This window comes from Ostrea edulis, chromosome 3 (assembly GCF_947568905.1).
Source record: "Ostrea edulis chromosome 3, xbOstEdul1.1, whole genome shotgun sequence".
Taxonomy (NCBI): Eukaryota; Metazoa; Mollusca; class Bivalvia; order Ostreida; family Ostreidae; genus Ostrea; species Ostrea edulis.
In genome coordinates, this window is record NC_079166.1 from 32,081,068 (window position 1) to 32,334,615 (window position 253,548).

The 253,548-nt window shown below is 34.7% G+C and overlaps 5 protein-coding genes, 4 long non-coding RNA genes and 3 pseudogenes across 12 annotated transcripts; 6 read left to right on the plus strand and 6 right to left on the minus strand.

Moving 5' to 3' along the window:
- Positions 1-5,558: 5,558 nt before the first annotated feature.
- LOC125675700 (ras-related protein Rac1-like) lies at positions 5,559-12,389 on the minus strand. 2 transcript variants are annotated; one of them, XM_048913486.2, is made up of 6 exons: positions 12,269-12,389; positions 12,049-12,124; positions 11,454-11,655; positions 7,478-7,795; positions 6,880-7,065; positions 5,559-5,884 (listed from the first exon to the last, which is right to left on the minus strand). In XM_048913486.2, exons 3-6 carry the CDS (start codon positions 11,646-11,648, stop codon positions 5,780-5,782), a joined length of 804 nt encoding a protein of 267 aa, XP_048769443.2. In that variant the 5' UTR covers positions 11,649-11,655; positions 12,049-12,124; positions 12,269-12,389; the 3' UTR covers positions 5,559-5,779. The 2 variants fall into 2 exon arrangements, with proteins under 2 accessions (XP_048769443.2, XP_048769442.2); XM_048913485.2 differs by having other exon boundaries at positions 12,009-12,124.
- Positions 12,390-13,179: 790 nt separating this feature from the next.
- On the plus strand, positions 13,180-32,592 carry LOC125676547 (uncharacterized). Its single transcript, XM_056160869.1, has 6 exons — positions 13,180-13,244; positions 13,643-13,794; positions 13,913-13,975; positions 15,645-15,749; positions 30,560-31,833; positions 32,154-32,592. Exons 1-6 carry the CDS (start codon positions 13,180-13,182, stop codon positions 32,337-32,339), a joined length of 1,845 nt encoding a protein of 614 aa, XP_056016844.1. The 3' UTR covers positions 32,340-32,592.
- An 8,173-nt stretch (positions 32,593-40,765) lies between these two features.
- Positions 40,766-51,988, plus strand: LOC125675701 (rab-like protein 2A). The gene is made up of 8 exons (XM_048913487.2): positions 40,766-40,898; positions 44,675-44,704; positions 44,921-45,000; positions 46,015-46,094; positions 46,921-47,032; positions 47,978-48,075; positions 49,409-49,492; positions 49,749-51,988. Exons 1-8 carry the CDS (start codon positions 40,801-40,803, stop codon positions 49,854-49,856), a joined length of 690 nt encoding a protein of 229 aa, XP_048769444.1. The 5' UTR covers positions 40,766-40,800; the 3' UTR covers positions 49,857-51,988.
- A 15,042-nt stretch (positions 51,989-67,030) lies between these two features.
- LOC125675693 (uncharacterized) lies at positions 67,031-86,588 on the plus strand. 2 transcript variants are annotated; one of them, XM_056160471.1, is made up of 12 exons: positions 67,031-67,508; positions 69,904-69,988; positions 70,394-70,564; positions 71,286-71,436; positions 72,976-73,127; positions 73,497-73,622; positions 77,022-77,172; positions 78,352-78,503; positions 79,639-79,752; positions 81,654-81,804; positions 84,964-85,115; positions 86,277-86,588. In XM_056160471.1, the coding sequence occupies exons 1-12, from the start codon at positions 67,206-67,208 to the stop codon at positions 86,402-86,404; spliced, it is 1,836 nt and encodes a 611-aa protein (XP_056016446.1). In that variant the 5' UTR covers positions 67,031-67,205; the 3' UTR covers positions 86,405-86,588. The 2 variants fall into 2 exon arrangements, with proteins under 2 accessions (XP_056016446.1, XP_056016447.1); XM_056160472.1 differs by lacking the exon at positions 73,497-73,622.
- Positions 86,589-100,119: 13,531 nt separating this feature from the next.
- LOC130053531 (uncharacterized) lies at positions 100,120-102,511 on the plus strand (annotated as a pseudogene).
- A 1,171-nt stretch (positions 102,512-103,682) lies between these two features.
- LOC125667878 (uncharacterized) lies at positions 103,683-114,115 on the minus strand (annotated as a pseudogene).
- A 1,348-nt stretch (positions 114,116-115,463) lies between these two features.
- Positions 115,464-230,366, plus strand: LOC125676543 (multiple epidermal growth factor-like domains protein 10). The gene is made up of 19 exons (XM_056160870.1): positions 115,464-115,467; positions 116,676-116,786; positions 119,431-119,658; positions 134,446-134,700; positions 135,767-135,901; positions 138,424-138,558; positions 141,495-141,635; positions 173,565-173,675; positions 188,772-188,852; positions 200,052-200,192; positions 202,063-202,173; positions 203,923-204,003; positions 207,105-207,245; positions 208,897-209,064; positions 210,961-211,041; positions 216,488-216,582; positions 217,857-217,954; positions 224,445-224,508; positions 229,643-230,366. Exons 1-18 carry the CDS (start codon positions 115,464-115,466, stop codon positions 224,488-224,490), a joined length of 2,163 nt encoding a protein of 720 aa, XP_056016845.1. The 3' UTR covers positions 224,491-224,508; positions 229,643-230,366.
- Positions 120,808-130,985, plus strand: LOC130053365 (uncharacterized). 2 transcript variants are annotated; one of them, XR_008801927.1, is made up of 4 exons: positions 120,808-120,881; positions 124,389-124,473; positions 125,088-125,142; positions 130,822-130,985. It is a non-coding gene; the product is annotated as an uncharacterized LOC130053365 (long non-coding RNA). The 2 variants fall into 2 exon arrangements; XR_008801926.1 differs by lacking the exon at positions 120,808-120,881 and having other exon boundaries at positions 124,203-124,473.
- LOC130053367 (uncharacterized) lies at positions 126,701-130,221 on the minus strand. The gene is made up of 2 exons (XR_008801929.1): positions 130,092-130,221; positions 126,701-128,020 (listed from the first exon to the last, which is right to left on the minus strand). It is a non-coding gene; the product is annotated as an uncharacterized LOC130053367 (long non-coding RNA).
- LOC130053366 (uncharacterized) lies at positions 153,525-159,159 on the minus strand. The gene is made up of 3 exons (XR_008801928.1): positions 158,988-159,159; positions 156,311-156,395; positions 153,525-153,665 (listed from the first exon to the last, which is right to left on the minus strand). It is a non-coding gene; the product is annotated as an uncharacterized LOC130053366 (long non-coding RNA).
- LOC130053368 (uncharacterized) lies at positions 210,235-210,827 on the minus strand. The gene is made up of 2 exons (XR_008801930.1): positions 210,626-210,827; positions 210,235-210,269 (listed from the first exon to the last, which is right to left on the minus strand). It is a non-coding gene; the product is annotated as an uncharacterized LOC130053368 (long non-coding RNA).
- A 12,599-nt stretch (positions 230,367-242,965) lies between the features above and the next one.
- Positions 242,966-252,673, minus strand: LOC130053532 (DNA ligase 1-like; annotated as a pseudogene).
- Between the last annotated feature and the right edge of the window lie 875 nt (positions 252,674-253,548).

A 253,548-nucleotide genomic window follows, 5' to 3' on the forward strand; every position in this document is an offset into this window, starting at 1 on the left:
GGTAAAATGTGTCATTTAAAAGTTAAAATTTGTAATTGTACAAAATGAAGATCCTTTGAATTACAAAATTAATGTTTCACTGGTTGGTTTGTTTACATAAAAAGACTCGAGTCTTTGTTTACATAACACAGAATCAAAGCTAAAATATTGCTCTTATCCTTGCATTCAGACGGTCCAAATTTTGGTTGTCAACATTAAATGAGCTATATTTTTAATTTTTAACATCACAAATGAAAAATATTTCTTTCGAAAAACGTGAACCAGTCCCTTTAAAGTCAAAGAGCTGTTAAAATTTACCTTTTTATCTTATCTATTTAACAACAACTTTTGTTTTAACTATGTGTTCCTCAGTGATATTGTCTTATATTTATATTGTATATGTGCCTATTCCTAAATAAATAAACTAAACTAAACAACAGCAGGTGTTGCACGATAAAGACCCCTTCCTGCTCAATGGCCGTAAGCGCCGAGCATAGGCCTAAATTTGAAGTCCTTCATCAGTATTGGTGACGTCTCCATATGAGTGAAAAGTTCTTGAGAAGGACGTTAAACAATATTCAACCAACCAACCATCATAAAAGTAATGAAGATACATATTAACCATTTTGTGCATTCTCGCATTATCTCACGCACTCTTTCACACTACTATCACCCAGCATAGTTGGTTGTATACTTCATATTACAAGTTACATATCCAGATGAAAAGTAGTTTTCTAGTACTTTGCATGATTTTTTTTTGGGGGGGGGATAATGTACCACCCCAGTAATACGAGGAGTTTAGTTTTGAAAAATTGAAAATATTATTTGGTATAATGACATTTTCTATTCTCAAACTTGTTCTGTTTTGCCTGCTTTGAGCAAAAACGAGTGCAGTCCACTTGGCTAGTGCTTTTGAGCTAAGGATCATAAATCAGTGATTATTGTAAATAATAACTTTTATGTGACGTGCGAGGTATTTGTCTCTCACTTTACCCTGACCTGTTATGTCTGGGTGGAGTAATGGCTGTTTTTGATCTAATTTTACCCTTCTCCTTACTTGCTGTATTTCATCCAATCAAATGTAACATGTTCGTCACGTGGTCATTGTCTGTTTGTTTACTATGTACCAGGAGCCATGCTAGTTCAGAGCAGCAATTTTTGTACCCACCGTCCACCTCTTCTACCTCCATGTACTGTATATCATTTTAGCCATTTACGATATAACTGACATGGCCTTGATTTCTTGTTGCTACCCACCTTTTTTTGTGGGCAGGCAATATTTTTACGCTAGTCTTTTTACATATGTGTATGCAATAGGGGGTCATCTTGTTAGACCCCCTATCGGATGTTTTTATTTTGTGTATATATGTTCTCTTTCTCAATGTCAATTTTATAGATGTATGTAACAGGGGGTCATCTAGTCATTTGCAGCATATGATCTTAATTTTTACTTGGTTTTAATGACCCCCTGTACTGTATATACTTTTCGTCATTTACTAAATAAATGACATTTTCTGTTCTCAAACTTGTTCTGTTTTGCCTGCTTTGAGCAAAAAACGAGTGCAGTCCACTTGGCTAGTGCTTTTGAGCTAAGGATCATAAACAGAATTATGAAATTAACAACTTTACTACACAAACTGATAAGTGTTTCACTCCAAGTAATGTTAGGTACATCTTGGTGTTTGTTTTTTTTTTTCTAATTTCAAAGTGTTAGAAATTCAGAACAAGACATAAACATACGTGGAATTGTTTCTACATCTTTACAGAAAGAACAACAACCATCTGAAATGATACTGATTTTCCTAAGGTAATATTTCGTAGGAAGAAACTCTCTCTGCAGAGTTCGGTATTGTAGCCTCTGAACTTGGGTATCAATGCTTGTTTTAAAACAAACTTTAAACAACTGTATAGATAATTCGGTGTTCCATTTTTGGATTGATTGGGGTACGGGGTCATTACTATTAATCATATCACATATAACACTTCGGAACATATTTCATTCAACCGTATATATTCAAAGTAAAAATGAATGAATGGCGTTCAATTTTTTAAACATCTGATCTCTTGACAGACATATAACCTTAAAAAAACTTGAATATAGTACTGGCAATACTATTGCATTGTATATACATATATTAGTCTAAATTTTTGTGAGAAATCTTGTAGTAATGAAAACATTCCATCTTAATCTAAAAAAAAAAAGTCTCCAATTATTTTCACACCATGTTACGTTGATATCATGTTTTAACATAAATACTTTTACCACCAACACACAAGTTTGTTATTATGCCACACTGGGATAGAGCTGAGTTTTTACATGGAAAATGCATCATCCATTGTTTCCACCATATAGTGTTCATGATTGAAAAACGTCACCCAAAAATCCATAGCTGTTTTGTAACAGCAAACACATATTCACCTCCAAAAGCAAACATTTTTTAAACCACCCGTTGTGACATTTTATTAAGCAAGGAACATTTTGAAGACATGAAAAAGTTTTTTTTTAACGCAACCATTTTGATACCACCTTTTAAGTAATCTTGAGTGATAATCTGTGCCTTGACCTTGTCAATCTTTGAATTCCATTCAATTTTTGTTTTTTAAAAACTTACTTAGAAACCAATGGGAGTGAGAATTCTTCTATTCCAATGGCGTATCAAAACTTTGATTTATGGTATATGAATACTAAATTTAATTTAAATCAACTTCTTTCTTTTTTTTCAATATCCAGAGATTTCTATTCCCAGTAAAGTGAAAGTAGCACATCCCCACTCTAGTGTCCATCTTGTGTGGTGATATAATACTTTAGAGTTGTTTTTTTTAGCCTATCAAAACAATTTTTGTGTCTGATTTATTTTTTTAATCCAGAGAGAAAGTTAAGTAGTAGTCTATATAGTGTCAAGTGCAGCGAAAAGAGATTTAGGTTCGTTGGTTGTATATTGTTTACGTCCCACTCGAGAATTTTTCACTCATATGGAGACGTCACCATTGCCGGTGAAGGGCTGTAAAATTTAGGCCTATAGTCAGCGCTTACGGCCTTTGAGCAGGGAGGATCTTTATCGTGCCACGCCGCTGTGACACGGGGCCTCGTTTTTTTTTTCCCGGTCTCATCCGAAGGACCACCCCATTTCGTCGCCTCTTTTGACAAGTAAGGGGTACCGAGTCCACCTCTTCTAAGCCATATCCCCACGGGACAGCCAAAGTTGTGTCGTCAGCATATTGGAAAATTTTGTGTTTCTTACCATTCACTATTATATCTTTGATATAGCTATATTTTCTGCACAAAAAATAAATAAATAAGGAACAATAGGATCACCTTGTCTACAACCTCTCTGTATATCAAATTTCCTGATAGGAAACCACTTAGTAATACAGATTCTGTAATATTTGTAATTGTATTCAAAATATTTGTTCAATCTTATAATCCCCAAAACCAAAATAATCTAAACCTTTATAATTGAAATTCCAGGATAAGGAGTCGAAAGCAAAATCTACGAGCACAAGTAATCCTGGTGTTCGGTAAAAGACAAGATATTATATACAGTGTATACACAAACCTTGTATTTTCTCCTATGTAGCGACACTATATACAACCAAACTGAGTTTCTAACTTTTTGTGTAAGAAAAAATACAAGATTCTGAAGAACAAAAACATATACTAGGGATTTCCTCCTTCTTCTACCGATTTAGCCCGTAATCTGTATTTAATAATGTGACCTTGTAATTTTTCCTTCCTTTCATTTTCAAAATTCAACATATTTTTTTCCTCGAAAGGTTATGATTTAATATTACAGTCTGACTCTTATTCTCTTTAGAGAAGTCGAGAGGCATAGCCTTCACCCGACTTCTCTAAAGAGAATATCTGACTCTATGATTTCAATCTCTTCCAATAAGGTGTTCTAAAGTTTGTCTCTTCCCTTTTTCTTCCATGAAAAGAAAAATGCTATTAATGGTTGATGTCTATCTTGTCAGCATGTAGATATTAGCTTTGTATTTTAAGTATAATTTGCTTGACTTTATCCATATTGATTTTCTGTCAGTAGATTACTATTGAATTTCAAGAGTCCACAACCTCTTTTAAATTTATTAACTTTTAACTCTACAAGTGATGCTGAATGGTTTGACCAATATCCAGGCGTAACAGGAAACCTTTCTACCATATTCATAATATTTAAGAGCAATACCCGATTTGATGCGCGCAATAATTGATATGATGCGCGTATGAATTCAATTATTGCGCATAATATCGAGCGAAGCTCGGATGGGTCGAAGGCTCTAAAGGTAACACGTATGTAAAAGAAAAAATTAGAAAATCAGCAAATGAATAGAGATAATCTCTACATACATCTGACGAGGTATGTTCACTGAAATTTTTGTGATCCGTATGGGCACTGCCATATTGCATTGTTAATTAGTTGCTTCTAGAGTTATTCGTATTTTAATTTTGAATGCCAAAAATATAAGACTGGCGTGTAATTTGTAACTCAAACAGCCAGTTTGTTCAAAATGAATTGTGTGATTATTATTGTTACAGTTTTTAGCCAATCACCAATTAGAAAAACAGTAATACGACGAAATAGATGATCGAATTCATGAGTTTCTTTAAATAAGAATTTACGATATACTTCGGTTGCCTTTTTGCAATTTTGAATTTATTGGTTAATTTTGTTTAGTTTTAACCACAGGTGCTTGTGGACAGGACTTCCGGTACCCCCCTTCTTGTATTTTGAAATGTTCAATTCCTTGGGTATTTCGGACGTATTTTTGATAAAATATGTAACTTCAGAGTTTATATATTTCAATGGAATACACAAATCTCGCATAGAAACCGTTTTTAAAAATGTCATATCACCGATCATAATATATGATCGGTGATATGACATTTTTAAAAACGGTTTCTATGCGAGATTTGTGTATTCCATTGAAATATATAAACTCTGAAGTTACATATTTTATCAAAAATACGTCCGAAATACCCAAGGAATTGAACATTTCAAAATACAAGAAGGGGGATACCGGAAGTCCTGTCCACAAGCACCTGTGGTTTTAACGGCCTTTTTAATTGCGAACGGGATGTATACACGTATCAACACTTCGCGCAAGTTACGTCCCTTGTCCGCCATCTCCCGGTTAAAAATCGTATTTCCCTTCGTTTGCCTTTGTAATTTTCCTATATATGTAGCTTTGACATCTGTTATTTTTCCATCAATTGCAGTCAACTACAATAATGCCCCAGATTGGGGCAACCCATTAACTTGTATGAAAACTTGGTATATTGGCTAAAATTCAACATAATAACATCTTACATTTGGTAAGGTAAAGAAGAAAAACTTGGGTTTTCACCACAGGCAATTGCATCGCTTGGGGTCGAATTTACTATATAAAGAGTACTCTTTATATAGTAAATTCGACCCCAAGCGATGCAATTGCCTGTGGTTTTCACCGATTGACTTTTGGCTGACCCCGCAAAGGGACGTAACTCGCGGCGAAGTGTTGATTGAATTTGTTGATTTGGCACTCCATAAAAATTGTTTGTATTGTGTGAAAATAAAAACGTAAACCATAAAAAACCCATCGTCTACAAAATGTACATCATTATTCACTATACTTATACTTTACAAATATTTAAAACAACTTCCGAGTAATGATGATGATAATGATGAAATTATACTAAATGTGTGATATAACATGTAAATCTTTGTATAATCATAGTATACATTATGCCATTTCTCGCCTCCGAAAACAAAGTCATCAAGAGAATAAAATATAAGAAAAATAAATATGGTTTCCACGAAGACCTCTACATTAAAAGACAGTGCTTTATAAGGTGGTGCCTGTTCTTTTTCATCCTGCCCGGCGTGAAGTATATCGCAGCAACTGCTTGTAGAATATCTGCGAAGCTCTCCTGAAAAAAATGGATATACTTTTAATCTACACAAAATTTTCCTTTATTTTCCTTTAAAAAACGAGATTCTCCAGCATCAAACCCCCAGATATCTAGAGTAAAAACTAGTGCTATTGATTTAGTGTATCCACGTTCAGAAATTAATGCAAAATCATCTGATCATTGCGTTAAAATATAGATATCGCTAATATGGATAGCTGCAGAACCGTCAAAATATTTTTTTCAGAGAGCTACAGTTCTGTAGCTATAATATGGGTAGACTTACAGTGGTAAAGATGTCGCGGTGTGATTGTTCAGCTTGTAAGGATAATATAATGAGTATTGCTTAGTTTGTGTACTATCATATTACAAAAGATTACTTGGTTACTGCGTAAGATAGAAGAGTATCTAGAGGAAGAGGAAAGTGTGGCAGAGGAAATGACGGACCAGGGTACATGTGACAACAATATACCCGGACTTTCTTTTAAAAGTTCGGGTATAATTACCTGCAATTACTTAACTAACTAGTACCAAGTAGTATAATGCCAAATCTCACATGGATATTGAAATCATTCTTTGGACGACTTGGCGACCTTTCGCTTTGGAGAACATTCCGTGTGCATTTGACCAGAATCAAAATAATTGAGAGAAATATCTCTTTTTGTTCAGAGATACATGTATCTCCTTTGGATGCAGAGGGATACATGTACAGATATCTCATATGCAAATTCTTATAAAAAATCTAAATGAAAAGGCTATCTCTAAATGTAAAAGAGCTATCTAAGTGAAAGAGATACCCCTTTCATAGAGACATATATCTATAAGTTTAGACGTATCTTTTAACTTAGAGATTTTTTTTTTCTAAACACATAATTGTAGATATCTCTTTGAAATGAAACGCATCTCTTTAAATTATAGATTCCTTTATCGTTTACATTTTTCTAAACAAGAGACCACGCTTTATCTTAAATTTGAAAATTTTAGGGGGGGGGGGGGGTATCAGTACGCATGCTTACGTTTTTAATGGCTGAGCATTCAAAATAGTTGACAGCATTTATCGTCTGCGCGAAATTACGCAGTTCATCTGACTTCAATAACTTCTGTTGTCGTTCATCTCCTATTTTGTTGCGGAGATCTATTTTTGTTGCGATCACAATTATCGGGGGCGGATCCGGAAGGCAGGAGTGCAAGTCTTTCAGAAGCTGCAGAAAATAAGAGACCTAAAGTATCTATACTTTGGGGATTTTAGATATGGCAGTCATACAAATATTTAAATATGTCAGTCATAGATATCTAAATATGCCAGTCATACAGATATTTAGATTTGTAAGTCATACATATATTTAAATATGTCAGTCATACATTATTCAGACATGTCAGTCACACAGATATCTAAATATGTCAGTCATGATTATTTAGATACGTCAGTCATACAGATATCTTCTTTTCTTTTTTCAACTGTTCACAACTTAATTTTACTTACCGGTATATCTTAAGTTTTTGTTGACTTTGATGTCATCGATTATTTATCAGTTGACATTTTTTGTGCGGTTTTATCCTTCAGGATAGAATAGAATTCTAGAACTGCATTTTGCAACATTTTTAATAACTTACATTGTTTGATTCCTTTTCAAAATTCACGAAATCAATAGGAATGCAAAGAAGAAAAACGTCATAGGTTTGTTCCTGAAGGAAGAGTCTTTTGAGTCCTTCGTAAAATTCACATGACGGAATGTCATACAAATGAATGGCAACCTCACTGCCCTGGTACTGATAGTCAACGGAATGTACGTCATGCAAAGTGGGTTGGATGCTTCCAAAATCCGGGCACTTGCCGTCGATGTAGGCTTTAATCATGCTTGTTTTCCCGCTCATCTGCCAGCCATCAACGACACATTTTATGACGGGTACATTTCCTTGTCCCTTACGCGTCTGTAGTTTAAAGAAACGAATGCCTGTTTTACTTATGAACATGTACACACAGATACATGACAAGTATCAATTTACAGCTGTGTTGGCTGCTTATTCATTCATCTCTATCAGTATTGGGGTGGGTTTTTTTTTTCGTTTTTTTTTTTCTCTTTTCTTTTTCCCCCCATAATTTTCATGTCTTAATTAAACAGAGTTTGATTAAGTTTTGGAATGCGGCACAAATTTTAACTTTGAAAATAAATGCCAGTGTTGTATAGTAGCTTTTCCCCAGTAAAATTGGCTGTATATTAGTAGTACATTTGCCCCCCCCCCCCCCCCCCCCGCCCGGTCCTACTATATAGCAGGATTGCCCCTCCACAGTACGGATCCCCCTCCCAGTTTTGGTTTAAAATTTAGAAAAATATTTTACGAAGAACCAACCGGGCTTTAAATCAACCTTCAGTTAGATATATTTGCATACGAAAGTATGCATTTTAGATTAAGAAAAATTATTATACCCCCCGCAACAAGTTGTGGGGGGGGGGGGTATACTGGAATCGGGTTGTCCGTCTGTCCGTCCGTCCGTAGACGCAATGGTTTCCGGACTCTAAAGCATTATCCTTTCCACCTACCGTCACCATATCATACATATGGACTACCCATGGGATGAAGATGTTCCCTATCGATTTTGGGGTCAAAAGGTCAAAGGTCATGCGCACTGGACATCGAAGTAGCAATATGGTTTCCGGGCTCTAAAGCATTATCCTTTCCACCTACAGTCACCATATCATACATATGGACTACCCATGGGATGAAGATGTTCCCTATCGATTTTGGGGTCAAAAGGTCAAAGGTCACGCGCACTGGACATCGAAGTAGCAATATGGTTTCCGGGCTCTAAAGCGTTATCCTTTCCACCTACAGTCACCATATCATACATATGGACTACCCATGGGATGAAGATGTTCCCTATTGATTTTGGGGTCAAAAGGTCAAAGGTCAAGCGCACTGGACATCGAAGTAGCAATGTGGTTTCCGGGCTCTAAAGCGTTATCCTTTCCACCTACAGTCACCGTATCACACATATGGACTACCCATGGGATGAAGATGTTCCCTATTGATTTTGGGGTCAAAAGGTCAAAGGTCATGCGCACTGGACATCGAAGTAGCAATATGGTTCGGTTTGTCATGCCATTTGTTTTTTACACTCAGAAAAGAGGTAGTTTATACCTATTACCAACACCCTTTGGGAGATCGGGGTAAGCGGGGGGTATTCTTAGTGAGCATTGCTCACAGTACCTCTTGTTCTTTTTTTTTCTTTTCTTGGTAACAGCGAAAAGCATTTGAGTCCGTCTGTCTTGCTGTCCGTCCGTCTGTCTATCTGTAATACCCAGTCCTTGAGCTTTGTAATGAAATATTATATTATGAATCATCATAAATCCTTACGACTCAAATAAGACCCTATTAATAAGTGAAAGGCCGAGCTTAAAAAAATTCATTTTTGCAAATGGAATTTAATATAATGTCGCTGTATGATGTGTAATATATATAATAAACCCTAATAAGAAAGACAGCTATTGATCTTGACTTGAAAAGGTTGACCGTCAAGGTCACTAATTTACATTCTAGCCATATTAAGTAGCTTCTAGTCTTATTTGAGCGTTTGCAATGAATTAAGGTAATGTCATTCGTAATTTTGAGATCTAAAGATCAAGGGTCAATGTCACAAATAGTCCTTTTCATTCCTCTTCTGTCCTTAAACAGGAGGGGCATACATTCTTTGAATTGTCTTGTTTGAAGTGATTCATCGGGTTACTAAAAAATATTTTAGTTAGGTATTTATTTGGTGAATCGTATGATAAAATTATACAAATGAGAATTCATGTTCTGAAATTCGGTTTGATTTTGACTGCATGACTTGCTTGATTGTGAATAATAAACTAGGACGGTCTTATTTTCAACTTAATGATTTCTTTACATGTAATTATTATTATATATCATTAAAGTCAAAAGCAAAAACAGTGTAGAAACTTATATTGAATCACAGATATGAATATAACATAGCAATATAAATATAACATAGCAATATAAATATAACATAGCTATATAAATATAACATAGCAATATAAATATAACATAGCAATATACATATAACATAGCAATATAAGTATAACATAGCAATATAAATATAACATAGCAATATAAATATAACATAGCTATATAAATTTAACATAGCAATATAAGTATAACATAGCAATATAAATATAACATAACAATATAAGTATAACATAGCAATATAAATATAACATAGCAATATAAGTATAACATAGCAATATAAATATAACATAGCAATATAAGTATAACATAGCAATATAAATATAACATAGCAATATAAATATAACATAGCTATATAAATATAACATAGCAATATAAGTATAACATAGCAATATAAATATAACATAGCAATATAAGTATAACATAGCAATATAAATATAACAGAGCAATATAAATATAACATAGCTATATAAATATAACATAGCAATATAAGTATAACATAGCAATATAAATATAACATAGCAATATAATTCCAATGTTATTTATTACAATTGTTTTAATTGGACGAAAATAAAGCTGAACAAAAGTTTACACATCAATAAATCCGAAAACGCGATGTATTCATACACACCTGAAAACAAATAACATAGTGCGGGGAAACTATTCAAATTTTTGGAATTGTTAGTAAAGTGAATGAATTGGAATTATAAGAATCAAACGTTCTTTTTGAAGAATTTATCGATGTGTAAACTCCGGACATTTTACTCAGAAACTTAACATAAAAGTGCTTCGCACTTTTATTCAGTTTGTGAGCAAAATGTCTGGAGTTTACACATCGATAAATTCTTCAAAAAGAACGTTTAATCCTATAATAAATATAACATAGCAATATAAATATAACATAGCAATATAGATATAACACAGCAATATAAATATAACATAGCAATATAAATATAACAGCTATATAAATATAACATAGCAATATAAGTATAACATAGCAATCTATATAACACAGCAATATAAATATAACATAGCAATATAAATATAACATAGCAATATAAATATAACATAGCAATATAAATATAACATAGCAATCTATATAACACAGCAATATAAATATAACATAGCAATATACATATAACAGAGCAATATAAATATAACATAGCAATATAAATATAACATAGCAACATAAATATAACATAGCAACATAAATATAACATATCACTATATATAACACAGCAATATAGATATAACACAGCAATATAAATATAACACAGCAATATAAGTATAATGTAGCAATATAAGTATAATGTAGCAATATAAATATAACATAGTAACAAGATCCGAATCGTTTACGATTTTTGTTTTAAATTTTAAAAAATGGTTTTCCATAACTTTTTCCGATGTAAATTGTACTATATAGCAGATTTTGTGAAGGTAATATGACTATAATAGAAGGAAAATCTCAGTATATATATGTAGCTATCTTTTCGTGAAGGTAATCCTGCTACATGTATATAGCACACCTTCGTTTGGTGTACATAATATGTAATTTAGAATTAGAGTCGTGGATCTTTTGTCTGAAATCTTTTACATGTACTTAACTTTCTCAAATACAACTCACCTTTTGTTGCTTTTCGCTAAAGGATTGGTGGTATTTCACGTCATGACTTCCGCTGTCTCGTTTAGACAGATGCTCCCCCACACAAGCTTTACAGAAACTATCATTACATGGCTCACACACAAACTGTACATGGTTGTCACACCCACCACACGGAACGACGTTCTCGTATACAAGTGAGCCGTGTGTGGATTCCATTCTACATCTATAAAGAATGCGCAAAAATGTTATATAGAAGGATTGAAGGAATGTATGTACATGTCGTATGGTATATTTATGTGCTTTGGTCAGATGTCAGCAATTCATGCTAAATTCACATACATGTACATTGTAGTTGTGTATCTGTATTAATAATTTATTATAATCTAGCATGAAATACAATGTACATTGATGGTTTCATCATTTTTCATTGAATATGAATTTCCTTGTTTTCGTGGATATGTCAGACTACGAAATCTTACAAGCTTTCCACGAAAAGAACATACTAAGTAGCGATAGATACGAAATTAAGTATTAAAAAAACAGCAGGTTTTAAATAACCATGAAATTGATACTTGCGCAAATCTAGGAAACAGCGATACATGTATGCCACAATCACCTGTACTTCCTTGGAGTATTATGTACGTCTCGAGAGATCTGACTGACAAAATAAAGGTAGTTCTATACAACTCCCTCTGAAAATAGAAAGAAAGGAAATTTAAGGCAAATTCCAAAGTAAATAAATGCCTGTCGGGAACATTTTTTTTTAAAACTCACGGCATATATTTTGCTGGCATTTTATGATACCTAATAAAACTCTAATTACAATTTTAACTCACCCAATAAAACTACACCCTAAAACTAAATATGCAGTATATTCTTCTCTTCAACAGTATATCTAGATCACAAAGAAGGAAGATATAATTTACTTGTTTTTAGCCACACTTCCCTATGTGTATGTACGCTTTGTGATCTACATCTTTTAAAGGTAAAAAGGGATCAACTTTAAATAGTCATTTCCTTGTGTTTTATTTGTAGCACTTAATTAAAGGTACATATGTACTAACAAGTGATTTAATTTTGTTCCAAACTATACCAATGTTACATGTATCTACAATGGCGATATATAACGACATGTGCAACATGAATAGGTAAATCTGATAGGATTTAGAAGAGAGATCATAAGATCAATGTCGAATAAGAATCTAAATTCATATAGTTAAGGGGGGTATAACTCTTGTAGGTTTATGTTATACGACATCGATTTTCATACACAAATTATTTTTGATAAATAAAACTTTCATCAATTTTGATTAACATGACAATTTTTTAGTGACATTTAAAGACATCGCACATTTCCACCACAATTGAAAATGTATATATACATGTATGTAAATTTTCATTTTTGAAATCTGTATCAAGAAAAATAATAATGATTTTAAAAAAAAAACACCAATAGAATAAACAAACATATAAAACCCACCTATGTTTGATTTTGGCTTCAAAATTTACTACATGTATATATGTATGATCTATTTATTTTTTTCCTCATTCTTTTCTTCTTCCCTTTTGTTTGACCAACTTTTTCACTAAAACCTTCACGACTGACATAAACCCAAAACGTAAAATCGGCCTACGTTTATCTCAAGCTCTAGCTATTATGACGTCATATACATTTGGTTGCAAATGACGGTTCAATATTTCCCGATTTCGACGTCACCTTCCCTTGGAATAAACAAGATGATAAAACATGAGAAAACGACCATGTTTAACGATACTCTGCACACTAGTGCTTTTAATGCAGAAAAAGAATGGGTAAGATTTATTTATTTTTAAAACTTCAAATGCAGCTGGTGCATTGATTTCCAAATAATGAATAGATGAAATGTAGAAAATATTGAAAATTCTTTGTCGATCGTCAATCATGTAACCATGGTACCGAGAACGTTAAGACAAATCAGTGTGTGTAACGGAAATTAAGGCGTGTAAAGCAATGTTGTGAGCGAAACTGTGTACATGTATTGCACTGTTATAAGTGGCATAATTACAGAATTGTAATTTATAATTAGATCTACATTAATTTCATTCTCATTGTACTTACACTCAAAAAGTTTTCAACACACTAACTGGTTATATGATGTTCTAGTCCATCTTCAAAACTTTTGTAGATCTATATCATTGCGTGTATTACCTATTATACTGCGTTTCAACAGGCTATGTTATGACAATGACGCTGTTGAACTATCCGCAGTCCAGCACATTGGACACAAGTTATTTCATGCACTATTTGGTATAGAAAAATTACCCATCTGCGTTTTGTGTGGTGAAGATGAACAGCAAACGAATGAAAATATTGCCATTCCAGGTATGATTTTTAAAGTCTTCACAGTTACAAGTTTTATAAATAACATCTTCCTCATTATCATTTGAGAACATGTCATGTTTTCATGACTTAGTTGTGTCTGCTATCTCTCTTGTGACAGAAGCCACTGACGAGACTCCTCTGCACAATTCCATCCTCCCCTTGTCTTTCCAGTTGGCTCCAGGTAAACCTGCATGGTGTCTAGTTTTCCAAGTTTAACGTTTGCCTCATGGTGCTGTTTGGAGGTTTACGAAAAGTAAAACCAATCTATACCCAGCATATATGTTTGTCAACCATCTTCGTTGGTGATGGTGTTTGACAGGTAACGTATCTGTAGTGTTTTCGTTATATGTGAGAATTACCGAAGGACTTTTAAACTCTCTTGATACTGGTCACTGTCGTCCTCCTTGTCTCAGATACATACAAAAACAGCCTTGACATTGCTGTTAAAGACAATATTATATATATATATATATATATATATATATATATATATATATAAATATATATTTATATATATATTTATTTATTTTTTTGTAATTTTTTTTCCAACATGGACAGGTTGTTGATGATTAAAATAGTACTCAAATAATTATGGTATTTAACGTTGAGCTTCTGCTGGGTATGTGCTCTTTCATCATCGGAAATCCGCGGTCGGTCGTACTCCTCCAGATAAAAAGAGTGCGGCCGACTGTGGGTTTCCGACGATGGTGGTCTTTATTTGCGATTTTTTAAATCACAAACTCTGTGGTTTTATACCACGCATTATGGGTTCACTATCATCTGAAAAACTAAATCGTACAAAGGAAAATAGTGTAGTTACTTCGTTAGCAGATTATGTAAAAATTTTACACTTCTCACTCTCCATCTAGGTAATATCAGGACCGTTTCATTTCCTCATCATTATGACATGTAACGATGGGAATTATATCTATTACGTGTAAGTGATGATATTGTACTGCAAAGCAGATATAAAATGGGTTACATGAATTATGAAAATCTTAATTAGGCTAAACTAAGATTGTTTTATTTCATGATTTAGTACATTTAATCCAATCGTACTTCTTGCAACAATTGATTTTGAATCTGGTTAGTATGAAATAAGCACATATAGACCACGATTTTTCTGTTAAATTTTGTAATTCACGATATATCATGGATATAGTATAAATGTACAGTTTTATTTTGTTGTATTTTAAATTGTCGTTTTTACTGTGTGTCAAAACCGTAAAATGTACAAGTTTGCGAATATAGCCTAACCATAACATCTTAATCGAATTGACATAAAACTAAATTTATTGCGTGAAATCGGATATACACTTGAAACCGTGAAAATAAACAGGAGCGAATATAAAGCTGTGTCTTATTTATCTAGCAGCGAATATAAAGCTGTGTCTTATTTGTCTAACAGCGAATATAAAGCTGTGTCTTATTTATCTAACAGCGAATATAAAGCTGTGTCTTATTTATCTAACAGCCAATTTTATCTCGCAGGACCCAGTTGCGTGATGGTTAGTTAACCTAAAAGTTAGCTACCCATTAACTCTTACATCTTTATAGCATATATTAATAGTTAGTTAAACTTAACTAACTTTTGTGCAATTGGGCCCTGGTCTACAGGACCTGGCCTGGGTTTCTGGGGTGGGGGTGGGGGTTCGAAACTATATACTAAAAGTCTTAAGTCTGGGATTTTACTCAATTCGTGATCAGGTTTGTCTGTCCTTCTGTTGACTCAAGATAAAAAAAAAAGAAGTAATGTATTGCTTAACTTTTACCATCAAAGGTTATTAAGAAATATTACACAGAAGCAATCCGAGCCATCATTATCAATTGTTATATTTTCTGTCTTCCAGACGTTTGGCAGTATATCATCTACTTTGCTCTTGGTTGTCTTGGGTGTTTGCTTCTCTGCTCTGGTCTGTTGGCCATGCGTGGCCCCTGGAGATGGGTTCATAAAGGTAAGGACAATCTAGTACGTTTCAGATGCCTGTAGTGTAACATGCATTCTCCCCTGTCTATAAATACGAACTACATATATACATATTTATCTGTGAGGTTAGCAAATATCGGCGTTGTTTTTGTTTATACTTACAACATAATTGACAATACCACACAACTCAGGTTCGAACCTCTTTCAAGTTCAAAATTAATTCCCCTACACAACGAAAATAGTGAGGGAGGGGAGGGAGGCAACATTGTAGAAAATATGTGCCTCATACAAATTTTGCTACGAAACTGTCATCTGTCCCAATTATGACAATAAAAACCCATTTCATTCTAAATATTGTACATGTAATAAGAATTCTGATTGAAACAAATAACAAAGATAGGAACTCGCATGATTTTTTTTATTTGGAGGAAAGGTCCTTGTTTTTTGTTTTGTTTTGTTTTTGTTTTGTTTTTTATTGGGGGGGGGGGGGGGGGTATTGCATGATAATACACAGAAAAATACTTATAAGTAATATTACCTCTAAATATGAACATTTTATTTTTTTGTAAAAAAAAACAACAAAAAACCATGGTATTATGATAATTTTGTATGTAATTTTAACGACAGTCATTGATAAAATGAAACTAAGATTTCATCAGAATAAAGATTTCTGTTCTACTGAATATATACAATCTAATTAAAATCAGATCCTAGGATACGCTCACAATCGTGAGACGTCGCGCACGGTACTGGTGTTACTTTCATACGTGCATTAGAAAATGTTTCCGCTATGTTTACACAGTTGTATATTTTGTGGATTATTAAAGTCTTATACATCAATGGCAAGGAAAATATATAAATAATGATAATAGCTTATATAAAATATAATTTACACGCATTTCATTAGCAATAAATACACGCAGATGTCGTCATTTTTCGTTGTCCCGTGTTACATGAAATACGCATACGCTTTATCCACAGATTAATAAAATGATTGATTTTGTCCCAAATAACGTAAGAATTGGTGTATGATTGTGACGTCCTTATCTAAAAACCATAAACCAATTACTTTAAACATTTAATTCATAGAATTGATATAGTGACCTTAAAAATGGCAAATACAGTGCCTGTCAGTGGTGTCCCGTGTTTGTAGATAGACTGCAAATGCAAATCATCATGACCAGTAGCACGCCTAATACAGGGGGAAGTTGACTATCCTTGTTACATTTATAATGACATGTATCGTAGAGCACAATGTATACCAGTATTATAAATTTCTGAGTATATCCATGAAGTAGTATAGGGTTATTGAACTTATATCGGTGAATATTGGCACGAGTTGGCTGTGAAAATGCACGAGCTTGTGAGTGCATTTTGACAGCCAACGAGTGCCAATATTCACCTATATAAGTTCAATAACCCTTTTATTTTTTAGCTAAAGTATTTGGTTGTTAAGTTATATCCATTTTAACTCAAACTACTCCAAAATAGACGAGAATTCATCAATATTGCCAGTGTGCAATAACAGCATGCATTTCTTAGCTGTTCAATATTTAACCTGTCATTAATACATGAATCAAACTGATTTTGTAAATGGGGACATCATAATTTATGTACAGTAAAACATAATGCTTAAGTAAATATCAAATACCGGCTCTGTCAAATTCGGAGGACCGTCGTCTGCCATTTTTGCTTCTTTACGTCGTTACGGTAACGTCAATATTGAACGCTCATACTCGGAATGTTTCGGGCGCATACAATTTAGGCAATGTAAAGTTAGCGTTCAATAAATTCTCAGGATATTGAACGCTAACATTCTCTAGATTTTACGCAGATTTTATATTAGACTATTTATTAGCTATATAATAAATTGATTTTATCGGTGTCCAGTGAAATGTCCTTATTCTACAAATACCGAGCTTTTAAAACAATTCTACCATTTTATGTCTTATTTCTAAGCATTATCCCAACGCGAATATTTTAATGAATATAACTTACAGAAAGTACATAAAATTTACTATATAGAATATACAACATTTCATTTTATCCCGCGTCCATTTAGGAAAAGGAAAAGATACTTAATGTCCAAATAAATGTCCCATGTGATTTTGTCGCGCAATGACGCGACGTCAATGTACACAACCTACATCTAGCTAAAACGTAAAATGTTGCTTTTATTATTTTTGAATGATCTAAATTAAAATGATTTTTAAAAATAGTATACAAGGTATTTAAGCTATAGCATGTGTATCTCATAGATATGTTTTGCTCTAGATCTGGTACATATACTTTAATTGACTTTATCAAATGACAATTGTACAGACTACATTTTGTTGCATGTACTACTGTATGTCATCGTCGCAAACCACGGATTATTGTTTCATTCTATTTCACAAACATTTGTGAAATAGAATGAAACAATAACCCGTGGTTTGCGACGATGTACTGTATGTATGCATATAAAAATTCAACATTGAACAGATACACTTACGGTGTGTAAAACGTTGCAATATTATACAAATCTTGATTTATATACGAAACTCTTTAATCATATTCGATAATCTTGTTATTCATATATGAGAAAATTTTAATTATATTCGATAATCTTAATATCTATATGCGAAAATTTTGATTTATATTCGATAATCTTGTTATTTATTTACATTTGGTAACCTTGTTATTTATATTCGATAATTATATAAATCTCGATTTATATTCCATAATATTTGATTCGTATTTGATAATGTTGATGTACACATGCTAGATGTACGCATGGATTTAGTCATTATTGATTGTAGGTGAAATGCATAATTTCAAAAATTGATAAAAGAATTAGCTTCATTGACCATGACCTGACCTCGGATGTCTTAAATTTAACTAGAGGAGCTACTCTGCTAAAATTAAACTTTAATAAATATACAGCACTACCAGCCGTGAGACATTTGGCCTGAATTGAATAGTTGACCTTGCCCTAATATGCTGAATAAACCCAGTAGCAATGTCGAAGCTTGGGTGGCTGCCCTGTAATCCCCCATAGGCTGCTTAGCTAGCTGGATTAACAAGAGTGATACAAATTTTTTTTTTTTTTAAGCTAAAATTTGAAATACATACTTTTTTTTTTTTTTTTTTTTTTTTATGATTTCATAGTTTATTACTCATATTAATACCATCAGTAGTACAATAGCACAGGTACAATGCAATACATTGCAGAAAAAATATAGATACAAATTACAACAGTTTTATGAAATGTTCAATAGCATTTGTTTTCAATGCATAATTACTATACTTTATAACTTTACACCACAAAACTGTACACTTCTTGACATGATTTGATATGCTATATTCAGTTTCTTCAAGATTACTTAGTCTACAAAACATTCTATATTTGTATATCTTCAAAGCAATGAAGGAAATAAAGTTATTAAGCAGGCGTGTGCTTTGATTACATTCAAAATAAAAACCAATAACAATACTTTTCCATTGAATATTGACTTTGCACGCCAAAGACACCATATTCCAAACCAATGAAACATTTTTACACTCATATATAAGATGTCTCATATCTTCTGTTTCTAGACACAGAGAACATTTGTCAGAAGATTCTTTTTTCCATTTAAACATGTATTTTTTACAGGAAAGCAAATTATGCATCAGTTTATAATTAAATTCAGCAATATTTCTATCTAAAGCTAACTTGATTTTTTGTTGATAAATGTGTTTCCACATTTCTTTACTGACATTATATTCTTTGTGATATAAATTATGGTGCTTAGGTGATATAAACAATTTACTCAAAAGTATTTCATAGAAAAATTTACATTTTTGTTTTTCAACCGTACAATATTTATTAGTAAAATTGAAATATCTTTTATCTTTTATGTTTATAAATTTTGATTCGTATCCATGAATTTTCTCTCTTATGTATTTAAAAGCTGATTTGACTATTTTATATTCACAAAGTACATTTGCTTTTTTGCAAATTTCTTTGCTTATTTCATCAATGGTCTTAAAACCGCTATCATTGAACAAATCTTTTACATATTTAATATTTTTTATCCAATTTTTAAAATATATAGTCTTGCCATTAAACAAAAAATGCTTATTGTTCCAAATTGGTTCTTGTAATATTTCGTTATTGTTCATATTTTGCACATTAGGAATTTTTTTACATTGATTAAAGTAAATAAACACCTCTTTATAAAATTGTGGAAGTTTGGTAAATATATCAAAGTTCTTTAAATCAGTACAATTCATTTTCAATATATATTCTAGATTTACATTATAAGCTCTTAATAGTTTATCAAGGTGTGAACGTATAAAGTTATGACCGTCATTTTTTATAAGTCGCGGTATCCAGGCAGCTTTCAATGCGTGGAATTTAGTAAGTATATCTATTACTCCAATACCACCATCTTCTATTTTACCAATCAGTGTTTTTCTTTTTATTCTATCTTTTGACCCCCATAGAAAATTAAAAATAATTCTACATAGCTGTTTAATAAAAATTTCACTAGGGAGAGGTAGTATAGATGCAACATAAATGAATTTGCTTATGCCTAAAGTATTAATTATTTCAGTTTTACCAAAAATTGTAAGTTTTCTCTTCTTCCATGACTCAAACAGTTTTTGCATTTTTTCACTTTTATCAATCCAGTTTCTTTTGTAACATTCTTCTTTATCTACGCCAATATATATTCCAAGGCATTTTACAGATGATGTATTTACTTTTATTCCCTCAAGTTTTTCTATGTTACGATGCAACCTATGTGGACCTGTCAATATACATTCGGTTTTATCCACGTTTAGCTTTGATCCTGCATGTTTGGAAAATTCATTGATTGTTTTTAAAGCCTCATTTAAAGATTCTACACTTTTAAGAAATAGTGTCAGATCATCTGCATGATGAACATGTTTATACTCTTTACTAAATTCAGAGGGTTTAATTCCTAAAATTTTATCATTTTTCTTTATCTTTAAGGCTAGAATATCTGCGACAAATAGATATAGGATTGCCGAAATAGGACACCCTTGTCTTATGCCTCTCGACATGGGACATGTTTTTGAGATCCATCCATTGTTTTTTAATCGAAATAGCGGATTTTTATAAAGAATTTTCATCCATTTTATAAAATTATGTTTAAAATGATATTTCTCTAAAGTTTTAAATAAGAAGTTCCATTCTATTGAATCGAACGCCTTTTCGAAATCTAAAAATAGCAATATTCCGTCTGTTTCTGTTTCCTCACAATATTCGAATATATCTAAAATTACTCTAGCATTTTCGCCAATATATCTTCCTTTAATGTATGCCGATTGATGTTCATTAATGATATTTCCTACAACCTTTTGAAGTCTTCTCGCAAAAATAAAAGCAATTATTTTATAATCCGTGTTAGTCAAACTAATTGGCCTATAATTTTTAAGGTTCGTTTCATCTCCTTTTTTATACAGGAGGGAGATAACAGCAGTTCTCTGTGAAAAAGTCATTTGACCATTATCAAATATTACTTTTAGCGCTTCGTAAAATAGGTCTTTTATGTCATTCCAAAAATATTGGTAAAATTCGTTTGTAAGACCATCAAGTCCTGGAGATTTGTTCGTTTTTAGATTTGTTACAGCATCAGTGCATTCCTCAAGAGATGGAAACTGCTCACAATAGTTTGCATCATTCTCACTCAGTACATTTTCTAAATTAATAGACGATAGATAATTATCTATGCATTCATCTGATATATTATCAGACGAGTATAGACTTTTGTAGAAATCACACATAGCACCCAAAATATCGTTGGTGTTTTCTATGCGAGTATCTTCATTAACTTTCAATTCTTTTATGACACTTTGTTTCTGCCTACTTTTCTCTAAATTTAGAAAGAATTTTGAACATTTTTCGCCTTCCAGCATCCATTTTGATCGTGACCTTACGAAGGCACCTTTACATTTTTTGTCATATAACTTATCTAGTTCTGATTCTAGATTACGTTTTTTATTCATATCTATACTATAAGAATCAAGCTCCTCTATATCATTTATTTCTTTTTCTATTGATTTAATGCGATTTTTTATATTTAGATTTGATTCTTTCGAAAACTGAATAGAAAAATCCCGAGATTTTATTTTGAATGTTTCCCACTTATCTACTGGGTCTAATTCTTCATTATGTATCTCATCGATAATTCTATGAATTTCTTTTTTATAGTTTAAATCATTTAAATGGGAGTTATTAAGTTTCCAATATCCATTTCCCCTTTTATTTGCATCTATTTTAAACGTTATTTTTAATGACCTATGGTCAGACATTCTTTTCCCAAAGTTTGTACCTGGAATTTTTCGTATGATTATATTGTTTAAATCGAATGTAAAGTTTCTATTCAGAAATATATAATCGATTCTACTACTAGGGATATCCTCTGAATTACACCATGTATGACCTTTAAAAGTTGGATGTGTTGATTGCCAAGTATCATACAAATCAAAAGAACAAACAATCTTTTTAAGCTTCGACGTACTTTGGTCATGAAAGTTATCTGTTTTACAGTTAAAATCCCCGCATATTATGATATTGTCATCTTCTGTTATACCTTGTTTTTGCAGAAAATTGTTCAATTTTTTAAAGAATGTGCATCTTTCTTTTATAGTGTTTGGTGCGTAAATATTTACAAGTGAAACTATTTTTCCATGTATTTTTGCTTTTAAAAACAATCTTCTTCCGTCCAATGATGCGTGTTTTTCAATTATTTCTAGTTTTAATTCTTTTTTAAAAAGAATGCTAACACCTCTACTAAAAGGTGAATCACTAAAACAATGAACCGATTTACCGAACCACCTTGAGTCATATTTAAATATATTTTTCTCAATATAGTGTGTTTCTTGTAAAAAGATAATATCTACATTCATATCATTTAACCATGTATATAACTTAACTCTTTTTTCGTCCGAGTTTAATCCTCGAACATTTACCGACAGTATTTCAAACTTATCCATTTAGGCTATAATTTGAGGAAAAATACAGTAATATGTAAATACATGTATATGTATATAAGTTGAAGAAAGTTTGCATATCTATAAAATTGCAAAAAAAAAATATAAAAAGATAGTTTTGTATAAGTTGTAGATATCTAATTCCATTGTCCAGTTTCAGTCCGTGAATCGCAATATATGATTGTTACCTATCCGTTGTCACTGGTTGTGGCGTATTGACAGATTGATCACATTCTTTTTTTGAATTAACACTATTTTTTGTGTTCCTGTTTCGGGAGTTTCGTCCAGTTCTCGGCTTTTTAGCATCGTTCTTTTGAATGCTGCTGAGCATGTCTGAGATGTTCCTCTGGTCCGACAACTGAGTGTTCCTGGGGACGGATATTGATCGACTCGGGGGTCTGTTTTCACAAGCGATTTTGTGAGTAAGCTTACCCATGATATTTTTGCCGGGCCATTTATTGTGATCTGTGTTACAAATTTGAATATTTATTAATCGTAATCAGGAACAGGGTGCAAATTTACATATATGGCGGAATGGGTCGCGTGCAATTTTTTGTGGGGAACTGGGGAGGCGGCCAGTTTGACTACCAACGTAGGGGCAACACAGGGGGCCCTATGTGGACATAGGTGCCTGGACCTGAACGGGTGGTCACGTTCTAAGGGGGAAGAGATCTCTGCGCATCTCACCTGTTTCCTGCGTGCTACCTGGTTTAAAGATCACGTACAGAGCAAACTGTGGACCCTCCTACAGTTTCCAACATGCACCAGCCTGTAGCATTCCCTAGGAGGTGGATGTGAGCACAGGCACCAGAACGGTGGATATATATAGCGTGTTAGATCTTATGTACCCCCCCCCCCCCTTCCAATGAATGAAAGATATATACATAAGTCACATATTAAATGAATTGAATGTCAAAATCTTGTTAGAGTATCAGTGACGTGTTGAACAACCTCACTGTTGTATTTAGGACCCAGGTGATCTCTGGCGGGTGTGAGCGATTGCCCCTGGAATATTTCGCCCACATGCGTTGGTACTCCAGAAGAGTGGAGGAAGCCCCCCCCCCTCTCTCTCTCTCTCTCTCTCTCGTAGAGTAAAATAAAATAAATTCGCACATGAATATCAAGATTTCTCACATATAAATCAAAATTTCCGTCCGCATATAGATATCAAGATTATCGAATACAAATCAATATGAATAACAATATCATTAGATCAAAAGTTCAACATCTGACAAAAAAATCTAAAGTCACACGGTTTTCACGAGACCACCCCCTCAAAACTAAATATGATATATATTGAAACTAACCGATTCGCAAGTAAAACATACGAGTATAAATAACACTCTGTATACCTTTTCTACTGTTTATTCAGAAATGAAAGTGAACATTAAAACGTTAAAATGTAATATTATTTGGAAGTTTTTAACTCTCACTTCAACTCACCGTGGTTATTATTATTATTCATTTATAAAGCGCAAAACTACATATACTTTCTATGCGCTGGTTGTTGTTTTTCCCCCACTAGAGCGTGATCGATGTAGATCGATGACAGAAACGTACGGGAGTTTTTAACCCCCCCCCCTCCCCCCTTCCGTGTTTGGCATTAATAAAAAGTATTAAAGACAGCAATGATTATTAAACATAGAGACTTGAGCAAGTCTATATATACCCTAGAAAAAACCAAAACTGATTTTTTTTTACTGTGTTCAAATATCTCAGAGGTCATATTCATAAGAATTGCAAGCCTTATTTCATGGGATGGTTACCTGTAAAATGCGAAACGAAATCGAAAGGAAACGAAATCTACCGAAGCAAAACGAAACCTACCGAAACGGGTACCCTTATTTCATACGACATGCCTGCTGTTGTAGGCACGGTGAAATAAATACAGTACGTATACTTTGGAGTATTTCTAAGAATTCATAATTTTTATGAATGTACACTATACACGTACAAAGATTTATTTTCAATTTTTAAACATTAAATCATGCATGTGCTTTAGTTATGATATTACAGCTTGGAGATAATGAATTTGTTTAAAATGTGACGTTGCTTTGCCACAATTTATGACGTTACAAGTGTAACGTAAAGTGACACCAGTACCGTGCGCTTAGTGTATAATAGGATCTGACATAACCCCATAGGGGGTCATGTCTGCATGACCTTTCGCTTAGAATATTCATGAGAACTATCAGCCAGTCAGATTGCGCCATACAGACAATGATGGCTATTTAGGCGGTTCTTGGCAATTCGTAAACAAAGTGCTGTAATCTCTCTCAAACGAAGTTTATTCCACACTTTAAAATTGTATATTCTCGCATAACGAATTTTAAACTTTCGCAATAATGCCTAATCTATACAAACAACAAAACGTACGATATGAAATACACCCAAATTAAATTAATTGTGAATTCCGATTTATGTATGAATAGGGATGGGTACGATTTGAATAGTTTTACTTTTAAAATAACGCGAGGAATATAACGCCAGTTGACGTAAACGGTGCATTGTGACGTCGCATCTAGCTGCGATATGTTTTCTTTCAAAACAAGCAATCGCAACAATTTTCCCATCGTCGGTTACCCACGGGTGCTTCTGTTCGATTATCTCCATCATCACAATAAGTACGTGTGCAAGTTGTGGTTGGTACATACGCTCGTAAAACAAAGGAAATGCCATGTAACAGAGTGATTTTCCACCACCAGTTCTCAGGGAGAGGAACACATCCCGATTATCTAAAAGACTACTAATTGCCTTTTCCTGTTGAGCACTTAGCTTTTCCACTTCAAAAACTTCTCCGACTTAATGGCGATTCCATACTTGATTGTTTTCCGAATATCATTTTGAAAGGTGTTACGTGATTGGTCGGGCTCTCCAAGTAAAGTTTACTCGGACGTGATTTGATTGGTTACCCCCGTCATGCATAATTAATGAGAAACGAGCAAAAATAGCATCAGACAACCACGGGTATGAGGGAGCGTGAGTGGACTCAAAACCGTGGTTTGCGACGATGCAATTTTCCTTGAATTGTGAACACCGACGATTTCAAAGCCGACGCGCTGATTGGCTGATATAAACTTCATCTGAACATGACCCCTAATCGGGTTATGTCAGATCTACTTAAGCAGAGTATACGGCTTGAATCTAAGAAGTCTGATTTTAATTAGATTGTGAATATATTTAGCATTGTATATATAAATCATTTTTTAACGGGAAGATGATAACGTAATTTTGCTTCATTTAGAGCCTCTGGATATAGGTTTTCAAACACGAATATTAATATCAAAAGTTTATAAACCTTTAAAGTTATATTTTTCTGCCATTGAAATAGTTAGTCACAACTTTGCAGCAAAAAAATTCGACACCAAACTGACAGCTAGTTTTGCTATAGGAAAAGTTACAGTTGACTTTTTATTTTTGTATACCGGTATATTTCATGCTTAAAACGACAAATATTTCAGATCAAGTAAAATTGACGCCTGTCATTTTCCAGATTTCGGCAGTCGATACGTGACCCACTCTTGGTTTGGCATCGTGTCGAGTACTGCCAACTGCTTTTTAAAAGCATCATTGACATAAAAATTCAAAACTCTATCAGACACCTTCTGATAAAGAAAAAGAAATACCAATTGAAATTCGCTACTTTCTCCGTATGGTCTGTCTGTGTGTAGGGTCTCCCATGATTCGTGGTTTGATATGATTATTCAACGAGTTGTGCGTACACACAATAAGTTGAATATAAATCATATCAAACCACAAACCATGGGAGGTTCTTTTTATCACATGTTAACCCCGCCCACCCCCGGTTATTCCTCTACGTTACTGCATTGTTGGGAATCTTAATTCCTGACACTACGTAAAAAATTACGTTTACAGTGTAACAATTCAAAATGTAATGAGTGATATCCACTGCATAAAGGAGTAAACATGTGATAAATTACAATATTAAATACCATTTGGCAAACTTCGGCAGATTCTGGTAGCCTACACGTACATCTAACCTCGGATGTATGACGTGAATTGATATGTAGCCACGCCTAAGATTTGTAATGCGGTTGTCTATGTACTCTCCCGGAAAAAACTGCCGAAAGTAGTTATGAAAATGACTATTTCAAATGAATTTTTTGAGTTTGCCTTAGAAAACTGCCCTCTATTTCGAGAAAAAACATAATTTAAAAAAAAAAGTTACAAGAGTGTTATATATGATAAAATGGACTGTATTTCGTGGGAGCTGTCAGTAGTTCCAGTTGATCAATGACGTTAAACATGTCGTTATACTATATCACTGTATATGTACTATGGTGGAAAACATCATACATCCGAGGTTAGATGGAATCGCCCGAGGTGATCCGAAATTATATTTCCCCAGACAATATGAGAAGACTCTGATTTCATATGAATTCTGGCAAATATTTTGAACACAGAATCTTATCTATGTTGTGATCTAAATGAAAAAAATATTCGTCGACCTTCCAACCTGTTAAACAGATATTCTTTAAAACTTGGTTTCTATAAACTTTGCAAAGTCAGCTGAAAAATATTCTTACAAAAATTGATATTCAGAATGACATACAATGTAATCAAAATTATCAATTCGTTGCAAATTCCAAAAACATGCAATTCAGAAACAATATTCAAAATCAACATTTTTTCTGTTAGAAGGTAAAACAAATTCAAAAGCATTTTAATATATAATCGTTGACTGGGGTTGAGGGCAACAGTAATTATGCGAGTTCCCGAGGGGCGGAACTATTGCCCAACGTAAAAAATATATGCCATGGTCAAAATTTCCCCTTCACCATAACTATAATTATTAGACTCTATAAGACAAAGACATATCTACTCGTAAAATCGAGGTCAAAATTTTGGCCCAAGTTCGTTTGTCAATGTTAACATTTGTCCTTTACTAATCTTTGATATAAATTTTAAAATGAATACATGACAAATGGTGATTTTTAACTTTAGATTTGAAAATTAGTAACGGGCACATTGTACAACAGTGTTTGCTTACTAATCAATACTAGATATCGCTATAACGTTACGTTATTGAGTATAACTTGTGTGGCTTAATTTACGTGTTCACTTAATAAAAGAATATCGGGACACAGATTTCAAATTAATAATGGTGGTAACCAACTTCTTTACAAGCATTTTAATGCACCGGGCCACTCCATCTTGTCCATGAGGGTAAGGATTTTGGAAAAAATTTACCATCACACAAACATTCCAACATTAAGCACCCCTTTTCGTAGACAATGAGAAGATCACTGGATCAGGACCCTAGGCACTGCATTTCCATATGGATGCAATGATAATGTATATGAGGTGGGAAATTTGACTAGTCCACAATACAAGGAAATAACGTGAATGTGATGGGACTCTTTCCCAATACCCAAAGACGGAAACGCAATCATGGACATATAAAAGATCAAGAATAAATGATGTCACGTTTGATTCACTTTTGCCTTACGTCAACAGACAATTAGGTCCACATCATATTCGTACAAAACTTTACTCTGTTCCATTCAGAGTTTTACACACGTCATTTGAAGAAGCTACAGCTAGTCTATACTTTAATTTTTCAACACCTGAATACAGACTGAACTCTATTATTATGGATGTTGCCTATCACAGCCTCTATAAACCAGCACGGGTCGTGTATGATATTCCTTTCAAATCATGCCGCCAGTTCCTTAAGCTCAAATTTACAAACAAAGGAATAGATATACCGTCAACATAAGCAACATTCTTCGTCATAAAAGGGTTCAGTCGTGTATTCCAACTTATTTCAAGTTCAAGTTTACACCCTGTATTTCCTACAGCTATACATCTACTATTGCATCCAAACTTTTTAATTATAAACAAACTTTGCAGTGCCTAAACCATCTTATACGTAATCCACCAACTTGTTCTTGTTCTTGATCTTCTTTCCACTATAGTCCAGCTGGACATGTCATTACTGGTGATGTTGATATAGTTGAAAATGAGGACCTCAAATCACTTATTCTAAAAGGTCCTAAATACAGAGATCCTCGGGGTCTTTTAATTGGCGACAGAACTTCATCTCTATTATGAATTCTGTCAAAGATTATGCCAGACGATGGGCTAAATATGAAAAAGAGGAACTTGATATATTGTCAGAATGGGTTAAAAGCATAAGAGGAATATTAAAATCCCGCATTAGACATATCAAAACAAAAGTACGTACCATCTATCCTTCTGTGTTTAGTAAACTAGAAGTGATAAAAGAATTAGATAGGTTACATGAGGAATATGTTTTGGTTCCAGTTGAGAAAGCTAGTAACAACATTGTCTTTGTTTGTAAGACTCATTATTACAACTGTATTTTAAACGAACTTGGCATTAATTCCACTTTTGGTAATCGTACTTATACTCCAACTGCCCTTTCAAAAGATGAAATTCTTCAAAACCATGCTTCAGTTTTAGACACATTTAATATGAGTTACCGTACCTATACTGGATTCCTAAACTACATAAAAACCCTTACAAACAAAGATACATCGCTGGATCCAGTAATCGCTCTACCAAGCCCCTATCTTTGCTCCTCACAAAAATATTAACAGCTGTGAAGGAGAAACTTCAAACTTACTGTGCGACTTCATATGCCAGAAGTAGTGTTAATCAAATGTGGATTCTAAAAAATTCTAAAGAACGTTTAGTAAACTTGAAATCGCAGAATTTTTCAGAAATCAATAACATTAAAACCTACGACTTTTCAACACTATACACGACCATTCCTCACGATTAATTAAAGACTAAACTTTTTGATATCATAGACAGTTGCTTCTTCAACAAAAATGGAAAACTGAAATATTCATATCTAGTGATCAGTCATTCAAAACCTTACTTTGTTAAACACCACTCTAATTCCACGCACAAGTACTCTGAAGTTGAAATAAAAAATATACTAGGGTTCCTCATTGACAATATATTCGTGGTCTTTGGTGATCAGGTCTTCCAACAGTCTGTTGGAATTCCCATGGGCACGAATTGTGCTCCTTTGTTAGCTGACCTGTTTCTATATTCATATGAAACAGAATTTATTTAAAAACTTCTACGTGAGAAGAAAAAATCTCTTACTGTGGCCTTCAATTCGACATTTAGATTTATCGATGACGTTTTGTCTATTAACAGTAATAACTTTCATTCATATGTCGATTTGATATATCCCTGTGAGCTCGAAATAAAGGACACCACAGAGTCGTCCACTTCTGCTTCATACTTAGATATTTTATTGAAAGTAGACATTAACAGCAAACTGACAATTCAACTGTATGACAAACGGGATGATTTCAGCTTCTCCATCGTCAACTTCCCATATTTATGTAGCAATATTCCATTATCACCTGTATATGGTGTTTATTTATCTCAACTGATTCGATATGCAAGAGTTTGTTCTGCGTATAGTCAGTTTTTAAATCGAGGTAAGCTACTGACAAACAAAATGATGGTAGAGGGGTTTCAACAGTCTCGATTGAAGTCATCATTTCGCAAATTCTATGGTCGTTATAACGATCTAGTTCGTCCATACAACCTATCATTGGGTCAAATCTGCCGTGTTTCATACCGATTGTTAAGCCGTTCTTGGCACACTGATTTTGACTGCGGATAACTCCGTTTACCTGATCAGGATATAGGGCTCACGGCGGGTGTGACCGGTCAACAGGGGATGCTTACTCCCCCTAAGCAACCTGATCCCACCTCTGGTGTGTCCAGGGGTCCGTGTTTGCCCAACTATCAATTTTGTATTGTTTGTAGGAGTTATGAGATTGATCACTGTTCGTTATCTTCGCCTTTCACAAGTTACATTGAATAATTCACAAAGTAAAATTACAGGTAAAGTTGAGATGAAGGAGAAAGGTACTGCAACCAAGAGGAAAACACCAGCTACCTTTGCCTTTCTCCTGAAGGAAGAACGCGTTACAGGGACTACAGCATCCATCGTGAAAAATCAGCACAGGCGACACAAAGGAGCATCGAAAATTCAAATGTTGTTTAAAGGGCGCCGGGATGTTCCCGTGAGTGTTTTAGATGCTCGACTGCATAGAAGCAGTTATCAAAAATGTAAACAAGAAATCAAGAAAGGTAAAAGGTCGGGTAAAACAGCGCTGGAAAAAAAATTTCCAACACGTTACCCTTCTCGTGATCTTGATGTTCTCCTGTGCGTGAAACCAAGCTGCCAGAAGCATAACCATAGCAAGGTTAAATTTCAAACGGAATCGCAAATGGAGAAAGTAAACACTACACATCGTCATAATGAAACTGCAGCGAACAAATCTAGACAGAGCATCCAGAGGAATATTCAAGTAGACGATATAGGCTGCCTAACAGAACTAGGAACGCCCCTGCATTCTTCAACTTTCGTCCATTGCAACTTGAGTCACAACGGATCATTTATGGAATCCTTTGTCGATACACTTTCACGCGACGAGTTAGAATCTCGGGTGAAGATTATAGACCCGTGTGACAATCAAGAAAACACGTCACAACGTTTTCAATATGTTAAAGAGTTGGAAAGACCATCGTTTGAGATTCACCATGCTGATATTTCGTCTGGGGAGCTTACATCATTCCATGACCACGTTGCAATGTCGCACGATGAGACATCTAGTGACGAGAAAAATGGATCAATAGAAAGCACATCCTCTTTTGGTCGAAATGCGTCTACCAGTTACCCATCAGTCTATAATCCCGTAAACATGGAATCATCTCTGAATGCCAGCGATACTAGTTTTAGTGGCTTTTTTAATTCTTTTCAACATTTAGCACGCAGGTCTCCTACGTATGTGCGAAATGCACTGGAAAGAACAACAAGTTCTGCGAGAAACCTAGTTTTACAAGCTGGTCGCAGTGCAAGGTACGTTGGAAGGAAGACAGTGGAAGGAGCAAGTGGTGTGGTTCAAAGGACAGGATACAGCACGGTCGTCTTTATTGCACAAACTGCAGACGATGTTCTTTACGTCATCGAATGTGCACGTAGTGGAAGAAGATGCGTGGTAAGAAGAATCCATAGGAATAAAACATCCCTACTTTGTGACGCTGTAAAGGAGAATTTAGACTGGGATGTGTATGACTACTTGCGAGTGTTCGATGACTTTGGCGATGAAACGGTGAGTAATATACAACTAGATTTTTAAAATCTCCGTGAGACTATTCGATTTTGTTTGCGTATTTCAACTTTCTTCTTGAATGTCAAATAATGATATGATCAACAAGCTGTGGAACAGAGACAATCCAGATTATTAAAATACACCGTTCAACTGGATTCAAATGTCCGAAATCAGAAATATACATAAAACGAAGTGCATGCGACACGCCTATTAAATATTTCTGTATTTTCATATGTAAAATCTAAAATACTTCTTAAAGACTGATTTCTGGTAAAAGTTATGAAATCTTTGTTCTAAAATATGTGGGTTTTTTTATGCAGAATACGGCGCTACATCTCGTCGCTGCTGTGGTGGTCAAGTCCGCAATTGACAAAGCTCGTTCCTGTGTAAATCGCCAGCTGGAGGATCACTCGTCTTCTTTCCTATTCAACGACAGCTTCATATCGGTGCAGGACAACAAAAGTTTGAATGCTTGCAGTGATTTTTCATACGACTGTTTGATTTGATTTATATATTTCACCTGTTTTAATAGCGTGATCAATTTGATTTACCGAACAACTACAATGTATTACGTATACATTGAACCGAGATCATGTGACTCTTCAAGATTCTTATAGTTTGAATCAGGTGAATATTTGTATTTGAGCCAATCTGAAAAAAAAAAGATCAGTGGTTGTAGAGAGATTTTGCTAGTATATATTTGATAAATTTTGTTTTTAGGAAAATATTTAATAGATTGAAATAATAAAGAACAAGCGTTCAGAGAAGAGACCATAGCATAACACAGGTCTCAAACCAACCAATTGGAATAGTTTTTCTTTAAATATTAAAGGACGTCAAAGTATGGGATGCATGGAATGATATTCTGCTACTAAGCATGTATTTTGTGTGACGTCATGATGCAGTAGAAATTCCTTCTTCTTAGAAAACCCAAGAAAAACTCAGCACAAGTTTAGCTTAAATATGGAAAAGGTATTCTCTACCCAGAGTTTCGTGCGCTACTCACACTACACGTGTAAATGAAGTTTGCGTAATGCGCCCTCTGGTGAGAGAATGATGGAAAAGGATGAGCACGTGTATCAAGCAACTATATGTATGGCGCAAAACGTTGCAATGTTATACAAATCTGGATTTATATTTGATAATCTTGCTATCTGGATTTATATTTGATAATCTTGCTATCTGGATTTATATATGATAATATTGCTATCTGGATTTATATTTGATAATCTTGCTATTTGGATTTATACATGTATTTGATGATTTATATTCGATAATCTTGTTATATTCGATAATATTGCTACATGTATCCTGATTTATATTCGATAATCTTGCTATCTTGATTTTTATTCGATAATCTTGCTATCTGGATTTATATTCCATAATCTTGCTATCTGGATTTATATTCCATAATCTTCATATTTATATGCGAAAAGTGATTTATATGCGATAAGTCTTAAATTATATGCAGTATGATTTTCTCATATGCAAAACAATATTAATGTTATAGAATATATAGAAAGATTTGTATTTAACATTGCAACGCTTTACACGCCATATTTATATAGATTACATTCTAATAGACAAACCAGAATATCTCTCTACTTGACACTATCGCTAGTCGAAAATATATCATGCAACATGGTTACTCTTGAAATATAAACCATGCTGTATGAAGTTGAGGCCTCGATCAACCAATCATGATCAGGTCCGTATTGTCACGAGTAGATCTCATCAAGACAATGATTATAATACGATATACAAATACTGACTCGCCTCTCCAATGACTTTCGATTGGGTTTGGCAGTCCAATTGTATACAAAGAAAGCAACGGTGTGTGTAAATTACTGAAGGTCTGGGTGTGCACAAAGCTGCAAGACCAGATACAGTTTCGACTAGATTCCTACATGACTTTGCTTCAGATCTTATGTAATAGTGTGGGTTGTATAGGTAAAAACAATTTAACACAACACCAATGGTAGGGTTCAACATGAGAGTTTGTATTCTTTTCTAATTAGCTCTATGTGTGACACAGAGCCAACTTTCTGGTCAGGTCCAGAATATTCTATATGCTGGTAATAAATAGTCAAAATGTACTGCGAAAATCTTCTAGAAAACACTTCTATACTCTTAGAATACAATTCAAAATATGAACAATAGCAAAGAGAGGGAACTTAGACAACCAATGAAATTGGAGAGTTCTATATTCTATAAATATTTACATGGTGCTATTACTGGCCATTATGATCTCATAATCTATAAATAACTTTAGAGATATTTGCATATACTATCAAGTTGTACATAAAATAAATTAAAAGCAAAGATACTTTTGTCATGTACTAATCTTCATAATCTAAATAATGAAATAATATATTTACTTTAGAAAAACATCACCCTGTCACACTTACAACTTGCACCAATCATGACAAAGTTGTTTCAACTTTCGCTTGATACGAGAGACGTACCAGGTGTCTGAAGCCAATCATCTATTGTCCTTTTTTTTAAGAAAGGAGAGTGACACCTAACCCCAACCTACCATCCAATCTCCTTAACCTAGCTCTGTTTCATGTAAGTTATTGGAACATACAAATGTACACTAAACAGCCAAATCATGGACCATCATGACAGAAATCACATACTGGCGGACCAACAACACGGTTTCAGGTCGAGATGACCATTCGAGTCTCGGTGATTGATTACGATAAACAATGTGTCCAAACCACTGGCTTGACCAGATAGACATAATGATATTGAATTTTTCAAAGGCCTTTGACAAAGTGTCCCATCAGTGACTCGTGCACAAATACCACTATAATCGTGATAGAGGGAACACGTGGAACTTCAGGCAAAACGCACACAAAACTAACTAGGTTCATTTCTTGTGGGAATGAATATGTCAGGGTACTCTTGAAATCCTTGAAAAATAACTTTTGGACAGATGTATTCAAATCCTGGGTTGAACTACAAAATGCTTGTACAGAATCAAATGCTACTACAGATACACCTATATTTCATAATCATATCATATTATTCATATAGGTGGGAAAACTTTGAGATAAACAACTTTTTGACAGTTACCTCAGACACATAAATGATATTATTGAAGAAGATGGTAGTTTTTAGTTATGGAACTTTTTGTGATACTTATCCGCATGAGAAAATCAATTTCATAGAATATGCAAGCATCACCCATGCAATAAAGATAATTAACAATTCTTTGAAAAACATTAATTTTGAAAAGTTGGTAAATCCATTTATTATGTTAAACATACCGGTATACCATGTACTGAAATGTAAAAAATCCAAATGAACTTCTAAACAACAACTCCTCTGTGACAACAGGCAAAACAAAATGGAGTGGGCTCTTAGAAATAGATAATACTGAGTGGAAAATAATCCACAAAATACCTTTCATAATAACAAAAAATAGTAAACTTTAATGGTTCCAATATAGAATACCTGATAAGATTTTAGCAACAAACTCATTTTTATTTAAAATAAAAAAGTCAACTCAAAAATGTGTAACTTTTGTCACAATGAGGAGGAAATAATAGAACATAATATTATACCATGGGAATGTAATTGTGTTCAATCATTTCTAGATGATTTCGAAGTTCATTTAGAACAGAGAACAAATTGTCAACTTGTCTTTACAAAAAAGTCTTTTATGATAGGCATTCTTGAGAAAAACAAAGGTATACAAAATATTCTCATCCGTTGGTTAAAGTATTATATTTATACAGGAAGGTGTACAGAGAAAAATTTGAGTGTGCGTTTTGCAGTATCATTTTTAAAGTTACTCTATGAAACACAAAAATTTATTTCCTATAAAAATGGTGATAATGAAAATTTTGATGCCTTTTGGTACAGATGGAACCATTTTTTTCATAGCTCTCGTTCTTTTTTCTTTTTGTTTCTCTCTCTCTCAGGTCCTCAGTACCCCTTGCTTGTCGTAAGAGGCGATTAAATGGGGCGGTCCTTCGGATGATACCGCAAAAAGCGAGGTCCCGTGTCACAGCAGGTGTGGCATGATAAAGATCACTCCCTGCTCAATGGCCATAAACACCGAGCAGCATAGGCCTAAATTTTGCAGCCCTTCACCGGCAGTGGTGACGTCTCCATATGAGTGAAATATTTTTCAAGAGGGACGTTAAACAACATTTAATCTCTCTCTCTCTCTCTCTCTCTCTCTCTCTCTCTCTCTCTCTCTCTCTCTCTCTCTGAAATAACTAAAACACTTCTGTAATTATATATTACATGTATATCATAAAGATATACCATGAACCTATTTACAGAATGTTTCTTGAAAAATAATGAAAAATTAAAAAAGAACAAACAAAAAACCCGCACACAGCAAGTCAGTTTAGAGGGATGATCCTCTGCAAGAGCTGATGTCATTTCCAGAGTCCGCCAGGGGACCGTGATGGGGCCGTTGCTCTTTCTCACCTTTATCAATGATCTGCCAGAGTATACCTCATTAGATGTGAGATGATTCGCTGATGACTCTCCTTTATCGGAAAATCAACTCCACAGCTAATGTAAGACAACTCCAGCAAGATCTGACGTCATTGGAGTACTGTGAAAGGCGATGGAAAAATTTAATTTCACCCCCAGAAATGTACAGCCATCCATGTCTCCTCTAGGAAACAATGACCCATAAACAATTTATTACCCCTCTAAAGTCAGTCGGCAGTGGAAAGTACCTAGGTGTAACTTTAAAAAACAAGTTGAATTATGCGGAATTCATTAGCAACATCCGAACCAAATCATACAATACACTGGGATTTCTGCTTCGCAATCTCCAAGGATGTAGATCTGATGTCAAATCTACTACCTACAGTACCATGGTCAGACCTACCTTGAGTATGCAGCTACATAATAGGAATCCCTACCAACAATCCCAAATACAATTGTTGGATAGTGTCCAGAGACGAGCAGCAAGGTATGTAAAGGTAAAGTATCATGAGAGAACACCAGACTGTAACATCAATGATAGAGGATCTACAGCGGGAGTCCTTCAAATGCGAAGATTAAGATCTCGGCTAGTCATAATATTAAGATCAGCAATGACCTGGTAGATATCCCAGCAGCATCTTAGTTACTAGAACTAGGACAAGGGGCAGCAAGTACCGTCATTTACCAACATGCCGTGACGTGTAAAACCATTCTTACCATGTATCACTATACATATCCAAAGTCATGTATCGCCAGACGCCTCCAAAGCCATGTATCGCCAGACGCCTGCAAAACCATGTATTGCCAGACGCCTCCAAAGCCATGTATCACCAGACGCCTCCAAAGCCAAGTATCACCAGACGCCTCAAAAGCCATGTATCGCCAGACGCCTGAATCTAATTAAAATCAGATCCTAAAATACGCTCACAATCGCTACAATAGCAGAGTATACGGCGCGGATCCAAGAAGTCTGATTTTAATTAGATTGCCTGACGCCTCCAGAGCCATGTATCGCCAGACGTCTGCAAAGCCATGTATCGCCAGACGTCTCAAAAGCCATGTATCGGTTCAAGATTGGTTTCCACGTGCAAAGTAAATAATACATGTATTGATTATTCATTGCCGCCATCCTACCCCACCGCACCCCACCCCACCCCACCCCATCTCCAACTTTATTCAATAGTAGTATAATAGTATTGAATGGTAAAAATGTAAGTGACCCGATGAATTGCAGGAAAGAAGGACAAAGTTTTCTTTACCTCTCCCCACTTTGAAAAACAATACTAGGTGCCCACAATAGACATGAAATACACCCATTTACACGAATCTTTTATTGTTAGTTTTGTTTTGCACATTAGGAGGAGCACTTCCTAACGTCCAATCATGTGTCTTTGCCCCTAATCTGTTTTAAAAATACACACAATCAACTTGTGTAAATGCTGATAACACATTTGAGGGTAGATTCTGTTGAGATCTGAGAAATGTTGGTGATGACTATAACAAATAATGACCTCTTTCAAAATCTATTTAAACGCTGTAGCCTTCACCAAAATAAAAGCCGTTAAGGCATATCATATATAAAATATGATTCCACCATCAAAAGAGTGATACTAGCTCTCAATATAAGAAAATGTAACTATTTTGGAACTCTTCAGAAAAAGAAGATACCATGCATCTTGTTCAAAGATGTTTTGTACATTTTTGTAATGAAAACATTTTAATGATATTGTTATAAATACTATTATACCGTTATAACCAGTTTTTATGAAATTTTAATAATGCTGTTGAAGGAGAATTGCAATATTTTGGATGTTTATATTTGATACTGTTTAAATATGTCTAGCATCTTAAAAAGTGTGATGACCTATATATTTCATTGTTAATTTATTAATTTTAACTTTAATAAATTGAAATAAATGCATTTTCGATACTTTTATCAGAGAATATTGCAAGTATGGAGTTACCTTGATATATTTATACAGATTTGTTCTGCTTTAGTACTAGTATATCAGTATTATTACATCAAGTTCATTTGTGTGAATATTATATGATATTCAAGAATGAATAAAACTGTCAAATTGTGGCTTGCATTCTCTGTACAGTAGAAGGTCTTTGAGCATAAAGTTGGAAACTTGATATCAAATGCATGTATGCAGAAACCATTTGCATATCAGTAGCTTATGCATGCGGAAACTTGACGTAAACTTTGTGGAAACTTGACATAAACCATATATTAATGATATATAAACCAATATAGTTTATGTATGCGTAAACTTATGATAAACCATACATGCATGTTGATGGTTTACGCCTGCGGAAACTTATGATAAACCATATGTATGTTAATGGTTTATTGCTACGTAAACTCGCGGAAACTTGAGGATTCAGCAAGTTTCCGTTGCGGAAACCATATGGATTCGTGGACACCCTAAGTTTTCGGAGTGCGGAATCTTGCTGAAACTTCAAGTTTCCAAGCGAAAACTTGGCAGAAACCTTATGTATACCTAAGTTTCCGCAGTGTTTCAGCCTTGCGGAAACTGCATTTTTCATCATGTGATGGTTACACAAATTATGTACGAATCAATTCTGATGCAAAAATAACTGCCTGATTTCAAAATCATATTTCGGAACAAGTTGATATCGCTGGACATACTAAATATTATAATAACGGAAACGGAGAAAAAAAGAAAGAAAGATATTTTGTTTGCAAATAAGATATTTTTAAAAAGTCCAAATTTCGCTGTGATTTGATGTAAAATATAATTTTTAAACTTTATTTTTTAATGTTTTATTTTTGTATTTTCAAAACATTAATACATACAAACATACAAACTGTAATCTACACTCGCTCATTCACACTTGCAATTACTTTGTGCACCTTCTGTATCAACAATAACAATGAATTGTATATATACTACATGTGTATATATAATATATACATACGCACACATAAATATATATACACACATAAACATACATATATACACATACACATTCAAAGATAAATTAAGGTAAGTACTTTATTTAAATATAAATGTATTGTGATTTTCAACAAGCCATTTGTCCATTATATTATCATACAACGCCCATTTACCAAGCATTTTGGATTTTCTATGAAATACATTTTGACAATATTTTTCTAAATTTCTATAGTATTTAAACAAATTAATTGCATCTGACAGTTTGGGTTTTGAGCCCTGTGATCTGGAGTAATAAATGTGCTTTTTTGCTAACAAAAGAAGAAAATTTTCCAAACAACTTCCATCAATATTGCCTATATTAACACACTTCTTTTAATGATTTTATAATCTTTTTCAAATGCATTGTACCATTTCACAAAATCTCTCCAGAAGGCACATACATACACACAATCATAAAAAATATGAGTGACTGTTTCTCTTTCACTTTTGCAAAATGAACACAAGTCATTATCTACAAGTTTAAGTTTGCGAAGGAAAGAGTTTGTAGCTACAGTGTATATAACACATAAGAATAAGGTACTGATAATAAATTAATTTTGTTTCTTTTGTGCATAATGATGCATTCATATAATGAAATTCCCAACATTTTTTCTGAAATAGTTTCACTGAGATAAGCTTCCCACTTCTCTCTTTTGAGTTGTGGGGCTATGAACTCCTTTTCCTTCAAAACTTGATATAAAAATTTAACATTAGAACTAGAGTTCATTTTCTGTACAATGCATTGATTTGGACTCAACAATTCATGCTGTACTTTGTTTTTAAAATCAGCAATTTGTCTTTTAATCTTTTTGGGAACTTTCGAAATAAGACAATAATAGCTCAAAAAGTTCTTTGTACCAACCACATCACATCTTTTACATCAGTAAAACATTTGAATGTTCCATTCTGCAAAATTAAGTCATTCAAGGTCTTTTAAATGCCTCTGTCAACCCAATTTGTATAAAAATTCCATTTTTTAACATCAACAAAGTTTCTTATATCTAAATTCAAATAATCTGTAACAGAAAGATAGCTTTCTTTAACTCTTGATAGAGCTTTATACGCATCTTTCCAAAACACATTGTCAATATGTTTTACAAATTCATTAAGTTTTTCGTTGGATAGGTGAAAAATGAAATCAACATTTCTAAGATTTAAAATATACTATGCAACATATGTTGCCATATACCCTCATTATCTGCAAGGTACCTTTTGACCCATTTCAGTTTAATATAAGATATAAAAGATGCCAAATGTACCATATTTAGTTATTATTATAATTTTCAAACTATATTTATCTAAAAAAAAATTTAACCATAAAAAAAAACATTATTACTTTATAATATCATTATAAAATATTGTTTCCACCGTACAATAATCCTTTAAACGTGCATAGATACAGAGAGAGAAATAGGTGGGGGTTGGGGGTCCCATATTAGAAATATCGTTTTTTACCGCTACACCGGAACTTGTTATTCTCATCAAGCTTGGTTTTAAAATACATTGTTCTATCCCACAATGCACCATATAAATTCTTTCGGCGAACATAAACATGGCTAATGTTGAACCTGACTACGAGCAGAAAGGAGAACATGGCGAAACAAAAGTCAAGATAATATGTTTGGGCGACAGTGCAGTAGGAAAATCAAAGTATGTCTGTATCGATATGGTTTTAATAGTGGATCTCCATCCCCCAAAACGAACAAGAGCGGCGTATTAACTTGTACCGCATTCCGACCACTCTTAAGTTCTAACTCGTCATTGATTTTGTTGTAGTTGTTATTCTACATGTATGCTCTGTACATTGTCGCCAGGAAAGCCACTCCATCCCGATGTGAGATTTATTAAAAATTGTTTCCTGTAACGCCATGATTAACAGGTCATAAGCCACCAATACCATATCCATGGCCATACCCTCGAAGTAGCGGATTCAGCGAAATATCTTGGGGTCCATGTACACAAGAGCCTGGAGTGGAACCACCATATTGATTAGGTTGCAAAAAAGGCAAATAACACCCTTGCCTTTTTGCGGAGGAACATACAGCAGTGTCCACGTAACACCAAGGCACTCTGCTATACAACCCTGGTCCGGCCAGTCACAGAGTACGCCAGCGTAATATGGGACCCTTACACTGCCGACAACATCCAGAAACTGGAGATGGTGCAACGGAGAGCTGTCCGCATGGTAAATTTTGATTACCGGACAACTATCAGTGTTTCCGCCATGCTGGCCCATCTAAATTGGACATCCTTACAGGAGCGCAGAGCGCAAGCTAAGGCAGTGATGATGTACAGGGTAGTCAACCAGTTGATAGACATACCATCATCACCTATCCTGGTACCGACCAACTCGCTGAGAGGCAGCAACATCAGCTTCATCGTACCATATGCAAGGACTCTAATATACCAGAAATCTTTCTTCCCTGATGGAATACGTATCTGGAATGCTTTACCATCCGAAGCAGTCTGTGCAACATCTGTGGACAGCTTCAAGTTCCAGATACAGAACACCACCATCAGACGTTAAACCTACCAGTCGTTTTTAACTGCACTGTAAATCTGTTGTTTTTAACCTGCACCTGTACAGTCGTCTTTGCACCTCATGCGCCGGTATGAGTTTACGCCAAGAGCGGTAATGTACCAAAATGGAAGAAGAAGAAGACCCATGTATTGTTGCCGGGAAGGGGGAGGGGGGTCCTCACATATTTGGTACGTTGTAGAATCCATTGTTGCTTTTTTTTTCACAACGGAAAGAGAGAATGCCAGGTTTAATTGGCGGTACTCCTGTAGGGTGGTCTTAAACCCCTTTACGGTGTTTACATGAATGACAGAGTTGGTTAGACCTGTGGTTCTGGTGCATGTGCTAACAATGTTGCATTAATAATAGTAATCTTTATTTTGAAAGTTGGACAAAACAACAATGAACATTAGCTATATATATGCAGCAATAATGTTAGCTATTTACCGACTTTTACGGATGTTGGTGCTAGGGGGTCATTTGTAGTAGGAAACCGCAGTACCCAACAGGTTGGGAACACTTCCCCTACAGCGAGATATTCTCGCTAAAACGTGATTATCCCTCTCTAGTGAGAATAAATATATCCCGTACAACCGAGAAAAACACCCGTGGAGTACATCTCTTCGTGATTCACGTGAAAAGAAGAAAAAGTGCTAAAATGTCTGATACTTCTGCAAATATATTAATCAAAACAAAAACACTCACGATGTGTATTGGATTTCAGACTACTTCCCTCTTACGCAGCAACTTTGATATGCAATTTCTTGACTATGTTGTCAATTTCATAGAAACAATTCGCGTCATGTTGAGTGCGTGTCACACTTATTCAGCGTTGCACAGGATTTGCCATTATTTTCAATAAAGACGCCAAAACACCTGTTTATGGTAATGTTTATTTCTCGCTAAAGACGGATAATCACGTTTTAGCAAGAATATCTCGCTATAGGGGAAGTGTTCCCAACCTGCCCAAAGGAAACCCATGAGTCCAAGTGGATGACCGCCATACCCAATCGCATATACAACCACTGTTGATCACAGGTATCGAACTCAGGTCACAGCAGTGAGAAGCAAGTGCGTTAACCACTGCACTACCCGGGCACCCATTATTGATATATATTTAGGGGTCTTGCTGTTTGGTATGACTAGGTCTAGTCCTCTGCTGTTAGTGCACACATGCTTGTTCACAATATTGGATGTTAAATGGTCACTGAATGGTTTGATCAGATGAAATAGGGAGACAATGACAGCACCAACCCCACAGCCACTTTGTACATTAGTATGAAACGGAGACAATGAGGGCACCAAATCCTCAACCACTTTGTAAATTAGGATTAAATGCAGGCTTGGCTTGTCTTTCTTCCAGGGTGTCCTATGTTATTGAACCAGGGCCTCTGCTCTTTTGGACTTGTTGTCTTTTTTATTAAAAAGAGTAATCCAAAATTCTTCTGATTCTTTAAGAATTTCTTACCCTTTTTCACTGGCCGAGGTTTTACATATAAGACAATATATTACAACTGCATGTCCTTGCATTTACTTCTACTGTATACTGACAAGTGAGGGATGGTTTAATTGAAAAGCAACAGAAATTCAAGCTATTGTCATCTAATCTTACAGTGTTGTTTATACATACTCAGGAATAACATTAATTTGTGTAACTCTGAAGCTCAATATTGCCTAAAGAGAGATAACTCTTTTAATGGCTATAATTTTCAACTTTCTCTCATGTTTCTATTGCTTGTTTGTTTATTGTTTTATGTCCCTTCAAAACTTTTTCACTCTTATTGATGTATCACCAGTTGTAGGTGAAGGGCTACAAATTTAGACCTAGTATGCATGGCACTATGGGTCATAGCAATGAGGGTTTTGTGCTAACGCCTGCCATGACACAAGACCCCAGTTTTTAAGGACCCATGACTCACTCCTACATGCAGAGCAGCCTTTGCTTATTTTTATATTTTAGGTTTTATATGGCCAAGACACAAGCAGGGCTGGAACTCACAACTTCCCGGGTCACAAATTGAATGCTTTAACCTTTAAGCTACCTCAGGTTTATTCATAAATGTTATAAATTTAACATGTTTTGAATATTTCACTGTTATTTATACATACATCTGTGGTATTCGTCATATAAAATACCAATACAAAATAACTTCAATTTCCAATGAAGTTTCTTGGAGGTCAATGGTTATAACGTTAAACAGGGACTACAGGGCGTAAAAAGAATCTAAAGGTAGCTGGGGAAAGAAAGATACCTCATTATTTTTGCGATAACAAATCCACAACAACTATGCCCGAGTTGTGAAATACAAGTGAGGTTTATGTTTGAATTTCTCAACTTTAAATCTTCTAATATCATTCTATCATGCCCACACATCCCTTTTACTCTGTTCCAATCTGTCATCTCAAATGCACATTTAGATACGAATATGCTCAGTCAAAATGTTATGACAGAAATTATCAATCCAAAAATGATCAATATAGATTCTACAGAAATCCAGCTCGGTCATTGTCATGAAATATGGCAGATGGTTAGTGTTATATTTTAGAATTGCCTGTTTGTCTCAAATATTATATGGAGTGGGGCAGGACATGATAAAATCTACTATAAAGCCCATTGATCATGTGACAGTCCTACTTCATAACCCAGTAAAGTTTTTAGAATTGTTAGGTAATGTGTGTGTAAATCTGCGTAGGATTAGACGATCAGAGTTATCATTCCTATCAGTGGTTCTACGAAGTAATACTGTTAGGTCCTTCAAAATTATGCTTTAAAGAATATTTTCTCATACAGGAACTGTCAAATAAAAAAAATCCAAAATAAATCATTTATTTGAAGAAACCTTTGTCATTGTTGCCTGTGGTGTTTTGTTACAGTCAGTCACATGATATAATTATTTTTCTGTTGTAGATTGGTGGAGAGATTTTTGATGGATGGATAGTATCCTTCTCTTATTTCCAATTTAATTTATGCAGAATTGAAGTTTTATAGTTACGTATAAAGCAATATGTTCTTCATCTAATTCATGTGAATTATATAAGTTTGATAGATGATTAATAAGATTGAAAATTGAATGACACACATGTACTTGCCATTAGGTAAGAGGTGTAATAAGAGGTTTACATCTAGCGTGGTGTTTCCTTAGCTCCCCCGTAGTAAACCTCAGCAGCTGTCTACCTATGCTCTAACTTTATTCAACTACCAGACAGAGCTCAGTGATGAAAAAGTATCAGTAGGTAAGAGTTTCCTTGTTTTTTATGCCCCATAATTGGAGTTTTGCGGGCATATAGTTTTTGGTCTATCTGTCTGTCTGTCTGCAAAACTTCTTTATCATGGTTCACTTCTCCAGGAGTACCCTGATACAAGTATTCAAATAACAAAAACTAGTCAACCATGAAAAATCGTGATTTTACGGTATGGCAATATTAGTCACATAAGATTGTTAAATAGAGAAAGAATTTTGAACAGTTAAAAAGTGTTGTGTATAGTGTACACTCCAACAGTGGAAAAAAAATTCCTGAAAAGAGCTTTGTACTATATTGTGTGCATCCAAAAAATGACAATATGGATGTGCAATTTTCATAAATCAAAGTCTAAATGACGATGTTCAATAGAAATTGTATACCTCTGTATGTGTGTTTGTTAGTTATCATTTTCTTTGATTGTAAAATATCCATTAATATATTTATCAATATGAAATGTTAGGAAATTGTGGTATAAATTTATTCACGTTTCAAAATAATAGTAGACAATAAAGTCGTATGACCTGTTGTATTTCTTCCAAAGCATGAGAATTATTTTATTGCAGTTTGATTAGTTTTAATAGGTACCAACTTTCCCCATATCATGCTGGAAAATATTTGCATTTAAAATAAACTTATTGAATTATTCGGATCTTACTGTCAGATAGTTTTATATTTTAGAAGCCACATGTATTTTGAATTCATTTCAAAATTAAGGATTATCTCCCTCATGCATAGCTCTTATCCTTGGACGAATTTGGCTCCACTTTTTTGGCATGCTGTTTTTGGCTATATTTAGCTCTAAAACTTCATAGTTATTTCGGATTTCAAACATTTCGGTTGAGCATCACTGAAGAGACATTAATTGTCGAAATGCGCATCTGGTGCATCAAAATTGGTACCGTATAAGTTTTACATGTACATGTATGTGTTTCTCCGTTTCCCTTCAGTTTTTTCCTTTGATATTATTAATATTTGCGTCTGACCGTTTTCCGAATTTATTGGCAGATTTCTGGGACACAGCAGGCCAGGAGCGTTTTAATAACATGCATCCCTCATATTACCACAATGCACATGCATGTATTTTGGTACGTAAACTTTTCATATTTTTATGCTTATGTCCTGAAATGGCTGGGGCAATGAGTTTTTATGTAGTATCAGCAAATTTTTTTTCAAAGTCTTTAATTTGATAAAGATATTTGATCATTATGACTATTTTGGCCGTACCCTGGTACCAAAACCCATACCTCTGGGATCAGGAAATTTCAGGGCTACCTGCTCCTTCTAAATACTTATTCAGTTTCAATTTAGTATCAACAGCTTTAAAGAAGATGTTATTCAAATGTTTTACACACAAATACTATATGCCAAGTTTGGCCCCTCCCTGAAGTCAGAACCTCCATCCTGGGGATCATGAAATTTACACTTTTTGATAGAGGCCTTCCTGCTTTTCATGATTATGCATTCAGTTTTTCTTACAGATGTGCAGTTGTAGAGAAGAAGATTTTTTTTTAAATTGGTCAAATTTTGGCAGTTTTTATCTCACCCTTAAGGTCCAGTGGTGTAGGAGTCCTGAAATTTATCAGTTATTTCCCTGTTGTCCCAATGCTGATTCATACTGAATTTGAAAAGAATTTGTTGGGTTGTTATCAAGAAGAACTTAAAAATGTTCAATTATTAGCACACAATGGACACAGACCAATAGGTTACCTGAGTGACTCGGGTGACCTAATAATTTAGCTAGCGTAAATATAGTTTTATAAAAGAAAAAGCCTTTCATTGAAACACCCCCCCCCCCACACCTTTAAATGATGCTGGATTCTTGCAAGAATAATCATAAAACACCTTTTGATACTACATTAGAAAAAGTAATTCAATTTGGTGCTAGATATTAATTTATTCAAAATGTTGTAGGTGTTCGACACAACGAGAAAAGTCACGTATAAAAATTTGCCCAATTGGCTAAAAGAATTAAGGGAATATAGACCTGAAATCCCTTGTTTGTGTTGTGGAAATAAAATTGACGGTGAGTAGAAGTAAATTCAACTGAATACCTTTATCATTTATAAGTATTTTAAAATCTGAGGGTGAGCAGTTACTTGTACGGCTTGTGATGTGATGATTTCTTTCAATTTGAATTAGAAGACAGTTTGAAATACAACTGTTCCTTTTGATTAGAAGAAAAAATGCTTAAGGTAGCTCACTACACTAAAGCTTATACTCTTTATGACACTAGTCACAAGATGGTGATTTAAATGTTTTGTGAAATTATTTGTATTGATCGATTTGTTTGTCTATCATTGTAGCTCAGTGGTTAAAGCATTAGGCTGATGAACCGCAGATCTTGTGTTTAAATCCGCCAGTCTTTTTTGTTCATGTGTGTTGAAATAAATTTTTTTAAAATCATGTTTTTATCCCAATTTGCATATTTTCTGCCTTTTTGGCATACATACTTATTATATATCATCATATCTGTTTGGATTAAATCAATTTGTACTGATTTGAGAAATTATTTCAGGGTGAAGTGAGCCACCTTAATATAATGCAACTATTGCTTGGAATAGAAACAAATTATAAGTTTATAATGCAATTATTCCTTTAATTAAAAACATTTTCAATTCGCAATCGATTTCTTCAGATGAATAAAAATAATGATTTAAAAAAGGTGAAATATGTGTTATTGGTATTGTAATATCCATGGTGCACTTTAAACAATGGCAACTTCAGTTGACTAAACTGGTTCCCTATTGACCTTGTTTCTCTCCTCGGTGTAGGACCAATCAGCGGGGAACCAGTTTAATTTAATTGACAAGCTTCTTTATCATACCGATCGGCAAATTTCAGAAACTGATAATGATTACATTAAAAAGTACTGTAAAGACTTCAAGTGACATGTATGTGCTTACTACAGATGCACAGGTTTGTGTGAAGTACTATGTTTTACATTTTATATTCTGTTGTTGATTTTCAGTGGACTATTCAATAACGAAAAAAGCATTTACATTCCCGAAAAAACATGGCATGCCATTCTATTTTGTATCAGCATCAGACGGGACCAATGTTGTAAAAGTAAGTAAATGTGCAAATGGAACATCCATATTACCATTACGTTTTACACAGAACACTGAACAGTTGCAAATTATTTTTTTTCTTGTGATCATTATTTATTTTATACCCATGTTTGCCCTTTTCTTTATTTTTTTAGTTTAGAAAATCTATTCACTATCAGTTGCATTTTTAATCAGAATTTCTTTGAAGCATATTGATTTTAATCTGTCTGTCCACAACTTTAAGCTTTATTGTAACAGTAAAACTCTGATATAGGGAATTTCTACAGACACTTTATAAAAATTCGCTATAAGCGTAATTCGTTATACGTTTATATTGAATTCACAATTTCAAATATAACGAATTTGTTATAAAACTGATTTGTTCTACATGTATATCAGTTGTATAAGAAATCAGCAATCGATATACTTCCATATGTAATGTCTCTAAAAGAAATTAAGCTTATATATTTTCGAGAAAAAATATTTTTACACAAGAAATATACACACTGATTTACATATAATAATTTATTTTATTAAAAAATATTTTCCAAGAAAATGAAGACAGAAAAAAAGTGCATCATACGAGAGTTAAACCGGGATCACCCAGTCTAGAGTCAGTTCGTCTTGCCACACAGCTATCGCAGTTGGCATTTACTTGTTGGTTTACACAAATAAAGGAGTGTATGATAAAAAAAATGTGATCAAACTTCAAATTTAATTAACAAGAATAGTAAACAATACCGACAATATATTTGCTAAAAGTACAAACAGAAATTTCGTAACAAGTGTGGATCCTTTATGGCAAATGGAAGCGATTGTTAAAAATCACAACGAGTTTAAAATGAAAAAAAATTGTTATAAAAGGAGATTTTTATGTTCATTTTTAATTCAATGGGAATAGGAATTTACTTCGTTATTGCTATATCAGTGTTCGTTATAGACGCAGATTTTTATATAGAATATAAGAAGAATTTGCCAGGGAAATCAATTTCACTTCGCTATAGCCATAATTTCGCTATATCCGTGTTCACTATATTTGAGTTTTACTGTACAGTATATGTTGATGAGATATTGACTTCATACAAGTGAACTCATGAGAGCTCATTTATCAGCAGAAAGGTGAAGATGAAAGGTCAATTAGCCACCACTGTACAGACAAATTTGAAAATGTTTCATAAAAATATCTTGTTTTGACTTTATAACTTTTGAATCTTTAATTAGAAATGAGTGAATAAATTTCCAAGATCAGACTTTGATATCTGTTAATCAGTAGGGTCCCCCTCTTTTTCAGTGGTTTGACTATACATATTTTGATAATCAGTCTGTATAATTATTTTTCACTATATTTACAGTTATTCAAAGATGCAATACGTGCTGCTGCAGCTTACAAAAATAATTCCACGGATTTCATGGATGAAATCATGAGGGAATTGGAGGTGAAATATGTTTTTATATAATTGTTCACTCATGCAGAAACAAATCTCAAAATTTTTGTTGAAAATATATTTTTAAAAAAATAAATGAAATGGGCATGGTCTTCAACTGATTCTTTGTTCCAGTTTTCATGATGTTCTTAGTATCAAAAGTGAAAATGAAAGGAATCCTGGATATGTTATGAGGGTCATCTGCCATTAAGCTTGCTAGAAGAAACAAAATACATCCAATTTATTGTATCTTATTTTTGTCTTTCAGAATTTTGAATTAGAGACAGACAATGCAACTAACACCGATTGTGCACTTGACTCTGCTGGTAATTCAGAGGATAAAAAGGAGGTCAAGGATGGTAACTCTTCCAGTTGAGAGTAGCCTCCCTTAGACATAGCGTGTAAAATACATTTGTTATTTATTCTGATTGCCTTTGTATAGACTGGAGATCAATCTAAGGATAGCACCAACATTGTGGGCAATATTGTTGCCCATTATTTCTGCTATCTACTTGAACACAGTAGTGTTGGACAGTCATTATTTGCACTTGAATTCCTTTTGCAAATAGGAGATAAACATTACATTTTTCTTAGCTATTTCTAAATGGAGATATTGGCATATTAGTAACCTTATGTCTGAAGATTGAATGGGGAAATCATCAGCACCTACTTTATGAGGGTTAAATGATGGGAGATGAGTTGGCCCATTTGTTTACGATGTAATGCATGTATTATTAAGTGCAGATTTTGTTTGAATGTTGCTTGATAATTCCTGGGAGGTTGTGCTCATGTATGCAATGCATTGTCTTGAGCTATGAATTTTTTCTATGCATGAAGTTGGACCAGACTTAAAAATTTTGTTCTCAGTTTATGACCCACAATATTTCAGGTTGGGTAGGTAGGCATGCTGGGTAATGAAGAAATACTTGATTTTATGTAATTTTATTGATTTATTTAATTAGGTCTTTCACAAACTAATTATCAGAACCAAGAAGCAATTTCAAATCTCATAAACATGTTTTTAACACCGTCCTCCCCCACAGGGAGCATGAATATTGAAATAATGAAAACTGGTGAGGCAATGAATGACTGAGCTGTGAGTAATTAATAATAAAATGCATACTCTTTGGTTTATTCACATTGCAAATGATGATTAATATTTGATGTAGTCCCAGAGGTAGAGAAAGCAATTAAAAATGTGAGCAATTTTAGTAACTTATTAATAAATTATTAGCAAACAACAATATTATTGTAAGTATATTCTATAATTAGAAGATTGAACAATGTCACCATCCACTTCAAGGTTTTTTGAATGGTGTTTTCTTGGTATAATATGCACATACTTACACGTGTATTCCATGTTGCTTTGTCTCTGCGTCTTTCAATTTGTCTGTTTGCAACTCTTAATCTTGGACTTGTTGAACTGAAGGATGAAGGTCAAGCCATGAACTGGCCTGTCAAGGTGAAGTTATGAACTGGCCATGCTTGGAAGCATGATGCTTCAAAAATGCAATTTATTTTTTATGAATTTGTTGGTGTAGACTTGCCTGATTTTGTTTGTATGCTCATTTAAGAATTCATTCAGAGCCAGTTTTTTTAAACATCATTTAATGTACTTGAACATTCTCACATTGTGACAACCAAGTTTCATATGTTATTTGATAGGTATACATGGAAGTGATACAATACAAAAACTGTACTTTAATTTAAGATTAAAAATCTTATTGAAACCATTTTTTTGTGTATTAAAGTAATGATCGAGTTTTAATCTTTCTCATTCACAAATGTAATGTAAAATTATCTTCTGTATTGTGCAAAAGGGAAATAATGTGATAGTTTGATTTGTGTTGTGTGTGTACACTTGTACATGTATAATATGTATTCCTTGTCTTGCCAATATGCCAATGCTAAAAATAGAATGCAACATTGCTAGTATTTTATGCAGTGTTCAGCGAGTTAATGAAAATAAACACATGCTGTGTACATTCATGAGAAAGACAGTTATGCATGCAACTAGTGTAAAATTTTGGGTTTTTTCTGTTTTTAAATTTCTATATTAGATTTAGGTCACAACTTTAAATTTTATCTTTCGTTCTTGAGCATGTTGTATTGTTTATCATTTTGATGATTTAAAAACATTGCAGGAAAATATATCCACAATGGTTTTTAATGGTTTTAGCACATGCATTTGTTTGTAACGGGGTACATGTGAATTGCATGAAAAATGTTACAGTAACAACATTTTTTGAGGTTCTGTACAAGTGTGTGTGTGTGTGTGAAAAAGTGTGTTTTTAAGTTCTTTGTAAATAGAACCACTGGTTAGAAATGGATGACATGTTTTAGATAATCTGTAACTAGCTAGTTTGTTTCTGGCGGAGTACAGGGATGGAGTGAAGATGCCATCTGCTGTATAGTTAGCTGACCTATAATAGGTATCAGATAGATATGTAAGTTTATGTATCATCAGTGTCCGTCCTTATTGAATAAAACATACGTATAACAGTTTTTGTATAAGATTCAGTGAATTTTACCATCTCGACCCACAATCTACTGTGTATACCAAAGCTTCCTTGGTGGAAATATGTTGCGTACTCCATACATAGTCGTGGAGATGTCCCTGGCCTATATACTCCATACAAGGTTACATTCTCTACCCAGAGTTCCGTGCGCTCCTCGCACTACACGTATTTGAAGCTTGCGTAACGCGCCCTCTGGTGAGAGAATGACAAGGTTGTGGAGATGTCTTTGACCTATATTCCATACATTTTGTAAGGTTATTGAAATGTAACACAATGGAAAATGGAGCTATCTGGAGCTCAAGTCCATGAAAGGTCGAAGATCTTGTACTACACCTGCCTGTGGCTTGGTGTCGTTTCCACTTCTCCTTATCTTGTGTGGAGGTTACATTTCATTGAATTATTGCAGTACAATGTAGTAAGGATTTTGGGTCACAAAGTATCCATCCAGCGTCTGTTTGCAGTGACAATGTTCCGTACTAAGGAGCACCAGCAGGTGACGGGAACGCTCTCGCACTTTTAGGCAGAATTTTCTTGTTTGTACAAAAGTTACTAACATTTGTAAGTGTGGGTCAATCGTAAGGAAAGTTCAACATCCGTAGTGGTAATTATGGTACAACAATATACGATAATCAATTGCCTTGTGACATAGGCGTCGTGTATATTAAAATTACTGACTGTCGTATTTCCTTGTGTAACAAAATTAGTTTAAGATACCTTTATTACTATAACCATTATACTGATGGAGAGCTTTGTGAGCAGTGAGGTGCTTCGAATTTAATTTACTAGTAATGTATGGAGCGCCAAATTAACATAAACTCAAATAATTGAAGATATCTTTAATGATATGAAGGCATCAATTCAATTACTGCGCGCAATAATTGATTTTATGCGCGCCACAATTCAATTGAAGATATACCAACAATTGAATTGTAGCGCGCATCAATTGTTGATACATTGTATCATCAATTCATTTGAAGAGAGCAAAAATTCAATTTAGCAGAATATTTAATGCTATCACCAATTCAATCAATGCACGCAATAATTCGGAATTGAAGATGTCATTAATAATTTGAAGAGAGCAACAATTTCAGTTAGTGCGCACAATGATGCCGAATAGAAGATGTCATTAATCCATAGTAATATAAATAGCATGCGTATTCTCAATGAGGAATTGGGTGGATCGGGAGGGGGTGGGGGCACTAATAAGGGTCCCCGAAAATCCTGTCTTCACATAATTATTCCTATAAAGGCCACAGATTTTCCTAATTTACAAAGTTCTTTCATATTCTGAACACTTTACAAGTTCCACAAACTAGATTCTCCTCTTTATAGGGGTGGGGGGGGGGGGGGGGGTGAATGATGGTACTAGTGTCCTTTCATATTCTGATATGAAACTTGTCTTCAAATCCATTCATTGTACAGAGACTACACAAATTATTGTACTTTGATATTTCTCGGTTTCAATACAGATGGTTGCAAGCCAACAGACATTGATACAAACAGTGAAAACAACAGGCTTGTGTAAATGAAGTGGTATGCCAGCGGTATTGATCAAGTTATACGTTTTATTGGTTAATGTACGGGCCAAATGGCCCAAGGTCAAAAAGTAACAAAGCGTTGCTTTATAGTATCCGGTTGCTTGAAAACTCGAGAAAACAAAATAATAAAAAATATTTTATTAATAAAGTTTTCATGAATTATGAAATGCGCCTGTACACAAAACATTACAGCCGAGATATTTTAAAATAAATGAGTTGCCATTTCGAGGTTAGAGAATTTTGAAAGAAAAAATATTCCTCTGAGTATTCATAAATGGTATCAGAGTATGCTATCTAAAACACAAGTATTTGTACATACTCAACATTAAGAAAAAATATACATGTATATAAACAAAAAACCGATTTATTCTATTTCATTTCGCACTACTGTATTTTTCCTCAAGTGTTGAATTATAGAAATTTTAGAGAAAGGAAGAAAACAAGTACTGTACATCAAACCATATTTACACAAGTTCTCCACTGTACGTCATCAGTGGTTGTCTCTCCAAATTCTGTCCATATCACCTGATCGAGTCCCACTGGTAGTTTTGCAGCTCGTGTTCTAGTTCCTTCATTTTGCCACAAGCGTGGAGTGTGTGAACATTCCACGTGCCAATGATAGCCTTCTGGGATGCTAGCCTGTTTGCTTGGCTCCAGTCGCTGACTTGTCACTTTCACTCTGGAGATCATCAGTGGAAAGAGTCAACAGGGCAAATACTAGATCATGCCTTGGAGCTGACGTGGGCAGTGGCCACGATCTTGGGCTGCTCACAATGAAGATCAAACTGAAAAAGAATCCCCAATCTGTAAACCCACGAATCAAGTTCGACATGGAAAAACTACGAGACCCATCAGTTGCCGAGATTTTCCAAGAACAGCTCGGTAGATGATTTGCAGTACTCAGGCTCCTGGACACTGACATCAATGGCCTCATCTCCAGTTCGGGAAACAGCAGCAGGGATATTGGATTACCAGAGGAAGAAAATACGTCTCTCTATAACCAATGGCATCCCGGATCTCTACAACAAAAGAAGAGAACAGAAAAAGAAACACCGCTATGTCAGAAGATCTTGGAACAAAGCAGTGGCCAGAAGAGTGGACGAGATCACTTATTATCTCCCTTCCCAAGAAAGGAAACTTTGACAATGCCAAAACTACAGGACAATCAGCTTCATTAGCCACACCAGTAAGATCATCAACAGACTCAAGAACGAAGACGAAAAACATCTGGCAGAACAAGCCGGATTTAGTTCAGGACGAAGGACAGTCGAACAGATTTTGAATTGTCGCAGTATGATGAAAAAACACCTACAACATCAAAAAGTTGATTGATTGTACCTTTTAAAACGTCCCTTTCGAGAATTTTTCACTGATATTGAGACGTCATGAATATACCGGTGAAGGGCTTCAAATTTAAGCCTATGTTTGGCGCTTACTGCTATTAAGCAGTGAGAATTCTTTAGCGTGCCACACATATTGTGACACGGGACATCCGTTTTTAAGGTCATCTCCGAAGACACGTGACATTCACACCGGATGCCAAGCGTTTGGCAATGGAACTGTCACTACCTGTTTTAACAACTTAGGTCTGTCGCGGCTGGGATTCGAACCCCGACCTTCCTCATGCGGGGTGAACGCTCTACCTCTAGACCACCGTGACGGTAACATAAAAAAGAATATATTGGTACCACAATTTCATAAACTTCAAAATAAGCCTTCGATAGAGTGTGGCACAAAGGACTTTGGCATGTTTTGAGAGGCTTCGGCATCGAGGAGGAACTGATCCAAACCATCCAGTCACTGTACAAATCTACCAGCAGTGTAGTCCTCCGCAACAGTACCGTAACATCGGAGGGTAGTTTAAGACAACGGTCAGAGTCCGTCAAGGATGCCTACTCTTCCAGCCCTGTTTAATCTTAGCTGCAGAACTGCAAGTCTCTGAAAAAAATATTGGGACAGATCAGAAAGCTACAGATCCACCCCTTGTAACAACCCTCGATTCACGGCGCACAAAAATATGTTAGGTAGCCAGTCAATTGGAATCCCGGTTCATTTCCATAGTTAAACAATAATGTCTAGATGTGAACTAATATCCCCACAAATATTTTTAGTAAAATATTTTAGATAATTATTCAAATAGGTCAAACAATCTCCATTGGTTGGCGAACTATCAACAACCTACGTTTCGCCAACATCAACCTAATGGAGGCAGCAACAGTGAACTGCAAGACCTCACCAACAGACTGGTAAGCAGATCAGGGGCTTATGACATGGAGGTCAGCAGCGAAAAGAGCAAGATCATGACCAACAGAGCAAACAACACCTCTGCACAAATCACCATGAACGGCCAACAGCTCGAGGAGGTAGACGCTTTCAAATAAATTGGCGCCATACTCACCAAGGACGGTAACTCTTCCACCGAAATCAAGACTATGCTCGCCATCGCAACATCCAGCATGGCAAAACTCGACACGATCCGGAGAAGTAAACGTTTCCAACAAAAATTTCTTCTATATTAAGGCTGTGAGAGCTGGACCATGACAGCTAAGATGACCGAAAGCGTCCTAGCGTTTGAGACCAATTGTTTCAAACGCCTGCTAGGGATCTCCTGAAGAGACCACAAGATCAACGAATTAGTTCATGTCCAAATAACATCACGGGCGGGTCTGCAAGAACCCCTCCTAGTGCTTGTGAAAAGGAGGAAGCTGACATGGTTTGAACACATTAATCGCCACAACAGCCTACCCAAGGCAGTTTCACAAGGGATTTTGGAAGGTGGCCGCAGACGCGGACTACAGGCGAAGTGCTGGATGGACAACATAAAAGAGTAAACTCGAATGGATAGCCCCACCCTGATCAGAATGGCAGAAGACAGACCTGTTTGGCGCTCCATGGCCTACAGGTCGTCCACCTCTTCGACCATCGGTCAGGAGAATGAGATGAGATGAATGATAGCCATTTCCTCAAGAGTGCTAACCAGTGAGAGTATTTTCAAAGGGGCTTATTTTGAACTTTAGGGGTATGCAAGATATTGCTGACCTGCATTAGAGAGATTTCCAACACAAAATTAATCAAAGGCCGAGGTGTTCAACCGGTCGGTTTTCCTCAGTTAAGTGCAGGGCGGAGCTAATTTACAGCAGGTGTGAAGCCCCAAGCCCGAGGGAACCCTGCTAGCTTGTGCATACCGTCCCAAATACACCGGATGTTATCTGTGTTACCTGCATTACCTGCACGTGTTGGTAAGATTGAAAAATTCATGGTAGTCATTTTTCTTGTGCAGGTTCGAAACGTTGATAATTAAATTTAATGAATCAAACATATAAAAATTAAAGCTCGATAAATTTATTTTATATAAATGAGAACGTTAGCCATTGAAAACGTAGGCAGAATATTCTTTATTCTAATTTTTCTTGTATCCATTTGACTGCCCCCGTCGGATACCCGGTATCCGACATTCGACGATGTATGACTGCCAAACACAGTTTCCGACGGAAGTTCCTGCGTACTGCCGTAGATTTTCTGGCTATGTACAGCTGATGTACCGATCATTGTCCCGCGCCCCATGATGACTATTCCAAATCAACTTAGAAAGTTTTATTCAGTTTGAATTAGTTTTTTTCTGGAGCGCACACCAGAATTCCCTGGCTACTATTCTCTTTAGAGAAGTCGAAAGGAAAATGGATTAAAAGCAAGTAAATGTTGATTTCCTTGTGACGGTTTTGTGCATTGCTGTTAAATGTTTGAAAACAACTTGTCTATTGCGTAAATCCGGGCACATCTGAATCGAAAAGTCGGTCGAAGCATAAACCGTCACCGACTCCGGCATTTACACGTTTTCCAGAATGCAGGGCCGTAAATACATGGAGGCGGAGGAGGCAGGTGCCTCCTCCAACTTTTGAGCCAAAAAAATTTAAAATTTGAAGTTCATTAGAATTTATGTTCTTTCCAATAACTAAGAACATGATACCTCCCTTAAAAAGCATTCCAAATCTTTCTTTTAGAATGAGTTAGTCAAGTAACATCTTAGAAGGCCCTAGAATCAAGGATTTTGCACGAAACGTGTTCAGTGTGCACAAAATGTGCTCAGCGTCTGGGGGCCTGGGCGGCCCCCAGACCCCCGCCTAATTTCCTGCCTCCTCCAAATTGAAGGTTAATTTACGGCCCTGAACTGGTCTAGACGAAAAATTTGTTCTTCCTCTGGATCCCAACTCCAACCATTATACGCAAGAAAGGGCCCTTATAGCGGCTAATTTCTCTTCCGATAAGTTGACAGTTACATATACTTTTGTCGCCCTGTTTCGAATGGAAAATTACGCTTTAAATTTTCAACTGAGTGTAAACAAGATTTCATTAACGTACAATGTATTTATTCATAATTAATATGTTTAGCATAAATTCGATGTCCGTGTAAATTATATTCAACAATCGATAATATTATAATCATTCGTACCCATTCCTAAGCATAACCCTAATATATTCTATTATAATCTATGTAACCCTTGCTTGTCGTAGAAGGCGACTACCGGTAAACGGGGCGGTCCTTCGGATGAGACCACAAAAACCGAGGCCACGGTCACTGCAGGTGTGGCACGATAAAGATCCCTCCCTGCTCAAAGGCCATAAGCGCCGTGTATAGGCCTAAATTTTGCAGCCCTTCACCGGCAATGGTGACGTCTCCATATGAGTGAAATATTCTCGAGAGGGACGTAAAACAATATACAATCAATCAATCAAACATACATGAATTCAAACGCAACCTGCGCACCGTATATATGATCAGGACAAAGAATATCAAATTTAAAAATGCAATACACATTTAGAGGTAATACTAAATATTTTTAAAAAATATTCTTTTAGATTTTCTTTCCTGTTCATGCAACATCTTCGTACAGAGACTGTTAATGTAATATACATTGAAAAATAAAGCTGGGAGATATTATTTGTGCAATTTACATTTTCATTAAACTACCAATGATTTAGCAAAAGTATCATTTCTTCATGCAGTGGCGGATCCAGAGGAGGGTTTCAGGGGGTCGGAATCCCCGCCACCCCCCCCCCCCTTTCGTCAGAGAATTTTGCTATAAGAAGGTTAAAGCCCCCCCCCCCCCCCCCCCCCCCCCTTGAAAACCAAAATCAATGAATCACTGAATAAAGCACACACAATGAAAAACGACACCGTCGGATACTACAATGTACATTGTACATGATTAATTTCGTCCTTTCAGAATGAAATTCGCCGTGGTTATTTTCTAGAAAACATGCAGTGCAAAGTGTTTAGTTGGTTATTAAGTGAGCCTGAGAGGCGAACGCTCTCGATCGATATCATTAGGACATTTTATTCAAACTTAGTCTACCTTCCACGCCTTTCTGCTCAGTAAATGCGTCACAAAACATTGATCGGTAATTAGATCGAACAATACACATTTCACTAATCCAAACAAAAACACACTTGCATGTATGAAAGGTTACATGCACTTCCTAGTGTCAAAATGTTTACAATAGAAATATTTGCTTCACGATTTTTGTATATCTTGTTTTCAAGATTTTTAGGCATCTTCGTGAGCCAAGTGTCCGATTCGTTTACTCTCGCCCCTAAGTGTCCGATTCGCTTACTCTCGCCCCTAGGTGTCCGATTCGTTTACTATCGCCCCTAAGTGTCCGATTCGCTTACTTTCGCCCCTAAGTGTCCGATTCGCTTGTAAACTATCATCCCTAAGCACTAGGCTAACGGAGATATTTTTACAGTTCACGAATATCAAATAAATTTCTATTTAAAAAATATCTCAGTTTTAAAATGGAGAAATAAAGCTAGCTATTCCAGTTCTGATAAGATTAAACTTTAAACTTTCACCAATTTATCTACTTGATACTGGTATACGGTTTGTTTAAGAAGTGAAAACACGGGTGGTATTTTTCTCAAGGAACAGGAACTTCATGTTATATCGATAATTATATCAATTCTGGTTAATAAGATCCTTTTAATAAGGTCACTGGCCCTGACAATGCAAGTTATAGAATGTACTCACAGATTCAAACAATTAACAAATCGTTAGCAGATAGGTCATTGCCCAATTTTTGGAAAAAATTGCCATGTGTTGCCTCTTTTTAAAATGATGGCCTCCAGTCAGTAATTAACTACAGGCCTGTTTCTATTCTATTTGAGTTTTATCAATAACGTCACGGGATATGATTGTAAACACGTTTACAATTTTCGTCACCAAACACGATTTGTACTACCATGCATATATTTATATTTGCAATGTTTTTGCCTTAGATATCTTCACAAATTATATTGATAGCTATTTCCTCAAGAATATCATAATGATAGCTGTTTCCTCAACAATGTGTTGCAGTTGTGAACAATGCGCGTATGAATCTCAATGAATATAGAATGTAGTACGTTTATTCTAATGGCTGGGAATTCCGACAGAAATGAAAGTAGAACGTACTGTATATATACAAAACATTACTTTCACTTTTGTAAATACATGAGGATATACATGCATACTTTTCATGAAGCGCTAGTTACGCACTACGTTCATACCCTTATGTACTACCGAAATCATTCATTGAAAACGTCAAATTGGGGTTTTGGCAAGTCACTCAACAGAAAACATGTTCTCTAGTTGTAGATTACATACTTATTCACTTTTCATCATTTCTATGTATTTGATTTAGGTTGGTTTATTGTGTATTGTTTAACGTCCCACTCGAGAATTGTTCACTCATATTGAGACGTCTGAAAAATTTAGGCCTATGTTTGGCGCTTGCGGCCTTTAAGCAGGGAGGGATCTTTATCGTGCCACACCTACTGTGACACGGGGCTTCGTATATGATAATGTCATATACAATGAAATATCTCAATTCAAATACTGTCAACTTGTAGGTTGCTGGCGCGTTCATGAGATTGGGTCAATGACGATGATGTACCCTCTCTCTGTCGTGTCATCGCGCCATCGCTTTATCATGTCATTGCACCATCACTCTGTCGTGTCATCGCACCATCGCTTTATCGTGTCATCGCACCATCGCTTTATCATGTCATCGCACCATCACTCTGTCGTGTCATCGCACCATCGCTTTATCGTGTCATCGCACCATCGCTTTATCGTGTCATCGCACCATCACGCTGTCGTGTCATCGCACCATCGCTTTATCGTGTCATCGCACCATCGCTTTATCATGTCATCGCACCATCACTCTGTCGTGTCATCGCACCATCACTCTGTCGTGTCATAACACCATCGCTTTATCGTGTCATCGCACCATCACTCTGTCGTGTCATCGCACCATCGCGTTATCGTGTCATTACACCATCGCTTTATCATGTCATCGCACCATCACTCTGTCGTGTCATCGCACCATCGCTTTATCGTGTCATCGCACCATCGCTTTACTCTGTCGTGTCATCGCTTTATCGTATCATTGACCAACAGGTGAATAATAGGAAAACGCGATAGTGAATAACGTGACCATTTCGTACGAAAATTTCCGCACAACAATGATTTTATTTTATTAATATCTTTTTGTCCGTTGAAAATTTTGTTTTCAAGTTAAGTGAACGGTCAATGGCCGTCCCAGAAGGTTTTGTGATTCAACTAGCCAATGGTTAAATATGCTTCATGTAGCAGTAGGTTTTCACTTGGGGGGGGGGGGGGGGGGGGGGGGGGGGGCTACTAAATTGCAGAATTTCCCCAAAGTAGGGATTCACCCTCACATTTTTGCTTTCAATATAGCCAGTTATGTACGGGGGTGGGTTTCTACTATGAAAGACAAACTACTACATAACACTGGTTCTAAACTATAACACCATATTCAAACACGAAAAGCTGTGTGCAGTATTAAGTCCGCTGTTTCTCTGAAGGATGTTAAAACAGAAATACCCTCAGTTTTATAGTAGAATATAAAGCTTGGAATGTCATTTAATGGGGAGGGGGTTAAATATAGAATGTAAATATTTCTTAATGAAGCGAATTGATACAAGCAGCATAGGATGAATACAAATTAAAAGAGAACATGAAATAAAAACAAGAATAACATCCTGTGACAACAGAGGATGTTAAAAACATTTATTGAAGTGGACCGGGTTTAACATTTCACACAACGTGATTAAAAGAATATATTTACATTGTATTGAGCTGAATATTTTCTACATAGCCCTTTAGCTGCGAGAGCTTTACGTACATTTTGAGAATTCTTTTTTATCCTTTGAAGCTTCCTCTATGGTCAGGGACACTTTCATCTCAACATCATCCATTCTCTTTTATATTTCATCATTAGAGAATCTAATTACATACCAAAAGTTGCCCTATGCCTATGCAATTAATTTCATTAATTAGATTGTAATTCACGTCCTTTTCACTTGGAACACACACACTTATATTTACATGTATACAGGTATCATTACTTTATTACCAAATGGCCTCCGGAACATATCAATTCATACTCAAAACACAGGATATTATTAAAGACAGAATAACGGGGATATTATTAAAGATAGAATAACGGGGATATTATTAAAGATAGAATAACAGGGATATTATTATAGATAGAATAACGGGGATATTATTATAAATAGAATAACGGGGATATCATCAAAAATAGAATAACGAGGATATTATTAAAGATAGAATAACGAGGATATTATTATGAATAGAATAACGGGGATATTATCATAAATAGAATAACGGGGATATTATTAAAAATAGAATAACGGGGATATTATTAAAGATAGAATAACGGGGATATTATTAAAGATAGAATAACGGGGATATTATTAAAGATAGAATAACGGGATATATATAGAATAACCGGGATATTATTACATTATTGTCATTGGGGGTAATTATCCCATGTTTCCAATTTTTTGTATACCAAGAAATAAATTTTATTTTTGAAAGTACACGAGGGCACGAACTGCAGTGCTTCACGCCGTCTTATTTTTTTTTGTGCATATTTTATTTATCAATGTAACATACATGCTTCAATGTATCCTATTTCACGATAAAAATACTGTCCTATCAACTTTACCAGTCAACTTTACCAGTTATGCAAATTACCACGTAATTCCATTATTTATTTACTAATATCTACATTTCCAATGTAAAGTACGCCGGTGTGAAGTGTTGCAGTTCATACCCTCAGGTATTTTTAAAATTGAAAATTATTTTTTTATAATTAGATTCTACATTAATTTTTGTCGGAATTCCCAGTTATTGAAATAGACGTACTGAATTTACCAAGATTCATACGCACATTAAATCGCATTCATGAGGAAATGACTATTTTATTACAATTAGTAGAGATATCCAAGGCAAAAACATTGGAAATGTAGATAATGACAGGCTGTTCCATATTACTGTAGAATACGGGTATAGCGAACTTCCAGAGCCAGCGAAACATAATTCATAACGAAACTTTGTTATATCCAAGAAAATTTTGGTTATTTTCCTCTTATAGGGAAAAAACATAAGTTTGCTATAAGCATGAATTCGTTGTAAGCGTGTTCGTTATAAGCCTGCTTTATTGTATATTGCATGCTGCATTACTTGGTCAGATAGAGGGAGCCACGGGGTTGTACTTCATAATTGGAACCCATAAAACAGTGTGGTTACAAATGATATACGAAACACTAGGACACATGCTTAAAAACTTGGTACAAGTACAGATTTTAATTGTAAGGTTATACTTAAAAGTTAGTATGGAACACACTAAGCAACATGCTACACATTATATTAATACGGATCCAAATTTTTTCCCCCAAAAAGGTAGTGGTGCGACCCAAGCTTGTTCCTTTTCCTTCCATAAAATAGAGTTGAAGACCCCAAAATGGCAACAACAACAACAAAAAAGACCATTTTTGTTTAAAACTTTTAACCCCCTTTAGATCTGTCATCGTTTATCTACATGCTTTAATTAGAAGTTAAGTTAATTAGAAGTTAAGAATTTGTATGCATATCCATAACGAAACTGAGAATAGATTGAAGTCAAATTTTCAACCTGATCTAATCCATATGATATTGATAGTTACATGTCGATGACTTTCCTGGTGAGATTGGATTTTTAAACAATTCAAAAGGATGCGTTTTTTAGCATATTGTTTTCCGCCCGGTTGATGGATTTTTACACGAGTGTATCTAGAAGTCACCAGCTGTAGGTGAAGTGCCACAAATTTTGACCGATGCATGGCTCACAGGGCCGTAACCGTGAGGGTTCTTATCGTTCCATCGCCTACTGTGACACGGGACCTTAGTCATATCCGAAAACCCCCGGTCTTGTAATACCGGGCGCATTAATTCAATTATTGCTTTCTTCAATTGAATTAATGATATCTTTAATTCATTTGAAGAGAGCAATAATTTTTTCAGAGAGCAACTATATAATTAAAGATATCTTCAATTCAACATATCCACAATGGAATTAATGATCTCTTTGATTGTTGTCTTCAAAAGGATTTTTGCGCACAATAATTCCGCGGAAAAGAAATGTATTTAATGAAAACCCCCTCCTTCCTGCTCATTTTAGCGAAGTCCTCCGATGCGTTTCGAATAATTTCCCTGTCATGGCAGAAAGAACCGACATTTTACCTAAATTCCCACTGAAATCGATGTTTGTTAACTTATACACTAATTAGTTCGTACACATACACAAGACTGTGGTTTTTGTTGGGAGAGAGAGAGAGAGAGAGAGAGAGAGAGAGAGAGAGAGAGAGAGAGAGAGATTGATATTCAAATCAGAAAGGAAAATTTTATGACATGGTATATGAGATTGATCACTATTCGTTATCTTCACCTTTCATATGTATAAATTGATTTGAAATGGTTCCAAAAGGACTTTCTGGGGAGCGGTTAGCACGGTTAGATTATTTGAATTAAAGATATCTTCAACTGAATTAAAAAGATCATCAAATTATTTATACCGAGCTCTAAATTAATTATTGCGAACAATAATTCTACGGAATTGATGCTCTCGTCAACGGCTCACCATCGCCCTCTACTCACACGAGATTTCCTGTAGAACAACTTGACACATGCCGAATAAGAAGACGCATAACAATATAGACTTCATCCTGATTTCGTGGCTATCATTACAATCTGTATCGAGATAACATACCTGTACATGTACAAGTTTATTGAGTTTAAAATTCAGTGAATGACGAAGTAAAATATGGTCGGTTTAAACGAATCGGCTGCATTACGAGAGCCATATGTAAACATGGCGATGCACAGACAGACTTTTTTAGAACTGTGTGTTCAAAGCAATTGATATAATCCGTTAGTTAACATCAAACTAAATGGAATATTTTTTTTTTAAAAATATCTAGATTTAGCATAACCCTACCATCTCACCTTTTTCGTCAGCAAAAAACAACGTAGGCCATTTCGGATACTGTCATAAAGTTTTTGTTTTCGTGTATGTTGCAGGATAACCCCCTTGGTCTCGAAATGTTGTTTTGAAATATAAAAGCTGAGGCTTGAAACACGATCATATTTCTTAATAATTATTTAAAAATACTGAATTATTGGAATGATTTTTGCTCATATTAAATATTATTACAGAGGGATACAAAACTGGTGTCCATATAATTTTTATCCAATCCGGTGCCCAGGAGGAGTAAGCATCCTCTGCATATATCTTATGCCTTTAATATTAATTTTATTCCAAGCTCCCCATTCTCGCCATTACCACAAGAATAGGGCGATATAACGTCATGTATCACAAACAAACCCAGAGAAAGATAATTAATAATGTTAATTAAGGGATTTTTAATGCCGTAATTCTGGCTATGCTTTGAATATTGTTCAATATATCATTAAAAATATTAAATATTGATTTAAACTGGTCTCTGGATTGTTTTTATTTCTACAGACAAACATACAGACAAATTGATTCAAAGTCTGGAACCGATTGAATGACAGGTCGGATCAGTCAACGTTCGAATCGGCCTGCATCTCCGTGATTCGGTTCTGACAGTCAGGGCCGTAAATTACATGGAGGCGGAGGAGGCAGCTGCCTCCTCCAACTTTGAGCCAAAAAAAATTAAAATTTAAAGTTCATTAGAATTTATGTTGTTTCCAATAACTAAGAACATGATACCTCCCTTAAAAAGCATTCCAAATCTTTCTTTTAGAATGAGTTAGCCAAGTAACATCTTAGAAGGCCCTAGAATCAAGGATTTTGCACGAAACGTGTTCAGTGTGCACAAAATGTGCTCAGCGTCTGGGGGCCTGGGCGGCCCCCATACCCCCGCCTAATTTCCTGCCTCCTCCAAATTGAAGGTTAATTTACGGCCCTGACAGTGTGATTCGAAACTAACCTATGAACTCGGTTATGGAAAGTGCAAAGACCGGTGATATTAACAATGAATTTGAGATAATTTAATTTATTTTTCATTAGAGTAATTTCTAATCTTTTCACAAGAAGATTGAAACATAATTATGTGTGTGGATTATGCGTTATGTATACCGCCAGCAATCGTTAATGAAAATGTGATCCTGAACTGGGCCAAAAATTATATATATATATATATATATATATATATATATATATATGTCCAAATTGTGTTTTTAAAAAAAATCACAGTGTCCGGTATAAAATATTAAAAGAAATAGAATAAACAGTACACAAAGTTAAAAATTTAACGCAAGCGCTTTCATTTTATAATCCTCAGGCGTTACATTTTAAAATAGTTTTGAAATATATATATATATATATATAAATGACCAACGACAGAACCAGATTGTCAAATTTTCGGGACGACCCGTCCCTTCTTCAGGACAAACGAAAAGAATTACATAATGTGGCCAATATCAACAGAGAATAATAAGAAAAACTACATATAAATACATCTAGCACTACAACTACACTAATCTACAAACGTATAAAATTTACAACGTAGACTACATGTTTTTTGGTCTTTAGGCTTGCCAATCAATGTTAAAAGTGGAGCAAATTAGGACATGCCTTATTCGTCCAAAGAGCTGATCCCAACACACACACACACACACACACACACACACACACACACACACACACATATATATATATATATATATTTATTTATATGTGATAAGTCCTTGGAATATAGAAAAAAAATCAGTGTTTAAGAGCCGTAGAGCGAATGCGATTTGGGAGAAACATGAAATCTTCGACTAATTTTTTCTATATTCATATTTTTTATATTTAAATCTATATAACGATAACTACATGTAGCTAACTAACTTCCATTTATCCGTCACAGTATTTACCGGTATTTGATAAAAGATCGGTTCCATATATAGCAATTTAAAACTTGAAATTTGGTTGATGAAATATTCATGGCTTGCATACGTCACACATGTATTTGCTTGTACTTCTTTTATTTACGTGTAAATCGACTTATGTTTTATTCTCAGGGACTGCATCAACCAATAAGTCCACTACGTTTGAAAACTTGACTTCAAAGATATACCACATGTTGTTTCTCTATAATGCCGATATAACCAGCATATAACGGTTTGTCAATTGAATCAGGTACTGCTGTCATTTCATTGATTGATTAAACAAACTATTTATCTAGAGAAAGTATATTCTTTACTCGTAACGTAATAATATTGGCAATTTTTCAAATGTTGGGACGTAAATATACCGTTATTCGTTCTAAAAATTCAGAAATCATAATATATTAAAATGGGAATGTTCACTATTTTGAACGTGTGTTTTCTGGTGTTAATCGGGCATGATGTTAATGCTGGAATTTATAACATATTTATCCCCGACACACGCCTATCTGGATTTGTTATGGAGAAAATTTCCCCGATCGGAATGGAAATGTGCGTTAAGCAGTGTTCGAAGAGAGTGTCCTGTGCTTCGCTCAATTTTCATAGAATCCGTTTGGAGTGCGAACTCTCTTTCCGCGATGGAACAACGAATCCGTCTAATCTGACGTCAGATGCTGAATACATCTACGTCCAACGAAGTCAAATACCACAAGTAAGTTACTTAAAAGTTCATTTCTAGTATGCTTTCTTTGAAATTCTTTAATTCTTTAATTCCGCTTATTCGTGATTTGTTCGTGCAGTTCAAGGGTGCGCCTGTGCTCCGATATTAAAAAAGCACTGTACTGCCTTTTTTTCAGTATATGACTCAATATTCCCACGGGATCTTATTATTCTAAAAACCATTGGGGAAAGAAGAAATATATGCATTAGAATGATTAGAAGAAGAAGCGGTCTGACCGATCTGATCAAGTTCAAAATCGACAAAACCCGCATTTTTTAAAATTTTTTTTTTGGTCCCAGGTTTAAATCCTGGCCTGGTCCATATTTTGGCAACTGCTAGGTAAAAAATAAATGTCCACCATGGAAAAGATAGACTTCTTTTAGGGCGAAAACAATTAAGGGGGAGGGGGTAGCAGTTGGTTGAGCACCAGTATTTAAGGGTCCTGGGTTCGAATTACAGTTGGGTCTATTACAGTTTCTTCCGTCCTATTATATAAACAATTAGATATGTAAGTTTTTAAAGTCTTGCTGAGATTTTTCAAATTTCCCCCATCAATGCAGTCTACGTGCGTATCTTGCACTGTAGGAAGTTTTTCTTCTCAGTTGTTGTCTTCAAACAGCTCTAGATCTCAAACTACATGCATGTTAAAATTCAATGCACTGTGAAAACGTATAATTACAGTACAGATGTATTTCCCCATCAAAATTAAAAAATAAAAAATCACGCGCAGATATTTTTGAAAAGGTAAAATAATACGAATTCGATAAAAACATTTTTTCTGTTTTACTTTTAAAAAATTCAATATTTTAGATTTTTCCCTCTTCAAATAGGAATTTGTTTTGGGATGAAATGTAAGATGAATTTCCTCTCACCATGAAGATGTTATGTCATTGCTAGGAAGATATTTAGTATCTGCTATTGTCGTATTAGTTAACGTCTTTCCTCTTCCAATACTTACACCCATGGGTGTCATTTTGATTCTAATCGACTGAAACATAATCCGAAACGGTTTCATAACAAATTACCAAACTTTAAAATCGTGCTGAGGTAATCGGACTTCCCAGGCATGTTCGTCAGATTTCCAAAATGGCCCCCATGACGTCTTATTGATTGTAATGATAAGTCCTTTACCTGAATGTTAATCATATGACAAATGTTCAGAGAACTCATAAAATTGTATTATGTTATACGTGTTTTAAAATCTCTGTTCCTTGTTATCTGAAACGCAATCTTCTTCTTTTCGAACAACTTTTCTAATCTTGGAATAAATGTTCTTTACTTAGACCCAAAAGAAGTATTGTTACTGTAAGGGCATTGCATATAATTATCAGACGCAGCCTAACTTTTGATTGACTGAGACAAAATTGAAAGGCTGTATGAAAAGTCACCAAACTTGATAAAAATACTACAATGTAAATTTACCGCCATGGATTTTGCTTTGTGTCGACAAAACTGAAAATTTCTTTAAAATTGTAGCAGCATGCAAAACATCTTCAGTGGCGAATATAAGGGGGGGGGGGGGGGGGCGCAGTCCCCCCTAAATTTTTCAAATTTAAGTTAAATCGCGGTATCTTGTTTAGGAAAATATACTAAACGATAAAAGAAGCAATAATTTCTTCCACTCCCGGAGAAATGAATGACAAAATCTTTTGATTTCTTGAATTACTTTATTGGGAGAACTTAATTTTTCCCAAAAACCCTTAAAATTTGGGTCATTTTATTAATTTCACCTTACTAAAATGATAGAAAATAGTTCAAATGACTAAATAAGAATATTTCAAACCCTATAGAATCTGTAAAAGGTTCGCGAGCTTCGCCCCCTGGACCCCCACCTCAAGGCGGCCCCCAGACCCCCTGCCTCATAAAGTGTCGCCCCCTGTAACTGCAATTCCTGGATCCGCCCCTGATCTTTCCAAACGATCATAAATTCATGATGGACGTCATATAACGGCTTTTTATTGGCAAAGGCATGATTGGCCCCGTATAACAGTTAAGCAAGTCATCAATGTTAAATGTAATTTCACTGACCCCAAATGATTTTTGTCATTGCTTAGGTTCCCGGCGATCAAACTACAACATAACTAGGTTAGTGGCGAGCTAGTTTTTATCTTATCCTTAAGCCAGACCCGACTATCCCGCTCTTGCCCCTGTTTTTGTTACTATATCAATAATTACACGTAATCCAATCGATGTCGATGCAAATAAGATGGACTGAACATCGTTAGTGGGTCCCTTGTTATTTTTATTTTAGGGGCTGAAAAATTCCGATGAAAGAAAATTTGATTTGTTATGACCTTTGAGGTGTTTTAATACCCCCCTTCCTAACCTTTCCAAATACTAGTCTATAAATAACAATAGTTTGATATAGTTATGTCTAACTTTCTAGGAGTATTTAGATACGTGCAGTGGATCCTGTTCACCTCGTGGGAGTTGCGTTCAAGCTGCTACCGGGACAAAGTGCTTCATATCAGGTTACTATTCTAATTTTATTGTTAAAAATGTGTATTGGAATATTCCCCAAAACTGATATCATGTAGTGAAATATGGTTTAGTCACAAAAGTGAAATAAATAGGAAAAATGGAAATTTTCATGATTATACACATATCGTAGTAGTTTTGAGTTTTATTTGAGTAGAGAAGGATACCTATTCAAAGGGAATTCCAAAAAGATGGGGAAAAAATGTCAGCGTTTCATTTATGGTGTAAATTATTAAAGCCAAACACAAAATAATGATGATAAAAATTCTTGATTCGTACATTTCAAAAGAATATTTACTTACATTTACACCTCGATAAATTTCACCTGTATAAATAAATCTATTGTAGATTGTCTTGAATTTCACCTTGGCTCACCTGTATAAATAAATCTATTGTAGATTGTCCTGAATTTCACCCTGACGCTAATACTACCTCGGTCAAGGTCACAGCCACCAAGATCGGATCTGTTCTCACCTACACTTGTAACTTGGACCCTTCGATTACCTTGACCTCTACCTGCAAGAGCGACGGAACTTGGTCATCGTCCGCCTCTTCGTGCGCTTCATCAGGTTCTCAAATTTCAAGAGTCATATTTCTCTCTGTAAATCCATGCGCTTTTGACAAGAGTTTGACAAGTTTTCCAGGAAGTCATCAGCTGCATAGATTTATGCTTATCACTGTCTCCAGAAGAACGTAATCGAATATCAACACCGCATACGGAAAGGGTATATTGCAGATTTCGGGCTCCGCCAGAGATTACAGCTGTGATGATCGATTTGTTTTAACCAGATTTAAGTCAAGGGGTCATTGATTAAGGTTACTTTTAGAAAAGAATAAACAGTAGTTTTGTTTTATGGGAACGATTTTATTTGCGAATCAGAGTCTGATGATTACTAGTACTTTTGAGTGAAGAGGTAAACATCAAGGTCATATTCAGTAAAGGTTGTACAACGAGGTCATCCGTTTTGTGGTGACCCTCTAATCTATAAACCGATTTTGTTTATATTGAATTTGATATATTTTTTAATTTGATGTACTTCAAAATCAATATCGATAGGTTACTTCACATGATATACATAATGTACGTAAATTGACATTGTATTGTTTTATTCAATATGACTGAGCATACATGTGGATTTTAATGTTAGGTTCCATGAAATATTTATAGTGTTAATTTAGATACGATATTCTACCACTAGGAAATCGACCACAAGATGGCATCATTTCAGCAAGGTCATAATTATTTGATTTCTGTATTGTTAGATTTCTGTATTGCTAAATATATTTCAGACTTCTTTGACACTACCGAGTCATGCTGGAAGCAGTTCAACTTTGACTACGACACTTCATTTGATGGGTGTCCCTGGGGAACTAAATACGTCCGCAGAACTCAGTATCCCTCCGCACCATTCGTGGGAGTCGTTCTCTGTAGCCCCACAAGGTACGTCACCGTTCTTTACTGTCGTCACCAGTAACTGTTGCCTTTCGGTAATATCACATGTGTTATCAAGGTCTTTGCCACAGGTGTTATGTTAAAAAATTCTGAAAAAATCATATGCCCCATTTCACATAAATTAAAACTTATACATTGTATGTATTTTTATTTAAATGGTGACCTAAATTTCAATAGGGCTCGCCTACTCGTCATGATCAACCTTTGTATAAAGTTCAAAGAATAAATAGAATAATAGTGTTCCCTCGGACAGAAATTAAAGCACCGAGTATGTTTGGCAGACAACCGTATGACCTTTGACCTTTTGACCTGAATATAGGATTTCCAGGTAATGACAAACTTGCCTAGGACGTTTGATCAATATCAGGTAAAATTCTCTGAATGATAGAAAACCCCTCGACCTTTGACCCTTTATAACGATAGGGGTCATCTACTTGTCATCACCAACTTAACTGTGAATTTTAAAAGTTTGATAATATTTTAAAACTATCAAAGCTTATAGCATTCTTTAATTCAATTATTGCTCTCACCAATTCAAATTGAAGCACGCATCAATGTGGTGGAATTATTGCTCGCAAAATTTTATTTGGAGCTCGGCATTAAATGATTTAATGATCTTTATTAAATTCAATTGAATATATCTTTAATTATTTACAACAATTTTGTGTAAGGAATTAATGCGCGCATCAATTCTTTTAAAGAGAGCAATACTTCAATTAAAGAAATTCAATTGTGGATATGTTGAATTGATACTATCTCTAAATATATAGTTGTTCTCTTTAAAAACAAATATTGCGCACATCAAATTCAATAAATGATATATTTAATTTCATTGAAGAGAGCAATAATTTAATTATTGCACACCTTAATATTGAATTATCGGGCGCTACAATGTAATTTAAAAGAACAATAATTCAATTATTGCGGGCATTATAATTGAATTGATGCGCGTACCAATTGAATTAGTGCTCTCTAAAATTAAATTGTAGCGCGTATCAATTCAATTGTTGATAACATCAATTCATTTGAACAACAATTCAATTATAGTCAGCAGAAATAATGAATGCTATCAACACTTCAACTAGTTTAGTGTCTTATAAATTCCGTGAGACATAACATCTGATTGACATAGCAATTCATATACAAAGTATAAATATATACAGGTAATACATTTGCACACATGGTGTAACAATATTACATATTATTGAATTTGTAATTGTAATCGTATTTATTTATTTTTTGGCTGCAAAATAACCAAATATTTCCCTAAGTTACTAGTAGTTAGTTCATAACTGCATATTAATGCACGCAATGGTTCAGACTTGTATAGATCATTAATAATTTGAAGAGATCTAAATAACTGAATTGTTGTGTGCATCAAATGAATTGACGATATAAAGATATCTTCAAGTTTCTGAGCTTATTATGTTAATTTGGCGCTCCATAAATATAAGTTTCTTTCCATCGTGCACATCACTGAAAATTAATTATTTTAAAGTTATAATCATAGTAAATTCGTTTTCGAAGGTACAAAATTGTGTTGGGATCGAATCTTACTAGCCAGTTTTTAAGCATTGGGGATGGCGCGGGATCAGGGGCGGATCATTGCGAGCTCGTGGGTGGATCTGAGTCAAATGCTGTGACTGCAAATGATTTTTCGAGTGCTCCAGACGTAACGGGTATGTGTATTGTAAGAGTTATAATGACAGGTTTCAAAACTGTCCACTAAAAACTTGATTTTGTGCTACTGATTCTGGGAAGCAACAGTTTGGTATGCTTTCCAGTTCGTATATTTCATGTAAATTTTCCAACAGTCAAATCTTATCTATAAACATATAAACAATGACAATTTCTGTTTCTTTCTTATGGGAAATAATACATTATTGTATAAGCAGTTTTTATGCCAAGTATAGTGTTTTTTGTTTTGTTTTTTGCAATACATTTCAAACAGTTTTAAAGTAACTTTCAAAAATAGTTTACGCCAAAATAAAATTTGAAAAAAATATAATACAGCTATACTGTACAGAACAAGAGTTGTAAATTTTCAGGATACTTCCGCTCGAACTGGGGAGAGGCGTTTTCCATCGGACCGATAGGTTATCAAGACTCCTTTAACTACTACAACTCGTGGTACGAGTGTGGAGTTACCATCGCACCCGATCCCCCGCCACCAGGTGAAGCATAATTTCAAATATTATATGTATATATATATATATATATATATATATATATATATATATATATATATATATATATGAAACCAATAACAATATAACAATGCGAAATCAACAAGAATGCATCGAAAACACATGTAAAACGATCGATTTGCTCGGCATTGTTTTTCTTTTAATGAGGATGAAACACATTAGGATCTGATTACTACATTGTATTTGGAAAAAAAAATCATTTACTCATCACAACGGGGATAACTTGCCCCCTAGGTAGAATTCCTGTAATCATAGCGTTAACTGTACCACTTCAATTCTAATTATCCGTGACCCTCCCATGAAGTTTAGAATTTGTGTGATAGAAAATCTATTTGCTTTTATGGCATTGATAAAGACTGTCTCAGTTTCGTCTAGAATAAATATGATTGATTATTTACAATTTATCAAGTTCCATTCAAATATTATTGCTTTTGACAGAAAGTGGAATAACGAGTTTCGTGTAGAAATCAGATGTAATTACAAACGAAAACTTTTGAATTTTGGAATTGATTTTGTTGGTAAGTCATTCAATAAACCAATTGTAACTACTCGGCTATTTCCGTAACAGCAAAATACGGTTACGGAAATGGACGAGCGTGATCCTATTGTCAATAACTGTTTAATTGAATTTTACGAGGGGAAAAACCCACACACAAACGTGCACATCCAAACAAACCGAGAAAAAAAAATACAACTCTTTAAAAAATTGGTATGTCTAGAAAGCATTTCTTGTACAATTTGTATATAACATTAGAACTATTGATTGAATATGCTATTAATTTAATTATCTATCTAGCTTAACTTAAAATGTAGTAAACTCTGGATTTAAAAAAGAAAAACTGAACGGAGATTTTATGACCTAGCCTGATCTGTAAACTTTATGAGGAAAATATTCTTAGATTGTTCTTACAAGGCGACATATATACATGTATATAAAACTAATTTGAAATGATAACTTACATTAAATAGTGTCACGGGCAATATCATACACTGTACATTGTAACACGGCAATAAGGTTGAAATCGTGTCCATGTATCTGCGCTGTGTTCCATAGTCTAAAGTGTGCTATGATTGTGAATCAAGGTCATGTTAACACGGTCAAGGTCACTGAGTAAAAGATGTTGATATTGCGTTGAATCTACGTTGACTTCGCTCTCATTGCTTGAGGGTAAATTCCAGGTTTAGCTGGCTTTTGCATAAGAAATTCTAATAATGGTACTCCACAGATATCGAGATAAAACAGGAACATTGTCAGGAAATCTCACGAGAGAAGACATACGATAGACCTGGTCAGTGTACGTCAGATTTACAGCTACAAGGATGAACTTTTGTCTCCATCAAATGGGACTATCAGATTATCCCTTCTGGAAACAGCTTAACATTGAGTGTTTCACTACATTATACATGTATACTAACCTACAGATTGCAATACCATATAGTCATAAATCCGAAGTAGACTTTGATATCAAATCCACTATCTCCGATGTAATTAGAAATTGCAACAAACACCAATTTTGAAAAATGATAATTTTCATCTCTCTCTCTCTCTCTCTCTCTCTCTCTCTCTCTCTCTCTCTCTCTCTCTGCAACATATTTTCCTTTTAGCTCTTACAAGTTTATTGCTATTTCGGATTTCCATAATTTCGGCTTGAGCATCACTGAAGAGCCATTATTTGTTGAAATGTGCATCTGGTGCATCCAAATTGGTACTGTATAAGTTTTACATTTTACAAAACCCTTAAACATAATAAATAGAATTATTTATGTATAGTCAATACAACGATCAGGCGCGTAGCTGCCTATACGCAAGTACGCAAATGTGTACACATTATTTAAAAAAAAAAAAAAAAAAAAAAAAGGGAGAGAGAGAGAGCAATTCGGAGAAATTATTTTACATTTTTGTGTCATTGCCTTAAGTGTAACTTTGCGCTATGTATTTCCGATTTATGATTAACTCCAATCATCATGTCTATTCAATCCAATTTAAAAAGCTTCTAGAATTTCAAATCCCTAAAATCATCAACACTACCATCGCCGTCGTCATCAACACAAAGCTGTTCAGCAGTTCCGGAAAAATCCAATTCAAATGAATCAAACAACACACCGGATTATCCGGACATTAATTTACTCAGTGTGAGTGATCCCCGGGACACAAATGTAAAAAATGCTTGATTACAGGGGTTGTGGAAAAAATTAGATGGTTTCCGATTTCCTCAAAGGTAAGAACTTACCAAATACTAATAATAATAATAGAGTGAATGTAATTGCAAATTCCCATCCCAAATAAAGAGATATCAGTGGTGGATTCAAGGGGAGCCCCCCCCCCCTCCTCCCACAAATTTACAAAATAGCGTTAATAAAAATCCAGATTTGGCACCCAAAATGACTGTAATACTTCAATTTCATATGTGGGTCCCCCTTTCCGGAAATTAGGTCTGTGTTGTACACGTATCCATAATTCCCTTATTAATACCTGGTCCAGCAAATGTCGAATCGATTTTAATGTACACCATTTATGTACATTAAGTAGATGGATTTGGAATACCCTTTGTTATTAGCAATATATACCATGTGTGTCTATACTCTACTCATACACCTGTCGACAACAACTAAAAAATAAATCAACGCAGTTCGTAAAGCAAGTGTCAATTAACATTTGGTGATTTGGTAATATCAAGCTTCCTAAAACAAATCTGTGATTCTTTTTCTGTCTTGTTTGAATTCGTTTGTTTCGGAAATTGACAGCCAAAAAACCCGTTGTATACTAAAAAAATTGGTGATTGTAATCAATAAAACCCAGGAGCTTTCGGGGGCTTCGTCCCCTGGGCCCCCACCAGGGCTTTGCCCTGGACCCACTGGGGGTCTCAAGGCGGCCCCCAGACCCCCTGCCTTACTTTGCGTACACTTCATTTTCTGTCTGGCTACGCGCCTGACGATTAAACCGACAAATTGGTGAATACTTTGCAAATGCATATATACAGTGTATATGTATCCAACTTTCTGTGAAGTACGTAACAATATTTGAATTTTCAATGATCATGTCTTTGATATTGTAAAACTAATGGTAGCCATTTCTTTATGAACGCGCTACAGTTGTAAACAATGTGCATATGAATCTTGATAAATATAGTGCGTTTATTTTAGTCACTTGGAACTCCAACAGAAATGAGCATGGAATGTAATGATAATATAATGATACATAAGGGTATGTTCAAACTGCAATACTTCACGATACTTTTCATGAAGCGCTAACGCCATTTCTTAATTTGTACATGTATATTTATTGATAATACGTGTGTCCGACACGTGGAATTTCTTATTTGAAAATTACATTATTTCTTTTTCTTTTATTTTTTTCTATCATAGCGTGCTTCAACACTACAACATCCTGCTGGTATGAGTACAACTTTGTTCATGACACTGCATGGAATGGTTGCAATGGCGGCAAGAAATACGTCAAGCAAACGCAATTTACTTCAGCTCCCTTAGTTGGGGTGGTGCTCTGCAGTCCGACAAGGTGAATTGCATCTTAGCAAGCCAAGTGTCCGATTTGCTTACTCTCATTTTCGCTATCCAAGTGTCCGATTCGCTTGCTCTCGTCTCTCATTTTCGCTAACTAAGTCTGACTCGCTTACTCTCATCTCCCACATTCGCTAACCAAGTATTGGATTCGCTTACCTTCATCTTCGCTAGTCAAGTGTCTGATTCGCTTACCCTCATCTTCCCTAGCCAAGTGTCCGATTCGCTTACTCTCATCTCCCATCTTCGCTTACCAAGTGTCTGGTTCATTTACTCTCATTTCCCATCTTTGCTAGCCAAGAGTCTGATTCGCGTACTCTCATCTCCCACCTTCGCTAGCCAAGATCCGATTCGCTTACTTTCATCTCCCATCTTCGCTAGCTAAGAGATGTGAAATGAAATACGTGCATTTCTGAATATCTTAGATAAATCAAATACTTTAAAAGAAGCCCGGGTGCAAAAAGAAAGGGATCCAATATCGTGAATTGTTGTGGCTTTAGCTGTTAAAACTATGAAGATATATTCTGACAGTTCAGGTCCTTACATTAACACCAGGTGAATAATTTGGCAAATTTAATTTTTTTTTATTGTTAAAAAGAAAAAAAAATATTTCATTTTTTTTTTTTAAATTGCAATACAAATGTACTTGTAAATACTTCAGACTTTATATCGAATTAAAAAGTACTTAGCTGGGATTGACAGTGCAAAAAGGGGGAAGGGAACTGGCGGGAGAGGGAACGACGGAAGGAAAGGTAAGGGGAAGAAGATGCAAAAAGAGAGGAGAAAAGAAAGAAGCGACCCTCACTTATGCCGCGATAAAAATCAGAATTTTAATAAATTTAAAAGCGTTGATATCAGAGAAAATATACACTTCGCTTCGAAAAAACGCGTGGATTCTACATCGTCGCAAATGAAATCCGTTGTCTCCGTTCACACAACGTCAAATCAGTTTGAAGTACACTGTACGAGGGTAGTTATTCCCGGACTCAGTATGCCTAGCGACGATGGGATTCTATAGTTAGTAACTACATGTAGCCTACCTCTGAATCCAGGGTGTTCGCTCAGAAATTCTTAGAATTATATATACTAAGATCGCTTCTCACAGGATGTAGGTAACTACTGACTATCAGGAAAGCTATATGACCGAGAATGTGATCTATCTCCATTTTATTTACAGGTACAAAATATTCCTGGGAGCTAATTTGACCGATACATTTTTAAATGTGGGTGACGGATCCGGTCAGGGTGAAGACCACTGTCAGCTGGTGGGTGGCTTAGATTCGAACGCCGTTCTTCCCGGAGACCATTCGAACGCCCCCTCACTTACAGGTATATGTAGTTTTCTTTTCTTCCGACTGAAACTTCTTACCTACAGTTAAACCACCGTTGTGGTCTAGAGCTAGAGCGTTCGCCCCGCATGCGGAAGGTTGGGGTTCGAATCCCGGCCGCGACAGACCTAAGTCGATAAAACAGGTAGTGACAGTTCCATCACCAAACGCTCGGCATCAGGTGTAAATGTCACGGGTCATCGGAGATGATCTTAAAAACGGATGTTCCGTGTCATAGTAGGTGTGGCACGCTAAGGAACCCTCGCTGCTCAATGGCCGTAAGCGCCGAGCATAGGATTATATTTGGCAGACCTTCATACTGGCTTTAAAAGATGTAATAATATTGTTACTACAGACACATGTTTCAAAAAAGAAAAAAAAAAAAAGAAGATAGATTTGGCAAATGTCTGTTAGATGCAATAGTACTAGAATTATTCATGATGTCATTTTCGGCGAAAGACGACGACAATCGAAAAAATGGAGGACGTAAAGAAATGTTATCTTTGTAAGCATACCAAATATCATGACTACCAAATTTAACAAATTCCGATATTTGAACAGCTGAAAATTTTGTAATAAGAGTGGTGATGCAATCTAATCTACTGATACCAATAACATACAACTGAATTCTAACATTTTATAGTACCGTGTGTGTCTAGGTATTTAAAAAAAAAAGTTTCGTTTCCGCAAATTAGTTAAGTGGTATCCCAACTTAAAGCAGAAATAATCACACTTTATCGTGTAACCTTCATTTATAATTTTTCGGGGGGGGGGGGGGATATATGCTCCCCATTCTTCAACATAAACACTGCTTTCTCATTCTGAGCGACCAGTTACCTTTTCTCCTGCAGCTGGTTATTGTCATTTTTCATCACATATAACAGAACACAACTTGGAGAATACATTTTAAATTCACAGATGTATCTTCTAATATAAAATTGCAGTTGAGATTCCTTGTACATTGACTTCGATATTTCGCAGACATATAAAATGTCCAGGTTGTCATTGTAAACTTTGCGAGACACGTTACTTTCGGAGACAGTAGTATCAGGCATACCATTATATGCATCTTTTCTGTATTTATAAGCAAGCTGGCTCATGTGAGTGTTGTGGTTCACGGTGGTTTTTTTTTTTAGGGTATGCCCGCAGTAGCTTAGGCCAAGAGTTCAATATACAAGCTATCGGAGGAGGCAGTGGCTGGTACAGTAACTCCTGGTATGAGTGTGGAGTGCAGATACCGCCGGAGCCAGGTCAGTCTAGTTTTGGAAGTGTAGGAGTTTTGAGAGACTTAATTTTGCATAAGTCCGCTTGTACCTAAGCCACACATGTATCGACCAGAAGTGAATGTCGATGACGACATCTTTTAAACTTTAATGCATTTTTGCGTTTCAGTACTTCCTATTTTCAACCATGTATCTTATGATATAAAAATAAAATAAAAAGTACGAATGCAAACAAATAAAAAACGACAAAGACAATGAGATAAAGTCCCAAAACATACAAACTGGGCATATAGCTTGCAGTGAACAACATTCAAAGACTGCATAACTAGTCTAGACAAATAATGTCATCTAACAGCTGGGGAAAGCCTCACACCTAATTATTCATTTATCTTTGTAGTTTTATCATGCGCATACGCTTGCGGTTATATGGGAAGGAACTTGCTCAAATATATTTAGTCTGCACGGTCACCTATCTGGAAAATGAAGGTCACTTGGATGTGCTAGAATCATCCACAGAAGCTTGGTCCATACTGCTTCCCGTGGGTTGGTACATGTAATCGGAATTCCTCGGATGTTACGTACGCCCAACACCAGTGGCATTGTGAGGCACCCGAGGAGTAGATTCGATTGATTTATTGAAAATTATCACTCATCGGACAATTACAGAATAGTGTTTTTAAATCATCATGTGGTGTTAATATTTTAGTTATTACATATTGGGAGATTTTTCCCTATTTTGCGACCCTGCCCCTCTAAAAAAAGCCTCACAAAAATAAAAAATTTATAAATTGGGGTGAAAAAAAAGGGGGGGGGGAAGAAAATCTCCCAAAATGCAATAATAAAAAAATGTAATAAAACACCTCTTTCCATTTTACCGTCAACATAAACTACACCTTAAATTTGTCCCACAACATCCTGTTAATTAGATAATTAATGTTTGCGAATTTGTCAGTGCAAGAACATTAGCAAAATAAACACTGCAGCGCCTCATGTAAACGGATTTAAGCAGGATTTTTACAAAAAAATACCACTCAAATAGATTTTGATCCTTCTGACAAAAATAATCACTTTTGCAAAACAACTTGCTAGCTAAATTTCCTCTTGTTGATGGTTGAATATAGTCATTGTACTATTTATAGCTTTAATTTCACTCTTGTTGATGGTTGAATATAGTCATTGTACTATTTATAGCTTTAATTTCACTCTTGTTGATGGTTGAACATAGTCATTGTACTATTTATAGCTTTAATTTCACTCTTGTTGATGGTTGAATATAGTCATTGTACTATTTATAGCTTTAATTTCACTCTTGTTGATGGTTGAACATAGTCATTGTACTATTTATAGCTTTAATTTCACTCTTGTTGATGGTTGAATATAGTCATTGTACTATTTATAGCTTTAATTTCCTCTTGTTGATGGTTGAACATAGTCATTGTACTATTTATAGCTTTAATTTCACTCTTGTTGATGGTTGAATATAGTCATTGTACTATTTATAGCTTTAATTTCACTCTTGTTGATGGTTGAATATAGTCATTGTACTATTTATAGCTTTAATTTCACTCTTGTTGATGGTTGAATATAGTCATTGTACTATTTATAGCTTTAATTTCACTCTTGTTGATGGTTGAATATAGTCATTGTACTATTTATAGCTTTAATTTCACCCTTGTTGATGGTTGAATATAGTCATTGTACTATTTATAGCTTTAATTTCACTCTTGGTTACCTAGGTAGTTCTGAATTGAAATTGACAGTGTTTATGTACACTCTACAGTGTATAGAGCGGCTATGTTTTATACACTACAGTTTAACTCTGATAGGTTTTATCTCTACAGGGAAAATAGCAAATATCAAACTGCAGCGGGGAAAAAGAACGGTATACAGTATTTTTATATCCATGTTCCTTCTTGACTGTTTGACAGAGTGTATGACTGCCACGCCCCCTTGCTGGTACGCCTACAACGTGACGTTGGACGATTCCTTTAATGGGTGTAGCGGAGGGACAACCCTTGTCAGGAGAACAGCTTTAACCTCGGCTCCCTACCTCGCTGTGGTGTTGTGCAGTAGTACAAGGCTAGAATCACATTAAATATTAGAAATTTTAGCATTATGTTTAGATTTTTTAATACTCGGTAATAGAGTTTAGCTTATTCAAGCACTCTACGTTGTCAGTATATGTCAACTTTGTGAATATTGACAGCTGATAATTGATAAGCCCTTTCTAGATAGTCCAAAAATCAAGTAATAATCCTGTGAGAAAACATACAGCATGGTGTTTAGGGCTGGACAATGGTATCAATTATTCACTCATCATGGAAGTGATTAGGGCTCGGCAGTAATATCGATATTCCTGTGTGTTGCCACAATATATTTCTTAGAATGTTATTATCGCAATAGTTTTTTGTTTTTGTTTTTTTGAATTGGTATTTTGGCATTTAAATATTTCTTCATTTCCAGACAAATAGTTGACACATTTAAAAAGTTAAAAAAATTATATATTATGATTTTTTCATCCGTCAAATGGGGATTTTTATCTTCTTTTTTACCATTTAGAGTTTCGATTTTATCTTTGTATCTTTTTTCCCCTCTTAATGATAAATTAAAACCTTTAATTTTTTTTTTAGAATACATGTAGGTAGACTTTCTCATTCTTAGGCTTTCGTTGTAATTTGTCATTCTAAATATTGCCATAACATATTGCAATACAGTTTAAAATATCGCGATACGAATCCTAAATGATAGCCATGATACTTAGAGTGGAATGTACCCAGTAAACATTATATGGTTATACTCCACTTGGACTAAAGTGTACCCTGTAAATGTTTTACGGTTACTAGTACACTCCGTTCAGACTGATCATTTGGAGTGGGATGTACGCAGTACATATTCTAAGGTCATACTCCGCTCAGACAGATTGCTTAAAATGGAATGTACTCCAGGCGCGTAGTCAGGCGTACGTTTGTATGCACAAACGTCCACATCATTTTTGCAACAACAAAATGAGAGAGAGAGAGAGAGAGAGAGAGAGAGAGAGAGAGAGAGAGAGAGAGAGAGAGATTTTAGAAATATCAAAAGGTAGTGAAGGGCAATATTTATGCCAATTATATTTGTCCTCTCCGGAATTGTTATTAACGGATACAGTTTATATTCACTCCTATAGTTTACAAGGAGAGTTTCCGATATTGCTCCATGTTGAGTCAGTCATGGCAAAACAAATGAAGATATTTTATGAAGTGTACGTAAAATGCGTTCAGGAGGGTCGAATATACACATCGAAATCGTCTAAAATTTATCAGCTTCCGGGGCGTCACCCCCTGGACCCCCACCAGGGCTTTGTCTTAGACCCATTGGGGTCCTTAAGGCGGCCCCCAAACCCCCTGCCTACTCGGGCGTCCACATCAAAAGTACCGTGGCTTCGCCAATGTACTCCATAAATACTTTAAGGTCATACTCCACTCAGACAAATTACTTGAAGTGGAATATACTCTGTGAATATGTTAAGGTCATACTCCGCTCAGACAGATTGCTTGGAGTGGAATGTACTCTGTGAATATGTTAAGGTCATACTCCGCTCAGACAGATTACTTGGAGTGGAATGTACTCTGTGAATATGTTAAGGTCATACTCTGCTCGGACAGATTGCTTGGAGTGGAATGTACTCTGTGAATATGTTAAGGTCATACTCCGCTCAGACAGATTATTTGGAGTGGAATGTACTCTGTGAATATGTTAAGGTCATACTCTGCTCAGACAGATTACTTGGAGTGGAATGTAGTATGTGAATATCATAATCTGCTCAGACAGATTACTTGGAGTGGAATGTACTCTGTGAATATGTTAAGGTCATACTCCGCTCAGACAGATTACTTGGAGTGGAATGTACTCTGTGAATATATTAAGGTCATACTCCGCTCAGGCAGATTGCTTGGAGTGGAATGTACTCTGTGAATATGTTAAGGTCATACTCTGCTCAGGCAGATTGCTTAGAGTGGAATGTACTCTGTGAATATGTTAAGGTCATACTCTGCTCAGACAGATTACTTGGAGTGGAATGTATTCTGTGAATATGTGAAGGTCATAATCTGCTCAGACAGATTACTTGGAGTGGAATGTACTCTGTGAATATGTTAAGGTCATACTCCGCTCAGACAGATTGCTTGGAGTGGAATGTACTCTGTGAATATGTTAAGGTCATACTCCGCTCAGACAGATTATTTGGAGTGGAATGTACTCTGTGGATATGTGAAGGTCATACTCTGCTCAGGCAGATTGCTTAGAGTGGAATGTATTCTGTGAATATGTTAAGGTCATACTCCGCTCAGACAGATTGCTTGGTGTGGAATGTACTCTGTGAATATGTGAAGGTCATACTCTGCTCAGGCAGATTGCTTAGAGTGGAATGTATTCTGTGAATATGTTAAGGTCATACTCTGCTCAGGCAGATTGCTTGGAGTGGAATGTACTCTGTGAATATGTTAAGGTCATACTCCGCTCAGTCAGATTGCTTGGAGTGGAATGTACTCTGTGAATATGTTAAGGTCATACTCCGCTCAGACAGATTACTTGGAGTGGAATGTACTCTGTGAATATATTAAGGTCATACTCCGCTCAGGCAGATTGGTTGGAGTGGAATGTACTCTGTGAATATGTTAAGGTCATACTCCACTCAGGCAGATTGCTTGGAGTGGAATGTACTCTGTGAATATGTTAAGGTCATACTCTGCTCAGACAGATTACTTGGAGTGGAATGTACTCTGTGAATATGTTAAGGTCATAATCTGCTCAGGCAGATTGCTTAGAGTGGAATGTACTCTGTGAATATGTTAAGGTCATACTCTGCTCAGGCAGATTGCTTAGAGTGGAATGTACTCTGTAAATATATTAAGGTCATACTCTGCTCAGAAAGATTACTTGGAGTGGAATGTACTCTGTGAATATGTTAAGGTCATACTCCGCTCAGACAGATTACTTGGAGTGGAATGTACTCTATGAATATGTTAAGGTCATACTCCGCTCAGGCAGATTACTTGGAGTGGAATGTACTCTGTGAATATGTTAAGGTCATACTCCGCTCGGACAGATTGCTTGGAGTGGAATGTATCCAGAACATACATTAATTGGAATGGACTGAAATTATGAAACACAAGGCACTCTTTCTGAATACATATAGATATTTGAAATCCACGAAATTAAACAATGTCACCAGTAACGTCTAGATTCCTTGTATTTCAGGTACAAGTTATTCCTTGCTGCTAACTTAACAACGACATTTTTAAACATTGGAGACGGGAATGGATCAGGGGAGGATCATTGTGAACTCGTGGGCGGGTCTGAATCCACAGCGGTAACTGCGGGAGATTACGTTAACTCTCCAGCTGTTTCAGGTGCACCTTAAAGTCATCGTTTGCTTTTAATAGATATTAAACCCTATATGCATTTTATATGGGGTGCTGTTGATATTTATTGCCGATTATCGTTCCATGATATAAATATTTCCTTGTTGATATCAATGATTTGAAGTCATAATATAGAAAATTATGATTCTTAATTTCAATAGTTCTGTGCTAATTTATATCAATATATGGAATACATTTAGCTTATATCTATGATTTGCCTCGGGAAATACACCTGTCGGCTTACTATCGGAGAACTGGAATCTTACTGACTCCCTCAAATATGATCTTTAACTGTATACTGTTGAAACCCTGTAACATCAACTGAATTGTCAGTAGCTTGCCTCGATTTCAAAACTGATCATACGTAGAGCCTGCTCTTGCGTTCCGAATCAGTTGAGAGACATAAACGCCATATGCAGGTGATAATGGAATATTGCTACTGTACATAGAGATGACGAGCTGACAATGGACAAACTGAAGTCGTCCTATTTGTCATAAGTTTAGTGCTGGTTATCAATTCTTAGTAATTTAATTATTGATATAAGGGGCGAGATCAAAAGTTCATTGTCTGAAAAAAACTGAATTCACATAATTTTTACCCCTTCTTAAAACTAAATATGGTGAATGTTGAAACTAATCAATCAACAAGTAAAAGTATACAAGTATAAATAACACTCTGTATACCTTTTCTACTGTTTATTCACCAATGAAAGTGTACATTAAAACTATTAAATGTTCATTAACATGTAATATTATTATGTTGTTTTTAACAGTCATTTGTCTTTTTTCACTAAAGTGTAATCGATGTCGAATGACAGAATCTCACGGAAGTTTTTACCCCTACCCCACCCCCTAACTATTTGAATTTAGATTTTTTACAAGACATCGATCTTTTGATCTCGTCCCTAAGATATCATGCCCCAATAGTCATGATATCCTCAATTGTTGTTATCAATAAATATGAAGGGATGTAGAATTGTTTTTTTTTTGGGGGGGGGGGATAAAATTATATAGGCAATAGTAAAACGGAACCCACCAGTGAATAAAACGTCAATGGTCGATTAATGATCAATATTTACACATACCGAACAATTAACAAATTATCCTTAACAACTATCCATATACAAGAAAGTACATCTTGATTTGCAGGTTACTATCGGAGCTCGGCAGGAGAAGAGTTTTCCTTTGGAAACATTGGTTATGCAGAAACAGGATACTATTTCAATTCCTATTTAGAATGTGGAGTATCAATTCCGGGAACTGACACCGTGGTCTAGTCGGATTTTATTTATTCTATAATTGACGCTGTGCGGAGTTTGGTTAATTAACGTTGATTGATCCTCATGAGATGTCGTAGGTTTTTGTAAAAATCTTTATTAAATGAAACTTTGCATATGATAGAAATATATCTTCCAGAGGAATTTTATTCATTGGATGAAATAAAAAAAAAAAGGTAAACTATTGCTATTGAAAAAGTTTATAATTATCATAGATTATCATTTATTCGTAATTACAAAAAATGTTTTCAAGGGCAATAACTCCAATGCTGGTACATGTACAGTACCCGCAACGTTATTCTTGACATAATAAATGATAGAATACGATACACGCACGATACAATAGGATGCACGATACGATAGGATACACGATAAACCTGATAAACGCAAAACCTGATAAACGTTCTTCACGATAGACCTGATAAACGCAAAACACGATAAACGATCTTCATGATAAACGGAAAACCAGATAGAAATGTTGTAAATCTACAAGCAATTTAGACAGAACGAAATTTTGACTTTTGTGTGTGTGTGTGTGTGTGTGTGTGTGTTGTTGCTGTTTTTCGCCACACTAAACAATTTTTCAGTTATCTGGTGTCGCGCAGTTTTTATTGGTGGAAGAGAGAACCCAGATACAATGTACCTGGGAAGAGACCATCGAGCTTCCGAAAGTAAACTTGGAAACTTTCTCATTTACTGGTGTGAACAGCGAAATTTGTTACCTACAACATAATTACATTAATTTAACAGAAAACTGGCTTGCTCCTCGTATGTATAATAGGAACAAATGACCACTAGTTTCCCGAAATTAGCCCAAGAAACACAAGATGTATATGGTGGACAAAATTTTATTGAGGTTTTCACTATAGATAACAGCAAACAAATCCCATATTTACATAATACAGTTGCAACAAGTCATCTGACGCGTCACATTTCACACAATGTCATAACAAGCACACACAGCAGTCTGAGTGTCTAATTGGGAGAGTGGATGGTATGGCCGCATTGCAAATCCGAACCGGGGAGATAACCGGATACCGACATAACAATGTAGAACGGGCAAACCGGTGGTCCCATGGTACACACAGGCGCCGGAAGTCCAAATGCGTGTATGACATAATGGACTTGGAATGGTTTTGGACCTACCTGATGTCCCTGTTCCTCCGGGGGATTGCTGCTGGGTAATAGTGCCGGTACTTCCTCGTACCACACAAGGGACTCCAGACACAGTCTCCCCTCCGTTTAAAAGAGGTGGAGAGAGAAACCAAGCCGTGCTGAGGCTAGTGATTCTCCAATCCATATTTTACTTTGTACCGTAGACAAATTCACTGACTTAGAATGGCGACCAGCTTCGCACACTGACAGCCCTCCGACGTAACAGACAGATGGGGGAGGAACAACAGGCCAGATGAGATCCAAATATTCATTTTTATCTCCCCTGGTCCGCCAACAGCCATCGATATGATGGACTCGCCATGACCCGAGTACACATTTCACAAAAGTATATATCACCCCCCCCCCCCTCCCAATGCAGAGAGTTAAAGCTTAAAAGGAATTTAATGACCCGAGACACATTTCACCCCCCCCCCCCCGAAGAGGTTAAGGCTTAGATTAACTCGATAACCTAGTACATGTATCACAACCCCCCTCCCCCTTAGTGTGTTAGGGCTGACCCCCCCCCCCCCCCCCCCCCCCCGATGAAGTGCGTTAGGGCTTATATTAACTTGTTGATTAGCGTTTGTATTAGATCCTGGACGAAAATGTCATTGCCAGAATTAGACAAGTGAGTTCCATCGTGCCTAAACAAATTGAGATTAAGTATTGAGATATGGGGGTGTTAGGGCTGACCCCCCCCCCCCCCCCCCCCCCAGGCTCTGGAACATGTGTAGTGACTCCAAATGATATGAAAGGTGGATACTTATATGTAACATAAAAGTTTTGTTTAAGAAACAGACAATATAAAAGTGAAAAAGAAGTACCAGGAAATGCTGAGAATGCAGGATTTTGCACCATTTACCGCAGAGCTTCTGATGGCCTAGCCCCCCCCCCCCCCCCCGACCCCAGCCTATTGGGGGTAACCTTTAAATCAGTTTATTTTTGTATTATGAAAATTATCAAAAAAATTAAGTGCTACCCCCCTCCCCCTCACAAATTTCTGGATCCGCCTATGCATTTGTATACACTTCGCGAAAGTTACGGCCCTTGTCCGCCATCTCCCGGATAAAAATCGTATTTCCCTACGTTGGCCTTTGTAATTTTCCTATCTGTAGCTTTGACATCTGTTATTTTCCCATCAATTGCAGTCAACTACAATATGCCCCAGATTGGGGCAACCCATTCATTTGTATGAAAACTTGGTAATTGGCTAAAATTCAAAGTAATAACATCTTACATTTGGTAAGGTAAAGAAGGAAAAGTTGGTTTTTCACCGATTGACCCTTGGCTGACCCCGCAAAGGGACGTAACTCGCGGCGAAGTGTTGATAGGGGTGGGGGTGGGTGGGGGGGGGGGCTTATTAAAACAATTCCCCCTCTTTCAGAGAGAGAGAGAGAGAGAGAGAGAGAGAGAGAGAGAGAGAGAGTGAGAGAGAGAGAGAGAGAGAGAGAGAGAGAGATTTCTACCCTGGTTCCCGAGGTTTTCCGGAATTCTCTTCCTTGCCTTAGAAATATTTCTCGTACGTTTTACGTCATATAAGTTATCAATGACGTCACAGTCGAAGCAATGACAGTCAGATAGAATGGGTATGTTTGTTTCATTCATGAATATTGCAGATTAATTGTAAAAAAAAAATATCTAAGAAATTATAGCATATTTATTGTGCTTATACCATATTCATATCGAGTTTCAATGGAACTGATCTACATTCAGTATGTACATGTATGATCACTGCACTGTGCGATCTGCTTATCGATAAGGAGATCGAAATATGGTACTTCAATCGGTATATATACAGAGGCAACATTCTAAACTTTGATGGGAGGGGACGTTTCCCCCAGAAAAGGGTTTCTTTTGGGGACGAAACAGAAATAAAAGGGGCTTGGTGTATTGGAGGGGGGTGTTTAAATACAAGGAAAATTGATCTAAGCGAACCTGTACAGTACTGTATATATCGAAATAAAACATTTACTGTCATTCCTATTCATGAGAGGGCGGAGTACATATTCATGGTTGTCAACTTAAACAATTCACTGAATACATATAAAAAAACTTTTAAAACCAGACTGCACACTTTTCACGCATCTCGTCATGACTAGAAATGAGCCAGCCTTACGTAAACTGGTTCTCCGCTGATTGGTGGTACACACAAAGAATTACTACTTTTATAGCATTTATTCCATAAAGGTTACAACGTCAACGGAATAAATAGCATTATTAAAATACAGGAATAATGAACACGTGCGAATATAAGTTATTAATATTAGTAATTACTATGCGGTCTGACTGCTTTACAAATTTAATTTATTTCATTCATTTTTTTTTTTTTACAAATCAAAATTATATAGATCTATATAGATTCTACATGTAGTAACATTTACGGAATCCCTCTCTCTCTCTCTCTCTCTCTCTCTCTCTCTCTCTCTCTCTCATTTATTCCGTACATGTTGCGTTATCATTTGTATCAAAGTATAGCATTTATTCCGTAAATGTTAGTTTATCAGTTTATCATTTATATGAGTGACAAAGGTTATATACTTTATGATTTTTACTTTTAAAAACGGAATAAATATGATGATTAAAATAAATCAATAACATACGTAAAATATGAAATTAGTAGCAATTAACATACGGGCTGATTATTCATAAATTTGATTTTTTTTAAGGTAGTACTCTACATCGTCATAATGGCTGACTTCCTTTAAAAACATGGATGAAAAAAATCAATATCAGCAATATTTGACTTTTCCTTTTCCATATAGATAGATAACCGAGTAGCTCAGTAAGCTAAGACCGACTGTTGATCTGTAGGTCGCAGGTTCGAGTCAAGCAGGGTTTTTTTCTTTTTCTTTTTTTCTTCTTCAGATTACCTACTACTAAAACTGTATTTTTTGACAAAATAAAGTAAATTTGAAAATTTTCTACTTCAAAATATTGTTGTACATATCCTCCACTTTTCATCTACATCAATTTTCTCTGGTGTAGCATACATCCTTAATCAGGCTATTTTTTTTTTACAGTGATATAAAATTCATGACAATGCTTACCGCTGCATGAATTATACACAATCAGTGAGTTTGTGTCGGTATATACTCATGTTATTTGATTCGCTTACTTCGTTTTTCCAATATTTTACTTTATCATTTGAATATAAAAGTATAATATAGCATTTATTCCGTAATTGTTGGATCATTTACATGAATAAGAGAGGGGGATGTTATTTATATCATTTTTGCTTTCAAAAACGAAATACAATGTACCATTGTTAACGTAGGTCGCGGGTTGACAGACTTTTTTCTCACTCGAAAACCCCAACTGAAAATTTTACCGATGTATCTTGACAATGTATTATATGCTACTCTGTGAAGATTGTTTTCCATTCAACATTTTTTGTTTTTTTAATTATTTTTTTTTAGTAATTACGTCTTCAACATACCATTGTTTTAACAGTAGCGACACTGTTTTCCATTGAATTATATAGAAAATAATGGTGATTGACTTTATCCATTGCATAATTCAACTTAAAATAGGCAGGTGCTGTTCATCTTGATAATAATAATATCAAAGCGAAACAAAAACAATTTGAAAAATATTTGAAAAAAAAATTATGGGGTAATCGAGTTTGTTTTTTAAAGAAAAAATGTCAAAGTTTGATTTTAAAAAAAACCCCATGAAAGCAGCAGTTTTTAACAAATAACATTACAAATATCCGCGACGTCATTGAACAACGCTATTCTTTACTTTAGATGCATCAACACACACCCTTACAAACACATAGAAATGCTCACTTTCCCAAGCCAAAAAGCCCCTCGAAAACAGAACGCGGTTTTAAATCTATAATTATCGTCCCCCACCGCAACACGAAAGGGGACATAAAAATACCGGTGTTCATGTGTCGGTGCGTCCGTCCGACCGTCCCACTTCACTTTGTGGAGTAAAGTGCGAAACGAAACGAAATCTACCGAAACGAAACGAAAACTACCGAAACGAAACGAAATCTACCGAAACGAAACGTTGATATATGGTCTAGATATGCTTCAGTACTAATTTGAAAACGTCAAAAATTGAAATTCCCGCGATCTATAGACTAAGAGGCTGCCATGATATATAACTCTTTTGTATCCAAGACCACAAAAATCAATAATTTTGACGTCACACCGTCTGTACCGATTTTGATGAGATTTTAAGATCATCCTTAGGTGCTTGTGTTCAACCCCCTCCCCCCTCCGAATAAGCTACATGAGTTGATTTAATTATTTTTTTCTTGAAAATATTTCTAATGCATGTCAACAACGTCTTGCATACCCATAAAGTCCAAAATAAGTCCTTTTAAAAAAAAAAACTCACTGCTTATTATAACAGAACTTATAATAACTAGTGGCTTAGGGTATTTTTTTTTTTTTAAAGGGCTTATTTGGAATTATTTTGGAATTTATGGATATGCCTAACGTTATTGACATGCATTAGTAATATTTTCAACAGAAAATTAATTAAATCAACTCATGTAGCTTATTTGGAGGGGGGGGGGGGGGTGAACCCAAACACCTGCGAGATCATCAAATATTTGCATGTGGTAGATCTTACGAATAAATAGGTTGATGTCTTACTGGCAAGCAGTTAATTACACTTAAATGCGAAGAGGAGATGTGAAAAATGGTTATTTTTCGAAATTCCCGACTCAACCAAGTCATTTGAAAAGAAAAGACTACGTAAACTGTGGATCCATCATTTGCGTAATGACTAGTTGAGGTTCGAGACATTTGTATGAAGAACGTGTACCGTCTGCCTGGTCTGCGACTTGACTGAACGTCTTTTTTTCTCAATTTCTTCTTGCGAAAGAACGAGCTCAAATCTATACAGCTCCAAACTTAACTGTTCGTGACTTGTCATGTTTACAGTGCTGCTGATGAAATAAACCGGAATAGACGGTGTGACGTCATAAATTAAACTCCAATGACCACTCTCTTAGCGGAGGGTAATTTAAAATACATGATAGATTGATATTGATTTAATTGTTAAGCAAGGATTTTTGTAGTTAAAGACTGTCAATTACGATATCAGTAAGTGGTACTTTATTCATAAAAGCAACTATATGGTTAGGGTTGCCTTTCCCTTTAATTAAAGGACACATCGCATGTTTTTAAACTTTTTAATTTTTTCAGCAAAATTAATTCATTTCATGCCTAAAGCTACTTTACATGTATTTTAAATGAAACAGTTTGCGTAGTTTTCGAGTTTGAAAGCGATGAAATTCAAATCTTGCGATATGCATATTTTCTTCGATATTTTACGCGCCATTATCTGTGACGTCATATGCGACCTCGAGCGAGAAGATTTGAAAACAGTTGAAAGCCATTTTATAAACAGATTAGATTTAATTGACAAACAAACAATTATCACATTAACAGCTTGTAAATAACACTGCATTAGGGTGTTTTGTGCCGTTTAAGGGTGTACTTGCTGTCAGTAGAGAGGATTTGGACTGTGTTTTTTTTTCAATTTTCGAAGGAAGGTATGAGGGACAAGACGTGAATATATTTTGTCGGCACAACGACTTTGCTATAAAAACCCCCAGTAGAATTTGTCCCTGTACTTTTTCAAACAAGCACTTGGTCAAAGATGTAGATAAACTGCGAGAAAATGGTTCTATCGAAGCTACGCACTGTTACATATAGGCCTACGGCATATACTTTCCGTTCTGCTCGCGAATACACACTCGCACCAACTGACCTTCACCTTGTAACAACATACAGGCAGAACTTTGCTTGCAGTGTCTACCAATTGGTAGTTTTAAAAAAGAGAAATTTAAAGATAAAAGATAATTGAACTTTCAATTATAAATAATAAAATATAATATTTCCCGACTTTGAATTGAATTATAATGCTTTCATTTTTTTTTTAAGGAACGCGTACGTGTTTACAACAACAGCACGCCGCGCTCCCACTTCCTAAGTAACAACGTGTTGATAACAAAAAATAATGATTAGGCCTAATAAAATTGCTTTAATAAAATAATTTAAAAGTATTGTGATTTTCAAATTAAGTTTGATTATTATTATTATTATTATTTTTTTCTTCTCGAAATGCACCCGTGGCAGCAGGCCTAGTTGTCAATGATACATAATCGTATCATAATTTAGGCCTATCTAACTTCTCCAAAAATAAATTTAATAATAATTGCACTGTTTATTTTAGAAAAGCAACAACGCTAATTACAGTTGTTTACAGAAATGGCATTACCAAATTGTGTTTAGACAGTGATCCCATGTAAACATTATTTACTCGCAAATTTATGCAGATTTCATACTCGCTTTTCTCGCTACATTTGGGTCGCTATTTGTATGCACTGGTGGCTAAAAGATATAAGACTCGGGAAAGTTGTCAACATCGAAATAACTGTTATCCATGGTAAATAAATTAGGTCCCTAAAACCCGAGTTTTTAAAAATATCTAACACTACTTTTACAACAAGTTGATCGACGAAGGTCGCATATGACGTCACTGTACCACGTGACTACCTATCTTATTAACCAGGTATTTTGAAATCGGGGCTTAGATTTAAGTCCGTATTGTGGCTAATTATCGCAATACTTCAGCGAACGAACTATTACAATTAATTTTTATAAGCATAAGGAAGACAAAATGCATATAATTCTGTATACTTTGAAAACACGAGATGTGTCCTTTAAGGTTGATCGATCCTCATGTGATGTCATAGGTTTTTGCAAAAATTTTAATAAATTAAACTTTGCACATGATAGAAATATATCTTTTTAAGGAATGTTATTCACTGGATATAATAAAATATCTGGTAAACAATTAATACTGAAAAAGTTTATATTTTCCATAGATAATCAATTATTTATGATTTAAAAAATGTTGTCAAGGGCAATAACTCCTATGCTGGAATTTCCTCTACTGGATGTCTATTATACATTGGTTTCCCTAACATCCACAATTAATCTATACATATTTATGAATTAGCAGTGTTTTAAAACTGTTGATATTTAATTTGTCATTTCAACAAGTTTTTATCTATTTTTATTATTCTGTTTAACGAAAACGTGTGATTTTCTGATGTTGATGGATACTCTGTTTTTGTATGTCTGACATCTTTAAAAAGGTGGCAACATATATATTTTCTTTGGTTATTAATTGAATTAAACTATACTGAGTGGAAAGTAATAAAGTTTTTCCACTTTTAACCATTGATATTGATAAGTCACATGAGGATGGAGCTACCTTAACCTCGGATATGTACTTTGTGCTTACTCACCCCCCCCCCCCTTTCCACTTTTAAAACTTTGTATCAGTCAAGCCGAAAGCCTACATAAAAGGGGAGGCGAATTTTATCTATATGTGGTAACTTTCACAAGATCCTAAGATACCATTTTTAATTATTATAATTAGAAGAGTTCGGTTATACATAATGTACAATCTGTTTCGTTTCGTTTCGGTGGGTTTCGTTTTGCTTCGGTGGGGTTCGTTTCGGTAAATTTCGTTTCGATTTCGTTTCACACTTTACAGGTACCCCTCAGAAACCTCTCAACGGATTTTGTTCATATTTTGTAGGATTGTTAGTCACCATGTGTAGTTGATCATATTGCGCCGTCATTTTGATTCGACAAATTTTACAGGAGTTATGGGACTTTTGTGTCTCAACTTTTTTGCGGCGGTAGGGGACATGGTTACGTGTAGCAATCTTTTGTTTTTAACTTGTATTGCAGATTCACTTGAAACGTCAGCCCCTTTTTCGAATTTTCAACAAACTTCGCTCTCTTGTTCTTTTTACATTTAGAGTTTTGAGCCCGTTGCAGTCTTTGAAATAGCCGTGCGCCCGATCGCTCGAGACGCATAAATTTTACCGCGGGCGAATGAATTTCTTGGTATAGACGCCCGATCGGATGTGATAAAATTTTCGCTAAATTTTTCATTATTGCACATGTAACAAAATGGACGGACATCGTCAATTTAGTACAATTTACTGCATATTCTATCGTATATCAAAATTTCAATAATTGAAATATAATGTACGGTACTAGAAACGAATTAGGTCCATCGTACTTTATTAGAAGATAGATAGCCTACATGTAGTAATACATGTAAAAGTAATATTTAAAAATGCAGTTATTTTCTCAGAGCTAATAGGTCTTTGGCAGGTTAACAACTCTTACAAGCAGTCAGCCCTGCATGTCTAGCTAATTTACAGCGAGTTTAAAATTATCGAATATGAATAACAACTTTTCGAATATGAATGATATGCTTTAGAATATAAATTACAAGTTTTCGAATATGAATACCAATATTAATATAATAGTGCAACGTTTTACACGCCATAAACAAATAGTCAACATATATGTGATTGAATATATATAACTTAATAGAATCAGAGTGAATCTGAAGCAATAAACCCGTCAAATTAGCAAAAATTGTTAATTCATGAATCATTGTCATACTGTCAGTAATTCCTGCTCGTAACCTCCGATGTGCATTGACCTTGGAGGTCACCAGTTTGGAAAAAGCGAAAGAGAGGCACTGAGCACGCGTTAGATTTGTAAACAGATTAACATGCCAATTTTATAAAAAAATCATAATCAAAATTTCATTTGAGTGGCACATTTGCGTAATTATTACCTTTTTTTTTCACTTACAGAGTATTTCTAGTCATTCATGAAACAACGTAATATTTTAAACAAACGACACGTGTAATTACTTGCGTCAGTTTCCGTCTTTGTATATGGTCTCGGTCTCAGCAACCCGATTATGTTCGGCAATCATCGTTCCCATGTCCGTGTATACGACACAATGGCGGTTTATTACGAAACGCTCATTGCAGGTGTGCTCTCAAACCATATTCCCTTGTTTATTTTGCAGAATTTTTCTTCAGATCTTGGGGATTATATTAATTATATCGGTAGGTGTTATTTTGGTGAATAATTGGATAGTTGAAAAAATACCGTCAGTTACAGCTTGTATTGCTTTAAGGTACATATGTTTATTGGTGGGTTTGCAGTATAAGTCAGTACAAAGGGTTCCGTCTGTTATTGAGATTGTTACATCGATCAAGGAAATCGATTTTGGTGTTTGATAGACGAAAGTCAAGCTGAAAGTTTGCATGTATTTCATTCGCGGTTTTATGGCATTGTTTAAGTTCTTCTCCTGTACCTGTCCAGATACCAACAATGTCATCGTACATAAAATAATGGTATTTTTTTTTAAGAATTCGTTCCCACCCATCCACCCCCCCCCCCCTGTAAACACAAGCGTAGTTTCGCCCAAGTTTTGATCCATTAGTGGTCCCTTCATTCTGCATATGTAGGCTTGTGTTTGCTATTGAAAGTAAAATTATTATAGTCAAGAACAGCATCCAACATTTTTAATATACTTTTCGTGTCTATTTCTTTTTCATGACGCTCTTGTAATGCTATTTTAATGATATCGCGAGCTTTTTTCCTAGGTATACTTGGATAAAGTGTTTTCACGTACATACAAAATATTGATTGAATAATGTTTAACGTCCCCCTCGAGAATAGTTGACTCATATAGAGACGTCACCACTGCCGGTGAAGGGCTGCAAAAGAGCTAGGTACGTTTGTTATCATAACTAGGCCCTGTAAAATACTTCAAAAATGAAGAACAATTATCAATACAAATCATTGATGTACATATGAAGTTGATGATCCCTAGTATTTATATATACAAACATATCGGCGGATCTAGGTCTCTAGTAATGTTGAGTACTATTCAAACCTATCCGGAATCCGGAAAATAAACGATTTTCTTCACTTTTCCATGTGGCCACATGCATCGGCCACAAAAAGCAGTAAACTAAAGATAGATTATCTTCAAAAGAAGTAATTGTGCAAGTTTCGTTCTGGCCGTTGCCTGTGGCCAATTTCTTTTTATTTTTTATTTTTATATCTAATCAGGCGTCTGATTTTGACGTTTGTGCACAGGCGGATCGCCATGTAGCGCGTATATACAGTGATATAAGAAAATTAATCACAACTTAATGTACTTGTTATTATTTTAGCGATCACAATGATATAATGTATTAATAATTACAATCTAAAAAAATATCAGTTTATGAAGAAATCCAGTTCGGGTCATTGAAATGCAAACAGCAACCGGACCGAATACAAAATGCAGTACTTAAGCCTACTAGGCCGGCTATGATGCACAGTTGTACACCAAATTTTGTCTTAATTTCTATAAATGTGTACAAATGAAATGTTACTGTCGCTTATAAAATCATATATATGCAATAATACTGCCAATATAAAGGTAAAAAGGTTAATCCAACAGTTTAATACATATCATCTAAAAATAGTATTGAACCTTGTTTACATTGACAACGTACAGTACGGGCCAAAAATCTTTGTATAAATAGATTTCAAATGAGCTGTTCCAAGCAAAACAGTTTTAAAATGTCATAGAGAAAAATGTGACGTCATTTTTGCATACTTTTAAAGAAAGACGTCATGATTACCAATCACAAGTAACTGTCATATTTGATAGAATGTTCAAGTCTTCTCTTGGGTTCACGAATTACAGTTTTAGCAATGTTTAGGCCTTACAACTATGTAAAAAAAATAAATAATAGAAATATTAGCATCTGTATAATTATGCATCATTACTGGAAATTATCGAGAGAATCAAGAGTTATAAATCTACTTGAAATATTATAAATATGTGTATACTTGATGAGTACATAGATCTATATACAGGCACGTAATATCGTATTTTTTTTGATTTAAATTCATTGATCATACTCCCAATATGGTTGGTAAAATGTGCTAATATCATATAAGCGGTGAGCTGAGAATCAATAATCCAAGTATTTCATTTTTAAAATATGATATATGACAGAGAGAAAGATTTTCAAGTATCCATCATGAGGATGGGAAAGAAAGACAGCCAGATTCGGAGACATAAACAGAGAGAAACTTTATCAAAATCCAAAGTGATAATTTCATTTTAGGATGCCAGGTTTTGGTCTTAGATATTTGGGACAAGATAAAAAAAGCTTAATGTCTGAAAAAAAAAGCTTAATTAAAATATTTTGGGGGAAGGGGGGGGGAACTCCCGCAAGTTTCAGTCATCGAACATCAATTTTATTTTAATGCATGAATAATATTGCAGCACAGCGAACAAGACTGAAGTGACCCATATGTTTTATAGAAATAACATTTATTACATTTAAAAACTACATTTGTTAATAAACATTAGAAAATGTATAGGCCTATATTGTAATTCAGCTCTATTATTTTATTGCATGATAATCGATTTGGGTGAACATTCATCATATAAACCTTTTCACGTTAACTGCGGTCCTGTTTTCAGCACATGCGTATAAACGCTTCCGGACAGCATTTCAAAGTTTACATTACCAACGTAAATATAATTATACAGTGCGTGGTATTTAAATGTTCAAAGAGACAAGGAAGTAAATCGAAAGAGAAAGGTGTGAGTTTTTTTTTTCGTTTCCCTAAGGAGAGGAAGAAGAGATCAGCTTGGGTTAGAGCCATAAATAGGGATGATTGGACTCCTAATGAGTACACCAGAGTGTGTTCTGAACATTTCGTGGGGTCATGGCATAGTGACGACTCTGCAGACAAAAACTATCGCCCAACATTATTCGACTACAAAGTTAAGCCACATTTGGAGTCAAAGACTGCCCGCAATGACAGACACAGCAAAAGAAATTTACTTCAGGTGATTTTATAAATATATTTACATACTATTCCAATAGGACATACATAATCTAGAGACGAAAGGGCTCATTAGGCAGGGGTGTGATTTTTCCTTTTTTCAGAGGAAATCCTGATTTGCTCAATTTTCGAAAAAAATGAAACACTCTGGATTTGATCTAAAGTGGCAGAAAATGATATTTTTCCAGGTAGAGTGGGGTGTTTTCCTCCCTTTTTCATGACCAGTTTTCCTCTGATTTCTGAGCAATTCAGTCATATCCCTGTTAGGATAAATGAGTTCTGTCCAAAATTCTCTGTTGCCCTCTTTAATCGAAAACTATTCATCGATCAAATTTGTTACCTAACGTGCTTTGTAAACTCTATTATTTATACATGTAAATACTAACGAGTGCATGTATAAAAAAAAAAAAAAGTAATTGTGAGTGCATCTTACACATTCTTAGACTAACTATAATATATATGTAGCTTATAAATGAGAACAAGCACATGTCGGTATTAAATACGGAATTTCTAAAGGTCCGTGCTTGATGCCCTTTTCACAGATTTGTATTGTTTGTAGATTTGTTTTAGATCAATCACTGTTAGTTATCTTCACCTTTTTCAACATCTACACAGAAATTCACATATATGTATAGCAGCATTAGAATTTTTTTATCCCATTAATAAACCTTTATTCTTACAACAATCACATACATATGAATCTTTCTTTAAAAACAGGAGTTGAATGAGCAAGAGGAAAGAGAAACGCACACTCTACAGCAACATCACAGGTTTAGTCTGTTTTCACACATCTACTGTCATACAGAATCAATAAGTGAAGATGATCCACCCATTCAAGAAAGGCCATGCATGGACTTACCTACTGATGATGTTAACATCAAGGTATTGGAAGAAAAAGGTACAGCAGTATAGGGTGTACAGGAGTGCAGTAGTTAGTGTACTCGCTTCTCACTGCTGCGTTAGATCCTCGTGGTCTGCAGTGGTCGTATGTGAGGGGGTAAGGTGGTCACCCGCTCAGACACGGAGAGTTTTCTCCGGGTACTCCGGTTTCCTCCCACTGAAATGATCCCCTCGCGCCAACAGACCCCATTGGAAATAAGCTTTCGAGCTTTCATGGGTTATCCTTGGTATTATATGTATGTACTTATGTATAAACCGAATAAACATTTATTTATTCATTCAGAGCTTAGTTTGAAGTATACAATTAATATTTTTTTCAGAATATGTACTCTTCTTATGAGTATACTTTTATATTTTTTAATTAGTTGTGATAAACCTTATTTTTTTTAAATGGAAACACATGCACAAATTAATAAACATCAAATGTATAAATATTTAAAACGAGTGTTAGAATATATGAAAAACATTGAATTATTTATATGTGTACTAATTAATATTCAAATTACTGTTATTTATTTAAATTTTCTTTTACAAGCATTATTTATAATGTTCAATGCAGGCTGGTTTCTTCCAGAAACAATAAAAAAAAAAATCTGTATTCAGTTTTTTTCTTAGGTATGCAGTGTGAAACAGACCCCTTATTAACAGAAAATGAATATTTGAAGCAACAGGTGAAAGAGCTCCAGAAAGAGATGAACAGGCATAAATGGAGTTTCCAGAAAATTGTGGATGATGACAACAAGACCCGCTTTTGTACTGGACTTCCCTCATTTGCTGTGTCCATGTGGCTTTTCAAGTATGCTTATTACTTAATAGTGCTTCCACAATGATTTCAATATCAAATTTCTAATTTTTTCCCATGTTTGAATGAAAGTGTATGTACATGTACTGACATTTGGATTTTAACTCACTTTTAGTTTTCTACGGCCAAAGGCAGAGAAAATGAAGTATTGGTCAGGACCAAGCACAGATAAGTCTTCCGACCGCAAGCAAGCTTCAGCAGGCTCATTGGATTTGATTGATCAGCTGTTTGCAGTTCTCATTAGACTTAGGGTTGGACTCTTGACCAGTGACATTGTTGAATGCTTTCAAATTTCAGAGGTTAACTTTTCGAAATATTTTTCCACCTGGATCTGTCTACTTTGGCAAGAATTAAAATGTTTAAATCCTTTTCCATCTCAAGACATTATTCAAAGAACCACGCCATCTTCATTTAAAACCAAATATCCTTCTGTTCGAGTTACCATTGATTGTACAGTAATTTTTATACAGAAACCATCCAGTCTTGACAACCAAAGCTTAACTTTTTCAAATTACAAGCATCATACCACTGCAAAATGTTTTAATAGGTAGTAGTCCATCTGGTGTCATAACATTTGTATCTGATGGCTGGCCTGGAAAAACATCTGATAGAGAACTTACAATATCATCAGGTTTAATTGAGTTGTTAGAGGAGAATGATAAAGATTTTACCATTAGGGATGTGTTGAATAAAAAGAAATGTAAGTTAAATATTCCACCATTAGAGGAAGTGCACCACAGTTCTCTACTGATGAAGTTTTTGAAACCCAAGAAATTGCTTCTTTGAAAATTCATGTTGAGAGAAGCATAGGCAGAGTTTAAAAATTTCATATTTTTTGTTGGTGTTATGCCACTTATACTTAAGTCTCTTTTGACCAAAATGTTTCAAGTTGCTTGTTGGCTAACAAATTTTGATGTTCCTCTGGTAAATAACTAATTTGTCAATTACTATACAATGTATAACATATGTCAATTTTTCAAATTTTATTTGGAGTGAATACCAGTGCAGTGTATCTATAATTATAATCATATAAGATACATGTATATTGATGTCAGATGACAATTTCCTCAATAATATACACATATAAAATTTCTCCTAATAATTTGTCATGGAAGTATTGCTACTTTAACAAGAAAACTCTTGAATTGACAATATCACAACCTGTGGTGTTATTTTAAAGAAAATTTAAAGTTTAAAAATCACAAGATATATTGATAATTATAAATATTTTTCTATGTTATAAAGGTTTACAAAACAGATATTCAAGGAATGTGTTGTCAGACCTTTATATACATGTACTATCAACATTACTATCATTAGTAATATAACACAAAGAAAGATTTGTATTTTTATACATCTTATGAGAGGTGTCTAAAGGGAAACAACTCTTTAATTTTTAAGTGATCTGTAAGTAATACTGTTAAAAAAACAAAGGAAGAGGGAAAAAGGACTCATTTTTTGCACAATATTGTTACAGAGGACTTTCAGTATGTATCTTGGTATAATTATCTCAAGAAGGGAAATCATTTTATGCTTGTAAATCCTGACTTGTACAGCAAGCTGTATGTCGGAAAAGCCAAATTTTTGTCTTTCAATGTATGTTTCTGTTAAATATGGTGATCTTATGAATATACATTTATTTAGTATATGATATATATTTTGTACACCAAGTTAAGTGCTTATGCAGTTTATGAACGTGTATTTAAATATCTGAAAATTATTGATGCATTTTTAAATCAATTAGAATTCATGTAACGAAAAAACTTTAAAATTAGCAAAGTGTTTTAACCAATGTGCCAAAGCATTAAAGAAATGAATATAACCTAAATCCATATTGATTTTCTTTCCTTTTTATCATTTAGAGGTACATAAGTAATTTTTTGACAACAATTCATGTGCTGCTGTACTTGAAACTTTACAAACAAAGTGTGTAACATGCATGTTATATTTCTTATAAAAATGCATTATTTTTGCCATCATCAAATTAAAATACACCCTGTCGACAGTAGTTTTGGTTTCTTTTTTAGGGGGAGCATTTGTCTGGATTTTTGTGAATCTGTATAAAGAAATTTAAATACATGAACTCTGAATTAAAATAAAAACAGGCCCATAGGTCAGTTGCTCACCTGAGCACTTTCTATAGAGAAAAGCAGAAATTAGTACATTTATATTGAAAAGTTTGAATATATAAGTGGTTTAAAACTACCCCCAGGGGTCATTATATGAAGAAACTTGAATCTACACTAACTAAGATGCTTCCATATTGTTTTGACTGATCATGAATTTGCTGTTTGAGATTATTAAATATACTTCCTGTGTATTCATATGGTATATATAACTTTGATACCCTTTAAGGCTGCTGTGGTACTGCATTAAGCCGGGGGTTGTGATTTGGTATATATAACTTTGATCCCCTTTAAGGCTGCTGTGGTACTGCATTAAGCCGGGAGTTAAGATTTGGTATATACAACTTTGATCCCCTTTAAGGCTGCTGTGGTACTGCATTAAGCCGGGGGTTATGATTTGAGGAACTAAAGTCTACACTCTGTAATGTAGCTTTCATAAAGGTTATATCTTTTCTTGCACAGTGGTTCTTGAGAAGAAGATTTTTAAGTTAAAAATGTGAAATGTTAACAGAATACACAAGACAGACAGACACCGGACACCCTTCAATTAGAATAGCTTACTTTAGCCTTCAGTTCAGGCGAACTCATTCATTTTCAGAATAAAAAGGCAAAATATGATGAACAAAAAATTCAACAAGTTTTGGCATCATGTGTGTACAAAATTCAGAGTCAAAGTAAATTCTCTCTATAAAACAGTTACTGTCTTTGGCTGCCGTCCAGACAACAAAATCACCCCATTATTGCCATTTCACTCTGAATCTGAGTGTAGTATTTGTGATTTCGTTTCAGTCTTGGTCCTTCTGGGGTATCCTCCAAGCAAAACCCCCCTTTCCCAGCTAGCTCATGGACCTATAAATAATAATAAAATGTTTAAAAAAATATTACAGAATGAAAGACATTAATACCATGAAAAATTACCTCTTTTTCCACAATTACTTCATTAGAGATTGAGTATGGGCATTTAATCTCTAACACCCCTCTCTGATTTCCCATGGACATGGACTTATCATTTACCCATCCATCACTGCTTGCACCTAAAATGCATGAGATGGGTAAATGGTAAGCCCAGATGCCTCCACTGTCACATCAGAGACTGTATTCTGCAAAGTCAAGTAGTTTTTCACTGCTTCTTTCTCATGGTCCCACTGGACTGGACGAGGAAGTGTTTGATATCTTTGATATAAAGAATATATGCACTATAATTTATATGTAAAAATAGAAGTTAGTTGAAATACTGAATTATTATAGTAAATTAGTGTTTATAATAGTAAATATTTTAATTTCTAAACCTTTGCAAACTGGGCCCATTAATAGTTTGGTCCACAAGGTTCCTGGGGTTAGGTCCAGCATTTAAAATGGCACCAAAGAGAGAACTCGTGATTCTCCCTTTGTGGAGTTCTCTCCAAAGGGAACATGATCGTTGACCTTTTGTCCTTTCCTCTACATAGTATAGGTGCTCAGATTTTCATCAATTGAAATTGGGATTGGCACTGTAATGATATGTTTCTAAATGAATCTTATATCCATGGAAGATATACGTGTATATAGTTTTTCATTATTTATACATTGTTTTTTCTACATTTTTTTCTTACAATTCTCCTTTGACAAGATCAGTGCTTTGGATGCCGTTTCTAATGGATCTTCATATGTTTCCACCTCTATCTCCCTCTCAGCTATGGGGACACCATTTGGGATGTTCCACAAATGACTCATTCCTGATATATCATTTTGTTAGCAAAATTAAAATCATACAACCTGAAAACAATTTCGAAGTCTGTACTGTGTCTTTCAAGTAATTGACAGTTTGTTTTCTTTACATTTTCCTTCCTAACTGAGACACTAGCTGATATTTATTAATAAAGAAAATGTTTAGAATGAAAGTTTTCAAGATAAATGCCAATTACTATTCATGTACCTGTACTTCGAAACATTTCCTTCAAATTTCTCAACTGAAGGAGTGTAGCATTTAAGTCAATGTCTCTGTGAGTGGTATGGCGAGGGTCAAATGAAGTATTCTCTGTGTTATTGGTGTCGCTGTCTGTCTTATCCTCTTTAGACTTCCTTTGGTTCAAGGTTTCTAGTGGACCTGCTTATATGGGTTTTCTATTACTAGTCGGTTAAAGTGCTACAAAGGTCATATGTTTATTTGGTTATCTGTAAATAGTCAGACTATAAATCAAATTTACTTACTTACTAATCTACTTACCGTTGGGTTTGTTAGACCTTCCTGTGGGTACCACCCATTTGCAAGGCATACCTGTGCAACTTTCCTGGGGTTTGGCATGACTCAATGCAAAAAGTAAGCTTCCAATATGACTACAGCTCTGCCCCAGCGTGATGGACGAGTAGGTTACTTGCTGAAAATGCCGAGATGTTTAGTTGTTTTACTTATTTTTTTGCGATGTCGTTGTCTGAAAATATTTCAATAGTCACAGTGAACTGTCAGGGGCTGGCAACTCCATCTAAACGTAAAATTGTTATTAATTACTTGAAACAAAAGCGTTTTTCTATTATATGTCTACAAGATACTCATTTTATTTCTGAATGCAGTGGGGATACAGATGTATTTTTAATTCTTATATGTCAAACCCAAGGGGTGTGTGCATCTTGTTCAATAATAACTTTGAGTTTAAAATTCATCGTGTAAAAAGGGATTGTGAAGGTAATTTACTTGCACTTGATATGACAATTGAGGAGAACAAAGTAACTCTTATTAATATATACGGGCCTAATACTGATAACCCTCAATTTTACGAAAATGTACGAAATATTTTCTTGGAATATGACAATGAATATTTTATTCTATGTGGTGACTTTAACCTCACATTAAACCCTTCACTGGATACTTATAACTATTGTGGAATCAATAATCCCAAAGCACGTGCTAAAGTTCTAGAAATCATGGACGATCTACAACTTTTAGATTACTACAGAGTGCTAAATCCACAAAAAAAAAAAGCTTATACATGGCGGGAAAAAAATCCCTTAAAACAAAGTCGCCTTGACTACTTTCTTGTATCTGATAGTTTGTCAAATTTGGTTGAAAACTGTACCATAAAGCCAGGATATAGATCTGATCATTCTGTTGTTATTCTTGAATTAAAATTTAATCCCTTTACAAGAGGGCGTGACCTTTGGAAATTTGATAACAATTTATTAACAGACAAAAAATATTATGAAGGTCAAAGAAACTATTCAATCTGTTACTAGTCAATATTTGGATAACATAGATAATATAAATTTTCAGTGCAAAAACGATATTGATGAAAGTTTATTTCTGGAGGTTTTAATGATGGAAATTAGGGGAATTACTATATCATACTCAGCATTTAAGAAAAGAGAAAAAGACATCAAAGAAAAGAAACTTTTAGATGAAATTGAAATTTTAGAGTCTGACTCTCCTATTGATTTTAATATTTTAGATGAGAAGAGAGCAGTTCTTGAAAACATTAGAAAAGAAAAGCTACAAGGTCACATGATAAGGTCTCGTGCACGTTGGATAGAGGAAAGGGAAAAACCTTCAAAATACTTTTATAATTTAGAATCCCGAAATTATTTAAATAAAACTATCAAAAAAATTCAGTTGGATACTGGTACAATTTACAAACAGTCAGATATATTAGAAGGTGTCAAGAAATATTATGAAGCCTTATATACTAATAATGATTTTAACTTAATTAATGTCGACCTGGAAAGCATCATCTCAGATTACAATTCTCGTATGTTAGATACACATGCAACCAAAAAACTGGAGGATGATATTGAAGAAGCAGAGGTTCTTAAAGTATTAAAAAATATGAAAAACAACAAATCCCCGGGTAGCGATGGTTATACAACTGAATTCTTTAAAAAATTTTGGAATGACATTAAATATTATGTTGTTAGAGCTATTAATTGTATATATCATAAGAGGGAACTTCCTATTTCGCAAAGACTAGGAATCATTTCATGCTTACCTAAAGGGGATAAACCAAGACAGTTTTTTAAAAACTGGCGACCAAATACACTTTTAAATGTATTATACAAAATTATATCTGGTTGTCTCAGCTTTAGAATTAAACAAGTTTTGGATTATATAATATCCGATACACAGTCTGGTTTTTTAAAAGGTAGATATATAGGGGAGAATACTCGATTTATCTATGATATTATGTCATACACTGAAAGAAATAATATCCCAGGCCTTCTAGTTCTCATTGATTTCGAAAAGGCCTTCGACTCAATGTCATGGTCATTCATATATAAAGTTTTAAAGTATTTTGGTTTTGGGGAAAACTTTATTCAATGGATAAAAATCTTAAACACAAATTTCAGAGCCTCAGTTTTACAGAGTGGCTTTTTATCTGAATAGTTTGATATACAAAGGGGATGTAGGCAGAGTGATCCCATTGCACCTTATTTATTCATCCTATGTGCAGAAATTCTTGCAATATTAATTAAATAAAACCAAAGTATAAAAGTTATATGTATAGAAAACACAGAACACAAAATATCGCAGTATGCAGATGATTCTTCACTAGCCCTTGACGGTTCACCTGAATCGCTTTTTGCAGCTCTAGATACGATAGAATTTTTCCCCAGTTTTTCTGGTCTAAGAATTAATTCTTCTAAAACAAAAATTGTTTGGATTGGTTGAAAGAAATTTTCAGATCAAGTTTTTCACCATACAAGATGGAAATTAGATTGGGGATCAACAACTTTTAATTTATTGGGTATTAATTTTTCAGTTGACCTTACAGAAATTGAAGATATAAATTTCGGAATTCAAATACCAAATATCGTTGCTCTTACTGAACAGTGGAAAAGAAGGATTCTTACTCCCATTGGGCGGGCTACTGTCATTAAAACCTTGCTTATTCCAAAATTGAATCATTTCTTTATATCACTTCCTACTCCAAAGAAAGAAACAATTTCTTATTTATACAAAATTATTTTTGAATTCCTATGGAAATCTAGTGTAGATAAAGTTAAGAGGTCTGTGATACACAAGACTATTTATCGGGTGGTATCAAGATGGTTGATATAAGCAACTTTATTACATCATTGAAATGCTCTTGGATTAAAAGGCTTACTAGGTCCAACTGTCAGAAACCATGGATGAATATTTTTTTTGCCATGTATGGAAATGATATTTTAAAGAAATTATATGACTTTGGAGATAGTTTTATTGTGGAACAATTACGTGTTAAAAGCAATGTTTTTTGGAAGGATGTTTTTAATGCTTGTTTTTTTTTTATTTGAAGACTAGTCAAAATCTTCCAAATATTAAAAATAATTTTCATAATATTCCAGTGTTGTACAATTCTAATATTAGAATTGCGGGAAAACCTGTGTTTTATGAGAAATGGTATGAAAAGGGGATTAAAGCTGTTCAAGATTTTTTTGATACTGATTGTAACTTCCATACCATAGAAAATTTTCAGTGTTTATACAATCTTCAAGAAGTATGTGTAATGAAATACAATAGCATTATTACTGCAATTTCAAAATATTTAAAATGTCTGTCAATTGATAGACACTCAACCAAACAAAATGTTAATCCATGTATGCCTATATTTTTTGAACCAGTTTTATTACATGAAAGATGTTCTAATATTATTTACAATATTTTAAATGCAAAAGAAGATATCCCAACTTCTATGGGCAAGTGGAAAACTGAACTATCTTCATATGGGGTAGATGATATTTCAGTGCAAGATGTGTTTAAAATTTGTTTCAAAACATCTAGTGATTCTTCTGTTCAGTGGCTACAGTTTAGAATTTTAAATAGAATTCTTCTTGTTGGTTATTATTTGAAAAACATTAGTGTTAAAACAAATGATCTCTGTAGATTTTGTATAAGTAATATTGAAACAATAACACATATTTTTACTTCGTGTAATAAGACCCAAACATTGTGGAGTGAGTTCAGTCTTCATATATATAGAAAAATTTCAGAAAGAATTGGTTTTAATGTGTCAAATATAATATTTGGTGAAATTCCACTGTCTTTAAATAATAAAGCTATAAACTTTATAATTCTATATGCTAAACAATACATATTTATCTGTTTAAGGTAGCTATTGATAGCTAGCCCCCAAAAAACCGCTCATTGAATTTTTTTCAATTTTATTTATTATAACATTTTGACTTTATTCTACAACATATCAAAAAATCAACAAAAGTAATCAGGTTAATTTTCGAGGAAAGCGAGATTGAAATTCCCTCTTTTACAGCCCCAAAAGGCAAAAAATGCCAAAATTGAGCAAATTAACACAGAAGCCAATAAAAATTTTATTGACACCAGAAATATTGTTTGTCATATATAGTTGTGTATATTAAACACAAACAGATAAAAAGTCAACATTGTTAGAAATTCAAAATGCATCTAAGGAAAACATTGGGATGATTCGACTTGGCAATTGGCCAAATTTACCCTAAATATGGCGTTTCTCAAATACTATCAGGCATACATTTTCTGACAACAACAAAATTCTGCTCATAAAATTTCTGATTTTATTTCATTTTTACAATAAGTCAAGTAGTATCTAAAATATTGAATAGAAAAAAATATACCAAATGAGGTTTAATCTGAAACTATGTCAGATTTTGTAACCCTACCCCCTCCCTTCTAAAAATGAATTTTAAAAGATACAGTCAGCAGAGATAAACTATTGACCTTAAATGATTAAGCATTCCCAAATTACCACATTGAGCATTCAAACTCGCAATACTAGAAGTTTCTATGAGCCATTTAAGAATGATATATATTGTGTGCTATTGCAGTTGACCTTTTCGCACTCACAATGATTGCCTAAATATTTAGTTATTTTTCATACAATTTCTTGTAATAACTGGACCAAATCTATTACCTATACACATTTTTTTATAGAAATTTATATCACTATACAGTATAATACACCAAATATGTTTAAATAACCATTTCATATTTCAATAAATAATTAATATCAATGGAAAGAGACCCATGGACTGCCCATGAATCACTACATTTAAGTCCATCTGAGTCATCTTGCCCTCACAGATAGGTGTGTCTTTCATAAGTTTAAGATTTCTAATTGTACTTTCACAAAGAACCAAAAACTCACTATTGGATAATTGAGAATGCATGTACATGTATATTGCATTAACTAACTGTAGTTTTCCCCAGGTGAAGGTCTATGTTCACTGTATGTATAAGGGGGAGGGGGGGGGGGGGGTGAATTAGTTCCATTATGAAACATTTCTAAAAATTTGATATACATTAATGTATCAATGATGTATGTTTCAACTAAATTTTGAATTACAAGGAAAATTCAAACACATTGATTGAAGTTATAAAATTGATATTCTATCATGTGCACATTTTTTACTAATATATCTAAGAAAGAATAATCAACATTGAAATTTCCTTTACATCTATGCAATATTATTGTCTTTCAAAAGACATGTACATGTAATACACGAGTACATGTACTTGTTTTCCCTTAAATTCACAATTTAGTTTAAAGTATGTTGTACAACATCCACTGCTCTGAGCTCATATAAGTGAATTAATGTTTTTCATCCAAGTCCCAAATTTTGCAGTAGTTCTTTAATCTTTGAACTGGATCAAACATTTTTAAATTTGTGGAGTTGTGGGGTCCAGGGGATATGTCATCATCACTGTAAATGGAGTACCTGTTCAAAATATAGATAAATATATTTAGATATAGCAAAAAAGATGAATATCTGATATACTCAGAATTGTCTTCACAAATGTTTATCAAAAGAAAATATAGTACCTCTCTTGCTGTTATACTTGTTGACTCGAAATCCACTTCAACCTGCACTGGTCCTATCTAACCTCCCTATGTCTTCAGGCTGATGCCTAGAAAAAACATCATCATAATTGATATCTGCACAGTTAGGTCTATATCATACCATTGAGTAATTAGACTGCGTGAGACAATGTGAATTTTAAAATTGTGTCTCAACACATATTCAGTGAAAATTTAAATACTGATGTTTCAAAATTATAAATTGCAATATGAAATGACATGTATATATGTTTTCATAAACTGCCATTGACTCATCATATCTGTTTTATTTACAAAATGTGGGTCAAGAGAAGGGCATACGTGTAGTATACATATCTTACTTATACATACAGTGCATACATTTGCCTATGAGAGGGCATATGCAGACTTGTGATTAATTTACATTATTTTTAAAAAGGTTTTGCCAACCTACATGTTTGTGTGAAACATGAAACCTCAGGTTTGATATATTTCTTAGGTCACTGAAATTTCAAAGTAATAGTATATGTATACTATAGTCTAGGGAATTATAATTCAACACATGCCCCCCCCCCCCTTCCACTTTCTATCCGGTTCCCTCATACCCCTAGATAGTAGGTCTATACAGATATTTGTTTTTCATTACTTTTATACATGTAGTTCAAGGTATGTTATTTTCGTAACGGTTATTTTAATACCGATATTTTCTTAATAAAAGAGTTGTGAGAGCCCATGTTTACAAATGTGGTATACATTTACATGAAATCCGTTCGTTTACAATCACATGCACAGGTGGGAGTTATATTTTAAGCACACATGGAATACATATATACATAAAAAATAATACATCTACTGTATGTCGTGTGTTTAAACTTACAGATGTTATTATAAATCGCGATGTTAAATAGCAGAGGAAATGTGAGTTGAACTTTTGAATACAAATTTATAACATTTTTTTCACTCACCAAACGAAACTATGATTTCGTTGTCCAAGTTGAATGCATCCACCAACTTCCTCTTCTTGCAAGAAACTTTGTTTAGCCTCTCAATGACTGTATAAACAGTATTTAATCTCGCAGCATGCTACACTCGGACATTACGATGTATCAACCAACAACTTCGTTTACGTAGCGCATCTATGTACATGGATTGGTGGTTGGTTTAACATTTCGATTAGCAAAAAGTTTCACACAGATGAAACATTCGATCTACCATTATTACAGATATTGACGTATACTTATGTGGTATGTGCATATTTTCTCTTAGGCGAGTCAATCACAGCAACAAAACACTTTCGGAACCCCTTTTTGTTTTTCGACTATTCTATGACGGAGTAAGGAATCCCGGAAAATGAATTCACGTGAAAATACACAATTTTTACTGATCACGTGGTTGCTATCCGTCGCTACCTTAATGCAGAATAAAGAACCAAATCTTGTTGGATTACTATGTCACTTAAAGTTTAAATATCATGTAGAGAAATATGCTGCAATTCAAACATTTAAAATACATAACTTTGATAAAATATGGATGAAGTGGGAAAATATTTTTGCAATTGATTAATTATTACTACATGTACTTGTCATTATTTTTAGTACATGTATTATTGTTATTATTATTACTTTCACTATTGTACAGCAAGTAACCTAAACCACAGGGAGATTGAAGCATGTATGCATGTATGAAAGGTATGTTTGTGTAAGTGTCTGATGTATTGTATGTGACCAAAAAAATAAATAAATTATAAAAAAGAAAGAAAGAAGTATCCTCTGTGTCATTGGTGTCGCTGTCTGTCTTATCCTCTTTAGACTTCCTTTGGTTCAAGGTTTCTAGTGGACCTGCTTATATGGGTTTTCTATTACTAGTCGGTTAAAGTGCTACAAAGGTCATATGTTTATTTGGTTATCTGTAAATAGTCAGACTATAAATCAAATTTACTTACTTACTAATCTACTTACCGTTGGGTTTGTTAGACCTTCCTGTGGGTACCACCCATTTGCAAGGCATACTTGTGCAGCTTTCCTGGGGTTTGGCATGACTCAATGCAAAAAATAAGCTTCCAATATGACTACAGCTCTGCCCCAGCCTGATTTGAAAATACACATATGCTAGATTTGAGATGATATAAATTTGTACCAATATTTAAGAAGAAATCGAACAAGTAAAAAAATTGTTTATAGTAAGTCTGAAAATGCTTACCCCACAGACATTATGTATACTTGTCCCTGGCTGTCCATTTCGAGAGATGCAAATGTACACCTGGTAGCGATGTTTCTTCATTGAAGCCTGACACTTAGCTCTGATGTACAGTATTGAGGAATTTATCTAAAAATCAAATAAAGAGTATTTGAAAGACCCCAGTTTACAACTCCTACAGTTTTATGATAACACAATTTGACAATTGTAATAATTTATATGCATATGAACACAAGTACATATGATCATCACTAAAAATAACTAGAAATACTTCAGTACTACACCAAAAATATTCACATGTCATCTTCATTTTAAAACTGTCTTTAATACCATGACTACATAGCTCTTTCATTACAAATATGTACATGTATTTTAAAACATGTAAAATACATGTTTAAAGATGTTAATCAGCGTTTATACTGTGAAACCTTTTTCTAGAAATACAAATTTATACAATGATATTATTTTATCCCTTACCTGTGACACCTTAATATCTTGGACGTCACCAGCTTCGAAATGCTTAACAGCTCTGTCTAGGCCCTTGACATTTTTTACTGTACCCCCATATGGTGAAGGTCTTTCGATTAAAAAACTGTAAATATCACCGAATGTTATTTTCGAAATGTAACAGTGGTCTGGAGAGTCATAAACTACTGCGTTGAAAGGTGGTAAACTGTCCTGAAAGGGAAATGTCAACGATCCTACAGCCGAATCTTGCTGCACGATCGGTGTTAAAACAGATGCTGACGTCTGGTATATTAACAATTTCTGTATCAGATCTTTTTTCTTCTTACTGACATCAATACTATACTCTGTAGCAAGCTTTCGCAACGAATTTACTTTTAACTTGTTTAAAGTCTCCCGCTTTGACATAGTTGTTATCAGGTCACCAATGTAAACAATGTACTTTGCCGTCCGGAAGCGTTTGTGCGCATGTGCGAGATTTATCGTGAAAAGGCTTATTAAGTTTTAAGGGGGAGAGGATCTTGATGAAAACTAAGTGAATTAAATGTTGTTGTCTTTTTCTTTTTTATCAAACATTAAACGTTTGATCTTGCCCTTAATGGGTTTTTCTTCTTCAATTGTTGATGTGCCGATACCCATTATTGTTGAGAACCCAAATATTTCATCATTACCGATATTTATAAAACGTCCAACATTTCATAAATAGTGTGTGCTTTTTTTTTCCAAATCAAAATTATTGTCGTAATGATAGTGAATTATCCATGATATTTACTAAATAATATGGAAATATGACTACCATAAATCACAGAAGTAGGTCTATAAGAAGGGTTGGTCTGCGCAAAGGCTTTCATTATAATCAAATGAAAATTTGAGCATATTTCTATCATCGTAAAATGAAGTTAGATGGATGAATAGTTTACTTCAAAGGTATGGCATGAAAAACTTTAGCTTGCTTTGTGATTTGATGATTAACTTCGATGAAACAATATCATTTTCATATTCTATTCATTCATCTAATTCTGGGTCTTGTCGGGCATACTAAGCTAAAGAAATATAGACAAACCTAAAGAGAAAAAGAAAAACGAGAGCGGTAGAGGAAGAAAAAGAAAAGAACATCCCGAGTTAAATACGTTATACATCTTATAATTACACTGTTTATCATTTCATATTTTAAAAATTGAACCCTAATGTTGATTAAAAATTGACCCGTTGTTGGTAAATGATGCAAAAATCAAGAAAAAATCACTGTATATTCAGCCTCCTATATAGGAAAAATAATCATCATAAATCAGTTTGCTAAATTGATGACAAATACGGCAGTCAGAAATGTTCTATGCTACCTGTCCCAACACCCTGCACGCAATTTTCTAAAAAAAAAAAAAAAAACAAACAAAAAAAAAAAAAAAAAAAAAAATATCCGCAAACGTAACCAAATCCGCGTGTTTTTCACATGTGTGTAAACAGCCTGAGTGCACTCCAAGAAGTAGTATCAGTTACCAACATCAAATAGTTCCTTAGTAAACTACAATTACCTAGAATTTCCTAATCGGGATGCAAAAATTGAGAGAAAAGAATAAAAGGAAATCAATCTAATTAAAATTAGATCTTCCATCCGTTCCCCGGTTTTCGATATGTTGCGTCCATCTATAACCGGGGAGCGGATGGAAGATCTAATTCTAATTAGATTTGAAAAGCAAATGAGAAAATCGCGCATGTGAGAAAAATTCTTTTAAATATGTGAAACTATAATATACTGAGTTCATCTTGATTTTGATCGGACAATTACATGTACCATTGTGATTCCTTAATATCCGCGGTATCACAAAGGGGAATTACACATTCTTTCAATTTTCTATTAAAAGAATTCAACTTGTTAAATATACAAACGACATTTAAGGGAAACAGACATTATTTTAATTCCAGTCACTTTTCATATAATATATTTTTCACATGGGTAAAAGGGTATGACAAAATTTGTAAATATCGATCAAATATGGAAGACCCGTGCAGCAATATATATTTTAAAAAGAATTCATGAAAAATTAAAAAAAAACCTGTTGACTATATGCATAGGTAATAGCTCACATTGATTCTCTTTGTGCCAAAATTCGCACATTTTCGGCAATAATTGGTAATGATAGGTTACAAAAACATGGTCTAGCCTAGTTCTTAATTCCTCGGTCAATACCAAACACATTTATCTTTTATTTTGTAGATTTCTAATTTTCTTTCTGTTCCGTTTAAGGTCGGATAGTTTGAAGTAGGTCTTTTTTGCCTTCTAAAAAGTTGTTCATAAACGTTGACGTCATGACGCCATGTGCTGTTTTTTGTTAGAAACAACGCTATATTTAACTCACGCTTACAAGAAAACGACAAGAGACATAGGAAAAAATCAATGTGTTCTGACAATGGCATATTGTGGACATCTTATGTGTTTAATTTGATCAAATTTGTAGACAGGGCTGATTTTGCTTCCTAACGTACCTAGCTCTTTAGGCCTATGCTCGGCTCTTATGACCATTGAACGGGAGGGATCTTTATCGTGCCACACCTGTTGTGACACGGAACTTCGGTTTTAGAGGTCTCATCCGAAGGATCGCCCCATTTAGTCGCCTTACACAACAAGGGGATACTGAGGACCTATTCGAACTCGGATCCTCACGGAACTCCATACAAAATAGGATAGTGGAATCTGGTAATGGTTACTTTACACTTGAAAGTTTTATTTTCATCAAAAAATCTGTAGTATCCTGGACATATAAAACCAAGGGATGTACTCGCCTTTTCAAGTTGCGAATCAACATACTCGGCTACTTTTCTGTTGGATTTTGTCGGCCATGCGGATTGTTGTTTTTGTGTATTTTTGGGTTAGCTTGGAGTTTTCCTGATGTTAATAGATAATGTATACCTTAATTCAGGCCAAATGCAGCCTTTTTTAAAAATACATTTCATTAACACTTTCTTTTATTTTGTTGTTTTGTTGATAAGTTTTATGAAAATTATTGAATATCAACAACACGTTTATTTCGTCAGCTTTGTATGTTACATGTATGTCAGCAATTTTTTTTTTTTTATCTGACAGATTGCTCTTATACTCGTGTACTTGTATTATGATAGAACTTTACCATTTATAGTTTTACCTATCTACCTATTAAATTTCAGGGATTTTTTATCTGCCATACCTATATTCGTCATGGTTGGGTAAACTGAGACATTTTTGTTACTCTCCCTGTCGACTACTCTTGATTCTCAATGTTGTCCATGCCAATTATGGTAAGAATTAATAACTAAATAACTGTATCCCATTTCCATTCACAATGACCGTGTAGCGTGTGACAGCGTGGCGAGAATTCCATCGTCATCGACAGCAAGTTTTTGACTTGCCTAGATGGTCGAGCGGTCTAGCACGCTGGTTACATGCTGCTAGGAGGTCTTGAGTTCAACCCCGGGTAGGGGCGGAAGTGAGTATCCAAATGAAGTGAAATTTTCTGTGCTTTATATTAAATACTTCTTCACTTAGGGCAGTTATGTTCATTTAAGACTTCATTGCCATTCTGTGATATATATATATATATATATATATATATATATATATATATATATATATCTTATGTTCATTTATATATATATATATATATATATATATATATATATATATAGTTTGTAAAAAAGAATTCGGTATTTGATACAGTAAATACATCCAATAATAAAAGTCAAGAAACACAAAACTCGAATAACATTTCACTGTCAGCGCTTTCGGCTTTAATGCCTCTTCAGACAGTTATAAAATGTATTTTATTTATTTATGATAGAATTATATTTATATATTTATTTTAAAATATATTTTATAACTGTCTGAAGAAGCATTAAAGCCGAAAGCGCTAACAGTGAAATGTTATTCGAGTTTTGTGTTTCTTGACTTTTATTATTGGATATATATATATATATATATATATATATATATATATATATATATATCCAGATCATTTTTCCAGACTTATGTTCATTTAACTAAATAACTCGATATTTAAACATATATATATATATATATATATATATATTAAAAAATATGAAAAGAAAACACAGAAATCATCCGTAAAGCTTTAGCGCTTTCTTTACATCTTCAGAAGCTTTACAAAAATGTATACATAGCAGTATCATAGTAACAGTGATTATGACGTCAAAGTAAGCGGAACGTTAAATGTCTATATATGTCTGAAGGATAAGTCAGCTGGATACATACACTATTTTGATTTGCTATGGCAAATGGAATTCACGATGGAAACAGATGATCCGCAAATACCATTTCTTGACGTTCTTATATTAAAAGAAAATACCAGCTTAAATACGGATATTTATTATAAGCCCACAGATACACACCAATACCTGTATTTCGGATCGTGCCATCCCCACCATACTAAAACAGTTATACCATATAATCTCGCAAGAAGGATTTGTACCATTGTCAGCATTATCGATACGAGGGATATCCGCTTGGAGGAATTAAAATGTATTTATTAAGCCAAAAATACCCAGAACAACTTGTAGACGATGGAATAATGAAGGCTAAGAAGTGCGATAGGATACAGCTACTTTCAAACACACGATGTGCTAATGATGGAGAAATAATACCATTTGTACATACTTATAATCCGAGAAATCAAAACATCAATTCCATTGCTTATGAATTAAACAGGCTACTTAGGGAAGATGAACAAACAAAAGGCTTATACAAGAACTGTCGTTTTATTAGCAGTAAACGCCAGCCCAAAACTCTTAAGAGAATACTTTGTTCCTCCCAATTAGATGACCGTACTTATACAGTGTCAAAGTGTACGGACCCTCGATGCGGTACATGTGACTACATTACAGAAGGGACCAGTTATAATTTTAACGGACGAGAATTTAAAGTTAATGCTAACATGTCATGCGATACAAAGGATGTCATATACGCCATCGCATGTCCTGGATGCAAGGAATGTTACATTGGTGAAACTGGCAACACTCTCCGTGCGGGTCCGTGCCCGTGTACGTGTACATAAGCAGCACATCAGTACACCTGAATATAGACAAATCCAGTTAAAAAACGATTTAACATTTTCCCATTTTACAAACTCAGATGTGCCAGTGCTATTCAGAGACGGGAAAAAGAAAAACATTGCATTGGTATTCTAAAGCCAAACTTATAGTCTTTTATAATTGCCTATGATTTTCCCGTACTTTTTCCAGATCATTGTTGTACATTATCCATGACGTCACAATATAGACATTTAACGTTCCGCTTACTTTGACGTCATAATCACTGTTACTATGATACTGCTATGTATACATTTTTGTAAAGCTTCTGAAGATGTAATGAAAGCGCTAAAGCTTTACGGAGGATTTCTGTGTTTTCTTTTCATATTTTTTTAAATATTGGTATCCGATTACTGAGACTCTATTTCAATTTTGGATATATATATATATATATATATATATATATATATATATATATATATATTTATAGGTTATAGACTTTGTATTGGAAAATATGACGACCGAGTTTTTTGGTGCGTAGACGGACCGAGCTTGCGAGGTCCGTCGGCGACGAAAAACGAGGTCGTCATATTTCCCATACAAAGTCTATAATCTTTTTATTATATACTTTCAATTTCATTCAGAAAGTAACAATAATCTTATTTTTAACAATAAATTTATCGGTTTAACTGAGTAAAAGATGAAAAACACGAAAAATTTGAAAATTAACGGCGTAGAAATTTGATTGTGACGTAATGTTTGCGGGCCGGAATGTTTCCGGGCATATATCGTGCGATATATGCCCGCAAACTTTTAAAGAAGAAAGAAGAGATGAAATTGAAAGTATATAATAAATATATATATTCTCTATGGTTTGCAATTAATCATGTTTCTTTTTCAGTAAATGTTGCTTTACACAAACCTACATCGCAATGGACAACATTTCCTCTATTTGATTCTGGTTCTCACAAAGCTGTGGATGGATTGAAGTCAGATTTCAGTGCTGGAGGAGGCCAATGTGCAATCTCAGGCAACGGCCAAACATATGCTGAATGGCTTGTTGATCTGGTGGACTTAACCGACATTCATCATATAATTATAACATACAGGACAGATAATGTTGTATGGGGTAATGCACAGGTCCTCTGAACATCTGGGTACCGTTGATATTTATCCCCCTCCCCCACCGCATTGCGGAAGGGGGCATGGAAATACCGTCCGTGCGTCTGTCTGTCCGTCCCACTTGACTTTATGGACGCAACTCCTCTAAAACCGCTCAACGGATTTTGTTCAAATTTTGTAGGATTATATTTTGCGCCGCCATTTTCATTCAAGAAATTGGACTTTTTTGAATTTATACATGCTACACTATTGGAACATGTTGTGGACCCAACTCCGAAACCGCTCAACAGATTTTGTTCAAATGTTATAGGATTGTTAACTTAGTCACCATATGTAGTTGATCATATTCCGACCTCATTTTGATTCGACAAATTTTACAGGAGTTATGGGACTTTTGTGATTCAACTTTTTTGCGGCGGTGGGGGACATGGCTATGCATAGCAGTCTTGTAATAGAGACAGCTTTAAACTAATTTATTCTTCACCAAAACTGATACCCTGTAATAAGAGTTGGTAGCCTTTTCCTATTATATATATCAGGGTACCCAGATGTTCAGAGGACCTGTGAGATAATGTTTAAAAATATCAACTTTGATCAATGTTAAGATTTTCAGAACAATTTGCAAACATTTTATACACTGTAAATCCTCGGAATAGTGTGTTAGATATTGTTCAGATAGACAAGATACTTTATGTTTATAAGTATATTTTTGAGGTGATGATGATGATGTCAACTTTTTCAAAGGAATTGAGCTAAAATGAAAGGAGAACTAAGGGAGTTACACATAATGAATTTTGATTCAGGGTTATCTGTTTATCATTATCTTTTCTTTTACACGTATTGCTAAATTATTCGGCGTGTTGATTAACTTAAACTCAAATAATTGAAGATATCTTTAATTATCTAATAATCTCGTCAAAGTATTTGATGCGCGCAACAATTCAATTAAAGATATATTCAGATAATTAATTATATCTTCAATTCTGAATTATTGCGCACATTAATTGAATTGAAGATAGCATTACTCATACTGCTGAATTTATGCGCGCTATAATTCACCCCTACTAACGTGTTCGAAACATATTCTTTATCGGTGTTAAGTAGAGCGTAAAATCAAAGACTATCGAATGAAATATAATCTCGCTGCTCCGAGACTCCAACGCGAGCTACCTGAGACCTGGTGAATTTTCTACCGGATATGGATGTGCTTTAAGGAATTCCAGTGTTAATGTAAGTATCAATTAGAAATTATGGTATATTGTGCTTTATTTGTTTTTGCAATATACAGATCTACGTATCAATGCATTATTTTCCTAATGCCATCAGCTAATAAAGCTTAAATAAGAAATGGTAAGAAAGAGTTATCGTCCTTAGATTTGGACCTAGGCCAACTTTGAAAGAACTCTTGATTATCGTGAAAAAAATATTGAGAGGACATCTTTCTATTTCAAAGTGCCATAATTAAATTTTAATGTTGCATAGGGATTGTGTTCAATTTATCAAACACTGAAATGTTGCATACAATTTACCATTTCCACGCAGAAAATATTATAGTCTGTTTCATGTTTGAGGTATATACATGTATGTATCTGTGAATGTGCATGTTACAAGCAAAGAAATATGCATTGCAAGTATCTTAAAACTTCTAAACTTAATATTTCGTTGGTGGAAACATAATCATTTTCCTAATTTAGCACTATAGATAAAGTGAATTTATTTTATGAAGAAAGTAAATTTTATTGATTGTCTATTGTGGTGACCAGGGGGTATATACTACCCATTCATAATTTTTTGATATGTAAAGATTTTGATAATTAAACTCATTGATGCATGCAGCACACCTAAGAAAATTAGAATGAATGAAAAGTATATGACATGTATTTGTATGATTATCGTTTGGTACATATGTAAATGAAAAATTCCAACTTTTCCTTATATGATATGATTTAATAATGATAATAATACCATATTTATATAGCACCCTTTTCATACACTACATGTATGTACGCTCAAAGGTGACCAATTATGGATTGTTTTTAAGTGGAGGGAAAGCAACAATAACTTCCATCACGGCTATGACTCGGCATGATTATAAGCGAGGCTGGTTTCGAGGCTCGAAAAATTTGCATGTTCATGTCAGGGTACCGGTGCGAGTCTTCATTAAAATCCTACAACAGAGATCTCTCAAGTGAACAAAAACTCCGTCAGTTCGTTTTTATTTTATTTTGCACACACTGAAGGTAAATAAAAGACGCAACCTACCTGCACTTGGTCTAAATATGTCCTACTGTCTTGAATCGTCTCCTGCATGGCTACAACCGCGAGTCCCAACGATGAACATACCGTTGTTTCTTTCCAAAAACCTGACTAAGAGCTTAACGTTAACTTGGCCCATCATATCCACCATCAATTCTCTCAGATCCTTTGAATTTCTGTCAAAATCTGTGATCAACAATTGCGTTTTCAACTTAGTAAGCTATACCGACGCCAGTTTCTCCATCGCTGATCGCGACCAAATCACACCACGGATGTAGTTTACTCCGCTCTTCTTGTCATTTCAGTTAACTTTACGCTCTAAATTACCTTTATTTTTACACATGTTTCGTCTTCTTTTAACATTTTCAATTAAATATCTATATCTTATATTCTCTTTCATATTTTTCCTAATTTTTTATTCGCTAAAACTCTTACGAACCATATTCTGTGTTCTACGATCGTTATTTTGGTCATCTGCTACATAATCATGGAAGCTCGGTAAGAACACAAATCAAAATAGAAAATATAAATATAAGAAATAAAATATAATTTTTGAATGTTATTGGGATATGACATAAAGTTGGTACGTTATCAAATCTACTATAACGCCCTTCGGGCGTTATAGGATTTGATCACGTGACCAACTTCATGTCATATCCCAACAACATTAAAAAATTATATCTTATTTCTTAATTATTTTATAAATTCGCCATGCAGAAGTTGCAGACGGTATTTAAAACTGTATAAAATGAAACACCAGAACGATATATGTTTAATGTTTCTCTTTTATAAATTGATGAAATTCTTGTTTGCTTACAAAATAAACTGTATAAATATCCTGCTGCGTTTATTTCTGTTATGGTGTCATTCCAGGGTTTACCTAAGGGTGTTTGTGGAAGTCAAGTATTAGCCAAAATGCTTAGCCATTTTGGGTGCCAATCTGGAATTTTACTCACAATATTTCTATTATTTAAATTTGTGGCGAGAGGGGGGGGGGGGTCTAAATCCCCCACTGCATTGCTTAAGCAAGAAGCCAGGTGAAAATACAGGAACTGACTTTTGAAGCGGTGATTGTATTCATACGCAAGAACAAACTGATCACATGACCAAATTCATGTCACACGAAATTGAACATCAATTTCATTAGTACTGTCATATAAGGAAGTGCATTGGCAAATGTAAATATTAATCACTAGCACATATATTAATGTGATGGGACAATATACTTGGATATACATCATAACGTTTTTCCTTTATTGATACATTATAAGCAGTAAATATTTTCATAAGTCATTTAAAAAAAAAAAAATCTCATTTTATGAATGAAATACTTACATGCATTTCCGATCTTTTTAATTAATTTAGATTTACTTATTCCAATTACAAACTTATAATTACAGAAACACACATGTAATAATATTAATACTCTTTTTCATATTTAGATTAGTCATGTATCTGTATGTTAGAGGACAATCTGTACAAAAAATTTAAATTTTAAATCAAATATTGAATCACCATTAGGATTACATTGCACTACACTGTAATTAACTATTGTTTTAATATACATTAACTATATTTTGTCTGTAAGAAACCTTTGCTGTTTCATTTTTAGTATTACATTTCGCAACATAATTAAACAGCTAAGTCTCAGAAATCAAAATTGAGCTGTGATCATCTAGAAACTGTTCTAGAAATTTAGGAAAAGAATTTATTTTGCATGATCATATTACATGGATTTTTTTTTCAAGTTTGGCCAAATTAGGATCATAGTGTGCACTGAGTATTATTTAACCTAAAGTAAAGAATTTTGTAATTATAAGCTCCCTTTAATGAAAAGCAGACAGTGCAATGTTAATTATTTTACATGTTTTAGTTTGCGCTATATATTTAATTAACTGAATTGCCTTGTAAAAAGATTTGTGAATTAAATACAACTGATCAAACTATTTATTATATTGCATGTTGATGGAGTTTTGAAAATTTAAAAGCATAAATTAAGGCGTCAAATAAAAATTGTGTTTCTGACACTATATTAAAACACTACCCCTAGTTTTTAAAATAAACATATATTGTTGAAGAGATCATTGAAGAAACATTGTTTGGGGGACTTGACATCTGTAATTCAATTTTATCTATAATAAGTAATTTTAATCAAACTAAATCTAAAAGTTTCATTCACAAGTGAAAATAAGTTCAATAAGACAGAATTAATTTGTTTAAATGGAGATTGTGATCAGAATATTAAAACTTAATTGCGTTTACAGCTAGTCAAAGAAAATAGTTACGAATTATATATCCCAATCTGAATTAAAATTAGACTGGTATATTCGACTCGTCTTCGGTACACCTCAATACAAGGAAGTGTATCATAGAGAAGTGGGATTCTTTTTCTCTTGCCATTATTTTGACTTGCACAGCAATTTATATTTTTAGCCTAAATTTCAAATCATATTACATATTTGTGCATGTGTCTGCTTTCAGTGTACTTTTTGGGGACTTTGAATGATTCACCACCCTTTGAACAAATGTATTTTGAGATCCTCAAAGGCATCCTAGATTTGTCAAGGTATCACATCTTCCTATAATTGAATGTATAATGATTATGTTTTCAAGATTTTAAAGGAGATTATTTTGTCTACAAAACGAGATCATTTTATCTGTTCTTAAATTTTTAACCAAGCTATTATACACTGCATGCAGATAATTGTTTCTTAAAAAACTGTTATAGTATTTAAACATCTTTTTATGCATGGTTGTATATGTACATGTAACAGAACTTATGAAGTACATGTATATGTGTTCAGTGTTTTATTATGTAAAATATACTTAGGAGTACAACTACATTTACAAATTATGTACATGCATACAAAGGCACAAACACAATTTCTACCTCAAAACTTTCATCAGACACAAGTAAAAAAATTTTAAGATTATAAGAATTAAGATAATAATTATACATGTAGTAGATCTTAGAAATATTTTCATGAAGAAATACATTATTGCTTATGCTATCACTTTGCCTGTACTTCTGTCTTGGTTGAGTATATAGTACACTTTCATGTGACACACACTGTTTCATGGAATACTGAATCTTAATTATTGACAAATCGTATAATTTCATAATATTACATTTTTTGTTACATGTAGATACTAAATAACTGCATGATTTTTTCCTTTTAGAAGCCATATGTTTTAATTGCTGTCCATCAAATAGTACAGTGTCTTTGTGTAAATTGTAAGTATTCAGTGTCTTAGTATAGATCGTTAGTATTTTGAAGCATGATGTTACAGTTAGTTTATTATGTCGCCCCTCTTCCAGGGGGATCGAGACATTGTTTTTGTATTTTTTTCTGTCCATCTGTCTGTCACAAATTCTTGTGAACACTTCTCCTCCTATATGGCTTATCCGCTAGACTTTAAACTTTGTACAATGCTTCATTGCCATATGTAGATGTGCATATTGTTGGGACGGGAGGATCCAATTATTTTCCTAAAAGTTATAGTGGATCTAAGTGGGGTGGAAGATGTTTAAATAGCTTGTGAATGCTTCTCCTCTGATATGGATTATCAGAGCTAGGCTTAAACTTTTCACAATACTTCAATGCCATTTGCAGATTGGCATATTTTGTAGGGATAGGAGGATCCAATTGTTTTCTTAAAATCTGAGGGGTGGAGGGTATAAAATAATTTGTGAACACTTCTATATGGCTTATCGGAGTTCATAAATGCTTATATTCTTCTGCTTATGCTTTCTCCTCCGTACCATACAGTACAATGAGGGGCAGTTTCATTTGGAGAACTTCCAATTTGGGGAGCTCAGGGAGACATTCGTATTTCTTAATAAACAATCGTTACTTTCAAATTGTGATTATGGTATTTTTGTTTCTCTTCTATAAAATGTTAATTATATTAAATATCTATTTTGAAAAAAAATCATAAAATATATATGTAAAGTTTTAATTAATTTTTTTCTTTCTGGTAAAATAGGCATAGTGTATATGCAGTGTATGTAGAGATAAATCACATAGCAAAGAAGAATTCCAAATCGATTTTAGCTCACATGAGCTGAAAGCTTGAAAGAGCAATTCTGATCAATTTTTGCTGTCATCAGTCCATCTGTACAACCTTTTTAACTTCTTCTCCAGAACCATAGTGTTAATTTCAGCCTAACTTGCCACCCTTCACAGGGGAGATGATCACAAAATAGGGTGGTGTCATGAAAAGTCTTCTCAAGGACCACAGGGCTAGAAGAGCTGAAATTTACAAGCAAGCTTCCTGGCATAGTGTAGATTCAGGTTTATTAAAATCATGACCCCTAGGGATAGGATGGGGCCACAATAGGGGGGGGGGATGAAAGTTTTACATGCAAAGGTAAGGGGAAAATCTTTTAAAAATCTTTTTCTCAAGAACCACTTTTTCTCAAGAACCAGGAAAGCACAAATTTACAAGAAAGCTTCCTGACATAGTGCAGAAGTTTGATAACACCATGGCCCCCGGGGGTAGGATGGGGCCACAATAGGGGATCAAAATTTCACATACAAATGAGTTGCGTCAAGCGAAAAGGGACCTTCGGGACAATATTTTCAAAACTGGGTTTTAATTATTTTCTGAAAGCACACATCTTCCTGATTATTTTGATACCAAAGTTTACCTTGAACGTTACACCTAACCCATATTAATACTGATTTGAAATGCATGCTTTGATCCTGAGATAACGTCATAAATCATTTGATAACGTTATATAACGTCAATATCGTTGGAACATCATTGTAAAGAAAACAAAGACTTAAATATTCAATGCACATTAATTTTATCAAATGTAATCAAAGACTATACCAATGGTGACCATTTTAATGACTATATAAACAATGCTAAGTTGATTTCTGAAATAGTGATCAATTATGGACAAGAGAAATGAATATCGTAAATCATCAACAACAGAATTTCACCATCATGACTCTTCAACATTTGGACAAGTGGTCTCCTTGTTTGGGTCACGGACCATGCGGAACAGGTAGCATCGCTCCAAAGGCAATCCGCGGGGAGGAATGTCAGGCATTAAGTTCCTGTTGTCAAATCCTCTGGTCTGATGGTGGGCTTCAGCAGAATGAATTATCTCTCTGTATCTTATGTATCACTCTTAACAAACAGCTTCACTGTGTATAGATTGATCTATGAAGTATTCCAAAACGACAGTTGTACAAATATTACGAGTAAACCATGGATATGGAAACTTAAATCTACCCTATATGGAACTATCACATCAAATATATTGAAATTTACATGTAGATAATCCGCCATGCAAACCTGGAGATGAAAATCTGAGGTCTTGTAAGTTGTATTTTTCGTATGCCTTTGACGGCCATGATTCAGAAGCAGAATTCAAGGTAATGGTAAATGTCTTTCAGTCATACCACTTTCATGAAATTTCACCTGGATTTCTCGAAGAAAACTTCCATATTATGTCGAAACTTCGACTTAAGGTTGAGATTTTACTAAAATTTTGATTGCTCAAATAAAAGAAAACTCAAACTATAGTTTTAAAGAAATACAAGAATATTCGTCTGTATCATTAGTGTATAATTATGATGAAGATGTTGGACTTTCCACAACATCTATGACCCGAAAAAGACTTCACACTGTAATAATAGCCTTTATTTATCCAGGATGACACAAATTAGCATATAGCTAGTTTCCATTGTGGTCCTGCAAAAAACGGGGGGGGGGGGGGGGGGGGGGCTGTATACTGCTGCCAAAACTCTGAAAGTTTACCAATAATAATCATATCTCTATCTTTTGATAATTCATTGGTAGTCAAGATGGAATTTTGTACTTCTTTTGAATTGTCATGACCTAGACAGTTCTCTCCACATGTGCAAGATTTTTTAAATACTTTTTCTTTCAAACTCTACATGACATTATATCCATTGCACTCTGTTTTCATCGCTGTTTTCTGTTCAAAGGTTTCGCCAAATTTTCTTATTTTCTTCCCGAGATCCTCATTGTGAGCTCTGTCGATTGAATGTCTTATGTCCAAATCACTATTCTCCTCATCAATGGTGCAGATTCAGGAATTGATTTATGACGAGTTAGGAATTCGTCAATCAAGTTGTCTAAAGTTGGTATAAAAGCATGTAATTAGGTATAGATTCGATTTGTATGATCTATTAATTTTTATATCAAAGTTTTGTTTTTAAAAAATAGTGCGCACAGTAAAAGATAAAGCATATAAAGAAGCAGTATATCTACTCTAGATTTTTTTTAGTACGTGTCATAATTTGTTGTTCAAAATCACCAAACAATGTAAAATCCTGTATTAATATGCCAGTACAATGTATCATATATGTTGTTCATGCTACGAATGGACCTTTGAATCTTTTGCATTAGAAATATTTTATATTTTCTTTGATCAAATTTCACACAAAATGAAATTATTGTATTGAAATAATACTTTTCCAGGGCGGAGCATATTTGCCAGCTGATATAATGCTAGAGCTATCTATCAAAATTAAGTCCTCAATGTTGGAGCAACAAATAATTGCGTTTCATTTTCAAAATTTTAATGATCTATCTGTAAATAACATGTTATAATGAATAATTTCCCTGCCATAGGTATATACATGTAACATTAATTATATAGGAAATCACACATCAACACTGGTAATGTCTTTGACCCTTTGAAATGGATAGGTATGAATGGCGAATAAATATTGTTATTAATAAAAAAAAAAACCCAAAAAAAACCCCCAAAAAAACCCAGCGCCATACTGTTAAAAAAATTGCCAATCTAATGGGTGTATTTGTTCATCTAATTCTTTTACTTTTGTTTTATGTTGATTTTAGAGTAGGCCTATTTCATAGTTATAAAAATCAGCTTTCTTTTGGCAACACCATATATTTAGTAATAACTTTTAAAATATATAGATTTGGATTTTTTAAATGTGAATGGCTTTAACTACAGCAATTTTTATGTAAAATCAATTCAAAAGAAATCATTGTTTAAATTATGTGAAAAAATAATTCATTTGATAGTGTAACACCCTCTGAAAATTAATACTATAAGTAATGCTTAGGCCAAAAAAAAAATATATGTTGGCTTCCACTTTCCCTACCTACCCTAAAAATTTCTGCCGACCCTAACACATTTTTTCCATTCTCACAGATTTTGCAAATGTCATCACTACAACAAGAGTATATTTATTGACTTATTTATCAAGTTATTTATTATGCACTAATACTAGACAGATTCCAAAAACACAGAAATAGTTTTTGTTTACAGTAAAATGAAGAAATGTATTGATTCATATCATATCAATTTTATTTGATTACTAAATAATCACTTTATTTTATGCATAGTAGAATGCTAAATCATTAGAAAATTATTCAACTTATAAAATAAACAATTAAAAAACCACTACATACCCTTAAAAATTTTGAGATGAAAGTGGAAACCAGCATATATATATACATGTATATTTTTTGGCCTTAAGACTACATCTAATAATGTTTGTATTACCTTTGAAAAATAAATAATGAGTGAACTTAAAAAGAGAAATTATTGGTAAAAAAAATTGCCACTCCAAAAAAAAAAATAATTTAAAAACATTGTGCAGTCGCTAAGAGAATTGAACCCGGACCGCCCGCATGGCAGTCGAGAACGCTACCTCACAACCAAGTTGACTCTGTGCCCTTCGGCGAGAAAATAAGAAACAATATATTAGAAAAAGAAGAATAGATAAAGGATTTAACTGTGGTCAAATCTTTTGATTGATAAACTTTTTATTCAATACTTCTATAAGTCAATCCATTTTTATGCATGTTTTCCCGTTCTTACACTTGCTCTACATCTTTCATCATCAACGCAATGTTCAGTGGTGATATCACGTCTGTGCACATAACATCGTCTGTTTGTAAACATCAACACAAGATTAGGCCTATATTGCAAGTACGTTTAGTTTCCTTTCCATCGTCACCGACTGTGGTTTGTACATTGTTTACATCAGATTTAGTATTTACATCATGTCACTTATAGGCCTATACACACAAGCTGCTTACTGTAGAATCATTTAGCCAGACTAGGCAAATGCTACCTTCCATGCAGAAAACGGATAATTTTTGGGGACACATGTGAAACACAATTTAAATGACTAATTAGGTGTTATTAAGCTAAATATAATACATTACCTGCATATCCATGGCATGACAGTGTTTGCTGGTATTTTCTCTGCTAAATATTCTTCTTTTTTTCGCGTTCAGATTTTTTTTTTCGGCAACTGTCGGCTGTAACAACGTTACTTTTTGGATCGATTGTGACGTTATTCTAAGCGTGTCACGAAGGTCCCTTATCGCTTGACGCAACTCAAATATATAAGGAAAATCTTTTGATTTTTTTTAAAGAATCACTGGGCCAGAAAGTCTTACATTTATGTCAAAGCTTCCTGACATAGTGCAGATTTAAGTTTGTTAAGTAAGTTTGTTAAAATTACCCCCCCCCCCTCCCAGGGGAAGGGTGTGGTCACAATAGGGGATCAAAGTTTAACATACAAATATATAGGGAAAATCTTTTTCTCAAGAAACCATTGGGACAACGAAATTTACATTCACATGAAAGCTTCCTGACATAGTGCAGATTCAATTTTGTAATAATCATGGTTACGGGGGTAAGTTGGGGCCACAATAGGGATCAAAGCTTTACATGCAAATATACAAGAATAATCTTTAAATATGGGCCAAGGTAACTCATGTGAGCAATGTGGTCCATGAGCCTCTTGTCTTTAATGCTATTGATACTAAATTGAAACAGAATAGATATCTAGAAGGAGTAATTAAGACAATCAATTAGTATTCGTATTTCATACTGGAAAATAGAATTTAGATAGCTTATATTGATCATTGTGAATTTTTTTTCTTTCAGAGATTCATTTTGAGGAAATAGCTGGTGTGCAGTGCACATTTCTAAATGAATTCATCAGTTTACATTAAGGATCTACCTTCAAATCCTGTGATCTGGGATGCTCTAAAGTGCATTTCACAGATTAAAGTTATAAAAATAACTGAATTAAATTTTATAAAATTTCAGCATCTGATTTTATGTATATATAGACATATTGTAAAGATTTTCCACTCGAAAGATTTAATTTCTTTAATATTTAAGACTAAAAAAAAACTTTTTTGCAGATACAGTGGTGTAACATTGTCTTACTTTCTGATCAATACATATAGATAAGAAAACTATGTATATTTCAATAAATGTGGAGCATTTTTAACCATTGAATTTCCATTTATGAGCAGTAACTTGTACATAGTACTTCTTAACCAACTTTGATACTGTATAACTATAACTACCTGCTTGCATGCATTGCAGAGCACAACCGTAGTAATAATTCACATTTACTGATGAATTGCTTTAGCATAAAGAGTAAAATTAGTACGTTAAGTTTTAACTTTGTGAAAATGCATATTAGGCTTTTCATAGATATTTCTTAAGATATATAGAAAATATGTATATATTCATATAATTTGTATAAATCCTGCAAATCTAGCTTCTTCCTAAGTGAGGTGTATGGCACGCCATATTTATACAATGTATCTACCAGGTATCCCTTTAAGGATTTCGTATATAATTTATGAAATCTCTTCTATTTCTGATCAGATATCTAATAAATCTTATAAGATATATATCTCATATAATTTACAGTTTATAAAATATTTAAGATATATATATAAGCTTTATAAGATATCTTGTATATCAAATGATATCATGTTTAACAGATATCTTATAAAAAATAAGATATCTTAAATGTTTTATAAGATTTCTCACAAGATTTATAAGTTATCTTACATATCTTATAAGATATCTCATAAACAATTTAAAAAAAAAAATATAGCTCAAACTTTGATATATCTTATAATATACCTGCAAGATATCTTATATGTTTTATGATATATGCAAGGTGAAGATAACGAACAGTGATCAATCTCATAACTCCTACAAGCAATACAAAATAGATAGTTGGGCAAACACGGACCCCTGGACACACCAGAGGTGGGATCAGGTGCCTAGGAGGAGTAAGCATCCCCTATTGACCGTTCACACCCGCCGTGAGCCCCATATCCTGATCAGGTAAACGGAGTTATCCGCAGTCAAAATCAGTGTGCCAAGAACGGCTTAACAATCGGTATGAAACACGTCAGACAGCATTTGACACAATGCGAGATTGTATTGACGAACTATATCGTTATAACGACCATAGAATTCATATGATACATTATAAAGTTAACAAGATGACTTATAAAAATTCGTTTTTGAGATATCTTATAACATATTTTATTAAGTTTGAGATATCTTAAAAGACATAAGATATATGTTTTAGGAGATATCTTATAAAATATATAGCATATATTTTATCATCTTTTATCAGATATCCAATTATAAAGGATACAATTAATATATTTCATAAACTTTAGAAGATATCTTGTAAGTTTTATAAGATATCTTATAAAATTTATGACATATCTTTAAAGAGGAATAAATCTAAAGATAGTATGCTATAGAAGTGTAGTAATAGAATCTAACAATAACATCAATTTCATTTTTTCTGTGACGTTGATGATTTACTTATAATGTGATATATTATTTTGTACAGTTTATATGAGTCGCAATTATACTATAAGGGAGGAATCGCACATTTTCTTCACCAATTTTATTTTCAATGCAAAATGTAACCAATGCTGAAGATAACTTAATTTGTTAAAAATCCTTGACAAGAGAAAAAAATATTCTTTTGTCCCGTGACTTGCCCACTCTACAAAATCCCAATTCGAGAAAAATTCTTGATTTCTTAATTCGGGGGGGGGGGGGGGGGGGGGGGTTAAAAACTTACTACCAAAGATAATTTTTTTTTATACAAATTCTCCATGAATACATGTTTGCAGTTCTGTCTTTACCCTAAATACCACTATAAATGAAAATGAAAGAAAGCAGTCACCCCAATTTCTTTATTTGCATATGTTATAAACAATGGAATTATTACTGTTGCCCCCCACCCCCACCCCACCCCTGACAAAAGAAGAAAAGACCCTCCCTCTCATGACACGACAGTAAGACTAAATATCAGTTAAACTACAATCTAGATCTTTAAATTACTTTAACTTCCTGAGCTTTTCACTATTTCACAATCATCGCTGGTATGACAGTACTTTATTGAATTTTCTACCTAATATGCATTTGCATTGATGATACATGTCTATTACAATATATAGAAAATGACTTTGGCACATTTATTTCCGGTTTCCTTCACTGCGGAATTTGAACCTTTTAATGGGTAAAAAAAAAAAACCACGTGGTGTAAATTTAAATAACAATACCGTTAGAAGGGGTGTAATTGAATTGTTGTTCTCTTCGAATGAATTGATGATATCAACAATTGAATTGATGGGAGCTTCAATTCAAATGAAGAAAGGAATGATTCAGTGAATACACATATCATTTCAAATTATGTGCACAATAATTGAATTATTGCTAATAAATCAATTAGGGAAAGGGGTGAAATAAGTTATACCCGCTGCCCAATCCCATTAACTTATTAGTGAAAAATATTGTTTAGATAAATAAAAAAATAATTATTGTTCTCTTCAACTGACTCACTAATATTATTTATTCAGTTGATGCGCGCAATGATTATCTTAGAGAGAACTACGTGTATGTATCTTCAATTCAACATAAAACAATTGAATAAATGATCTATATAATTGAATTGTTGCTCTCTTGCTTCAATTCCTTAAACAAATTTTTTTTAGATAATTAAAGATATCTTCAACTGAATTAAATAGACAGCTGTGTCTGCATTCTCTTTGCAAGAAAGATAACTCTGTATACCAGTTGTTTTTATGTCGATAGTACGGGTAGCAGTCTTCAGGTTAAGGGGGGGGGGGGGTAAATAAACTACTAAACTCAACTTTTATGACAGTTGTTTCTGACGACAGTGAGAATTCTAGAAATAAGTTAGTAACACTACATGTACAATTTTTGTAACGCTATGTCCGCCAAAATATATTCCGCTAAAATGATTAGCATACCAATAAGCTAGAAAATCGCCAAATTTTACAATCACAGAATAAACCCTCAATACAGTAAATACCATTAAGTTCTCAATGCATAGTATGTTATACATTAGAATCCTCTTTATATTATATCTGTTTAATATGATTTTGTGGTTTAAATAATGTTCTTCAAAATTTGACAACTCAATGTAAATTAACAGCATTCATTATCATGATTTCTCAAAGTGGAAAATCAGTATACTGATGTCAAAATCCTGTCACAGAGGTGTGAAGCTCTTACTAACCTGTTGAGTATTAAAAGTAACCAGCGGAACTTTAAGCTTCCTTTGAAGTTGTATAGTATCAGAGTCAGTAATACTCCAATGCATTGAGACACAAAGCTACCCAAAAAACACGAAAGTAATTTGCATGTAATTTCTAGATATCATGTATTATGAATGTTTTTGATAATAAACAGTAATTTCTTTTATTATAGATATAAACAATGGTCATACGAAACGTGTCCTCGGCTTTTCGCTGTATGTATCAAACACAACCTCTAGATATGATGGTACTATGTGTTTTAAGGACACAAATTACACCATATACACAGTACCATACGTGTTTGTCATAGATTGCCCTGTCTATGGACGATACGTCATATATTATAATGAAAGACTTCCAGGCGTTACCTACCCAGCTGACTATTCATCTGCAGCATTCAACGAACTCTGTGAAGTGGAAGTGTATGGTAGGGAGAAGCTAGCCATTTCCAGGGATTAATCTAACCTTTGGAAAAAAATAATTTAGAATGATTATGAAAGAAGCCAATGTCAACATTTGCATAAATTCCATGTCTTTTTTACAAATTGTTTCCAGTATTGAAAGCCATTTCCACATGACCGCGCTGCAGTCGTGAATACAGATACATATACTAGTATACACATTTTGTTGGCTGCATTACGAAATAAATTAAATTATAATGTAATTTTTTTAAATCATTTTTGAAAATACATAAGAATATGAACTACAATGCTTCACACCAGCATACTTTTTTGAAGCGCTAACACGATGAAGGTCTGACCCCTTCCCCTTGAGCTTAGTAAAAAAAAAATGAAACAAATATGTAAATTTGTCTATTTTTAAGCACTTCCAGATGTAAAATATGACGTGCTAATCCCTACTATAGTTTGGATCCCCAGCAAAACATTGCATGGGGTGGAATCCACTTCCCTAAGGCAAAGTTTCTGGATCCTTATGTGTATATACAACTGCCCTCATCCTAGTGGTAGAAACATCAGCATATTATCTCAATGCAAGAACATGAAAATAATTATACTACTTTTTTATTTTTGCTCTTTCAACATGGAAATCAATTAATTTCATATCAATTGAACAGTTTTTTTAATTTTACGGATGGAAATTGCTCTTTTACATTTGTTCCAGATTCCCCCGACTCTAACCTCCGAAATTTACATTCTACTGAAATGTGCGAGGGCTCCCAAACACAATATAAAAACCTGGATAAGAGTCAGAGGAATCTCAGTAGTAGCACATAGTCCTGAAATTGTCTAGATTAATCACTGATTGCAGCACTAAGTAAATCATTATAATGTAATAAACTATGTCGATTTGAGAAGTAAGAAAAAACATGTAAAATCTAGGATGTTTTTTAAAAAAAATTTATTAGAAATATATATATTTGTATGAAAAGGTTAATTTGTGCTGATGTTTTGTTTTTATGGAAAGAAAACAAATCTATCAATTAAGAATGGATGCATGTATCTCTTTAATGCTCAATCTTTCTATGCTCTCAGCTTGCCCACCACTACAATTTTATGGAGAAAATTGTTCTTTGCCATGCCCACAGGGATGCCAAAAGGGTCTCTGCGATTCTAATGGAAATTGTTTTAGCTGTATTGAAGGGTACAAAGGCTTAAAATGTGATCAACGTGAGTATCAAATACAATGTTTTTGGAAATATTTGGGGGCATTTCCTTAACCAATAATAAAAAAAATATTCATAGTTTACTAATATTGATTTACGTACATTATGAGAGCTTCTAAATTTAATTGTGCAGTGGATAATTCTTAAATTTATGTACATATGGGTACCAAATAAACATAAATGCAAATAATTGAAGGTAGGATTATGTCTCCCCTTCTCAGAGGAACATATTCTTTTAGCGTGAATTCTTCCGCCTCTCATAGTCTAAATAGTGAACCTGTTGAAAAACGACACCAGGGATCATCTCTTAACATTAAAGTTGACCACGATCAAAATTTAACGTTAATTTTTTTTTTATCAAATCGGACGTTGAAAAGTTATCAATGTTAAATTTTGATCAGTAACGGGGGTCATCTTTTAACGGCTACTTAAATGTTGTATATATAATGTAAATGTTTAAGTTGGATTGTCAAAATAATGTCTGAGGAACAATGATCTCTCTCTCTCTCTCTCTCTCTCTCTCTCTGCAGAGAAAGAAGAGAGACCCAAGGGATCATTGTTTCCTAGACAAACGAAGTTTAATCCCAAATTTTTTTTTAACCGTCTTTTCCTTCCCTTGGAGTTGAATCTTCTCTGCGCTGTAACTTTATCAAGATAAGAATAAGGGTATTATACCGTCCATGTAAAGTAATTTTCATCTCAGTATTCAAATTCATATGCACATCAATTAAATCGTAAAAATACTTTGCTCGATGGTGAAACAGGAAAATGCAAAAGAGATGGAGAGGATGTGATTTAGGCAAATACAATCGCTCCCAAATCTAAATTAATTTTGACAATAATTATGCAAAGGAACAATAGAAAATACTATTGCAAATAAATTCGTTTCATAAATCACCTAATGCATTATGTACAAAGAGAAAAGTTATGAAATTCGTTGAAACATTACTTTTGGCATTTAAAATGTATTTATTAGCCAAAATATTCAATGTTGGCAGTGCCCCCCCCCCTCTTCTGCATTAAAATTCGCTAACACTTATGCTTTCTGGGGAAAAACGTGATGGGAGGGTGAATACTAAGTAAAAAAAAAATAAAATATCAGCATACTCTCCGACAACCGCTGAGTCTGAGTAAATTGATGTTTGACATGCAAATATAACCCCTACCACTTAACCTAAATATGGATTGTACGCCACGGAAAAGTTTGGGACATTCTTTTAATGTTGAAATATCACCCCTCCTACCTGAATGAGATAAACATTGTGTATACGTGTATTTAGGGTAATTTTTTAATGTTGAAAAATGAACCCACTACTTGTTCGAGATGTAGAGGAAACATTTTGTACACTGGGGGTCATTTTTCAACGATAAAATTTGACACAACGGAATAATCTCTAAAGCTAATTTTTAACAAGGGTAAGTATTTCACGCTTAGAAGGGTCGTTGTTTAACGGTCTGGGTCAATTTACAACGTTGAAAATTGTTCAAACATTCGTTTAAAAATGACTTCTGTGGTCGTCTAATGTAAAAGTCAAATGATATAATTTTGAGAGCATTTTTTTATCTGGCCCATAACCTTTTTTGTCTTTTGACATAGGACTTTCACATTTCAAATTTGGTATGTTGCCAAGATATATAAATTGACTATCATATGCTCACAATGCTGTTCCTTGGTTGAGGCACATATATAAGTGACTGTTATATACCGTAATTCTTAATATTTTAATTTAAAGATGAACCCTACAATGTTTTTAAAAACTGGAAAATGGAAGGGGAAACATCGGTCATAGTGTGCTTCCTAATTCATCATTTGATCATCATTGTATGTAAAACTTATTGTATGTAATTCAATTATTGCGCGCAATAATTCAATGAATGCGTGCATCAAATCAATTTCTACTCTCATCAATTGAACTGATGCATGCATCAATTGAATTATTGCAAGCATAATCGATTTGATGTACTTAGCAATTGAATTTTTTGCGGACAATAATTGATTTGATACGCGCGTCAACTGAATTATTGTGTGCAATGAAATAGGGCATCCAATCATTGAATTGATGCCCGCATCGTATAATTTATTACTCTTATCTTTTGAATTAATCCATGCATTATTTCTATTATTGCTCTCATCAATTAAATTGAAAAGCACGAATCTTAAGTTCTCGACCCTAGGAGAGTCACTAAATCATTATTTAGAAACGACAAACCAATGCAATGCTAAAAAAGTATTAAGCCTCTTAGCCAGTGAAATTTGAGGAAACAAATTATGTTGGAGAAGACTGACAAAATGGCAGGTATAATGAATTACATAGAACAGTAAAAGGTAAAGATATGAAACATCAAGGTATTGACTTTATTAGATGTCTTTCTAAATAGATGGAAATTATTTTTGACATGAAGGACATATTGTATAAAATAACTACTGTACTTAATTCAAGGGTGGTTTCATCAGAAATGTTACAAATCGCTATTAATTTTATTTTATATATAGGCAACAAGTATATCAATCATAGAATTTTACAGCATGTGATGGGAATATGTTTGGCCAGAATTGCTCCACAGCCTGTGGGCCATGTTTAGGATACACACAATGTAATCACATTAACGGGACATGTGTCAATGGATGTGAAAGAGGCTTTGGAGGCAGTAATTGTTCAGGTTCGTGATATTTAGTTTGATATAATGTATAATTATGTCTCCCCTTCCCAGAAGGGGTACATATTGTTTTAGTGTGAATTAAGGTCTTCCGTAACAACGGAAGACCTACTGATTGTGCTGGTTAAGATTATTCTTATTATTCTTTTTTTCTTCTTCTTTTTCCTAGACGCTAACTTTGAAGCTTCATATCTCGCTCATTTCTGCATGGATTTTGCTTAAATTTACAGAATAATTTTAAAATCATGTGCTACATTCCAGAAATTCCCTTCTGTTCACGAGTTATTCCCCTTTGAATGAAATTTTATGGGCTTTGGTTTCTAGACAAAGGCTCAGAGAATGTATAAGCTTGAGCAGAAAATGCATTGAAAATGAAAAGTAGGAGCATTGTAGTTATGCACATCGTTTTTTGTTTTTTGTTTTTGATTACAGCGTTCGAAATGGTGGTTGACAGGGTTAAAAAATTAGGACGCCTAAAGGAGCAAAAAATTACACATATTTTCCTTTGTATCTTTTAAACTAAACATATTTTGTTAAGACGTGTAGAACAAAAGTTGTGCAAGATGTTAAGACCTTTTTTTTATATCCCTGAAAAGGGGCTAGCCCCTTAAATTAGGGATTTGGGGATCTTCAAAGTTTTCGCTTTATATCTCAAAAGCGGTAAATATTTCGATATGGCTTTCGCTGGAAAAGTTGTTCTTTAACATCTTATTGATCTCATAAACATAATATTTTGCTCGAGTATTGTGTTATATATGGGTAAAAAGCTTGACCCGCAAACAGGTAACCGTATCATTAGGTGGGTGAAGGGGGGAAATATGTGTATAACTTAAATAAACTTGCTTTAATTGATAAATCTGACTTCATGAAATGCTAATATTCGTTTAAAATAAGGTTGTAACGTGATATATGGTTCCTTTAAAAATCATCAATCGACAACTTTCTTTTTTTATTATTTAGTAGCTTTAATATATACAATCGTTCCAAAGAAAAAAAGAGGAAAAGGTTATCTCTACTATGTTTGTTATTAAAACAAAGATATATTTAATTGAAGAAACAAACCTTCAAGCATAGAATAACTCAGTCATTAACTACATGCATCTTACATACACCGCGGGGTTTGTTTTTGTTTACAATTACATAACCGCCTCGAGGAACCATCGCGTGTGAACCAGGGCATGTACACAAAGTAAACATTGTCGTCCTAAATATAACACAGAATGTTATGTTTTTGATCATATTGGATTTTTCGAATAATTCAGTCTTTCCGGGGATGTATATACTTGTTTATAGGTCCCTGGTCTTATGTTTGATTTGTTTTAAATTCAAAACTCTAGAACATTGAGTCAGGCATCAATTTTAAAATCTGCAATTTAATATACATACATGTACAGTTCGTTTCTCAATCATGTCTAATTGAATGTGTGTTTAATATCGGAGATTCATCGCTGCTGGACTAGCGATCTGTGATTTCACACTACTTTAACTGAACACACAAGCTTTACTCAAATTCTTCGTTTTGAAAAAGAAAATGGATACATTTTACAAACATAACGAATTATTTCTGAACATGTTTTGAAATCAATAGTTTATAATCATGATTAAACCAAATCTAAACATGCGTATAGAATATTCAGAAACCCATGGCCGACCAGTCTCATTTCAAATGATTTGTTGTTTTATTGTTTAAAAACAATGACTTTGATTAAACATTAAATTTTCGAGACAGGAGGTGGGAGGGTGGGTATTAAAATTACAAAGCAAAATTACACGTTTTGGGAAATCTTTCAATGCATCTATACCTTTTGAGATCTGTGGCCGAAATAAATGTGTATAGCAAAGCCGATCCTTTGTACAGGATCTTAACGAAGCCATCCGACCCGACTTGTATAAGTACAGCCTATGCTCAAAGTTTTTTGACATAGTTTTTTGATATTTGGTATGTTGGTAAGTTTAACTTACTATCAAATGTTACTGATTGGAAGCACATATGCATAAATGCAAATGTTATGTACCGTAAGTCTTAATTTTCCACTTTAAAGAAGATCCCAAAACTATTTTAAAACAATAGAAAGTGAAAGGGAAAACATCAGTATTAGTGTGCTAAAACAATTCTTCCTAGTTTTTTTGTTGTTATTTTGAAGCCCTATAGAAATATCATTATCCTTCACTCTATAATCACTTTTCTTGTGACTGGACATTTGAACAGGGGATCTGGCAGGTCAGTTACACGAGTTATGATGGTAGATAAACAAATCAGTCGATGTAAATGATTTCTGTCTCTCCATCATCACCTTTGTTATGATATAATATCTTGAGGAATTTTCAGCATAGAGCTTTCATGCATTTTACGATTCAAAGGTAGTTCACCATTATTAAAGGAAGAAGTTTTTTAAGTCATAAGGTCAAATATATTGACTATTTTTCCCGCGAATGTTGTTTTTCATTGGATGAGGGTGTAATATTTGTTAATTCGAAGTTATCTAAAGTAGACATGTTCATCTCGGAAATACTAATATTACTCACAAACTCTTAAAAATACATTAATTATGTTCCTCATTGTCCATGCTAATTGATTTTAGGTCTGATAATGTCATGGTGTTTTACTGTTAATATAAATACACAATAGTATATTGAAAGGGCTATGGGCGAAAAACGAGTTGAGATAACTGCGAAATAGCAAAAATCAAATTGATGTAGGTGTGCAGACCTTTCATCTGAGAAGAAATTGTTAATGAATTGTCTTCACTAAGTACAAAAATCTCCACATTTAACAATTATTTATCAAGAAATTTTATGACATATTGATGATGAACCAGTAGAAAATGTTTATTGATATTCCGATAAATTGTAAAAACATTTCTTGTTTATGATTGAAGATCACAGGCTGCATGCTATTTACTGCATTGAATGATTTCCCTTCTTCCCACTTTGTACAGCTTGTCCTGAAGGATTTTATGGTGACAACTGCCAGGAGACCTGTAATCATGATTGTGGTGTTCCTGGACGATGTGACAGAGTGACAGGAGAATGTGAGGGTGGTTGTCAGCCAGGGTGGAAGGGCCTGAAATGTGATGAACGTAAGCAATATGAAATCATTAAAAATCATACTTTAGTCTATCATGAAGTGTCGTATTGGTCTGAAATATATGTCATTGATCAATTCTTATTGACCCTGCCTGCTTCCTTAGATATTTAAAGATGAATCTTTTAATATTAAAATCCCGCATTAGACATATGAAAACATAAGTACGTACCATCTATCCTTCTGTGTTTAGTAAACCAGAAGTGATAAAAGAATTAGATAGGTTACATGAGGAATATGTTTTGGTTCCAGCTGACAAAGCTAGTAACAACATTGTCTTTGTTTGTAAGGCTCATTATTACAACTGTATTTTAAACGAATTTGGCATTAATTCCACTTTTGGTAATCGTACTTCTACTCCAACTGCCCTTTCAAAAGCTGAAATTCTTCAAAACCATCCTTCAGTTTTAGACACATTTAATAACTCAGTCAATGGGTCGAATGAATATGAGTTACCGTACCTATGTACGGGATTCCTAAACTACATAAAAACCCTTACAAACAATGCTACATTGCTGGATCCAGTAAGTTCTCTACCAAGCCCCCTATCTTTGCTCATCACGAAAATATTAACAGCTGTGAAGGAGAAACTTCAATCTTACTGTGCGACTACATATGCCAGAAGTGGTGTTAATCAAATGTGGATTCTAAACCATTCTAAAGAACTTTTAGTATACTTGAAATCGCAGAATTTTTTCCCAAATCAATAACATTAAAACCCATGACTTTTCAACTCTATACACAACCATTCCTCACGATAAATTAAAGAGTAGACTTTTTGACATCATGGACAGTTGCTTCTTCAGCAAAAATGGAAAACGGAAATATTCTTATCTAGTGATAATCATTCAAAAACTTACTTTGTTAAACACCACTCTGATTCCACACAAAAATACTCTGAAGTTGAAATAAAAATATGCTAGAGTTCCTCATTGACAATATCTTCGTGGTCTTTGGTGATCAGGTCTTCCAACAGTCTGTTGGAATTCCCATGGGCACTAATTGTGCTCCTTTTTTAGCTGACCTGTTTCTATATTCATATAAAGCAGAATTTATTCAAAAACTTCTACGTGAGAAGAACAAATCTCTAGCTATGACCTTCAATTCGACTTTTTGATATATCGATGACGTTTGGTCTATTAACAATATTAACTTTCATTCATATCTCGATTTGATATAAATATGTGAGCTCGAAATAAAGGACATCACAGAGTCGTCCGCTTCTGCTTCATACTTAGATATTTTATTGAAAGTAGACATTAACGGCAAATTGACAACTCGACAGTATGACAAACGGGAGGATTTCAGCTTCTCCATCGTCAATTTCCCATACTTATGTAGCAATATTCCATTATCACCTGCATATGGTGTTTATCTCAACTGATTCGATATGCAAGAGCTTGTTCTGTGTATAGTCAGTTTTTAAATCGAGGTAAGCTACTGACAAACAAGTTGATGATACAGGGGTTTCAACAGTCTCGATCGAAGTCAGCATTTCGCAAATTCTATGGTCGTTATAGTGATCTAATTCGTCAATACAACCTATCATTGGGTCAAATGCTGTCTGACGTGTTTCATACCGATTGTTAAGCCGTTCTTGACACACTGATTTTGATTGCGGATAACTCCTTTTACTTTATCAGGATATAGGACTCACGGCGGGTGTGACCGGTTGACAGGGGATGCTTACTCCTCCTAGGCACTTGATCCCACCTCTGGTGTGTCCAAGGGTCCATGTTTGCCCAACTATCTATCTTGTATTGCTTGTAGGAGTTATGAGATTGATCACTGTTCGTTATCTTCACCTTTCATAGGCCTATTATGTTCAAGTTACTTGATGGATTTATTCATTGTATCTTGTTTAACGTCCCTCTCGAGAAGTTTTCACTCATATTGAGATAAGTGTTATAGGTCGGTATTACCGATATGTTATACTAAAAAAGCTCCAGAAATAGTATCATAAACGACGCCCTGTTTCAGGGTTTAGGCATGTTCGTCTACTTCATGATAATGCTCTATCATATACATCTGAGCTTCTGAAGCAATTTTTGAAGTCGGAGAAGGTTACCGTCTTCCCACATCCACCATACTCCCCAGATCTAGCCCCATTTCCCAAAACTTTAAAAGTTCTTATCTGGTCGTCGTTAGAAGTCCCGACAAGCCTTTGGCTTAGCCATTGATCAGTCAGTGCCTCAGAGGTCTACCTAAATCAGCGTACCGTGACGCATTTCAGAAATGGATTCAGAGTTTGGAATTATGTATTTCAAACCGCGGAGAATACTTTGAAGGGATGTAATTTTCATTTCATTATTTGTGTCGAATGCTTTTGAGATATCGTACAATACACATTACATATCGAACAGCCCTCGTAGGTCTGTCGCGGCTGGGATTCGAGCCTCGGCCTTCCGCATGCGAGGCAAACGCTCTAACCTCTAGACCATCGCCGCGGTTTAAAGTTACTTGAATCATATTCTGAAATATTAATTTGACTCATTAACAATTAGAACTACATGTATATAGTAATGATTAACAATTTGATAAAAAAAAAAAATAGAATAGAAAAAAGGCACGATGAAACAAAGTAGGGTCAGGAAATCAATTTGTTCATCAACAATTTGTATGGATGGACTTTATGCCCAAACACATGGATCTCATGTATCGTATTCTTTGTTAGCTACATTTATTTATGTTAACTAAATAAAAGGATTATTTATCACATAAGGAAGTTAGCTCCTGGGCTTTTGAGCACAACTGGGCAGGATGCTACATATATACATGTATTATTACTACAGTGACTTGATCCGAAGAGTCGGATCACGTCGAGTTGACAGGAGCGGATCATCAGATCACACGAGACGCGAAACGTCGAGATTGATCTGATGATCCGCGCCTGACAACGAGACGTGATCCAACTCTTCGGATCAAGTTACTGTAGTAATGATAAATTTATTTTGTTATATACCCAACAATGTACCGTTCTTTGATACTGTGGATTTCAGAGCGTGTGATCCGGTTTTCCGGGTCATCACAGTGTTTTTTTCATTCCGTATCGGTATCCTCTGAAACTGATGCCGTCAAAATGCATCAACGCAACGTTATTTGTGGAAAATATTGACCGCGTCACAAAACAAAACTGCGTACACAAAACATAATTTCATGGTATGCCTGTGTTTTTGATAATTTGGATTACATTTATCATCTTATAAATGTGGATTTAAAATGCAGAAGGGGTATATTATAAATTTATCAACACTATAGTAACTTAATCCGAAGAGTTGGATCATGTCGAGTTGACAGGCGCAGATCATCAGATCAAACTCGACGCTTTGCGTCTCGTGTGATCTGATGATCCACTCCTGTCAACGCGACGTGATCCGACTCTTCGGATCAAGTTACTGTAGTAATAATAATAATAATAATATATATATATATATATATATATATATATATATATATATATACCCTTATGCATTTTAAACCCACATTTATAAGATAATAAATGTAATCCAAATTAGTCTAGTCAATCTAGCTCAAAAATGAGCAAAACCTCAAACTAATTGCAACAGAAATGAAAGGACCAGAGCCACAAAGTACTAAAATTGGCCCTTTCACCAAAATAAATGAGACTTTCACAGTTGATGCTCTAGGATTTATAGGTCATAGAACAATTTATTTTATAACAATATCTTTTCTAGTTTTCGTTTTACAGTCGTTTAAACTTTGTGTTGTTTTTGAACAGAAAAACTATATAACGTCATGATGTTGACGTTATGAGAATCACAGTGTAATACACAAATAATGGACGCATAGGTTAATATATATTTTTTAGGCTTATTCTGATTGTAAATCACAACTGTTAAAATACTAGGAACTTGTATATTTTCTATCACGATGTTTAAATTTGTGATATATTGCCCCCCCCCCCCTTCCCACTACATAACACTACAATTTTTTCCCCCACTGTATTGGACATAATTGAAAAATCGTGATCAAAAATTAAAATTCCTTGCAGTGAAAGGACCACAGCAAATAGTATTGTTTTACCGTCTATCTCAAAGACGAGTTTATATTTTCAAATTGCATATATCTATTTGTATCAACTTCCATTAAAATTGATATAATTGAGGATAAAAAAAGAGAGACAACTGTATAATTTTGGTTAAACTGGAGTTATTATAGTAACTAATTACAAAAATGGATTTTTAAAACTATTTTTAAAAAAATAAAACACGGTGGACCTTGAAAATTGTCGGCACTTCTGAAGTCTTAATTTTCTGAGGGAGGTAGACATTGAAGTCCACGGAGATCTGACATCTGTGCCTCCTTTGTGCCATCGTGCACCTTTGTGTGGTAAAAAAAAATACTAAGCGAAATATTAGTGGGTGAAAATTAAAACGTATAAAACGACGACCTGTATATATTCATATCATTTAATGATATATATTATTGTAAATTTAAAATAGTAATTTAATTTTTAAAAATGTACCTTCACTGTCTATCTTTAAAGAATTACCATACTGATTTGATAACTTACTTAAATTGTTTACATGTTGGGGTTTGCTATTCGAAACAATTCATCTTAATTACCCTTAACTTATGACGTCCGTTCTGTATTAACTTTCCACGTTTATATGTTTGAAGCAGATATAGAGTGGACAGTGTCGTTAAATGAATTTTAAGTATCTCTAAGTAGAAACCTCAACATGTTTGTAAATCGGGATTATTTCTTGTATATAGATATATCAAGATATTGATATATATCCGTATGCAGACTTCCCCGCAGACGTTCACACCTTTATGAAACGCCCAAATTCTCGACATCCCGTACACAAACACGTGTACGTGTTAGTCGCACATTGTTTCACAACACGAGCAGAACGAGTTCAACAAGAGAAGGATCATTTGACTTTGAAAATGAACAAACGAATATCACATGGTATAAATTGGCATTGATTTCAATTTGTTAAATAGCATGAATTATATCAGCTCAAAGAAATGTGGACCATAAAATGACAAGTAAAAGCATTGGTTTATTTGTGCGATTATTTTAAAAGATTGACATTTATATTAGTGCACCACATGCATTTTAATGTATAATTTGTATTGTAATTAAGAATATTAGATGATTTAGATACGCTGTCTACATGTTTACAGGTAGTGTAGAAATATCAAAAAGTGTACAGTTGACAACGCGATTGAAATAAGAATGCGGACAAATTTTTTTTTATTCAGTGACTCACGAACTTACCCGTCTTCTGAATGAAAGTTATAGAACATACTATTTTTTTTTATATCAGTTATAACACCCGAAAACGGGGGCAAAAATCATCTTCGCTTGCCATGGGTTTTGGGTCGATTCTGCTCTTCGTGGGCTGAACACATTTTGCTATCGAAGATGGAAATTTTCTTTAAAATGCCTAGATTGTCCGCTTGCATAAACATGTATTACGGTGGTAAAAAAAAGTCTAGTAAATCCAATGAAGTTGTAGTAATATAGATTTTATATTTATTTCATTTTTGACTGAGATGGCGTTAGATAGCTAGGCACGTAACATCGGTTTAAAAAAGGGAGGGGGGGGGGCAGTCCTAACTCGCGCCAGCCGAATAATTTAACATGGAAAAAAGAGAAATTAAATATATCAGAATGAAGTGGAATGGTTAATTAATAAGAATAATATTGTACATTTAAGATTTGATTACACTTCCCGTACCTGTATACAATTACTGGTGCTCTCTCTCTCTCTCTCTCTCTCTCTCTCTCTCTCTCTCTCTCTCTCTCTCTCTCCCCTCTCTCTCTCTCTCTCTCTCTCTCTCTCTCTCTCTCTCAGTTATAGATTCAGTGCTGTTGTATAGCGTGTATGAAGAGAAGCAACTAAAATGCAAATCGTCAAATAATGTTGTCTATATATATTTGTGTGTGAACTAATTGCATTTGAAACCGATATTTTAAAACATTCTTACAGTAGACTTGGATGGGTCCATGTGGCGATCTATCCACTGCACACTTAAAGAAATTGAATTTGGGAGGGGGATTGGGACAGTTTGAGTGGATGAAAACCACCACCGCCACCACACACATGTACACAATTTAAGGTTTTGAAGATTGGACAATTTAAAGTAATTCCATCCTCCTGTGATGTCATCAGATTTTGCAAAATCAATGATTTATTTACATTTATGCGTGATAGGAACATAAATTTTGTTGGAGTCTTTTCCGATAGTTATTGTAAAAAATCTTGTTAAAAATAAACTATTTTAAAAGTCTAAGTTATAGATGAATAATCAATGATACGTTTTAAAATATTGAATCCAAGGGCAATAAATCTGTTTCTATTGATTTCTTTATCAAGTCTATTATGCGATAGATTTCCTTTATTTTTACAGACATTTTGTATATTTTTGTGAAGATACAGTTTCATGAAATTGTTATGAATGCTACTATATCGTCATAACCAGTTTGTATGAAATTTTGATAACGCTGTTTAAGGAAAATTGCAATTTTCTGACGGTGATATATCATTCTGTTTATGTACGTCTCGCATCTTAAAAGTGTGATGACCTATGTATTTTATTTGATAATTTGTTAGTTTTAACTTTAATGAATGGAAATAAATACATTTTTCAAACTTGTATCAGATAAAACTGGGAGTATGGAGTTACCTTAAGCACAATTTCCTGTTGCTATTGTAGGCTGGATTATTAAATTAAGATATATTTATTGGCACAACACATGTCCAGTTTATTAATTGGCAAAACATATATAATATAGCATTCAGTCCGTCTGTCATAATTTAATTTTACTTGTATCACGCAATTTGATTTGTTGAGCACGCTGAAAAAAATATTTGTTTATATTGTTTAAATGTAACTTGGCATTGGGACACACCTCCTTGACAACCAAGACGACACTATTTTTCCTTTTCTAATTTTACATTGGACAATGGAACACTGATACGTTGATAGGCCTTCGAACTAGGCCATGAAATTGAAAATCAACGGAATCAAACATGCACAATTTATAAATGCTGTACTGTCTTACCCCCCACCCCCCCACCCCACCCCCAAACAAAAAACAAAACGCACAGTCTTTGTTTACAAGTAAAGTTACATAAAAATGGAAAATAAAAAACTCATGACATGTACAACGATATCATATGTGAAATCAAAACAAAACCAGTATATCGAGTATTTTCATATGGGGGTTACTTGATCCGCCTATCGAAGCATAAAATGCGTCATGAATATCTTACAACTGATGACGTCATGTCTCATCGATAACATGTGGATCGCTATCTATGAATTGCTTACTGTCGGATTTAACTGGCGGCAATGCTGCATGCTATGGTAAGTCATGTTGTAGTTTAAATCTGTTATTTTGAGTTCCTTTTTGCCTGACCAGGTCATGCTAATATTCAGCCCGAAACTTGGATGTACTGTAAATCAAAGAAGGACTTGCTCCCAATGTACGTAAAGTTAGGTTAAATAAAACAGTTATTTCGAATGTTGACAGTCTAAAGCTGCGTAGTAACACTTTTGTAAAATAAATAGAGCAAAAATTATTCGATATGATATCAGTACCATACAAGAATACTTGCGTGAAGCCTGAATATTTTCCGATATCCCAAAGTGAAAGAAGACGCCGCGCCATGTTCATTTCAGTCACTAGGCCTAACAGTTTCGGTAACTGTCGTTTCGTTCAATGATAATGTTTATGATAATAATGTAAAACTACCAAAATTGTACACAGTTTTTAAGCAACGATGCAATGAAGATGTATTGTGAACGACTTTAAAAGATGAAAACAACTAGGTATTGAAAATGAACATCTATAGTAAAAGGGCAAAACAAGCTGCAACCGAAAACTATTATTAGGTGAGGGAATTTCCCTTGCTTTAAAAATAAACACCGAACTAAAATGACCCATGTACATATACATGATACGAAATAAAAAACGCACTTTCCTTCTCCATGAGATACTTAAACCAGCCATATATTCTGTAAAATTCAAGTTTACCACCACCAGCGCATTATAACCGTAATATTTTTCAGCAATCCGGAATATCGTTTTTTGAAAAATAAAAATAGTGCTCCTAGCTCGCCCTAAAATATTTTTGCATTTATGGTCAATTGAAAAAGTGTATATTATAAAAATACTTTAAATATTTTGGGCGAGATGAAACCAGTATGGCAAAACCTTTACAAAATAACCAGTTTTTGGTGAAAAATGACAAAAATACGGTACCATATCCGGTTCTAGTATGTATACAGCTTTAGTTGTGCTCCAATTTTTAAAATCTAACATGTTTTTTTAAACCCCGGATTCTGATAAATATTTATAACACCAATACTCGTATTCAACATTTACTTTCATTTTTATATATTTTAAGGGCCATATTTTGGGGTTTGTGAATCAGGTTCTTTTGATTATTCATGCAAGAAAACACTTGCAAACAACATATTAAAAATCGATTTTTGTATTTCCATGGGAAAATTGGAATTTTGGGGTAAAATGATGTGTTTTTTCATGAAAATCGCTAAAAACTGGAAATTGAAGATCATGTCCATTTTATGTAATATACAGTAAAAATGAGTTTCATATCTCAAATTTCAACCTGGAAATGTTCGATTAAATTTTTTTTTACAGCAGAATATATTCTTTCCTTGACCGTAATTTTTGGGTAAAATCTTGCTTTTTTGAATATAATTGTTAAAGATTGAAATTTTAAGAACAAAACCCACATTTTGTCATACCTTTGAGTCTACCAATAAAAAATTGAAGTTAGGATTTATTTTAAAAACTGCCCAACAAGTAAGATATATAGATTATTGGCAATATATATGAAAAATATCATTTTAGGTAGGAAAACCTACCTTTTTCTAAAACAAAAATAGTGAAAAACTGGAAATTATAGCCGTATTTGATGTTTAGTTCTATCCAAATTATTGTGCAATTAATACCGAGAATTTCAGAAGTAATCTGTTTTAAAAACAATGGACACATAGAATTAAAAGCAAAATGAATCAGGCACGCTGCATCGTAAAAAAAAAATGGGGGGGGGGGGGTGTGTGAAGATAATTTCACAATATTGCCTGAAAATTGATAAGTAAATTTTAATCCAAAAGTTATAAAAATCCTTGATGGTGTGTGTGTGTGGTGGTGGTGGTGGTGGTGGTGGTGGTGGGGGGGGGGGCTGGCTAAGGTTGTTCTCTCAGTTCAATTTTACACTTCCACTGTGTACAGTTCACGACAATGCTATTTAAAAAAAAAAAAAAAAGAGGACGGAGGGCAACCAATCTGTCTAAAAATCGACCTCTGTACGTAAATATTTATCAACTTTTCATGTAATGATAAAAGGTGTAGAGCCATTATTGCTACGTGCCTGATAATTATCACCCTTACTAACGTTATTGTTATTTAAATTTACACCACGTGGGTTTTTTGACCCATTAAAAGGTTAGAGGTGAGGTCAAATTCCGCAGTGAAGGAAACCGGAAATAAATCTGCCAAAGTTATAGTCATTTTCTATATACTGTAATAGACATGTATCATCAATGCAAATTAGAAAATTCAATTAAGTACTGTCATACCAGCGATGATTGTGAAATAGTGAAAAGCTCAGGAAGTTAAAGTCATTAAAAGATTTAGATTGTAGTTTAACTGATATTTAGTCTTATTGTCGTGTCATGAGGGGGGAGGGTCTTTTCTTCTTTTGTTCGGGGTGGGGAGGGGGGGGGGGGGCAACGGTAATAATTCCATTGTTTATAACATATGCAAATAAAGAAATTGGGGAGACTGCTTTCTTCCATTTTTCATTTATAGTGGTATTTAGGGTAAAGACAGAACTGCAAACATATATGCATGTATTCATGGAGAATTTGTATAAAAATTTTATCTTTGGTAGTAAGTTTTTAACACCCCCTCCACCCTCCGAATTAAGAAATCATGAATTTTTTCGAACTTAGGAGAAAAGTTCCCCCTCACCGATTTAGGATTTTGTAGAGTGGGCAAGTCACAGGACAAAACAATTTTTTTTTCTCTTGTCAAGGATTTTTAACGAATTGGTGAAGAAAATGTGCGATTCCTCCCTTATAGTATAATTGCGACTCATATAAACTGCACAAAATCATATATCACATTATAAGTTAATCATCAACGTCACAGAAAAAATGAAATTGATGTTATTGTTAGATTCTATTACTACACTTCTATAGCATGTTATTTTTAGATTTATTCCTCTTTTAAAGATGTCTCATAAATTTTATAAGATATCTTATTAAACTTACAAGATATCTTCTTAAGTTTATGAAATATATTAATTGTATCCTTTATAATTGGATATCTGATAAAAGATGATAAAATGTTATATATTTTATAAGTTATCTTCTAAAACATATATCTTATGTCTTTTAAGATATCTCAAACTTAATAAGATATTTTATAAGATATCTCAAAAACGAAATTTTATAAGACATCTTGTTAACTTTATAATGTAAAACTTATACGGTACCAATTTTGATGCACCAGATGCGCATTTCGACAAATAATGTCTCTTCAGTGATGCTCAACCGAAATGTTTGAAATCCGAAATAACTATGAAGTTTTAGATCTAAATATAGCCAAAAACAGCGTGCCAAACAAGTGGAGCCAAATTCGTCCAAGGATAAGAGCTATGCATGAGGGAGATAATCCTTAATTTTGAAATGAATTTCTAAATTTTATAACAGCAATTAAATATACATCCGTATTTTCAAGCTAGTAACGAAGTACTTAGCTACTGGGCTGTAGAGACCCTCGGGGACTAACAGTCCACCAGCAGAGGCCTCGACCCAGGGGTCATAATGTAAAACTTATACGGTACCAATTTTGATGCACCAGATAATGTATCATATGAATTTACTTTTATAAGATATATATCATAAAACATATAAGATATCTTGCATGTATATTATAAGATATATCAAAGTTTGAGCTATATTTTTTTAAAAATTGTTTATGAGATATCTTATAAGATATGTAAGATAACTTATAAAGCTTGTGAGAAATCTTATAAAACATTTAAGATATTTTATGTTTTATAAGATATCTGTTAAACATTATATCATTTGATATACAAGATATCTTATAAAGCTTAGTAGATATCTTTCATAATTTATAATATATATCTTAAATATTTTATAAACTATATATTATATGAGATATATATCTTATAAGATTTATTAGATATCTTATCAGAAATAGAAGATATTTCATAAATTATATATGAAATCCTTAAAGGAATACCCGGTAGATTGTATAAATATGGCGTGCCATACACTTCACTTAGGAAGAAGCTAGATTAGCAGGATTTATACAATTATATGAATATATACATATTTTCTATATATCTTAAGAAATATCTGTGAAAAGCCTAATATGCATTTTCATAAATTTAAAACTTAACGTACTAATTTTACTCTTTATGCTAAAGCAATTCATCAGCAAATGTGAATTATTACTACGGCTATACGTGCTCTGCAATGCATGCAAGCAGGTAGTTATAGTTATACAGTATCAAAGTTGGTTAAGAAGTACTATGTACAAGTTACTACTCATAAATGGAAATTCAATGGTTGAAAATTTTCCACATTTATTGAAATATACATAGTTTTCTTATCTATATGTATTGATCAGAAAGTAAGACAATGTTACACCACTGTATCTGCAAAAGTTTTTTTTTAAGTCTTAAATATTAAAGAAAATAAACTTTTAGAGTGGAACATTTTTACAATATGTCTATATACACATAAAATCAGATGCTGAAATTTTATGAAATTTAATTCAATATCAGTATACATGTATATACATACATTTCAAAGTTATAACAATTTCTTAAAAATTGTTGGAAGTTATTTTTATAACTTTAGTCTGTGACATGCACTTTAGAGCATCCCAGATTACAGGATTTGAAGGTAGATCCTTAATGTAAACTGATGAATTCATTTAGGAATGTGCACTGCACACCAGCTATTTCCTCAAAATGAATCTCTGATAGAAAAAAAAATTCACAATGATCAATATAAGCTATCTAAATTTTATTTTCCAGTATGAAATATGAATACTGATTGATTGTCTTAATTACTCCTTCTAGATATCTATTCTGTTTCAATTTAGTATCAATAGCATTAAAAACAAGAGGCCCATGGACCACATTGCTCACATGAGTTACCTTGGCCCATATTTAAAGATTGTTCTTGTATATTTGCATGTAAAGCTTTTATCCTTATTGTGGCCCCAACTTACCCCCGTAACTATGATTATTACAAAATTGAATCTGCACTATGTCAAGAATCTTTCATGTGAATGTAAATTTCGTTGCCCCAATGGCTTCTTGAGAAAAAGATTTTCCTTATATATTTGTATGTTAAACTTTGATCCCCTGTTGTGGCCACACCCTTCCCCTGGGGGGGGGGGGCATAATTTTAACAAACTTAAATCTGCACTATGTCAGCAAGCTTTGACATAAATGTAAAACCTTCTGGCCCATTGATTCTTTAAAAAAAAAAAATCAAAAGATTCTCCTTATATATTTGTGTGTGAAATTTTGATCCCCTATTGTGGCCCCATCCTACCCCTGGGAGCTATGATTTTAACAAATTTGAATCTGCACTATGTCAGGGAGCTTTCATGTAAATATAAACTTTTGTCTTACTTTCTGGTCCATTGGTTCTTGAGAAGATGTTATATTTTCCCTATATATTTGTAAGTAAAACTTCGATCCCCAATTGTTGCCCCATCCTACCCCCGGGGGCCATGGTGTTATCAAACTTGAATCTGCACTATGTCAGGAAGCTTTCTTGTAAATTTGTGCTTTCCTGGCCCAGTGGTTCTTGAGAAGAAGATTTTTAAAAGATTTTCCCTATACCTTTGCATGTAAAACTTTGATCCCCTATTGTGGCCCCATCCTATCCCTAGGGGTCATGATTTTAATAAACCTGAATCTACACTATGCCAGGAAGCTTGCTTGTAAATTTCAGCTCTTCTGGCCCTGTGGTTCTTGAGAAGACTTTTAATGAACCCACCCTATTTTGTGATTATCTCCCCTGTGAAGGGTGGCAAGTTAGGCTGAAATTAACACTATGGTTCTGGAGAAGAAGTTAAAAAGGTTGTACAAATGGACTGATGACAGCAAAAAGTGATCAGAATTGCTCTTTCAAGCTTTCAGCTCATGTGAGCTAAAATCAATTTGGAATTTTTCTTTGCTATGTGATTTATCTCTACCTACACTGCATATACACTATGCCTATTTTACCAGAAAGAAAAATTTTAATTATAACTTTATAATTACATATATATTTTATGATTTTTTTTCAAAATAAATATTTAATATAATGAACATTTTATAGAAGAGAAACAAAAATACCATAATCACAATTTGAAACTAAAGATTGTTTATTAGGAAATACAAATGTCTCCCTGAGCTCCCCGAATTGGAAGTTCTTCAAATGAAACTACCCCTTATTGTACTGTTTGGTATTGAGGAGAAAGCATGAACAGAAGCATATAAGCATTTATGAACTCCGATAAGCCATATAGAAGTGTTCACAAATTATTTTATACCCTCCACCCCTAAGATTTTAAGAAAACAATTGGATCTTCCTATCCCTACAATATATGTCAATCTGCAAATGGCATTGAAGTATTGTGAAAAGTTTAAGTCTAACTCTGATAATCCATATCAGAGGAGAGCATTCACAAGCTATTTAAACATCTTCCACCCCTCTTAGATCCACTATAACTTTTAGGAAAATAATTGGATCCTCCCGTCCCAACAATATGCACATCTCCATATGGCATTGAAGCATTGTACAAAGTCTAGCGGATAAGCCATATACGGTAGGAGGAGAAGCGTTCACAAGAATTTGTGACAGACAGATGGACAGACAGAAAATACAAAAACAATGTCTCGATCCGCCTGGAAGAGGGGAGACATAATAAACTAACTGTAACATCATGCTTCAAAATACTAACGATTTATACTAAGACACTGAATACTTACAATTTACACATGGAAGACACAGTACTATTTGATGGGAAGCAATTAAAACATGGCTTCTAAAAGGAAAAAAATCATGCACTTATTTAGTATGTAACAAAAAATGTAATATTATGAAATTATACGATTTGTCAGTAATTAAGATTCAGTATTCCATGAAACAGTGTGTGTCATCTGCAAGTGTACTATATACTCAACCAAGACAGGCAAAGTGATAGCATAAGCAATAATGTATCTCTTCATGAAAATATTGTATAATTATTAGCTTAATTCTTATAATCTTAAATTTTTTGACATATCTGATGAAAGTTTTGAGGTAGAAATTGTGTTTGTGCCTTTGTATGCATGTACATAATTTGTAAATGTAGTTGTACCCCTAAGTAGATTTTACATAATAAAACACTGAACACATATACATGTACTTCATAAGTTCTGTTACATGTACATATACAACCATGCATAAAAAGATGTTTAAATACTATAACGATTTTTTAAGAAACAAAATTATCTGCATGCAGTGTATAGCTTGGTTAAAAATTTAAGGACAGATAAAATGATCTCGCTTTGTAGACAGAATAATATCCTTTAAAATCTTGAAAACATAATCATTACATTCAATTATAGGAAGATGTGATACCTTGACAAATCTAGGATTCCTTTGAGGATCTCAAAATACATTTGTTCAAAGGGTGGTGAATCACTCAAAGTCCCCAGAAAGTACACTGAAAGCAGACACATGCACAAATATGTATTATGATTTGAAATTTAGGCTAAAAATGTAAATTGCTGTGTAAGTCAAAATAATGGTAAGAGAAAAAGAATCCCACTTCTCTATGATACACTTCCTAGTATTGAGGTGTACCGAAGACGAGTCGAATATACCAGTCTAATTTCAATTCAGATTGGAACATATAATTCGTAACTTTTTTCTTTAACTGTAAACAATTAAGTTTTAATATTCTGATCACAATCTCCATTTAAACAAATTGTGTCTTATTGAACTTATTTTAACTTGTCAATGAAACTTTTAGATTTAATTTGATTAAAATTCCTTAATATAGATAAAATTGAATTACAGATGTCAAGTCCCCCAAACAATGTTTCTTCAATGATCTCTTCAACAATATACGTTTATTTTAAAAACTAAGGGTAGTGTGTTTAATTTTTGGTCAGAAACACAATATTTTATTTGATGCCTTAATTTATGCTTTTAAATTTTCAAAACTCCATTAACATGCAATATAATAAATATTTTGATCAGTTACAATTGTATTTAATTCACAATTTTTTTTTTTTTTTTTTACAATTTAAGGCAATTTAGTTAAATATATAGCACAAACTAAAACATGTAAAATAATTAACATTGCACAGTCAGCTTTTCATTAAAGGGAGCTTATAATTACAAAATTCTTTACTTTAGGTTAAATAATACTCAGTGCACACTATGATCCTAACTTGGCCAAACTTGAAAAAAAAAATCCATGTAATATGATCATGCAAAATAATTTCTTCTCCTAAATTTCTAGAAGAGCTTCTGGATGATCACAGCTCAATTTTGATTTCTGAGACTTATAACTGTTTAATTATGTTGCGAAATGTAATACTAAATATGAAACAGCAAAGGTTTCTTACAGACAAAATATAGTTGATGTATATTAAAACAATAGTTAATTACAGTGTAGTGCAATGTAATCCTAATTGTGATTCAATTATTTGATTTAAGATTTTAAATTTTTGTACAGATTGTCCTCTAACATACAGATACATGACTAATCTAAATATGAAAAGGATTATTGATATTATTACATGTGTGTTTCTGTAATTATAAGTTTGTAATTGGAATAAGTAAATCTAAATTAATTAAAAAGATCAGAAATGCATGTAGGTATTTCATTCATAAAAGGAGAATGGTTTTTTTTTTAGAAATGACTTATGAAAATATAATGTACTGCTTATAATGTATCAATAAAGGAAAAAGTTATGATGTATATCCATGTATATATTGTCCCGTCACATTAATATATGTGTTAATGATTAATATATATCATAAATGCTTGCATAAATAAACATTAGTAATACATGTGTGTGGTTACAGAAACTCAGAGCTATAAACTGCCAATCTGTAAATGAGTATGAGACCTGCACCACTCGGGAATTTTAAATGTTTTCTACTATGATTTTATATAAATCAAAGACTGCGATATTTTGCTACATATAAGAAGATTGATGCATGATCTGATAAAAAAATTTAATTAATGCATTGTCCACTGGTGTCTAATATGCACATTCTTTACCAGATTTAATATACATGTTATAAATGACAATTACAACCCTGAATTAGATACAGGGAGGATCCTGTTAAATATAATGCACTGTCTCCTGATGTCCTTTGCAGTTTTGTGATCAACTTTTAAAATTATCACTGGTACATTATATACTTTGGCAATGGTTACTATATATATACATGTATGCATCTAGTCATGTTCTAATTTCCATTTATTGTTACTTTCCCTCCACTTAAAAACAATCCATAATTGGTCACCTTTGAGCGTACATACATGTAGTGTATGAAAAGGGTGCTATATAAATATGGTATTATTATTATTAAATCATATCATATAAGGAAAAGTTGGAATTTTTCATTTACATATGTACCAAATGATAATCATACAAATACATGTCATATACTTTTCATTCATTCTAATTTTTTTAGGTGTGCTGCATGCATCAATGAGTTTAATTATCAAAATCTTTACATATCAAAAAATTATGAATGGGTAGTATACACACCCCCTGGTCACCACAATCAATCAATAAAATTTACTTTCTTCATAAAATAAATTCACTTTATCTATACTGCTAGATTAGGAAAATGATTATGTTTCCATCAAAGAAATATTAAGTTTAGAAATTTTAAGATACTTGCAATGCATCTTTCTTTGCTTGTAACATGTACATTCACAGATACATACATGTATATACCTCAAACATGAAACAGACTATAATATTTTCTGCGTGGAAATGGTAAATTGTATGCAACATTTCAGTGTTTGATAAATTGAACACAATCCCTATGCAACATTAAAATTTAATTATGGCATTTGAAATAGAAAGATGTCCTCTCAATATTTTTTTTTCACGATAATCAAGACTTCTTTCAAAGTTGGCCTAGGTCCAAATCTAAGGACGATAACTCTTTCTTACCATTTCTTTATTAGCTGATGGCATTAGGAAAATAATGCATTGATACGTAGATCTATATATTGCAAAAACAAATAAAGCACACTATACCATAATTTCTAATTGATACTTACATTAACACTGGAATTCCTTAAAGCACATCCATATCCGGTAGAAAATTCACCGGGTCTCAGGTAGCTCGCGTTGGAGTCTCGGAGCAGCGAGATTATATTTCATTCGATAGTCTTTGATTTTACGCTCTACTTAACACCGATAAAGAATATGTTCCGAACACGTTAGTAGGGGTGATTATATAAGTGATCATTTGAGTAATTGCAGTACAGTTCAGTCCATGGTTTTACATGTACAACGACTAGTGTCACAATTTGCCTTGCATTTACAGCGAAAATTTTAGTTTTAACGGATACAAGAATTGCTGAAAGCAGTGATAAGCCCCAGTTCGAAGGATCCAAATTAAGCATTTCTTTAGTCCACTCTATGACTTAAAAAAATTCTTGCAGTGCTCCTCTTCTGCAGCTGTAGTTAGTAGTTATTGGCAACGACTGAACTTATAAAAATGATATTGTGTTAGACAATACTTCACAAAGCAAATCTCCTATAAGTGTCTCTATGGTATTCCATCGTACAAAGTCGATATGACATCGACACCAGAATATATCTTTTTCTCTATAAAATCCTCATATAGGAAGGTGAAGATAACGAACAGTGATCCATCTCGTAACTCCTATAAGCAATACAAAATAGAGAGGTGGGCAAACACGGACCCCTGGATATACCAGAAGTGGGATCAGGATCAGGATCTATGAGGAGTAAGCACCCCACTGTTGACCGGTTACACCCGCCGTGAGCTCTATATCTTAATAAGGCAAACGGAGTTACCCTTATTCAATATCATTGTGCCAAAAACGGCCCAACAATCTATATGAAACAAGTCAGACAGATTTGACCCAATAATAGGTTGTATTGGCAAAGTAGATTGTTATAACGACCATATAATTCGCGAGCTCTTCTTTACCCCTTGGCATCTAGCTTAAAAAGAAGCATATTTATAATGCGAGGGATTTTAAACGAAACAGTTGAAACCCCTTCACCATCAAGTTGTTTGTCAGTAGCCTGCCTCCATTTAAAAACTAATCATATACAGAATTTTTTTTGCGATTTGTCTACATTTTGACTATACAGGACCCGTTCCGATGCCGAACATTCTTGACGTTGTGTCGCATCTTGTGAATGCTTGTAGAAAGAGCAAGGATTGACAAACTTCGTTTCCTAAAAAGACGTCTGGTTTTAACGATATTCTTCACTTAGGGGAAGATCAAAAATTCAATGTCTCACAAAAAACTAAAGTCACATAGTTTTTACCAAGCCGCCCCCCCCCTTCTTTAAAACTTAATATGACAAATGTTGAGACTAATCGAATTACAAGAAAAGAAACGTACGATTATAAATAACACTCTGTATACCTTTTCTACTGTTTATTCACCAATGAAAGTGTACATTAAATCTATTAAATGTTCATTGATATGTTTTAAATATTATGTGGTATTTAACAGTCGCTTGTCTTTTTCCTTTTTCCACTAAAGTGTAATCGATGTCGGATAACAGAAAATTACGGGAGTTTTTATTCCCCTCTCCCTAACTAATTGAATTTAAATTTTCATCCGACATTGATCTCGTCCCTTAGGGCAGTTATGTTTATTTCAGAGTTCGTTGCTATTTCTGTGCTTTATATAAAGACATTTCAAACACAATGTGCATTTTGTATGATCCTCTAAAATTTACGATAAATAACTGTATCCCATTTCCATTCTCAATGAGCGTGTGCCAGCGTGGCGAGAATGGCAAATAAAACTCCAAATTACTCGCCCTTGATTACAGGTGGCGCACGATCCGTTAACGTCCAAGGTGTTTCTAACCTCACATTTAAGAGAGCGTCGGAAGGACACGTTTAGATTAGAAAGTTGTTGAATATTTAGTAACGACGACGGATTACGGTTCGTATGACCTCACTGCGCTTAGAGACGAACTTAGAAAACGCATTGCAAGACTCTCTGGGCGGAAAGGAAAGCACGTTGAGAGTTTCAGCTGCAACCGAATGTTCACTGTCACATCGATTAAATAAAGACATTCAATACACATTTAACGTTTTTCATTATAAACTACTTCGTGGTTAAGTTTACATGCATGCTTAAACAGTAGAATTAACAGTAGTAGTAGGTTGAATATAAAATATACAATACATCATAATTCTTTATAAGTTGTTGAATTGCATATGTTTAAAACAATAAGATGCGGACCCCCCCCCCCCTCTCTCTCTCTCTCGTGATCGAGGATTAAGAATATCAATTATTAAATATATCCATATATCTCTGGATTTCTATTATTAAGCTGTTAAAATGTGTAGTAATAATGAATGTATATGTATAACTTCTCTTTATGAAATAAAATTCACGATAGAGAAGACATATGTATATGTATACAGAGTACATATATCATACACCTTAACTTCACAGTTAACAGTTTATTTACGTGTTTTAACTTATATCACTTACGTGATGACGTCACGGTAAGTAAACAGTCCTTGCGATTAACTTGCGATTAACTTTTTTATTAGTCCATAGGGCAGGCGAGAGCATAAAAATTGGCAGGTCAAATAAATTTTACTACCCCATATGATAGGTGTACAATAATGATTCAAAATTTCGAGTTTCTACATTTTAATTGAATATTACAATTTGGATTGCAAGTTTAAGACGGAAGTTCAAGCTTTCTTTCAACTTCTAAATTCACGTCTCCATCCATATACTATGATGATTGATATACCATGAGTTGGTTGTACTTTGCGTGAAAAGTACGACTGTATCCTGCGTATAGGAATGGTTGTATCCAAATGACGTTTGTCCATGGTGTTGCAGGAAACTGATGTAGGCCTACATAATTTGACCCGTGTTTACTTTCACGTATAAGGATTTATCACGTTTATACATGTATGTACCATGACAGTTCATGATATGAATGATTTAATACTAAATAACATCACTTAACAAATGTAGTACACTTTTCAATTTGAAGGTCAATTTGAATGCTCATACTTCAGATTGAAATCGAAGTTACAAGTGCATATTGAAAAACGTAATGCAATGATTTTTTAAAATAAAAACCACAATGAACAATAGGTCTATGTGTGGCTTTTATTATGAACACCACGTTGTATATATGACAGTGAAATGTGTATTTACTTCACTTGGATAAATTTATAGTTTTATTAATTTGCATTTAATTTTGATAAAAGTAAATATGATTCAAATTTTATTTCTAAAAAATTCAGAAATATCTTAATCTCTAGAGATGCATTTTTATTCTGGTTTGCGGCAACATTTAAAATAGGCTAGGACTGGTATTCATTCCTTTGACGTATTGGACTGCACTTCCGTGGGTCAGTTGATAAACATGACATAACAACATAACTATGATAATGCAAACTTTGATAAGTTATGAAAGTTTGACAATTTCACCCCATATTTTGATTAATTTCATACGTATTGACTATATTAAAGAAGCCAGATTCGTTTTCCCTGAAATTCAAACAATATTTTACAACACGTTTTGAATTATAACAAAATTAACAATGAAAGTAAAGTGATGAAATTAATTTACAATCCAGTCATCAAAAACGAAAACAAGACCTAGGAATATTCACTGCCTTACAGTTACAGTCTGATTATAGCCACCCCTCCATTACAGTCGCGTCATCGTACCGAGTGACGGCGGAGGGGGGGGGGGGTGCTGTTAGCAATCACGTTCATTCATATTTTGACGACCTTGGTTAACTCTAAAATTAATTTTTAAATGACATCTGTAATATATTTTTGTACCATACTTCGTTTATATATTGATGACTCAAATTTTCCCTGTTCGATTATAGATCTAATCTAGAAGGGGGGGTGGGTGGGTGGGTGGGTTGAGAATCATAGAATTATAAGATCATTGATGACTGTATCACTAAGGATAGATAAAATTTCAGCATAAAACATTCATGCAGAATATTACAATCTACAGAGGAAATGTTTAACACCCCCCCCCCCCCGTAAATACTTTCTGCAACAAAGTCGTCATCTGATATCTGTGAAGTCGGACTGAACTGAAGACTGAAGTTTACAGCGCACGGCGCTGAGTGGAACTTAAAACGATCGTTGTTACTGTCACATATGATGACAATGAACCAATTGAATTTTTTAAAAGCTTCATATCTCGGGAATTCTATCCCCGCTCCCTATTTGCACCACAAAAACCTTACAATCTCTCGTAAATCTTATGTACACCGGAAGTCAACAAGGACGTAAACGAGTCTTGCGCCACCTATGTTTGAAATAGGGGAAACAACTGACAAATATTCGCAATTCCATCGTCATCGAAAACAAGTTTTGTCTTGAATAGATGGCCGGGCGGTCTAGCGCGCTGTTCGCATGCTGCTAGGAGATGTGGTTCCGCAGGTCGTGAGCCCAAGACTAATTCGAAAGAGTAACTACTCGATTTTACATCAAATCATGATACTATGCGCAAGTGTTTACTTAGTACATTGATTTTTATTATTTATATTATCAATGTTTTATTATCATTATTATTACCCATGAATGACTCCCCAAACCTGAATTTGAAAAAGAAAAGCAAAAATACTTTACTTACTTAGTTTTATAAAAGTATTTAATACAAAACGCTTGCTCAAATGATGAAGATACAAAATAACTGAAACTTTAAACCCTAATGGCTTTCCATACTTTCTTTTTTAACAACCGTAATTCCCCCTTGTAAATTGTCACTAATTCTTTAAGATTTCATTTATAATTGATTATTCATAACTTCTAAAGTAAATATTGTGTTTTATTATTAAAATTAATTCAGTAGAGGGTCAAACAAAATATTTTGAAGCTTTATTTCCGAAAGTTCCCCGGGAATGGAAGTCGGCAAAGAATATGAGATGCTGAGCAATATTGTATGTATATAAAAGGTCTTAAAATCACCTTTTTAATACAACTGTTAAGCTGTTTAATCGCGTTTTTTATTACATGCACTTTAGATCATCGTGTATAACTTTATTCCAATGACTGTCACGGTTAAGTTACTCCCCTTACGTGTACGGCGTGCCGTAAACACCACAAAATATCGATGGTTTACTAAAACATTTAAGTCTGAATTTGAAATATTTCCCATTGTCCGATTTTGTCCGATTTTTTGTATGTTGTTAATCACGCTTTTGTTTATTAAATTCCATCGAGTTTGTTTCTGTTGCAATTACTTTGAGGTGATTTGCTAGATTGACTAGACTAAATTACCAAAATCAGACATACCATACAATTTTGTTTTGTGTACGCAATTTTGTTTGTGACGCAGTCAATATTTTCCACAAATAACGATGCATTGATGCATTGTGACGGCATCAGTTTCAGAGGATACTAATACGGAATCAGAAAATTACAGTGTGTGATCCGGAAAACCGCTGTGAAATTCACAGTATAAAGAACTATACATTGTTGGGTATATAATAAAACTACTTATTTACTAGTTCAATACTGATCCCATGTGTGCAAATATATTACACATCAATTACTGAACCCTATCCAGTTGTAAAAAAAATTGTGTCAATTAAAATTTTGAAAGGTTTTTGCAGGGCTATATTTTGTGGCGGAAGGATTGATTAATCAAAAAGTTAGAAATCTGCGTGGTATTACAGTTTCTGCTTCATCCAATATGTCTTCTATTTTTATACCGGTACTCCTCTACGTACACTGTATGCTGTAGTGTTGTAATTTATGGTACAAGTAGTTGAGACTTGGAACTACTTTAAATGTTGTAATTTATTAACTTGGTGGATAAATTTTCTAACAGATCACCGATTCTTAGAAATATTTTAAATCAATTTACTCTAAATTTTGTATAAAAATTCAGCATTATCGCCAATAACTTAACAATTTAGCCCCTCTCTCTCTCTCTCTCTCTCTCTCTCTCTCTCTCTCTCTCTCTCTCTCTCACATACACATGCACATTTTTCAATTCCATTTTGAATTTTAAGAGAAGACCTTGGAAATTATGTGAATTTTTTGAAATTTATATTACTCCTAATATGACCTTTTAAATTCTCAAATTTGATATCCTGATTTTTTTCGAATTTCAAGCGCAAAAAAGTCATTTATTATTTCCATTACTAGTATTAAATTTCTTTTTATCTGTAGTGTTAGATTACATGATTATGTATCTAATATATGTAATGATTGATTCGTGTTACTTATATTGTGTTGACACCAAAAGACAAATCAAATTTAATTGAATAAATTTTAAGTGCAAAAAGGTCATGTTTAGAACACTGTAGCTCAATAACAAGTCTTGCGACACCAGCTTTTTTTAGCTGACCTGAACCGAAGGTTCAAGTGAGCTTTTCTGATCACATTTTGTCGGTCGTCCGTCCGTCCGTCTGTCTGTCTTTCCGTCTGTAAACTTTTCACATTTTCGACTTTTTCTCCAGAACCACTGGGCCAATTTCAACCAAACATGGCCAAAAGCATTGTTGGGTGAAGAGCTTTCAAGTTTGTTCAAATGAAGGGCCATGTCCGTTTCAAAGGAGAGATAATCACAAAAATGCAAAAATAGGGTGGGGTAATTTAAAAATTTTCTGAAATTTTCTGAAATTTACCTGAAAGCTTCCTGACATGTTGCAGATTCAAATTTGTTCAAATCATGGCCCCAGGGGTAGGATGGGGCCACAAGAGGGATCTCACCCAATCAGAAAGGTTGAAATTATTTAAACGGATTATATAAAAAAGCGTAAACTGACACAAACCAGGTTATACTCGTATAACTTTCCCCAGAATTAAAGTCATTCCTTATAATTTAATGCAAAAGACAAAGATACTAACCTTCGTTTATCATTCCCGTGGAGATCCAGGTTAAAATAGGTCCTCAGTGTTCCCTTGCTTGTCGTACGAGGCGACTAAATTGGGCCGTCCTTCGGATAAGACCGAAAAAACGAGGTCCTGTGTCGCAGCAGGTGTGGCACGATAGTATATTTTCCCCCCGTTTCGTTGAATAGTGGGAAAATATTGTATGATAGAAACGTATCAACGCGCCAAAATGTAGGCGGGGCCATAGGAAGGCCAATAGAATTGTAGTGAATTCGAATAATAGTCTAGTGTTTGGTCATTCTAAGCCAACGCTTCACACGAGGCGCTCGAGCTTTATTTTTGGAGCAGCAAAATGGAGTCCCAACAAATGGATATATTGTTATCTAGAGTCTCAGACGTTAAAGATTCCAAATTGGCTTCTTTAGAGGTGAAAATCTCGAAGCAACAAAAACAACAACATGAACAACAAATGTGCAAAATTCAAGCGGCTTCCGATAAGACTTTCGTTTTTAAAAGAAAAGGCAAGGAGGCACAGCTCAAGTTTAACAACACCGTGAGAGATAAAATGGTACAGGCAAACACCCCCATCAACGACGGTGAAGCCAAGGCCGCTTTCCAAAGCATTACGGAAGGTATAGAGCTTATAGACGATAGACAAAAGCTAGTAAAACTTGCTGACTCGTCAAAAAGTGGTAGAAGAAGTGTACAAGAATATACTCAACACGAGCTAGCATCGGACTAGGAAGACGAGAAAAGAATATTTAAAGCAGAGATGCGCGCGGAAAGAAGTTTGAAGGAAGAAAGAGCTCAAAAAGCCAGGCTTCAACGCAGATTCGCACCTTATACAACTCCTGACAAATCAACACCTGAGAAGTCAAACAAAAGTGACAGCAACAAGAAGCCAGGGACCTGTTACAAGTGCGGTTTCCCGGGACATTGGGTACGGGACTGTAACAAGGAAACACTAGTAAATATAAGTACTAGTATTATAGATGAAAATGCTAAAGTTCATTAGAATAGCAATTCTGTTAAAGCTGATACAACAAATAGTCAGTTTATAGTTTCTGAAAATTTTCATGATACTGAAAATGTCAGTCCATATTTACGTTTCAAAATGCATTTGTCGAAATGGAAGAGCATTTGTACGGACAATTATGTCTTGAGTATTATAGAGCATGGTTACAGAATTCCATTTCAGCACGTTCCATCAAGTGAGTTTTTTTAACAACAACAAATCTGCCAGAGACAATGTGAGTATTGTTTACCAAGAAATTCAAAAGCGTTTTCAGAAAGGTTGCATAACACAGGTAACTCATATTCCCTTTGTGGTCAATTCATTGACCGTGGCTTTCAATAAATCAGGTAAACCATGCTTAGTCTTAGATTGCAGACACATCAATAAGTTCATTCATGATTTTGTATTTCGGATGAAAGATGCTAGAACTGCTCGGGAACTTTTTGATACAGGATATTTTTTGTTTAGTTCGACGTTAAGTCTGCATATCATCATATAGAAATTTTTAAAGAACACAGAAAATATTTGGGTTTTCATTGGGAGCATGATGATCAGAAAAAATATTACGTGTTTAATGTTTTACCTTTTGGCATTTCTTCGGCAGCCTTTATTTTTACAAAAGTTTTGAGAAAAGTTGTTCAGTATTGGGGGAGTTTAGGATTACAAGTGATCATGTATTTGGATGATGGTTTGGCAGGATCTAATAGTTTTTCAGAGGCAGAGTCTATTAGTAGACTTGTAAGAAAGGATCTTTTCTGAATTGGGGTTTGTGATTGTTGAATCTAAGTGTGAATGGCATGCAAAACAAAGAGTTGTTTTGTTGGGTTTAGAGTGGAATACAGAGACAGGTAATTTGAAAGTTACTTTTGAGTTAATTGAGAAGGTGATGAATTGTATATAAAAAAAAATGTTTTAAAACTAATTCAAATCGGTCAAAACAGGTTCCACGTTAGGGCTATTGTTAACATCACAGGTCAGCTTATATCTATGGAAGCCGCTGCAAGACACCCGGTCAATTTTTACACAAGGTGTTTGTATCAAGATATTTTGTCAAGATTTAGTTGGCACTCTTATATTGAGTTGAATTCAGGGTCATTAGAGGAATTGAAATTTTGGAGAGAAAATCTGTCGAGCCTTAATTCAGATCATATTCGAGTTCACAAGAGTAACTCGAACTTGAACGTTTATAGCGATGCATCAGATACTGGGTAGGGTGCATTTATAGAAGGCCATGATAATTCAGAAGTTATAGGATTGTGGACAAGTGAGGAATCTTGTGAGAGTTCTACTTGGAGAGAACTAGAATATGTTAATAGATCATTGAATACTATAGGAGAAAGTATTCACGGCGAAAGTGTAGATCGGCACACAGACAGTACAAATGTCAGTAGAATATTAGAGGTGGGCAGTAAAAAGCCTCATTTGCATAGGATTGCACAAGAAATTCGCAAGAAATGTTCTCACAGCAACGTCGCACTTAACTGTGTTTGGGTACCAAGAAATAAAAATGTCCATGCGGATACATTGAGTAGATGTTACGATCGTGATGACTGGGGAATCAAAAATCACATTTTCAAAGAAATGGATACTCTATGGGGGTCTCACACATGCGAAAGGTTCGCAACAGATTATAATATCAAGTGCATTAAATTTAATTCAAGATGGTGGTGTCCTAACACCAGTGGGGTAGACGCTTTTAAGCAATTTTGGGGAGAGGATAATAACTGGCTAGTACCTCCAACTAAAATTATTTGTAAAACAATAAATAAACTAATATCAGACGGGGGGAGGAAGTTTAGTTATTCCGTTGTGGAAATCTGCACCTTTTTGGCCAATGCTTAAGAGGGGGGATACATGGAAGAATGGCGTTAAAGACAAAAAGTATTTTACGTCCTATATTACCCAAAGGGACAAGGGAGAAAACGGAATATTTGGGAGTTCCAACATCTTCGATATGGTAATAGTACGATTAGAATTTGACTAAAGGCTTATTTTCGTTAATGTATTTATTTTCAGAGTTAAGATTGGAGAAGAACATAGAGGACATTGTGAGCGCCACTGGAATTACCTTGGACGACTCGAACAACGTCCTCTTAGCAAAGAAACTATGTGAATTTCTCATAAAATCAAAAACTGTTAATACGTGTAAAAAAATATATGTCGTCATTTAGCAAGTGGTGCAAGTTTATTAAAAACAAAAACAAGCAATCTATTCCAGCCAATCCTGTGCATATATCTTTATACATTACGCATCTTTTGAACATTGGATCTTCTTGTCACGTTGTTTCGAGTTCAATTTATTCCATTAAATGGGCTCACTCTATTCTTGGATACTCGGATCCTACAATTTATCCATTTATCAAAAGCCTATTGGACAGTTCAAAACGACACAACAAACCTAGAGTTATCAAAAAGGACCCTGTCTCAACAAGTGATATTACTTTGTGCGATATTTACAAACGAAGTAGAAATCTCGCCGATATATGGGATTTGTCCATGATTTTGATTTCTTTCGCTGGGTTTTTACGTTTCGACGAGCTCAACTGTCTGGCCTCTTCCGATATCGTATTCATGGACGACCACATGAAAGTGTTCATTAGGAAAAGTAAGACCGGCCAGTACAGACAAGGGAACGAAGTATTGATAGCGCGAGGTACTACAGCAGCTTGTCCTGTTAAAATGGCAGAACGATATTTCGAACTAAGATCCATCGATTCTGCTTCACACGATTTTCTATTCAAACCATTGTTCAGATCAAAGGAAGGTACAAAATTGATCAACAAAAACAAAAAATTGAGTTATACTCGTACAAGGGAGTGTCTGGTTTCAAAACTTAAATCAGTTATGGGCAACGTCAATATCGGTCTGCATTCTTTGCGTTCTGACGGAGCTACTACCGCTGCGAACTTTAACGTAAATGACAGAATTTGGAAAAAGCACGGACGTTGGATTTCAGATTCCTCAAAAGACGGTTACATCAAAGACAGTATTGAAAATCGGATGTCAGTTTCAAAAAATCTGGGATTGTGACATCAATAGTTCATTATTTCCATGTTTGTGAAAAATTATTCATTTTGATTTATATTTTGCTTTTCATATCTAACTTTTGGACGACTAAAATTCTAAGCTCGCCTGGCTTACGGCTTTATGGTAATTTGTGTAGATTTAAAAGTGTGGGGTGTAATGAGTAAAGATTATACTAGATTTTTCCCGCGTTTCGTAGAATAGCGGGAAAATATTGTATGATAGAAACGTATCAACGATCCAAAAAGTAGGTGGGGCCATAGGAAGTCCAATAGAATTGTAGTGAATTCGAATAATAGAGTGTTTGGTCATTCTAAGCCAACGCTTTACACGAGGCGCTCGAGCTTTATTTTTAGGTCACCTGAATAATTCAGGTGACCTATTGCTATCTGTTTTTGTCCGTCGTCGTTCGTCGTGTGGCGTGCGTCGTGCGTTAACATTTGAACATTTTCAGTTTCTTCTCTAAAACCCCTGAACCAATTTCAACCAATTTTGGCATATAGCATCTGTGGGTGGAGGGGAACAAAAATTGTGAAATTCGTGGTCCCTGCCCCCCTGGGGCCTGAGGGGTGGGGCAAAAACCATCAAAATGAGTGTAATTTTAAAAAATCTTCTTTACTCCTGGACATCAAGAAGCCAAACTGTGGGCATAATTATAATGAGCGTTGAGCCCTCTACCAAAGTTGTGAAATTCATGGCCCCTAGGACAGGGGTTCTTGTGTTAGGGTGGGGCTCTTTTGGTCATATAGTGAAAATGTAGAAATTCTTTGAAAATCTTCTCTGTCTCTGGGTATTAAGTAGACAAACTAATAGCATGGTAATGATGAGCAAGGATGCCTCTTTAAAAATTGTGAAATTCATGTCCCTGGATCAGGGGTTCTGGTGTGTTAGGGTGGGGCTCTATTGGTCATATAGTGAAAATGTAAAAATTCTTTGAAAATCTTCTTCTTTGTCTCTGGGTATTAAGTAGACAAACTAATAGCATGGTAATGATGAGCAAGGATGCCTCTTTAAAAATTGTGAAATTCATGTCCCTGGATCAGGGGTTCTGGTGTGTTAGGGTGGGGCTCTATTGGTCATATAGTGAAAATGTAAAAATTCTTTGAAAATCTTCTTCTTTGTCTCTGGGTATTAAGTAGACAAACTAATAGCATGGTAATGATGAGCAAGGATGCCTCTTTCAAAATTGTGAAATTCATGGCCCCTGGATCAGGGGTTCTGGTGCTAGGGTGGGGCTCTATAAGTCATATAGTGAAAATGCATTATTTCTATGAAAATCTTCTCTGTCCTTGGGTATTAAGTAGACAAACCAATAGCATGGTTATGATGAGCAAGGATGCCTCTTTCAAAATTGTGAAATTCATGGCCCCTGGGTCAGGGGTTCTGGTATTAGGGTGGGGCCCTATTGATCATATAGTGAAAATGCATTTTATTTCTTTGAAAATCTTCTCCTCTGCTGCTGGGTATTAAGTAGACAAACTAATAGTATGATAATGATGATCAAGGATGCTTCTTTCAAAACTGAAATGTATGGCCCCTGGGTCAGGGGTTCTGGTGCAAAGGTGGGGCTGATTGATTATATAGTGAAAATGCAATATTTCTTTGAAAATCTTCCGTTTTTGTCCGTCGTCGTTCGTCGTGCGTTAACATTTGAACATTTTCAGTTTCTTCTCTAAAACCCCTGAACCAATTTCAACCAATTTCGGCATATAACATCTGTGGGTGGAGGGAAACAAAAATTGTGAAATTCGTGGTCCCTGCCCCCCTGGGGCCTGAGGGGTGGGGCAAAAACCATCAAAATGAGTGTAATTTTAAAATATCTTCTTCTTTACTCCTGGACATCAAGAAGCCAAACTGTGGGCATGATTATAATGAACGTTGAGCCCTCTACCAAAATTGTGAAATTCATGGCCCCTGGGGCAGGGGTTCTTGTGTTAGGGTGGAGCTTTATTGGTCATATAGTGAAAATGTAGAAATTCTTTGAAGATCTTCTTATATTGGTTTTATCTTAGGAGTAAATAACCCTTTTCTTTATGATGTCTCAGACCTAGGTTTTTTAAAAAAGGATTATTGATTGAACATAAAAATAACACATGTACTTCATGACCACATAGCTATTCAATGTTTCTTCCATCCAAAAGTAAAATTTTTATATTTAAACACAAACCTAATTCAAACATTGGAAGGTTGTTACATGATACTCAGGTGACCTATAAGGCCTCTTGTTTAAATATCAAATTTTCAAAGATTACCTCATATTACTATCATTTTTCAATGTTTATTACTACAGTTCTACTTAAATGCTCGTCCGGCATTTCCCCAGAGACGTTATTTGCACTTGCGCGGACACAGGTTTCCATAGTTAACCATTTATGGTTTTTCCTGGGCGGTTTTTAATGTCAGTGATGGGGGTTTAAAATTTTAAACTCTTTTAAACAAAGCAGTACTTCATGTTTTCGTTTCACAATACTGTACAAGTTAGTGTCGTTTATAAAAAAAAAATATATAGCATTGTATGTATATATGTGCATTTGTATGGCGTTACATAATAAACGCCGGCTGCTCCAACAAGTTCGCCTGGCTTACGGCTTTATGGTAGTTTGTGTAGATTTAAAAGTGCCAGGTATAATGTGTAAAGATTATACAGATCCCTCCCTGCTTTTTGCAGCCCTTCATCGGCAGTGGTGGCGTCTCCATATGAATGAAATATTCTCGAGAGGGACGTAAAACAATATTCAATCAATCAAACGTTTATCAAAATGTACATAAACTCGGAAAAATACAAGTCAACTGAGCCGTGCATTGATTCACTTAGCAACAACCACGAAGCGTCGCGTTTAGCTGTGAAGGTCGCCATCTTAGTTTAATCTTAGTTCTACGGAGCCTAGCCTATTTATCAAAATATTGTATCGAAGGTGAAGTTTGTCATGATAGAAAATATGTGTAGACTATCCATCTAATGCGTATTTCGCTGCCCTTTAGAGATAGAGATCGACATTGAAGTTACTCATCTCCGACAGATTGAGAAAATACGGGAAATTGCATTGTTTAGGCCTACCCAAAATAAATCTTCAAATATCAGAAAATGCAATAATATGCGGGTTCTTTTTCAGCTGTGTGAAAACTATGTATAAGCAAGTGACAAATATTGCGATCCAAATGTCATTGTGACTGACGTCATGTGATAAAATGTGACGTATGAATATTTGTTAGCTTTGTTGAAAGGCGAATCAAGCCATGACACCCCCCCCCCCCCCCAGTGAAAAATGTATTTCAAAATGAGCAGGATAATGCTTACTTGGTAAATAATTATGGCAAATATATTTGTTATAATCTATTATTCGACCATAATACAGAGAAAGATGTTTTACAACAGTGATTTGTGTACAAGTAGATGATAATATTGACAACGAGAAAACATTATGTGTATCAAACCGAAGAAACATATTGTACACGTTGACTATTCCATAGAAGACTGAAAACAGTGCTGTGGTGTAAATTCAGAGAGAGAGAGAGAGAGAGAGAGAGAGAGAGAGAGAGAGAGAGAGAGAGAGAGAGAGAGAGAGAGAGAGATCCGGCTTCTGGTTGTCAGGGAGTGGGGGTGTCCCAATACCAAACCAGCTGACCAAACCAGGTTATACAAAAATAACCTGCGTTCCTCAATTGGAATTTGACCAATCAGAGACAAGAATACAATAAGAGTTAAATTATTCAATTATAACAAACATGTATATTATTTTTCATATATTTTTCAGATTGCGAGGATAGAACTTATGGAATAAACTGTACAGAGACTTGTGGATTTTGTCGTGAAAGTCAACATTGTCATTCTGATGATGACCATGAAGAAGAGGACTGTACAGAAGGTAAACATATCTAATGATAATTTCAAGATTGTTCTTTTGAACAGATCTATACAAATGTACACATTCACTATTTTGTATTGCTTATAGGAGTTATGAGTTTGATCTTCACCTTTCATTCAGCTTACATATAAAGTTTCGTAATGATTGTACCAAATTTTGTTGCTACTGACCTTCAGTGACTGCTAGAAAATGTAAAACTCATGGTCTTTGATATGTGGAAAGAACTATTGACGTTAATTTAAGATGTGGTTAATATAGTTCATCATCACAAGTATTATTTTGTGTTACCTTTGAGATGGTATACACATGTATTTAGCATTTACAGTGTAATGATTTGTCAAATAGCATTGTTAATTCTTCGGTAAATAATCATTAAAAATCATGTTTCTTTCATTCAATTCATTTAATTAAGAGAAGCTGTCAGTTGTCATGGAGAATTTTTTGGAAAGTGCAAAAAAAAAAAAAAAAAAAAATTGAAAAATTCTATACATGTAATTTTATGCAGTGTTATTGATAAAATCATTGAAAACGCATGTGTGAGTCACTTAACCTCAAATAACACAGAGTTATTGATCACTTTATTGTTACCATGGTAACAAGGAACAGTTCTTTAAAAAAAAACCAGTGAAATATATCTCTTTAAAGTCCAAAATAAATACAATTAAGATAATAAGATGCATATTTTTTTTAGTTTAAGGTAAATGAAAAAGGATTACATAAAATTTTGTTGAAATGAGAAATGTAAATATCTCAGCAAAAAATGGTTGCCATGGCAACCAACATGCCTTGCATTGTATACATATTATAAAATTCAATAAAACAATAGATTTTTGAGGTAACTTTTTTCAAAAACGCAACACAATCAGGAAAGGTCTTTCATATAGAAAGAAATAATAAATGTTAGATTTATATTAAAAAAAAAATATAAAATCAGTTAAACAACTTTCAGTTATTTATTACTGACCTGACCAAAAACACCATTGTTTTTCATGTTCAGCTACATTTTCGAAAATCTATCTAATTACTAGGCTAATGATCTAATTTAGATCAAGAACATATGCCTTCTGGGTGCATCAATTACTTTCTAATGACATGCTAAATTTTATTGAAACTTGTAAATGACCTTGTCCTACAATTTCAATGTCACATGCATTAATCAATGACCTTCATATTTAATCAGAGGACCTAAACTGCGTTTGGGTTTGATTTAAACATTGTATATATCTTTTTCTACTAACCAACCTTCTTTTCTTTAAAAATCACTTATTGCTGTGGTTTACATGTATATATAGTATGGTAGAGAGAGAGAGAGAGAGAGAGAGAGAGAGAGAGAGAGAGAGAGAGAGAGACTTCCACACATATATTAATTAAGTTTGTTTGATGGATGCTTGCATTGCATTACTATCAATTATAACTTCCATATTATCAGGAAGATAAATTGAATAGAGCTCTCTATGCAAAGTTGATATAGAATAAAGAAATATCAGGAAATAGATATAAATCTCAGGAAAGTTAAATGAATCACAAGATTATATTTTTAAAACTTTACAAATTCATTTTTCAAACTCATGTGTAAATAAACACAATGCAGGGATTTATTGAGATTCTTTTTACTACCGGTAAAGGGTACCTTTCCCCCTCTGAAAACAAATGAATATGTCCCCTTCCACAGGCAAAAATTCCCCTTAAAATGTAGAAACTACATGCAAATGTATAGAAATTTTAATAAGAATTATTTTATACATGTATCTTCTAGGTATTTTTTCTATAATGATCAAATTCATGCAATGTAGACAAGATTAATTCAGTAATCAATCAATTGATGTTAGGATCTGCGCCAACACGGTTATCAGCTGTGTTGGTTGAGTTATGATCGGGCTCGGAATACGGGCATTCATTCACCCGCTTGGCGCCATATTGTTAGTTTGTTTATTGCTCGTGTTCGGGGAAATAAAGAGTATTTCAGTGACACGTTTGTTGTGGACTCTCTCCAACCGTGGCGTGGTGGCAGCGACTTCGACCCTACGTCTCCGGAAGTTAACAACGAGGATCCTCGTGTAAGTAGTTCTACACGCACCCGACAACGTGTTTACCTGGCACAAGTATGGCAAACACACACAGAGCACCCAAACAATGGTGTCTTTCCAAAACTGAATCTGTAAATTCCTTCGAGAATTGGAAGCAAAACTTAATATACTCATTATCCCTTGATCAAAACTTTGCTGCATTTTTATCTCATGACGCACAATGGGCCAAAAAATCGAAAGCTAACCCGAATCGGGATTTTGTAAATGACGATGACCCGATTCCAGAGAACCAACGCCAGACAGCGCAGCAAAAATCAGCCACTCTAGACCTTATGCTTGGCCAGATCGCCAATTACTGTCCTGTAATATCCCGCAATGTAATAGTGAAGAACTCGACTTCTTTGGAGCAAATATGGCAGTCCATAAGGTTACACTTTGGTTTTCAGTCATCCGGCGCCCATTTCCTCGATTTTAATGATATCACTTTGCGCCAAGATGAGCGTCCTGAGGATCTCTATCAGAGACTTCTAGCCTTCCTTGATGACAACCTGCTCAAAAGAGAAGGTGGTATCACACACCATGGCGTGAACATCGACGAAGATGAGGAAATGTCGCCCACAGTTGAGGACCTCATCGTTCTGACCTGGCTTCGCTTAATAAACCCCTCACTGCCTCAACTTGTCAAGCAGCGCTATGGCACAGAGCTTAGGGTGCGTACATTGGCATCAATAAAGCCTGAAATATCTCAGGCTCTCCCCTCACTTCTTGAGGAAATTCGCAACAACGAGGATGCCAGATCATTCCGCACATTCACTCAACCTCATAAGGATATTCGTATTTCACATAGTCAGAGACCACCGATGAAATCACAAAACCGTTCCTGCCCATTATGTAAACAAGCGAAGCACACCAGTACTCATTTCCTCAGCGAGTGCCGTTTTCTACCAGACAGTGACCGGAGATACATGGCAAAAGCGAGACAAATCCTTGGCTTCCTTGATGCAGATCAATACACTGACTCTGACATTGATAACCTTGATGAGGAGTCCCATGTTGAGCCTACTGTTAGTTTAGTTAGCAACCGTGTGTCTATTCGACAGTCACCGTACCTAGATGTTTTCTTTCAACACACTCATGTTCGTCTCACAATTGACTCTGGTGGTACAGGGAACATGATAAGAGCATCAACTGTGACTAACTTGAATGGAAAAGTCAGCCCCACCAACCAATCAGCTCATCAAGCCGATGGTTCTTCACCATTAAAAGTTTGTGGGTGAAACAAAGTTGTGCTTCTCCAGAGATTCCCACTCGTTTTTCTTCGAAGGACTAGTGATCGAGAATCTAGACGTTGATGTTCTTGCGGGTATTCCTTTTATGGAGGCAAACGACATAGCTGTTCGACCATCCAAACGTCAAGTACTGATTGGAAATGACACTATTTACACTTATGGATCAGTTACCACTGCTAACAGAACTGCCCTAAACAGCACCAAAGCACATGTTCTTCGTACAGTGGCCTCTACAACCGTGTGGCCAGGGGACTATCTAGAGGTAGACATTCCAGAGTCTGTACTTAAGCGTGATAGTCTACTTGCTGTTGAACCCCACCTTTCAGGATCCCTTGTTACCCCTTCCATTGTACACAGTGTTGGGAACAAGATTCGCATTGAGAATACTAGCAGTGATCCTGTAACAGTTCGCAAGCATGAACACCTCTCTGATGTCCGGCAGGTATATGTTCCATCAACAGAGCCAGTGCCCATCATGTCGACAGATACCTATGCTAGTTCTGAGAGCAACTCCAGACATTTAACACCATACTCATCACTAGTCACAGTAGATCCTGATGGCGTTCTTCCCTCAGAGACTGTTCAAGCCTTTAAGGATATTCTTGCAGAGAATGACTTGGTTTTTAGCCCTGTCTCAGATGGTTATAATGGATACGCTGGATCCTTTAAGGCTGAGGTAAACATTGGACCTGTCATGCCCCCACAGAGAAAGGGTCGACTGCCGCAATATTCTCGTAATCAATTAGAATTACTTCAGACCCAATTTAATGAACTTGAAGCCATGGGCGTATTTAAGAAACCCGAAGAGCTGGGGATCACAGTTGAGTACTTAAACCCCTCATTTCTTGTTAAGAAAGGATCTGGTGGATTCCGACTTGTGACTGCCTTCTCTGAGGTAGCCCGTTACTGCAAGCCGCAACCCTCTTTGATGCCAAATGTTGATTCTATTCTGCGGAAAATTGGCCAATGGAAGTACCTTGCTATGACAGACCTTACCAAAGCGTTCTATCAAATCCCCCTTGCCAGAGGCTCCATGAAATACTGTGGAGTTGTTACACCATTCCGAGGCGTCCGTGTCTACACCCGCTCAGCTATGGGAATGCCCGGATCTGAGACAGCTCTAGAAGAGCTTACATGCCGTGTTTTGGGTGACCTGCTTGAAGAGGGTATAGTTCTCAAGCTAGCAGATGATCTTTATTGTGGAGCAGACACGCCAGACCAGCTCCTTAAGAATTTTTCCAGGGTTCTTACAGCCTTGAACAAATGCAACCTCAAATTATCAGCCTCAAAGACAGTTATAGCACCTCTCAGAACAACAATCTTGGGATGGATTTGGCAACAAGGAACCCTTAGTGCTAGTCCGCATCGCACAGCCACTCTAGCATCCTGTGAAATGCCTTCCAAGGTAAAAGCCATGCGTAGCTTTCTGGGTGCCTATAAAGTATTGTCTCGAGTAATACCAGGCTGCTCTTCGTTGCTAGCCCCATTGGAGGAGTGTATTGCAGGCTTAGACTCCAAAGACACCATTTCGTGGTCTGATGATATGATCCATGCTTTTCACCTAGCCCAACAAGCCCTGAAGGCTACCAAAAGAATTCACATACCACATCCAAAGGACACCCTTTGGATAGTAACAGACGGTGCTTTGCGCAAGCCTGGCATTGGTGCCACGCTGTACATCTCACGAGGTGACAACAAGCTACTTCTTGCCGGATTTTTCAGCGCCAAACTGCGGAAGTGCCAAGTATCATGGCTTCCATGTGAGGTAGAAGCGTTGTCAATTGGGACTGCTGTCAAACATTACAGCCCTTACATAGTTCAGTCATTAGGACCCTGTTGTGTTCTCACAGACAGTAAACCATGTGTGATGGCGTATGACAAATTATGTCGTGGGGAGTTTTCTGCCAGTCCTCGTGTGTACACATTCTTGTCAACAGTTAGCAGGTACCAGGTTTCTGTTCGTCACGTTGCTGGGGAAGCCATCCTACCCTCGGACCATTCAAGTCGCAACGCCCCTGAGTGCATAGAACCTAACTGCCAAATCTGTTCTTTTGTCGCACAGTCTATGGACTCTGTTGTCCGCAGCACATCCGTATCAGACATTCTAAATGGTTCCACAAAGTTACCATTCACAACGAGATCTGCTTGGTTAGCAATACAACCAGAGTGCTCTGACCTGAGGAGGACTTGCTCCCACCTTCGCCAGGGTACACGTCCTTCCCGTAAAGCAACCAACATCAAAGATATTAAACGTTATCTCAGTGTCGCTATTATAGCTTCTGACGGATTACTAGTAGTTAAGCAGAATGACCCATTTGTACCATCTAAAGAGCTAATCATAATCCCTCGATCAGTACTCCATGGACTACTTACATCGATTCATTTACAGCTCGCCCACCCCAGTGCCAACCAAATGAAAACTATCATGAAACGGTTTTTCTTCGCATTCGATATGGACAAAGCGATTGACAGTATCACCTCTGCATGCTCACAGTGTTCTGCACTTCAGAAGGTTCCAAATTTTATTATTGAGCAAACAACATCAGATCCTCCTGAGACTATAGGAGGCTTATTTGCTGCTGACGTTATGAAGCGAGAAAAACAGCTTGTCTTTATTATGCGTGAGTGTATTTCTTCTTACACCACCGCACGAATCATTGAGGATGAGAAAGCGGAAACCCTCCGCACTGCAGTTATCCAGTCCTGCATAGAGCTTAGACCAATGGATGGACCCTTCGCAGTCATCCGCACTGACCCAGCTCCAGGATTTCAGGCTCTTGTGAATGACAAGATACTACAGTCCCACCGTATTTCAGTTGAAATTGGACGTTTTAAAAATGCCAATAAAAACCCAATTGCAGAGCGTGCAGTCCAAGAACTACGTGAGCACATACTGAGAATTGACCCTACAGCACGAGCAGTTTCTTCTCTTGTGTTATCACTAGCTGTCGCATCTGTCAACTGTACTATTCGTCAAGGTGGACTATTCGCACGAGAGATGCTAACTCAGAGAGATCAGTTCACCAACCGTCAGTTGCCTATATCAGATCGGGAGTGCATTTTGCAGAAACATCTATCTCGCAACGCAAATCACCCAAGCAGTGTTAGTTACTAATGATTTAATTACTTATAGTTACATAAAGTGCTTCATTATCTGTTTTAGTGCATACGGTACAAAGTTTTGTATATTTTTTTGTAGGGATCATATGTATGTACAATGTAAGCACAGGCAAATACACTAAACACGTACATTAAATTTTAGTGCTTTGAAATACATGTAAATGTTAATATTATCATAATTTATTTACTAATGAAATGGTTAAATCCAATGATAGAATGTGTTTAATTCACTATGCATCAATAAAGTAGGCACATATTGGCTACTTATGCAAAGCTAGAAAATATGCGATTCAATTATCCGGACGCTTCATTTATCCGGACGATTTTGCTGGGAACCAAAGTGTCCGGATTAACGAGGCTCCACTGTATATAGCACCCACGTTTTCCAATTACAAATTCTGTAATTCATATATTTTAGACCACATTCATATTTTAAATATAATAAAACAATACAATTCATAGAGATCTCGATAGAAATACTTGAGACCTACTTATTCCAACATCTTACATGTATGTATCAAATGGCAGACCCCCTCCCCCCCTTTACTTATGTTCTATGACCTTGCTATGTACATTTTCCCATAGTTGATACTTTTTAAGAGTATATTATTCACAAAGTAGCATTGCAGGGATTTATCCAGCTTTTATATGTTATTACCCATTTCATATTTAAGGGGATTTTTTTGAGAATTCAATCATGAACTTCATCCAGGGGAAAGAAGGGGGACATTCTCAGCGCCACGGTTGGAGAGAGTCCACAACAAACGTGTCACTGAAATACTCTTTATTTCCCCGAACACGAGCAATAAACAAACTAACAATATGGCGCCAAGCGGGTGAATGAATGCCCGTATTCCGAGCCCGATCATAACTCAACCAACACAGCTGATAACCGTGTTGGCGCAACTTCCCTTTTTCTCTTAATAATGAGTTGTGATTATACAGTAAGACAAAGAAAATAAGCTTTAAGGAAACTAATAAATCAATAAAAACTGATGGGTAACATTTCTTCACATAATGATATATGTGACATGACAAAGCTATTATCTATATGTGAACAGCTAACCTGGCCAAAACAATTATAAAACACACAATGCAATGTAGTCATCATAAGACAGACTATCCTCTGACTACTTGGGGATTATTCTGCCCCTGAACACAAATAAGGTAATACTTATACTATAACTGATTAAAAATAACACTGAGAAAGTACAACAGCTACATTTCAAAATCTTGGTACCGACTCGGTAGACGTATAGTACGGCAGGGGCGAGTAGTAGGTTTGCTTGTCGGTGCAGAACATGGTAGGCTATCTGATGGGTCCAAAGTACCGGTACGCTCCAGAATATTTGAGTCTGTGGTTTCATCCTCAAGTGTGTTATTATCCGGTAGGGGAGACATAATCTCTAAGGGCGTTGGAGGAATGCTATAAGGATAAGAAGCATTGTCCTCTTTTTTTTTTCTATTGTGGTGTAGTGTCTCACAGAACTCTTCTTCCTCAGAATCTGAATCAACGGCATATGATGGGTCATGAGATGGTGAAGGAACGCGATAGCACTCAGACTTCTTAACCTTGTATGATGACTGTCGTAACTGATTGCCCACAAATTTTCTTATTTGACACCATTCTCCATCAGTTGACACAACAAGATAACGGTTCCTGGCTTTGGATTTGTTTCTATCACAAAATAGATACACTAAGTCTCCAACCTCAACCGTGGGTGTGGGAGGGTAATTCTGACAAGGGGCCTTATACTTCTCACTACACGCAATAAAGATCTTATGTGCGAAAATTGGCAATACAATGTCTCGATCGGCACGTGCTATCTAACGGACTTATCATCACACACCACTTAATTGGAGGGAGGTGTTGACAGGGTACAGGTAATCGCGTCAATTAGACAGTTGGGCTTGTTTTCTTTATAATTTACACCTTCCTAACATTGTCCGACACAGACCTTCCCTAAACAAAATTACCGTCCGGATTAACGGTACAATTTTCAATGAATTATAACGTTTTGTAGTAATAAGTGACCGTCCGGATCCGGAACGCGAATTTCCGGATTAATGATGCAAAATAATGTATAAAAATTCCGTTCCCTAGAAAAATCGTCCGGAAGGTGAAGCGTCCGGATTAATGGCGTCCGGATTACCGAGGCTCCATTGTATATAGCCAAATGATGATATATAGGAATGGGATATTTGTTAGAGGATATACCAACAAAATACCCCCCCGCCTTCTCTCTTCGCATCAGAACAACAATCCACATCGTTACATATACAATATTTGAAATCCAAATAGCATTGTAATAGAAATTACATTGACTATTTGATAGGAGATAAATTATTTCAGTGAAAATAAAATACTTTGAATACATAAAAAGTGCGTCACAATGCATGTTGAGTATGACGCAATATGAGGTGAAAGTGTGATGTCAGCATTGATACTGATTGAGTGTAGAAAATGATTTAGATATAATTATACCCGCACTTTCTAAAGAAAGTTCGGGTATGTTGTTGTTACCCTGGTCCGTCCGTCCGTCTGTCACACTTTCTTCTTCCTCAAACTGCTCTTTTATTTCAAGTGGTAACCAATTGATCTTTTGGAATATGATAGGTGGTGTACTGTAGATATATGATAAGGTCTTAGAATATTCAATTTTTTTTAATTTTTATTTATTTTTTGGTCACATACAATACATCAGACACTTACACAAACATACCTTTCATACATGCATACATGCTTCAATCTCCCTGTGGTTTAGGTTACTTGCTGTACAATAGTGAAAGTAATAATAGTAACAATAATACATGTACTAAAAATAATGACAAGTACATGTAGTAATAATTAATCTATTGCAAAAATATTTTTCCACTTCATCCATATTTTATCAAAGTTATGTATTTTAAATGTTTGAATTGCAGCATATTTCTCTACATGATATTTAAACTTTAAGTGACATAGTAATCCTCTTTATTCTGCATTAAACAGATAAATATGTATTGTTTAGCATATAGAATTATAAAGTTTATAGCTTTATTATTTAAAGACAGTGGAATTTCATCAAATATTATATTTGACACATTAAAACCAATTCTTTCTGAAATGTTTCTATATATATGAAGACATAACTCACTCCACAATGTTTGGGTCTTATTACAAGAAGTAAAAATATGTGTTTTTGTTTCAATATTACTTGTACAAAATCTACAGAAATCATTTGTTTTAACACTAATGTTTTTCAAATAATAACCAACAGGAAGAATTCTATGTAAAATTCTAAACTGTAGCCACTGAACAGAAGAATCACTAGATGTTTTGAAACAAATTTTAAAAACATCTTGCACTGAAATATCATCTACTCCATTTGCCCATAGAAGTTGGGATATCTTCTTTTGCATTTAAAATATTGTAAATAATATTAGAACATCTTTCATGCAATAAAACTGGTTTAAAAAATTTGTTTGGTTGAGTGTCTATCAATTGACAGACATTTTAAATATTTTGAAATTGCAGTAATAATGCTATTATATTTCATTATATTTACATTTGCAACTGTTTTCTCCTACATAACACTATTACGAGCAATACGTATTTATTTCTGGATAAATCTACTACGGGGTCAACTGTGCGTATGAACATTTGTTAAAAGTAGGTAACAGGTACTATTTTTACTAAGGCAATACACATCTAGCAATCGCTCTCACTTACTACAGAAATCTTTCAACAGATGAAATCAACACCACAAAATGTATTTACGGTTTTATTTGTATTCCAAGCAGTGGACTTTCATCAATAATTGATAAAAGCATAACTGTAAACAATGTCTTTAGTTATTAGCCTACTAGGCCTAATGTATGTCTAAAATTTCGTCTGCTACAACTTCACCCTGGTCATCGGTGATGCGGAATTGTACCTACTGCTAGACGATGACATTAGGCTTTAGCAAAAAGGTCGTTCACAGGATGTATGGCCGATAAGTCGTCAAAGTGCATTAAGACCTACACACCACACTGCTTCCGTGCCACAGCAGCCATAGTGCTTGATGTCGGTTTCCAAGTTTATGTCGGGACATCGAAGCGAGGCGTCGTTAAAAACCTATTACAAAAAATTATTGAGTCAAAAGAAGCGTTCAGTGAGCTCATGTTTATCAACAATTACATATCCAAATCCAAACCGTCCCTTACCTTCGTGCAGTTCCACATTCTCTGCGATGTTCAGTTCTTTCCGGAGATTCATCTGAGTTGCGTCCTCTGTCCTGTCTATAAATAATTTGCCTACACCTGACGACTGCCGTCCTGTTCTTCATGTTCCTCCATCTCAGTCTTCTGTTAACTCCGTAATATCCACAGAATATCTTTCAAAGTCGGTCTTCAACGTCTTCACTTTTCAAAAGTCAAAGCGCATCACAACTCTAAGTGTAACACTGCGCATCCCCGTTTAAATCATAATTCCCCCACCCCCTAAAATTAGACATATGGAAGAGTTTTCCATTATATACTTCCGAGTTAATGTATAAGTATATGTTGATATACTTGCTTTCTAGCGTCTTAATAATTAAAACAGTTCTTCACTTTATAGAACTTTGTTTTGTGATGTCGTCATTTTGAACATCTATGACGCTTCGTTGTGGACGTCAACAATTTGAAATGTATGGAAACGTGTTGTTAACACAATTCAGCAATGTTACCGACCAAAAATGTAAATATAAGTAATAAGGTATCATTTAAAAATATTTATCGGGATATATAAATACGGGTTGGTACATGATCAAATTTTCCATAAAGCCCTTCGGGCTTTATGGAATTTGATCACGTGACCAACCCGTATTTATATCCCAATAAATATTTTTAAATGATACCTTATTTCTTAAACACATACTTCTTGAAGATTGTATAAACACTGAAATTTTTCTACGGTATGGAAGTTACAATCAGTATCAAAAAAATCTTAAACAACTTTAGTCCCTTTTTCATACCATTTCTCATAAAACACAGGTTTACCGCAATTCTGATATTAGAATTGTACCACACTGGAATATTATGAAAATGAGTTTTAATATTTGGAAGATTTTGACTAGTCTTCAAATAAAAAAAAAAACAAGCATTAAAAACATCCTTCCAAAAAACATTGCTTTTAACACGTAATTGTTTCACAATAAAACTATCTCCAAAGTCATATAATTTCTTTAAAATATCATTTCCATACATGGCAAAAAGAATATTCATCCATGGTTTCTGACAGTTGGACCTAGTAAGCCTTTTAATCCAAGAGCATTTAAATGATGTAATAAAGTTGCTTATATCAACTATCTTGATACCACCCGATAAATAGTCTTGTGTTATCACAGACCTCTTAACTTTGTCTACACTAGATTTCCATAGGAATTGAAAAATAATTCTGTATAAATAAGAAATTGTTTCTTTCTTTTGAGTAGGAAGTGATATAAACAAATGATTCAATTTTGGAATAAGCAAGGTTTTAATGACAGTACCCCGCCAAATGGGAGTAAAAATTCTTCTTTTCCACTGTTCAATAAGAGCAACGATTTTTGGTATTTGAATTCCGAAATTTATATCTTCAATTTCTGTACGGTCAACTGAAAAATTAATACCCAATAAATTAAAAGTTGTTGATTCCCAATCTATTTTCCATCTTGTATGGTGAAAAACTTGATCTGAAAATTTCTTTGAACCAATCCAAACAATTTTGGTTTTAGAAGAATTAATCCTTAGCCCAGAAAAACTGGGGGGAAATTCTATCGTACATGTATCTAGAGCTGCAAAAAGCGATTCATGTGAACCGTCAAGGGCTAATGAAGAATCATCTGCATATTGCGATATTTTGTGTTCTGTGTTTTCTATACATATGCCTTTTATACTTGCAATGGGATCCCTCTGCCTACATCCCCTTTGTATATCAAACTGTTCAGATAAAAAGCCACTCTGTAAAACTGAGGATCTGGAATTTGTGTTTAAGATCTTTATCAATTGAATAAAGTTTTCCCCAAAGCCAAAATACTTTAAAACTTTATATATGAATGACCATGACATTCATTCGAAGGCCTTTTCAAAATTAATGAGAACCAGAAGGCCTGGGATATTATTTCTTTCAGTGTATGACATAATATCATAGATAAATCTAGTATTCTCCCCTATATATCTACCTTTTAAAAAAACAGACTGTGTATCGGATATTATATAATCCAAAACTTGTTTAATTCTAAAGCTGAGATAACCAAATATAATTTTGTATAATACATTTAAAAGAGTAATTGGTCGCCAGTTTTTAAAAAACTGTCTTGGTTTATCCCCTTTAAGTAAGCATGAAATGATTCCTAGTCTTTGCGAAATAGGAAGTTCCCTCTTATGATATATACAATTAATAGCTCTAACAACATAATATTTAATGTCATTCCAAATTTTTTTTTAAGAATTCAGTTGTATAACCATCGCTACCAGGGGATTTGTTGTTTTTCATATTTTTTAACACTTTAAGAATCTCTGCTTCGTCAATATCATCCTCCAGTTTTTTGGTTGCATGTGTATCTAACTTAGAGAATTGTTATCTGAGATGATGCTTTCCAGGTCGACATTAATTAAGTTAAAATCATTATTAGTATATAAGGCTTCTTAATATTTCTTGAAACCTTCTAATATATCTGATTGTTTGTAAATTGTACCAGTATCCAACTGAATTTTTTTGATAGTTTTATTTAAATAATTTCGGGATTCTAAATTACAAAAGTATTTTGAAGGTTTTTCCCTTTCCTCTATCCAACGTGCACGAGACCTTATCATGTGGCCTTGTAGCTTTTCTTTTCTAATGTTTTCAAGAGCTGCTCTCTTCTCATCTAGAATATTAAAATCAATAGGAGAGTCAGACTCTAAAATTTCAATTTCATCTAAAAGTTTCTTTTCTTTGATGTCTTTTTCTCTTTTCTTAAATGCTGAGTACGATATAGTAATTCCCCTAATTTCCATCATTAAAACCTCCAGAAATAAACTTTCATCAATACCGTTTTTGCATTGAAAATTTATATTATCTATGTTATCCAAATATTGGCTAGTAACGGATTGAATAGTTTCTTTGACCTTCATAACATATTTTTGTCTGTTAATAAATTGTTATTAAATTTCCAAAGGCCACGCCCTCTTGTAAAGGGATTAAATTTTAATTCAAGAATAACATCAGAATGATCAGATCTATATCCTGGCTTTATGGTACAGTTTTCAACCAAATTTGACAAACTATCATTTATCTGGATTTAGCACTCTGTAGTAATCTAAAAGTTGTAGATCATCCATGATTTCTAGAACTTTAGCACGTGCTTTGGGATTATTAATTCCACAATACTTATAAGTATCCAGTGAAGGGTTTAATGTGAGATTAAAGTCACCACATAGAATAAAATATTCATTGTCAAATTCCCAAACAAAATATTTCGTACATTTTCGTAAAATTGAGGGTTATCAGTATTAGGCCCGTATATATTAATACGAGTTACTTTGTTCTCTTCAATTGTCATATCAAGTGCAAGTAAATTAAGGGTTTGGATATTCAAGGGACACCCCGGCGCCATGTCGCTGTGGGTCACCTAAGTCACTCCGGTGAATTATTGCAATTGCTCTGCATCCTTAATGTGTTAACAATTAAAGATTGTTAACGTCTTGATAAATACCATTCCACGTCTTTTCAAATTTGGTATGAAGCATTTTTGGGACAAATGAGACCAAAAAAAAATTTCATTTCAGGACTCCTGAACCCCGAGGCTTTAGGGGCATGACAAAAATTCTGACAAATATTGACAAATGTCATTAACAACTCCATCTCTGTATGAACAATTAAATGACAGTCATGTACATCAGGAAAGCCTCTACGAAATTGTAAATTTTCATAATCCCCAGAGTAGAGGTTCTGACTCCAGACCAGGGTGAAACTTGGCATATGGTGTTTGTGTAAAACATTTGAATAACATTTTTTTTCTAATGATGCTAAATTGAAACTAAATTGATAGGAGCAGGTTGCCCTTTACCCAATTTGTAAAAGTTGATGATCCCAAGGGTTCAGTATGATGTCAAAATTACCATAATGATTATCATTGTCGTAATTAAACCATGGGTTATTGTTTCCATTCTATCTACATTTCTTAAATGAAATGGAAAGAATATATGGTTTGCAACAATAAATGATTAAATCGTCTTTATCATTTAAAATACTTCTGTAATTTTGTAAATTGTAAACCCCAGGGTTCTGGCTCTAGATTGGATTCAAAATAGTCATATATAACGTTGATAAAACTTATATGAAGTAACATGTCTCATTGGTATGGACACTTTTGGGCCATTTGTCTTTTAAGAAGACACCTTGTATGATATTGTTGCTGAACATTAGAATTTAGTTTATATAGACATAACACGAAAATTATTGTAGTTTTCTTAGCCCTTGGAGCTTGTGATATTTTTTTTTAATTGGTACTTATGTGACTAATAAGACCTCTGTGTCTCTTGTATCATTGTACTTTAGGACTGGAGAAAACTGTAAGACAAAATTGATGTATTATATGTAGATATTTTCTGTTTATAAGGTAAATTAAAATACATAAAGATTGAACAAAATGGAAAATTAAATACTGAGTTTTACTTCTCATTGTTTTCAGTTGCGTCAGAATGTGATCATGTTAATGGTACATGTATGGAAGGATGTGGTAGAGGCTATAGAGGGGGAAATTGTACTGAACGTGAGTAACGATTGATTTCACATATTGCATAATTTGTTCAATTCTGAATTGTTTCTCCTGAATGTTTGCGTTATTATTTACATAAGGAACTGGAAATAACATTTCCTTAGAATTGTGTGACTAAACAAAATCGGACTGATTGATTAAAGATTGATGGCTTGTTTTGGTTTTTACGTCCCGTCGAAAATTTTGAGACGTCACCAGTTGTAGGTGAAGTATCACAAATTTATACCGACTGTTTGATTAAAAAGCAAAATATTCCTGGATTCTGTTAATGGAAGGGAGACAATTTAGTCTATATTCTTTCTTCATTTGTTCTCAGTGAACGTTACGGACCATATATTGGAAGAGATTAGGGTTGTACAATATTACTGACATATCGGTATTTTGTGATATGCGATACGATATATATTTCAGTATGAAAATGAATAGCATGAGTTAACAGATTTTGTATACCGATCCCAACTAAAGCACTAAGAATACGCCGGTTTCGAGATACGTCCGAGTTATTTCCCTTTGGAGAACTCTCGTACATAGTAAGGCGCGAAAGAATTTGTTTACACGCGGGAGTGGGACAGATATTCATCATAGCGTAAGTGAATGTACTCAGTAAGTTTCTCATACGCTGTTTGTAAAGCCGAATTCGACTGATACACAAACTAAGTAAGTGATAAATATTTAGAGAGTAATTAAATACATAGAATTATTATCCTATCACGTTGCTTCGCTGGTCATAAGTACCATATCCAAGACATTTCTTGCAAATATGACATTGTTTGTATGTTTCCACTTCGGTAAAACATTTCTTTCGATAGTAATTAGTATTTCCCACATTTACATATTTAAAGAGAAGCCGCTTTTAATACATTTCATCGTCTTCCTCGTTGGCTGTATATCCATTCTGTCCCACTTAGGCATTCAAAGTTCCACTAAATGCACCTCCTATACAGAAGAGTTCGTATCTCGAAACTGACTTATTAGATTTGCAGGAAAAAATGTCCTATTTATCAAAATTGTGATTGAATAAATATAATACCGAAATCCTATTTAATAGAAAAATCCTATCATAAGGATGGATTTGAATGTATGTCCCCCGTTAATCACGGTCGTCTTAAAGTTTCTAAAACCATATCATCTCCTGCCTCCTGACAGCTGATAGAATGTGGTCGTCTTGGTATATATCCCTCCTAACTCATTTATAAAACAATTTTCTAATCAAATCGGAAGTCATTTATGTTCATTTATTTTAAATATGTTTAAGTTAGAAAATGTGTTTAAGTTAGAAAACAATGAAAATATACAAGCTCCTGCGGGCATTCGGGTTAGAATATGTCCTCACTACCCTTTGCTTGTCGTAAAGGGCGATTAAATTCTACACACTATTTTGATTGATTGATTGTTTAGTGCTTAACGTCCCTCTCGAGAATATTTCGCTCATATGGAGACGTCACCACTATGTTCGGCGCTTATAACCATTGAGCAGGGAGGGTCTTTATCGTGCTACACCTGCTGTGACATGGGACCTCGGTTTTTGCGGTATCATCCGAAGAACCGCCCCATTTAGTCGCCTTCTACGACAAGCAAGGGATACCGAGGACCTATTCTAACTCGAATCGCCAAGGGACCACACCATTTTGTAATCATGTATCATTTTGATAATGTAAATTAAAATAAATCCAGTAACAATTGTTTTAGATCATATGATACTGTATATAATTATATATGGTAACATGTTTTATCAATATATTCATCGTCGAAAACCACGCCTATCATACGATACTCCCAAACTTGATATGCATGCCTAGCGATGATACAATATATTTGGTTTAATGTATTATAAACAAACCAAGCTATTCACGCATTTATATCTGCTGAGCAATATCATGTTAGACTTCGAGGAGTAACAATATTTTAATTTTATTGGTACATGATTTGTATAGTAGATTATAAATATATGTTACGTGATGAAAATGTGACTAGAAAGTCCTAAATTTGAATTTTTGCATCAGCTTTGAAGGAAAACTCGAAAATTTCTGGTAGTTAAAGGGTTAAAGCAATATGAGTTGTAATCATCGTTAATTTTTTGTGAGATTAAATTTAAGTCTACACCATTCAACCCAATCAAGGAAATGACATTGAAAATGAAATAACAAACTTTCATTCCTTGTAATATAGTGTTTAGAAAGAAAATAATTATTTGACTTGCAAGACAGTACACGTATATGTCTGACGTAAACGCAGTATGCAAGTGTCTTTATGTCAAAGGCTCAGAGAAAAATTTATACGCATGCACAAACAGTTGTCTTTTAAATAAATGTCAAAACAAGGTATGACGTCACAGCATGAAGTGTGAGCTTCGAAGACTTTTAACGAAACTTTGGGGACCAATCCTTTATATAATTCATAAATAACTGTGCTAAAACGGATGCTACGGATTGTATTTTGGATATTATTTTGCATAAAATCTGCATTAACAAATGTCGCTGTTTATATTGCTTTAAAGAGGTTCACACCTGAGATTTGGGGTAGTGTCATTTTTTGGGGTGAATTATATTTCTGATTTTTACAGTGAAGGAGAATTAGGAAATTAAAATGAAAAACTGGGGTCGCAATGCTTATTATTGAGCTACAGTGTTCTAAACATGGTCTTTTTGCACTTAAAATTTCTTCAATTAAACTTGATTTGTCTTTTGGTGTCAACACAACGTAAGCAACACAAATCAATCATTGCATAAAATGGATACATAATCATGTCTTCTAACACTACAGACAACAAAAAAGTTTAATACACTGCATTTAACTGCACTTAATATACGAAACAATTCATGATATCAAATTTGAAAGTTTAAAAGGACATTAACGGCAAACTGACAACTCAACTGTATGACAAACGGGATGATTTCAGCTTCTCCATCGTCAACTTCCCATATTTATGTAGCATTATTCCATTATCACCTGCATATGGTGTTTATATATCTCAACTGATTCGATATGCAAGAGCTTGTTCTGCGTATAGTTGTTTTTTAAATCGAGGTAAGCTACTGACAAACAAGTTGATGGTACAGGGTTTTCTACCGTCTCGATTGAAGTCAGCATTTCTCAAATTCTATGGTCGTTATAAAGATCTAGTTCGTCAATACAACCTCGCATTGGGTCGAATGCTCTCTGACGTGTTTCATACCGGTTGTTAAGCCGTTCTTGGCACACTGATTTTGACTGCGGGTAACTCCGTTTACCTGATCAGGATATAGGGCTCACGGCGGGTGTGACCGGTCAACAGGGGATGCTTACTCCTCCAAGGCACCTGATCCCACCTCTGGTGTGTCCAGGGGTCCGTGTTTGCCTAACTATCTATTTTGTATTGCTTATAGGAGTTATGAGATTGATCACTGTTCGTTATCTTCACCTTGCATTAGGAGTAATGTCAGTTTCTAAAATTTCGCATAATTCTCAACGTCTTGTCTTAAAATCTAAAATGGAACTTTTAAAAAAAGTGCGGGATAGAAACCAAATTCTTGAGGTATTGGCGAAATACTGAATTTTTATACAAAATTTCAAGTAAATTAATTTAAAGTTTTTTAGGACTCGGTGTTCTGTTTGGAAAGAATAAATCAACCAAATTGATAAATTACAACATTTGAACTAGTTCCAAGTATCAACTACATGTATCATAAATTATAAAACTGAAATACACGTATAGAAGTATGAAAATCAAAGATATATTACCTGAAACTGTAATATCACAGAAGTTTATATGTTTTGGATTGATCAATCCTTCTGCCACAAAACAGTCCCTGCAAAACCTTTTCAAAATTTCAATTGACAGAACATTTTTTTAACTGGACAGGGTTCAGTACTAGATGTGTGATATATTTGCACCAATGGGATCAATATTGAACCAGTAAATACTTAGTTGTAGTATCCTGCGCAGTTGTGCTCAAAAGACTGGGGATTAAAAATATCCCAAATTTCATGCCACATAACAAAACTGGTTTAAGATATGTAGACTGCTTTTAAGAAGGAGGTAATGATTAACTTAAGGAAGTTACCTCCTGAGCTTCTGAGCACAACTGCACAGTCCTGGTGCTACAACTAAGTATTTACTGGTTCAATACTGATCCCATTTGTGCAAACATATTACACATCGATTACTGAAACCTATCCCGTTGAATTTTTTTTCCTTCAAAGGACTCGAGCCACGAACACCCTGTAATGGCCTATGCTTGGGGTGAAATCTAAAGTGTCTTTTGCTGATTTTTTTCTATCCTAGATTTCCATGTATACTATTTACCCAAATCACATGTCACCTTAATTTGTGAAACCGGATGTTGATTACTTGAAATTAAACGTCAAACCCATACATGTATTTGATTTTTTCCCCGGATTTTACCACCTCTTTTTTCACTTTGAGGCAATAATTTTTATATTGCGTATGTTTCGCTCTAAGATTTAATTTCATTGAATAATAATTGGTAATCAGTATATGTGATGCATTGTGATTACTGCGGATACAGGTGCCAATTAAAATGCTTCATTATGTTGATTCCTAAAAATTAGATACGCGAGTATTACAGAATTTCCATTCTACAGCAAGTATTACCAATTATATAGCCGGGAGTTAACATTTTCAACCAAATCTTTTAAAATTTTGCACCTCGAATCAGTACGCTACGCGGGGTTATCACTAAGCCGACCGCTCATTGGGCCATTGATATATGTCAGTGCATATGAATTGGAAGTGCGGGAATAGTAGTAAAAACTTCTGTTACATTCCACTTTTATTTGAAAATGATAAGTAATCTTTCTGATTTTGTCTGGGGGGAAAACAACAACATACAATATCCCTCACACATAATCTTGCTCATTTACTTAAAGTGTCTCCAGTCATTCAGCTATATTCTGATATATTTCCAGTTAATATATTCCCGCACATGAGTTTAATCACAGGGGCTAAACCCGTTTTGGGCCCGAACTCTGTGATACCATAAACATAGAAAGGGGTCTAACTCTGACACAGATAAAAAAAAAACTAACCACTCGATTCAAATGCCTAAAAAATATTAAAGTAGGTAAGATATGAGTAGTTTGTCGTTTTCCTTGCATAGATTAATGTTTTAACTACTTGCATGCCAAATTTCAAGTCACTGGTTCTTAAAATAACAAAGATATACGTCATCGTTTTCCCGAATTCACTTGTTTATTTTTACTAGGACATTTACCGGTCCAGGTCACGGAGTCGTTTCTCGCCTATGACAGCAGCGAAATTTAGACTAGTATGGAAGATTTCGGACCTGTCAATTAAAATTTCACATCAATTGTACGCTACTTACTTCCTCATATTTTAATAATATTCTTCGTGTAGACGTTACACGACTTATTTTTCCTCAGCAGCATCAACTGTTGACAAGAGCTGCCGTTTTAATGAACGCACTAAATACCCTATAGACTTAAAATCTCAAATACCTTAAAACTGATCAAAACATTATTCTTGTGATATTGCACTTAGAGAAGGAAATTGAACATTATTTCTTTGCTTATCTAATTTTTTGGTTTTTGTTTATTCTATTTCATTTAGATTATTATTACCCATTTTCCCCTTCTTTAAAGTTTTAGACATTTCGAGTATTTAGTGTATTCGTTAAAATGGCAGATCTTGTCAACAGTTGTTAGAGAGGTTAGATCGTTCGCCCTGCATGCGGTAGGCCGGGGTTCGAATCCCGGCCGCGTCAGACTTAAGTCATAAAAACGGGTAGTGACAGTTCCATCGCCAAACGCTTGGCATCAGGGGATGTCCCATGTCGCAGTAGGTGTGGCACGCTAAAGAACCCTCACTGCTTAATGACCGTAAGCGCCGAGCATAGGCCTAAAATTTGAAGCCCTTCACCGGTCTTGGTGATGTCTCCATATGTGTGAAAAATTCTCGAGCGAGACGTTAAGCAAGATACAGTCAATCAATCAATCAAAAACTCTAATATATTATGTATAATACCTTCTATTTAATGATAAGAAAGGATGATATCATGAATTTGTATCTGAATACCAATAGTACATAAAAAAGTTTTTAAATGATTAACCCAGTCTGCATTTCTGCATGTATTTGCATAACAATAAGATATCATCAAATGATATAAATATATACAAGTCGCCGTTTTATACGTTTTAATTTTCATCCACTAATAACATTTCGCTTAAAATTTCTTTCTTTTATTTCTTTGTTTTATCACACGGAGGTACACAGGGGCACAAAGGAGGCACAGGTGACATCCACGGAGTTCCTCCGCGGACTTAAAAGTCTACTTCGCTCAGAAAAATGACTTCAGATGTGCCTACAATTTTAAAGGTCAACCGTGTTTTATAAAAAAAAAAAAAAAAAAAAAAAAAAATTGGTTCACGAGGGGGATGTTTAAAAAATCTTTTGATTTGATTTTTGATTTGATTTTTGATCACGATTTTTCGATTGTGTCCAATACAGCGAAAAAAAAAATGAAAAGTGGGTAGAGGGGGGGGCAATATATCTCAAATCTAAATGTCGTGATAGAAAATATACAAGTTCCTAGTATTTTAACAGTTCTAATTTACAATCATAATAAGCCCCAAAAATATATATTAACCTATACGTCCATTTTATATATTTATTTTTTTTTTTTGGTGTTTTACACTGTGATTCTCATAACGTCAATACCATGACGTAAGCATTATGACGTTATTTAGTTTTCATGCTGAAAAACAATACAAAGTTTAAACGACTGTAAAATGATAACTAGAGAAGATATTGTGATAAAATAAATTGTTCTATGACCTATAAATCTTAGAGCATCAACTGTGAAAGTCTCATTTATTTTTGCGAAAGGGCCAATTTTAGTACTTTGTGGCTCAAATCCTTTTGAAAGGGTTTACAGGGACTATATTTTGTGGCAGAATCTTCTATTTCTATACTCCTATACGTGTATTTCAGTATTATAATTTATGATACAAGTAGTTGAGACTTGGAACTAGTTCAAATGTTGTAATTTGTTAATTTGGTAGATATATTTTTCGAAATAGAACACCAATTCTTAAAAGAGTCCAAATTAATTGACTTGAAATTTTATATAAAAATTTTGCCAATAATTTAAAAATTTGGTTTCCAACCCCCACTTTCTATATTTCCATATTAAATCGTAAGACAAGACCTTGAAAATTATGTGAGATTTTAGAAATTGACATTACTCCTGATATGTCTTTTTAAACTCTCAAATTTGATATCTTGAATGTTTTCGTATACCAAGTGCCAAAAGGTCATTATTTCCATTACTTGCATTAAAAATTTGTATATGTATTGTTAGAAGGCATGATTATGTATCTATTTCATGTATTGATTGATTTCTATTGCTTATATTGTGTTAACATCAACAGACAAATCAAGTTAAATTAAATAATTTTTAAGTGCAAAAAGGTCATGTTTCGAACACTGTGGCTTAATAACAAGCATTGCGACCCCAGTTTTGCGTTTCCATTTCCTAATTCTCCTACGTAGAAATTAGAAATGCACTTCCCAAAAATTTGACATTACTCCGAATGTCAGGTGAGAGCCTTTTTAAAGGAGTACGAGCTGTAACTGACGGTAAATAAATGGAAAATAAAAGAACAAATATTTAATGTATTTCTGATTGACTATATAGAATCAGAGCGAACCTGAAGCAATAAACCCGTCAAATCAGCAGAAAACGTCGATTCATGAATCACTGTTATCCTGTCAGTAATTCCTGCTCGTTAACTCCAATGTGCATTGACCTCGAAGGTCACCAATTCGGAAAAAAGCAAAAGAGAGGCTCTGAGCACATGTCAGATTTGTAGACAATTTAACATGCCAATTTCATAGAAAATTCACTATCGAAACTTCATTTGAGTGGCACATTTGCGCAATTATCACTTTCTTACACTTGTCGTAGTTTTTGTCATTCATGGATTATCTCCCTCATGCATAGCTCTTATCCTTAGATGAATTGGACTCCACTTTTTTTGGCACCCTGTTTTTGGCTATAATAGCTCTAAAATTTCATTGTTATTTCGGATTTCCAACATTTCGCTTGAGCATCACTGAAGAGACATTATTTGTCGAAATGCGCATCTGGTGCATCAAAATTGGTACCGTATAAGTTTTACATTGTGACCCTGGGTCGAGGCCTCTGCTCGTGGACTGTTAATCCCCAAGGGTCTCTACAGCCCAGTAGATAAGTACTTCGTTACTAACTTGAAAATACGGATGTATATTTAATTGCTGTTATAAAATTTAGAAATTCATTTCAAAATTAAGGATTATCTCCCTCGTGCACAGCTTTTATCCTTAGACGAATTTGACTCCACTTTTGTTTGGCACGCTGTTTTTGGCTATAATAGGTGGCAGGGGACAGTTTCTTTGGTTTTGAAACATGTGGATAGGGGTATACACCAAAGTCAGATTATGACAGACTAATGAAAAATCATATTTCCCTTTTATGTCAATACATGTATTTCATATTAGTGTAGTTAATAAATTATGACCCTAAATTTCATGTAATCTATAAATACTGGTGCTGGTGCACAAAACATGCTCTGAGCAGGTTCCCCTTTTTTGCTTTGATTTTCCCCCATTTGGGCTAATCCGCACCACCCCCACACCATCACAGTACCAAACATGGGGATTTAGACACTGTGCACAATCAAGAACCCTATCTGCCCTTCTCAAAAATCTACCTTTCATATGGGGCCATCCACCTTCCCTCACAGCTACATACTTTTTACTAGACCCTGCATGTTTTCACCGGAATTTCTTCAGCAACTGACCACGTGTCTTAGTTTCGTATTTGCACCCATCTATATGCTAGGAATCATGGTGACACCTACATGTTGTATATCAACATTTTTACTAAGCACTCAGCTACATTTGACATGCATCCTAAAATTATTGTATACATTTTTACACATGTAATATCACTTCAAATACGGGGTAATTCCATTTTTTGAAAAAGTTGACCGGGCCTATAGTGCGAAACTGTCCCCTGCTACCATAGCTCTAAAACTTCGTTGTTATTTCGGATTTCCAACATTTCGGTTGAGCATCACTGAAGAGAGATTATTTGTCGAAATGCGCATCTGGTGCATCAAAATTGGTACCGTATGAGTTTTACATGAGAAGAAAATGCCTATTGGCTTTCGTGGTCAAAGGTCAAGGTCGTAGTAATTGTTAACAGTGTGTTAAATCATCGTGCGCCTGACCGCCCCAGACGTATAAATTTTGCCACGGGCACGCAAATTTTGCCACGGGCGAGCAAATTCCCTGGTATAGACCTAACAGGGTGACATCGAATGTTTCAAAATTTCTGCAAAACAAAATTTATATGAATCAATTCTATTATCGTAACGGTAACGAAATTGTAACAAGCCAAGCAAAAACCTCGTCAATTTTATGATCGGGGTCGAATTTTTCCTAGTGTTTATTTGTTTCCCATCTCCACAATTAGCAACTGGTCTAGCATATTGTCAGTATGTCTCTAGCCTCTACTTGGTCTTTGAGAAATAAACGATAGATTTTTTTTTTTTGGAGATCTCCGAACTGCGAACGATTGAGATACTAAAATAGCATCAGTCTCCACCTGACCAAACGCATACAACCTAAGCAGACGACTGCTTTCGCGCTCATAACTGCGGATAAAACCATACAAGTGCCATGAATCAAACTGTCGTACGTATGTACAGCAAAATAAAAGAATATCTACACTGTTTTGTTATTGAGAAAAAGAACAAAATATGTGCACACTAAATATATCACAAAGCCGTTTCTTCAAGCTCCAACACTGAGCTCTATATCGGGATTAGTGAATATGCGACATTGAATACATTTTTATACCACTCTTGGATTATCATACGATGATTCAATGCTTATATATAAATTATAAACTTTTTCTTCGAAATCCATATATTTCTTTAGTATTAAGTAATATATTTCTTTTTCCTTGAAAATTGGTCAAAAATCCCCATTGACATGCTCCCCTGAAAAATCTAGGCTGACGAACTATATATTTTCTAATGAATTTTAAGATTAACATCTTCTTGCGATCATACTTTTATGTTGTACAGGCTTATTTTCTTTTCTTTTCTTTTATTTTCACCGGCTACTTTTATAGCAAATCTGTGAAAGTTGACGACCGAATGTTTTTTCCATTGATTTTAATTCATTAATGCATATTTTATCGTCTATCAAAACTTGAATAAAATCTATATGGTAGAAAAGAAATTAAGCTCATCGTCGTTCATAAGTAGATAGTGATGAAAGTAATTCAAAAATTGGCAGTTATTTCATCAGGGCTAGTAGATCTTTGGCAGGACTGACAACTTTTACAAGGAGTCAGTCTTGCATGTCAGGCTAACTTTTCATCGACTCTCAAACACTGCCATTGATAAGAAAAACTTGTAGACAGAATACAGACCGAACTGTTGGGGCTAGGACCGTCAAACTCGGTACACATACTTCCAATGCCAGGTTTAGATTGCCTTTTGTTTTTCAAGGTCAAGGCCGTAGTGTCACTTAATATGAACACCTTGTAGGCAGGATACAGACCGAATGGTTGGGACCAGGACCGTCGAACTTGGTACACATACATTTACCAAGCGGAGGATGCCTATTGTTTTTCAAGGTCAAAATTCAAAGTCTTAGCGTCACTTAGTAGACAAACCTTGTCTTCGTTATGGATCCAGATGTTGTCCTGAAATTTAGTCACACGTTTCAGTTTGCATTTCAGCTGGATTGGTGACATACTTTATAGGTAAAAGTAGGTCAAATATTTTCTCTGAAATGTTCAAAATGCTGGTCTCCATATCACTGCCCTTTTGAGGGTTATCTTAAAATCAGGTTTTATTCATCATTCCAAAACCACTTAAATAACTTGTGCCGGAATATATTTTGGAAAGCTGCATGATGTCCATTTCTCAATAATTGTTGTTAGTTTTCACCTAACATATTTCGCAATTTCAAATTCCTTGACAAATGGATAGCTTTTATGACAATTTTTTGTGAAAAGAAGTTAGGAGATCGTCACTCTTATATGCTTTGTTTTAGTTTAATGGGCACATTTTGAGCCAATGTGGAGTTCATATTTTGGGGTTTGGGTTGACTTGATTTCATTTGCAGGGAATGCTATTGTATGCACTGGTACACATTAATGACTTCATTTTTTACAGCGTGTCCTGTAGGATTTTATGGTTACAACTGCCATGCGACCTGTAATCATGATTGTGGTGTTCCTGGACGATGTGACAGAGTGACAGGAGAATGTGAGGGTGGTTGTCAGCCAGGGTGGAAGGACCTAAAATGTGACCAACGTAAGAAATATGACATCAACATGTTAATGCATGTTCAAAATTACTTGAAAAATCTGACTAATTTTTTTCCAAGAAGTAGAACTTGATAGATTAGTAATATTTGATAGTGTTTTCATTTATCTAATATCCAGTTATTTGTTGTACCATTATTTGAATCTGATCAAAAATTAAATCAAGGTTACCATGAAACAGAAAATCAATTTTGCTCATCGACACTTTCCATGCACAAATTCCATGCCTAAAAAAAAAAACACAAGAGAGTTAGGACTCACCTGCAAACAACATGATATAGTGATGGTGGTAACTTTTTTGTACGGATGGTATCGTGACATCATTTAGACAAATTAAGTATGTGTCATATATACATGTAATTTCTTCCGTCACGAAACATATGTGTCACGAAGTCATCTTACTTTCCTACAGTTGTAACATTTAACACGAAAATGGGGTCTGGATAACTTTAATGATATTGTGTAATCAATGGCATTGAAAAAAAATCAGTTGAAAAATTCTTAAGCACTAACTTTTGTCTTCAGATGAACAAAATCACAACAAGAAAAATTGTCAAAACTGTGGGAAAAAGTAGTAACCGACCAAAGCAACAGAGTGTAGTAAATTTGTTTGATATTTTGAACTTGCTATCCCTCGTGAGGCCATTTTAAATGCCCTACCCCAAACCTTTTCTTAACCCATCCTCTCTTGACACATCTTAAAGGTTTAGAGACTGCATTTCACCTTTTTTTTTTTAGAAATGTAAAATATATATACTCTAATAAACAAAAGGTTTTCGGTGCACTATTTTGTTTGGAATGTATGTGAGATAAAGTTTCAGAAGATATCATATTCCTTGATCTTGAAGAGATATTTGAGATCCAAGGTAAAATGAGTGCAGGTTTTTTCTTCTTATTTTTTTTGGGGGGGGGGGGGATATACTGAGGTCATTCTTACTAATTACAAAATAAGGAATTCTCATTGTATGTGCAGATTTACCTACATAAATACATATACTACAATCAATCATTCAATTGATCACATTTGACTGATATATAACTATTGCAGGTTGCAAAGTAGCAACACTTGGTACAATTTTGATACACATACACAGACAATTTATATTATAGCATTGTGCGGTGTCTGTTTGCGTTTTTCTGTCCATCCATCAGCACCTTGTGGGGAGGATTAAAAGTACTGATAAATGCTAGGATATTAGAACCTAGTGCAGATGTTACCCATGGTAAGATGAAGATGCCAGATTTCATTATTCAAGATGAAAGGTCATGCTTTTATGGATAATCATGAATGAAAAAACAATACTAATAAGCTAGGATCATCAAACTTGTGTACATCTTACTGATGATTGGCTATTTGGAGTGAGAATGTTTTTTCCTGTTCATGAGTTCCTAATCTTCCAAAATAAATATAAAATCAATGCCTGTAGTAGTTAGGTCTATTTGGACAGTGGATAGCTCAGTGGTTAGAGCACTGGACTATTAATGCAGGGGCCTTGGGTTCAATGCCTGGTCCAGCCCAAAACTTTCTCCTTTCTTACATTTGGTTCCGGTGACTATCCTGGACTTGCAGGTTATCCTATCAAGGACAAAAGAATCTAAATTGTTTGTCTTGAAGAGCGAAAACAATCTAACGAAAAAGAAGTGAGTATGTAGGGTTATATAGACGTGGATATCAATCGAAAGCTCAATAGTTAGATCACCTGAATGCAGGGTCCCTGTGTTCAATTCCCGGTCCAACCAAGTTTTCTCCTTTCCTATACTACAAAATTAATGCCTCTTAGATAAAGGGATTTGAGTAAAGAAGTACAGGTTGGAATTATATATTTTATATAGTTTTTATATAGATATTTTTTTTTCAGATTGCGAGGATAGAACTTATGGAATAAACTGTTCAAAGACTTGTGGATTTTGTCATGAAAGTGTACACTGTCATTTTGATGATGACCATGATGAAGAGGAATGTACAGAAGGTTAAACACATTTTGATAACAATTCTAAGATGTAATTTCATATCTCTTGGACAGATCATTACAAATATACATATACACAGCCAGTATAACTTATTTATAAAAAGTTTCATAACTGACTACAGTTACAATGCTGTTGCAGCTGCTACCTTCAGCGGCCGCTAGAAAATATATTTTGAGATGAGCACTATCGTTCTTAATCACAAATATCAAATTGAGTTATCTTTTAATTTGTTAATGTAGAAGAAGAAATATTCGTTGGAGATGAAATTTCGTGGAATTTTTCAACAAAATTAAATTCCAATGATTTTTTATCCGAAAACCGTGTAGAACGACTTATATGGTAAAGTTATATGATGTTCATTTAATTATAATAATATTAAGAAATAAGAAATACACAATAAAATTAACCATCCTCATTAAACAATATTTAATACTATGTATACCCGTGTATCAAAGCATATAAGGATATATTATTTTTATCTTTGGTATGTATACTAGAATTAACACAGTCCAATTTCAATTAATTTGCGTGTCCCTGTCCCACTTAGACAGTCTGGTAGTTACATAATGGTCACTCATTCATACCCGTAATCCCTGTAAAGTTGAACCCCACTGGAATACACTCTGGGGTCCTTAGGCAATAGGTCAAAGCAGTTGGCGTTGACAAATTTGATTTCACTTACATGGAGATCAACAGCAATGCCAACAGATACATCTTAGAAAGTTGACTGGAAACCTTATCTGAAACTTGCTTTTAAGAAATGATATGAAACTCAAATTAACTTTGTGATCACATGGTTGTAATTCCTTCATGTTCTTGTGGGCACAAAGATTTTACGGATTTTGTTATTGTGTAGTAGAATTTTAAAGTTCTTTTTCTAATGGACCTTGGAAATATCAAAGATAACAACAGTATTGTCCGTGTTTCTGTCTGTGCACCCGATTTGTGTCCTTTGTTAGTATACAGGAACAGTGTCTTCATACTCAAGATTAGGTTTTTTGTTGGTTTTTTTTTTTGGTTGTGACTTGATTGAGAACAAAATGGAAAAAAATAACTGACACAATTACAAATAATGAACTCTAAGGTAATCTAAATGCCACTCATTGATAACTTATGGAATACAGTGAACCAAATATTTCGCGATTTTACATTTTGCCTTGGTCTTTACAGAAGATAAATAATCGTTAATAAATTTTAACAATTGCCACATTTTGCCTGACTGTTATAATATAATGTGATTAGAATTTCGGCAGCCCAACAAAATACACTTTAACAACATCAACTTTGGCATCAAAACATCAAGGACAGGTCATAACACAACAACAACCTGTTCATATCAGAAGTTCAAACATCAATTGTAGATGACCTTCATGAAAGTCAGTAGAAATAATATACCCTAGCACAGTGTAGGGTATATTGTTCAATCAAACTTAACGGCATCAACAAAAATTGGCCTGAAGAGAACAAGTATTTAAAACACTGAACATATGAACTAGAACCGTTGATATAAGTTAGATTTTCGTTACGCCACGCCCACAGGTGTAAATCTGTTGTTATAGTATCTATGTCAGAGGAACTCCACAATGAAGCTGTGTCCTTTTATTTTGGTTTACTAGTGGAGTAAACAGTGGAATTGACAAAAATGATGTATTATATGTAGGTACATACTTTTACTTAATAAGGTCATTTTGGACAACATGAGTAAAAATGGAAACTAAAGTCTGAGTTATACTTCTCATTGTTTTCAGTTGCGTCAGAATGTGATCATGTTAATGGTACATGTATGGAAGGATGTGGTAGAGGCTATAGAGGGGAAAATTGTACTGAACGTGAGTAACGATTAATTTAATGCATAGTATTTCTTCAATTCTCAAATTTCTTTTCACCTGAATATTTACTTTGTTATTTACATAAGGAACTAAAGATAATATTTCCTTAGAAATTTGTGACTTAACAACCCAGACTATTGATTAAAAGAAAAATATTTATGTATCCTGTTCATGGAAGGGAGACTAAATCGTAATTTTGACCAACAGAACTTGTCGAACAGGTATTCCCAGGAAAATTGGTCTAATTCGCAAACTTGAATTTAAAATTATGAAAGATGGTGTTTAGTAAACCAGAAGTGATAAAAGAATTAGGTAGGTTACATGAGGAATATGTTTTGGTTCCAGCTGAAAAAGCTAGTAACAACATTGTCTTTGTTTGTAAGGCTCATTATTACAACTGTAATGTAATTGAACTTTGCATTACTTCCACTTTTGGCAATCGTATATTTGCACCCAATTACAGAAATTGTGCTTCTTTGTCATTCTGAGTGATTATGGAACTGTGAATAACACCGAAGAAGTAGGAATGCTTTGTGGACGTTTAAAATTGAAACATTGTAACATTTGTTTTATGTTTGAGATTTATATTGAGTTGTTTTTTTTCTATGCCAGTATAGTGATGTTTTCATATCAGACGGGAAGTGTATTACTGCAACTTATTACATGTACAACCTGTTTATAAATGATATATGAATTACCTATTGTAGACCTTCAATTTCTGTTTTGAATACTTCCCGTTCTAACGTTTTCACTTCAAACACTCCTTTGCAATTAGAGCGGATTGTTCTCTTCTTTGTTGTCGTTAGATGTAGACCATCAAGTTTTTAAACATTTCTGAATTAGTTTATGACCATTATAAATTCTTTTATAATTACATGTATTATTTTTTTTAAGAACTTTCCAACTCATATTTTTTTTAGCTCACCTGATCGTCTGTTGTCCATTGTCTGTCTGTCCTTCTGTGTATACTTTTTTACATTTTCTACTTCTACAGAACAACTGGACCAATTTCATAATGCAGATTCAAGTTTGTTCAAATCATAGCCCCCGGGGGTTTGATGGGGCCACAATAGGGGATCAAAGATTTACATACAAACATATAGGAAAAATCTTTTAAAATCTTCTCAAGAACCACTGGGGATTCCGGTTAGTATAATCCCGTGGGGATCCGGGTTAGAATAGGTCCTCAGTTCCCCTTGTTTGTCGAAAGAGACGACTTAATAAAACGGTCCTTTGGATGAGACCACAAAATCTGAGGTCCCGTCACAGCAGGTGTGGCACGATAAAGACCCTCCCTGCTCAATGACCATAAGCACCGAGCATAGGCCTAAATTTGCAGCCCTTCACCGGCAGTGGTGACTTCTCCATATGAGCGAAATATTCTCGAGAGGGACGTTAAACAATATTTAATCAATCAATCAAGAACCACTGGGCCAGAAAACTGAGATTTACATGAAAGCTTCCTGACATAGTGCAGGTTCAAGTTTGTAAAACTCATGGTCCCCGGGGTAGGATGGGGCCACAATAGGGGATCAAAGTTTTACATACATTTATATCGGGAAAATCTTTAAAAATCTTCTCAAAAACTACTGGGCCAGGAAAGTGGAAATTTACATGAAAGCTTCTTGACATAGTGCAGATTCAAGTTTGCTAAAATCATGGCCACCGTAGGTAAGATGAGGCGACAATAGGGGATCAATTTTTACTTACAAATATATAGAGAAAATCATTAAAAATCTTCTGATGAAAAATTACTTGGCCACAAAAGTTTACATTCAAACGAATTCTTCCTGACCTAGTCCAGATTCAATTTTGAAAAAATCATGGTCACCGTAGGTAAGATGAGGTGACAATAGGGGATCAATTTTTACATACAAATATATAGAGAAAATCATTAAAAATCTTCTGATGAAAAATTACTTGGCCAGAAAAGTTTACATTCAAACGAATGCTTCCTGACCTAGTCCAGATTCAATTTTGAAAAATATTATTTTTTCATTTCTCATCAACTTCATCGGGGTGGAACTAAAATTATTTAGTATAATACAAATGGTCTTAATTCCTGGACATCTAACATAAAATCTTAGTGTGATAGAACGTCCCTAGTAAATTTCAAATTTTATTACTCCAGGGTGGCATATGTTGATCCTATAAAGAAAATACATTCAGTGTTTAAAACTTTCCTCTGCTCCGGGATATCTAGGAGGCATACTTGTTGGAAAGTTCTATGGACCATGAAGCCCTCTACCAAAATAGTTCAATGGACCATATTTACCAAAATTGTGAAATCTATTGCCCTTGATTAAGGTCTGTAAAAGAGGAATTAAGCCAATATTTTACACAAATCATTTGATCAAAGAGTACATCTGGATCCAGAACTAACGCACTGGCATTAAAAAAAAGACGTTAGAATAAATATTTATCTTGGTATACTTTTATAATCAACATATACTTAGATTGATTAATTAATCAAATTGTTTTACGACCCGTCAAGAATTTTTCACTAATATTGAGACGCCACCCGTTGTAGGTGAAGTACCATAAATTTAGCACTGAGGGTTGTAGCAGTGAAGGTTCTTTGATGTGTCTACGCCTCCTTTTTTAAGGTCCTCTCAGAAAGACCCGTGATTCTTACTTCTAAATGCCGAACGTTTTGGAGAAGGAGCAATCGCTATTTATGTTTACAGTTTAACTCATGACCTTCCGGTTACAAAACAAACACTCTACCACTGAGTCACTGTGACTGATCCATATATTAGAAGATGAGTCTTGACACGAAGGTTGCTTGATAGGATCAGGCCAATACAAAGGTTATTTGACTATCATCAAAGACACTAGCAAAATTGTCAGGAGTAATTGTTCCAGCCATTGAGTTTGTAATTGAAGCTCATAATTGGCTTGAAAACTTGCTCATGACCAGACAGCATTGATACCCCAAACGAATTTTAAAAGTATTTGACCAAGTTATGTGTCGCTCTTCAAAAATTTACATGTATTCAATGAGGCCATAATTAATTCAACCATCTATTTTGTTTGTAGATTCGTCAACTATATGCTATATTTAACTGTTGAATGTTTTTCCTTCGTTTCCCTTTTTACAGCATGCCCTGCAGGATTGTATGGTTACAACTGCCAGGAGACCTGTAATCATGATTGTGGTGTTCCTGGACGATGTGACAGCGTGACAGGAGAATGTGAGGGTGGTTGTCAGCCAGGGTGGATTGATCCAAAATGTGACGAACGTAAGAAATATGAGATTACATGAATACGTGTGATAAACATTTGGCTACAGTATTTCTTCACTTCCGCTCAAATGTCTCCAAAACCAGTAAAAGCAGAAGCCACATGTATCCATGGTGAAATCACTCGCATGGATCTCTACTTATAAAATAACAAATTTTGCCAATAAACTCCAAAACGCTTTCTCCAGAGTTACTGCTTGCACCTTTAATATTCTTTCATCCGTAATCTATAATAGAATCTTATTTGATTAGTAAATATATACCCTAAAATAGCAAAAATGAGAATAAAATGGCAGATCTAAGCCAATTATCTGTTGCTGTTTTTTAATGACAACTTGAGATAATATGATATGAAGTAAATTCGATGTTTATCGGTGCTTGGTTTTACTCTTACAGAAGAATAAGTTCTGATAATTTTAGAATAAATAAAATATGCCTATTCGGTTTTTTCAATCCGTGATTGTAGTTTTGAATCAGCCTTATGGAAATTTCCAGATCGAAACAACACTGTAGACGCCTAAGTCTACAAGCAATCACATATTCTCGGGTCTTTCCAGCGAGTCGAGAAGTTGCGATTGGGTTGCAATATGATCAGCTGAAAATTGTGTAGATGTTCAGTGTTAATTTTACCTATAATAGTTTTGACTAGGTCCATATTTATCATTATATGAAGATTTATAATCATATATAGTTTATGTACATATCATTAAAAAAAAAAAGGACACCCCCTCCTGAGACTAACAATCTGACACATTGATAGTTTTTTTAAAACGATATTCATTTAGATGTTCCTAATTTTTCCGTGATTATAGAAGTCATTTTCACGATTTTTTGTAATAATTTATCAACAGTTACAGATACGTAGAAACACATGGATAAACACAAAACAGTTTTTATTTTGGTTGAACATATTTTGTGATGAGAAAGATCTTGAAAGTAAGTAATAAGTCGAAAAATGTCCAATATATCAGGTATCGAATGGTCCGGGACTGTTCTTGGAAGTTTGCACCTTATAACTTTAAAGTTAGAACATTTTACCGAAATTAGGTTGTACACTACCTGGCAATGTCCAAGAAATCAGGCAACTGTTTACAATAGAGCAGTTTTTCCGTTTGTCGTTCATATAGTGCATTATGTTTTCGATTATTGTGTTTGACGGGAAGAAATGACGTGTATTCATAATATTGCTCTTATATTGTCGCAATGGACAAACGCTACCATTATAAAGTTAACATATTCGCAATACCAAGTTTCAAATTTCGAAATTATGAATGACCGTTCATTTCGTCTTTGGTCATGAAGAATTACAATTGCAATTGTAAAATCATTATCAAATTTTCAATTCGGAGAGAGATTATTTATTTTACAGAAGGAAGATCTATTGATTTAATTTGGACTTCCTAATAATCAAATTTTATTTCCTGTATATGATATTAATAAAGGTATATGATATTGATTAATAAAACATAACTAATGCATGCAATGCAATTATTCCAAAATTGTTCTTAATATATTTGAATTAAAGATTCAAATCATGTGTGCACCAATTCATTTCTGATTTCCCGTGCTTGTGCAGGGTTTCATCTAGTTTTGAGAAGAAATTGTAGGCCATTGGGATTTGACTCAAATTTATTTTCCATGTATTTTTCAGATTGCCCCGAGAGAACTTACGGAATAAACTGTTCAAAGACTTGTGGATTTTGTCGTGAAAGCCGTCATGATGACTGTCATTCTAGCAACAACACTTCTGTTAACGGGACATATATTAACAGCACATGTTTGGATGAATGCGACAAGGAAGGACATAATTGTACAAAAGGTTATACATATTTAATGATCATTCTAAAATTATAACTTAATATCTTTTGAACAGGTCTATACAAATTTACACATTGAGGTTGGTATGGATTATGTGTGTTACTGTTACATGTAGATGCTGCAAGATCTTCTTACTACCTCTGGCTTGTGGGTAAACCTTTACTTCCTATGGTGGAACACTGGACTCTTGTGCTGGATTGTATTGATTGAATTTTGTTTAACGTCTCTCTCGAGAATTTTTCACTCATATTGATACATAGGGATCATCTTTAAAGGGGAAAATTAAGACTTTCGGTACGTGACATTCGCCTAGATATGTATATGAGCTTCAAACAAGGAGCAGTGTTTTGAACATTTGATAATAAATTAAACTTGCCATCATATCAAATATCAAAGGTCATTGTCAAATGACAAAAAGTTATGGTCCAGACAAAAAATTGCTCCAAAAATTCCATTATTTGAGCCGTTCCTAGCAAAAAGGGCCCAAACTTGTTTTAATGCTAAAATATGGACTATAGAGAACAATCCCTCAAAATACAAGAAAACGTTGTGTTTTTTTTTCATAATGACGTTTTTTTTAAAAAACATTGTTGAATAAGCAAATAGTCTTTTGCTAGGAACGGCTCATTTTACCTTTACGTAAAAGGTCAAGGTTGAAGGTCATCAAAAATGACACTGACACACTGTCTTATCATGGTATACTCGCGTACCAAATATCATAATCCTGTGTCAAAAGACAAAAATGTTATGGTATGGGCAACAAAATGCCCGCAAAAATTCTATTACAACCCTGTACATTGCATTTGGCTGTTGCATAAAAGGAGGTCAAATGTCAGCAAAAATGGCACATGACACATTGTCTTCTCATTGTATACCCACATACCAAATATTAAAGGCCTATGTCAAAAGACAAAGAAGTTATGGTCTGGACAACAAAAATGCCCCAAAACTTATATTATTTGACCTTTACATAAAAGTTCAAAGGTAATCAAAAATGGTACGCGACACACTATCTTATCATGGTATACCCACATACCATACATAGATAGAAGCAGCCTTTTTAGGCTGCCAGTAATACACTGCGTACACGAGTTTTAAAACAGGTGCAGGTGCTATAAAACTTAAAACAAATTCACTTTTGACCTATTGTACTGACACGAAAGACTAGGTTCCTGTACGTCAGTTTATTCAATTAATAGTAAAAAGCTGTAACAAAAATAAATACACAATTACATAAAGAAATTCAGAATAACTTACAATAAAGGTATTCACTCACGATTGACAAATAATTAGTATTTTAAGAATATGAAAATTTGTATAAACAATTAACTTCACATTATACCAATTAATTATGCAGTATTCAAAAAATATAAATACTAGTATGACTATAAAGTAATATCGAATAAAAGGAAATTATTACTTTTACTACATATATCTCATAAACAATGGTTGACTATGCACGAACTATTTCCCGCCAAACAGGTACATTGTTTACCTGCACTTACATCCAAACAGATAAATACTGCATGTCATAAATAAATGAAAATATAATAAAAACTTACACTGTGGGACTACAGGATACGATAAGGGGTTGTACTCTGTACAAGGTGTGGTGGCATCTTTGCCGTATGTAGTGCGCGTGGAGACTTCTGTCTCTGAGCATCTATGTCGACTGACAAATCTGATTGTACTAACTGGAGAGTTTAAGACAAGGGCAGTAACTCATGAAAAGTTCTACTTCTGAGTAATTCGTACGTAAAAATATTCGTGTTACACAACACCTATTCTTTAATTTTCATTATATTCCTTTTATAAAATATATGTACATACTTAAGGTCATTCAGAATATAATTAGCGTAAATAATGTTAATCAATATTTTGCTTTTCTTTTTTTTAGAGTCGTCAGAATGTGATCATGTTACTGGTGAATGTGTGAAGGGATGTGCTGTAGGTTATCAAGGCGAAAATTGTACTGAAAGTGAGTAATGATTGATTTAGCATTTACGATTTGTTCTGTATTGTGTTTTCACCTGAATACTTGTTATCTAAATAAGAAACCTGAAGTAATCGTAAATCCTTCCATAGAATTATATACTAGCGGAAAAAAGAAACTGTACGTAAAAAATTAATAAAAATATAAAAAGTAAAGTGTTGTATGAGTACTCAACCTGTTAAACATCGCGTTCGATTCGTCTTAATAGCCACAGCACGTGTTTCTTGAGTTTCGAACTTAAGCGACACGTAGTCAATAACCAATTAGAATTTTTTGCATTCATTTACAGTATTCAATGCATTGAAACAGAAAAACATTGGGTATTGGAATAAAATTTTGATTGAGAGATGCCTCGCATGATTGAAAATAATGGTTTGCGTGGTGTTGGGATGCTGGAAGATCAGATTTCTCAAAGCAATGTGGCAAGGCAGTCTGGAGGTCATATTAATACTATAAATGCTTTTTGGAGGCGATATCAGCTCGGTATCGCCCATGATCAGGACAACCACGTGTGACGTCACGTCGGCAAGATATGGACGTCACATTTGCAAAATTGATTCCAATCGGATTCTTTGACTGCTAGAAACATCCCTGGACATCGACGGACATTAATAGTTAAGTCCTCGTACCGTAAGGAACACATTCCGAGAAACCAGCATTCGTCCTCGACGTCCTGCTATCCGCCCTGTTCTCTTTTGGCGTCATCATGTTGCAAGGTTAGCGTGGTGTAGGAGGCATCGTCGTTTCAATAACAGAGATTGGGCGAAATCTCTGTTTACGGCGACTGCCGAGTTCGGGCTTACCGTCGTGCCGGATAACGTTACATTGACGCCTGCGTTACTCAGCGCCGCCAATTCGGTAGTGGGAGTGTGATGGTCTGGGGTGAAATTACAGTACATCGAAGGACTCCTTCGGTGATAGTGAGAACAATTTAACCGACATACGCTACCGTAAAGAGATTATACGTCAGCATGCCATTACATTCATTCACAATGACCAGCGAACGTCATTCTGTGGTAGGACATCGCACGACCGCAAACTGCACGCATTGTTAATGACTATCTACAGCAGCAATACGTGAATGTGCCACATTGGTCTGCAAATTCACCGGATTTATTGCCTATAGAACATGTTTGGGATGAAATGCAACGACATTTACGTCAAGAGCCCAATCCCCTACTGCTTTGGACGCTTTGCGTCCTTCTTTATTACGCATATGGTGGAACATTCCCCTAGGTATTCCTGCACAGCAATCGCTAATTATTTTTTTTCTGTAATAGTAATAGTAGGAGTACAGTAAATTTCGAATATAATGAACACGGATATAGCAAAATTACGTCTATAGCGAAGTGAAATTGATTTCCCCGGCAAATTCTTTATATATTCTATATAAAAATATGTATCACGGTCCTCATTAAGAGCCGGCACCCGGCGATTTCTCGCCCCCTACTTTGAGTAAAATCGCCGCCTACTTTCTATAGTAAAGACAAAACAAGGCCGTGCCATATATCATTATTAAATTTAATGAAATACTTTTAAAGTCGTAAAACTTGTTTTTATTTTACCAAGAGGCTCCATATGGAGCATATTGGTACCAAAAAGGTACGATAAACAACAATGTTGTACACAAAGGACGAAGCACAACAGAAAGTCGCAGTTCGGATGCAGTATTCACTTTGTAAAGATTATTTCCGGTGTTGTTTTTGGTAATTCCGATCCCGATTTTCTTTAATGCAAAACGAAAGTAGAGTGAAGCATGGAGAAAACCACGGGCCTGTTAGGTCATTTTGCAAAGAAACCAACGTTAGGTAGCATTCACTGGGAGTTGAATCTTCTTCAAATTTAAGATTTAACCTTTCTACATATTGCATTGGACCGTTTAGGAAGAATGTATGTGAATTAAATGTAATCAATAAGTTTTATTATAAAAGATTTGTTCGTGACAATGTTGGTTCACTACAAAAATGTAAATGAAATTAAGGATTCGGAAATGATTGCACTACTACATAACACACCAGCAGAAATATGCATCCACGAGTCTAAAACACATTGCCGACAAAACATGTCATGCCTTACTATAAAATTTTCTATATAGAAAAAATAAATTGTTACCAGTCACTTGCATGTATATTAACACATTTTGCTGACATTTTACAAATGATTTTAATGCTAGATTTAAGTGCTTAAAACCCATGGAAGTGCCTCCTACGGCCTTCTAATTTTCAAAATTTCCCCAGGGGAGCATGCGCCCGGACTCTCCTAGCAAATCGCGCCTTCGACGCTCACATATTTCTCCGCCTACTTTTCCTAAAGTCATCTGCTACTTCTAAATCTATTGAGAACCCTGATGTGTCTATAACGAACACGGATATAGCGAATTTACGGATATAACGAAGTAAATTCATATTCCCCTTTATTAAAATGGAACATCAAAATCACCTTTTATAACGATTTTTTTTTTAATTCAAGATTTTTAATAATCGCTTGTTACGTAATTTCTGTTTCTATATCTTCAAAAGAGTTTGTTAACGCAAAACAATACTTACACATACATTTAGCAAATAGATTGTCGGTATTGTTTACTATTCTCGTTAATTAAATTTGAAGTTTAATTGCATTTATTTTATCGTACACTCGTTTATTTGTGTAAAGCAACATGTAAATTATAACTGCGATAAACTGTTTGTATATATTGCACATAATTTTGTTGACATTTTTCTTTTGACATGTTCTTGCGTGACTTAAGGTTAATCTATCTTCGTGTGATGTCATAGGTTTTGCAAAAATCTTTATCAAATTAAACTTTGCGCATGATAGAAATATATCTTCAGAGAAATTTTATTCACTGCATAAAATAAAAAAATTGGTAAACTATTGATATTGAAAAAGTGTATATTTTCTACAGATAATCAATTCTTTATAATTAAAAAAAATTTGTCAAGGGCAATAACTCCTATGCTGGTATTCTTCTACAGCATGTCTATTATGCACGATTTCCCTAATATCCACAATTAATTTATACATATTTATGAATTAACAGTTTTTTTAAACTGTTGACATTTAAAATTTGTCATTTCAACAAGTTTTATCTATTTTAATTATTCCGTACAACGAATATGTGTGATTTTCTGATGTTAATATATACTTCCGGTTTTTTTTTTTTGTTTTTTGTTTTTTTAGGTCACCTGAATTCATTCAGGTGACCTATTGCTATCTGTTTTTGTCCGTCGTCGTTCGTTGTGCGTCGTGCGTTAACATTTGAACATTTTCAGCTTCTTCTCTGAAACCCCTGAACCAATTTCAACCAATTTTGGCATATAGCATCTGTGGGTGGAGGGGAACAAAAATTGTGAAATTCGTGGTCCCTGCCCCCTGGGGCCTGAGGGGTGGGGCAAAACCCATCAAAATGAGTGTAATTTTAAAAAATCTTCTTCTTTATTCCTGGACATCAAGAAGTCAAACTGTGGGCATAATTATAATGAGTGTTGAGCCCTCTACCAAAATTGTGAAATTCATGGCCCCTGGGGCAGGGGTTCTTGTGTTAGGGTGGGGCTCTATTGGTCATATAGTGAAAATGGAGAAATTCTTTGAAAATCTTCTTCTCTGTCTCTGGGTATTAAGTAGACAAACTAATAGCATGGTAATGATGAGCAAGGATGCCTCTTTATACCTCCCGCAACAAGTTGTGGGGGGGGGGGGGGGTATACTGGAATCGGGTTGTCCGTCTGTCCGTCCGTCCGTCCGTCTGTAGATGCAATGGTTTCCGGGCTCTAAAGCATTATCCTTTCCACCTACCATCACCATATCATATATATGGACTACCCATGGGATGAAGATGTTCCCTATCGATTTTGGGGTCAAAAGGTCAAAGGTCAAGCACACTGGACATTGAAGTAGCAATATGGTTTCCGGCCTCTAAAGCGTTATCCTTTCCACCTACAGTCACCATATCATACATATGGACTACCCATGGGATGAAGATGTTCCCTATCGATTTTGGGGTCAAAAGGTCAAAGGTCATGCGCACTGGACATCGAAGTAGCAACACTCAGAAAAGAGGTAGTTTATACCTATTACCAACACCCTTTGGGAGATTGGGGTAAGCAGGGGGTATTCTTAGTGAGCATTGCTCAGAGTACCTCTTGTTAAAAATTGTGAAATTCATGGCCCCTGGATCAGGGGTTCTGGTGCTAGGGTGGGGCTCTATAAGTCATATAGTGAAAATGCATTATTTCTTTGAAAATCTTCATTCTCTGTCCTTGGGTATTAAGTAGACAAACCAATAGCATGGTTATGATGAGCAAGGATGCCTCTTTCAAAATTGTGAAATTCATAGCCCCTGGGTCAGGGGTTCTGGTATTAGGGTGGGGCCCTATTGATCATATAGTGAAAATCCATTTTATTTCTTTGAAAATCTTCTCCTCTGCTGCTGGGTATTATGTAGACAAACTAATAGTATGATAATGATGATCAAGGATGCTTTTTTCAAAACTGAAATTGATGGCCCCTGGGTCAGGGGTTCTGGTGCAAAGGCGGGGCTGACCACATAGCTATTCAATGTTTCTTCCATCCAAAAGTAAAATTCTTATATTTAAACACAAACCTAATTCAAACATTGGAAGGTTGTTACATGATACTTAGGTGACCTATAAGGCCCCCGGGCCTCTTTTTTTTTTTTTTTTTTTTTTTATGTCGGACATCTTTAAAAATGTGACAACATACACATTTTCTTCGGTTATTGTTTAAATTTAACTATATTGAATGGAAATTAATACAGTTTTTGCACTTTTAACCATTATTATTGATAAATCACACGAGGATCGATCCACCTTAATAATCCCTCAAAATAAATTATCATATATAAATCGGTGTGTGTATTCTTGTATAAAAAATTCTTCTCGAAGATACATGAAATACGTTTCTGGTGTGTCAATGGGTCCGTGTTTGCCCAACTATCTATTTTAGCGAATTTTTATAGTGTCCACAGAAATTCGCTATATCGGAGTTTTACTGTAAGTACTATACCAATCTCTAATATCACGGAGTGGTATAGAATATAGACCCTTACTCACACTATTACAGACAAAATTACCGTTCCTGTGATTTCTGCAAACCTGATTCGTTCAATACGTCGTAGGGGCGAAGAATGCATTTGTGCAAATGGCGGTCATACACGCTTTCAAACTTGTGAAACAATTTTTGCATCCCACCCCCTTATTTTCAGTGGTTCTTCGTATCAACCATATTGGGCATTATCCATGAATTCATGAAAATAGATAAAGATATACACTGTAGGTATAGCAATGTATCGATCATTTTATATGATAAAATCCTTTATAATGATACCAGGACTTTAATGATCTACCGATTCAGTTATGAAGTATTTGGTTGGATACCTTAAATGTTGATAAATTGAATTGAATATATTTAGAGTGTAAGGAAGGATTCCATGGTCTTAACTGCAGTGAAATATGCAACAGAGATTGTCGTCATACATGTCATCACATAACGGGATTGTGTCCAGAGGTATGTTGAAATGATATAACATGCATAATAAATTTCGTCAAATACAAAATATTACAGTAAATCACGTTAGATCAATTAAAAGAATCCTACTTTATAATTTCCCTGATGGTGGAACCAAATAGGGACCATCCACATTTTTCTTGTCAATCTACCTGAAATGCTTTATGCATTTGCGAGCTCAAATGAACCTCTTTGGTTGAAGTTCTCCTGAGTCACTCAATGCAATTGGTAGATTGTATATTTTTTAACATTCCACTCGAGATTCTTTCACTCATATAGAGACGTCAACATTGCCGGTGAAGGGCTGCATAATTTAGGCATATCCTCGGCACTTACGTTCTTTGAGCAGGAAAGGATGTTTATCGTGTCACACCTGCTGTGACAAGGAGTACTCGGTTTTTTGCGGTCTCATCCGAAGGATCGCTTTGTTAAGTCGCCTCTAACAACAAGCAAGGGGTACTGAGGACCTATTCTAACCCGGATCCCCCGGAAACACTTCAATTTGTGGTTGTCCAACATAGTGGGTTAATATCATTATAATCACCTTCTTATGTGGCCTTTTTAAGCAAATTTGGTATCAACAACTTTTGGGTAAATGAAACTAAACTGATGTATTTCATAGTCACTGCACCCTTGGGGTTTGAGGGCTCGAATTAAAACCATTTAAAAAGAATCTGACTTCATAATCTCCCTGATGGTGGAACTAGAAGGCGGCATAAGTTTTTCTCTCTCAGTCTGTTCCACTTTACCTTTTGCATTTGTTAGCTCAAATGGGCATCTTCTTTACGGAAAGTAACTCCAGCTGGACACCTGATCCCACCTTCTAGCATATTCGGGAGGCCATTTTGCCAAACTCTTAATTTTGATTTCGCCTTTTCATATAATGTTTATAATGTTTGAATATTTTCTTCTTCACTTGCTTGATGTTTAATAAAAGCTTAATGAATATTTAGCAAGAACGGATAACCCCGTTTACTTGATCAAGCTATAGGGCTCACGGCGGGTGTGACCGGTTGACAGGGGATGCTTACTTCTCCTAGGCACCTGATCCCACCTCTGGTATATCCAGGGGTCCATGTTTGCCAAATTCTCTATTGAGAACACATCTGCGTGTGTATTGATTCTATTAAATAATATTCAGATGAATAATAAGGCCTGTATGCATCTTGATTCGTGATATAATAGGTCAAACAAAACCACAATGAGTAGAAATATATTGATTGTGTTAACTTTTAATTATAAAGTTTGCTACTCTGACTGATTTTTATGTACAGGTACCAGAGAGCTCTTTGAATGTAGGAGCCATTGCTGGAACAACAGTGTCAGTGTTCGTTGTCCTTGCTGTCATTGGTGTTGCGTTATACTTTAGAAGGTAAAATATTTTCATTTCACAAATAACATACATGTATATTCTCTATGATTTCTCATTGTATTGATAACTTTTGATCAAGGGCAGATATGTTGTTCTGGTTTGATAGCTGGGGTGAAACTGTAAGTTTGTTATTTCTGCCAATTCTTATGGACATGATTGTTTGTACTCGGTATCATGCAGAGTGAAGATAACGAACAGTGATAATGCATATAATGCATATATATGTGTAAATGGTTTTGATTTTTTAACGTTCATTGACAATTTCTTCAGCAACTTTATTATTTACGACTTCATTTTAACGGAGAATTAAGAGGAAAATATAAGGTTACTATATACAATATTTAAAAATTTACCAAACAATTGCAAAAAAACTTATGGCAATCAAATATTCCACCTTCCCAATAAAGAGGGCTTTACTGTGTAATCACTTCAATATTCAATGCCATAATTTTAATTGGTTTTTGTACACATAATAAAACACTTGAATAAAACAATCAAGTCATATGCAAGTGTATTTTGTGGAGAGATAGAGGGGGATATGTTTTAATTAGATAACAAGTTCCACCTGTTCTACCGAGTATCAAATTCCTTTTCGCCATTCTTGTCTGAGATATATTTGTGTGTTTCATAAAATAATCTCCTTTGTAATAGTGCAGCGGGCAAGTTTCAAGGTTACTCAGTGCACCTTGCAGTATAAACATAATACTTCAGCCTTAAAATGATAGCGCTTTGTATATCACTATTGTTTTCAATACAGCTAAAATAAAGGATTTCTTTGTAATACCTCTCTGTAGCTCAGTCTATATTACACAGAGAGTACATGATTTGTCTCTTTTTACAATGCAAAGAAAGTATGCCACAACCTGATGAATGCTGATTCTACCTGAAGCCAAATTCTACAAATCATGGTGTAAGAAAAACACCCCATATTAGCCTTTCACGGGCGTATTATATACCGTTGGCAGTACTCTTGATTTACACCCATCGAGGACAAGAAGTGCTATGGTATACTATCATCTGTCTGTCTGCCCGAACCTTGTAGGCAAATTTCAAAATGAACGATAAGCTCCAGGATCTTACAACTTGGTACATTTGAACACATTGATGTGAGAAAGATGCCTATTGCTTTTCAATATCGGAGATTAAAGGCAAATTAAAAAAAAAAACCTTGTCAGAATACAGATCTAACTATTAGAGCTAGGATCTTACAACTTGATACATTTCATCACTATGTTGAGAGAAAGATGCCTATTGTTTTTCATTGTCAGAGATCAAAGGTCAAGGTCGTGGTATCAGTTAATAGGAAAACCTTGTAGACATAATACAAACTTTTTAAGAATTAGTACATTTAATCACCATGATAAGAGGAAGACACCGATTGTTTTTCAGGGTCAAACGTCAAGGTCATAGTATCAATAGTATCAACCGAATTATTGGATCTAGGATCTTACAATATGGTACATTTAATCACTATAATGAGAGGAAGATGCCTATTGTTTTTCAAGGTCAAGGTGGTGGCATCACTTAGTAGAAAAACCTTGTTTTCGTTTTCCAGACTTTTTTACCTTCCTCGAATACATGTATTACCCTGAAATTCTCTCTCTCTCTCTCTCTCTCTCTCTCTCTCTCTCTCTCTCTCTCTCTCTCTCTCTCATAGAAATAATGAAAGGTTCACGGTTCACATTTCAACTTGATTGGTTGGTTCACCGTGCCCTTCTTTGGGGCTAAAAGTAGGTCAAATAGTTTTCTAGATTTGTTTTCGTCATCGACAAAGATATTGCACTGAAGATCTAATGGGCGTACGCTGTACTGTTTGCGGTGCTCTTGTTACTAGTTCGTTCCACACCAATTAAAGTATCATCAGCCAACTGTGAAATAATTCTTTCTATCTTGTTTACAGTGATACCCGAGATATATTTGTTTAATCTAATCTGAATCGCTAATATTTCTGCACAAATTAAGAAAATATATGACAACAAAGGGTCACTTTTCCACCCTCTCTGAATATTGATTTATTTATTTTTTTAGACACATTACCATCTTGATTTACTGCAGATTTATATCTGTACAAAATAATGAAACTCAATTCCGGATAGAATTATCAATGTTAAAGAAATTACGTGGGGTTTTCCCCCCATAAAATCCCACGACACTGTATCAAAAGCTTTTTCAAAATCAATAAGTAATAATAAACCAGGTATATTTTCTTCCTCAGTATAATGCATAATCAATACATAGGGCTTACAGGGGATGCGACGTGTCGACAGCAGATGTTTACTTCTCCTAGGCACCTGATCTCACCTCTGGTATGTCCAAGGGTCCATGTTTGCTAAATTCTTTAATTTGGTATTCCTTATAGGAGTTATGAATTTACCAATGTTCGTTATCTTCACCTTTCATTATATTAATTTATCTATTGGGAATAAAACCTCTTTGATCCTGGTTAATTAATTTATCTGGACGCATTTTCAATGAAAGGTGAAGATAATGAACAGTGATCAATCTCATAACTCTATAAGCAATACAAAATATAGTTGGACAAACGCGGACCCTTGGATATACCAGAGGTGGAATCTGGTGCCTAGGAGGAGTAAGCCTCCCATGTCGACTGGTCACACCAACCATGAGGTGGCCGAGTGGTTAGAGCATTGCATTCAAAATCACACAGCCGCTCACCTCTGTCGGCGCGGGTTCGAATCCCGCTCGCGCCGGTAAGTGAGAAAGTTTCCCAGTTTACTTTCGGAAGGTCGGTAGTCTCTTACCAGGTACATTGTATCTGGGTTCTCTCTTCCAATAAAATCTGGGCGTTACCAGATAACTGAAAAATTGTTGAGTGTGGCGGAAAACATCAGTCAATTAACCATGAGCCCTTTATCTTGATCATGTAAACGGAGTTATCAGTAGTCAAAATCAGTGTGTCAAGAACGGTCTAACAATCGATATGAAACACGCCAGGCAGCATTTTACCTTATGATACATGTAGGTTGTATTAGCAATGTAGATAGTTATATCGACCATAGAATTTGTGAAATGCTGACGTTAAACAAGACTGTTTAAACCCCTGCACCATCAACTTGTGTGTCAGTAGCCTGTCTCGATTTGAAAACTTATCATATGCAGAACAAGCTCTTGCGTATCGAATCAGTTGAGATATACTGCGTATACTAAGTTTTTAAATCGAAGCAAGCTACTCACAAACAAATTGGTGGTAATGGGGTTTCAGCAGTTTCGACGGCAGTCAGCATTTCGCAAATTCTATGGTCGTTATAACAATTTAGTTTGTCAATACAACATATCATTGAGTGAAATGCTGTCTGACGTGTTTCATGCCGATCGTTAGGCCGTTCTTTGCACACTGATTTTGACTACGGATAAATATGTTTACCTGATCAGGATATAGGACTCACGGCGTGTTTGACCGGTCGACAGGGAATGCTTACTCCTCCTAGACACATTATCCCACCTCTGGTGTGTCCAGGGGTCCGTGTTTGTCCAACACTCTATTTTGTATTGCTTATAGACTAATTTGACTCCACTTTTTTGGCACACTCTTTTCCCCTATAATAGCTCTAAAACTTCATTGTTATTTCGGATTTCAAACATTTCGGTTGAGCATCACTGAAGAGACACTATTTGTCGAAATGCACATCTGGTGCATCAAAATTGGTACAGTATAAGTTTTACATTATGATCCCTGGGTCGAGGCCTCTGATGGTGGACTGTTAGTCCCTGAGGGCCTCTTCAGCCCAGTAGCTAAGTACTTCGTTACTAGCTTGAAAATACGGATGTATATTTAATTGCTGTTATTAAATTTAGAAATTCATTTCAAAATTAAGGATTATCTCCTTCACGTATAGCTCTTATCCATAGACGAATTTGACTCCACTTTTTGGCACACTCTTTTCCTCTATAATAGATCTAAAACTTCATTGTTATTTCGGATTTCAAACATTTCGGTTGAGCATCACTGAAGAGACATTATTTGTCGAAATGCGCATCTAGTACATCAAAATTGGTACCGTATAAGTTTTACATTATACATGTAGGAGTTATGACATTGATCACTGTTCATTATCTTCACCTTACATATATATATACACACCATATGTAGGTGATAATGGAATATTGCTACATAAATATGGGAAGTTGGCGATGGAGAAGCTGAAATCATCCTGTTTGTCATAAAGCTGAGTTGTTAGTTTGCCGTTAATATCTATTTTGAATAAAATATCTATGTATGAAGCAGAAGTGGACGACTCTGTGGTGTGTTTTATTTCGCGTTCACAGGGATATATCAAATCGATATGAGCAAAAGTTACTATTGTTAATTGATAAAACGTCGTTCATATACATGTATCAATGTTGAAGAGATTTTCTCTTCTCACGTAGAAGTTTTTGAATAAATTCTGGTTCATAGGAATATAAAAACAGGTCAGCTAACATAAGAACACAATTCCTGCCCATGAAAATTCCAACAAACTGTTGGAAGATGATCACCAAAGACAACGAAGATACTGTCAATGAGGAATTGAAACATATTTTTGATTTCAAGCTTGTTCTGCGTATGATCAATTTTAAAATCGAGACAGGCTTCTGACAAACAAGTTGATGGTGCAGAGGTTTTAACAGTCTTGTTTAAAGTTAGCATTTTGCAAATTCTATGACGGTTATAACGATCTGGTTTAACAATACAACCTATTATTGGGTTAAATGCTGTCTAACGTGTTTCATACCGATTGTTAGACTATCCTTGGCACACTGATTTTAACTACTGATAACTCCATTTATTTGATCAAGATATAGGGCTCACGGCGGGTGTGACGGTTGACTGGGGATGCTTACTCCTCCTAGGCACCTCGTCCAGCTCTGGTGTGTCCAGGGGTTCGTGTTTGTCCAACACTCTATCTTATATTGCTTATAGGAGTTATGAGATTGATCACTGTTCGTTATATTCACCTTTCATGAATAAAAATTATTCTTGTTAATAAATAAAACGTCGTGAATAGAATAGTATTTTCCCCTTCTATTGATTTTGATTCTTCAATAGAAACTTCCGGAATACCATTAAAACTTAACTCATTATTGTTCAACTCAAAGCTATTATTTACTTCACTTTTCTAAAGCTCAAAAATATTTTGATGGTTTTCGCCTTCTTCGGCCCATTTGGCTCTACTTCTTATGATAAGTTATACTTACTTTGTACTTTGTAGATCTTTCTAAATCTTTTTTTCCTTGACTATTCATCAATATCACTGTAACAAACATTTTCTTCTAATGTTTTCACACCGTGGTGGGCGAGAGGTAAGAGCGTTCGCCCCGCATGCGGAAGGCCCGGGGTTCGAATCCCGGCCGCGACACACCCAAGTCGTTAAAACTGGTAGTGACAGTTCCATCGCCAAACGCTCGGCATCAGATGTGAATGACACGGGTCCTCGGAGATTACCTTAAAAACGGATGACCCGTGTCACAGTAGGTGTGGCACGCTAAAGAACCCTTACTGCGCAATGGCCGTAAGCGCCGAGCATAGGCCTAAATTTGAAGCCCTTCATCGGTCTTGGTGACGTCTCCATATGAGTGAAAAATTCTTGAGTGAGACTTACGCAAGATACAATCCAATGTTTTCATATTTTCAATATAAAAAAAATCATCCTTAAAGTTTCTTTTTTTCATTATCTTCACCTTTCATATATGAAGCATAATATATAGGTTTACCTCTTATTTGTAACCCGGATCCCCACGGGATTATATAGGATAAGCAGAAAAGGGTAAACAAAAATTGTAAATTTCGCAATCCTGCTGTTTTTACTCTAGGATGGGGTCCAAACTAGTCGTATCGTCTTAATGTTACATATATAACTACATTTATATTTTTTTCCACATTTCATAGCTATTGAGGCTATTAATACTACTACTCGTGTGACTGATAAGGCCTGTGGGTCTCTTGTTATGAATTAAGGTGTATTCAATTAGTGCCCAGTCTGTAGTATGAAAATTTCAGTTGCACATTATCAAGGTGTTCTTCCTATTTCCTGATATATGATACATATGATAGCACAACATTTTTTTTAAAGATATAGGATTCGATATTTTGACAATTTTGAACACTGTTAACTTGTCGCATGTATGTCTTTGTAAGAATATTTAACCGTAACTGTTTTGACTATTTAAAGTATTTGGTTTTAGATATGACATGTGTTTAAAAGCAACTCAAATCGTCATATTATGTTTCTTTAAGATATACAGTTCTTATACTATTACACTAGGAATTATAACATTAGGGACTGGGTGGTGAGGCTTAGTTCAAAACAATGGAGTTTTCGAAAGGTGTTGTATATATTTTGAACTTATTAATGAAAGGTAAAACTAGGATGGAATGGATAGGATCATAAAATAAAAAACATTCTTTAAATGATCATTGGGCTCTTATTGTTATTCATTCTTTGGTTTAGGAGATTGCATGTTATTTTGTACTTTTACCTGATATTTTTAGATTGGGCACAACAAACCACTCGATTAACAGAGATAATTTCGAATAGAAACAGAAAACGATACAGGTATGTAAGGTTCTTATATGCATGTTCTTCATTACTGTGAGGCCAAAGACTATTGGTGTATCTTGAAAGAGAAAGTGTCCAGATGCAAAAATAGGTCTCAGTGTCTTCCTTCTGGAATTTTATAACTACACACTCCATTCATATCAGGATCATATCTTGCACACTGTGAGGCCAATGACCATCAGATTCGGTGAGTTGATGCATCTGGGAGAACCCAAAAGTAAATCACTGTCCTCGTTTTGGAATTGTATGGCTTTACATAGTCAAATTGTGTCTGGGTCATATCTTGCGCACTGCAAGGTCAAGCTCCATCAATTCTGGTTTGTTGGTGGATATATATGCGTAATGCACATGTAGTTTCAGACGGGTATATCATGTACACTTGTTGTGCACTATATTATCGATATAAATCCCGCTTTGCAAGTTCTGTTGTACATCAGCATTTGGACATAATCAACTTCTTTTCTAAAAGTGCAGTACTATTCTTCATCAAATTCGGTAGAGTGAGCTTTATGGTTCATACAGAGTAAACACATTTCGATCTCGTGTAAGTAATCTCACTATCTCGATTTTATTTCCCCAATATGAATAAAGAAAGTTGCTCTCATTCTTTGGAACACCCGATCTCTAGAAACTCTATATCTTTTGATGTACAGTGACGTCTCCATATGAGTGAAAAATTCTCGAGCGAGACGTTTAGTAAGATACAATCAATCAATCTAGATCAAGAGATGGTGCATCATAAGAAGATAGTACAAATAGATAGATTTTTTTATTCCAAATCAGGGCCATTTTAGGTATTACAAATAACATACATGGTTGGTACACTTACACATACATGCAAGTACATACAAATTGCGTTTGAAATACAATTTATTGCATAGTATTTTGCTCACAATACTGGTTTGTCTTGAATTTAACAACATGAAGAGTTGTATGAGTATAATACATGTACTTCGTGTAAGTAATAATAATAACTGAAGAAGCACCATCATGTATCCTAATGCAAAACAGGATATATAAAGGCATACTGTTTAAGGGAGAGAAAATAATTACGATAACTAGTACTAATTGTAATAGGAACCATCACAGATGTTCCCCCATCTTCGCTAGCCAAGCTCCGCTTCTCTGCACCCTTGGATGCGGTAGCACGATTTTCGTGTCAACAATTTCCTGCATATGATTGAATGCAGGCGAAGTCCTCTGCGTCTAATCAGATAGCGTGTTACGTTAAACCACGTGCAAGATGAAGGAATGTGTAAACAATTAGTCATTGTCTTCAAAACACTTCCATATAATCATATAATCCATACAACATGGCGGTGTGTAGACTGTGCCATGAGGTTTTGCCTGTCAGAATTTTTTTATTGATTTTAAATGATTTGCATATAACAACGTGTAACTCACTGGGCACAGCCATTTTTATTTTAACACACAAAGTGTAGTTGAAAAGCGCAATTCCATTGGTTGAACATGGTGTAATCCAGAGTTTGTTTTCTCCATCTGTTAGAAGACGCCACTCAAAGCTACAAAAATCGTGTTAACGCAGTCAAGGGTTGTAGAGAAGCGGAGCGGATTGTAAACTCTGGGCTAGCGAAGATGATGTTACCCAGACGTTTCCCCATTCACCAAATAGTGTCATTTGGTTTAGTAAGTTCCATTGAAGCGTTTAATAAATACTTACCTTTCAAACAGTCAACAGTGTACTTCATTTTCTTCATTTATTGGAGAGTTATATGTTGAAGCATGATGTAATCAAAATCGATCAAACGTGCATACACTTAGTGGTCAGTAACTTTCTTCATATATGTCCGTCAATTGTCTCAGTCTATACATGTACATAAAGTATAATTTTCAAACCCATTCATCGGAAAACAAGTTTTTAGTACACTCAACATTACCCATGCACGATATCAGCGATTGTTGACAAGGCCAGTAAGTGAAGCATCTTAATGTGTACCCATATCACCAGTTTCAGACCATTTCATTCAGAAACAAATTTGTTATAGATATATCGTCCAATCAAAATTCACCGCACGTTCATGTGCATGTTTATGGGTAATTTTACTGTTACATGTCTTCATTTATAACTACAAGATAAATTTCAAATAATCATTGAAACACAAGGAACTGAAAATGAGTCCAAAATTTGAAGTCCAAAAACAATGCACGTGTAAAATTACAATGCATCTGCATTCACGCGCACACGAATTTGATTGACGAACTTTTGTTGACACCATTAGGTATTCGATTTCAAAATTTCTAAATTTCAATTTACTCGAGTCTTTAATTAGAAGGTTATGGCCATTTCAGTAACCAAAATAAGAAGGAAAAGCAATGCACGTGCATAAACGCGCACAGCAGTATGACTCTGCGGAATTGTTACTGCCATTCAACAGCCATTCGAATGATCTACCCATAGTATGAATTTCATCATGGTTGCATCATTTATGAAAGAGTTATAATGATTTTAAAATCGTCCAATCAAAGATTAGGGCACATGCTTGGTATGGTACTTTCGATCAACGCAATGGTCAGGAGTGCCAAGATATATAGACATCACAATCTTTTAAAATCAAAGAATTGAACATTCAAAAGACAATGCACTTGCATTTTTTATAACACAAATCTGTAGATGTTTGTACTATCTATCAATATTTTAGATATCTTCCCATTCTCTGGATTTACAAGAAAGGTACCGGTATTTTTGTATTATCTAACAAATTGAAGTACATGTACATGCACGTGTAGGGAGGTGATTTTGACCATGACAATAAGAATATACCCACGATATGAATTTCAAACGCTTTCATAAAAAAAAAAGTTTGACGAACTTCAAAGTTGATATACCAAAAATCCAATACACATTAGACAAAATGATATTCCTTCCGTACATCTACATATGCTATACTATCAACCTTGAAAAGCTTCATCCTAATTCATTCAGTAGTTTGTGAAAAAAATTGTGGACTTACAAGAAGAAAGAAAAAAGAATGATAATAAGAAACAGAGTTCTCTTGTAAAACTAGTATGTTCCCAAACTAGTCGGTTTAAGAGCTCTGTAGAGCTCATGTTATTTGGTTATGTTTGTACACAGTGCCGACTCTAAATAAAATTTACTTACATTACTTACCTACTACGTTTGGGGAGCACAATAATATAGGATTAAACATTCTTTTTGAAGAATTTATCGATGTGTAAACTCCGGACATTTTACTCACAAACTGAATAAAAGTGCGAAGCACTTTTATGTTAAGTTTGTGAGTAAAATGTCCGGGGTTTACACATCGATAAATTCTTCTAAAAGAATGTTTGATTCTTATAATTCCAATTTATTCACTTTATTAACGATTGCAAAAATTTGAATAGTTTCCCCTCACTATGTTATTTGTTTTCAGGCGTGTATGAATACATCGCGTTTTCGGATTTATTGATGTATAAACTTTGTGCAGCTTTATTTTTGTCCAATCAAAACAATTGTAATAAATAAAATTGGAATTATTCATTGATAATCCCTGCATTGCAAAATATACCACGTGACGTTGCAAAGTAGGGTTATCACAATGCTGTTGAACTCATTAAAACTGTTTCTAATTAGTAGCATTTAGTACAGGTTAGTTATAGTTATGCAATGCAAACATATATTTAAATTCCAATTGAGGAACACAAGTTATTTTTGTATAACCTGATTAGGTATGGGGACACACCCCCTTGACAACCAGAAGCCGGAACTATTTTTTTCTCTCTGTCTAAATACATCACATCACTGTTTTCAGCCTTCTATGGAATAGAAAGTCAACGTGTACAATAAGATACTTCGGTTTTATACACATGTTGTTTTCTCGTTGTCAATATTAGCATCTACTTGTACGCAAATCACTGTTGTAAAACAGCTTTCTCTGTATGTATAATGATCGAATAAGAGATTAAAACAAAGATCTTATATTCAAATTAATGATTTGCCAAGTAAACATTACCCTGTTCATTTTGAAATACATTTCTCACTGGGGAAGGGGGGGGGGGTGATCTCAATCTCTACCCAGAGTTGTCGTTCCTTGCTCTCACTTGTACAGTGAGTGTAAGGAATGATAACTCTGGGTAGAGATTGGGTTGATCTGTCTTTCACCAAAGCAAACAAACATTCATACGTCACATTTTATCACATGACGTCAGACACGTTGACATGTGGATCGCGATTTGTCACTTGCTTACATATTTTCTTGTGTCGGATTTAGTATTAGCGATAACGTTGCATACAAGGGTAAGTTTTCACAGAGCCGCATTTTTTGATGCAAATTTTGAATTTTCTGATATTTGAAAATTTATTTGGGGTAGGCCTAAACAATGCAATTTCCCATATTTTGTCAATCTGTTGGAGATGAGCGACTTCAAAGTCGATATCTAGCCTATCTCTAAAGGGCAGCGAAATACGCATTGCATGCATAGTCTACACATATTTTCTATCATGACAAACTTCCCCATCGATACAATATTTTGATAAATGGATAGGCTCCATAGAACTAAGATTAGAGATGACGACCTTCACATAGACGCTTCGTGTCGTTGTTGCTAAGTGAATCATAGCGCGTCTCAATTGACTTGTATTTTTCCGAGTTTATGTACATTTTGATAAACGAAGGTTAGCATCTTTGTCTCTTGCATTAAACTATAAGGAATGACTTTAATTCTGGGGCAAGTTATACGAGTATAACCTGGTTTGGGTCAGTTTACACTTTTTTATAATCCGCGAATAAACTGACCCAAACCAGGTTATACTCGTATAACTTGCCCTATAATAAAAGTAATTCCTTAAATATTGTGATATACAGAAATTTTTATATAAAGACTTTAATTTGTGTGATAACGATTGTTAATCTATACCACAGAAGTGAGTTATCATTCTATATGGTGTTGATTTTCACATTTTTTTTTTTATCATGAGAGTAAAACTTGAACTAAAGTAAAACATATCGGGGTATATCTTAATCATCTGATATAAATGAACTAAATTTTATGGGGTCCAGTTATATTTTTGAGATCATCATGTATCTTAAGCTTTAAACAATATATCTCTATGTGGTTACACAGAAGCACCTACATGTGTATGCTATTGTATTGATACTTACTGTTATAGTTTACAGTGAAGCCATACACCATACCTTTTACACAAACATTTGGAACCGAAGAAAAATCAACGATCACAAAGAACAAGCCATCAAAGGGAGTAGTGCATTTGACTGAAGCAGTTATTATACGCGAACTGTGTTGAACATTTTCGATAACAATTTCAAAAGAGAAAAATGAAGAGGAATGGTTTGAAAATTGACATTTTAACATTAAGATGGACACTTCCCCCTACTTTGTAGTTTGGTTACGGGTATCAGTTACATGTACAATCCATGGAGCAGTAAATGCTTAAACATAATGTTTAATCATTTTATTTCTCAATACTGTGATGTTGGTTACTATTTATAGAATTTATTTATTTTGTATTGTTTATCTCCTTTCATGCATTCATTATTTCATCCTACTTTTTCCCATTATACTTGCAGATGAGGAGCTCATGAGATTTAGTTCAGATTCTATATAGCATTAACCTGCAGATGTTTATCTGAATATGAATGTAAAGTTGTAAAGTAATGATTTAAGACTCAACTGTGGTTCTAATTGACATGGTAATTAGTTTTCAGTTAAGACCCTTCTTGTATAGAATATCTGCTGGCAAGGACATTTGTCTCCTTTCAACATATTTAGTTCATATATTTTGAATATATTTCAATGAAAATCTGTATATTACTCTCTATAGATATTCTATGGAATTTCAATGTTAAAACTAAGATTGAATTGATTTGAAATGATATAAAGAATTTCTTACTCCACTTACATGCAATCCCCTGCAAGACCCAAAAATAATACCGTGCAGTTTCTTCATGGATCATTGGATGTGGGCGGAGCTTATCTACGGCTATTATTATCTACCTTGAATTGATCGGGGTGTTGTGTATACTTTTGATATACACAGGAAGAGTCTCAGGACCGTCTTAAGAGTTTCTGTGGTCATAGTGCTTGTATAATGAGCTGACACACAGTCTACACCTCCCCTCAGTTGTGGAGAGGTCAATGCTATCAACACTCTGGTATATTGGGCTTCCTGAAAATCTAAAGAATGTAATTACTGGCTAATATTGCCGCAGGGACCTAATGGTTAGAGCATTCGCCCCGCATGCGGAAGGCCGGGTTTCGAATCCTGGCTGTGACAGACTTAAGTCGTTAAAACAGGTAGTGACAGTTCCATCGCCAAACCCTCGGCATCAGGTGTGAATGTCACGGGCCCTCTGAGATTACCTTAAAAAAGGATGACCCGTGTCGCAGTAGGTGTGGCACGCTAAAGAACCCTCACTGCTCAAAGGCCGTAAGTGCCGAGCAAAGGCCTAAATTTGAAGCCCTTCGCTGGTCTTGGTGACGTCTGCATATCATGATATGAGTGAAAAATTTTCGAGAGAGACGTTAAGCAAGATGCAATGTTATCACAAACTCTTGCGTAGCTGCAGACCACAGTCTCTTTAGATGTCATTCAACCTAAGATCTATTGTCAAATGTTTCGTTGACGGCTTACCATTGATCACCATACAGGTGAAATTTGGGGAAGTTATCTTGAAATTGGGTCTTTAATGGTGAACTAGGTGATTTGCTCTAGTTAACACACACACACAGAGAAAGAGAGAGAGAGAGAGAGAGAGATGGTGGTTTTGAAGGTGGGGTTATACATGAACTACAGTCAGGTTATCTCACTCCGTACATTCATACCTAAAGACTAAAATTTTAGTCTGCCCCAAACATTTATCCATGTTAAGATCAATGTTCAGCCGCCTGACAATCAAACTTTCAACGATAGATCGCAATTTAATTGACAGGTGAGGAGACTATTGCTATTTTCTACCTGATTATCAGTAAAACAACAGCTTGAAAGTTCGTGTTTAAGATTTTCATACAAAGATTACCGTATTACTCATCGATTGGCCGTTTGATTTAAATGAAATGACTACTATTTTGCATATCAAACACAGTACTTACTAGACAGTACCACCTGTAGCACTGACCAATATAGATTGAATGGATGTTTACGAGAATTTTACTGCAGCATTCTGTCGTAAACAACAACACGTGGTCCTTCAATGACTACAAGTAGATGCTTTGACAACAATAGGCATTCTTATCTCATGATGCAACAAGGATCACCTGTGTTTTGACAATGTTTATACGTCCAAGGCCACTTTTTTATGCTTGACTTTCTGGGATAGACATTGGTTTTGTCAGTTTCCTTCTCCTGCTTCAACCAGATTCTGTCCAGACCGTAACTTACCTTTTGACATCAAGACTTTAAACTTGGAACATGACGAGATGGTATTAACAAGAGGTGCACGGCACCAAAATTTTTGACTTTGATCCATTCATAAAGTCAAGGACAACCTTTTACATCAAAATCTGGTCCAGGCCATAACCCTTTGATATTAGGAATTCAATCTTGGAATTTGAAAGTGGACATTAAGACAAGATGCACTGTACCAATTCTTTTTACCTTGATCCATTTCTTCATTTCAAGGTCAAATTAAGAAAATTACAACCCAGGATTAACTATAGAACCGTTTGACATGAACATTTGAAAGTTGGAACACTCATCAATGAGATTAAGCTGAGATGCACTACATTGCAATTTTTGACCTCAACACATTTCTTCAAGGCCAAATTATAAAAATACTAACAAAAAAAAAAGGCCAAACATTTTTTAGAACCATTTGACATTAGGACTTCAAACTTTTTTTTAAGTAACATATTTTATCAGAAATACACCCAAAATACCCAAAGAATTGAACATTCAAAAATACAAAGGTGGGGGGGGGGGGGGTCCTGTCCACAAGCATATGTGCCTATGATGGAGGTGTTATTGTTTTTGCCTTATCTGTCTGAAACTTTGCTCATAACTTTTGAGTGTTGAGTAATAGGTCTCTTATATTTCAAATGTGCATTCCTTGTGTCAAGACTTTTCTTTTGGCACCAAAGTTTTTAATTTTGTGAACTTGACTTTAGAGTTTGACCTACTATTACGAAAACCTATCATAGACATATCTCCTAAACTATATATATGGTAGGGCTTTCATATTTTGGCAAGATATTTTACTTGGTGCCATGATATTTGACCTTGTGGTCTTAAAATTATTTGAACAAATTTCAAAATTTGAACTGAAACTTTAACCTTGCTCATAACTTTGGAATGGTGAGTAATATATCTTTTATATATGACGTATGCATTATTTCCTTTATTTTCAATTTTTGGTAACAAAGTTTTTGACATTGGATTTTGACCTTTTTATAAGAACTATAGTTTTTCATACGCAAGAATCACTACCGAATTTCAACAGTTTCCACTCACAAAAATCAATTAAAATTCCCAAAATATCCCAATGAAATTAACATTAAACAAAGATCTCAAACTTGAAACACGGATTACCTGGTATGGAGATTAAGCCGAGATGCACTGAATATTTTATTTACCTTGACCCATTTCTTCAAGGTCAAATAAAAAACAAATCTACATCATATCTTGAGAATCATTTTACATTGGGACTTAAAACTTTGAACATAGAACGCTGAAATTAATTTTGAATGCATTGAATGAAGTTTTTGACCTTGGCTCATTTCTTGAATCAATGTCCAAATCATGATTTTACAATCTTTTGACTGTGTGACTTCAAACTTTGAGATTAAAATTAAATGCAACATTACCTTAACAAATCATTAAAACTTATGCTCATTTCGCAATTAAATAAGTTGTTAACCCTTAAACATCAAGACTTCATACTTGAGGGTATGACACTGAGAAAACATTTACACTGGCCCTTGATATTGTCCACATCATACTCTTGCACCTATTATTGTTGCTTGTTTTAAAAAGATTTGATGGGGAGAAATCTGTTTTGTGTTGTTTTTGTAATTTTTTATTTTCAAATATCCACTGGTTTTGCATCTGATTCTATCAATATTTTTATAAGTCGGTAATCTCTACTTTCGACAGGGGATGCTTATTCCTCCTAGGCACCTGATCCCACCTCTGGTGTGTCCAGGGGTCCGTGTTTGCCCAAATACATATCTATTTTGTATTGCTTATAGGAGTTATGAGATTGATGACTGTTCGTTATCTTCACCTTTCGTGAAACAGAATTTCTAACCTTTAAATTTTTACACGTTGACAGGTCCACAAACGTACTAAGCATGTTTTTTTCCAATTTATTTCTAGTGCAGCGCACTGACAGTCAAATTGAACCTGCAAATTAATTTCATTTGATGCGTCCTGCATATGTATTTTAAACATCTTGCATGCCAATTTTAAACTGAACATTCAGAACATAGTCTGAAAAAAAACATTTTGAATATATATTGCGTAACAGTGATAAGGTCGCAGAATTGTACATTTGATTAGACATTTCAGTCCTAGATATTTTGCTATTCAAATACAATTTATTTTCAAAAAAGTAGAGTCAATGAGAGCATGATATTGATTGAAATAAAATTCACAAGACATTCATTTAGTAGTGTTAATAAATGAATTAGATTGCCATTCCAATACCGATATTAATTTTGATTGGCTAATTCAAAACAAATTTCAGTGTAATATCCATACATATGCAATAACAGAAAGTTGTTGTACAGCTAAGCTCCGCCCACTGGAAGTTATTCTACGTCAAAGGTCACACTGAGAAAGTAAAGGTCACATGGAGAGCAGAGTATACATTTAACCAAACTTTATAAATATATTGTGATATCCATTATACAGTATCTCTGCCTGATGTGCTTTGTGAAAACTATTGATTAGTGGTCACGTGTGTTAATATTGACAACTATATGTGCCAAAATCATGCTCTGAATGTCCCACAAATACATCTTGATACTTCAAGTTTTAGCAGATGTTTGACTTTATTACATCACCGACAACAATCGACATACCGTATACAATTTCAATGTCACAAGAGATTCTCCAACATCAGTTTTGCTTACACTAGAGAGGAGTCAAAAAGGTAAAATTCACAAAATCCAGGCCAATATCTCTGGTTTACTTTGATATACTGATCACTAGAAATTCATATTTATTTACATTATTCTACACTAGAAATTCACCAGAAATAGTTTCTATATCAGACTTTTGATAACTTGACTTGTAAATCTTTTAACGTTGTCTACACTATTGAGTGTAGCCTACAGTCCCTGAAACGTTCTACTTTCCCACTTGAACGCACGCAGAGCGAACGCTGAACGCAGTTTGGTGAACGCAAAATGGTCTATTCGGATTTTTTCCGTAAATTGTATTTTTTATTTCACAATCAGATTGGGAACACATATATGAATACATCTCTTTGTTTATTTTTGTCGAAGTACTGGATGTATATTTCTCATGAAATTATCGTAAATTTCACACCAATGCACACAGCAATCATGTACAAACAAAAGAATATTTCTTATGTACATTGTTTACAGTACTACATGTACAGATACATGTATACATGGAAAGTAGAAAAAATATGCTATAATATTTAGAATTCTTGACGTTTTCATAAACATAAATCATGAATGTCTCGGTATTACATTTTGACTTTAGAAACATTGTGGACTCATTTTAATTCGTGGGGACCAATGTTCATGGGTAAGTTAAATTTTGTTGGTTCGAGGGGACGTAATTTCGTGGGTAAGCGATACAATGTCACTAAAAGATATAACTCTACTTGGTTTAAAAAATAACGTTCGAGGACACGTAAATTCGTGTGCAAGATCCACGAACATCAATCCCCCACGAACAATGGTGATTCCACAGCATGTGAAATAAAGAAATTCTAGTAATTAGCACTGTCGCAACATCAGGAATTTACAGGTGTACATGCATGACTTCAAAATTTACGAACGCAGTCGTTTGGATTACATGCAATTAAAAAACATCCCCGAAAGGAGTCAAGAATGATGCATCAAAAAACAACACGGGTGGTATAGGTAACTCGTGTTGACACCTGAACGCTTCTAAATTCTAAATATACTAGCGGAAAAAAGAAACTGTGCATTATTTGATATATGAAAAAATGATAAAAAATAACGAAGAACAAATTTTATTTTTTGTAATACTGTTAACAAACGTATTCGTTACAACATTTCATAATCCATTAATGTTAACGTCGAATAACTTAAATTTCAGCACACTCGAAAGACACCGTACTGGTAATCGATTTGAATTAACAAAGTTAATAACGCGTGTGACCACCATTTGCATTCACACATACTTGACAACGGCGCCTCATTGATGCCACTAAAGTGTTCAGAAATGCTTGAGGGATGTTGTTCCAGATGTTGGTTAAAGCCTGGCCTAAATCAACCAATGTCACTGACTGATTTGGTAAACGGCGTAGACGTCGTTCCATTTCACCCCAGATGTGCTCGATCGGCGATAAATCGGGGGAAACAGCTGGCCAAGGCAAGCCATCGACATTCTGTTGAACAAAAAAGTCGCTGACTACACGTGCAACATTTGGCCTTGAGTAGTCTTGCTGCAGTGATGTGATTTTGGTGTCTCTCTATGAAGGGTATCACATGGCGCTGAATAATTTCGTCTCGATAGCATACGCCGGTGAGATTTCCATTGACAATTTGTAGAGGGGTCCTTCCACGTGCTGTTATTCCACCCCCACACCATAACGCTACCTCCACCGAATTGTCGACGTTGCACAACACAAGCGTCCTGGTACCGCTCCCCAACGCGACGATACACTGTACAACGGCCGTCACTGCTATCCAAATGAAATCTGGATTCATCAGTGAACAAAATATTGGCCCAGACCTGTATTCTGAATCGCAGATGTCGTCTGCACCACGCTAGTATAGCGATACGATGACGTTGAAGCAGTATTGGGCGCGCCGCTGGACGTCTTGGTCTGATGTGCTCGCGCAGACGATTACGCACAGTTCTTGGACTCATTGGTCGAAATCCAGGAATGCTACGAGCAGTCAAACTTGCTATCTGGAAACGATTTCTCAAATACACAAGTCTAATGCGGTTGTCATGTCGACGCGACGTCACACGAGGACGCCCAGAACGTGGTCGATCCCGAGTGTTACCAGATTGTTGGAAACGTCTCGATAATGACTGGATGGTGTTCCGATGAACTCCAAAGTGCCTTGCTACGATATTTTATGCCATTCCAGCTTGAAGCATCCCAACAGCACGATTACGTTGGTTTTCGCTGAGTCGTGGCATGACAGAAGGGTAAGTTTTGTCAAAACTAAAGTGCTTTCCTTAACGAATAGTGTCCAAACAAACCTTTTACAATGCTTACTCCAAACAGTATTGGCCAGTAAAACTCATGCGTATGAACAATTCAATAAACAACATGTGTTCACTAACCATAAATAAGTCCGTGCATCTGAGTCGGGAACTATCCGATATTGTTCAAAAACATCACCTTTATCGATTGTATTGATTTTTATAAATATAAACAATAAATAAAGAAAAATTATACTAAATTATATCATGCACAGTTTCTTTTTTTTTTCCCGCTAGTATAGTATAAAAAGTTCATTCCCGTATAGGTTTTACGTAATTCACTATATCACAACTACATGTACAGTCAAAGGTGAAGATATCGAAGTGATCAATCTCACAACTCCTATATGCAAAAAAAATAGAGAGTTGGGCAAACACAGACCCCTGGACACACCAGAGGTGGGATCAGGTGTCTAGGAGGAGTAAGCATCCCCTGTCGACCGGTCACACCCGCCGTGAGCCCTATATCCTGATCAGGTAAACGGAGTTATCCGTAGTTCAATTCATTGTGCCAAGAACGACCTAACAATGGGTATGAAACACGTCAGACAGTATGTCGAGCTGAGGAAACAATCCCCAATTTATTTTCGTTCAAAATAAATAGTGTGACCATGAATATTACAATTAGATTGTGCAATATTTATATATTTTTGATGCGGATAAAACTGTTCTTTCAGAACTTACCTTTCGATTCAGTGCGATTAAACCGGAAGTAAGACAGTCTAGCGAAATTCTTAGGCACTTAGAGGTGTAAAAACATCTTTTTCTTCAAATGAACGGAATTGGAGCGGACCGAAACCGTACATATATTGAAAGTAAGGTATATGTGAACGATTCATCGCGTCAGGCTGTTTGAGAAACGCCCACAATAACCCAAACCTGAATTTGCATCAAAAAGAGTGTCCTACCCTTCCTTTTAAATACATGCACATGCTATATATTTACATTGACTTCCAGTGCCCGTGCTATATGTGGCCTAATTTATGTGGTAGAAACTAGGGGTTCACTTAATTAGAGAATATCGGGGCACAGATTTCAAATAAATAATGTTAGTAACCAACTTTTTTGGAAGTATTTTATTTCCCCTGACCACTTCATCTTGTCAATGAGGGTCAGAATTCTAGGGGAGGGGAATTACCATCATACAAACAATCCAACCTTAAGTACCCAACGAGAAGATCCCTGGATCACGCCTATAGGTACTGCATTTCCATATGGGTGCAATGATAATGTATACGATGTGAGAAATTTGACTAGTCCACAAGGAAATAACGTAAATGTGATGGGGCTCTTTCCAAATATTTAAAGACGGATACGCAGTCATGGACATCGTTCATATAAAAGACCAAGTATAAATGATGTTACGTTTGATTCTCAACAGACAATTCAACAATTTTGTATTGCCTAGGTATAGACCATCTTATAATCCACCTACATGTACGTGTGCTTTTTGGTCTTCATTCAACTATAGTCCAGCTGGACATGTCATTGCTGGTGATGTTGAGATACTTGACAATGAGGACCTCAGATCACTTATTCTACAAGGTCCTAAATATAGAAAACCTAGGCGACAGAACTTCCTCTTCATTCATTATGAATTCTGACTAAGATTATGCCAGACGATTGGGTAAATATGAAAAAAAAAAAACTTGATACATTGTCGGAAAGGATTAAACGTATATAAGAGGACTATCGAAATCCCGCATTAGACAAATTAAAGATTGTCATGTTCCTTTAAGGGATATTCTTGATGATTCCTTTTCAGATCTCATGTGCTCGATCTCAAAATGTTCTGTAAAAAATTGTAAAACTTGTGATATACTGATCACCTGAAATTTATTTAGTAGTAATATCACCGGACGTAGTTTCTGTACCAAAACTTTTGATAATTTGACTTGTAAATCTTCTAACGTTGTCTACACTATTGAGTGTAACCTATCTGGCTTAATTTATGTGGGAGAGACTAAGGGTTCACTTAATAAAATAAATAATGATGGTAACCAACTTCTTTACAAGCAGTTTAATTCACCGTATCACTACATCTTGTCCATGAAGATCAAGATTTTGGGAAAACAATTATCATCACACAAATAGTCCAACATTAAGTACCCCTTAGTGCATTCCCAAATGGATGCAATGATAATGTATATGATGTGGGGAATTTGACTAGTCCACAAGGAAATAACGTGAATGTGATGGGACTCTTTCCCAATATTCAAAGACGGAAACGCAGTCATAGACATCGTTCATATTTAAAAGACCAAGTATAAATGATGTTATGTTTGATTCACTTTTGCCTTACGTCAACAGACAATTAGGTCCACATCATATTCGCACAAAACTTTACTCTGTTCCCGTGAGAGTTTTACATACGTTATTTTAAGAAGCCACAGCTAGTCTATCCTTGGATTTTTCAACACCTGAATATAGACTGCACTCTATAATTATGGATGTTGCCAATCACAGGCTCTTTAGGCCACCACAGGTCATAGATGATATTCCTTTCAAATCATGCCGCCAGTTCCTTAAGCTCAAATTTACAAACAAAGGAATTGATGCCGTCAACATAAGCAACATTCTTCGTCATAAGAGTTCAGTTGTGTATTCCAACTTATTTGAAGTTCAAGTCTACACCCAACATTTCCTACAAATATACTTCTACTATTGCATCCAAACTTTTTAATTATAAACAAACTTTGCTGTGCCTAGATATAGGCCATCTTATACTTAATCCACCAGCGTGTTCTTCATCTTCTTTCAACTATAGTCCAGCAAGACATGTCATTACTGGTGATATTGATATAGTTGAAATGAAGACCTTAAATTACTTATTCTAAAAGGTCCTAAATACAGAGAACCTCGGTCTTTCAATTGGGCGACAGAACTTTATCCCTATTATGAATTCTGTCGAGGATCATGCCAGATGATGGGCTAAATATGAAAAAGATCTTGATACGTCGTCAGAATGGATAAAAAGTATAAGAGGAATATTAAAATCCCGCATTAGACATATCAAAACAAAAGTGTGTACCATCTATCCTTCTGTGTTTAGTAAACCAGAAGTGATAAAAGAATTAGATAGGTTGCATGCGGAATATGTTTTGGTTCCAGCTGACAAAGCTTGTAACAACATTTTCTTTGTTTGTAAGGCTCATTATTACCACTGTATTTCAAACGAACTTGGCTTTAATTCCACTTTTTGGAATCGTACTTATACTCCAATTGACCTTCCAAAAGATGAAATTCTTCAAAATCATACTTCAGTTTTAGACACATTTAACATCCCAGTCAATGAGTCGGATAAATACGAGTTACCGTACCTATACTAGATTCCTAAACTTCACAAAAACCCTTACAAAGATTCATTGCTGGATCCAGTATATGTTCTACTAAGCCTCTATTTCTGCTTCTCACGAAAATATTAACAGCTGTGAAGGAGAAACTTCAAACGCACTGTGCCACTACATATGCCAGAAGTGGTGTAAGTCAAATGGATTCTAAAAAATTCTAAAGAACTCTTAGTAAACTTGAAATCGCAAAGCTTTTCTCAAATCAACATCGAAACGTATGACTTTTCAACACTTAACACGACCATTCCTCACGATAAATTGTAAGACTAGACTTTTTGACATCACAGACAGTTGCTTCTTCAACGAAAATGGAAAGCGGAAATATCCATATACTGTATAGTGATTCCTTTGCTAAACACCACTCTGATTCCACGCACAAGTTCTCTGAAGTTGAAATCAAAAATATGCTGGGGTCCCTCATTGACAATATCTTCGTAGTCTTTGGTGATCAGGTCTTCCAACTGTCTGTTGGAATTCCCATGGGCACGAATTGTGCTTCTTTGTTAGTTGACATGTTTTTATATACTTATGAAGTGGAATTTGTTCAAAATCGTCTACGTGAGAAGAAAAAATTTCTTGCTGTGGCCTTCAATTTGACATTTAGATATATCGACGACGTTTTATCTATTAACAATAATTTTTATTCATATGTTGATTCGATATATCTCCGTGAACTGGAAACAAGACACCACAGAGTCTTCCACTTCTACTTCATACTTTGACATTTTATTGAAAATAGATCTCAACGGCAAATTAACAACTTAAATTTATGATAAACGGGATGATTTCGGCTTCTCCATCGTCAAACTCTCATATCTATGTAGCAATATTCCATTATCACCTGCATATGGTGTTCATATATCTCAACCGATTCGATACACAAGGGCTTGTTCTGCGCATGATCAGTTTTTAAATCGAGGCAGACTACTGACAAATAAGTTGATGGTGCAGGGGTTTCAACGGTCTCGTTTAAAGCCAGTTATCTTCATATTTCGTCAAGTTAAAATACTACGGATAACGACTATTTATCTCGTACGTACGACTTAGTATCTCGTACGTACGACATAGCAACATTTTATATTAATTGGCATCAATACGCTTCCGTAAAATACGAACAGGAGAGTGGGAAAAAAATTCTGCCGTCATGATTTTCCTTTCTTTGTAATCCCGTGGGGATCCGGATTAGAATAGGTCCTCAATACCCCTTGCTTGATGCAAGAGGCAACTAAATGGGGCGGTCCTTCGGATGAGACTGGAAAAACTGAAACAGGTGTGGTCTGATAAAGATCCCTCCCATCATAGGCAAAAATTTTGCAGCCCTTCACCAGCACTGGTGACGTTTCCATGAGTGAAAAATTCTAGAGAACTACCATTTTAGTATACATTTGTCTGCACAAAATCAGGTCTACTGTCAGACTGACGTGCTGAATCCAGTATACCTCCCTAAACTTAGTTTGGAGGGAAGGGGGTGATAAATCTCAATCTTTAGGCAATGGAAGCTTTTGTGCAATTTTTGTTATTGCTACAGCAGCAAGAGCAAATGGCCTCATTTTCTTCATTATCCCCTCTATGGCAACACAGCCCTTCATCAAAGTTTATTTCGTGGAGGTTGAAGAGGTCAAAGACGACAAATTCTCGCCAGAAGGTAAGCTAAATTTATTTCCATATTTATTTTTCCTTCATTCCTTAATAGACAAGTAAAAGAAAAGTTTGCCATGTTTATTTCAAAATCCAACCTTGCAATTTAATTGCCCCAATTGCATGTAAATATACAGGACATGTGAATGTTTATTGCAGTGAGAATCACCGAGATCATATAAATGCTGTATAATGGGTCTTACAGTATTAATGGTACTCAATATCAATGGTACTTACTCACCTTAAATAGTCTAGTTCATTATCGTATACATATTATACATAATATTTGCTATAAACATGGAAAACTGTCAATAGAGATTAATAGCTATATATATAAGTAAAGACATATTTCTAATCTGTACAAAAAAACGACAACTCTGAAAATGAAATTCTGAACACAGATTTTTTTTTCTACAAATATGAGGACATGGATAATATACAATGAACAGAACAGTGCGACAAAAAATGTGAACTTGCTATTTTTCAAATCCAATTTGTACAAAGAAATGTTTTACTTCCCCACATCATATTAAGGATATAAATCGTCATACAGCGGAATATTTAGCATCCAAAATGTCAAGAGTAAGACTGCTTACTTACTAATGTTGTCCTACCGGTGGTTTTAAAAATAAACTAAAAGTTACCACGAAAATATCGGAAGAAATCAACTACAAATCACAATAAATTTATTTTTGGCATACATGTATAAAAGCATTAAATAACTGAGAGGGGGGAAAAGAGCACCTGATTTGTCAATAGATTAACCTCTATGAGGTCAGAATAAATCTACATTTTATGATTTGTAAAATATGCTTCATTAACAAGAAAAACGTTTGTTTGCATTGTATCTTCAAAATCCGACACTTGAGATAAATAGAAATTGTGGAAAGACCACTGACAACAATATGTGCATAACTTTAAGTTGGTCAATTCATTACATTGGTAAAAAATTTAATAGTCACATATTCCACAGCAATATATTAATTTTGGGAGGAAACTGTATACATCAAATATTGACCCCTAATGGCACTTCTCAACATTAATTAACACAGAAATCCAAATTAAACCTTCAGTAGAGAAGAATAAAACATTAAAATACTCAATTCACAAATGTTGATAAAAACCTTTTAATTCCATCATATAACAACAAATAACGCTGGTCCTCATTCAAGAAGCACTTCCTACGTTTCTCTGGATTTTCTTTTTAGATAAGGTAGATAAGGGCGGGGATTTTAATTCAGAGAAGTTACAATTTTAGTCAAAATGTGCACTTCAGGTTGGATACAAAAATAATAACTGGTGGCTTATTGAACCAGGTGGCGCTAGCTGTTTCATTTTTCAAAGTAGCTGCACTAGTTTGCTAGTCCATCAGCTCTAGAGGTACATGAACTTGTGAAGGATGATTGACGTTGATTAAACAAATGATTTTTATGAAATAGATCTGTAGGCGTGGCTCTTCAATGATATGACCTGGAATAAAAAAAACATTTCTTATTTTTTTTTAAACATTTCAATCAATTTTAATTTTAATCAGTCTAGCGATATGGTACAAGTCTTGGAACATCTTGGAATGTTGACAGAGAGAAAATTTATCTGAAAATGTCTTTCTGTGAAAATTTTCTACATTGATTTATGCTACAGAAATTGGGAGTTATTGGTTTTGGTCTCTGTCTGTCCCATATTAGGGGGCAAAATGTTTCACACCCACACATCTACTTTTTCCTTCATCAAATCCACAACACTTGCCTAAAATATTGCCATGACAGCATGTCTGAATTTGAACAGTGTAGTATAAATTTTGAAAGTAGTTTCCAGGGAACTGCAAGTTAAAAATCTTTGGCCTTGATTCTGCTTAATGCCTTAATGACAACTTTCAAGAATATTGAAAGGCATCAGACTAACAGCAGTCAGGATCATCTCAACATTTGTGTAAATTCTGGGCGTTTCAACAGGAAAAAAAATTACTCTTTAGATGGTGCTGACCTACTAAACCAAAAAATTAAGGATGTTATTGAAAGAAAATTTGTTATCAATATATATTCTTTGCAATATATAGTGCTTGATAAAAATCAAGAATTCCTTGTATGAAATAATTAAAGGATTAATTGAAAAAAATGTATTTTAAACCAGGATCATCCCAGGTATCATATTCCACTTACAGAATATATATGGAAGGAAGAGTTCAAATACATCTTGTTCTAAATACTATTAGTCTATTTTCATTCCATGGAAAAGTTTTGCTCTAGAGTTCAATCCAGTGCAACTTCTATAGGCACACATATTGCCTTTCTCAACCTACCAATCAGTGTCTTTATCACAATTTCGACATGCTTCCCTTCGAGTTTAGAAAAAATACCGAACGAAGAGTCCAGATGTTTTTTGGGGAGTATGTACACAACATCCAGATGATCTAGACTAGCAACAAACTCGATTCACCTAAACCGGCCGCAACTGTGTTTTTAAGGAAGCACAGAGCTAAAACAAAAAATTGGTTTTGAAATTCTTCTCTCAAAATTCGTGAAATAACTTACACAAGATATTTATCTGAATGAGAATGTAGCTTTGATTGATACATGGTCTGATGGGAAAATTTCATTGGGTATCCCTCCCGTCTCCGTGATCGCTTCCTCTGAAGGAACCTCCAACACACCCACATTGTCCAAACAGTTGGAGCTGAAGAAAACATAGTCGACCGCTGCCTTCATCACTTTGTTGTAGGATGTAATATTTGGTTCCTGGCCCTAAAAAAGTAGGTCACAATTCAAATACAGCATATTCTAAATTGCAATACTTGCTACACGTTCTTGCTGCCATCATTCTAGCGGTTTAGAGTATGAAAGGAAGCTAGAACAATATATCACTGCCAGCACTCTTTCAGAAACTAAATTTCCTTAACAATTAGGAATCAATCACTTCCTACAGAAACTCAATTCGCATTACCATATAAGGATAGTGTATTTTTTCTCCATCTACAACTCTGACACCAGTATTTTCTATTGCATTCTATTTCAATTCTAAAATATAAGGTCATTTTTTTTTCAAATAGATAAGAGGAGACCTATTTGTGCTGAATCCATATTCCATGCCATTTCATTTACTGCTTCAACCTCTCTGTATAATAATGAATAGTATTTTGATCAAAATTACTTTATCTGGTTGACCAGTTTCGATCTTCAGAAAAATGTGACTGACATTGCCATAAACAACAAAAAATGGGGTATTTATGTTATTCAGCAACTCCACATAATGTGCAAACATTCCGTTTGCACATTATATGGAGTTGCTGAACAACATAAATACACAAAATCTGATTAGTTTACAATGTTTCTCAAGTTTTATATAATACATTTTGTGCCTAAACAAGATATCCATATTCTGAAATTAGTCTTTGAATTGATAGTTCTATTCCGTAATCCAGGTGGAATTTCATTGAAGCAGATGGAGACTATTTTTAACTGTGACATGTTGAGTTGTGATGTAAATAAAGTGCCTGTTGACAAAGGCTGATATCAACAAAATATCTGTCCATACAATTTCTGAAGGAGTCGCCTATATTTGGCCGATATATTGAATAATAAGAAATATATATGCATACATGTGTATATAAATTTTCTCGCAGGTAATTGCATGATTTACAGTTTTGGTTTCGTTTCATGAATAAATTTTACGTTACATGCCTTCACGTCTCGTCTGAACGAAATTCCACCATACAATCAAATTTACATATGAACATTCAACAGAAGAAATTACTGCAATGCCTGTTATCAAATTGGAGCACTATCGAGTACAATTTATACTCCATCCCATAACCTGGAAGCTACCCTTGTTCACGAGAACTGTCAAATCTGTCCATTTAACAAAATTTCAGTCACATTATTGTAACCTTCACAAGTAAAACTTATTCATGAAACAATTTCATACTTTAAACCTTAAGGTTTTGGTCTCCAGTTTTGACTTTGAATATATGACAGTGGACTGACAATAACTACAGGTTTACCTGAGCAGTGTTGTAAGCACTTTTCATGCTGCTAGATGTGTGTTGAAATGCCCTCCACAGAGTGTTGATCAATAAGGATTTCTGTAAAGAGATTGATGGAGTTCTTCTGTACAAGTCACAATGAGTATTCAATATACAAAGCATTCTTTTCTTTCCTAAACAACATCGGAAGTTTTCAAGTTTTTGATAGGATAAATGTAGAAATAAACAAGATGCGTTTGTGGAACACTGATGACTCTGTAGGCAACAAATTGATTTTGGTACACAAAGAAAGATCCCATCACAAGGAACACATATGTGAAATATGAAAAGCCTATCACTAACCTGGCATTGAAAGTTTATGGCTAAGATTAAAGTTTTTCAAATGTAGGTCAAATGTCAAGGTCATGAGGTCAAAACATTTGTTACCAAATCTTGTCTCAAGGAATACACATGTGAAATATGAAAGCCCTATTACTATCCATTCAAAAGTTATGGCCAAGGTTAAGTTTTTGGCGGACAGACAGACAATAAACTATATGGATGTTCTGTTCACATGCTGAAAGAAACATATATTGATTATGTACAAAGTGTCATTTCATTGCTTTAACAGAGAGAATTTTATGCTTTTAGTATACTGTCTCAGATATAGTTAAAATAAGGCCAGCTACACCCCAATATTCATTTTGTGATTTAATGAATTGTTTATACGTTCTTGCGTTAACAAGGTCAAGATCTAGAATTTCAAGTCATAATTTAATACTTATCAAGGGCCGACAAATCTTTCAAAAAAATGCAAATAAATCAGCATCTAACAATTCACCAGTCGTGTGAATTTAATCTATTTCACTTTCATCATTATTTAACAATAAACATTTTATACCAAATCATTCAATCTTCTTTCATTACAAAGTGAATACCTTTCGTGAATCAAAGATAAAAAATGGAGCAGTCTCAACTTCAACACGTGAGCATAAAATTTTATATGAAGGAACTGTCAGATCAAAAGCTACACGCACAGCTAAAAATATAACGAGAAATGCGAAATCAAAATCCCACCTCTTTCGAAAACCTGGGAAAGTAAACTTACTGATCCATCTGGGAACTGTAAGTTTTCCAGCAACTGTAGCTGTTGAATGCAGGAGTCCGACAAATAGCCGTCTGTACAGAGCAGGTAGCCTGGACTGGACACCTCCGAGTTAAAGTCCCCACACAGGATGTGAGGATTCGTGTCACTTCCAGCCTTACTAACTACCTCTTTAATGGCACTTGCAATCTGAAAATTAAAAAGATTGATATCATTTACTGTATGAATTACATATAAACTGCATGCTTACAGAAATTTATTCTAAAAGAAGCACAAATCACTATTTTTAGATGGTAGATTTATACATGTTTATGTATATGTAAATTATGTTCTTTATAAAGGGCTATGTTTTGATTGTTTAGTACATCACAATTTCTTACTTCCTGTATTATTTTTAATCAGATGAACTAAAATGTACTTTATGATCATACTACACTATAGTCAACTTGAAACTTGGCACATTTAAAAGAAAGCCTTTTGTTGGCCTTTTTAGCACACATGTTCAAATCACAAAAATTAACTTCAGTCCCTATAAAAACCAATAAATCATAAATAAAACACAAACGGTTAACACCTTGGCTTCCGACTGAAAAAAAAATCTCACACCTTCCAAAGTGAACACTGTCGTATATTTACAAGTTTTGAAAATTGTGTGAAATTTAAATGGGTAAAACTTCAATTTCACTTTTGTTACTGTAGCAGGGTATGGGAAGCTTTAATTCAATCACCTGCGACATTGAAATAATTACTAGGTCCCCATGGAAATGTATTAAGAATACTCTTCAAGCAAAGCTTCATATCTAGAAACCAATACATGTAATACCTTATGGAAGTTGGTGACCTAAGTCCTTGGCTTTGACCTTGTGGTTTAAAATACAGATAATCTGTAAATCATTCCCTTCACATAACGTTTCAGGTGATGTCATCAATTTCATACATAAACTATTCTTACCATACATGACTGGTGACCTTTGGACTAAAAATCTGTTTGTCATAGAGACTCTTCATGTAAAGTGTTATTGCTATAGATTACTAGAAAACTGAAGAGTCAGAAAGGGCCCCACAAGAATATCCATTTGATGCTCCACCACTGTGTGTATCTGGTTGTTGAATCAGTATGGTTGGTATATATCCACCCTTAAGTTTTTTTCTGAACTCAAATATTACGAGCTATAGAAAGTGCTGTCATTTAATTAATATTTAATAAACCCAAGTCCCGCCACTCCGTAACAACAAAACCGATAAATCTGATAATCGAAATGGATCTTCCTCTTCACAATACGATCATTACCTTTCAATTCTAAAATCTTCTTTCAAGTAATCTCATGTCATTGCATATCATAGAAAATGCTAGTATACAATCCAATTAAAAAAATATAAGTACCATAACTCTGTAAAGACAAATTGAAAGAGGGCTAATTACTTGGTTCTCACATCAATTTTCGTCAAAAATAAGTAAGTGGGGGCATTTTCTCCTCTCCTCTTTTTATCAAATAAAAAACTGATGAGAGCAAGGGATTGTTTTTAGAATTCAAACCTTGTGGCTTTTATAAACAGTTCCAACATAGAGCCAGCACTGGAAAAACCTCCCACAATATGCCATGGTAGAATAACCACTTCTGTACATGATGGATTTCAATATCAGCTAATTCCATTTTATTTCTGTCAATTCACTGAACCGGAGAAAATCAGAAAATCTAGATTAACACAAACCAAGGACCTTAACTTCTTCACATCTCTACAGATATTAACACCATCGCAATAAAATATTTAAAAGTATAAAACCCTGCCTGCCATTTGCAAAATTATAAATGTACGCAAAAGTTGGGATAACCCAGACTTAAACAATCATTTTACATACAGGAGATTCTAAACTGCAGTCAGGGATTCTCGACTCTTTAAGGGAAATGGTACTTATGCATTGTTTAAACAGATGTAGGCCAGCATGAAAACCAAGTAACTAATTATTAATTTTGTATCGTGTATAATATCTATGGAAATCTTTTTAATTTTTAATTGGGCACCAACCATGGGAAGGGGGGGGGGGTCTAAAAAAAACTTACTTGTATACATTGAACATCTGGAACCTTCATCTTCCCCCAATGGACATGGATGTTTCAAACAGTGATGACCTGTCCAGTTTTATTACACTTGAGCTTGGCCATGACCATCACGTCTGGACGGTCTAGGTATCCCCTGATTGCCTCCTGCTGTGTGAGGTCCAATCCATCTATTTCCTGTAATGGGACAACAACAGCTTTTCACATAGATTATATTCTATCAACTTACCCTAACCCTAACCCACAAAATCGTTTCTTTTTTTTATTTTGATGATATTATTTAAGATGCCTTTTAAAAAAGTACACTCTGTCATAATCCATACCAAGGGCAGTGCTACATGGGGCATCTATCTAACTCATAACATAGAATTATTAAGTGGTTACAATTCTCATACATTAAATTATCTTTAATATCATTAATGACATATCCTTGATATCAATAGGTATCATCTCCATTCTCTCTCCCAACTTGTTTTTCACTTTTTCAAAATCGAGGAAAATGTCAGAACACTACAGTATCTCAACATTACAAAACATAACACCATAACAACGAATAAGTCTGAACTGAATTACAAATAAATTTTCAAAAGGCTAAAACTCTGCACCAGAGGCCCAAGGGCCTCACTGGTCACCTGAGTATTAGATAAAAGTGTCAATCACTAGCCCCAATGGTTATGAAATTTAGAAAAAAAATTCTGTTCTGCATATCTAAGCTAAATTCTAATATTCAGCAACACTTATAGTATAAAACTTTACTGATGAAAGGCTTTTCCAAATACTGTAAATCCCTAATTTAAATATACGTGAGGAATTTATTTTCGCTTAATTGTGTGAGAAGCATCACTCGTATATAAAATTACTCACTTTTATTTTTATACTGCTAATTTACATGCAAAGACTCTTGATCAAAAGAGCACTCACCAATTTTCCTTCTCGCAATTTGACATAATGCAAGTCATTTCGCAATATCAAATACTCGTGCAAAATAGGAAATTTTTACAGCATGTGAAACTTTGAAATAATATAACTTCCTTACTGAACGAGTTCTATATGCCTAACCTTAAATGCCAGATCAGCCATAGAGTATGTGTTAAATTCAACTCTGGTAAAACGACTAGTTTTGTAGAAGATGGCTTCTCCTTCATTACAGTAATCATCTGTCCGCTTCTTCATTAAATCATCATACCCCATCCTAGAGGAAAAGTCATAGAAACACTTGATAGCGCTACATAAACTAGGTGGTAGATGGATATCTGCACACAAAATTTCAGGGCGTGTCAATCTTTTAAAATATAAAACATCAGATTTACATTAAAAACTTTAAACATTCCATCAGAAAATAAATTACTTCACATAAATAAAAACTCACCCCTCCATAGCAGCCATCAGTGTATTATTAAAAAACTGTGGCTCCACCTCCTGCAAACAGACAATATACCCGTCCATGTACCTCAACTCCGTCACCAGTTTCTGGTAACGGTGGTCAGCAGCTAGGAATCGAGGCTCAGTAAAGCTGTAGTCATTCCGCTCTAAGTGGCACTGGGCTAGAACATTGTAACTAACCACAGAAAATTGTTTAGCTGAGTCTGCCACATCATTCCGGAAGGCAGGGTTTTTAATGAACCTCCTGTTCAATACCCCGGTTTGCTTGTCTAGATTTGATACTGGTAATTGTTCACTAATTTTAGGATTCACCGATTGCACCGTTGGTTGAATTTCTTCTGCATGGTTTGACTGCACACTACTTTCCACTTGAACTTCTTCCTGTTGAGGAGCAGGAATGTCACAAACTTCCTGGATTACTTCCTCGTTTTCTAGAGGTTGAAATACTTCCTTCTGAATGGGTTCCTCTACCACTTCCTCCTGGATTTCTGCTGCCTCTGTCTCCATTACAACATCTTCACTTTCTTTCTCTGGGCCCTCAACCCCCTCTGACTCCTTAACCTCCTCCACAATCTGCTCTTCTTCTACCTCTACTTCATCACTTTGAACCTTCTTTTCTTCCTCATTTTCAGGTTTAGGAATAATCTCTAAGATTTCACTACTATTAGCAGCTGGGACTTCATTCATATTAACCATAACAAAATCCTTTTTGACATCTGCTGCAGGTTCCTCTACATTTTCCTTCACCACTTCATTTGCTTCAGATTCCATGCTGCTTTCCTCCTGATTACCATTTGTCTGAAGAAGAGGTTCCTCACTTAGTTTTGCCTTCTTTGCAGATAAATCTTCCTCCTCTATTTCATCCTGAACCTCTTCAAACTTCCTTTTCTGACTGAGTACTTCTGCATCATTTCCATTTTCTTTCAGCAGATTCGGTTGTGAAAATTCAGTTTTCTTTTTTTTTTTTTTTTGATTTTCTTCTACTTCGTCTTCAGATATAGCATTGTCTTGGACAGGCTTTTCCTCCTCTTCTTCTGGCTCTATAGATTCCTCTGCCTTTTCCTCTGGTGGTGTCACTACCTGTTCTTTGTTGGGTGCTTTTTCTTCCTCTTCCACAGCTTCAGGCTCTTCTCTTTGCTCTGTTGATTCTGAAGTTTCCATTGCTTCTTCCTCCACTTTTCCTGCATCTCCACTTCCTTGTTCCTCCTCTGTTTCTGTTGAATCCTCTGCGGACTTTTCCTCCTGTTCATCCACAGTTTCTTGTTGTGACAAGCTCTCTGTGCTAGCTGCTGGAGGTGAATTCTTTCTGGGTGATCGTGTTGCTTTCTTAGGACTTGGTGATGGTGTTTTCTTTGCTGCCCTAGGAAATGAAGTCTTGGTAGGAGATGCAGTTTTCTTGGGTGAATCAATTTTGGTAAGGACAATTTGTGCATCAGGGAGAGGACTTTCCTCCTCTTCAGTCTTCTCTAGCTTTCCTCTACTTCGTGAACTGGATGCACTCTTAGCTGGAGATTTTTTCTTTGCTGGAGACATTTTGGAGATGGGGATTTTTTAGGAGACGCTTTCGTAGCTCTCCCTCTTTGTTTAGGAGTGGATTTAGCTGGCTTCTCAACTTCCTCCTCTTCTTCCTCCTCTTCTTCTTCCTCCTCTTCACTTTCAATATCTTCCTCAAGTTCTTTCTTACCACGGGCACTTCTGCTTCGACCACTCCTGGCTGGTGCCTTCTTGGCTTTTGGTGTCCGCTTCGCTGAAGATGCTGTCCGTCTTGACCGACTTCTAGCGGGAGCAGCTGGTTTCGGTGCTGGTTCACTTACTGGTTTTCCTCTCCTGGATGTGGACCGACCTCTCTTAGGAGAATCTTCAGCTTCCTGCACCACAGCTCTCGTTACTCTCCCAGTTTTTTCTTCACTATCATCTATAAATTAATGTATCAAATGGAATAACATCCTCTCATAAATACATATATGAGATTTTCTACATGTAAAGGGTATACAGCAAATAGTGAACTACAGACACCTTTTGAGTCTCTGGAAAGCAGGACTTCAAAAAAAATCTATATTGTAATTTCTTATGTGTATATCATTATGTGGACTTTACCTTTCACCTTAACCCATTCAGCCCCACTGACGAGTAAACTCGTCCTATTTTTAGTGCACTGTTTACCCAGTGACGACTATAGTCGTCCTGGTTTTGCCCTCCTATCTGGCCGATGACGACTATACTCGTCGTTTTACCTGTATGTGAAAGAAGCTTTGATTGGTCGAAACTAGAAAAATCCGGGTACACATGATTATGCCAACCAATGAATGACATGTTAAGATGTCTTTGTGTTAAGTGTTCTTTATTTAGATACGATATAAATAGCTATACACAAAGGAATTTGGTACATGTGTTCAAAATATCGATCGGAAATGGCGGACGTATTGCGAGAAATTTTACAAGACGATAGCAGCCAAGAATTTGAGGGATTTGAATTGAAAGACGTTGAAAATGCAGAAGACAACTAAATTTATCATCTACTTAATTTGGATGACGCTTTAGAAAAAGGATCAGACCTCGAAGTGTCCGATATAGGGTCTGTAAGTCTCGTTTACTTTCGCTTTCGTTTTACTACTTCCGGGCAGTAAAGCAAAATGCCGTATTGTTTTGCATACGGTTGCAATCACATTACCGGCGGAAAACAGCGTTGCAGCTTGACGCACAAAAAAGAAAGAAATGGAGTGAGAGGTGCAGGTAGGCGCATTTTTATAAGTTTTCAGCGTGATTTACCGACATGAAAATGAAATGAAAATGAAATTAAAGCAGATTAGCAAATCTCACAGTCACAGTGACCGTGTCATATGAGTTTTCGACTAACGGTCATTTACTACCACAATATAATATTTTTTATTCAATTAAACTGTGTTAAAGAATTGTCATATGTTTAATTTTGATCAAAATATAGAGTCAACTTCCCACATTTATGTAGCAATATTCCATTATCACCTGCATATGGTGTTTATATATCTCAACTGATTCTATATGCAAGAGCTTGTTCTGGATATAGTCAGTTTTTAAATCGAGGTAAGCTACTGACAAACAAGTTGATGGTACAGGGATTTCAACAGTCTCGATTGAAGTCAGCATTTCGCAAATTCTATGGTCGTTATAACGATCTAGTTCGTCAATACAACCTCGCATTGGGTCAA

Excerpts from the sequence above, each read along its gene's own strand:
- LOC125675700 (XM_048913486.2), bottom strand. The coding sequence starts at position 11,648 with ATGGAATCCACACACGGCTCACTTGTATACGAGAACGTCGTTCCGTGT. Across the intron at positions 7,066-7,477 it reads TTGAAAAGGAATCAAACAAT|CTTCTGAAAGACTTGCACTC; the intron begins GTAAGTTATTAA and ends TATTTTCTGCAG. Across the intron at positions 5,885-6,879 it reads AATGCTCAGCCATTAAAAAC|GAGAGCTTCGCAGATATTCT; the intron begins GTAAGCATGCGT and ends CATTTTTTTCAG.
- LOC125676543 (XM_056160870.1), top strand. Across the intron at positions 135,902-138,423 it reads AGGCTTAAAATGTGATCAAC|CATGTGATGGGAATATGTTT; the intron begins GTGAGTATCAAA and ends AGAATTTTACAG. Across the intron at positions 200,193-202,062 it reads GGACCTAAAATGTGACCAAC|ATTGCGAGGATAGAACTTAT; the intron begins GTAAGAAATATG and ends TTTTTTTTTCAG.
- LOC125676547 (XM_056160869.1), top strand. The coding sequence starts at position 13,180 with ATGAGAAAACGACCATGTTTAACGATACTCTGCACACTAGTGCTTTTA. Across the intron at positions 13,245-13,642 it reads TTAATGCAGAAAAAGAATGG|GCTATGTTATGACAATGACG; the intron begins GTAAGATTTATT and ends GCGTTTCAACAG. Across the intron at positions 13,976-15,644 it reads GTCTTTCCAGTTGGCTCCAG|ACGTTTGGCAGTATATCATC; the intron begins GTAAACCTGCAT and ends TCTGTCTTCCAG.
- LOC125675693 (XM_056160471.1), top strand. The coding sequence starts at position 67,206 with ATGGGAATGTTCACTATTTTGAACGTGTGTTTTCTGGTGTTAATCGGG. Across the intron at positions 73,623-77,021 it reads ACCCGATCCCCCGCCACCAG|CGTGCTTCAACACTACAACA; the intron begins GTGAAGCATAAT and ends TTTCTATCATAG. Across the intron at positions 78,504-79,638 it reads GAACGCCCCCTCACTTACAG|GGTATGCCCGCAGTAGCTTA; the intron begins GTATATGTAGTT and ends TTTTTTTTTTAG.
- LOC125675701 (XM_048913487.2), top strand. The coding sequence starts at position 40,801 with ATGGCTAATGTTGAACCTGACTACGAGCAGAAAGGAGAACATGGCGAA. Across the intron at positions 44,705-44,920 it reads AGATTTTTGATGGATGGATA|TAAACCTCAGCAGCTGTCTA; the intron begins GTATCCTTCTCT and ends GCTCCCCCGTAG. Across the intron at positions 47,033-47,977 it reads TTGTGGAAATAAAATTGACG|TGGACTATTCAATAACGAAA; the intron begins GTGAGTAGAAGT and ends GTTGATTTTCAG.